The 288,358-nt window shown below is 35.1% G+C and overlaps 1 protein-coding gene, 1 long non-coding RNA gene and 5 other non-coding genes across 7 annotated transcripts; all 7 read right to left on the bottom strand.

Moving 5' to 3' along the window:
* Positions 1 to 64,812: 64,812 nt before the first annotated feature.
* On the bottom strand, positions 64,813 to 76,825 carry LOC149530536 (uncharacterized). Its single transcript, XR_016358660.1, has 2 exons — positions 76,664 to 76,825; positions 64,813 to 67,179 (listed from the first exon to the last, which is right to left on the bottom strand). It is a non-coding gene; the product is annotated as an uncharacterized LOC149530536 (long non-coding RNA).
* LOC149530539 (small nucleolar RNA Z221/R21b) lies at positions 75,882 to 75,965 on the bottom strand. The gene has a single exon (XR_016359411.1). It is a non-coding gene; the product is annotated as a small nucleolar RNA Z221/R21b (small nucleolar RNA).
* Positions 75,980 to 76,060, bottom strand: LOC149530538 (small nucleolar RNA U31b). Its single transcript, XR_016359430.1, has one exon. It is a non-coding gene; the product is annotated as a small nucleolar RNA U31b (small nucleolar RNA).
* LOC149530537 (small nucleolar RNA Z196/R39/R59 family) lies at positions 76,077 to 76,162 on the bottom strand. The gene has a single exon (XR_016359428.1). It is a non-coding gene; the product is annotated as a small nucleolar RNA Z196/R39/R59 family (small nucleolar RNA).
* A 7,490-nt stretch (positions 76,826 to 84,315) lies between the features above and the next one.
* LOC149530533 (uncharacterized) lies at positions 84,316 to 206,989 on the bottom strand. The gene is made up of 2 exons (XM_089808208.1): positions 206,023 to 206,989; positions 84,316 to 84,377 (listed from the first exon to the last, which is right to left on the bottom strand). Exons 1-2 carry the CDS (start codon positions 206,987 to 206,989, stop codon positions 84,316 to 84,318), a joined length of 1,029 nt encoding a protein of 342 aa, XP_089664334.1.
* LOC149530535 (small nucleolar RNA Z221/R21b) lies at positions 87,074 to 87,157 on the bottom strand. The gene has a single exon (XR_016359412.1). It is a non-coding gene; the product is annotated as a small nucleolar RNA Z221/R21b (small nucleolar RNA).
* Positions 87,171 to 87,251, bottom strand: LOC149530534 (small nucleolar RNA U31b). The gene has a single exon (XR_016359431.1). It is a non-coding gene; the product is annotated as a small nucleolar RNA U31b (small nucleolar RNA).
* Positions 206,990 to 288,358: the final 81,369 nt, after the last annotated feature.

Below are 288,358 nucleotides of genomic sequence, written 5' to 3'. Positions count from 1 at the left end.
GATGTTGGGAAGTGCAAGGATAGAAGACAAGGGTATGGATGATAGAAGGTTTTGGTAGAGAAATGTGAAAAGATAGGAATTGTGAGATGAATGGTTTCAGGTATGACTAGATGGAAATAGGAGTAGAATGGGGGGATAGAAAGATGGACATGATATAGTCTCCAAGGATCATAGTGCCACTATTTATCATATTTCATTCATGAGGAGGTCTTATGAGGTGTGTGATAGGATAGAAGATTGGTCAACAAGAGAATGAGGGAGATAGATGAAAGCTAGGATAGGAAAGATGAAGATGGGGAAGGGGAAAATGATGGTTGGGAGATGAGGTTTAAAAAGAGGAGGTGGAGGGATTATATGGAAGAAAGGATGGGTGGATAAAGGATAGGTGGATACAAGATGGCAATAGGGAAATGGCTGGCCTTTATTTTTATCAAGATCCAAAGGAGAATGATAGGTGAAATGGATAAGATGTGATTGGTATGGTGGGATGCGGGTGATGGAACTTGCCAATGAGTGTGTAGTGAATTTGGATGGAGGGATTATGGATGACACTTGTTTGCCAATTTTTCATCATGGTACTTGTCCAAGCCGCTTGAATTGCCAAGTTTTCACCAATGGATGTTTATTTTTCTTTACTTTCTTTTCTGCTTCTTTTTTTTCATTTTTGATGAAGTTTTACTCATATATTTTGGTAGGATGGGTGAAGCATGAAAACGATTGGATTAAATGAGTGGAATGGTGGGTGGAAGTTGGTAGATAATGCATGGGAATATATAAGACTTATGGGTAAATGGATGAGGAAATTGGAAAGATCATCATTGGCACATACCCTGAAATGGGATGAAGTAGCGAGAAAGTTGTTTTTGGACAAGATTAAGGAGAAAATGGAGTAGGAGAAATATAAGGACCAAAAGTAAACTTGGAAGATGGAGGAGTGGAAGTGTAGGATAAGAAGCATAAGGACTACAACTGAACAAGAGGGATGGAGGATGTGTATATGGAGATTTGGATAAATTATGAATAGATGAGGCTTTTTTAGTTTCGAGATAGGATGTTGATTGAGATGTTTCTTTGAGATGCATTTCTTTTATGAACATCCTGGGTATCCACATGAGCTTTAAATTTTTCAGCTTGGGCCTTTGTGGCCTTTTGACTCTTTCTTTTGTTTGGATCAAATATTTTTCTTCTTGAACATGTACTTTAGATGGGACATGTTGAGACTTGGAATTTTGTGGATTTTTGGATTTACATTTTTTTATTTTGGTATCCAATTTTCTTCTATTAGCCATGGTATGAGAACAAGAGAATGGAGGGTATAGAGGGGTTATGGATGGAAATATAGAGGTTGAAGGTTGGGAGGAATTCAAGGATGAGTGTCTTTGATAATATAGCTTTTCGATTTGAGGGGATGGAATGATGGATTGGAATCTAGGATATGGATGCATATAATTTCCCAAAATGGATGGAGGGAATGAAGGATAAGGACCTAAAATAGATGGAGTGAGGAAGGAGTATGTCCAAAAATAGCTGGAGGAGATAAAGAATTTAGATTAGGTATATAAGGACCCAAAATGGATGGAAAGGGTGGAGGATGTAGATAAGGGATAAAGTGACCCAAGCTAGATGGTTGGAAAGAAGTAGTAGGATAAGGGCCCAATAAATATGTGGAATAAGATGGATGGGAACTTTGGGGTGAAGATAGAAGGGCTTGGGACCATGAAGGGATAAAAGGAAAACCAACATCTAGAGATACACTTTTTTTTATTTTTTCAATGTGATGTTCATTATTTGGAACATAAGATTTTAGTCCCTTAGTAGGTGAAGGAGTCAAAGTTTTAGATATGATAGGTAGTTCTTCTTCTATAGATCTTCTACCTTAGATTATAGAGGGTCTATGATCATGAAGTGAAGGGATGGAAGGATATGATCTTGATTTGTATGGAGAGAGAATAATAGCTCTTGAGATGGAGTAGGTGTAATTGTAAGATTTGGATATGGAGGGGATGGTGACTACTCTTTGGATGGAGTGAATGGTTAAAGTGGATCATGTAGGAGAATAAGTGAGATGGTGGGATCTTCTTTTGTGTCATGGGATATGTCAACATGATTTTGGACAAGATCTTGATAGGATGGGATTGGAGTGGGTGGTGTGATAGGAGATGTATGGATGGTTTCCTTTGGTATAAATAATTATTTACTATTTACACTTTATTTAATTTTACTTAGGTTAATTCATTATTTATTATTTCTTAGGTGAGACACTTAGGAGTTTGCATACTTTTATGAGTTGTCATGTTGACAACATAGAAGTAAGCAACTCTAATTCAGCACATGGTGTCTACGACACTAGAGTTTGCATAATTAACTAAGTTTTCATGTAGACAACACAGTTATTCACACTCCTATTTTAACACATGGTGTCTACAACATAAATTTGCATACTACACCTTTTTAGGCTTATCCTCTCATCATCACACTTACTCCTATGCTTAGCGGAGGATAACCCACTTCTGGTGGACATGTGTCTGGTTGTATGACTTATCATGATGTTGATTCATATGCATTCTAGAAGCATTCAAAATGCCTTTACATATAGGCACTCCTAGTGTACTTTCACATTGAATTGAATACATATTGTTATTCTGATCATACTCTTTCTGGTCTGCTATTGTGCTTGTGCTTGAGTTCCTTGATCTTGGGTGAATTTTTCCCTAAGGAAAATTCTTACATGGTATCAGAGCTTGGAGAATTTCTCTTCACATAGCCATTCAAGACCATTATTGCTTAAGCACCTTGACCTAGATACAAAGTATCGTAGTCATTGGGAGTGTCTAAAGCTAGAACAGACCTTTCCATTACGTTTGAAACATCAATTGGGTGAAAATTGGCTATAAATTTGCCTACCCTAGGCCAAAGTCAATTTTGAGGCAAAAAAAAATTTGCAAACTGGCACCTAAAGGCCTGATTTTTAATTTTGGTATAATCATCTATTAGATCTACAATTTTATTTTCATATCTAAATTTAATTTTCTTTTTGTTTTTTGTCAGTATTTTTCTACAATTTTTGGAAGAATTTATCAAAAAAAATTTAGCCTGTCGGGGCCACAGAGAATTTTTTTTGCACAAGCACCGAGTAGTGACACCCTAGCCCTACACATAATATTTTGTAGAATATTCCAACTTTCAGTTGTTCAAATCTGACATTTTTTGGCTACACAAATCATTGGCAATTCCCAGCAAGCACCTCAAATTCTAACAAAAGAGACCAGCATACACTCTACCGATGGCCTCCACACATGGTGGCCTTGCCATGCTATTTTTTTTAAGCATTGGTGGTTGTTTTTTTTAAGAAAACCTTTGTCTATAATCTTGCATGATGTGTGATAATTCATAAGAACTCATGGTGAGGCAATAAGGTTCTCCAGTGCCCATGAACAAATCTCTAACACACTTTGACATTCTAGGCACGTATTCTAGACCTGCCATGTGATAGTCAAACAAATTGCCACATGTCCTTTGCTTTGGTTGGGCAAAATCAAAAGGTCCACTTTGTACATTTTGACAAGTGATCTATTGTACATGCACTACATAGAAAGTTCCAAAAGCATCTTTTTTGGGTAGGTTCTTTGATTGAGTGAATAGGGGGGTGTGTATTGTGTTTTTGTGTCTCTCTTTTGTGCTCTTTTAGTTTTCTACATCATGGGTTCACCTAAAGGTCCACTTCTAACTTAACACAATTATTCTACATGGAAAGATATTATATGTATTATATTAATAGAAAAATGTTTAAATCTTTATGTTGATGGTACAATTCCCAAACCCACTCATGCTACAACACTATCTAATTGGAAAATTAAAGACCAACAGGCTTTAGGAATTATCAGGACTTGTGTACATAGAGATCTCTTCTTCCACATTTCTAGTTTCAAGGAAGCCAAACCTGATTGGGACAAATTTAAATCTTTGTATGGTATGGTGGATGAGGAAAAGGGATACTAGATTGAGGATGACCTACTTCTCTTGGATCCAAAGAATTTTGACACAATTCAATATTATATCAACAAAGCCAATGAGTTTAGAGCACTACTTAAAGATTGTGGTAATTGCATGAAGGATGATAGGTTGATTGATCACATCCTGAAGAGGCTACCTTTAGAGTATGCTTCCTTTGTTTCAAGTTATAACACTTAGAGGTTGACCATGGGAAGTGCTTTCCAAAAGCCTACATTTGATGCATTTGCAAAAATGTTGATTTTTGAACAATCCCACTTGATAGATATGAGACGTCTCATGTCATCAAAGACCAAAGTACTAGTAATGAGAACCACTCAAGTCAAGGAGGAAAAAGTTCTAACAATAACAAGAAAAAGTAGCGGAAGCAAAATTCACAATCTGTGACACAACAATCCTCATGACAACAAGGTACTTCTTCTTCCAACAAGAAGGGAAACAATAAAAAGAAGGATAAACTTTTTTGTACATATTGCAAGAAACCAAATCATTATGAGCATCATTGCAAGACTAAGAGAATCGATGAGTTGGAAAACCTACTCAAGAAGAACAAAATTCAAGTGCCAAATGCTTCCAAGGATTCATCTCCAACCACTTCAAAGAGAAAAGGGCAAGCACTTATGGCTGGTTCAAGTTCTTCATCGGAATGGATTCTTGACTTAGGTGCCTCATATCACATGGGTTCTTCAAAGGGGGAGTTTTCTTCATTGAAGTAGTCACAGGTACCACACATCTTTGTGGGAGATGATACAACAATGGAAGTTGAAGGGAAAGGACATGTGGAGATGGAAAATGGGGAATTCAAAGATGTTTTATATGTTACAAACCTTAGCTCCAATCTCCTATCAATTTACCAAATCACTCACCTTGGATATGGAAACAAAATTGAGTTCCTTCCAAATTTAGTAATGGTGTGCAGTCTCAAAGATGATTCATTAGTTGTAGTGGGGAAAGTCAATCATGACAAGAGGCTTTATTCTTTCTCCCACTTTGTGCCTAAGTCTCCTTCACATTCCTTGTTGACTCAATCTAATTAACAAATAAAATTATGGCATGAGTGGTATGGTCATCTTGCCTTCCACTATCTTTAGCAACTTTTCTCAAAAATAATGGTCAAAGGTCTACCTATAATCAATTGTTCTAAGGGTGAATGTTCAACATGTTCTGGATATGCATCTAGAGGAGAAGTTTGATAAAGGGAAGTTTTCAAGAGAACTAGTTGTTCTTTAGTTGGTTCACATGGTACTAGAAGGTCCTTTTGCAGTGACATTAGTCAGCTAGGATTGCTACATACTCACTTTCATTGATGACTTTTCATGCTACACATGGGTATACTTTCTTCATCATAAGAATGAAGTGGTTAACAAGCTTCAAGCCTTCAAGAGTCATGTTGAATAGCAATCAAGGAAAGCCATCAAGGTTCTCAGATGGACAATAAAGGTAGATATGTGAACACAAGACTTAAAGACTTTTGCAAACTTGAGGGTATTGATCTTCAAAATCCACAAGCATTCAGTCCACACAAGACAAATGTTGCAATATTTAGGATACAAACTCTTAAGTCCATGGCAAGTTGTATGATACAAGCCAAGTCTCTTGATCCAACACTTGAAATTGAAGCTATAAGTAGTGCCAATCACATACTTAATAGGTCTCCTCATAATGCCTTAGATGGAAAGACTCCTTTTGAGGCATGGTGTGGCAAAAAACTGGTTGTGAAACACTTTCAAGTCTTCGGTTGTCTAGCATGGGCAAACATATCTTCCAGGGGATGAAAGGCACCACCACCTAGACCTTGTACTTTCATTGGATATGAAGATAGTGTTAAGGCATATATACTTATGGATCTTGAGACTCATGAGATCTTTGTGGATAAGGATGTACACTTTGAGGAAAGTTCACCCAGCTTATCCTCTAATCCTCTCCGCACTTCATACACTATGGAAACTAATAGTGACACCAGTGATAGTGATTCAATAGACTTAGATTTATGGGATCCTATTGATAGATGCAGCAAGAGGTCATATCATCAACACATTCCACATGCATACATTGTCACAGTGATAGGTCTAACACAGCAAGGTACACCTTGTCTTCCAACTTTAGTAATAGGAGATGACTACATAGTAGATATTTCAAGTTTGTTTGTGGATTCATACATAGAAGACTTGGGAGACATCATTGATGATATACATCTTCTCTTTGATGAAGTAGATCCTTCTCTAGTTGTTGTGAGGGCTCACTCTAACCCTCATGTCCATTCTCTACATGATCAATCTTCATAGGTTGATATGATTGTGGATCCTTATGTACAATAGTTGTAGGAGGTCTCTTTATCATTTTAGGAGATAGTAGGTTCTTTGGGATAGGTTCTACATCCATCCTTGCCAGATCTGCACTCATTCTTTTCAACAATCTTGGAAGTGGTGACCATCAACATCAACACAAGGATAGTTCAACAAGTTTTAGAGGCATCATTCATCATAGGGATTCTTTCTACACACAGGGGAAACATCTCATTTGTATGTTTTCCATTGTTTCTTCCAAAGGGGAGGAACATTATTCAACACTCATGGACCAGCTTCTTCCTTGGAGTAGCTGTCATTGATCAACACTCTTCATTGGTGGGGGACTACCTTCTCTCTCTTCCTCTTCTTTCTTATGGGGGTTACCATTTCCTCTTATGGGGTTTTTTCATTCTTCTCTTTTGTATATACTTGATGTATGTCAAAATGGGGGGGTCTTGTTTACTCCATCCATCCATGCATCTTGTCTTTTCATCTCTCTTTTCGAGGGAGGGTTTTTCCCATGAGGTTTTCCATCTTTCTCTGCTTTATGAGAGATTGCATTTCATTATGTATATGGTTACCTAACATGGACTAGTAGCTGGGACCCATTATGCATTTCATCCTATTTTTTGTAAGCTTAAGTGCATTCCCCTAAGTTGTACTTAAGGGGGGTGTTGGTGTAATTAATTATTCGCTATTTACACTTTACTTAAGTTTACTTAGGTTAATGAATTATTTTATTATTATGCATTATTTTATTATTTCTTAGGTGAGACACTTAGGATTTGGTGTACTTTTATGAGTTATGTTGACAACATATAAGTAAGCAACTCTAATTCAATACATGGTGTCTACAACATTGGAGTTTGCATAATTAACTGAGTTGTCATGTAAACAACACAATTATTCACACTCTTATTTTAGCACATGGTGTCTACAACATAAATTTTCATACTACACCTTTGTAGGCTTATCCTCTCATCATTGCACTTACTCCTGTGCTTAATGGAGGATAACCCACTTCTGGTGGACATGTGCCCAGTTGTATGACTTATCATGATGTTTATTCTTATGCATCCTAGAAGCATTCTAGAGGCCTTTATATATAGGAACTCCTAGTGTAATTTCACATTGAATTAAATACATATTTTTATTCTGATCATACTCTTTTTGGTCTACTATTGTGCTTGTGCTTGAGTTCCCTAATCTTGGGTGAATTTTTCCCTAAGGAAAATTCTTACAATTTCTTTAGGTGAGGTACATGGATGGGTGAGAGATTCTTCAATGGGGATAATTTGATGGGGAATGGACTCATTGGGTCCAGTACATGGGATTTTAGTAATGCTAGAAGGAGATGTGGATGGGATTTGGAGGGATTTGATGGATGGGAGTTATGAGATGGAAGGGGATCAATAAGTGGGGCGGATAAAATAGGAATAATAGTAATGGGATGATGGAAGAGGAATGATGGGTGTGGGAGATGGGTCTTCTTTTAGTTTCCTTATAAAGCTCCTCAAAGATGTACATGTTAGATTGGGAAGAGTAAGGGGATTAGGGTGATGCATTGTATAACTAGGAATGGTTGGAGGATTTAGAAAGTGGATTGGAGGATATTGAGATAGTGGGTTTGGACTAAGGATGTAGCTAGTAGCATTGTTCTAGAATGGTGGAGATTGGCATATGAAGGTGGAGGAAGATGGAGACATGACTGATGTATGAGGGGAATATGTGAGCAATAGATAGGAAGGAGGTGTGGAGGAGTGCAATAATGGATTTTCCTTGTCAAATGTATGATAAGGAGTACTAGTGGGTATGCATGGTGGTGTGATGGAGTAGTTTGGAAGAATGTTTGGATTTTGGAGCAATATCTCTAAGGCTTTCCATATACCCATCATATTTAACAAGACCTTCATCATCATTGGAATAGGATGGAGTGGGAGAATAGGTGGGATAACCAAACTCATCATAATAGAGTTGTGACATTATGATTTGATGATGATTTGGGTAGGGAAGAAGGATGAATATGGATGAACAATAAAGCTCAAATTAGGACAAAAAGTAAGCTCAAAATTGGATTTAGATGAAGCTCATAATAGGAGGAAGGACTGACTCTAAGGAAGATGAAAATGGGATGGGAACTGATGAAGAAAACTTGGCTAGTTAGGATATGGAAAAAAGGAGGATTTCATTGAAGACTTTACAAATGATGACACTAGAGGGAAACAACATAGGATAACATAATGGAAACAATTAGGATGGAAATGCTTTTGGAATCTTGGATGAATCTCTGCTAAGGTAGTGACTATGCTAAGTACACCCTAGTTAAACCTTGAGACAGTGTTTTTGGATCAAGTGAACAAGAAATCTCTCAAAGGACAAAGCAAGTTTGAGGGAGATAAATAATGGATCTCTTTTTGGCAAAAAATTACATTTGATAACCAAATTTGACATATGTGTATGTTCAATAGATGTTTTTCACAAGGTCATTTAACAAATTAGATATTTCAAGCACACTTTATCCCTATGGGAAATTTGGATTTGATGTAAGGCTAAAAGGATAGCTACCAAGTTGGTTTGTAATTAGATCTATGGAGTCATCCAATCAATTGTTATGCATGTGATTCACTTAAGAATCTATTCCAAACATGCTAAAATCATGAGAAAGGTTTCTCACCTCAAGCTACACCCAGAAACACACCACCTAATTTTGCCTAATGGACAAGAAAGTTTACACTTCTTCTCATTTACATACTAACCGAAGGATTTTACTAGTTTGAGCTTCTATCCAAAGGGGACATGCTTCCCAGAGGATGATGAACTCTCTAGAAGAACTCCTAAGTTGTTGTGGATGATCTTGCTAAAAAAAATTAGTACATACATCACGTATTTAAATTGTTATATTATTGAAGATTTTAGTTTGTCTTTCTTATTTTATGACTTTAAAACACTCATGATTAGCATGAAAGGTTTATTCCAACTTAACAATGATGGTCAACATAATAAATCAAGTCAACATAGGAAATCATGCATGTGAAAATTTTGAAAATGATGAGAATGAGAGCATTTTTCTTTAAGTCATTTGAGATGTTTTGAATTCTTTTTAAGTACTAATTTGAAATGTTTGTTTTGAAATTTTCTTTGATATATCAAAATCAAATGTTCATTGCATTTGGTTTTCTATTTAACCATCATTCCAATGAAATTTTGTAAATTTCTTTAAGGCATTCCAGGTTGAATTTTTTTATTTTAAAACTAAAGTAAATTTTCAACATAAAGAAACTTGCACATTGTTCCACTTGTAAGATTTCAACATAAAAAATTAAACAAACCAGTGAATCTGTAGGAGTCAACCTACAATCTCATAGCATAGGAATGCGGTCAAACTTTGCAAGATCATGGCTTAAAAAAATGTGGGCCATGGAAGAAATACTTATAATGTGATCTCACTAGAGAGTGATCCTATGACATTGTTAAGTGTTCCCACTAATAGGTTTAACTGTGGGTTTGAGGGTAGAAGTTCAACTGGGTTTTTCTAGGAATAGCTTTTTGATAGAAAGACCTTGCATCTATTGCAAGAGAACCCACTAGCATGTACAAGTGATCCCATGAAGAGAAGGAGGGTGGGAATGAAGTAAGGGGATTTAAGTGGTTATATGGTAGATAGGATAGGTTTTTAAAGTTATCCCATCTATGCAAGTTTTTGGGCTCACAAAGATTCTTCTTCAAACATGCAACCATGGTTTCTCAAAAATAATTTTTTTTTAGGTCTTGCTGTAAGAAAATGGATGAGATGGTTGGGAGCACATTATCTATATTGAGATTGATAAACCTGCAAATAAGGTTAAAAACCTAACATGCAAAGAAAGAGGCACAATATGCTAGTTTTTACATTAATAAATATAAGTGCAAAACGAGTAAAAATGACCCGAATGCGGGGTCCCACTAGGCATGTCAAAATTAATGCTATGAAATTAGTGTGCAAAGAACATCAAGATTAATCTAACATTCAAAAAACTCAATAAAACAACAATATGTATGAGAGTACAAAGGAAACACGATAGAGGAATGCAAACCAGGTATGTCAAGCTCCCCAAGTGTGATCTTGATACTTCAATGTGTCCAAGCAATGATGGATGTGTGCTCAAGTATGCTCAAGCTTCAAACAATTGATTTGTAATCAAGCATAAAGATGGATGAAGGATTCAACAATGGAGGTGTAAATGAATTTTGACATGGTAAGGATGTAATAGATAACTTTGGTGGTTAATGGAGAAATATAAGCTTGCATAAAAAGTGGATGATTTGTGAGAAGGGAAGGGTTCAATTTATAGGCCAAGGGGTAGTGAGATGGAGGGCCAAGATGAAAATATGGAGGTTTTATGAGAAAGGGCTAGGATGGAAGGAAGGGGAAGCACATGGATTGTGATTCTTTATATCCATAGATTTGTGACAAGTGTCACAAGGGGATTGAATCAAGAATATGGTCAAAATGAAGAGTCAAAGGGAGTTATGAGGGAGAAGGATTGTGGAAGAGGGATGTAAGAGGTCTTAAAGGGTTATTAATGGTTGTAAGAGCCTTTAAAGGCTCTTGGGGAGGATTGTAAGAGAGATGTGATAGGACTTTGAATTTGGTTTGGGTTAGAAAGTCTTAACCCTTCTTTAAAGTTGTGCACATGTTTAGGAGGGGGATTAGGCTTAGCTTAGGAGGAGATTAGGATGCAAAATAGCCTGGTGTTAATGAGATGGATTAATTAGCTAGCTAAGTGAGGTTCGTATAGGTGAATGGGTTAGATTTAGATAATGGTAGGGTTTAGGAATGGTTAGGGGTTTGAGATTGATTGATTTAATAGAAGGGGATGTGAGATTAAATGAAATAGTTTTATGCAACTATTTAATTTAATAGAGGAATAGGGATTTAATTGATAATTTAACTTTTTCATTTGATTTTATCAATTGGACTATAGTTAATTAAATTAATTAATTAACTAGGGGATGATTAATTAACTAAATATTTAATATTTAATCAATAATATCCTAGAAGATGACTAAATAAGATTACTTAGTGATGTAATCAAATTAGGTGTCATAGAAAGCTACTCTGAATGTGAAGAAGTGGCAGAGAACTAGAAGCTGAAGTTAGAAAAATCAATACTCAAAGGCCTTTCCTTGAGTTGGTGGAATTTCTTATAGAGTGAGAGAGTAGACAAGGAGAAGAACCCTATTTCCACATGGAAAATGATGAAGATGGAAATCAAGGGGCAATTTGTGCCTAAGGACTATGAAGTGTTCTTGCATAAGAAGATCCATAACCTAAGAAAAAAAGACTTGGATGTTAGTGCTTACATTGAGGAGTTCAATAGGTTGAAAGTCAAAGCAAAGATCAATGAAAGTGAGAAGAAGAATTTGGCAAGGTATCAGAATGGGTTGAAGTATAACATCCAATATGAGACTAGTTTATTTGAACTAGATACTATGCATAAGTGCTATTAGATGGCACTAAGGGTAGAAGAAAAGAAAAGGAGGAGAGGAGATCAAGATTCAAGCGATAGAGAAAATAACTTTAGAGGAAGAGGAAGGTTCAATGGCAAGGGAACTTCCTATAAGGCAAGAGACGAGAGTAGTAAGTTAGAGCAAGTGGGGCAATCCACTCAAAGAGGAGGCTTTAAATTGAGAAGGTTAAACCATGGAGGAATATTAGGAGGAAGAGGACCAAGTATCTTCATTAATAAGTGTTTCAACTACAATTAGATTGGCCATCAGTCTTTTAGGTGCCCTGAAAATCTTGGTTCAAACAAGCAAGGAGGAGAAAGAAGGGTGCAATTGACTCAAGATGATGAGTATGAAAGTGATACTTCTTACCATACTACCATGACTAGAAAAGAAGACCCAAAGCATGGAGATCATTTGATGATGTAGAGGACCTTTTTGAAGACAACTTCAATAAAGGAGCCACTCAAAAGGAAGGCATTGTTCAAAACAACATGCAAGGTGAATGAATAGGTATGCAAGGTTATAGTTGATTCTAGTTCAACTAACAATACTGCGTCCACAAAGATGGTTGATAAGTAGAATTTTCAAAGGATGCCTTAGCCTTACCCCTATAAGGCCTCATGGTTGAAAAGGGATAGAAAAATCTTGGTGAATGAACAAGTTTGGATTGAATTCATAATAGGAGAGTACAAAGATAAGGTACTGTATGATATTTGTGAAATGGATGCCTGCCATCTCCTACTATGGAGACCTTGGAAATATGATGTAAAAGCTAGGCATGAAGGAGAGACCAATGTGTATCACATAACCAAGGGAGGGGTTAAGTACACCATGAACCCTCTATTTAATGAAGCAAGTTACAGACCAATCAAAGGTACTATCATATTGGTAGGAGAGAAGGAGTTTATGTAGACCACTAAGGAGAAGGACACCCCATGTTTTGGACTAATTATTAGGCCAAAGAAGGAGACAATGACTAAGGTTATAGATAGTAAATAGGGTAGAAATGTTGGACCTAAGAAATTAAAAGAGTTTTTGGATCAGTATAAGGGATTCATTAGAGGTAGTAGCCCAAAAACTTTGCTACCACATAGGGAGATTAGTCATTGCATAGACCTCATACCAATATCCATATTGATGACTCCAGAGAAGAATAAGGAGAAAGAAACATAAATAGAGGAGTTGTTAAGAAGAGGTTTCATAAGGAAAAGTATTAGTCCTTGTGTTGTCCTTGCAGTCTTGGCACCAAAGGAGGGCACATGGAGACTTTGCATTGACTCTAGGGCCATCCACAAAATTACTGTCAAGTATAGATTCCCCATCTCTAGAATAGAAGACTTGATGGATTGTTTGGGAGGATCCAAATACTACTCAAAGGTGGACTTTAAAGAGTGGATATCATCAAATAAGGATCAAAGAGGGGGAACAGTGGAAAATAATAGTTAAAACCACTAAGGGACTTTATGAATGGCTAGTGATGCACTTTGTTCTTTCTAATGCCCTAGCACATTCATGAGATTGATGAATGAGGTATTGAAGCCTTCCATTAACAAGTTTTTTGTTGTATATTTACATGATATACTAAATTTTAGCAAGAGCGAAGAGGGGCACTCGTTGCATTTGTATCAAGTTTTCAAGAAGTTGCATGAGGAGAACTTGAAGATAAATTTGGAGAAATGTGTATTTTTTAAAATTAAATTGGTGTTTTTGCATATTATGATCTCCCATAAGAACTTTAAGATGGATCCCAAAAAGGTTGCGACCATACTCAATTAGCCCACACCTAGGACTACCTCAGAGGTTAAAAGTTTTTGCTAAGCCTAGTTTATGTTATTTAGTTTATGACTTTCTAGTTTAAGAGTTGGTATTTCATGATATTCTCATAAACAATATTCAGACTCTCTATGTTTTTATGCTATGCTTGTGTGTGTATTTTCTAGTTTTAAGACTAAAGAAATATGTTGAATATATATATAGATTATATGATTACGTATGATGAAATATGGTATTCTTTCCATTTTTAATTAATGGTGCAGCATTCCTATAGCTATGTGATGAGGATAATGTTAAAGTAGGAAAACTTATTATGAATATTTATCTTTGGTATGTGTTGGGTTTTTGTGTGTGCTAATCTCTTCCAAAAATGGATACATCAACGGGTAAAGGAGACTCAACATTGAAGTAGCATCATCAAGAAAATGAACTTCTTTCAAGATTCATAATGACACCATCATTTCTATTTAGTTGTGGTTGTTGTTATAGATTGAGTCAATTCATTCAGTGGCTATTCTGGAGGAAATCCAGTGGTCATGCATTCCTATATTTTTGTATATTTGAATGTGGTTTACTCATGTGTATTAATGTTGTTGTTTCTCTTTTAACTAAAAGTTGTTGTATTCCTAAATGGGAGCATCCTAGTTTTTAGTAGTTTGGGTTTCTAGTTGTTTATAAATAATCTAGAATTAGTGATTCCTGTGGAATGCAAAATGTTCAGAAAATCCATTTTGTAATCCAACAAGTAAATGCAACTTTTTTATCTTCATCTTGCACTTATGTTTTCATGAATGAATGAGTGAATGATATTTTTAGATCTTAGTCTTTGAGTTCCCAATTCAGTCACTCTTATATGGGATCCCACACAGAAGGTGAACTTAGCTTATGATTAAGTAGAAATTAGACTTAAGTTTTTTTAAAGTAGTTACACTTTGTTGCTCCTACAACCACCTGGTAACAAAACCACTAGTTTTTTCCTATGGCATAGGTGCATAGATAGGTTTACCATTTGCAACATTATCTTAAGCTTTAAGTTAAGTTGTTATTTCCATTTCTAGCATAGATTTCCTTTGGAAATTGTCTTTACTTTAGTTGAAATGCTTTTGAAGGTAAACTGGAGCATATACTTTGTAGACACCATTTCAATTTTATGCTCCCAAATTGATAAATCAAATGAGTTTAGTATGCTATTTTAAGTAAGACATATGATGTTGTTTAACCATAGAATCATTATGAAAGGATGTCCATGTTGGAATTCTTTAGAATAACTGAGAAGGGAGGGGGGGTGGCAAATCTGTTATTCAAGGTCTAGATGTTCAAATAAAACTTTTTACAATTCAATGAACCCATAAAACATTCTTAACCATGCATGCATTCATTGTGTGTAAACCAAAATTGATATGTTACTATTAAACTAACATGCAGAAATGTAAAGCATAAAACACAACACATCCATCAGTATACATGACACAATGATTTAATGTAGAAACCCAATTTGGGAAAAACCACCAATAACATGCTACTCCTTTCTCACTCTTATGAAGTGATGCCTTGTTAAAGGCCAACCCTACTAAAGGTTACAACACACACTTTTAAATGTGACCCAATTAAGGGAATTCAATCACCCTGTTAAAAGTGAGCCTTGTTAGAGGACTTTAGGCCATTCACTTGGAATGCCACCTTGTTAAAGGATTTTTCAATGACTGTTAACTCAAACCTTTCTCCAAAGAATTTACCCTAATCTAATACAATTTTTAGAAGGTAACAATAGAGTTTGATCTAATATAACTTACAACCTTACTTCCAAATTACAGATCACTTATTTAATCCTCAACTCTACTTGGCTTCCAATCTTTGCAATTCTGATAACTTGCCCACCCTTCAAGCATTCATCTTCATTAAGCCTTCTTGCTTAGTTTTCCATTGCAGACTTCTTCACTTAGATCACTTGATGAAGCAAACCCTTCTTCCTTCTCCTTGTCAAATTTTTGCATCCAAATAACTTTTTGACCTCTCTCAACCTCTACTTCATGACCAAGCATCCCTAGATATAGGGAACTAGAACTCTTTTTCCTGCTCAATATCCATCTCAAAAATTAGGGTTTTCGATGGATTAGGTAGGATACAATATATCTACCCCATATCTTGTCTTCTCTAGAAAATTCTTTTAAAATCCATTTGAATTTTCCTCCAAAATGATTTACATAAGATTTTGTGCCTCCAGATCATCAATCTTATCTTCCTCCTAATTCACAAGTTCTAAGAAAACAAACTTGTCAACTTTTATTTGAAAAATCTTCAATCTTTTTCATAATGCAATAGCTCGGCATTATCAATTTATTGATGCTTGGCACATACTATGTTACTCGACATCTACTATAAAATCACTTGGCATCAACTAAATTTTACTGGTGCTCAGCACATACTGAAAATTACTCAGCATCCACTAGAAAATGCTTTCACTCGGCTCCAACTGACTTTTTGCTTGGCTTGCACTATCTTTACTTAGCACTTTCTATCAACTTGGTCAAGCTTAGCAAATCAACTTTGTTCAACCTTTTTCATCTGAACTTTCTAAGTGTAGCCAAACATTTTTTAACCCAAACTAGATCATCAATACATTATGTTATCACTATCTTAACTAATTCTTGCACTTCAATACATAATCATAACTCAACCTACCCTCTAGGTAGTTTTGTTACATCTTGTTGATCAAATCTTCTTCGTCAATCAACTAAGTGATAGTGCTTGAAACATATAAGCAATTGTCTTACCAACATATAGCAAGTTTGACATCAGTGACAAAACAATGATTGAAAATACTTCTTACAACAATTTTCTAACTCAAATGATCTTTTCAATCATATATCAATAGTCCAATCCTTGATTACTAAGGTATTATATTGACTAGTCATTTTTGGTACCATTATTGGGAATGGTGTCAATCTTGTTCAACCCTAAAGTCATTGTGTTAGTCAAATTCTACATTATTTTGCATGCATATAAGAAGAGACCATCTTGGGAGATTCCTTGTATTATTTAGGACAAACTAGTGGAGGTTTTAAACCTAGAGCCCGAGGAACCCCAAGTTGAGAACATACAAGAAGAAGAACTATTTGAGAATGTATTGGCTAATGCATATGAACAATTGCCTTCACCTCCATCCTCTAAAGAATCATTCCATCTGAATGACCTTTTTACTAACCTAGAGTATCAAGACAACCCACTTGCTCTTTTTATCTATCAACCACCACCACTAAGTCCTCCTCCAAGAATGACTTAGCCTCAGCCTACATTTCCTTTTCCTATTCCCACTCAACAAGGTAACCAAAATTTAGAGAATATACGTGTTGCAACATTACCTAAATTCTATGGCCTCATCATAGAAGACCCTAAAACATTTCTCTTTGTGTTTGATATCCTTTATAGGAGTTACGACTATAGAACTAATGCCCACAAGCTAAAGTTATTTCCATCTACTCTAAACGAAGCAACTCTGAGATGGTTCATGGGGTTGGGTGCCAATGTTGTACAATATTGGCCTACAATGATAAATCTATGCATTTCAAAATATAAAGAATACTATAGGGGTCAAGATTTTAAAGGGGATGACATTTTTTGAATGTCCCAAAAGGAAGATGAAACCCTGGAGAATTATGTATCAAGTTTCATTTTCAACCTGTAGTGTAATACACAACACTAGTTGAACAAGGAGTCACAAAAGCATTTTTTTCCTAAAGGGTATGACTGATGGAAGTATTGATTGCTAAGACCTTATGGTGGGAGGAGACATTACTTAGAAAAGCTAGGCTGATATAAAGAACATCTGTCTGAATTATTCAAGGGCTACTATGAAGAAGGGTAGGGGACCTAGAGACCTACCACATAAGTCTACTAATGATTTAGGAGTATCTAAGATGGGGCTATCCAATCTTCTATATTATTTCAAACAAGACATCATTAATGATGTAGCTATATAGTTGAACACCATGTAGGCGAGAAGGAAGAAGGACAAAGGTGATGCCATGTAGCAGAATATTTTCCACATTGTAGAGAGCAGAAAAGGAGATATAGATGCAAGTATGTTGCAAGCCTAGAGTCACAATCAATACCTACTGAGTTTAAAGCCATTGATAAAAATAGAGAGGTGCTCTACATTTCTCAATGAAGGCCATGATCTCAAAGACTAGGTATGCCATAAGATCCTCTCCAAAATTATAATAGTAATAGTGAATGGAAAAATCATTAGAATACTAGTTTATGTGGAAATAATAATTGGCAACAACTCCAAAAAGGTTGGAAACAACCTCAACAAGGTTGGCAACAACCTCAAAATTGGAGTAACCAACCTAGTTAGCAAGCCTTAATGCCACCACCTTAGTAGTAAGCTCTAATGCCTCCTTTTGTAGCCACTAATACTCCCCCTAGGAAGACTCGGCTACTAGTTTAGCCTAATCCTAATCCCAAAAATACCAAACAACCGACACACCAACAAAACTATGTTACTTACTTGAATGATATCCACTTAAGGTCAAGCCCCATTCTTCCTTCACCACAAACTTTTATAATAACCAAAGTTGAGGATTTCTTGACTAAACAAGTGGAAGTGTTAGTCTAGTAGACCTCTTCTACAACCAAAGAGCCCCATTTTCCTCATAGGTTGGTAGAATAGGGTTAGTCTATAGAAAACCAAGCAATAACTAATTTTCTTAATCAAATGAAGTAGATGATAGTAAAAATACCATTACTTGATGTTTTTAAGGAAGTTATTATTTATACTAAATCCATCAAGGAAGCATGTATCAAACAATGAGGAAGAAAGAAAAAGGATCCAAAAACTATTCATGTCTTAGGATAATTGTCTGATTTAATGTTGGAAAAACTAACTATACCCAAATATTATGACCCTGGGAGTCTTGTGGTTACTTTCACCATTCATGGAATGTAAGTTCAAAATGATTTATTTGACCTAGGAGAATCCATAAATGTCATGAAAAAAAAGGTATTGTCTCAACTCCATATCATTGGTCTCTAAGAAACACCAACCATACTCCAGCTTGATAATAGTTTTACTATCAAGCTAGACAAAATGATAAAAGATGTCATAGTCACATTAAATTCTTGGGAGTATCTGGTAGACTTTGTTCTTCTGTCCCCAAAGGCTAACATGGGTGGGTATCCTCTAATTCTAGGTTGACCATGGTTAGCTACTACAAATTCCTATATAGCCTATCAGTCTAGGAAGATGAATTATCCAATGGTATCCATACTAAGAACCTAACTTTATATTCCCCTGCTTAGCCACTATTGCAAGATGATCAACTAGTCTAGCCAAACTTGGGTGATGATGATCTAGAGGCCAATTCCATCCATCAACTAATGATGATAGGTTGAGATTCATTTGTAGCATCGTAGGAAGAAGATGAGATAATTTCATCCATTCTTATGAATGAGTATGGAGTAGAGTCTCAATTGTGTCCCCAAGCTTACTATATCCCATAAACCATTTTACCACCTTTGAATACACTTCAACATTCCAAAGCCTCCCAATTCCTTTACACATGATTACCTCATGAGGTGGACTCTTTTCTAGTTTCTCAGCTATTAATGGTAGATAAGGTCATTAAGATGGAAGTTGGTCTAGGAAGAGAGTTGAAGGTTAGTAATGCCTTATCACCTCCCCATCAGAAAATTGTACTGTAGTTACTATAGGAGAATCAACAAGCATTTTCTTAGGACTAAACGGACATGAAAGGATTGGATCATAAGCTCTACACTCACAAAATCTACATTAGTCCTAAACTCAAACCTATTTGACAACCTCAAAGGAGAGTCAACCCTATCTTGAGGGATATAGTTAAAAATAAGCTCTAGAAGTTGTTAAATGCTAGTTTTATCTACCCCATCTTTGATAGCCAATGGGTCTCACCCTTGGTTATAGTACTAAAAAAGGGAGGAAAATGAAGAGTTTTCGTGGATTATAGGGAGCTCAATTCAGCCACTAAGAAAGACCAATTCACATTACCATTTATAGATCAAGTTCTTGACAACCTAGCTGGTAAGAAATATTTTTCTTTCCTAGATGGTTTTAGTGGTTATAATCAGATACAAATAGCTCCTGAAGACCAAGATAAAACAACCTTTACATGTCCATGGGAAATGTTTGCCTACTAAGTTTTACATTTTGGCTTATGCAATGCCCCAACCACATTCCAATGAGCTATCATAAGTATCTTTTTTGATATATCCACTGACTATATGGAGATTTACTTGGATGATTTTACTATTTATGGGACTACTTTTGATTAAGGAAAAAAAACCTAGAAAAGGTACTCAAGAGATGTCAAGAATATAAGCTTTCCCTAAATAGTGAAAAATATTTCATGATGATGGAAGGAGTTGTACTAGGTCATTTTATTTCATCACAAGGCATCCAAGTAGATCCAACAAAGACTGAGGTCATCAGTGTATATGTGAAATGCGGGCCTCAAATCCTCACACACACTTCAACACAATCATTATCTGAAAGATCATCCCAAAATGAATATGGCATTATTCATCTGAGTAAACTAATAGTTTGACCTATTGCCTTCTAACTAGAAGGATTTTTCCTTTGCTCTTACAATGAGAAGCGAGAAACTAGACCTCTAGAACAAAGGATTTTATGCTATATGAGATATGCTAGATTAATCTAAATATATGCAAGATTATTCTTAGAATAAGAAAGAACAATTAATCTAAAATGGATGCATTATTAAACTATATGAGATTGATATGCAAGAATATTAAGCTAAGAATGCAAGAGAAAATGAGTAGATACTCCAGCATAAGTTTGATGCAAATTCAATTTAACCTCTATAATGAGGAATCAAAGGCTTCTTAAATAGAACCCCATAATCGATCGACAATCTAGATAGTGGAATGGACGATCAAGATTGAAGATGAGACTCAGTAATAATGGAAAAATCCTTATGAAAAGGAAGTTAACTAATTGCTTTTGAGTTGAAAAAGGAGTTAACTAATTTAATTCCTATGAATGAGTATGGAGTAGAGTCTCAATTGTGTCCCCAAGCTGACTATATCCAAGAAACCATATTATTACCTTTGAATGCACTTCAACATTCCAAAGCCTCCTAATTCCTTTACACATTATTACCTCATGAGGTGGACTCTTCTCTAGTTTCTCATCTATTCATGGCAGATAAGGTCATTAAGATGGAAGTTGGTCTAGGAAGAGAGTTGAAGGTTAGTAATGCCTTATCACCTCCCCATCAAAAAATTGTACTATAGTTAGCGCAGGAGAATCAACAAGCATTTTCTTAGGACTGAACAGACATGAAAGGATTAGATCCCAAGCTCTACACTCACAAAATATACATTAGTCCTAAACTCAAACTTGTTTGACAACCTCAAAGGAGAGTCAACCCTATCTTGAGGGATATAGTTAAAAAAGAGCTCCAGGAGTTGTTAAATGTTGGTTTTATCTTCCCTGTCTTTGATAGCCAATAGGTCTCACCCTTGGTTATAGTATTAAATAAGGGAGGAAAATGGAGAGTTTGTGTGGATTATAGGGAGCTCAATTCAGCCACTAAGAAAAATCAATTCGCATTACCATTTATAGATCAAGTTCTTGATAACCTAGCTAGCAAGAAATATTTTTCTTTCTTGGATGGTTTTAGTGGTTATAATCAGATACAAATAGCTCCTAAAGACCAAGATAAAACAACCTTCACATGTCCATGGGGAATGTTTGCCTACTAAGTTTTACCTTTTGGCTTATGCAATACCCCAACCACATTCCAATGAGCTATCATAAGTATCCTTTTTGATATATCTGCTGACTGTATGGAGCTTTACATGGATGATTTTACTATTTATGGGACTACTTTTGATGAAGGAAAAAAGAACCTAGAAAAGGTACTAAAAAGATGCCAAGACTATAACCTTTCCCTAAATAGTGAAAAATATTTCATGATGATGGAAGGAGTTATACTAGGTCATTTTATTTCATCACAAGGCATCCAAGTAGATCCAACAAAGATTGAGGTCATCAATGTATATGTGAAATGCGGGCCTTAGATCCTCACACACACTTCAACACAGTCATTATCTAAAAGATCATCCTGGAATGAATATGGGATTATTCATTCGAGTAATCCAATAGTTTGACCTGTTGCCTTCTAATTAGAAGGATTTTTCCTTTGCTCTAAGAACAAGAAGTGGGCAACAGGACCTCTAGAACAAAGGATTTTAAGCTATATGAGATATGCAAGATTAATCTAAATGTATGCAAGATTATTCTCAGAATAAGAAAGAACAATTAATCTAAAATGGATGCATTATTAAACTATATGAGATTGATATGCAATAATATTAAGCTAAGAATGCAAGAGCTAATTTGAATATATACTTGGGAATTAAATAAATAATGTGATTAATGCAAATTAGGGTTTTTTACATTTTACATCTAGGTCAAGTATCGATAATCAAAATCAAAATTGCCTAGTAAAATAGGACTTAAGAATGATTAAATAAACTAGAATTGGTTAATCATGGCAATGTGCCAATTTTGGGGTATTACATTTTGCCCCTCTTTGAATGAATGTGTGAGCAATACATTTGATTCAAAGAAATCAAAAGTATGAAGCATAGATTGAGAAATGAGATTGGTTCTAAAATTGATGTGAGCAACACGTTTGATTCAAAGAAATTAGAAGTATGAAGCATAGATCAAGAAATCAATAAGTTTATGAAGAATAGATCGAGAAGTGAGATTGGTTCTGAAATTGATAACACAAAGACCAATTGATAAGCTTTTTAAGGTTATCTCTAGAATGAAGCTTAAGCTTAGGGGATCCAAATAGAATACCTAGATACCAAAATTAATAAGCTTTTAAAAGCTATCTCCTAAACAAAGTTTAACCTTAGGGGATCCAAATAGAATACCTAGAAACCAAGATGATAAGTTTTTAAAGATCATCTCCAAAATGGAGCTTAAACTTAGGGGATCCAAATAGAATACCTAGATACTAAGATGATAAGCTTTTAAAGATCATCTCTATAATGAAGCTTAACCTTAGGGAATCCAATTAGAACACCTAGATACTGAATTTTATAGACCAAAGATTTTCGAATTTCATAGAATTGTTCCTAGAATGAGACTCAATTCTTAAGACTTGGGGTTTAGACTATCCTGATACCTATCCATTAAATAGTGATTAGAAGCAAGAGCCTAGAATTATCCCTGGAATGAGGCTTAATTCTCAGTAGAAGTTTAGAATTATCTCTAGAACGAAGCTTAATCCTCAACAAGAATTTGGAATTATCTCCAGAAGGAGCTTAATCCCCTAGAGTCCAGATAGAACATCTGAATACTAGTCTAGAAAGATAACAAAATCCAATCATGAGTCATAGAATCATCCCCAGAACAAGGCTTGATCCTTAGGAGTCAAGGTTTCAATTGTCTCAATACCTGTGCATCAAATTCAACAAGACTACTATAAGATTGATTAGCTAATCGAAAGATAAGATAAATGACAAAGATGTTAGATAGAGGGGAACTAGATGCCTTGAGTGATGAGGTGCCCTGAGTGATGAGGACATAAGATTCAAAATGAGTTGAAATTCAGATTTAATGATGTGATCATCTTGCCCCCTCAAGAGGAAAACCGAAAGATGACATACAAGAAATATGATGTAGAGAAGTATGTTAAGAGATATTGAAGAAAATATGAGATTCCAAAGAATATTGAAGAGATGAGAACAATTAGAAAAATTTTGAAGTTGATGTGAAGTGATTGCTAGGTCTTAAAAGACCAAGTTTGACCAAAGTTTGACTAGAGTTAACTTATTCCATAAAGTTTGAAAAATGTAAAGAAATGTGATTTGAAAGCATTCAGAAAGATTCACAAAGTATCAGAAAAATGGACTACACAAGCGTTTGATCGTGTTGGTCCCAAAATTTTTAAATGCCATTTTGAGCTCTTTAAGTGTGTCAAATTTTGAATTTGATCCTGAAAATGGATGCAGAGCGATCAAATTAGTTAGGGGGTCATTTTTATGCCAATTGGAGCACTTTGAAAAATTAGGTCAAAACCTATATAAGGACCCAAAGGGTCATTTTCAAATCATTTTCACTTTTTTCTTTTGTGAAGAAAAGAGCTCTAAGGTGAAAATGGTGGTCCCCTTGTCTACACATTGATTCGAGCGCTCTTGACGACACATTTTTCAATATTTTCAAGGTAGTTTAGGTCATTTTTAGGCATTTTGAATGCATTGTGTATCAATTCTCACATGAGGATGTCTCTCCTCTTGCGAAGTCAATCTCTTCTCACACAAAGAAGTACCAAGCATGTACTTCTTCACCTAGTGTAATGGGTTTTATTGCATGGGAGATGCCCATGTGTTGTGCAAGAAACCCTAATTTTGGTTCATGTTTTGCTGAGTCTTTGATTGCTTCTTGCATGAGAAAGTGTATCCTTGCACAAAGATGTGCAATCTCACACGAGAACATGAGATCTAGCATGAAATTCTAGTTTTAAATGCAAGTTTTTGCATATGAATTTTGATTTTTCATTGCAATTTTTCTCTTTCTTTTGTCATGTTTATTTAGTGGAGACTGATTGTTTGCTTGTTGTGTTCATGTGTGTAGGTTACATTTCCTTATGTCAGATTTCAATCCCATTACCTGCCTTATAGAGCTTTGTTATAGCAGCTTGATTATGTCGATATGGAACACATTGACAGATTGGGATTATCTTATCTTTTTCGAATTCCACTAGTGTTGGTGAATCATAGCCTTCTGACAACATTGGTGGAGCATTTCCATTCGAAGACAAACACCTTTCATCTTCCACAAGGGGGAGATGACTATTACACCAAAGGACATCTACCTGATACTATAGATACCCTTCCATGGGTCGAGAGTAGTGTATGACATAGTGCTATGGATAGGCAGAGAGGCACTGAGGGTCATCTTTGAGGAGGAGTTGATCATGGGCAGAGCCATCATGTGGGAGGAATTGGTCCACACATATGGACACATACATAGATTAGTAGTGGTGTTGGGGATATTCATCACTTATTTCTTGATGCTTGATAGAGGCTAGCATGGATTAGAGTGTAGATGGGGCCGAATGCTCAAGATGATGTTGGTGACATCAGAGAGATATGGGTGGGGTCAATGCATGCTCGCCCATATGTTCCACAAGATGCATGAGATAGTCTACCATGAGAGGAAGAGCATGGTGGCCGATGTATATGTTCTTCAAATATTGGCATGGGAGCACTTGCCAGTTACAAGACCTATTTTTGCAAATTAGAGGCAACCCATGGAGCCATACATTTGTAGATACAAAAGGCCAACTTACCCAAATAGCTTTGGGGAAGACTAAGCAGTGGAGGGCTCTATTGGATGACCTAGTGGCTATAGTGTGGAGACCATGGAGAGAGATAGAGGTCTGGGATGATGCACAGGTAGAGCTTGGATATATGTTTGCCTCTCAACCACTGATTAGTTGATTGATATCAGTCATTAAGAGATTTCCTTTGACTTGCATGTGGCGACAATATAGTCAACCATAGGATATTTTATAGGAGTATTTTTCGTATGTGTGACTAGCTATAGATGAAGATCAAGGATGGTCACTGAGATTAGACCTAGGACAATTGATGATTGACATGCACACCATAGTGGCCATCTAGTGGGACTACCTACTAATAGTAGCAAATAGAGGGATGACTCTAGCTTATTAGGCCCATTTTGCTAGTCATCTATTTCCACAGTTCACAAACCTAGTATGGATGGCCATATCAATCCAGCCAGTATAGGCACCGTAGGGACTACCACAGCATCTACAGTAGGAGGGTGTGAGACACAAGACACACTAGGTGTAAATCTTAGCTTAGCAAATGAGAGTGGAACCCAGTGCAGGAGGTAGTGGAATAGGGCAGAGGAGGCCATGAGGGGAGATGGGATCTCTAGGACCCATAGGAGGTGATGCACAGAGACCTCGTGCAGAGGAGAAATGGCTAGCTAAGTAGCTAGCTAAGTAGGGGGATGAGGATATGCAAGACTAGCTTGCTATAGGGACCTAGGGTCGAGATGCCTTAGTGTAGATCCAAGAGGCTCTAAGGAGGGCTAGAGAGTGGATACACACCATACAGCAATAGCTAGGAGAGATGTATATACATGTAGCTATGAGGGACTCCTGAATTGTTGACCAGGAGCATGAGATCCATGGGCTACAAGAGCAATTAGAGCTAGCAGATAGGAGTTCCAAGCAATAGCAGGATGAGATCTAGCTACAGTCAGCCATGGTGGCTTACTATTTTACAACTTATGTAGCAATTGTACTAGATGAGATTGAGCAGGTGCCTCAATTTTCATGATATTCTTGAGAGTCTAGGAGTACACAACCTACAGTGAGACCGGATATGCCTCCTCCTCCCCATCTTCCACCAGTGGGAGGTGAGGGGGAAGGAGAGAGTTAGATTCATTTTGCCCTAGTTTTTGTCTAGCAATGTATTTATTGGTGTGCCAACACTAGATTCTACCATTTTGAGATTGACAGTGCTTGAGTAGCATCTAGTTTTGCACATATGTACACTATTGAGATATATATGTATATACATGAGATTTTGATTCAAGTACCATTTGCATGTGTCACCTTTTTGTCTTTATAGCTTGTTGTACATGAGATGTTTAATGCTTATGATTATGAATGAAATATGATGTGATGTATGAATACACAGTTGATTTTGATGGATGAATGAAGTGTAGATGAGATGAATAATGAAATTATATATGAAATGCAAAATTTGAATGAACTGACATCTCATGCGGTGTTTTGTTTTTTTTGATAGTGATAGATATCACATGAAGATTGATAGGATGAACCAAAGAACCAAACATTTGTGTAGCCGTGAAGAAACATGATACTTTAAAGAGGCCAACAATTCCTCATCACAAAGGATGGAAATAGATTTTCAATCGGATCATGTGTTTATGCAATGTAACCCTATGCTAGATGCAACCTTAAACTAGATGTAACCCTAGGTCTAGTTACCAAGCTTTGATAATTATCATCACTGAGCATATAGTGAAACCCCAAATTTCATACAATCCCCACTAACATTGGAATCATAAGAATATGAATAGGACATCTATTCTAGTTTTGTCGGGATTAAATATAGGCATTTGAGGCACAAGAAGCCAGAATGACCAAAATATTTGTCTCTTTTAATGTAGTAAGTTAACATAAGCATCAGAGCATAAATGCTAGGATGACCAAAAATTTTCTTGCGTACAAACACACCAAACACATGAGAGATCCTTCTTATGCTAAGTAATTAGTAAGTATTATATCTGCAACAACCCTTGCATTCATAACCTGAGACAAAAGTGTGCTAGGTATACTCGTAGTGACCCATACATTCACTAAACAGGATGAGTATTAGTATTTACTGTAGCATAAAGAGTTTACTCAAACAAGCAAGAAGAAGAATCAACCACACTGACTTATTCATATAAAAGGAGTTGAGGTACACATTGCCATCCAATACGAGATAGAGGCTCTCATAGTGGACACCCCTTTTATGTGGATATTTCAGATCATTGGAACTAAATCACAAATAGAAAGCAAAGAAAAGATCATGCCCCCTAGTCTTTGCTTCTCTAGTCAAAAGAGACATCATCAAATTGCTCAAAGAGACATGATAAAGTGAAAGAAAAACAAACAAAGAAAAGCTTAGCATATCCCAAACAATTTCATCATTTTGAGTTCATTTTTATGTTGTAGGATTGATATCAAGTGTCAATGTTTAGAAATTTGTATGAAAGAAATCTCTTTAGTAGGGTGACAATAGTAGATAGGCATAGTTAGAACAACTAGTGACTGAAGTCAAAGAGGAATCTTCAATAAGAAGAACCTTGGTAGAAAACTGAGCGACAGTAGATAGATATAGTTAGACAACTGGTGACTAACACAAAAAGAGATCTTTTGTAAAAGGAATCTCTAAGTGACACTACCAATAGTAGGAAAATGTAGTTAGAACAACTAGTGATTGAAGTGAAAGAGATCTTCCATGAGAGAAATCTCAAAAGTGACATGAGTGATAGTAGGCAGATGTAGTTAGAACAATTGATGACTAACATGAAAGAGATCTTCCATGAGAGAAATCTCAAAAGTGACATTAGTGATAGTAGGTAGATGCAGTTAGAACAATTGGTGATTGGCAAAAAAGAGATCTTCCATGAGAGAAATCCCAAAAGTGACATGAGCGACAGTAGGAAAATGTAGTTAGAACAATTGGTGACTATTGCGAGAGATTCCTATGACACTATAGGGTGTTGCCCCCATGTTATGACAAGATTCAATCCTTGAATACATGAGCAAAAGCAGCAAACTAAAGTAGGAAAGGAACTATACATGAGCCAGAAGATGCATTGTGATATAAAACATTTGAAGTAAGAGGGGCTTGTTTACCAAGTTTTCACCTTCTTGGTAAAGATTCTTTTTTTTTTTGCTACCATGATGCCTATTTGCCAGGTTTTCACCAATGGCACTTTTTTTTTGTTTTTCAATTTTTTTGTATTTTTGTATTTTTCTCCTTTTTTGTATTTTGAATTTTTTCAATTTTTTTGGGGATTACCAAGGCACCTATTACTAGATTTGCACTAAGATAATGATTTTTTTAGGACTTTTTGCAATTTTTAGATTTTTTTTATAACATATGAGTATATAGAAAGAGCTTTTTGAAACCAAATCAGCTGTAGAACTGCCTAAGGTGAAGAGTGTTGATGGGATCCTTGAGCATCTCTCCCTTAGCTATAGAAAGTTGGTAAGCACCAAATCCGAACACTATAGTAACTATGTAAGGACCAAGCTAATTGGGTTCAAACTTCCTTTTTTGTACCCATTGTTGCTAATTCTTAGGGTTTTCTCTTAGAATGAGATCACCCAGTTGGAAGTTGTGTGGCTTAACTTTCTTATTATAACTTCTAGACGTACACTGCTAATAAGCTCAAAGATGATCACATGCCACTTTCTAACATTCATCTAACAATACTAGCTTTTTAAGCAAAGATATTTTATATTCATCATCAATAATGAGGCCCTTCATGGAGATTCTCAAAGTAGGAATCTCAACCTCAATGGGATGCACAACATCTACTCCATATACTAAAGCAAAGGGCATTGTACCTGTTGGAGTTTTGATACTTGTTATGTAAGCCCATAAAGTTGGGTTAATCTAAAGGTGTTAGTCCCTGCTAGATTTGCTAACTATGCAATGTGAGATCTTAAGAATTGCCTTGTTAGATGCCTTCACTTGACCATTACCCTGACGATAATAGATAGAAGACCAATGTTGCATAATTCTGAACTTTTTGCATAACTCCTTAAGATCCTTATTTTTAAATTGTCCTCCATTGTCAGTAATAATAGAGGAAGGTACACCATACCTACATATGATGTAATTTGTGATGAACAGAGCTATAGTTCTTCCATTTTCTATAGAAAGAGGAACTGCCTCTACCCACTTTGTGAAGTAGTATGTAGTTGTAATAATAAACTTGTGTCCATTTGAAGATGACAAGTGAATCTGACCCACAAGATCAAAGGCCCATTGTTGGAATGGCCACAACATAATAGATGGAATTAGCTCCCTGGTTGGAGCATGAATCAAATTTCCATGGAGCTAGCATTGCTTACAAGACTTGGCAAATTTGATTGCCTCTTGCTCTATATTCGGCCAATAGTAACTAACTCTAATAAGTTTACTAGCTAGTGCCAAGATGTTAGAGTGAGATCTGCAAATGCCCTCATGGACATCAATTAATGCTTGTTTGGACTCATTGGGTTCTAGACACCTAAGAAGTGTTCCATCAAGACTTCTCTAAAATGATTCGTCAGCAATAATAACATACCATGAAGCATTGCAGATAAAATGACATTTTCCATTCTGGGTTAGACCATACAAAAATGTTTGGTCACATAGATAGGAGTATATGTGGTGGTGGCAGGATGAATCATGTCCTACAATAGAAGAGATCATCCAAGATTTAGGGGAGTTATAGGTAGGGTAGAGTAATGATTCCACCAGGAACTCATGTTGAAGATCATTCTCTAGCATCTATAACATGGAAGCCAGGGTAGCCATGGCATCAGCCACTTTGTTGTCTACTTGAGGAATTTGTTTTAAAATGATATGAGCAAAGTATTTCTTCATTTCATCCACCATGCATTTATATGGGATCAACTTCTCATCCTTTGTCTGATATATGTCATTGACCTAGTTGATTATGAGTTGTGAATCACCAAAGATGTTCAATTGATCTACTCTCCATTCAATTGCCATCTTCATGCCATTAATGAGAGCTTCATATTGTGTGATGTTGGTCATACAAGGAAACAAAATCTTGTACGCCTTAGGCAGTGAATACTTCTAAGGTCTTATGAACAGTATCCCAACACCGGATCCCTATTGTGTAAAGGAACTATCAAAGAAAATCACCCAAGTTTGGTGTGTAAGCATTAGAATTGATTCATCAGGAAAGTTAATGTGTAGTGGAAGAAGACTTTGCATTGGTGCTTCTTCTAACTCATTAGCAATTTCTTGTCCTCTAATAGCCTTCTGTTCAACATACTGAATATCAAACTTGCTTAAGATCATGACCCACTTAGTCAACCTCCCTATTAGAGCTGCCTTGCTGAGTAATTATTTCAATGGATCAATTTTAGCAACTAATTGCATAGTATGAGCAAGCATGTAGTGTCTCAACTTTTGGGAAGTGAAGATGACTACTAGGAAAGCTTTCTTGATAATACTATAATTCATTTCATAGGAGATCAGAGTGTAACTCAGATATTAAATAGCTCTTTCCTTATTATCATTGTCTTTTTGAGCTAACAAGATACCTAAAGATGTTTATGTTGCTGAGATGTACAAAATTAGAGGCTTCCTATGAATAGGAGGCATCAAGATCAATGGATTAGGTACTTCTTTATTTGTGTTAGACTCTATTCACAATCTTGGCTCCAGATATATTTCACACCTTTATGCATAGTTTTGGTAAAAGGTTGTGACCTATCCACTAGTTGTGAGATGAATCTACAAATGGATTGAAATCTTCCTTGTAAACCTCTCATCTGACTGATATTATGAGGTGGAGGCATATCCATGATTTCTTGAACTTTCTTGTGATCAACCTCAATTCCTTTTGCAAACACAATATAGCCAAGTAATTTCCTAGATGCTACACTAAAAACACATTTCTTGGGATTAAGTCTCAAACTAAATTTCTCCATGCGATCCAAGACATGTCCTAAATCTTGAAGGTGAGTGTTGCATTTTGTGCTCTTAAACAAAGTATCATCCACATAGTCTTCCATTTTTTTGTGCATCATGTCATGAAAAATTTTAGTAACTACTCTTTGATATGTGGGACCAACATTTTTAAAGCCAAATGGCATCATGTTCCAACAAAAAGTTCCCCATGCACAAGTGAAAGTAGTCTTTTCTTGATCTTCTGGTGCAATTTTGATCTGATTATAACCAAAAAATCCATCCATGAGTGAGTACATTTCATATCCTCCCATCATGTCCACTATCATATCAATGTTAGGGAGTGGAAAATCATCCTTCAGACATGCTATGTTCGTATCTAGGAAATATGTATAGACTTTGATAGATTTATCATGCTTGGAGACCAGAACAATATTTGATATCCATTCAATGTAATCAATAGCTTGGACGAAACCAACTTTCAAAAGCTTTTCTAGTTCAACTTTGACAAGCAATGCAACATGAGGATGCATTTTTCTAAGTTTTTGTTTGACTAGTTTAACTCCTGGTGCAATAGACAAATGATGCATTATGAGATTAGGATCTATTCCTAGCATATCTAAATATGTCCATGCAAAGTTTATCTTTTTCTCTTGGAAGAAGGAAATGAATTCCTCTTTATCTTCTAAAAACAACGACTGTGAAAGATGTATTATGTGAGGATGTTCTTCTGTTCCCAAGTTGATTGACCCTGTTGGCTCTATCAATACTGATGATCTTTCCTAAAAATGGCTAGGAAGTGCATCAAATATCTTATCCACAAGCACCTTAGAGAGGTTTCTACCCTTGGATACATCTTTTATTTCTACCTTTTTAGGTTTTGACACTACCATAATGTGGTTTTCACCATCGTACCTTCTATTTCTTTTCTTTTTTATTGTATGAAAAAGATATTTGATGTCAGCTTCAGTCATGTTAACACTTTTTTCGCTAGTGGAAGACATTATCGGTTCAAAAATGTTTTAAGTAATAGGGAAGAGCATAGCCATTATGGAATGTAGGGACTTCACTAGATGCATTGGAATTATAGTCTATGAGCTAGAGATAGGTGAGTGAAATAAATGTGGTAGGTTTTATTACGTTCATGATATAATCATTGAATTCTTGGACAAGCAATTTGAGACCTGGAGCGGCTTCATCCACAAGTGTGTTTGAATCCCTTTGAGCACTAACATCATTAATCAAATACTTGAGGACACTAGTTGGATAGGACTCATTCAACCTAACCCTAGATGATTCACCTACTTTGAGGAGTTTTTCATGGACATGAACTTGATCTATGTCTTTATCTATAGTTACTTTTGAGAGAGTTAAATTCATATTCTTGAGAATCTGTACTGCATGGAGATAGAATGTAGAATTCCCCAATAGTGATAGGAACAAACTCTCCTTCATCATCTAGATTTTTAGAAAGGTACTCAATGCGTAAAGCATGACTAGACTCTCCTTGTTCTTGTTGAGTATGATGTGAACCAGTAGTATCATCAGAAGAATCACTATCACCATCCATGACACTGACATGTGGTACAAAGTCGTTTGATTTTACAAAGAATTTAGCCAAATCATTAGGAATTGAATAAGGATAAGGATCCTCATTGTCAACATTTTCTTCATGGTCATCAGACTCAGCTTGTGACTCATGTTCAAATGAACTCTTAATTTCTAGTATGAATTTGTTGATCCCTAGATGAAAGGGAATCTTTTTGAAGCCTAGACTAGATGTGTGTCAATTCCTTCTAGCTATCACTTTGACAAGTTCAATCAAACCATTATTGTTACAGCCAATAGTACTAGTCCACTTGTAGTCAAAGCATTTCATGAGTTAAGACTGGGACCATATTTTTTAGGAGTAATTTCACAAGATTGTTCTGTGAGGTCAACTAAAGTCTCCTCTTTGTATATCCATGCAGTAATAGCTCTATTTTCAGCTTCATCCTTGAGAGGAACAATAGCTTTGACAAAAGTACCATCGTACTTAGTTTGAGGTGTCAACACAAAAGATCTCTTCACTTCAAATGGTCTCCCATAATGACGGGGAGACTGAGGAAGAGATGTCAAAGATATAAGTGATTTTATGTGATATTCACCCATTCCAGTTTCCTTCAGCTTGAGTGACTATTCAATTTGCTTCAGCTTATTATCATGACAGTCTATAGATTCTCCATTAGCCAGTACAAAATTTTCAGCAAATTTCAACAAGTTAAAGGTATAGCTAGTACTTGCAGGTATGGCGACTTCAAAGCCATGAAATGGGAATTTTATGTGTTGATGGTAAGTAGAAGGCACAACTCACATCTCATGTATCCATGGTCTTCCTAATAGAATATTATAAGCTAAGGGAATGTCGAGGACCTGACAAGTGACATCCCTTTCTACAAGACCAACACGGAGAGGCAACACCACAAGACCTGAAGATTTTCACTCAACTTCATCATATGCTTTGATAGTTGCAATGCCCCACATGAAGATCCTTGGAACATGGATTCAATTCAATCCAAGATTTTTTTCTTTTACAAGTATGAATGCACATGTCAACACCATACAGGGATCACAAAGATCGCAACTAAAGACTTAATTGCAATCCTAACAACCAACAAATCTCTAAATGCCACTACCAAACTAACACACTCACAACAAGAAATAGAAATCCAAAATGACAACAATACTAAGAATCTAAGATCTACCAAGATGTGGAAAATTAAGTAAACCCAATGGGTAGTAGAATCACCAAAAATTGATCCCCGAAAACTAGTGGAGATGCCCCTTATTTTTTGCATGAGGACCAATAGCAGACAAAATTTCATGTGAAGATGTGCAAAATTCCCCATAAAGAAATACCTTTTCATGCAAGGATGTGCACCAACCAGCATGAGAAGATACTTGGCCAAACAACCAAGACACCTAAAACTAGTGTCAAGTTTCACATGAGAAAGTGCCCAATGCCATGCAAAGAAACCTAGCACACCACGTGAGATCATGCATTCTCGTGTGAGAAAGCACGACTTCACACAAGATCCCAAAACAACAAGTTAGAGAACAAAATGGTATAAAGCTAAGGAATGAATTTCCTCCACACTAGGGAGTACCAGATCCATGTAGATCAAGGAATGAACACTCAAGTGCATAATCAACAAGATGGAATGAAAAAAGAAAAAGGAAAATTTATCCATCTAAACCATAGCAGTAAAAGAACGTACTAAAAGAAACATCATAGTGTACAAAAGAAACATTGCAATGTAAAGAAATAACATCACAATAACTGAACAACCAAAATAAGTATGTGATTCCTACCAACCATCAATAGCATCATAAGACCATCGTGGATCCTAGCCATCGCCCACGTGTAACATATCAAACTACCGACTAAATTGTCGGTGTTATCTTATGAGGACATCACTTCTAAAATGTGCTACAACATAAGATTAAGGAAATCTAACATGCTAAAAGTAAAGTATTAGATAATCCAATAAATCAACCACATCATCTATCATATGCTAACATCATACAAATAGGAAATCTAGCATGCTAAACCAATAAGCAATAGATGCACCAACAAAACAATTCACATCATCTAATCATCTGCTAAAAATCATAATATAGGAATGTGTCTAATAAACTAGCATCATCTAAACATGATATCCAAGCATTCCAATGAAAGCATAAATCACAAGAAATCATAAGTGAAAACGTCTAGTAACAATCACACTAGGATAAAAGATCATCTCTATGTATTGGTCCCTAGCATTGGTATGGGTAGCTACAACTCCCAACCATGTGGAACACATAGGTCCACTCCCACCATGTTGATGAAGATAATGATCCAACCATAAACACATAAAGTAAAACATCCATGGCTAGCACTCACACCAGGCAATATGATGATTGAAAGACATAGACAATGCATAAACTATAGGTCTTGGTCAGACAATCAATGGGCTACTAAGTAGGGGCTGACATCATGGAGATTTGCTTGACATTGAAAAGCCCAAGCTCAGATTGTATGGATTCAACTCCTTTAATGGAAGTCTCAAGCATAGAACATTTTCATTATCTTAAATTTTATTACCACCCAGTGTTTTATTTAGTTATCACTTATATAAAGCTCCCTCTGCCAACCCATGGCACCATGATCACTAGGTTGTGAGATAGAAGTCCCCTCCATATGCTACCCTAACCTACCCATGCTCATCCAACGATGAGTGCCCATAAGCATGCAAATTCCCAACCCAACCCCAATGATCATAACTTCCTAAAGTACCAAGGAAGATCGGGCCTTGCAAGGCACCCAAAAAATGTATGCACACGTACTCATGTGTGGTGCACCACCATCACAAAGATCATAACACAAGGACTAGATAAGAACACAAGAAAAAGATCTCTTAACCAAAAATAACTCGAGAGGATGGATTCTTCACAAATCCCAAAGACAATAAGACCATACATCATGAAATCACTCAACGACCTCAATCTAGGAGTATGGATTCTACACGAATCCTAATGATGCAACAAGACCAAACACCATGAACTCACTCAATCGGCCTCAATCTAGGCACATGGATTCTATGGGAATCCTAGTGTCCACGAAGCAAGAATAAAGGTCCAAAAGAAACCATAGCATTAGCTATAAAGTCACTCAACTGAACATAATGTCAAGAGTACGGATGTAATACGCATCCCAATGAAAACATAAAAGTGAAATAATGGTCTGACTGACATCCTATGGATAATCCAAGTCCATGAACAAACTCATGCCAAGAAAACTAGAGAAAATAGGGTGGCACACAAAATGAGGTAAAAACCCCCAAAATTAGAAAACCTTGCAATTAAAACCCATTTGGTCTTTGGGCAACAAAACCCCAAAAATCTAATAAATTTTGGATTAGGACATTGTGTGCAAAAAAAAAGCCAACATAACGGCACAAAACCCCAAACCCCCATCCCAAAAAATAAGAAAATGCTCATACCTGCCCAACTGGATAGAGCTAGCATACAGAAATGGAGGGGAACACTAGTTCTCAGCCTCCTAACAAATGGCTACCAAAAAAAGAATTTGAAATAGAGTAGAAACAATAAAACAAGAGAGCCCTACCTCACAACCAAAAGGGGCAAAATGAGAATCTGAACCATAAAATAAAAATCCTATAGAAGTAGCTAGAAATCGTGGTAATCCAAGGTCTCCTCGAGCTAGATCCAATGAGCTCAACCTTGCAATGATCCCACGCCTGTAGCTCCAAAAATGGACAACATAGTAAATCATCATAAAGATGGTTTTGGGTTTTACTCTCAAACTTTCTAATTCAAAAGTGAGAAGTGAGGAATTAAAAAAAAAATTGGATATTTATTCACTTTTAGAGTGAATAATCGATTCGGGAAAATAATTAGCCAACCTAGTTAAAACTCAAATTGACCCAAATGAAAATAGGCTATTCATAGAAATAGGAATTCATCTATGGAAAAGCCACCAAAAATTAAATTTAATAAAAACAATTGCCTAAAAACCCAAAAACACAAAAATTTCCTTAACAACTTTCACAACAATGCAAACCTCTAAATGCACAGACACGCTCACTGGTCTAATCACATTATGCAAATGAATTCGGATTTAATAATCACCAAAAGGATTAATTAAATAATTAAAATAAGGATACGATGAACATACAGGGACAACATTGGTAAAATATGAATAGTTGAATCACTAACTCCATGTGTCAATACGAGGGATATAAATCTTGCACAATAAACAAAATAATCAAGTGCAATTACATATGATAACATAGCTGAAGCAATAAATGCATTAAATCACCTAATTTAATCATTTATATAATTATATTAAAATAATCTATTTACATCACTCACATTCGCATAAAGCATAACAATGCAGGAATAAAGTAAATAACCATAGCATTAAATCCATCACATATCATAATCAAAGATATGTCCAAATACTAGATAATCAGATATCATCATAAAACACACTGTCATCTCAAAATGGCATCATCATGCAATATGATCCACTGAACATCATAGTATTCTAACATCTATGATATTGAAATCAAGTATAACATCTGAGCCTCAGGTCATCTCAAATGTAAAACACAACATGAGTAACAACTATCTCTCGGATCAACATATAAGAAGGTAAATATCCGCAACACATAACCAGTGAATACAACATGGACAATCCATTTCTAATTATTTAAGCATTTAATAATGGTTTTTTAACCAACATAAAAAGGCACTTAAACACATAAGAAAACACGGTCATAAACATGACTAACCACTGCTACAGGAACCTAGTCTAATGTAGCATGGTAATAGTACATAGTGCAATCTCTACACACATCTCAAGGTAATCACAAAACAACATCATGATACCACATTGATCCTAGTAACCACTAGCACAAACCTTACTAAACCATAAATCACATTATAATCTTAGAAATCAGCCAAATCATAATCAAAGCAACTGATACAGAACATAAATCCAATCACCTCAATGGTGTAGACCACTCATGGTCACAATCATGATCCCTTCTCAAGGAGAGATCAACAAGGTTGCATCCATTAGGATGACTTACAAAAGTCAAATAGGAGAGGCACTACAATAGTTATCTTATGATGGGGATTGATGGACTCTTCAAAATAGTCCAATTGTCTAAGTAGAGCAGTAGAGACAATGTTTAAACTAGCTCTATTATCAATGAGCGCATGAAAAACACATTTATGGTGTATCATGACCTCAATATGTAGAGGTTGATTATGCTAATGACTCAATGAATTATTTTCTTCCTCAAAGAAGGACATATAGTAAGGTGAGGTCAGATGACCTACCATAGATTGGAACCTCTCAAGATCAAGATCTTGAGGGACGTTTGCCTCAGTGAGGGCTTTGTCAAGAATATGCCTATGATCAGGCAAGATTTTGAGCAGTTCAAAGATCATGATTTGAGCATTTTTTCATTGTAACTGATCAAGATATTGTAGCTAGTAGCCACAGAAGTTGTTGCAATTTTTTTTCCTTTTCCAAATGGACTAGCAAGAGGTTTTTCCTTGTGTCGTTCTAGCTTAGGAATAGAAGATGTAGGGTTTTTGAGTACCAACTTAGCATGAGAATGCATAACAACGTTGGCACAAGATTGTGATAGTTCATTGTCAGATGTATTGGAAGAAGGGCCCCTTAAGACAAATGGTGTCTTAGGTTTAGTTTTGTCTTGTTTTCCCTTGATGGTGATGATGTCACAATACTCAACATCCATGGGTTCAACCATGTGGACTATCTCATCATCATCATTAGAGTATGTATAGTTGATCTTGTTATGAGGTTTCTATTTTGAGTTTTCTCCTTTTTCATAAGATGAGAATAACTCCTTGAAAGCCTTGTGATTTGGATTCTTGTTATGTCCATCCACAACAATGTCACCATTGTCAATTAGGTCTTGGATTTTGTGATGCAAGTTGATGCAATTGCTAGTTTTGTGACCTTTGTTTTGTTGATATTTGCAAAATGCAGTTTCATTCCACCATGGTGGTCATGGTTGTGGATCAAAAGGATGAGAGTTATCCAACGGGGAAATGATCTTGTTTTGCAACAAGGTCTTGTAGACCACATTGTGCAAGGACTTGTACAGAGCCATGTGAGGATGTGCTATACTAACAAAAAGATAGGATTTTGACATAAAAGGATAGATTTGCAAGATCTCATGCAGAGATTTGCACAAGATTGTGTGAGGACTTGGATAGGGCCACGCAAAGAAGTGTGAGCTCAAAAGGTTCTTGTGCGAGATTTCACAAACTTGGGTGCGAAAATAGGGACCAAATTGATAATAGAGACAGAATTTTGAAGATATTTTGTAAGTTTCAGACAGATTTTTGGTTGTCTTGATACATTTCAAATAGACACGAAAACAGTTTTCAAGTTTTGGACAAAATTTTGGTTTCAAAAAGACAGTTTATTTTCAGATAACACGAGAAGCAAGTAGTAGCCGCAAACAATCCAACCAAGGGCAAAGTAACTCAGAGGGATGGGGGAGTCTTGACCATTTGTTTGTTTGACAGGTTTGGAAAAGTTAAAATAATCAATAACAAACACACTTTATTCCTATAACCAAAAATGGTAGAGGAAGCAAAACCTTTGTCCCACAACTTATGTGCATGTGTTCACCTCACACAGCCATGTTACCCCACCAGAGGGCGCCCATGTTTTTGGTGTATTCCAAGGGTTCAATAACATATACACTAAATGAACACCCTTGTGGTAGGGATCAAGTGCATACACCACCTTCCAACACCCAGGTACATACCTATGGTGAGTTCTACAGAAGAGATTATTCCCCCTCCTTGCAAAAAGATTATGCCCCCTTTTGGAAGTGAACCAGGTAGCAACTAACTAAGAGATTTTTACTTGGCTTCTATTCATATTAACTCCCAATGGCTTCACAAGAGAAGTTGAGGCTAACAACCCACACCAACATCTGTAATTGCACACACTTGACTAGCAAGACTAGGGTCAATGTTGATCAATGTAGTTTACACGGCCTCTTCTTGATATGTGATATCAGAATGAAGAAGAGGAAATTAATATGGCTTTGGAGTCTTTTTCTCTACAAAGCTTTTTTATTATATTGAGTTGGAATCTCTGGTGAAAGGAGTGTGCTCACTTGGGTCATTCTCAAAGGTTGGATCACTCTGGTTGGCCCTCTAAAGGTTGACTTAGACTGGTGGTTTGGATCTAAGGGTCCAAGTTTCTGATCTCCCTCAAGGGGAAAGAGCATACTTCTCTATCTCGTCACCTTACCCAAACACACAAGACATGTTAATCATTGAGTTAACTTATCAATCCCACCTTGCTCTATTCCAAGACTTTGGTCCCCTAAAAGGAAATCATCATCTCTTCATTAAAGGCTTCATTTGGGTGAACCACTAACTTGCTTTCCTCCCTCAGGTACCATCTTTCAGAGGCTTCTAGGTTTATGATTTACTCTTGGGCATCACTTCCAAATAGTAAAGAGCATACTCCCCTATTCCCCTATCTTGCACCCTCTGAAGTTCACAAGCCCTATTTATACTATGTGTGGAAAGAAATAAAAGAAAACACAATGTTTAAGTGGGTTTTAAAGGAGTCTTCGATGTGCATATCTTTGACAAAGCATCCTGCAATCGCAATGTTTTGATAAGGTATCTTTGACATGCATCCTGCAAACCACTATCAAGTTGTTTGAAAACTAGAAATCAAAAATAAAATGCTTTAGAAAACACCATTAGTCAAATGCATAACAATAAATTCGAATTCTAGAAACTGTATTTGCATATGTTGTCACAAGATTTTGCACAAAATCACACATAAGCCCACGTGATAAAATGACGTGCATGAGAAATTGCACATTTATGCACTTTTTCGCATGAGGAAGTGTAATAAATTCCTACTTTGATTAAAGGATCTAAACATCATAGCTAAGTGAGTACTCTATTAGGAGGTTTACAAAAGTATGTTCGAGCTACTTTGTTAATAGATTTGAACCTAGAAACACTTGTTACAATGTTCAATACTTGATCCTTTGATTTGTACTACAATGTTGATATCAGATCTCCTCTATGACATGTATTATCACTGTAAGAATTTGGTATAGCTTTGATACCATGTAAGAATTTGTCTAAGGCAATAATTCAACACCAAGAGCAAGAATCTCAATAGATAGCACAAGAGATATTGATGATGATCAAATGAGAATCTCAATAATGATCAAAATAATAATGGAAATCAGATGAATACACACTAGAAGTGCCTATATATAAAGGTAGAATAACTAGGAGTCAGCAAAGAGATAAACATCACAACTAAGCACATGTCCACCAAGAGTGGATTATCCTCCATTGAGTATAGGAGTTTGTGTGATGATGAGAGGATAATTTTACATAGGTATATCTCATAAAGAGTTGTTGTAGACACCATATGCTTAAATAAGTTTCTCACTCCTGTGTTGTCAACAAGACAACTCATATGACTACACATACTCCTAGGTGTCTACATGAAAACTAATATGCTAATGCATTAACCTAAGTAAACTTAAGTAAAGTGTAATAATAATTAATTATTTACACTAACACCCCCCCTTAAATGCAACTTAGGGGAATGCACTTAAGCTCACAAAAGATAGAGGAAAATGCATGATGGGTCCCGGCTACTAGGCCATGCTAGGTACCCATGTACAAATGCAATGGTCTATGTACAATACAATAAAATGCAATCTCTCTAAAAATTGAGAAGGAGGGAAAATCTCATGGGAAAATCCCTCTCCCAAAAAGAGAGATAAGTACAATAAAGAAGAGAAGAGTCAAGTGACTCCGCTGGTGAAAAATCTCACACCCCCAAGAGATCTTGCAAACAAAGATACTTGACCTCAGCAAAGGGCTTGGTGAGGATATCTACAATCTACTGCTCTATAGGACAATATTGCAATGCAATGACCTTCTCATGAATCAGCACTTTGATGTAGTGCATATGGACCTCAATGTGTTTTGTGCATTGATGTTGCACTGGATGTTTTGAGACTTCAATAGCACTCTAATTATCACAATGTATGACTGTGGGTCCAGGTATGTCAAAACCAAACTCCTTTAGAATATGTTGTAACCAAATAGCTTTTATAGCCACAATGACAGCTCCTCAATAGTCAGCCTTAGTAGATGAAAGAGAAATAGTGTTCTTCTTTTTACTCTACTAGCAAGTGGGGCCAGAACCAAGATGAAACATGTATCCTGAAGTGCATTTGCAAGAATCAAGATCCCCTACATAGTCTAAGTCTTTATAACCCACTAACTGTAGTCCAGTACCAGTTACATAGCATATCACATATCTATGTGTACCCTGGATATAGTGTAAGATATGTTTGGATGCCTTCTAGTGAAGTTCATGTGGCTCTTGCATAAAGAGAGAAACTATGCTAACTACAAAGGATATGTCAAGGTGTGTATGTGTCAAGTAGATGAGACTTCCAACCAATTGTCTATACAAAGTAGCATCAACAAATGGAGTGGAACATGTTTCCTCTAACTTAACACTTGAAAGAAATGGAGTAGATGTAGCCATATAGTCACTCATGTGAAATTGAGCAAGTATATCAAGAGCATGCTTGGGTTGTGATAATGTGATCCCTAATGAAGACTATTGTATCTAAATACCAAGGAAGTAATGAAGTAGACCCAAGTCGGTCATGGAAAATATGTCTTGCAAAGTAGACTTGACACTTTCAATGATGAATGTTGTACTCCCTATAATGATTAAGTCATCTACATAAAGCACAAGTAGCAAGTGAGAATCATCCTAGTGAAGAATGTAGACATTCATATCTAAATGGCATCTGGTGAATCCTGCTAAGAGAAGAATCCATCTTGGCATACCAAGCTCTTGGAGCCTGTTTTAGTCCATAGATAGACTTTTTTGACTTGCAAACCAAAGTAGAATCTTGAATGAAACCCTATGGCTACTCCATATAAATCTCCTCATAAAGATCACCATTCAAGAATGCACTCTTCACATCCATCTGATGAACAACCCATCTCTGAGCTGCAGTTATAGCTAGTGTCAAATGAATGGAGTTCATTTTAGCAACTGGGGCAAAGGTCTCAATGTAGTCAATACCATGCACCTGAGAGAAATAATTCAACACCAAGATCAAGAAGCTCAGTAGATAGCACAAGAGAGACAAATTATGATCAAATGAGAATGGATATCAGATTGGATGAATACATCATAGAGGGTGGTTGTATATAAGGGCAACCTATATGTCTAGAAGTCACACAAGAGATAAGGATTACAACTCAGCAAATGTCCACCAAAGGTGGATTATCCTCCATTGAGCATAGAAGTTTGTGTGATTATGAGAGAATAGGTTTACATAGGTGTATCTCATAAAGAGATGTTATAGACACCATGTACTCTAATAAGTTACTAACTTTTGTGTTGTCACCAAGACAACTCATATGACTATGCATATTCTTAAGTAAACTTAAGTGTAATAATAATTAATTATTTACACTAACACCCCCCACTTAAGTGAAACTTAGGGGAATGCACTTAAGCTCACAAATCTAAATGCAAGATGCAATATGAGTCCTGACTACTAGGCCATGTTAGGTACCCATGTACAAATGCAATGCTCTACATACAATTCTATGCAATGCAATGCAATCTCTCTGAAAATGGAGAAAGAGGGAAAACCTCATGAGAAAAACCTCCTCCAAAAAGAGAGATGAAGTAGTACAAGATGCATGCAAGGATGGAGTAATCAAGACCCCTCATACATCATGCATGTACAAGCATATGATGGTATCCCCCCATATTGAATAATCTTGTACAAGGATGTCATGAAGACAAAAAAGTATCCAATGCCTACAAATGACATTTCTCCCTTTAGGAAGAAGATACACCAAGCATAGGTGCAAGTATATTGCCCATTTTGGATAGGAAAGATGGATGAGGAATCCACATGTAGTATGTTATGGGTGTTACCTTTGAATTCTACTCATATGTTGACAAGTCCTTGATGAATGTAGATGCCACAATCCAATCTAGTGGATGCCCAAAAGAAGGTGGCAAACAAGGTAACGTGTCTATCTATGAAAGTGAATCAAACTCCAAAGACAAGGAATCATCCTTATAAGAAGATATGGAAAGAGAATCAATGTAGCCTCCCCTCAATGATGAATGTACACCCATGAAAGAAGCTCCTTGATGACTGAAGAAGCTGCATCATAAAAACTAAATGATGTTCCTCCTTGTAGGAAGAAGTGGTGCCATAGGTGTCGTAGAGAATCCTCAAAGAATATGATGTCTGAGGAAACTGGAATACAATCTCCAAAGACTGATATGTCTCCTTTGAAGTAAAAGAGTCCTGCTCCAACTACTGAAAAGAAGTGTCCACAATCATGTCAATCTCAAAAGAAAGATCAAGTGGTTGAGGGTCAGAGTGTTCCCTCGCAACAAGTGAAGAAGAATTCTCCTCAAAAAAGAGAATATGGATGTCATCAATAATTTATCCCACATCTTCAATGTAAAATTCCACAAAAAACACTACAATGTCTGGAAGGAAGTCATCCCATTAAGCTGAAACAAGAAGACATAGTGTTCCCTACTGTACTTAATCAAGAGCATTGATGGCTAGAACTAGATCAATAGAAGCAATAGGAGCATCAAGAGGTATGATCTCAACTAGAGTTGTAGATACCACAACTGGAGTGACTAGAGGTAGAATGTCCTCTGGTAATGGAGGGACTCGTGGATCTCCATATGCTTCCCAAAGACACATCCAAACGTCATGAGGACCACTTGCCTTACTAAGAGGAGCAAAAGATTCCTTACTCATACTATTATACATAAAGGGAAGAAGAAGAGAAAGATGTCCCCAATTAGTATTAGGTGGAAATATCTTTGAACATAGATAAAGAAACACTTCTTTATGTTCTCTTAGATGATCAATCATCAAAGCACTCCATTTCTGATAGTTCCCTTTTGTCAATTTGAATCTTAAACCAAAGTGACACTTTTGACATGACTCTATGAGATCAAATAATGTATACACCCCCAAAATGCAAAAAGAAATTCAAAGAAACCCCCCCCCCCCCCCCCCCAATGCATGATTTGGCACTTTATATTTAGTGCGATTACAATGGCCACTTGCCAATTTAGGGCCTAAGTGGACTTCTAATTTTACTGGTTATAGCAACAAATATGAAGCTATATCAGACTCAACAAGATAAGACACAAGACCTCTCGAGGATCTAATTAATTGAAAGTGTCTATAGGCCAAAATGTGACCAAAATTTGAAAGTACTGTGTCTACTTAGAATTATTCCAAATTAATACCAGATCTAGAAAGTAGACAAAAAATCATGCACTTTCAAAAAAATTTACCACTTGAATATCTATCCAGATGAGCCCAAACAAAGCCTTTGAAGTTGCAAAAATCAAGATTTATGATTTGCAAAAAAATTCAAGAACAAAGATATCAAACATCCTACACCAATGTGTAGATCATGAAATTCTAACCCAAAACAAAAAAAATTGCTCAAAAAAACGAGTCCATATGAGGGAGGTATCGTTGTTTAAAAATCACCTCTATAATTATTTTTCTTGAATCGCCATCGTCACACCTCCAAAAATCAAATGACTCTAGATTTCACCTCAGATGTCTGATTTTGATGAAGCAAAAGTGGATTTGGGGGTTTTTGACCTTCTAAATGTGATGCCAACATCTAATTTTCACTAGCAAGCTCCAATCTTGACTTGCAAAAAAAAACTCTTTAATGGCTATGTAATGAAGCTCCCATGGCTCTAATACCATGTAAGAATTTGGTATAGCTCTGATACCATGTAACAATTTGGTATAACTCTGATACCATGTGAGAATTTTTCTAAGGAAATAATTCAACACCAAGATCAAGAAGCTTAGTAGACTGCACAAGAGAGACAAATGATGATCAAATGAGAATGGATATCAAATGATTGGATGAATGCATCATAGAGGGTGCATGTATATAAGGGAAACCAATGTATCTAGAAGTCACACAAGAGATAAGAATTATAACTCAGCACAAGCCCACCAAAGGTGGATTATCCTTCATTGAGCACAAAAGTTTGTGCGATGATGAGAGGATATGTTTACATAGGTGTATCTCATAAAGAGATGTTGTAGACACCATGTGCTCTAATAAGTTTCTAACTCCTATTTTGTCACCAAGACAACTCATATGACTATGCATATTCCTAAGTAAACTTAAGTAAAGTGTAATAATAATTAATTATTTACACTAACAATCACCCCCTTATGATTGATCTTCTATAACTTTTCTCAAAACTATTTATTGCACTTCTTGGTTGCTTCTTCTTAATTCACCTCTCTACTTCACATGCAACCAAAATCTTAATCACGTATGCTCCATATACACTTACAAACACATATGAATTTGCTCATAAACCCTTCTTAATTAGTTGTTTGTGTGGATCTTCTAAATCCCAATCAATGATCTAGATTCATTCCTTTTGTCGCTTAGCCCTTGTAATTCTATGATCAGTATATTGCCTTACATACATATTAATAATCCTCTATTAAATGATTAGTCATCTCCTTGATTAGCTCCTCGATCTGTAAAAGACACTTCCATCTCGACAAAAATGGTTTACAAACTATTTTGTGACATTCCAAACAAATATGCAAAACTATCTTTCTCGACACTAATACCATACTGATGCTTGACATAAATTGTTTCTTCATGCTACCCCTTAGCCTTAGCTATACTTGGAATATACTTCTTTTCTCGGCCTCTACATCACTCAACTTCTACTACTTTCTTTGAAAAGCATGACAATCACTAAATTAATTGCCTACCTCTAGCTTACTAGGTAGTAACTACTACTCGGCACTTAACTTGAAATATATAACAAATTTTAATATATGGCTCAGCCTATATAGGATGGCTCAATCACAATGATGACCAACCAATATTGCCTTCTGAATGATGGTAGAGAAATCAACCAAGAACTAGAATATAAGGAATGAAGATAATTTACTTAAAATTACTACAAACACAATAAATAAATATGAAAAGGATTTCATACTATGAAAGGGTGAAGAGAACTAAGAGGTAATGGACACAAAAAACACGAATGAAATAAGCATAGAACAGGTAGACAAAGACTTAGAAAATTTTACTATAATAATGAGGAAGAATGTAAGGAAAAAATAGAAAAGGAGGTGGATCAGCACATGGAATCTTAAGAGAACATTGGAATTAATTTTGATGAAGGATAGTTGAGGTTAGCAACTACAATAGAAGGATTGAAGATACCCTAAACTTGACATGTTTAGCTAACATGTTTTAAACTTTAAAACATGTGGCTTCAACATAAAGATATTATGGATTTGGTAGGCAATAGGGATTATTTTAATTTAAAAAATGATGAAAAAAATATATAAGAATAGGAAATAGGCACTCTAAATGAATAATTGATTAGGATAGACATGGACAACAAAATATTTTATAAAGAAAAATAGTTATTAGCAAAACATGGAGAAAATTTAACAAATGAAGTGACCTTTTAGAAACCAAAAACAAGAGAGACAAGGTTGGCTGAAGGAGATAGAATTATGAAACTTTTCCATAATAGCACAAAAAATAGAAGGGCAATAAGTAAAATAACTAAAATTAAGGACCAAAAGGGTATCTTTATAGAGGATCCAAATAAAGTGGAAAAGGAATTTGTCAAATATGTATAATAATTGTAATGGGTCCAATCATAAAGCCCAAAAAGAGATCCTAATCTTAATCCCTAAACTAATCTTGGAAGACAGAATAAATGTCCCTCTTATTAGCTTTCGTCTCTAAGTGTCAATAATGGCCTAGCAAAGTGCTTTCACCCTTTGTTCCTCCTGAAATAAGTGGCCTTCCAAATTCACTAAAACAAGTCTCCTAACCTTGATGTATTTTTTGCCAAGTCTTATCAAAAATGTTGGCACATAGTAGAAATGGACTTATTTGAAGCTATAGAAGAACCTAGAATACAAAAGCATTAATATCAAAACTCAATAACACATTTTTAGCCCTCATACTTAAGAAAAATAATTGTTCAAAATTAGGAAATTTTAGACCTATATCCTTATTTAATACTATATATATAATATTTTTCGGAATTACAATAGGAAAGGTAAACTTTAGAGAGGGGGGTGAATTAGTGTTTCAAACTTTGACCCATAAAATATTCACCACACATCCATCTCACATATTCAATAAGTAAACTAAAATACCATGTAAAGCATGTACATCTAAAGCATGTAAACAAATAAGCATTCACATATATGACACAAGATATGATTACCTAGAAACCCTCCAATGAGAAGGTAAAATTAGGGTGGGGATGACACCCAGAAATCTTCACTACTGCAATAATAAAGTGTATCCAATGAAGGTTACAATGTTTTATCATAAACCATGATCTATCCTATGAAAGGTCTACCCTATTAAAGGCTTACAAAGATTGTTAGGTCTTACTCTATTAAAGAATTTCAACACCTTGTTAAAAGTGTGCCTTGTTAAAGGACTTCAACTCACAATTAAGTAAGCACCTTCTTAAAGGATTTCAGTATAGTCTGTTAGGACTACTATGTTAAGAGATTTAACTGATTCACCTGTTAAAATGTCTCAATATTGATCCTGTGATTAGCACTCTTATGCTTGATGATAGATCACCTCTATCATGTTGTTTGCTTGATCCTTCTTGATTAGATGTCTCTCTGTTGTTCACTATTTCCTTCCTCTATTCTCCTTTAACTAATTTTGCAATGCAATTCAGATCATAATACCTTGGTCACCATGAATGTCCTAGTTTGCATATGCAAAACTCTCCTTGATCGTTCATACATTCCCTTTCATGCTCATAGAAAGTTTAGGGTTTGTCTTCCTTAAGAATACCTAGGTGACTTAGGGTTAGGTATGAATCAATGGTTGTGATTCACCCATTTTTCTTCTTAAACCTTCATTTTACCTGATTGGGTGCATGTAATGTATAGGGATTCCAACTTAAGATTCATCCTTATCACCAAAATATCATAATTCAATCTGTAAGTCAGTTCAAAAATGATTTACATAGTAGTTTGTGCCAATACAAACAACTATGACAAAATTGTGTTACTCATCAACTAAAGTCTCTTATGCTTGGCATATACTGATTTCAATACTATGACTCAACATTTGAATAACTCAGCATGCACTATTTGCTCTACTCATGAATCACTTGGCATATACTATATGCTTGGCACATGAGTGACTCGGCACTCACTGTTGACTCGACATGCTCTAATTTATACATGTTGTGCTTGGCATATGCTACTTGTTCGACATAAACTAAGTAAATGACTTATGTGTATAGATACTCACTTGTCAAAACTAATTTGAGATCAACAATCTCCCCCTTTGACATGAGTCTCAAAAACACTTGGTCATGTATTAATACTTTTATTCTTACAAGCATAAGATAACATAACTAGTCAGCTTCTCTACAAAATTTCAAAAATTTGCAACAACTTAGACCTTTAAAATCTTATGACTCCCCCTGAGATGTTTTATCTATTCTATACTCAAAATCTTACTCCTTCTGAGTAGATGTGTCTAAATTGATACTCTTTTACTTACTTCTTGACCTCTCCCTTTACTCTTTCTCTCCCATGCTTGCATACTTACTCCCCATCGCTCTTACTCCCCCTTTTTGACACTAATGTCAATGGGTTATACACTAATAGTGTGTTTTTCCAAAAAAGATTTATGGACCTTAAGAATAATCTTAAGAGTGGCATCCCAATTGTCACAAGCTATCTCCAAAGACTTGATTTGGATGGCCAGCTCGGCAGCAAGGTGTACTAGGCCATCTAAATGTAGAAAGATTAGGATCTTTCTTCATAAGATTTTATGCATAGCCTAACTCCTTGTGTAGAATCTCCATGTGAGAAGTCAATGTGGTCTAGATGCTTATTGGTTTAGCCCTTATGTTGGCTTCATCTATAGATAGTGTTGCTAACTAACTCTGGGTTTGCAATATGGTCCAGAAGTGTTTCTCATTTTGAGTTGGGGTCATGGGAAATTTAGCTCTGAATGATTGCATTTGACTTTCCAAGCTCAAAATGTGATTTCTTATTTCTTGTGTGAAGAGTGTAGGATTACACAGTTTGGTGTAAAGAGAGAAAATGTTCTCTAGTACCTTCTTTACACTTTCTATCTTAGTTGCCAATGCAACTTGTGTAAGTGTTATATCACTACATATCTTCTCATTTACTTTACTTTGAAACGTCTTCTTGAACCATTCTAATAATTTTTTATTAGTTTCAAGGTTTGTATCACTTACTTTTTCCACTATGTTAGTTAATTGTTCAATAAGTGGACTTGTTTCATCTGGAGTAGGCAAACTGAATGCATCCAAGAAGATGTCTTTGATATCAAGCAAAGCCTGCTTCTGCCTATGCTCCCTTCTGAGCAGTTCTTGATGTTTCTTTCTTGCTAGGGCAGCTTCTTGAAGTATACCCATCTGCTCAATTGTGATTGCTACAAGATCAAACTTGGGCAATATAATTTCTTCATCTAGGCTGACATCACCATAGGTTATCACCTCTTCTACCTTGGATGAACTTGGACTTGCCACTAATAATTGCAAAGGTGTTGCATTTGTGCTCAGCCTCTGAAGAGTTTGACTGGAAGGAGTGCCAGATTTTGGTAAAGTTGTCGTGCTTGAATTGTTGATAGCTCCTTCGGCTTGGGTATCAAAACAGTCTCTTAGGGCTTGTCCTTTTCTACCTTATTGATTGGAGTTGCACCTTGTTGTTGTGTTGGAGGTGTAGGTGAATCTACTTGACCTATTTGACACTATGTCTCATTAGTGACTTGAGTTTCCACTTTATACTCTCCAATTGCCTTAATATTTTTTGAGACTGGAGTGCCAACTATGTGTTTACTGACAGTGCATTTTGTTGTCTGATTCCTCTGATATTCAACCAAGAGTTGTGAAGGTTGTACACTATTGACTTGAGGAGTGATTGTAGGTAGTTCTTGTGTTTTCACCTCCTCCCTTGTAGTTATAGTCACCAATTTCTAAACTTCATCTATACTCACCAAAATAGGGTTGTCACATAATTTGTCCTGTAGTGTAGATTGGTCAAGTATCTTTTTCAAGTCTTCCTATGTTAGGGGATTGATGTTTTGAGCAGTAAAATTAGAAACATCCTTTACTATAATAGTTTTAGTATTTACTTATTACCTGTGGAGGGTGAATACTCGGCATTTGCGTAGCTTGTACACTCTACTCTTGTTGTTGCTCTTCCTTAACTATTGCTTGATCATTTATGTTCATATTAGTGCCTCCCTCAACTATGCCTTCTTTATTTTCTTTTTCTTCATCATCTTTGACCTTAATAGGTTCTTTTTCACCTTCTTTCACTATGTCTAGTCCATATGTGATCTTCCACATTTGTTTAGACTTGTGAATAGTATCCTCAATGTTGTTATGCAGTATGCTAAATGCCCTATATTTAGGAACAAATCTAATAGCATGTTTATTTATGGCTTTGGATATTTGTGCCTTGCTAAGTTTTGGCATAACTTGGGCGAGGGATATCTCCCTAATTTTCCTTTCTAAGTTGAAACAATAATGTCATTTTTGCTCAACTCTTTCATATAAACTTTTAGGAATGGAGTTGGCAATTTTTAGAGGAGCCTTTTTAAAAGTAGTCATCATGGCATATATTGCCTCCTCCACTTGATTCTATTCAACTTTTCCAAGATTTTAAAATTTAATGTGAGTGAAACTTGATAAGTTAGCATTGCTTCTAACATTCTCACATAAGTTATCCAGATCTGAAGATGGATTATTACTCACCACTTGAAATTGGCTAATGTCATCAGATTCAGTTCTTTCCTCATTAGATTCAACCTAAGCAACATATTTTCTTCTTGGTCTTCTATGTGCTCCACCTTCTACTTTTTAGGCTTGGCTTTCTCTTTAGCCTTTTGTGCAATGACACATGTACTGGCCCTTCTGGTAGGTGTTGTAGGTTTGGGTTGACCTGGTTAAGCAACCTTCTTAGGTCTTGTCACTGCTTGTGCCTTGGCCTTTCTCTTCTTCTGATCAGTAGGAATAGGTGCTTCCTCGGCTTCTTCTTCCTTGGCACCTTCTACAACCTTTGTTGCTTCCTCTTGTTGATCCTCACCATGTCCTTGTGTCAATGCAAGTGGTGCTTAAGTCTGAATGTATTCTCCCTCTTCATCCTCTTCCTCTTCATCTTCCTTCTCGACACCTTCACCAAATTTTTCTTTTAGTTTCTTTACCATTTTATCCTTATTTTTTATGACAGAGGCAGTCTTCAAATCCATAGTAATCTTTGATTTGGCCAACTCATAGTTACCAAAAGCTTTGGCATTTTTGTCCACTTCTTCTGCAAATAATGCAGTGATTGTTGCAGAGTCCTCATCAACATTAATCTCATAACCTAATGGCCTTAGCCATCTCACTCTAAGAATTGTTGCTTGAACAAATGTGTGATCAGCATCAAATAGGAAGAAAACAACATCATAATGTTTTTCCACTAATGACACTGGAATCCTTAATCTCTTCTTAATGGGTTGTTTGAAATCCTCAAAATAATGAGTCATTACTGACTCAAAATTTTCACCTAATTGTTCAATGAACTCTCCTATTTGAACTACAATAGACCTATTTGTCTTCCATGCAATAGTACCAAATGTAGGAAATTTGTTCTATACATAAAAAAAGATACATACCAAAATAGATCCAAATTTACATTGATCACTCTTTTTTTTCCTTATTGCTCCTAGGTTTTCAATTAATTGTTGTAGTTACAGCTCAGCAAGGTCATATGTATGATCCTTCTTCACAATCTTGTAGCCCACATCCACTGCAATGCAGGGTACACTGTTCAATCGACTTGATTGATAAAACTTATGTGCAATTACCCTTACTACAAAATCTATCAGAGGATTTGTGATTGTGTCTATGGTCATTCCTCTCTTGTTCCACATAGCCCCTGTGTTCTTTTCAATAGCTTCTTTGGACTCACTTCTCATAGTCTTTGGCCGATCTAAGGTTGGATATCCTATTACCCTATGAATTATCCTCTTCGTGATTTTGATTGGTCCATTATCTAACCACACAGAGCTATCATGAATTCTACTCAAAAAAATCCTAATCCACTAAATTTTGAAAACGTTGGGGAAATCTAGGGCACGAGTTAACCCTTTCTTTTCTACTATCTTGAATTCTTCCCTCAACACACCATTTTCATATAGTTTTTCATATGCTTCTCTGATTTGCATGTCACCAATACTACCAATCTTACAATTATAACACTTTCTGACATCTTGAATCATTAAAACTTCCAATGGTATCATTAGTAACACACCTGAGGTATCTTGTTTGTATGCTATGTCTGGAATGGCCTCAAAAATAGGTTGTTTTATCTCATTGCTAACCAACTAAACATTTAAAATCTCTTTTCCCTCTACTCCTTTTTCTTTTGAAGAACTAGATTCTATTTTATAAATCTAAGGTTTACCAAATTCAAAATAGCATAGCTTGGCACACGATAATACCTTGTAAATCCTAATGAAATGATGTTGCACAGCTGCTCAAATCTCCTGCAAACACTTCGGATGAAATTTTCAGATCGCCTTTAGCTCTTCTTGCTCTCTCTCAAATTCAAATGATGTTAAATGAGCATAAATCGATCAAATACCCCTTTCAAAACACTATAATTAATGCTAAGTGCCTACACAGCTGTAAGTTCGGCATCAACTAATTTCTGGCTCACTCAACATCCACTTGTCTTTCCATTTGTTCGACAACCATTACAAGCTCGACATCAACTAACCATTCTTTTAGCTCAGTATTCGCTAGAATTTCACTCGAAAACCATAGGAAACTTTTTATGCTCGGCAATAACATGGAAGACTGACAAAACTTAAAGATTTTTCTTTGATTCCTAATAACACCTTGCATCTTTATTCATGCTTATGTAATATTTTTAGAACTAAATCCTTTGGAACTGATGTATGGTATAACTTTTAAATATCAGTCCCACATACCTCTTGATTACTTAGTTTGATGAGGTGTGATCACCTGACCCATTAGGTAAAGTGATCACTTCTCTGCTTGATGTGGTGCAATCCTCCTTTCTCTTCCATGTCATTTTGATTTCATTTCTGAAATTTTCAATATCTGTCTTGTCTTTGCCTTTATTGAACTCACAACTTGGTGTCTTTGACCTTGTTGGACAATATTAGCTGATGTGACCAGTCTTCAAATAGCTAAAACATGTGGTTTGACTCAACCACCTTTTGTAGTCACTCCTAAAGTGTGTTCTAATACAGTTCTCAGGAATATGTCCATACTCTTGATAGTAGTGACAACTATACCTTGTATTATAGTCCCAATTATAAAAGTTCCCATTGTTCTTCACCTTTGTTTGCTTGTTTGATGACCATATTGGGTCGGATCTGCACTCAAAAGCTCTATGTACATACTTATGACAATTGTAACAATATCCTTCAAACCTTTGAATGTGTGTGGTCATGGTTCTACAGTCATGTGCCTGATGACCTTGTTTTTTGCACTTATGGCAATGACCCATGCTCTTCTGCTTATCATTCTAATTTCAAGGGTTTCCACACAAAAAATTGTGTGTCCATTGATGAATGTGAGTTTGCATACTTCTACTTTACTTCATTTATCATTGTGTTGTTATTGATGTGGTTTTTGTTCAATGTATTTGAAGTGGTTAAGAGAGTAACTGGTTTTGGAGTCTGACATGGACAGTAATTGGTTTGGAGCCTTATCGGTCCTTCTGAAGATGTTAGGCTTCTTGAGGGGAACTTGACTTTGATACCAATTGTTAATGCTAGATGACAATAATATGGGGGGCAAATTAGTGAGACCACATATTAAAATCCTTAATTATTATATTCCACAATAGTAAGCATATAATGAAAAACAATGCATAGAAGTAAAGTAAATCATGTATCCACACAAGAGACAAAGTAACAATAATATTTTCCACATGGAAACCCTTGGTTAGAGAGAAATGCCATGGTGGGAAAGTATTCATGAATATCATTAATATGTTTGTCATGTTAGGAGAAATTACATCCACCTCGTTAAGTGGAGACTTGGTTAACTATATTCTTGTTTGGATCTACTTAAGTGATTTCAAGCACCTTCAAAGACTCGCCTTGTTAGAGGAATTTTTCTTCAAATCTATTAGGATCTTACCAACCCTATTAGAAGTGACTAAGTTATGGAATTCATCTTCCTTATCTATAAGAATCAACAAGTAAAGAGTGCTCTAAAATTTGCACTCAATGCATGATAGACTCAATATATCTTTTATCAATGCTCTAATCTAAATTACTTCTAACACTCTTATGAACCTCTTGAGTTTTATCACAACATCAATAATTGCACCAACAATTATCTCACATTAGATCTTTCATCTCCTCTTTATAATTTTCCTAAGGCAATGGAAAAACCCTAAAATGGTTTACCATTAGCTAGCTTTACATGCAATTCAAATTTTATGAGCAAGTGCCAAATACCTTGAATTTTGCATCATGATGTCAGTCAAACAAAATGTACTAAATAACTAATCCTTTCTTTGAGTTTAACACTATCAAATTACTAATTCATTGTGATTAACAATGTCAATTTTGTTATTCCTCACTCTATGACTAGTTTACCTTATAAATTTGATTCATCATATACCATAAAATCTATAAGTGGTTAGCCAGACACTGATACACTAGACACTTCAAAAAGTTAAGAATGATCATTTCCTCCATCAGTATGGCTGATCCAACAACTATAGGACATATTGTTATCAACAATGATAACACTCAAATGATTTTTCATCCATTCTAATACCTATAAACCGTGTTTCACATCATCATCATACCAACACGTATAAGATATTCTTAAGTGAATATGTTCACTCATAAAAATATTTCATGTTGATCTAAAATTGATTTATTTGACCTACATGAAATAATTATATGATAACAATATATTTTATTTTTATATTTATCACATGTGCTTTTATAAATTATCACAATATCTCTTTCTAAAAATAGTCTTAAGTGAAAATTAGTTTTTTTATATGATAACTATATATTTTATTTTCATATTTATCACATGTGCCTTTATAAATTTTCACAATAACTCTTTCTAAAAATACTCTTAAGTGAAAATAATTCATGGCTTCTTTTTTATCAGATCCCTTTCCATGTGATATAATCAATGTTCCCTTCTTAATGCTAAGGTATTTCTCTTGCGAAAAATACACTCTCCCTTTTTCCCAATTCGCATCATGTTGTGGAAGAAAATATTCTTCCACGCTTGTCATTCTTGCATGATTCAAAAAGAGGGCCAAAAGATTCAATTTTGTATGATTTAAAACATAATGTTTTGGCTTAATTTATTTTTGGATTCCTTCTTACATGGAGCATATAATTCAAAGCGAATATAATTATGATATTGTTTATGATGTTCCATTCAAACTCTCACAAGGATGTAAAGTTTTTTAAAAATACAATATTTATTTTTATACTATTAAAGTGGTGAAACTAATTATGTTATCTTAGTGACGTCTTTATCAAGATAAAAGAATTAAAAACATAGAAAATATAAACTATTCAAAAATAAGAAAAAATCAATCAACTTTTATAAATAAATAAATAACTAAATAATATATATTTTATTTTATTAATCTATATTTAAACTTAACTTCGTATATTATCATTTTTATTATTGTGTTTATCTAAAAAGAATTCAAACATAGAAAATATAAACTATTCAAAAATAAGAAAAATGAAACATTAAATATTAATAATCAAAATTATTAGAAATTGATTAAATAAAAAATAAAAAACTAAATAACAAATTATAGCCGATTATTTTGCCCTACTCCTTGATTTTTAAGTTTGGTAGATCAATCTTGGAGAGTGTCAACTCCTAAGTCATACATAAAACCTAATAATGCTAGATAAGATAAGATAAATTTATTAATGTCCAACAAGAGACCAACGAGGATCTAAGGGACTGGAAACAGTACAAAGGGCAAAACACCAGCAAAGGGAGCACCAAATGACGTTCGTAGAAAGAACGTGAAAGCAAAACAACAAAAGAACCAAGAAAAAGGAATAATAGCAGCTAAGAACTCCTCATAGGCAAGAAGTAGTCCAAAATGGAAAGGTGGACATTAGAGCAATCAGGTACTCCGAAAGGTCGCCTTTGAGGTCTACTAGAGGGACATTGTCGAGTGTAATCTCTGCAAGGTCTCATAGACTTGGTGTGAACTGACATGGTGCAGTGAGGTTGCTAGAACTGAAAAGAGAGGTGATGAGTTGCATAGGAGTCGAGGTCGAGCAAAGCTAGAGCTATATGGTGTGCTCGTGAAGCTGCATGGTCTCCTGAAGGTAGAGTGCAAGACAATATTGGTCAATATATCTAAAGAATGAGAAAAGAGACCGACACTCTCTGAACAAACAGTAGAATCTCCCTCGGATCTCATAGTAAATGGGACAATGAAAAATAAAGTGAGACTCGGTCTTGACCTCCCCGAGGTGACAAAGCCAACAGATCCTGTCCTCCCTACCAATCTGGTGATCAGTTTGAATACGTAGCCAGTGAGAACCTATCCTCAAAGATCCCAAGGAGATACGAAGAGCGTGAGTCCAACGATGAGTGAGGTACCAGGGATGTAAGATGGTCTCGTCCTAGATATCAAGAAAGTGCTCAACATAAAAGGCCATGCACGGACAAATCCCACCTAGGGCTCCAGATTGTGATAACATACTGTCTGTAGATGTCAAGTCTAACATGCTCATTCAACTCCCGCTGAGGTGGAAGAAGATGGGTTGGAGTGTCCAGAGAAAACTAGAAGGGGGGAAGACGATCCAAACTAATACCAATCGAGCCCAAGAAAGCATAGACCTGGGTGTACCAACAATGAGACCTGTGGGCCAAAATTTGAACCCACAACCTCCATAGAGGAACAATAAGCTAAGTAAGAATATTTGTGACGATCACACAACCTGCATAGAGGAACAATAAGCTAAGTAGGAATATCTGTGATGATCACAGATTGTCAGAGGAATCAACGAAGCTTTGGAGCCGGTGAAGAAGCCAAACTAAATCAAAGATAATCCCCAATCTGAAAGGGTGAGTGCCAAACTCAGCCAAAACGATGTTGTGTGGTGTGAACCGATGACATTTGATAATGTGCCAAAGGAAAAGAGTTTGGATTCCCTCAACAAAGGCCTAGTCAGACTCCAAGAGGGAGGGGCTCCAAACAGTAGAGCCATAGAGGATAGTTGGCTTGACTAGGGAATCAAAAAGAGACATCTTGGTCCTAGTGTCCTAGAAGTGGTCTCGAAAACAGTCGTTCAAGAATAGCAAGGGATTCGAGCCCCTTATTGACTCTAGGCTGCACGGTTGATCTCAAGCTGAATCGAGGTCCAAAAAACTTAACCCCCAAATAAGTATATGAAGAAGCAATCTCGATCTTGGTACCCTGGAAGTAAAAATGGAGATGGGATGTCCTCAAACAATTAAAGACCATAACTTGAGTCTTGCCCAAATTTACAACTTTACAACTAGCTCACGTGAGTCGCAGAAAGAGGCCAAGCCATCAAGGAGCTGTTAAAGACCATCGAGAGAAGATGCTAGGGGAATCACATTATCGGCAAATAGGAGAATAGAAATCAAAACCTGATATAGATAACAACCATCACCAGGGAATGAGCAATCACGGAGAAAAGCCTCAAGCTCATCGATGTAGATGCCAGAGAGAGAGAGAGAGAGATCAATTTATGGGGAGTGTCAACTCCCAAGTCATATATAAAACCTAATAATAGACGTTAGTGTAAACTAAATAAAAAGATTCATTTCATGAATTTTCAATTTGTTTTGATGATCTATGTAAAATTGGATAAAAATTGTCTATAATATTTTTACAGTATTTGTTTAGTAATTATAGTTATAATGTTAAATAACATTTAATTAGAAATAATTATTATCAATTTTTATTTTTATTTTTAATTAATATTCATAATATAATGATCACTTAAGTGTGCCTCTCTTATTTGAGAGGTCTTGGGATCAATTTTACTTCAACTTAATAAATGACAAAATTAAAAATGAAAAACCAATTAGTTATAATTTAGAAATCATACATTCTATTGTAAGTAATTTCTATGGTAAATGGATTTTCAAAGTCATAAAAAAATGTGTTACAATGGAATTCTAAGAGGAATTATGGATCTATTTTTAGGGAGTGGAAGATTTTAGAAATCATACATTCTATTGTTAAGTAATTTCTATGGTAAATGGATCTTGAAAGTCATAAGAATGTGTTAGGGTGGAATTCTAAGCGGGATTTTGGATCTATATTTAGGGAGTGGAAGGTCCAACCAGCTCATTTTTGTCTCACTTGCCAATTTCACATATTTTTATATTTTTATCATGCTTGTTGAGTCATTAAATTGGAGATGTTTAGAAAAAATATTTTACATTGTTGTTGAGGTGCTAAGTAATTTAGTGCTACAAATTTTATTTATTGAAAATGCATTTTCACATGGAATCTCAAGAACGTTAGTTATATTAGACTTTTAATCCCTTGCATTTTCACATCGAATCTTAAGAATGTTAGCTATATTAGACTTTTAATCCCTTCCCATTTAGAACACATGAGACTCTTTTCTTTTTTAACAATGACAATTAGAACCTACATCAATAAAAGAAACATTTTATTTTCGAAATGATGAAAGAGAACTACCATTTTATTTTTATCTTTATAGTTCTTGTTATCCTCGGACATCAAACTTACATAATGAAATCATCAATCTATAACATGTCATGTTTTGAACATCTCCTGTACAAAATGGGTTCCTTCATAATTAATACTTGGGTTCAAGACTGGCCAAAAAAATTGTCTGTAGAATAATATTTGGAGACGTGTTGAAGGTTTATCATTGATGAATGAAATGTTTTGTACATGTCATTGGTTATATTAATTTCAATATATTTTTACAGGTTTATTTGCAGGTTTATCATTGATGAATGAAATGATTTGTGCATGTCATATTAATTTCAATATATATTTGAAGGTTTATCATTGATGAATGAAATGTTTTGTACATGTCATATTGATTGATATTAATTTCGATATATATTTTTTTGAAGAAGGTTGTGAGATATATCTGCAATTGGTTCAAGTACATTTTTGATGAGCAAAAGAGAGAAAAATGTTCAATAGTCAGGGTTGCCATTGTTGGCCATTGTTTGTGCAATGAAGTATTTGAAAAGGTTACAGGACTGAGGCCTGCTGAGGAAATCTGGTAAAAACCGAGCGGTGTGTATGAGGGACATCTAAAACTGAAGGAAGCCAAAGTAACAAATCAAAAGCATACATTCGAGAATCTAAAAATGGACAATGATCTGTTAAAGCATGAATTCATTAGGGTGAATGAGATTTTGAACGCTATTTAAGGTGTTGGTGAAACCATTGAAGAAAATGAGGTGGTAAGAAATTCATGCATAGACTCTAGCTAATCCTTACAAGATGAAAAGATACGCAAGTGAAGAAAGACATTCATAATTTGAGTAGTTGCACGATGAAAAAGATGTGTAATCAAGGTCATAATTTGAATAGTTGTGCCTAGGATCAACTACCAGGGTCAATAATTATATTTGAGATTGTTGAGATGGATGAAACCAAGAAAAATACAGAAGCAGCTACGTACAAAGCCCCTGGCAAATCCATAACGTTGAATAAGACATGGATGAAACCAAAGCATACTTTGTAAAGAGAATAGAGAGAGGGGTCCCAAAATTTTAAGTTACAGTTACCTTTGAAATGTTCCAATGGTGGTAAATTACGTCAATTTGATTGTTAGTTTCAAGCAAAATAAAAGGATGGTCATAATGAGAAAAAATAGAGAATGTTAAAAAGAAGATTGAAAGAAAAGCAAAGGAATAGAAGAAAATATCCATGAAAGACTAGCAAACCAAGAGAAAAGATGATTGCATTCAATGCCAAAATTGAACCTGTTGCATGGATTATGAGTTCAGATGTTGAAATCAAATTGGATGTGGACAAATTAATAAATTTAGAGGAATACGAAGGACACGTGAATTTTTCTGAAGAAGCTGAGCGTGAAACACAACTGTCAGGTGTCATCCAGGTATGGAGTAAACGTTATTTTAGGAAAATTGGATGTGCAACTAGAAATGAGTACTAAAAACTAGTTGTTGCGAGGATTAGAACAGATGGAACCTTCGCATAATTGTATAAGAAGTGGTCAAAAATATAAAAGGTATACCTGTATAAGAAGTGGTCAAAAATATAAAAGGTATGAGAGTCCGTTGAGAAAGTTCAAAGAAGAGAAGCAGATTGAAACGGGTAGAGAAAATTTGATAGAAGAAAGCCAAACAGTATGTTAACGAAATGGTTATTGATATAGATAAGGAAATAAATCAAAGGATGGACGGACATTGTAGTCAAATATCGAATTTACAAAATAGATACAGAGAAGCGAGAGGATGAGTTAAGAGATGCAAAAGAACCAACTGTCAAAGAGCTCAACTATGATACTGGACATTAAAAAACACAGCATGATCAATGGAAGACGGGGATCCATTTTCAGATCTATGATTGAAAAAGCACCTTTTTAAGAATCAGTTTACATGTAAGTCAAAAATGCCCCTTCTGTTCAGATTAGAAAATAAGTCATGAACACCGTTCTGCGAAAACCAAGTATTGCTCAAATTTTATTGGTAAATATTTATCGTGCAATAGTTGTGGTCATGTTTTTGCAGAAGTTTGATCAGCATGAAACGTTTTTTTGTGACATACGGACATATAACAGTTGAGTGTGAGTAAGACAAAAGCTAGTGGATGCATAGATGAACAATTTGTCAAATATGCTAGAACTTTCAATGTACATTTGCTACAACCATAAAGTTGCATGGAGGCAAAGCGATGCAGGATAAAACAGAAATGTTGGAAGAAGCAGTAACAGAATAAATGGAGGAAGATTACAGGATGGTTTGATGTTTTATCACTACAACAAAATTGGAAATGTTGCAAAATTATGCAAAAAAATAGGATTATAGTTCCTTCGAAGAACATAAATATCCAGTGAAGAAAATTAGCTGATGTGAAAGTTTCTGAATAAAAAATCGGACGGGGTGGTGCATTACCTCTTGTTGAGTGATGTTGGGGGGTTCAACGATGAGGTATTATTGAAGATTTAATGTTCCTGGTTTTTCTCAATATTAGTGATTGTGTTAAATTTTCTAATCTGTCTTTTTCAATAGAATTATTTTTTACCTTAGAGAGTTTTTTTAAGTTTTAGGTGTTTTTTGAGGAACAATATACCAGCCAATGCATGGTTTGATAAGGAATGCAAGAGGGCTAGGAGAAATCTAAGGGAGTCAAATAAAACTAACCTTGACATTAAAACCTACAAACAGATCCTAAAGAAGAAAAAAATCGATTTTATGTCCACAAGGAGAGAGGAGCTAATTTTCTTGGGCAGAAATAACCCCAAACGTTTTTGGAAAGAACTCCAACCAAGGAGGAAGCAAACTGAAAATAATATTACTGCCACCCAATGGTTTGATTATGCTAAGAAACTTTATGAACAAGAGGGTGGAGTGGGACAGCCACCTTTGGTCAATGATACCACAAATATTTTTACTGTGCAAGAGATAGAGACAGGGATTAAGAAGTTGGGTGGAGGCAAAGCAAAAGACCTTGTTGCGCTTCAAGCTGAATATTTGAAGTGGGGTATGAAAACTCTTGCACCGCACATCACTGAAATCTTCAACAAAATCTGCCAGGAAGGGTTTCCGAAAGATTGGACAATCAGCCTTGCAATACCACTTTTTAAGAGTGGTGATGTTAACAATCCCTCCAACTACAGGACTATAATGATCAATCCCCTCTTTGCTAAACTTTTTGGCAGTATGATAGAAACTAGGATCAGCAAATGGGCAGAAGAAAATCATAAACGTGCTAAAGGGCAAGCTGGTTTTAGGCCAAAGCACTCGACAGTGGATCACTGTGTCACTCTGAGACACATTATTGAAAAAGAGTGGGAGAAAAAGGAAGAGGTTTTTTGTTGCTTTGTTGACTTCAAAAAGGCTTTTGATACCGTTCCGAGAGACAAGCTTTGGTTGAGGATGGAAGAATTGGGGATTCCTAGGCATCTCAGAGCTGCTGCTCATAGGATGTACGAAGAGGTGAAAGTCAAAATCAGAACTTCAGATGGCATTTCAGAATGTTTTAGGAGCGATATCGGGGTCAAACAGGGCTGCCCTTTATCCCCTACTTTATTTGGTTTATATATTGACAAACTGGAAGAGTGGTTAAACACGCAAGAGCGTGAAGGCATTCAGCTAGGGGAATTTGTTATAAAGCTACTCCTATATGCGGACGACCTCATTTTAATTGCCAAATCTGCTTGTGGTTTGCAAGACCACCTATCTTCTCTTGAGCGCTTTTGTAGAATGGTGGGGATGCAAGTCAATATCAGCAAAACCAAGGTTATGATTTTCTCTAATAATAAAAAACAGCATCAACATGAATTTTATTACAATGGAAGTGTTCTCGAAGAAGTTGCGGAATATAAATACCTTGGCATCGATTTCAACAAAAAACTAAGCTGGTCTAGCTGCAGGTATAAAAGGACATTAGGTGGATGGAAAGCTTTCTACGCTCTTCAGAATAGGTGCCGTGAAGCGGAGTTGTGAGATTGGAAAACTATTCAAACCTTGTTTGGTCTTCTTGTGCTGCCAGTTGTTCTTTATGGGTGTGAATTATGGGCCAGCAGCACTACTATAGCACAATGGAAACAAATCGAAAGAATCCAAAAGCGCTTGATTACAAGCAAGTTTAAAATTAAAAGCACTGTTCCATATGACATCATGCTAAGTGAAATGGGGGATGCGCCTATTGAGGCACTTGCTATGGTTCGCCTTTTAAGCTATCTAAAAAGAATCGAAAAAATGGAAGAGGATAGATGGCCGAAAGTTGTCTTTAGTGACACACTATGTAAGCGAAAAAGGACATGGATGCAACAAAACATCAAGTGGATGAGTAAATGGAATATTCATTTCAATATGTGCCCCACAAGTAATAAAGAAATAAAGGTCTTTGTTATGGAGAAATTCTACAAGAGAAATTGGGGAAGTGAGATTGGGAGGAAGAAACTATATTATATAAATGAGTTCAACCCCACTTGTGATCAGCTCGAAAAAGTGTACATAGGAGCCAACATTTCTTGGAGAGCTAAAATTCTTATTGCTCAGCTGAGAACCAACTCTCACCAACTTCGTTGTGAGACCGGGCGTTGGAAGAGGCCAAAGGAGGCTTGGGAAGAGAGAATTTGCAGATTTTGCAATTCTGGGAAAGTGGAAACTGAACAGCACTTTATTCTAGAATGTGAGGCCTACAAGGATAGCAGGGATAAGTTTGCGGATACTATATGTGACAGTTCTTGGCATAACCTGTTCAACGAAGAGTACATTGAGCAATTGGGGGGGCTCATCATTAGTCTACACAAGAGGCGAACAGCGCTACTTAAGTCTGCTTGAGTTGTCTTGCTGTCCCATAGGCTATTTTTGGCCTCGTGGACGTTAAAATTTTATCTATCTATCTATCTACCCTTCAATTTTTTGTTTCTCATTGATGTCAACTAGAAATTTGTGTGCTTGTTGTCATTAATGATTGTTGGTAAACAGATTTGTCTTTGAATAAAAATCTCAAAATGACCTTTATTTGCCCAAACATGAAGTCACAAAAAGCCACCAACAGTTGGGTCGCTTTGTCATTGGATTGGGCAAGCGCCCTCTAAATTTTACAGAGCACAGCTCCCCAATTTAGATATACAAAGAAAGAGATTTAAGAAATGCTTTCAACCTGAAAGTGAAGGCTGCCCTCACTATTTTTGGATGGGAGGCAAATAACTATAACTGAATAAAAAGAAAAGACTTCCACATACAGAAATGAAGACACACATTCCTTCCACCCGCACATGCACTTATTAGAAAGATTGAGAAAAGATTAAATGAACAAGAACAAACTTGGAAACAAATGGATTCAGTAATCGAATATGATTCCACAACTCAGCCTTAATCCACACATAAATCAAGGAAAAGATCAATTTGAAAGCACACCATCTTCGAAACAATGGAACTTCCATTCAATCAAAAATAACAATCTCTGAGTATTACTAGCAATCCAAAATATTTGCAGAGCAATAGAAAAGAAAACTTAAATTAAAACAGCCATCTCTGATCTCCATCAAAAACTACCTTTTCATTCAATTTGTATTTCGTCTTATGTAGCGCATAGTCTGCTCAAACAGTGGAACCATACCAATCAAAAGGACCAAAACTGGCTCCCTCTTCCCTAGCACAAAGTCTCTCAGAAAAGAAAAAGATCTAAAAGCTGGAACCCCCCTTCCCCGAAGTTTTTGGAATAAATAACTTAACAAGCCCAAGATTTAGTTCTGTAACCAACTCTTGAGGATAACTGAATTTCATCTTTCATATTTGCACCATCTTACGGTGGCAATAGATAATCCCCTTAAAGATTCTCTGAATTATTTGACAGGTGTGTTCATACGATACTTGTTCTAATACTAGATATCTTATAACGAATCAAGCCTTTCTAACATCATTGATTCTATCGTTTTGCATAGACTCAAGCTTTGAACCTTTTTGACGCATTTTGTTATATCAATAGCATTTCACAGGTAAAATTTGAACTATCGGGCATCAACATATCCGCTTTCCTCTACCATCATGTCTATATCCAATACTTTATGATCCATGGCTCGGGTCTCTTCATTTTTCCACTGCGTCTTGAGCTATTTCATCAGGGTCTGTGGAACTCTTGTGAAGGGTCCCAAGGAGCACACCGAACTGTGAACTTTGACTTGTTCAGCACCCACTCCACTTCAGACATGAATAGCTTCGCATTCCTCAATGTATATCGCGTGTTAGCAACATAAGCCTTGGCTCTTCTCACTCCTTTGACACGTCGTAGTCATATGAGATAAGTGTCATTTAGAAGGGAGTATGAGAATCCACCCTCTTGAGGAAGTCTTTGTCACGGTCCCCTATTCAAGTGTATGTTCTATTATACTTCTTTCCTCTCGGCATCATCAGCTTCTACATTTGCATTGGTTCTGACATCACCAAGAGTTGTGCAACACCATGCACTGCGAATATATGGCTAGAAGTTGTTTCTTTTAATATATCAAAGCATCAACTGCCGACATATTGTAACTTTTATCCACTTTTGAACCCGCGCATCTGTACAGCCATTGTGGCACAACTCCATTAGCTTCCATACACAAGCCCGAGCATTCGCTCAGCAAATCCAAGTTATTTCACATCTTGGACTTCAAAATCCTCATCAGTTATGCTATCAATGGAGTAGTACCATGAAAGTTTGTCCACACTATCATACTTGGTAGTTCAGCTCTTGTTGTCTGCAGCTTTTTGATCCTTATTGTTGGTGCCACCGATGATCTCCAAAGCAACTATTTGCTCACACTTTTGCCTATGTTTTTGGATGTTTGTGGCTAACTCCTCAGTGCTCCACCATATCAGTCAGAAATCTACGTTGAAGGAGATCTCAGGTTCAATTAAGAGGATAGAACTTAGGAGTTCCCAAATTATGGCATCATTCCCTCTATTTGATTTTGTATATAAGTCCATCTTTATTCTGATTTTCACAACTACAAGTTTCCTTCAAAAAGGATCCAAGCTCAATATTGGTCCCTTTATCACACACATAATCATGATGTCCTATTTAACACGTACCATCTGACTGTTGAGAATTTCTCACAAAGACTATCCGATTCATAAAGGAAGAATTTTGACATTTACTGGATGTTCTTTGATTGTCGAGCAGGTGCATGGTAATCAAGAACACTGAATCTCATAAATGGCAAAGCCCTTCAAATACCAAGTTTTAGTATACGAAGATGTTCATGGATTGACATAATAAACTCATTCATTCTGAGAAACTAGATCACTTGGCTTGAAGTGGAGATATCATTAAATCCCTCATGTTACTTCACCTTTAATATGATCCAAATATAATTTATTTAGCCTTTTGCCTCTTTAATGTTGTTTGATGGATATATATGCCCGTACAAGGAAACTTGAATTGGATGCCTTCTTTCTGTTAAAAGAGTGTGTGGTTTATGGCTATGCATATCTATAAACTAGCCACAACCAAAAAAAAATTCTTAGGGCATGCTCATGAATGATTTCCCCCTGCATAGATTCAGACTTTCACGAGTGATCTGAAACTCCAACAAGACTCGGGAACGTGCACATCAGGACTTGAAAGAACCTTGAACTCGAACTCACATTTTGAACTGAACATTGAAAGATGAAGTTTGTGTTCCTCTTGAACCACTGAATTGCACCCATAATCGTGTCTCTGAGCTAAACTTTGACTCTGAAGTTGAACTACGAACTAGGGTACTTGAATTTGCATTCCAACTTCGAACTGTTGTGCCACATCAAACCAATTGATCTGTTGAACCATTTGAACCTTACAAACATTTGAACCATTGGTTCCAAATTTACAAAGGGAAGCCTTGAACTCATGTGCTTGGTTCGTTGTCATGAAACTTCATCTGAAACCTGCCTTGCACAACATATCCTTACACAACATTTCCAATATAAATCATAGGAGAAATTGCCAACTAACAATGATAAAAAGGGACAACATAGCACAAGATGGATTTGGTTGTCATTAATGTCAAACTTGTTTAAGGATGGAAGTCTTAGTGATATTGTATTGATGACTTAAGTCCAAATGACACTATTTTTAGTACATCCAGAGATGTTCCATTTAGTTAAGCACGGTATAAAAATGTTTCCACGTAAGTTCTATCTTATAATTTTTGGTATGAATGGCAATGGTTGTGAGAGGTTAAGTGGTAGCGAGAGACCATAAATTGAAAATGTTCTGACTAATTATTGTCGGAAGGATTTTATATACTTCATCTAACGAGTGCATATTGCAGTCTTGCCTTTTTGTATTTTTCAAGATAGTATCATTCCTCGCCTAGTTATGTTCAATCTGAAAGTATGATATTCATATGTTATTTTTCTATAACAGCCAAAACAAGGGGTTGTTAACCTTTACACATACAAGGGATGAAAGCATAAACATAGGGCATTAACAACACAACGAAAAAAAACTCTTCCTATGCAGTTGGACAAAAGTCTAAGCAATGCTATTGTTAGGATTGCCAACAAAGGAACCCCCACTACAACACCTGTCAACAAGGCCCAAGAGCAATTTAAGAGTCCGCATTATCAGCAGAATTTTGCTCAAAACAGAAGTGGGAGCATTAACATCATCAACATAGGCCACAAGAGGTATTTAAGAGTCAGCATTATCGGCATAATTTTGCTCAAAACAGAAGTGTGAACAGTAACATCAACAACATAGGCCACAAGGCTAGCGGGCATTACACCTGAAATACGGGCTAACATCCAAAATTGTGACAAGAATGGAAGTGGTAGAAGTCTAGCTCAGACCAGCAGCATGAGAAGCATCAATATTTATCAAAAAGAGTTTCTTCTTCATCAGCAAACAAGTCCTCAACGGAAAATCTAAAACAGAATCGGAAGCTCTAATTGTCAAATTGTCATTTTTCACAGCCCTCCATCAAGTGACAGAACCTTTCCAACACAAAATGGCAATCATTAGGCATGTATCCTACAGAGATGCAAAGCCTACAACAAAATGGAAAACCCTCAAATTCAATGCTTCCCATGGCCTTTCATTAACCATGACTGAAATGGAGAGATCTCCATTTGAACTAGAATACAAACATAAAATAGCCCAATATTGTCTGGATTTCCAATGGCAAGCTACAAAAGTGAAATGAAAGATAAGGCAAGCCCAAACAAAACACATTGAGTGGTATAGCTCAATGTCACCAAACATTAGGGACTCCCAAGAACTAGTAACCCAACCCAACGGTGTAAATCTTGAAAGACACTAGAGACATAAATTTACAGACCAAACTTCTGCACTAATAGAAGTCCATGTGAGAAGAACCTCCTTATAGCAATATCGTGAGAATGCTCGAAATAACAGAATACAAAGTGATAGCAGAACTCAGAATAAATCTACTGATCGCAGGCCACTTCGAGGGGGTAACCTCCTTTGAGCAAGCTCAATACAATAATTTCGTCCGTGCCCATCAAGGGCCTCAACCTATTCTTATATACTGGGTACGATCTAGAAAAGTAATACTACCTATGCATGTGGGATAATAAAATAAACTCACGGGACGACTTACAAAGCATATGCGTCCAACAACTCTACTGTAACAAAATAAACAGAAGGAACACACAGGTTCCTAACATCCCCTCTCCCTTAGAAAAAAGCTTTGTCCTCAAAGCTTAAGGTGTGGAAATTGTTGTTGAATCTGAAGAAGGGGTTCCCAGGTAGCATCCTCTGGTTGCATGCCATGCCACTGAATCAAGACCTCAGAGATGGAGCGAGAGCGAAGCTGGCGAGTGCGCTGGTCAATGATTGCCACCGGCTCCATTTCAGGGAGAGTAGTTTGTGCTCTGACAGTGGTACCCAGAACTTTCTTTAGACAAGAAACATGAAAGACTGGATGAATGCGGGAAGAAGGAGGAAGTTCCAGTTTATAAGCAACTAAACCAATCTTCTGCAGAACCTGATAAGGCCCATAAAATTTTGGGGCCAGCTTATGACGCCCTTTCAGCTTTAGGGAGGATTGTTTGTATGGCTGTAGACGAAGAAAAACCATATCCCCAACTTGAAATGAGCGCTCAGAACGGTGTTGATCTGCTTGCTGTTTCATCCGATTACGGGCCATGTGAAGATTATCCTGTAAGGTACGAAGAATCTGATCCCTGCTGCGGAGAACTATGTCAACTGCCTGGACTGGTGAGCTATTGGGAGTGTAGGGAAGGAGCACTGGAGGTGCCTGACCATAGACTGCTTCATATGGAGTCATTTTAGAGGCAGTGTGGTAAGAGGTAGTGTACCACCATTCAGCTAAAGGGAGCCACTTGGCCCACTGATGTTGCTGTTCGGAAGTGAAGCAACGAAGATAAGTTTCCAAGCATTTATTGACAATTTCCGTTTGACCATCAGTTTGTGGGTGATAGCCCGAACTCATCTTCAGTTTGGTGCCAGTTTTCTGAAACAGTTCAGTCCAAAAATGACTGGTAAAAGTTGCATCACGATCAGAGACAATGGAAGAAGGGAGTCCATGAAGACGAAATATCTGGTCCATGAAGATTTGTGCAACAGAGGAGGCAGTATAGGGGTGGCTGAGGGCACAAAAATGACTATATTTCGAGAGACTATCAACCACAACCAAGATCACTGTCTTGCCACCGGATTTAGGAAGCCCTTCAATGAAATCCATAGAAATATCAGTCCAAATCCGTGTAGGGATGGGCAATGGTTCGAGCAAGCCAGGAAGGAGGGTCGTTTCACCCTTGTGGCGTTGGCAAGTATCACATTCAGCCACCATCTGTTGAATCGTTTGTTTCATCCCTTTCCAAAAGAAGTTTCTCCTTGCTCGCTCATAAGTTTTGAGGAAGCCTGAGTGCCTTGCTGAAGGAGAAGCATGGAGTTCATAAAAAATAGCCTGATGTAGAGCTGGGTTCTGAGGAAGCACTAGCCGACCCTTGTATCGAAGAGAAGCACCATCCCAAGAGTAATGTGGTATAGCAGAAGGATTATTGGCTAGCTGGTGAATGATTTGAGATAAAGAAGAGTCACTGTCATAGCCCTGTTGAACAGACGCTAACCAATTGGGAATGGGCTTAGAAATAGCGGAAAGGGAAGCTTGATTATCAAATGTGCGAGAAAGAGCATCTGCCACAATATTCTCCTTACCCTTCTTGTAGGTGATCTCATAATCATACCCCATGAGTTTGCTGACCCATTTCTGTTGTGTAGGAGAGGATACCCGTTGTTCCAGGAAGTATTTCAGACTTTGGTGATCGGTTCTGATGCAAAAATGACTCCCTAAGAGGTATGGCCGCCACTTCTGTACAGCATGCAAAATAGCCATCATTTCTTTTTCATAAGTAGAGAGGGCTAGATTCTTACCAGAGAGGGCTTTGCTAGTGAACGCAATAGGATGGTCATCTTGCAGGAGAACAGCACCCAATCCATTGCCGCAAGCATCACTCTCAATAGTGAAGGGTTTGGAAAAATCTGGCATCGCGAGAACAGGTGTACTGCACATAGCCTGTGTCAGTTGTTCAAATGCAGTCTCAGCAACAGGGTTCCAGGAGAAGGCATCCTTTTTTAACAGAGCTGTCAATGGTGCTGCAATTTTCCCGTAATCTTTGACAAACTTGCGGTAGTAGCCAGTCAACCCCAAAAAACCCCGAAGGCTCTTGAGAGTTTTAGGATGCGGCCAAGTTTTCATGGCATCTATTTTTGTAGGATCCACCCGCACTCCATGGTGTGCAACAATATGCCCGAGATACTCCACTTCCTCCTGGCCAAACACACATTTAGATAGTTTTGCACAGAGTTGATGATCAGAGAGAAGTTGCAAGACAAGCTCCAGATGATGGAGATGCTCAGCCCAAGTTTTGCTATATATGAGGATATCATCAAAGAAGACCAGAATGAATTTCCGGAGGTATGGTCGAAATATGTTATTCATCACTGCCTGAAATGTTGAAGGAGCATTCGTGAGGCCAAAGGGCATGACTAAAAATTCATAGTGACCATCATGTGTGCGGAAGGCAGTTTTAGGTATATCCTCCTCATTAACCCGAATTTGATGATACCCAGAACGAAAATCTAACTTGGAGAAAAAATGAGCCCCATGAAGTTCATCAAGAAGTTTATCAACAACTGGAATGGGAAACTTGTCCTTTATAGTGAGATGATTAAGTGCTCGGAAATCAATGCAGAGTCGCCATGACCCATCTTTTTTGCGAACAAGCAGAACTGGAGAAGAAAAGGAACTGGTACTAGGGCAAATAATACCTTGCTTCAGTAAGTCACGGACAAGTATCTCGATTTCGGTCTTCTGATGAAATGGGTAGCGGTAGGGCCTGATGTTGGGCGGAACACTGCCAGGAAGGAGCTGAATACGGTGGTCCTCTGGACGAGAAGGAGGTAATCCCACAGGTTCAGCAAATATACCAGAATACTTGTCCAAAATGTGTTGGAAATCGGCAGGAGTGCTAGAGACTGCTGATGGCTGCATCTGAATGGAATGGAGCTGAGCGATGACACCATGTGAATTCTTCTTAAGAAGTTTTTCCATACGGTGTGAACTGATGATGCTGAGAGACCCTGGTTGTAAGCCTTTCAAAGTGTGTTGGTGCCCCTCGGCTGAAAACTGCATCCAAAGTTCAGCAAAATCCCAGAGAATGGGGCCAAGAGTGCGTAACCATTGGGCACCCAAAACCACATCACAACCACCTAAGGGTAAGGCAAACATGTCAGAGCGCATGTTATAAGCTCCAATAGAGAGACGCACATTGCGACATTTCCCTTTACAAGGTAAAGTGCCCCCATTGGCAATCATGACTTCAAAGCTAGAGCAGGGATGGATAAAGCAATCAGCCTGTTTGGCTATTCGTGGATCAATGAAGTTATGAGTGCTACCAGAATCAATGAGTATAGTAAGAGGGATCTTCTTGAAGAAACCCTGGACCCGCATGGTTTGTGGAGTAGTGACTCCTGCCAAAGCATGGACAGATATCTCTGGTGGAGCTTCTGGGGAAGGAGGTTCAGGCTGGTGAGGCTCAACCTCAGCATCCACTGTTTCCTGAGCATCTACATATTCTTCCAGTTCCGGTGGAGAATCCACATCCAAGAGATAGAGCTTTTGCTGAACACATCTATGGCCCCGAGACCATTTCTCATCACAATTATAACAAAGCCCTTTGTCTCGCCTAACTCGCATCTCTGTTTCAGACAAGTGCTTGATCGGAGTAGTTCTGGGAGCTGGTATGGCTGGAGGGTTGTGAGAACCTGTATTTCTGAATGGAACAAAATTAGATCTGGAACGTTCTAGAGCACTAATCTTGTCTTCCGCTAACTTAGCCAACCCAAGGGCTTCCATCATTGTAGTAGGTCGAAACATTTTGACTTCTGAGCGAAGTGCATCCTTCAGACCACTGACAAAACAACTACGGAAGAATTCATCAGACAAGCCCTCTGTGTGATTAGCTAATTTTTCAAACTCTGTCTGGTATTCTCTTACAGTGCCTGTTTGACGCAGTTTAGTGAGTGCTCCTGTGAAATCATCAAAGGAACTAGGGCCAAAGCGCTCCAAAATGAGGGTGCACAATTCGCTCCACGTTGGGCCTACATTAGCCTTGATGTACCAACGGAACCATTGAAGAGCTTCATGTTCCAAATGAAAAGATGCAAGGGAGACTTTGTGGTTATCCAAAGTATTATGCAAGCTGAAATACTGCTCTGCCCTATAGATCCATCCAGTCGGATCAGAACCATCGAAGCGTGGAAAATCAAGCTTTGGTCCACGGAAATTGCCAGAAGAGGACCCAGTATCTCCTGAATGGTTTCGGCTCATGGCTGACTGCTGAAAGTTAAGACCCAGAATTTTGTCATCCAGATCTTGAAGTCTGGTTTTGAGGGATGCAATTTCCTCTTCCATGATTTTTGCTCCTGTACGCGTAACAACCATAAAACAAGGTTTTTTTTTTTTTTTTTTTGAAATGGGTAGAAGATGAGAAACAAAAACTTTTTTAGTTACGGCAAACTTGGATTTGGGTAAAACTCATATAGGAAATGGGTGTTCGACGGGTGGTGGAAGACTATCTGGGGACAAGGGAAAAAGAAAAATGAGGGTTTCAAGGGTAGGGAGGCGAAATGAGGCGAACAGTCCAAGAGGGATAAGGGAGCAAAATGAGGAATTGAATCTTGTGGCTCAGTTTGGTGGCGATTGGATGAGAGGTGAAAAAGATAGGGCAAACCCTAAAATTAGATAAATGAGGGATTTAGGGCTTTGATATGTAAAATTTGGGGTTGGGTCGCCAGGGAAGGAAGTATGCGAAATGATATTGCAGACGTTCTGCGGAAGTATGAGCAGAAACAGAAAGCAAACAAGGAAGCTACGACTAAAAAACAGAAAAATTTTTACTCTTTTCTTCTTTTTTTTTTTTTTTTTTTTTTTTTTTTTTTGAACAGTCGACTTAGAAAAATTCACTCACAGACAGAGCAACGGAAAAGAGTTATTGCAATAACAAGAGATATTAGAAGTGAGAGGAACCTGAAGGCCACGACAGAAAAAAAATTTGATGTAATTTCCACCCAGCGAGCCCAAGAGAGTGCTCTGATACCAGATGAGAAGAACCTCCTTATAGCAATATCGTGAGAATGCTCGAAATAACAGAATACAAAGTGATAGCAGAACTCAGAATAAATCTACTGATCGCAGGCCACTTCGAGGGGGTAACCTCCTTTGAGCAAGCTCAATACAATAATTTCGTCCGTGCCCATCAAGGGCCTCAACCTATTCTTATATACTGGGTACGATCTAGAAAAGTAATACTACCTATGCATGTGGGATAATAAAATAAACTCACGGGACGACTTACAAAGCATATGCGTCCAACAACTCTACTGTAACAAAATAAACAGAAGAAACACACAGGTTCCTAACACCATGTTACCACCACAAGATAGGTCAAACTTTACATAAGACTTGACAGCCCAAGCATAGCTCCTTGGGCCAAAATTTCAAGAGCAACTATCCTAGCACCTAGAAGCCCAGCTTAGCGCAACACCAGGTAGAGACAAACCCCAACAAAAACCATCCAATGGATCTCTTCTGAAGGGGTGTGTTACGAGCATAAAAGTCCCTCTCTTTACCTCATCAATTTTGGGTTCAGATCTACGTTATGTAATATTGCTTTACTCATGTTTAGAGATCCTTATAGTATGTTCAGAGATCCTTGTTGTACCTACTCTATAATAATTGCAGTGTGACAACATACTAGCATCAGACTTCATAACCCACATCAACAGTGGGTACACAACAAGCATCCAACATGGGGCAGGAGAAACGAATTTAGATTGATTTCTCCTCTATTATTAGACAGTCACCTTGGGAGAAGAATAAGAATCTAGATTTATTTTTTCTTTACAATCGAACAATCAGACAATCCTCCAAGCAACACTCTCCGAGGACACCAAAAATGAGACAACCACATGCTAGTGCAGAGCAATAGCAATAAGATAAGGGTTTACACAATTAGAGGTAAACTAAAACAAGGGCTGGTGTCAAATCCATTGATCAAAATAAACAACCAGGAAACAAATATTACTAACTCATAAGAGTCGTCAATGAAGTCAAAACATAAAACAGTCAACTAATAGTTATTCTATCAATACATTAGCAATCCAGATCACAGGAAGGAGCCAAAAGCCAAGACAGAAAAGAAGGGTTGGGAGTGGCAGTAAGCAATACCATGCGATAGGAATGGATGTATAGTTATAGGAACAATATGAAGCATCCAAATCGCTGTTGAAATGGTATTGGAAGCTTTCAGATTTTTATGAACGAAACAATCTGACAGATGCAGCACTCTTTTAAGAGCTAGATTTATCTTAGTTCTACACATAAGTTGATAGGAAACTGGGTCAAGTTGTTGTCAAGAAATGGAACTTGTTGACGTTCCTCGACACCTTAATTAACGACACTTTCTGAGATGTATCCAGTTTTTCAACCAGCAAAGTCAGGTAGAGTTGGCAATCACGATAGGGTAGACAACCAATATCTGAAGTCTGCCATTTCATGTTTAATCATAGACCTAAATTATTATATGGACTAACATAGTGGGAATACTCAAGCGAAAATATTACATTTTGGAAAACACCTACCAATGCAATATTTAGAAAGCATATGGTGTTTTTTTCCCCTACCCCAAATTAGAGAAACACGGAATGTTAAGAAAACTGGCTTCATTAATTATCCACTTCAGCATGCACCATGAGGACCTAAAGGCCAAAAACATATATCATTAATTTCATAATTTTAATAATTATGAAATCATCAATAAAACCCTTCTTTTTAACTCTTGATTCCGTCGACCATGAAAGGAATGATGGATACAAACACACCAAAAAAATTGCGGAAGATGGACGTCAAGAGATAGAAGACAAAGACTTCAAAATACCAAGAAAAAAGTACACAATCAAAGCGATCACACGGTTACTCATGACATTGACACCCAAAACAAACACTACATTTGCAACGAGCAACACCAGAGGATAATTTGAAAGGTTCCTATAAAACATTTAAATCGCCTGGCACACAAACAAGTTTAAAACATACAATAGCCTCAGAAGTCAATGGTGATGGATCATAATCAGCACAATTTATCTCAGAGTGGTGCATGACATTAACTTCTCATCATTGGCTCAATTGTTATAATGAAATCAGACTTTAGTTGTCAATCTTCATATAGCACAATTATGTGCCATAAGACTGGGGCGACAAGCATAATCATCACATTCCATATTTTGAAGAGAGTGCAGTTTCAGCCGAAAGATGGTGATAATGTATAAATAATCACATATATTATATCAGCAAGATACAAATCTTCATCACCAACTGCACAAACGTCTTGTAATTAACTAAGAACACTATAGATGACTTCAGGGCTTAAAGAAAGAAGTAAAACCCTAGAATGAGGGTTTTGAAATGTCAGCAGAAAAAAAGTAACAGGCAAGCTAGGAAGTTAAGCCATCCGTGTCGCAAGAGCTGCTGTGTAAATATTGGCCTCGTTTACGAGATGCCCTGTCCTTGCTTTTTTAACAGCTCCGGGCACCAGATACCAGAGGCCGTCAATTGTTAAGACCTGTGCAGTTTAGGTCAATGTTTCTTGTAGCACATTGATGCACATGCAATTTAGATCAATGTTTCTTGTAGCACATTGATGCACATCAAGGGTTAAACCGGTGTGTAATTAGACACGATCGTCATAAGTACAGACCAGGGTAGGAAAAAAAAAAAAAATTACAGTTCAAGGATTCTTACAAACCTTAACGACGCAAGAAAATACAGTTCAATAATCGAAAATTTCAACGAATTGTCAAAAAAAAAAATTGAACACAAACCATGTAATTGACCAAAACGCTACCACACCGTTACTGGGATCACCTAATGCCTGCAAACAATGCGCCTCCATTGATGTATAGAGAGCTTTGCAGAATACACGACTTAGGTTTAGGGTTTCAAAGGGATTTTCGGGGATAAAAGATTGGAGTCTAAATTAGGTTTCTATCCATCGTTTCGGGATTTTTTTAATGTTCTAACAGGTAATTGTTAGCAAGGTCTTATGAATGGGCAGGGTTTAGGACTATATCAAGTTGTGATGTTGCTATAAGAATTTAAGATTTTGAGTCAAACTCAATGACCTATGTTTCATGAGTAGTGATTCAACATGAATCCATCTTTTAATAACACACAGCTGTGAATGTGAATTTAATCAACATGAATGTATTGATAGCATAGCGGAAGTACAATTCACATATGCATCACGCACTGACAGTCTGATTTCTAATTTTCTCAAAGAGAAAAGAGCATACTCTCTATGCCAGAATGATGTCTTGACACTTACAGACTTCTATAACCTAAATCTATACCTATGACACACTTGAACAATTACCTCTAAAACTGAGCTCACTCAATTCTGCCTCCTACTGAAGAGTGCTCATCCTTATATAGATGGAGAGACTTTTCTTCACTTTACAAATGATTCAAATCCGACCATAGGAGATGGACACGTGTAAAGCACTTTCGACAGAAAGGAATCCCAAACAGTACCTCCACTAAGGAAAAGGAGGGCAACAGTAAAATGGGATAAGGACGCACCGACAACTTTATTACAAGAGCATCTTTTTTAACACGAGAAGGCTAACTCGACAGGTGTCAGTTTTACCATGGTTGACAGCCATGTCTCAATTTTACTCACAAAGGTTGAGATGCCTTCGTCAAGTGACAACCCCACTTGATAGGATTAAGACCCATGACTATGAGGAGAACTGGTTTCCCAATTCATATAGTCTTCTTTATCAATTATCAATGTTTGGTGATGTTGGTTTGTTTTCTTCTTCAAGCTGTTGTAGACGGTCTTCGATGAAATCTTCTTTCCAGAATATACATCGAGTGACTCGGATGAATGTTGTAGAGATACTAACATCCGGAGTACGATTTTTGGGAATGGTTTCAAAATGTGTGAACAACCATAATGGTTTTCTTTCTTCCACAAAAGAAGACAAAGTTCTCAGTTCAATAGTATCTGGTTGTGGTAAGGATGGACCATATGATGCAAAGATTCCATTGGAGATAGGTGTTGGTGTTCTGGCTAAGAACTGTAAATGGAACAAATATCCATAATTAATGGTTAATGGTTGTTGAGTGTGTACATGCGGGTAAAAGCCTAGAAAGAACTCATCAATCCTAGATAGAAAGCGATACTGATTTCTATGTTGATTAGGAAGGTGAGTATTGCTGAGAAATTCTATGGGCCATTCGTATGATGAAGCATATGTTTCTATAGGACCTATTGCAACAAAAATTTCAGGATCGGCTTCTCGGCATGGATACTTGGCTATTAGTGAATTTGTAAGAAGCTGACGGTTGGTTACAAAGTGATACTGTCTAAGCTCATCATATATGTGCTTTGTGAGCAACTGAGTATCAGCAAACCAGGGAGTATTGCATACCATTGGATATGTTTCTCTTCGTTCCATTATCATTCTGACATGTTGTTGGTTAGCTTGTGTTGGTGCAAGTTCAGGAGCTGGTGTTGGTGGTGCAAAGCAGAGTTGCACATACTAATCAGGTTGTTGGAGATGAACTATATTCTGCTCACGATGATCTTCCGTGAGTCGTCCACGATCTTCTTCAATACTCATTCTGATCTGGTCTTGATGTACCTGTTGATCAACCAACTCGGGATGGAAATAAATACTATTATATGGATTAGTAACAATATCAGGAAGAGTTTGAGCAATTGGATTAGCTCTTGGGCGTATATATTCATTGTATTCCTGATCTTCTATGAGAGCATTCACATGGTATCCTTCACGACTGAGGAAGTCAGCGAGGACATTCTTTATACCTTCCACATACTCTATGTCGAAATCAAAGGTGTCGAGAAACTGTGCCCATCTCAACAGGCGACCTCGAGCAACCTTATGCTTTGATTCCTTCTTAAAGAAACTGGCTAAGTGACGTAAATCACTTCGAAGAAGGAAAGGTTTATCACCAATAAAGAGCTAGAATTTAGTGAAAGCATTGATGACTGCTAACAACTCTTTATGTGTACTGTGATAATTCAGTTCAGAACCTTTGAAGGAACCAAATTCATATCTTACCACTTCTTCTCTGATTTTTCCTTCGTGTTCTACTTGTTCTAGCAGCACAACGCCCCAAGCTTCATTGCTTGCATCAGTTTGAACAATCTTCTTACCTGAGCCAGGGATTCTTAATGGCGGGAGTTGTTGACATAGATCCTTTATCTGTTGAATGATCTGGTTATGTTCCTCTGTCCATGGTGGTGCATTTTTTCGGAGGAGCTTGTTCAACTCTTTGCGGGCTTCTGCTATCTTCTGGTAGTAGCCTGCAATGTAATTCACAAGTCCAAGAAATCGTTGCAAGGATTTCTTGTCTTTTACTTCAACCTTATTAATGGCAGAAAGCAAATGTGTTTGCAGATACAAGCGTCCATTTGGTTCAATCCGTGTGCCAATGAAGATCAGACTTTCTGTACACCAATGTAATTTAGTTGGATTGAGATAAAGACCATGGCTTTGATAGATAGTGAGGAATTGGCGTAGATGACTCATGTGACTAGTGTAATCTTGACTGAAGATTAGAATGTCATCTATGTAGGGTTGAATAAACTTTGAATAAGGAGAAAATATCCTATCCATATGACTTTGAAATATGGAAGGAGCAGTTTTGATGTCGAAGGGCAATACATTCCATTCATACAAGCCTTGTGGTACTGAAAGGCTGTTTTATATCATTCTAACTCTCGAATCAAGATTTGCTAGAAACCTTTCGTTAAATCAAACTTGCTAAAGATGTTACATCCCTGTATTCTTTGCCAAATATAATCCTTACTTGGCAATGGATGTTGATTTAATGGCTTATAATTAACAACCAATCTTTTTTCAGCAAGTTCAATGCCATTTTCATCTTTCTTTGGAACATACATTACATGGCATGAGAAGGGGCTTGTACTAGGGCGAATAATCTGTTTCTCAAGCAGTTCAGTAATATCTTTTTCACATAGAGCTTGTTCTTCCTGAGAAAGGATGAAGTAGTTTGCTTTGCTTCTGGGAACCATTGTCTGACAATTCTCATCCTTTTTGAGAGGAAGGATACATTCCATCTGTTGGTTATATTTGGTTAAATCCTTGGTTAAGACAGTGGCTGCAAAATCTGCTTGAATGTTGGCTAAATCCCCCTAGGTGGAAAGAGATTGTGTGGCTAACCAGACACGCAATTGTGGAGGAATAGGCTTTGGCAACTGCGGAAAAGATAGTTTGAGAGAATAGGCACGGAATTCATTGATTTGAGAGACCCGTCCAAACTGAAAATCAATGTAGGTACCTTGGTGACCAACAGTATATGGCGACCATTGTTGGAGGGTTTGACTGCCTATAATACAATCATATTGCTCTACAGGAAACTGGAGAAAAGTGACTATGCAAATCTGTGAAGCAAATTGGAGAGGGATGTGTGCTTGAAACCTAATAGAATTATTGGAGTGTGTAACAGAGTGAATACTAGTTTGTGTAGGAATCCAACAATCAACAGGAAAAGCTTCTTTTCTGGCTAGATTACAGTCAGCACCAGAATCTAAAAGAGCACACAACTGATATGCTTTTAATCCCAAAAGTTTAACAGTGAGCAAAAATGCTGGATAGGGATTTTGCATACCTTTTTGATAACCAAAAGCCTGCTTTGGTTCTTCTGTAGAATGCAGGTATGAAATATCTTGCTCTGTGAAATCCTTTGTTGCTTCAGCTGTAGTTGTTGTAGCTTGGCTTTGTTCAGATTCTAGGAGAAGTTTGTCGAAAGAGGAGAGAGAACTCGAGCTGCTTTCATATTCTTTTAGTTCCTTCTAAACTTGATTGATTTCTTTGAAAATATCAGCTTTGGCCTGATAAAGGAAGGCAAGGCGCTGAGAGAGCCATTCTTTTCTGGAAGCCTTGGCAAAGGCTTGTTGACCCTGTGGGTTATGAGCATACCTGTGTGGAGTGGAAACATTGCCAAGTGCATCTTCATCATAGAGAGGCAAGACAGCTTCTTGCTCTTGTAGCAGAATTCTATTTCTTTGCTCTTCCAGAGATGCTAATTCTTTTTTGATTTGCTCAAATTGATATGGTGTGAGAAAATCTTCTTTTCTCTTGAGCAATTGATTACTCCTTGCTTGAATCCTTTCAAGTTCTTGTTCCGGAGTAAGCTTCAACCAATTTGGGTTGATCTGAGTGAGAGACCGACGACGATCTGGAAATCGGTCTGCATGATGATACATGTTGCAATAGAAAGAGACTTCTGACTGATCATCTTCGCTTGGTGAGAAGAATTGATCAGATGCTTCATCAGAGGCATGTTCCTGCTCATATATCCTTAAATGCATTACTTGCATTATCTCATCATTACTATCTGAGGAACAATCTTCGATACAGAGGTCATCTAAATCGGAGCCATCAGAAACAATTGTGACAGGTTCATCTAACATATTTACTGATTGCAGGGCCCGGACGCGTTTGCCTTTCTTTTGGCGATCAGGGCATTTATTTGCATAATGAGATCCTTTGCAGATGTAGCATACTGGCTTGAAATCTTTTTTCCTAACCTTTTCCTTTCTTCTTAGAAACACTTTCCGTTTCTTACCTCTTCTATATCTAGGAAAAGAGTTATCATAGTCCTTATTTGATCTATAGGACTTATATGACTTATGCTTTTTCTTGTGCTTATCACAGCCATAAGATGTCGACTGACAATGGCAGAGACCTGATTTTAGGTATGGCAAAACTTCTTTCTTTTTCTTTTTGTTTTGTTTTTCACTACATAAGTCACTATTTATTTCTTTTATGAACTAACACAGTTGAGGAAATGTAACATCATTGATCGATATTTCTGGTGTGTTCATAATGCTAAAGAGAATCTTCTCTCGATAATATGATTGAAGTTGCAAAGGAAATCCATCAAGAAAAGTATTATACATCTAGACATTATTGTTCGTCTGGCCTAATCTGTAGAAGTTAGTATACTAGTCACTGCAGTATTCATCTAACTTACTCATGTCACAAATTTTATTTTCCTTAAATTTCTTTAAGGCTGCACGCTGTTCATTGTCATGTTGTCCAACAAACATTTTGTACAATGCACTACTTACTGTGGTGACACCAGCTTGGATTAAATCATCTTTGTAGTCTGTTGGCAGACTATCCCAAGCACTTCGTGCAATGTCAGTAAGGGCATTCAATCCTTTCCTGGTTACTTGATCTGATGTCATATTGGCTGCATAGATGGCATTATCCATCCATGTTCATAGTGCATCTAAAGTAGCTTTATTTTTCACTGGATTATATGCATCCAAATTAATGTACGGAGGTGCATTCTCATTGAAAGCATAGAGCTGATCATATGGATCTTGCGATACCATATTGACCTGTTTCCATGTACCAGTCTTTGGATCAAACTCTTGAGGTTTTGGTGGAGGTACATGTAAGACTAAGGCTTTACCAGTATGGATTGAGCGTAGACGTTGATGATCAGCCTGCGAGTTAGGAAAGTTGCTAGAAGGGCGAGCAGGGGCTAAGCTATTTTGTGGTAAAGAACTTAGCTTATCAGAAATTACATTCTCAACTTGATCTTTTACAGATGCCAGGGTTTGATGGACACTTTGGGTGTCTGCTAGCTGCTGAGAGCGAACCTGAGTGGTAGTCTATTCTATAGTTGAGATTTTCTTTGCTATGGTTTGCATTGTGGTTGTCAAGGTTTGGGCTGTACCAGAGATCTGGTGAGTGGTTGCGGACAAAGAGGACAAGCGATTAATACTATCGGCCCACCACGCTTCACTAGAAGTGCGAAAACTCTGATAATTAGAATGCAAACTAGTAATATCCGACTGCATTTGAGTAGCAAACTGCTGAGACAGACGAGACTCAAGGGATTGCAAACACACAATAATAGTATGAAAATTAGCATTCGTGCTGGCAATGGCTTGTTGAGCGGCGAGTTCCATTTGGACAAGCCTTTGCATGTGGTTTTGTTGAACAAGCAAGGCTTTTTGGATGCAGAGGTTAGCGTAATTGAGCATCTTAACCTGGGTAGGAGCATCTGGTTGACCAGAGGCTATAACATGTTGAGGCCAGCATGGGATACTATATTTATCATCAGCAGAGTTTAACAAGAAGTCATGAAATGTGGGGACTTCAGGAGATTGCAGTCTATCTTTATCAAAAGAGGTCTGTTGATCAGAAAGTATCATTCTAACAAATCTAGGTCAAATAAAAGAACAATTGGTACACTGCATTTCACCGTTATCAAGTTCCATAAACTGAGGATGTTCACAAGGAGCAGCTAAAGGATTGGAAACTGTATTAGTGGGTGAATGTTGTGGGATATTGGCATTAACTAGAGGAGGTGTTCTTAGAGGAGGCATCGATGGTTGTCTAAGCATTGGAGATGCAGAGGATGCAGGTACGGAAGAGGGATTTAAACTGGACATACTCCTTATCAGGGGTTGACGAGCAGGAGTAGATGCAGAGGATGAGGTTTGCAATGAAGCAAATGAAATGCTAGCCTGATTATATTCTTCCTGTACATGAGCTATTGTGGTCATATTGCTTGGACCTTCTAACTGCCTTAATGCCTTCATATCTATTATCCATTCTCTGGGCACTTGGATATCCGTTAATTGCAGCATGCGAGGTGCAGTGATCTGCATACCTTTAGCATCTGTTTGCCATAACAGAGAATATATGTTCTGAGACTTATCAACTCTAGGATCTTTTACAACAGGAACTGTGGTGTTAAATAAACGACCATAAAGACCAAACCAAAGGGCATGAGTTCTAGACCCTTTCTTCATATTCAAGTACTGGGTGCCAAATTGAAACATTAACACTTTGTCTAGATGGTCATCCAAAAGACTAACAACAAAATTGGGAATGACATCAAACGTTGTGGCACCAGCAGCCATGGAAGCAGAAATTCCTCCCATTAACATATCACAGTATCAGTTATGTCTTACATCAAGCAATGTCATCATGACAGTTGCAGGAATTCCTTTCTGATACAAGGGTTCAATTCCGGCCACTATACTTCCTATGTGTAAGTACTTGTAACCATTCTTTGTCTTAGCTTGTTTGACAAGATTCTGAATATCTTTGCTAGACAATAGATTAATGAAGCTATGAGGTTGATCGTTCTTAACAACAACTTGTAATTCTATTAGCTTGCAAATAGTTTTTGACTTATAAGCTAATAGTCCTAGATCACTATAGATTTCATTCCACTTTTTTACAGGTAATCTAAATCTCTCATTTGGCATAGAATATGCTTCAGATTGTGCAACATTTTCTTCAACATTAATATCCTGAATAGAATCAAAGACGGAGCTCAAACTTACTAATTTCGATGTTTGATCTGCAGATTGTTGATCAGCTAGATTGGCCATCTCGATCTCTTTTTTGTATGTTGGTCGAAAGTGCGCTACCTTCCTTGCCTCTACACGCCTTCACACGGCTTCAACACGAGGACTTACTTCACGCTGGAGACCAGACAGAAACACGAGAGACACTATATACAATTGCAAAGATCAAACATAGGGCATAACAAGAAAGAACATGGCTCTAATACCAACTTTTAATAACACACAGCTGTGAATGTGAATTTAATCAACATGAATGTGAACACTTAGCACTCATTGGATCTAGGTGATGCTCAAAGGGGTGAAGCACCGGGACTTCTCGGGAGGTCACCCATCCCAGCATTACTCCAACCTGAGCGCGCTTAACTACAAAGTTTCCTCCATGGTTAAACCCAAAGCTTGCAACCCCATTTGCAAAACCTTCACTAAGTGTTGTGCCTTATGAACCATTCATTAGAAAGCCCCTTAAGCTCATCAATTGATAAGTAGGAGATAATTTCCACAATTAAGTCAAATTGTGATATTGCTATCAGGATTTAACTGTGAGATTTTGAGTCAAACTCATTGACCCATGTTTCATGAGTAGTGATTCAACATGAATCCATCTCTCATGACAGTAAATGGAACACTCAGCACTCGTTTGATCTAGGTGATGCTCACAGGGGTGAAGCATCGAGACTTCCCGGGAGGTCACCCAACCTAGTACTACTCTAGCCTGAGCGCGCTTAACTACAGAGTTTCCTCCATGGTTAAACCCAAAGCTTGCAACCCCATTTGCAAAACCTTCACCAAGTGTTGTGCCTTATGAACCATTCATTAGAAAGCCCCTTAAGCTCATCAATTGATAAGTAGGAGATAATTTCCATAGTAAGTTAAATTGTGATATTGCTATCAGGATTTAACTGTGAGATTTTGAGTCAAACTCATTGACCTATGTTTCATGAGTAGTGATTCAACATGAATCCATCTCTCATGACAATAAATGGAACACTTAGCACTCATTGGATCTAGGTGATGCTCACAGGGGTGAAGCACTGGGACTTCTCGGGAGGCCACCCATCCCAGTACTAATCTAGCCTGAGCACGCTTAACTCTGGAGTTTCCTCCATGGTTAAACCCAAAGCTTGCAACCCCATTTGCAAAACCTTCACCAATTGTTGTGCCTTATGAATCCTTCATTAGAAAGCCCCTTAAGCTCATCAATTGATAAGTAGGAGATAATTTCCACAGTAAGTCAAATTGTGATATTATTATTAGGATTTAATTGTGAGATTTTGAGTCAAACTCATTGACCCATGTTTCATGAGTAGTGATTCAACATGAATCCATCTCTCATGACAATAAATGGAACACTTAGCACTCATTGGATCTAGGTGATGCTCACAGGGGTGAAGCATTAGGACTTCCCGGGAGGTCACCCATCCCAGTACTACTCCAACCTGAGTGTGCTTAACTAAGAAGTTTCCTCCATGGTTAAACCCAAAGCTTGCAACCCCATTTTCAAAACCTTCACCAAGTTTTGTGCCTTATGAACCATTCATTAGAAATCCCCTTAAGCTCATCAATTGATAAGTAGGAGATAATTTCCACAATAAGTCAAATTGTGATATTGCTATCAAGATTTAACTGTGAGATTTTGAGTCAAACTCATTGACCCATGTTTCATGAGTAGTGATTCAACATGAATCCATCTCTCATGACAATAAATGGAACACTTAGCACTCATTGGATCTAGGTGATGCTCACAGGGGTGAAGCATTAGGACTTCCCGGGAGGTCACCCATCCCAGTACTACTACAGCCTGAGCGCGCTTAACTACAAAGTTTCCTCCATGGTTAAACCCAAAGCTTTCAATCCCATTTGCAAAACCTTCACCAAGTGTTGTGCCTTATGAACCATTCATTAGAAAGCCCCTTAAGCTCATCAATTGATAAGTAGGAGATAATTTCCACAGTAAATCAAATTGTGATATTGCTATGAGGATTTAATTGTGAGATTTTGGGTCAAACTCATTGACCCATGTTTCATGAGTAGTGATTCAACATGAATACATCTCTCATGAAAGTAAATGGAACACTTAGCACTCATTGGATCTATATCAAGTTGTTGGTATTAGGTTTTTTATATAAACACAAGTTTAAAAATAAAATAAAATTCCTACAAAATTATATATTAATATTAATATTTGACAAGTGGAAAGAACTTTCTTAAGTTATGAGGATAATTTTTAAATCCCATTTTCACTATTCAAATATGCAAGCCTAAAAATGTAACAACTTCTATTGTGTTACATTGACGAGTTCCCTCATTGTTCCACAAAGGGGTCTTATTAGAGATATTTTTGTCATATATATAAGATTTACATTTTTAATTTATTTATAAAATTAAATATACATATCAATTTTAAGAAACAAAATTATTTTAATTGCTTTTAATTTAATTGTTGTGACATTCCCTTGGGAACAATGAACAAACCAAGTAGCACAACTTTTTTTCATTTGCTACCATAATAACTATGTTAACAACAAGAATGCTACCATGATGTGATCACAAAATATACAAGATGTATTGATCAACATAAACTAAAAAAATAGCATGTATAAGGTTGTCTTGATAGAGTATAGTCTATTATTCCCAAGGGTCTCTTGGCTAGCAAGCTAAAACCATTTCACGAGTTTGGAAGAGAGTGTTTATGCCTCTAACATAAACCATATATCCCACTAACATGAATCACATATCCCTACTAAACATCTCATATAACTTTAGTGGCACCACTTAAGGTCATTTGATTCTCAGGATGGAGATTGTTAGACGACTAGCACGAACATTCGTTCAAACATACAATAGCCTCAGAAATCAATGGTAATGGGTCATAATCAACACATCTTATCTCAGAGTGGTGCATGACATTAACTTCTCATCATTGGCTCAATTGTTAAATGAAATCAGACTGTAGTTGTGAATCTTCATATAGCACAACTATGTGCCATAAGACTAGGGCGACAATCATAATCATCACATTCCATATTTTGAAGAGAGTGCAGTTTCAGTCGAGAGATGGTGATAATGTATAAATAATCACATATAATAAATCAGCAAGATACAAATCTTCATCCCCAAATGCACAAACCTCTTGTAATTGGATAAGAATGCTATAGATGACTTCAGGGGGTAAATAAAGAAGTAAACCCCTAGAATGAGGGTTTTGAAATCTCAGCAGAAAAAAAGTAACAGACAAATTAGGTTTCTATCTATCGTTTTGAGATTTTTTAATGTTCTAACAAGTTAACTATTAGCCTAGTCTTATGAATGGGCGGGGCTTAGGACTATATCAAGTTGTTGGTCTTATTAGGTCTTTTATATAAATACAAGTTTAAAAATTAAAAAAATATTCTACAAAATTATATTTTAATATTAATGTTTGACAAGTGACAAGAACATTCTTTTAATTATTTTAAGAACATTGTGTTAAGAATATTTGAGAAACAAAATTATTTTAATTGCTTTTAATTTAATTTTTGTGTCATTCCCTTGGGAAACAATGAATAAACCAAGAATCACAACTTTTTTACATTTGCTACCATAATAACTATGTTAACAACATGAATGCTACCATGACGTGATCACAAAACATACAAGATGTATTGATGAACATAAACTAAAAAAATAGCATGCATAACATTGTCTTGACAAAGTATAGTCTATTATTCCCAAGGGTCTCTTGGCTAGCAAGCTAAAACCATTTCACAAGTTTGGAAGAGATTGTTTATGCCTCTAACATAAACCATGTATCCCGCTAACATGAATCACATATCCCTACCAAACATCTCATATAACTTTAGTGGCACCACTTAAGGTTGTTTGATTCTTAGGATGGAGATTGTTATACAACTAGCACGAACATTCGTTCAAACCATGGATGAAGTGAGATCGAGACTCTACTAAGAACAACTCCCATAATCTTCTCTTTGTTATTGATGTGCAACTCTGTTAGTCATTGATGCACAAAATAAAGTCATTTATGCGCAAAATAAGTCTTATAAGTTGTCAAAGTGAAATACTTATATGTGCAACTCGAAATTATGGATGGTCGCAAAAAAGGATGTATGCACCACTTAAGGTCGTTTAAGTGAGATCAAGACTCTACTAAGAACAACTCCCATAATCTTCTCTTTGTTATTGATGTGCAACTCTGTTAGTCATTGATGCACAAAATAAAGTCATTTATGTGCAAAACAAGTCTTATAAGTTGTCAAAGTGAAAATATACTTATATGTGCAACTTGAAATTATGGATGGCAACATAAAAGGATGTATGCACAATAAAAGAGGAAAATTGTGTAGCTATAAGAGTGTGTGCACCAATTCGCCAAAAAATGTCAAAAAAAAAAATATTGTTGTTATGTTTGGGGTCTAAAGTGCTAGTTAAGGTCTTACTAGGATCATATAACTTCTTAAAATGCTTCAGTGTCCTTTAGGTAGTCAAACCACTTTTATTAAGACTAAAAAAACATGGTTGTACATTACCATCCATCTAGGGCTATTGTATTTATCATATGGAAACATGTTTGTGTATTCAATTTACTAAATTGCCATTGTAAATGTGATATGCAGAAAAAGTATCCATGAACAATAAAAACATTACTATGTAACAAATCTAAGAAAATACCATGAGTAAACCATAAAAACTACTCTAATATCAAATCCATTGGCATGTTATGGCACAACACCTACTAGTTTGGAGGATCTGAAAATAAACTAGCCAGCCAAGATGTTAAACAATCTCAATAGAAGCAATTTGACAAAAATCCAACTCTTTATTTATTGAAAATTGACTACATGTAATGTGTCAGGTTATAAGGTCTTCTAGGTTACGACCAAATACATAAATAATTACAGTAACAAATTTTCAAGATCTCACAAGATCCAATCAAACCCTAGCTAGCCTAGATGTGTAATACCACAACAATCTGGTAGAAACCTTAAGAAAGATCTAAACTTGTGTTTGCAAGCCACGAAGCAACCTTCTTGTTTCCCAAGCCCACACTCAACTATTGGCTCTACTACACTTTTCTCATCCCACCTAGTCCTCTCTACTACCTCTTTCTCTCTTCCCTTCACTACTCCCTCTAACTACTCACACCAGTACATCGAACCTTGTTGGGAGGTTAATTGGGAAACTACGATATTGAAAGGGGGTGAATCAAGATCTATAAAAATTTTATCCCTTAAAAAACTTTACTACATTCACCATATTTTCCATCTCATGTCTAATTCATGCATAACATAACTCGTGAAATCAAATGTTGTAATGAGTAGATCTAACTATAAATCACATGCATGAAATGTAAACATATAACACAAAGATTTGGTTACCCATAAACCCTCCAAAGGGAAGGTAAAATTGGGTTGGGGATGACAACCACAAATCTTCACTACTGTAGTAATAAAGTTAACCAATCAGGGTTACAATTTTGATCACTTTTGATGATTTGCCCTGTGAGGGGTTTTCCTTATTAAAAGTTGTAAAGATTGTTAGGTCTTACCTTGTGAGAGGATTTTACACTTACAATAAAGTGAGGACTCAGTTAAGAGATTTAGAAATGTTTGTTAAAACCACTCTCTTAAGAGATTATCCCTGACTCGGTTATGATTCAGTACCTGATCCTTTGGTTTGCACTCTATTGTTGATTACAAATCTCCTCTCTTCAATTTCTTCATTGCTTCATAAGGTTGTTATCTCTATTCTTCAAAAATTCTCTCTTACATGCAATATCCAAGACTTAAATCCTTTACTTCTTCTACAATGTTTGCACTTTCACTCATGATCTCTCTCTGTGATCACATGCATCTATGTATATCTAAAATAGCGTCTGAATCCTTCTATTTAAAGATTTCTAAAGAGTTTTCTATACTCTTCCCTTTTCTCTTTTTATCTGATTGGTTGTTCACCACTCATAGGGATCAGTGATCAATGTCATTAACATGTAACAATCTCTATAACAACCTCTACAAAAAATTAAATGTTGTGTCCATGTTGTCTTGAAACAATTTACCTCAAAGTTTGCAACATTTCAAACTTTAATGTTTACACCATGTTGCTTGGCACATGTTGTTATTGATGCTTGATCATAACTATTATCTATGTTGTTTCTTGGCCTTAACTATGCTTTATCTACTTGGCATTCACTAGGCTCGGCTTATACTAAAAATACTCGATGACCAAAGACTTGTTTTGCTCCTATAGAGCTCGACATATACATGTTTATTTAAAAGTCTCCACATGATTTGACCTATATAGAGTAGCTCGATCATAGTGATGACTAGTTGACTCTACCTCATATATGACTAAGTGTTTGACACTAATAGATAATTTAGAGATGCCAACAAACCCTTTTATATTGTATGACCACAAGTCAACCTATTACAAATAGAAATTTCCAAAATTCAAGACAAACACAATATGCCTTAACTTAGCTTAAAGAAATCATTAAATACACATAAGAGCAAGAATAGGTCCTCATGCATCTTAGGATCGATCTGCGTCATGATCAAATGCAACACAAATTAAATGCATAAGTCAGTTAATCAAACAACTAAAAAAACCCAATCAGTGAACTAAAACACTAAGCAACAACAACAACAACAACTGAGTACATCGAGTATACATTGAGCATATAGAGTAAACCCATTCATTGAGTTGCATATTCACCAAGCACCATCAAAATCACAAAGCCCATTCAGCCACCAAGTTTTTCAGTGAAGCAATGACTTCAAACTAAGAACCACCACTAAGTGATTGAGCATCATCAACTTTCAACTAAATTTACTAACTCCACGATCAAAAGCCACTCCAACATATAGGATTGCCAACTACTCCAGGATGCTCTTGCATTAGACACCCCAGGTGTAAAAAGAAGTCCTCAGTAACTGGACGGATGTCTTTCGAGATTCAATACATAAACCTCGAGTTGATTCTTCACATACATGTCTTCCAAGTCCTCAATGTGTACACTCTTTCCTCTATTCCACTTCTCCAATCCTTTTATGCAAAAAATAATTGTTTACCTTATCTTTCCTTGGTGTGCCACAAGTCTATTTTCCACACTAATCTCTACCCCTTTGAGAATCCTTCAGCTCAACTCATCTTCTAAAACTCAAGTTTCTCCTATTGAGCTATGCATCTTACAAAGGAATCAAGGAAAACTTCTTGCCACCCTTCTCAACACAATCATGTATAGCCTTACAATCACATTTCCAAGTAATATGTGTCAACTACTCATGTCCACAATATCACACATCACTTGATCCATATACTACCCAATCTAAAAATTAACAAGACACTACTCCCTCACCTCTAAAACATGTTCATCTTGCAACCACTTGATTCTATAAGGACAAGGATGTCTTGCTCTCCTTAAACCATGTTTATGAACTATATCCTCAACAACTAGGTTATCAGTACTACAACTATCCATAATCACAATCCAACATTCACCTCCAGACTTTCATCGCGTCTTGAACAAACTTCTTCTCTAACAAGGTTCCAACATTGTCTTATCAAGCAATACTCATCGTACTACAAAGTTCACTTCCACCTCAGGCTCATTTACAAAGTTCTCATTCTCGTTCACCATGACATTTCTTCTATCACTGACCTTCCTACCAACACGTGGACATTCAAAAGATTTGTGTCCTTCTCCACAATTATAAAAAGTACCCTTGAATACACCTCTACCTATTCTTCTCCTTAGTTCAATAGGTTTCATTTCATCCACAACAGTTACTTTATCTTTCACCAAGTGTTCTTGCTTCTCTGTCCCTTGGGAAGTACCCTGATGTCTTCTCTTTAACTTATCTTTTGTATTTAGAGAATATTGATAAGCATCCTCAACTAAATCAATCTTCAACATATCAATCTCATCCTAAATATTAAATCTGAAACTATTAATATACCTAGCCACCTTTTCCTTAAAAATTTCTCTATGTTCAAAACAAATTATTAACTTGTAAAACTCCTGAGTATAATCCTTCACAATTATATCCTTTTGCTTCAGATTCTACAACCTCTTAAATAACTCAAGTTCATAATCAGTAGGAATGAACTTAGCCCTCAATTTTGTCACCATCAATCTCCATTGAGAGATCTTCATTTCATGTTCTTCTTCTCTATCCCTTTGTAATTCTTTCTACCATGAAGAAGCATGTCCTTTAAACTTAGTTTGTGCCAACATCATTCTAAGTGGATCTCCAATATCTTTCAATTCACCAATCCAATCGATCAAGCCCTCAAGATTTAAACTACCTAAGAAATTAGAAACCCCCATCTTTTGCTTTATCTTCAATCAAGCTCCAAATCTATCCAACTGACCAATTATGTCTTCTACAAATCTCTCTATTTGATTGACTATATCTTCACCACTAGATCCAGCAGCCTCAAAGTCTTCAACAACTTCCTCATTACCATATTTCGTACCCACATCCCTCTGCACACTAGGTATAGCCCTCATAATCTTGATGACCATATCATTCTTTATCAACTCCATCTCAAATTTGAAATTTGATCTAACCTTCTTTGAAATCTTAGTTTTGATTGCATCATAGAGATCTGCAATTGCCCTATTGTCCAATATTCTCAAAGGCATCTTCCAATATTTTCAGGAGCCCTCTATAAAAAATCCTACTTGAGCACCTTGTGAAAAAATTGAGTTTTTTGCAAGTCAAGTCATAACCTGCCACCATGCATGAACAATAAGGAAGGGTTTCACAAGTCTAGGCACTTGGATCTATAATAAGAATCACATGAAGTCTCTACAACAATGCTCTAACAATTGCCAACCAGATGAAACCTTTGCTTTGATACCACTTGACAGAAAATCAACTAGGTTGGAGGGTTTACAAATAGACTATCCAACCAAGTTGCTAAATAATCTCAGTGGAAGCACACCACAACACAATATTTGACAGAAATCCAACTCTTTATTTATTGATAATTGATTACATGCAATGTATTGGGTTGTAAGGCCTTCCTGGTTATGGCCAAATACACAAGTAATTATAGTAACAATTATGCAAGATCTCACAAGATCCAATCAAACCCTAGCTAGCATAGATGTATAACCTTCTTGTTTTCCAAGCCCACACCCAACTACTAGCTCTTCTACACTTCACTCCTCCCAACTACTCCTCTCTAGATGCCTCTTTCTCTCCTAACTTCACTACTCCCTCTGACTACCTACAACACTATGTCAAGCCCTTCTTTTATATTGCATAGCCACAAGTTCGCTTGTTATAAATAGAAACTTCTAGAACTCAAGACAAACACTATATACCTTAAGTCAACTAACAATAATCATTAAATACACATAGGAGAAGTAACCAAGACCAATAATAGGTCCTCATACATCTCATGATCAATCCACATCATAATCAAGTGCAACATAAATTAAATGCACAAGTTTTTTGGTCAAAAAACTAAGAACACCCAGTTAGTGAACCAAACCATTGAGAAACAACAATAACAATAGAGTACGTCGAGTATATACAAACCATGCCAATAAATCCATTCACCGAGCTGTAAATTCATCAAGCAAGAGTTCCATTGAGCAGAACACCAATCGAGCACCACTGAGATCACCAAGCCCATTGAGCCATCACATTTGTCAATGAAGCCACATCTTCAAACCAAGAACCACCACTAAGTGACTGAGCATCGCCAACTTTCAATTGAGTTTACCAACTCCAAGATCAAAAGCCACTCCAATCATATAGGATTCCCAACTAACTCAGAATACTCCTACATCATGTTAACATCATAAGAAAAGTTGAAGGAGTCACACCCATGAATCACAGAATGAATCATAGTGGTAAAATACATGATAATAATGATACAATGTCATGTGTCTGAAATCCTAAGAGGTTTTCACTTTCAACTAGGACCACACAATACTTGTACATTAACCCCTAATAGTGGTTGGTCACACCACCTAGCCACGAGGAACTCTTAGGCTCTCTCCCACTGTGCTTGTTGAGATAATCATGTGACTCACACAATACATGCAAGATACATACAAATGGGGTACACTTATACAAATCACAAGAATCATCACATAAAACTCATCATATTAACTCCCATGATCACATGGATCACTCCAAATAACAAGATCACTCCAAATAACAAGGACTCATCACATTAAATTTGGTATACCAAAGAGCACAACATACGCACCATACAATCATAAATGGTTGGTACATCAAATACTATCACACAATCCACATAGCAAGTACATTGTCTAAACATGAGAGTTTTGTCATATGTCCATCCATCTCATGCAACATGTAGTCATTCCTCTTATGGTGATGATGTGCTCGATGTACCAATACATCCTAGTACTTCTCCACTATGTTTGTGGCTGACATATCCAGGCCATACAAGGCACATAGGAGGTATATAAGGTCAACACTTTCTAGACCTACTCAAACTTGGTTGACATCCTCTAGGAAAGAAAATTTAATGCTCATCTTCCTTAGTTAGTTAATTACATCCCCTTTATTTTATTATTTACTATATACTTATTTGATTAGCAATAATCAATTAGTTACCTTGGTGATCCCTTTGTGTCATGGTCCTCCCATTGAGAGTGTAGTGCCTACCCCTAGTTCACATTTTGTTATTATTGCCAAACTCTTTTAGGCCAGTTTTATGCTTGATGGTTAGTAGCATTATCTTCTAGATTATTAGATATTGTTTCATATTCAGTTGATTTTATGATGAGACTACTTGGTACTATTTACTTCATGTATGCATGATGATGATTATTATAGTGATTTTAGTTATTGATGATGATTAGTTAGAAGGATTATTATGTGTGTTTTCTTATGGACACTTACCCCATATTGCATGTGTATGGTGTGCGCATATATTTTCTTTATCTATGACATTTTTGATGTGGTTAAGGAAGGGAGTTGTAGTCACCTGCTAGTCGGGATCTACACGATGCACCACTTCTTGCCATTGCCTATTTAGCTTAGTATATATGTGTTTGTACACGTGTGAATTTTATGCAGATTACAGGTCCCAGGTATAGACTTCCCTGAATTGCCAGGATGAGCATACCCTATCACATTATCTCAATGGTAAGAGAGGGGAGATAAATTCTTGAGTCCAAATCCTAACATTTAAACCCATTTGTCCTAGAAAATTAGGACAAGTATATGAGATGTTTACCTTCCGAATGTGTTGTATGACGTAAATTCATAATTATAACCCTTTGGTTTGATCTTGTACGTGGTATTTTATGATGGGTTTTCGTATTTCGTACTATAGGTCTTTAGTATTTTTCTATTAATTAAGTCTAATTAAAAGATTAATTAATGATTTAATTTAATGAAAAAATATTATGACATTTTTAATATATAATTATATTTAATTAATTGGGAAATTAAATAAATAAAAAGAATTAAATTTAAAGATAAAATTATAAGTTTAATTTTAGAGCGTAATAATATTCATTTAATTTAATAATAATATATTTAGGAGATCATTTTTAAATAAATGCTAAATATTATTATTACTTAAGTTAATAAATATTTTATCAATTAATGCTTTGAAAATAAATTAAAGAATGGAAAAGATATTAATTTCTTAAAGAGTTTTAAAATTGCATAAAGTATGCATGAGATTAAAATATAATAAATTAATTTAAAAAGAGAAGGCAAGTAAATTTAAATAAAGATATTTAAAATTATATAAAATGTGCATGAAGTTTTGAAAAAGTTAATAAAGAGTTAAAAAGTTATGAGCAAGGAGTTGTCTCGGGTGATCGCATAATTAGTGCCCCGAATTCAAGAGAGAACTCCTTATCAACAATTGAGGGTTCATTTTTGAGGGACCGAGAATTTTGGAGAAGGGATTTTCAGAGAGAAGGTTTTGAGAGAAGAAATTTCTCTCACAAATCTTTTGGATGTTTGCGATTTTAGCATCAGAACCAGGTAGATTCTTGTGTTTTTTATTCACTCAGTTAATTACGTTATTTAAATATTCATGTCTTCTTCGTGACTATGAATTGTTTATCTAAATTTCTTTGTGATGAATATTTCAATATTGTAATTTGGAATTACTGGTATGCATGTTGATTTCTTTTGTATACATAAAGATTAAAGTATCATAGAATCCTCGTTCAGTAATTTTACAAACTGGAATTTAATCTGTGAAGGGTTTTGAATTGAAAGGGAAAATTTAAATTAAAAATTTGACTGGTTGGCCATATTTTCCCTATCAAGGTATTGTTGGAACTTTTATAATAATAAAAATTAATTATTAAAAATTATTATATGGTAGGGTTTTATTTATAAAAAATATTATAAAAATTATTATTGGGAGGGGGTGGGGAAATCCCCACACCCCCCACCCCCCTGTACCCGCTTGACATATTAAGCCACAACATTAGTAAATATTGCTGCTTGTGGTGGCAGTTAGACCTGCTGCCGTAGGTCAAAGGCCGATGAGCCTTTTAAATATAAATGCATTATGCGATTTGTTTTAAATTAATTTTTTTAAAGTTATTTTATTAATAATTAATAATATTAAATTTTAAATTATTAATTATTAATAATTTTATTAACAATTATAAATTTATTAAATAATTAATAAATGATTATCTATAGTTTTTATATAATTATTAATTAATTTAATTTAATTTAATTTAATTTAATTAATTTAATTTAATTTAATTTAATTAATTTAATTAAATTTAATTTAATTAAGTTTAATTGATAACAGAAGTTATTTAATATGGTAGATCCTTGGTGATCTTGGATTTGGCACTTGAGACTGTTAATCGCGTTTAGCAGTATAGTGCGAGTTGTTTGTACCACGGGCCAACACCCTCTTGCTGCTTAATAAAAAATAGAAGTTATTTAATAAAGTGGTAAATTTATTTAATTATTAATAATAATTCTGATTTTAATGAAATTATAAATTATTTTATTTAAAATCAATAAGTATTATTGTAATATTTTAAATAAATAATTGTCCTTAAGTTATTTGGAATAATGGACTTAAAATCAAATTAGGGTAATTGTGCATTTTATTCAAATATAAGAATGAGGTAAATTGTAAGGGTTAAATTGTAAATCATAGGTACTCGTAAAACTTACATTAAAAAAAATTTAAACCTTACCGTTGACTCAATTGTGTGCTTTCAAAATCAAACCAAACTATGAAACTACTATGTTATTTGTATGTTATCTATGTTTTCGGTTTGGGTTGACTAGAGTGTTGACCAGTGTTAGGACGTCTACCAGAGGCTTAGGAGTTTTGTGATTGTGGTATTATGCTGATTTGATCTTGATCTTTTAAACTCAACCATGGTAATGTGTTGGTATGCTCTATGATGAGTTTGATTATATTGTTAGTTATTGCTTTTAGTGTCCTTGTGGGATAACAAGATGAATGTTATGACATACTTGACTTAACCATTTTTGAGTATTTGATCAATATTCTTGGGATACTTTCCAATTGCTTGTAGAGAATTGATGGGTTATTGTGATTTATCGTTTGATACTTTCCAATCACTTGTATAGGACTGAGGTGAAATATTATGATTCTTTGATTTGTGATTTTATGAACTTAGGGTAGGTTATCTATATGTAATGTCAAGAAGTGGCTTGCAATGGAGGCTGGGGCTTAAAGTGGCTGCCAGGGTAACCCATTCTAAATTGTTTAATAAGTGAAAACACTACACTAAATAAGAGTAAAATGAACCTAATAAGAGTCTTTGTATGTTCTCGCCCGTGCCCCGAGTGCTAGTACAAACTAGGATGGGAGTAGAGAGAATGCTTGGTTGTGACCATGCATTGTTAGTATGCCTTGTCAGTACAAAAGGATACTAGTGCCACATAGAGTCACTAGGGCACTGGGGTCAAGTTAGACTGCCAGGGTAACTCTAGCATTAATTCGTGTGATGACACTTTCCTGCTTACATAGTAGATTTCTTACATGTCCATGTTTGCCTCTAGGTCTAGATGTCGATTTATCTTGGAAACTTTGAGTTAGATTAATTTTAGGGTTTCCTTGACTTAGATATTACTTTTGATTTTTGGATTTATATCTTGTTTAGGACTTGAGACTACCTCCTTAGCATGGTGGGAGTGGGCCTTTTTGGGTTACCATGCGGTCGGGTGGCAGTGCATTTTACTCTTACCATTAAGATCCGTTTGTTGATGTCGTGGTTGAAGATTCTTTGTTTGCTTTTCCTTTCATTCTATCTTTGTGTATTATGATGGATGGTTATATATTTATGGTGGATGATCTTTACTTGTTGTATTGTACTTTATTTCATGGATCTGAAAGGGATGATGTTACCTATTTTAGTTGTATATTCTTTTAGCCTTTCATACCCTATGACATGTACAGTGGATGATTGTGCATTCTGAATTTTATTGCCAGGTGGCATTCAGAACAAATGTATATTATTTAAATGGACTTGGACTTATAATTATTCTTTCATGTGGATGTGGTATTTATTAGACTTAGTATTATTTAAATTTAAATGTGACTCAACGTCTTGAGATCCTTAAGGAATGTAATCTATTATGTTTGCTTCTGTATGATTGTATGTTATTGCTTCTACTACTTTATGTTTGATGTGTATGTTTTTCTTTAAAATTTTTTTTTGGAAAACTTAGTAAAACTTTAGGTTAATTCTTTTGGATCCCTTGGCAGGGCATTACAAAGAGTTACTTCTACACTTGGTCATACACTTACTCAAGCATACACTCATATAACTATTTTATGAGATGAATTGCATTCACATACATGATGAAATGTGAGCATACTATTGGGCTCTAATAACTAAATCCCAACCACAAAGAATTTAGAATTCTTACTCAATAGTTTACATATACATCCATGACACCAAACTCACATTTCCAAATACTCACATACATAATATGATCCCATTAAATGGAGACTTTTCTATATGGGATTGTAGACACCTAAATCTAATTACACAAATAGATAATCATATTTAGTCATCTCCTAGGCCATTATTGATTAAATATTTATTATTTAATTAATTAACTACTATCCCCTAGTTAATTAATATATTTAATTATTTATAGTCCAATTGATAAAATCAAATGATAACCCAAAATCAATTTATCAATTAAATCCCTATTCCTTTATTAAATTAAATAAAACCTCAGACCTATTTAATTTAATCCCACATCCCCAATTTTATTAAATAAATCATTTAATAAATTATCCAAACCCCTAAAACATCCCTAAATCCAATCTTTACCCCTAATCCAACCCATTCACTCATACTAACCTCACTTAGCCACCTAACTAATACATCCCATCAAAGCTTAGCCACTTGCCGCCTAACCCCCTTCCCAAGGTAAGTCTAATCCCCCTCCTAATCATATGTACAAATTTAAACAAGGGTTAGGACTTGTTAACCCAAGCCAAAGTCAACAAGTCTCCCTTATCCTCTCCCATCCCCATCCAAGAGCATTAATAGCTCTTACATGCCATTAATTCCTCTTACATCCCTCTTTATGTCTCTCACATCCCTCTTACACACTCATCCTCCCTTATTACTCCCTTTGACCAACTCTTATCCTATTCCCTCACACTCATCCTCCTTGTGACAAGTGTCACTCCCCTATTGGCTCTAAACAAGCACAATCCATGTGCTTCCCTTTCAAAGCATCTTAGCTCTCCCTCACCACTCTTCCATCCTTGCATCCTGACCCTCAATTTCTCTACCCCTTAGCCTATAAATAAAGCCCTTCCCTCCAATAATCCATCATCCACTTTTATGCAAACTTATAATGCTATTTTGAGAGCCTAAAAACTACCAAAATACCATCATAATGTTGAAATCCATCCATACCTCCATTGTTGAAATCCTTACCCATATACACACTTGGTAAAAACCCACACCTATTGGGAGCTTGAGCACATCGTGAGCATACATCTCCATCCATCAAGGACATATCTATTGTTGGTCTCATATTGGTTTTGACAATTGAGTGTCAACACACTTAACCAATTCTCAAGATGATGCCGAGTATAATACAAGTGTCGAGCTATAGTATGTGCTAAGCCATAAATTCAATAGGTGTTGAGAAAGATTCAAGTGCTGAGTGATAAGTGATGCCAAGTCACTGGAGGTGCTGAGCAAAGTATAGATGTCGAGTAAAACAAAATTACTATAGGAGTCGAGTGAGACAGAATATGTGCTGAGCATCAGCAATTAGTAAGTGCCGAGTAACATAGAATCAACATATGAGTTTGTGCCTTCACAAACTCAGATGTAAACTATTTTTTTGAGCCGACTCAAGATGAATCTCGAAGGATCTTGAACATAAGATCGAATCTTTTGCATTTCCTATGAAATCAGCATGCAACCAATAAGAAAAATGGAGAAGGCATGCAACCAATAGGAAAATGAATGAATTAAGTGGGAAAAGAAGAATGAATATTGATTGTAGATTCATACCTAACCCTAAGTCTTCAAAGCCTTTAAAAGGAGGACAAAACCCCATTTTTTGTATGTATGTGAGAAGTGTATGGGTGAATTATAGCAAAGTTTATAGGGGTGTTTAAAGACTTAGAAGGAAGAGCAACATTATAGAATTCAGTTGATCAAGAAAAAAGTATCAAAATTTCAAGGAGAGACATATCAGATCAAGGAAGGATCAGAATAGACAGAGTATAACAAGGATCTAGAATCAACAATTGAAGATTGCAAGTCATCAGGTCAAGACTTTCTAATACTCTCTAGCCATTGTATTAGGAATGAAAATCCTATGATGATAGGTTGGTCTAATAGCCATGTTGTAAGCCTTTAAACAAGGTGCTAAATCTTTTAACAGGGTAACATTCCAAGTGAGTACTTGTAAATCCTTTAACTAGGTTGCTTTTAATAGGGTGTAAAGTGTTTAACAGGACATACCTTTCATAGGGCAGACCATTGAAAGTGGTCAAATATTTGTAACCTTAAATAGTTACATATTGCTATAGTGATACTTTGTGGGTGTCATCCCCACCCCAATTTTACCTTCTCATTTTTGGAGGGTTTTTGGTGTTAGTTTCAGAATGGTTTTGACATTTGAGTGCCAACACACTTAACCACTTTCTACATTGAAGTCGAGCACACTATGCATGTCAAGCCACTACATGTGCCAAGTCAAAAATCCAATAGGTGCCGAGTAGCCTTCAGGTGTTGAGTGAAGATCAAGTGTTGAGTGACTTCAGGTGCCGAGCGTGATACATGAGTCAAGTGATATTTAAGTGCCAAGTCACAAACGATGCCGAGCAAAATAGAAATGCAATAGGAGCTGAGTGAGATAGTTTTGTTATATGTGCCGAGCATTAGAAATTAGTAAGTGCCGAGTGACACAAAATGCACATATGAGTTTGTAACATCACTGATTCAGATGTAAACCATTTTTATGGCCGACATTGAAGGATCTAGAAGGATCAAACAAATAAGATTCAATCTTTTATTTTTCATATGCAAACGACATGCAACCAATAACAAAAGTGCAAGGAATGAGCAGGAAAGAGAGATTCAATATGGATCATAGATCCACACCTAATCCTACATCTTCGAATGTCTTTATAAGGAAGATGAAATCTCATTGTATCATGAATGGATGAAGGAGTGTATGGGGAAACTATAGTGGAGTTTAGGGTGAAGAGTAAAAGGACTTAGAGGAAGAAAGCAATAGTTAGACATTCAGTTGATCATAACAAAGCAAGGGATACGAACAAATATCAAATCTCAGAGGATCAAGATCAGAGAAAGTAGATCAAGTGCCTATATTTAGCAATCAAGGATTGTAAGCTATCAAGTTTATTAGACCTAATACTCTCTAGCCATTGTATTAGAAAGGAAACCCTATGTTGATAGGTTAACTTAACAGTTATTTTGTAGATCCTTTGAAAAGGTGATTAATTCCTTTAACAGGGTAACATTTCATGTGAAGTGTTTGTAAATCCTTTAACTAGGTCACTATTAACACAGTGTAAAGCCTTTAACAGGGCAGACCATCAGAAGTAGTTAAACATTATTGCTGTAGTGATTTTGTGGGTATCATCCCCACCCCAATTTTACCTTCTTATTCTTGGAGGGTTTCTGGGTTACCAAATCTCAAGTGTTATGTGGTGATGCATGTTTGTTTGATATGTTTACATGCATGCAATTTACTTTTAATTAAAAGTTTTAATGGTTAAAGTGTAATACTTCTGATTCACCCCCCCCTCTCGGAAGCATTATTCCCATTTGAATATTCCAACAATTGGTATCAGAGCCAAGTTCTCTCAACAAGAAGCCTAACAACTTGGAGGAAAAGATCTGAAGATGGAAGTTTTCAAACTTGGAAAGATTATTGAGAACCAGCTGATAGATGTGCATCTCGCTCTACACAAGGTAGAGGAAGCTAGAGAGGAATTAATAAAATCCTTGAAAAGAAGAAAGGAGATAGCCATAGCTGAAAATGATATAAACTATAGGGAGATTGATACCACACAAGTGTTTGCCAATGGAGAAACTAAAGAATTTGATGCAGCAATAGCAGAACTGATGGAGAAAAACAGAGTTCAAGCAAAAGAGATAAGATCTCTCAAGATGGAACATGAATCACAGGCCATAATGTTATGTGAAATCACTGAACAAAAGAAAAGAGCGGTTGAGGATAGAGTCATGATGGAAGATGACAAAAGGAATCTTGCAAACAAACTTAAAGAAAAATGTATTGAATTAACAAGGATCTCAAACATGCAGATGGATACACTTGCCCAAATGATGAACCTTTATCATGAGCTAAATATGAAGGACATTGAGATCTCTACTTTAAATATGCAGAATGAACAACTATAGAATGAATTGAACAGAGAAAAAGAAATAGTAGATAATCTCAACAAGTCAAGTAAAGCCATCAAGTATTTTGAGCAGTTACTAAAATCCCCAAGGTCCAACCATGACACTCAAGGATTAGGATATACCAACACTAAAGAAGGAGAGTCATCCAAGATTACAAAAGAAAGAATTAAAAAAGGTAAGAACACCAAACCTACATGTCATTTCTGTGGTAAGAAAGGACATACCTCTAATGTATGCAGAAACAAGAATGCCCATCAACATGATAAGCCTAAGAGTGCAAGCTATTGTCATAAGTGCAAGAAGCAAGGACATCAAGCACATGACTGCTAAACTAGGACTATCAAGACACCAGGATTTGAAGGTCACTGCTACAACTTTAAGAAGTATGGACATAGAGCCTTTGAATGCAGATCAAAGCCTATGTGGACACCAAATCAGCATGTAAGAAGGAGCAACTATGTAAACCACTACAATTGGGACTACAATACAAGGCAAAGCTATCATTATTGTTAGGAATATGGACATATCCCTAAAAATTGTATAAGGACACACTTCAAAGGGAATTATAGCAGGTGGCTAAGTCAAACTACTTGTTTCAGCTACTTGAAAATTGGTCATATCAGCAGAAACTATCCTACAAGGTCTAATGTACCAAAAACTGAAGCGAACAATCTAAAAGAAAAGATTGATGTCGAAAAAATAAGAGGACAAATGAATAAGACTTGGAAAAAGAAAGATGAGTGCAACACATCAAGTGAAGGGATCACTTCACCTAATGGGTCAAGTGATCACACTTCATCAAACTAAACATGAATAAATGCATGGGACTAATATACAAAGTTATATCATACACCAGTCCTAAGACAAAGAAGTACTGAAAAGAAGAAATCAGCATAAGCAAAGATGCCAAGTCATAATATGAAGATTCTTACAAAACTGTCGAGTTTTCCTCAAAGGCCGAGTAAAACTCTAGTGGGTGCCGAGTTCCTAACAATGACTGAGTTGATGACTGATGTCGAGTTGAGTAACTCCAATGGAAGCTGAGTGAAGTGGAAATGTAGTGCAAGCCGAGTAATGTTAAAAATCCTTTAGAAGCTGAGCATTTAATGCGATGGAAATAGGGTATATTATTGCGATTTTAATCATTTTTCTTCATTGTGAACGAGAAGCAAAGAAGAGAAAGAGAGCAGAGTGACTTCATAGGAAAGAATCCAGTGTTCCAACCAGATTCCAACCTCTCATGATGCATTTTCATCGATCTTGAGGTATTTTCATTTGTGTCGAGCTACGCAGTTTCATATTTCTTTGTAAAGGAAACCTTAGTTTGCACAAATGGCTTCGAGTTCTAAGAAAACCCATGACAAAGAGTTGTTTGAGGTCCAGCTAGTATCTAATGAGGTTAAGTAGCTTGATTTTTGTCCCATCCCTAAAGTTCCATATAAGAACAATCCTGTCAAAGCCCTTTGCCACATACCCCCAAAAGTTGTAATGGTTCAGGATGTAAGGAGATGCTATAACTATAAGATAGGAGCCATAGGAGATATGGAAATAAGGGAAGCCTATGAGAATTTTTGTGTCGATGGAGTTTTGAAGGATGAATATAAAATTTCTGATAGGAAGGGTTTAACACGAGCTTTGGGTTTTCACACTATATTTAAGATAGAATGGATTAGACTTGTGTTAAGCATAATTCATGATGGTAGTCTGTGGTTAGAAGATGTTCCCATAAAGATCACGAAAAGAATCATTCATAGGGTAACTGGATATCCTACCCTAGATTGGTACAAGAGCTTGAGAAGTGAGTCCAAGGAGGTTATTGAGAAAAACACAAGTGCCAAGTGGAATAAAAGAGGAATGACAATTGACACCATTCAAGATCCTCTTGTTGAATTTGTTGTTAGAGTTATTGCCCATAAATTATATCAATCCAATAGACTCAACAGTGTGCTGTCTATTGTAGTAGATGTAGGCTACAAATTGGTGAAAAAGGATCATACTTATGATCTTGCAAAGTTGCAACTACAACAGATTTATGAAAACTTAGTAGCTACAAGAAGGACAAAGGGTGCCCAATGCAAATTTGGTGCAAATTTGGTTTGTATATTCTTCTATGTTTAGAATGAATTTCCTTCTTTTGGAAAAGTTGCATGGAGAAATGATAAAACTATCATAGCCCAAATTAATGAATATATAGAACAAATGGCAGACAATTTTGACACACTAATGACAAGTTATTTTGAAGATTTTAAGAAATCAATGAAGCAAAGACTTAGGATTCTAGTTTCTTTAGTGGAGAAACATGTAAATGATGTTTGTTTTCTTATAGATATTGACTATACCTATGTATAAGCCATCATACCAAGAGTGAGATGGTTAAGTCCTCTTAGTTATGAGATCAACATAGATGAAACATCTACAACAATAACTGCATTATTGGTAGAAGAGATACACAAGAGTGCCCCACACTTTGGCACTTATGATGTGGTAAGGTAAAAGGTGGATATGGAGTTAAAGACTGCCTCCACACTCAAGAAAAATGATAAATTGGTTAAAAAGAAAAAGGCAAAATTTGATGAAGGCACAATAGAAGGGGTTGAAGATGTTGAAGAAGCAGAAGGAGACGAAGAAGAGCAAGAGCAAGGACTACCTGCATTAACCCAAGGCATGGGTGAAGATGTTGAAGAAGAGGAAAGTGTAGAGAAGGATGCACCCAAGGTTGAGCCCAAGAAAAGGAAAGAAAAGAAGCAACCAATTGCATAGTCTAAGGCATAGAAAACTATGACAAAACCTAGCCCAATAAAGCCAACTACAAGGGCAGATACAAGGGGAACAACCAAAGTAGAAAAGGAACAAGAAAAGAAGAAGGCAATAGAGAAAGGTGGGCCTGGAAAGCAGAAGATAAGAAAGTTTATTGCACAATAGGAGTCAGAGGAAGAAGAAATATAATTTGATGAAGAACAATTTAGAATGATAAGATGCTCCACTTCATCCAGATTAGAAAGCATTTGTAATGATATTAGAGATAATGCAGATTTGTTTAGTCTTAAGACCATAAAGGTTAATAAGTTGTCTATAGAACAACAAAACACAGTTGAGGAGTCCATCTACACTATGATGGAAAAGTTCAAGACTACTCCACTTAAATTTGATGACTCAATACCCAAGGAGCTAAGCACATAAATTGAGAATAAGTGGCATTACTACCTCAAACTAGAAAAGGAAATAAGAGAGTCAACTTTGGCTTGTGTAATGCCAGACCTTACAAAAGGTCAAATCAGTAAGGCAAACAAAAAATATGCAAGCAAATTTGTACCTAAATACCAAGCCTTCAGTATCCTGCAGAATCAAATTGAAGATGTTGTCAAAAAGTCAACACAAATATGGAAGGTAATCTATGGATTGACTATAAGAAAGGAGGGAGAAGAGGACCCTTTTGAAGGGAGAAATGAAGAAGAAGATATTGATGAAGGTGAAAAAGAGGAAGATGTGGAGAAAGATACCCAAGAAGGTGCACAGGCAACAACTGAGGAGCAACAACAAGAATAGAGTGTCCAAGACACCCAATTTCCACCACCTAGTCCTCCACATATTGCAACTACACCTATAGAATCTGTAACAATAAAGGATGTTCCTTACACCTCTTGTCAGAACATCAATCTACTCACTGTAGAGGATCTCAAGAAGATTCTTCACCAAACAACATTGCAATCATATTTTTGTACTAGCCCTATTTTGGTGAGTGTAGATGAGTTGTAAAAGGCAGTAGCTGAAATTACCAAGGAAAAGGTGAATCCATAAGAACCACGTTCAAAAATTCCTACAGCTACTAGTACTCAACCTAAAGAGCATGAAGTCAGAGATACAACTACTAAGGTTGAAACTTTAGCAAGTACACCTACAGGGGAGATAGCAAAAGAGCAAACTAGACAGAAAGATACCTCTATATCTACAGCACAAAAACAAGGTGCATTGCCTAAGATAACTATCATTGATCAAGGTAGAAAAGAATAGGACAAGGAAGGGGAGAGCCCTAAGGAGAAGGAGCAACAGGCAATTCAAACATTGGTCAACTTGCCTAGAATAGGGACTCCCACTAAAACTTCACAGCAGTTGAGCTGTGCAGTACCATTACAGATATTTGTACCAGGCTCGAGTTCTACAAAGGTTGCAAGGGTACTTCACTATGGAGACCCTACTCTTGATGAAGAGATAGTCATTCCTAGGTATGACTTTGATAGCATGACCAGTGCCCAAATGACCGAAGTGCAAGAGGCACTTGAAAGGAAGAAGAAGCAAGAGGTACTTAGGAATGAGTACAAATAGAAGCAAGCATTAGTAGAAATAAAGGATATATTTCTAGATGCTTTCAATTTACAGGTACCTGATGAAACAAAGCCCATAATGGAGCAACTAGCCAATATCCTGGACCAGGTACAAAGTGAAGACCAAGAGACCAATGTAAAACTAATGGAATGGTCTGAAAAGAAATTTCAAGGGAAAGTAAACAAGAAAATTGCAAATGAAATAGCACTATCACAAGTTGAACTGGCCAAGAAAATTGAAAAGGTCAAACAGGTACTTGAGAATATATTCTCATTGTACAAAAAGTTGTGTGACTTCTCATATTTCACACAAGAGACTAGCCAGAGGATAATGAGCTCGGAGAGGAATTTGAATATTTCAAGCATGTAGCTACCTCAGGATCTAGGTCAAAGTGAGATGCATTTTGCCCAAACACTTCGTACTCAGAAGGAATTGGCTGAATTGACAACATAAGAGAGCACCATCAAAGCCAAATTGCTATAGCTTCAATCTTCCATCACCCCACACTTGGAAATCCTCCATAAGGAACAAGCCTATGTAGAAAATGTTCTAAAGAAAGACCCTAATTTGTCTACTTTAGATGGTCTTATTCATCTTGCTGTAGAGACTGCCATCCAGTACAAATCTCTTGAAATTGCTTTGAGTAATTGGGATGCTTCTCTCAGGATGATTATGGAGGTAAATAGTACATTTTTGGCAAAATATGGTCTTAACCTTTAGAACCCTTTGACATAAGTGTCAAAAAGGGGGAGATAAAGAGAATGGGGGAGATGAGATAAAGGGGGAGATATAGTGTTATATCAACATTCATCATGACATCACAACAATTTTGGTTATCAAGACAGAACATATAATGGCACAATCAACTCAGGGGGAGTTACAATAATTTTGCAATATGTATTGTTTCTTACAAAATTTTGATCACATTTTTTTAACTTTTGTATATATACCAAGCAAATTAGTGAATGTACTCATAAGGTCAGATAAATAATGCTAAGTTAAGTGTTTTTTTCACTCATTTCAAAGGGGGAGATTGTTAGTTTCAAAATGGTTTTGACATTTGAGTGCCAACACACTTAACCACTTTCTACATTGAAGCCGAGCACACTATGCATGTTGAGCCACAACATGTGTCGAGTCAAAAAATCCAACAAGTGCCGAGTGATCTTCAGGTGTCAAGTGAAGATCAAGTCTAAGTGACTTCAAGTGCCAAGTGTGATACAAGAGCCAAGTGATATTTAAGTGCCGAGTCACAAACAATATCAAGCAAAACAGAAAAACAACAGGAGCTGAGTTAGATAGTTTTGTTACATGTGTCGAGCATCATAAATTAGTAAGTGCCGAGTGACACAGAATGCACATATGAGTTTGTAATGTCACTGATTCAGATGTAAACCATTTTTATGGTCGACATTGAAGGATCTAGAAGGATCAAACAGATAAGATCAATTCTTTTATTTTTCCTATGCAAACGACATGCAACCAATAACAAAAGTGCAAGGAATTAGCGGAAAAGAGAGATTCAATATGGATCATAGATCCACACCTAACCCTACGTCTTCAAATGTATTTATAAGGAAGATGAAATCTCATTGTATCATGAATGGATGAAGGAGTGTATGGGGAAACTATAGTGGAGTTCAGAGTTCAAAGTAAAAGGACTTAGAGGAAGAGAGCAGCAGTTAGACATTCAGTTGATCAGAACAAAGCAAGGGATACAAACAAATATCAAATCTCAGATGATCAAGATCAGAGAAAGTAGATCAAGTGCCTGTATTCAACAATCAAGGATTGTAAGTTATCAGGTTTATTATACCTAATACTCTCTAGCCATTATATTAGAAAGGAAACCTTATGTTGATAGGTTAGCTTAATAACTATTTTGTAGATCCTTTGAAAAGGTGATTAAATCCTTCAATAGGGTAACATTTCATGTGAAGTGTTTGTAAATCCTTTAAGAAAGTCACTATTAGCATAGTGTAAAGCCTTTAATAGGGCAGACCATCAGAAGTGGTTAAACATTATTGCTGCAGTGATTTTGTGGATATCATCCCCACCCCAGTTTTACCTTCTTATTCCTAAAGGGTTTCTGGGTTACGAAAATATCAAGTGTTATGTCATGATGCATGTTCATTTTTCATGTTTGTTTGATATGTTTACATGCATGCAATTTACTTTCAGTTAAAAGTTTTAATGGTTAAAGTGTAATACTTTTGATTCACCCCCCCGCCTCTCAGAAGCATTCTTCCCATTTGAATATTCCAACATTTGGGTTACCAAAATCTTGTGTTATCTAGTTTCATGCATGTCTTTACTTTCCTGTTTATTAGATGAATTAGATGCATGTGAATGATTTTAGCTAAAGGGTTTTGAAAAGGTTAAAATTAGATACTTCTGATTCACACCCCACCACCCCCCCCCCCCCCCCCCCCCCCCCCCCCTCAAAAGTAAATCTTCCCACTTGTAAATTCCAACAATTGGTATCAGAGCTAAATTCTCACAAGGAGTCTTACAACTTCAAGAAAAGATCTGCAAATGGAAGTCTACAAACTTGGGAAGGTCATAGAGAATCATGTAATTGATGTATAACTTGCTATACAAACTTTAGAAGAAGCAAGAGAAGAATTGAGAAAATCTTTAAAGAGAAGAAGAGAGATTGCCATAATTGAGAATGATACACAATATAAGGAGATTGAACCCTCAAAATTGTTTTCAAATGGAGATTCCAAAGAGTTTGATGCAGCAATAATAGACCTAATGGAGGAGAATAGAGCTCAAGCAAAAGAAATCAGAACTCTTAAGATTGAAAAAGAATCACAAGCCATGATGCTTTGTGGAGTGATTAGATAGAAGAAAACAACCATTGAAGATAAGGCTATGCTAGAAGAAGACAAGAGAAATCTTTCCAATAAACTGGAAGAAAAATCAATTGAGCTTGCAAGAATTTCAAACATGTAGCTAGACACCCTAAGTCAGATGATGAATGCACATCATGAACTGAATGTCAAAGATATTGAGATCTCTACACTAAAGATGCAAAATGAACAAATACAAAATGACCTAAAAAGAGAGAAGAAAATTGTAGAGATCTTTAACAAACCTAATAAGGTCATCAAGTACTTTGAACAACTACTGAAATCACCAAGAGCCAGCAATGATACTTCAAGACTAGGATACACTAGCACTGAACAAGGAGAGTCATCCAAGACTATAGAAGAAAGAAGTAACAAAGGTAAGAACACTAAACCTACTTGTCATTTATATGGTAAAAAGGGACATACCTCTAATGTATGTAGCAGCAAGAATGCACATCAACATGACAAACCTAAGAACATGGGTCACTGTCACAAGTGCAACAAGCAAGGACATCAAGCACATGACTGTAGGACTAGGACTATCAAAATACCAAGATTTGAAGGTCACTACTACAATTGCAAGAAGTATGGTCATAGAGCTTTTAGGTGCAAATCAAAGCCTATTTGGACATCTAATTAGCTAGCAAAGGGAAATAATCATGGACATCACTACAATTGGGACTACAACACCAGGTGTAGCTGCCATTACTATCAGGAATATGGACACATCCCTAAAAATTACATAAGAACACATTTAAGTGGAAACTACAACAGATGGCTCAGCTAAACCACATGCTTTAGTTGTTTGATGACTGGTCATATTAGCATGAATTTCCCAACAAGGTCAAAGGCATGCAACTCAGAGATCAACAAAGGAAAAGAAAAGGTGGATGTTGAACACATAAGAGGAGAAATGAATAAGACATGGAAGAAGAAAGATGGGAGTAGCACATCAAATGAAGGGATCACTTCACCTAAAAGGTCAAGTGACCACACTTCATCAAACTAAGCACAAGAAGACATGTGGAATTGATTTACAAGGCTTTATAACACATCAATTCCTAAACAAGCAAGCACTAAAAGAAGAGATCATCATGAATAAAGATGCAAAGTTAAAACCTCAAGATTTCATAAGTGTTGTTGAGTTTCCCTTAGACGTCAAGTAAAATTTTAATACATGTTGAGTTGATTGCCAAAGACAATAGAAGTCAAATGATTAGTTACAACCGAGTTGGTAGTGGAAGTCGAGTGAAGAGAAATTTTAGTTGAAGTCGAGTGAGGGATACTTCTGTGGATACTGAGTGGTGAAAAGACAATGGAAGCCGAGTGATGTAGAAATGCTTAAGAAGCCAAGTGGACAACTGTAAATGCACTAAGCATTAAATGCTATGAAAATAGGGCATGTTATCACATTTTGAACCATTTTTCTTCATCACGAACAAAGAGAAAAGATGAAGAAGAGTACAAAATGACTTCAAAGCAGATAATCCAACATTTGAGCCAATTTTAATAGCGATTCAACATAGTTTCATCGAATTCAAGGTATTTACATTTGTGTCGAGCTAAGCAGTTTTAAATTTCTTCATGTTAAAACCCTAGCTAGCACAAATGGCCTCTAGTTCTAGGAAATCATAGGAGAAAGAACCATTTGAGGTCCAACTAGTCTCAAACGAAGTGAAATAGCCAGATTTATGGCCAATCCTTGAAGTGGCATACAAAAATGACACAGCTAGAGCCCTATCTGTTATACCCCCTAAAGTGGTTATGGTTTGGGATGTTAGAAGATGTTACAACTACAAAATTGGAGTCATAGGAGATATGGAAATGAGGGAAGCCTATGAAAAATTGTGTGAAAATAAAGTATTGGAAGAAGAGTATCAAATTGTTGAGAAGAAGGGTCTGACACGTGCACTAGAATTCCCCATAGTTTTCAAAACTAAATGGATCAGGATAGTGCTCAGTAGGATTCATGATGGAATTTTATGGTTGGAGGATGATCTAGTAAAAATTACAAAAAGGATTGTACATAGAGTGACATGGTATCCAACCCTAGATCGACCAAAGACCCTTAGAAGTGATTCTAAAGAAGCAATTGAAAATAACATAGGTGCCAAGTGGAATAAGAGAGGAATGACAATAGCCACCATCCAAGACCCTCTTGTTGACTTTTCTATTAGGGTTATTGCACACAAATTTTACCAATCTAGTAGACTTAACAGTGTACCATGCATTGCAGTGAATGTGGGTTACAAACTAGTGAAGAAGGATCATACTTATTATCTTGCAGAATTGCAATTGCAACAAATCAATGAGAACTTAACAGCAATAAGGAGAACCAAGGGAGCACAGTGCAAGTTTGGCACAATTTTGATTTGCATATTTTTCTATGTATAGAATGAATTTCCATCCTTTGGAAAAGTAAGCTAGAAGACCAATAGATCCATAGTAGCTCAAGTCAATGAGTATATAGAGCAAATGGGAGCTAATTTTGAAACCCTTATAAATAGCTATTTTGAAGACTTCAAGAAGACCATGAAGTAGAGGCTAAGAATACCAGTTACATTGGTAGAAAAGCATGTAAATGATGTATGCTTTCTTGTAGATATTGACTACACCTATATTCAAGCTGCTACACCAAGAGTTAGATGGTTAAGACCTCTTGGCTATGAAATAAATATAGATGAGGCATCTACAGCTATAACTACACTATTAGTAGAGGAAGTGGACAAGAGTGCACCACATTTTGGGACTTTTGATGTGGTGAGATCAAAAGTGGACATGGAGTTGAAGACTGCCTCCACACTGAAGAAAAATGACAAACTTGAAAAGAAGCTAAAGGCTAAATTTGACAAGGGGACTACTGAAGAAGAAGAAGGTGAAGATGCAAAAGAAGATGAAGAAGAAAAAGGATAGGAGACACTTTCTTTGACCCAAGGCATGGGTGAGGATGCAAAAGAAGAAAAAGGTGTTGAGCAGGAAGCACCAAAACCAGAGCCTAAGAAGAGGAAGGCACAGAAACGACCAATTGCACAACCCAAGGAGAAGAAGAAAGAAACAAAGTTTAGCCCAGGCAAGCCAACTACAAGGGCAGACACCAGAGAAACAACATAGGTGGCAAAGGAATAGGGGAAGCACAAAGCCACAAAGTAAGGAGGGCCTGCAGAACAAAAGAAAAGAAGAAAATATGTTGTACCCCTAGAGTTAGATGAAGAAAAGATAGAATCTAACAATGATCAATTCAAATTGGTAAGACATTCTACCAAGTCTAATTTGAAAAATGTTTGTGATAACATTAGAGATAATGCAGATTTGACTGGTTTAAAGACTATTGATTTTAATAAATTGTCAAGAGAACATAACATAGTGGAAGAGTCTATCTACACTATGATGGCCAAGTTCAAGACTACCCCATTTAAACTAGACTATTATATGCCTAAGGAGCTAAGCTCCATTATAGAGAATAAATGGCATTACTGCCTAAAACTAGAGAAGGAAATAAGGGAGTCAACATTGGCTCATGTAATGCTAGAGCTCAGGAAAGGTCAAATAAGCAAGGCTAATAAGAAACATGGGAGAAAATTTGTACCCAAATACAAAGCCTTTAGTATTCTGCAAAATCAAATTGAGGATGTTGTGCAGAAATTCACTCTTATGTGGAAAGTTATATATGGACTCCAAATAGTCAAAGAAGGATAGGAAGATCCCTTTTGAGTAAAGAAATGATGAGGAAGAAGAGGAGAATGAAAATGATGAAGAAGGAGAGGAAGAAAAGGAAGAGGTAACTGTGGAAGAGAAGACACAGAAAGGTGAAGAGGCAATAGTTGAGGAGCAATAGCTAGAATAGAGTATCCAAGAAACCCAATTGCCACCACCAAGTCCTCCACATAGAACACCTACACCTGTAGACACTGTAACTATAAAGGATGTTCCTAAAACCTTAGTTCAAAACATCAATCCACTAACTACAGAGTATCTCAAAAGGATCCTTCACCAAACAACATTACAATCACAATTGTGCACAAATCCTGTTTTGGTGAGTGTAGAGGAGTTACAAAAGGTTGTAGCTAAAATTACTAAGGAGAAGGTGAATACACAAGAACCACCATCACAACCTCCCATAGCTATAGATGATCAACCAAAAGAGCAAGCAACACAAGACACAACTGCTAAGTTTGATTCTACAGTAAAAGTAACAACAACTACCAAGGAGCCAACAAAGGAGCAGATAGCACAAGATGTTCCTAAAACACAAAGCTAAGGTGCACCTCCTAAAATCATTGTAATTGATCAAGGAAGTAGAGAAGAGGATAAGGAAGAAGAGAAAACCCCCAATGAAAGAGAGCAAGAGGCAATACAGACATTGGTAAATTTGCCTACCTTAGGGATTCCTACCAAGTAGCTGAGCACTTTTCAGCATTAGGCTTGAGCTCCACCAAGGTAGCAAGGGTACTTCACTATGGAGACCCTACACTTGATGATAAAATAGTCATATCAAGTTATGACTACAAAAAAATGAACTAGGCATAGATAAATGAAGTGCAAGAGGCATTGGAGAGGAAGAAGAAGTAGGAGATACTAAAAAATGAGTATAGATAGAGGCAAGCATTAATAGAGATCAAAGACATATTCCTTGATGAATTCAGCTTGCCAGTACCTGATGAAACAAAGCCCATCATGGAGCAACTATCCAACATAGTGGACCAGGTACAAAATGAAGACCTTGATACTAATGTTAAATTATTAGAATGGTCTGAAAATAAATTTCAAATGAAAGTTAATGACAAGATATCTAGTGAGATAGCACTATCACAAGTTGAATTGGCCAAGAAAATAGAAAAGGTGAAAATGGTACTTGAGAACATATTCTCATTGTACTCCAAATTGTGTGACTCATCATATTTCACACAAGAAACTAGCCAAAGAATACTAAGCTTGGAGAGGAATCTTAAGATATCTAGCACACAACTACATAAAGATCTAGCTCAAAGTGAGAAGCATTTTGCCACAACACTTCACACTCAGAAGGAGTTAGTTGAATTGACAACAAAAGAGGCCAATGTTAAGGCCAAATTAATATAGATTCAGTCTACTATCACCCCACATCTAGAAGTACTACATAAAGAAGTGGCCTATGCTAGAATTTTTTTTGAAGAAAGATCCAAATCTTTATACCTTAGAAGGCCTTGTACATCTTGCGGCAGAGACAACCATCAGGCTCAAAGCACTAGAAATAGCATTGGAAAATGGGGATGCTTCTTTGAAGATGATAATGAAGTTAAATAAAACATTTTTGAATAAATATTCTATCCATTCTTAGGACCCTTTGACATAAGTGTCAAAAAAGGGGAGATATAATATTTTGGGGGAGATAAAGATAGGAGATAATAAGAATGGGGGAGTAATACATTATGTAGATATGGGGGAGATATACCCAAAGGGGGAAACATAAAATTTTGAATTTTTGAGGAGAAATAAGGAGATACAACCAAAAGGATAAACTATAAGGAGATGTATGAAAGGGGGAGCAAAAATAAAGGGGGAGTACAAACAACCCAAAAATAGAAGCAGAATAGGCAAAGAGTATCAGACACATCAACATGAGACAAATTCAATACAAGAGATTTTGGATATAGAAATGGCACATCAACTTAGGGGGAGTTACAAATTTTTGAGGTATATAGTCTTCTACAAAATTTTGAACAAGTTTTTGGAGTTTTGTACATATGCCGAATAGAATGTGTATTATACTCATAGAGATAAGATCCATAATGTTTAGTTAAGTTTTTTTGCCACTCATTTCAAAGGGGGAGATTGTTGGTCTCAAATTGGTTTTGACAATTGAGTGTCAACACACTTAACCAATTCTCAAGATGATGCCAAGTATAATACAGATGCCGAGCTATAGTATGTGCCGAGCCAAAAATTCAACAAGTGTTGAGCAAGATTCAAGTGCCGAGTGATAAGTGATGCCGAGTCACTATAGGTGCCGAGCAAAGTATAGATGCTGAGTGAAACCAAATTACTATAGGAGCTGAGTGAGATAGAATTCTTATATGTGCCGAGCATCAACAATTAATAAGTGTCAACTAACATAGAATCAACATATGAGTTTGTACCTTCACAAACTCAGATGTAAACCATTTTTTTGAGCTGACTCAAGATGAATCTCGAAGGATCTTGAAGATAAGATTGAATCTTTTGCATTTTCTATGAAATCAACATGCAACCAATAAGAAAAATGGAGAAGGCATGCAACCAATAGGAAAAATGCCTGAATTAAGTGGGAAAAGAAGAATGAATATTGATCGTACATTCATACCTAACCCTAAGTCTTCAAAGCCTTTAAAAGGAGGACGAAACCCCATTTTGTATGTATGTGAGAAGTGTATGGGTGAATTATAGAGAAGTTTAGAGGGGTGTTTAAAGACTTAGAAGGAAGAACAACATTACAGAATTCAGTTGATCAAGAATAAAGTATCAAAATTTTTAGGAGAGACATATCAGATCAAGGAAGGATTAGAACAGACAGAGCATAATGAGGATCTAGAATCAGCAATTGAAGATTGCAAGTCATCAAGTCAAGACTTTCTAATACTCTCTAGCCATTGTATTAGGAATGAAAATCCTATGATGATAGGTTGGTCTAATAGCCATGTTGTAAGCCTTTAAACAAGGTGCTAAATCCTTTAATAGGGTAACATTCCAAGTGAGTGTTTGTAAATCCTTTAACCATGTCACTTTTAACAAGGTGTAAGGTCTTTAACAGGACATGCCTTTCACAGGGCAGACCATTGGAAGTGGTCAAATATTTGTAACCTTAAATAGTTACATATTGCTGCAGTGATACTTTGTGGGTGTCATCCCCACCCCAGTTTTACATTCTCATTTTTGGAGGGTTTATGGGTTACCAAAATCTTGTGTTATCTATTTTCATGCATGTCTTTACTTTCCTATTTATTAGATGAATTAGATGCATGTGAATGGTTTCAGCTAAAGGGTATTGAAAAGATTAAAATTAGATACTTGTGATTCACCCCCCCTCTCAGAAGTAAATCTCCCCACTTGAAAATTCCAACATCTACATCATCGTAGGTTATACCTTAAGGAGCCTACCATTCTTGTTTTGGCTTTCTTCTTGGTGATAACCTTGGTCCTATCATAAGTTTTAGCTTATTTATTTTTATGAATTATTTTATTAGTTAGTATTCCCTTTATTACACTACAAGATTAGGTGATACATTTTGGCACACTCGGTGGGTCCCTGCATTCAGGTCACTATAATCACACTTTTACTTGTTAATGTTTGAACTAACCAAATTGATGTTTTGCTCATTTGTGCACATAGGTGGTTTTCTAACATTTTCTGTAGGCACCAAGGTCTCTTATCAAAAATCATGCTCCCAACCATGAGAGAAAATCCCAATTTAAGCAACATTTTAGTAGCCTTTTTTTGTGATCCCATAGCACCAAAATAGCAAACCCACGACAGCAAAATTGCAAACCTTACCAGTAGGAACATGAACCCAGGAGGCCAAGATCACTCTCTATCCCAAACCCAACCACCACGTGCCATTAAAAACATCCCCGTCATTCCCACTGATCCTATTCTTGCAAGAACACCAATTTTCACCAGTGGGATCGCTATAAAAATCTATGAGAATACATGAGCTATTTAGTCAACAGTTCTACCCCACTTTTTTCCTGTGTTGTCAAACTCATAGACAAATCTATCAGTGGGAATGCACCCCCATAAACCCACAAGATCATCATTTTGTGGGATCGCCCTGTTACTTTCTTCTCGCAGCCCATTTTTCTATAGTTTCACTAGTTTTCACCAGTTCAATCCTATCACCTTTTAGCTTCGATCCCATGCAATAGGATCACAGTTTAAACTTGTGAATTCCCTAGATTTACCAACCAGTGGAAAACTTGTATTTTTTTTTTTTGCAAGTATTTGTGGGAGCAAAATACTAATAGGTTTTTGTAGGTTTTCTTATAATGATTGCTAGAAAACCCATGTTTAAATGCTTAAAAATGAACCATTATCTCTTTTTCATGGAATGCATGTCTAAGTCTTAGAACATTTTTTTGATTGGAATGTTTAGATAGTTTAATTAAAAAATCCACTCTTGAATGCCAAGTATTAACAACTGAATCAATGTGATAAATACTTCATTTAAGGTGCAAAAGAACATTATGTGATAACACTTCAATTTTGGGGCTTAAAATAAATCCATCAAATCTTAAATGTCTAAGGCTAAACTCATTCTTATTCTCTCCTTTTAAAATCTTTCTTGATCAATTTACTTTTGTTGACCATTGTTGTGAAGTTGGAAATGAACAAATTGAATGTTAAGATCATGTGTGTCTTCAAAAACTAATATGTTAAAATACACTAATGCGTCCAAAATAGAAATGGACCAAGTGCCTTGTGTGTTTTGAGATTGTGCCTTTTAGCACATCTTTGACTTCTCTATTTCTTGCAAAGTAGAACCATTTAAATATGCGACACATGTACCAAAAGTTGTTAGCAAGATCATTAGCAACAATCTAGGAGTGCTTCTAGCGAGTTCATCCACCTCTAGGAAGCACTTCCCCTTTGGTGAGAAGCTCAAACCAGTAAATAATCTAGCCAGTATATAAATGAGGGAAAAGGTAAAATTTCTCACTCTATCACCCAAGTTTCAGTGGTGTGTTTTTGGGGGTAGCCTGAGGTGGGAAAACTTTCCAACAATTTCAGCATGTTTAGAATAGATCCTTAAATGGATCACATGCATAACAACCATTTGGTAAGACTCCACAGACCTAACTATGAACAAACTTAGTAGCTACCCTTTTATCCTTGGTATGTTATTTGTGGTGCAACAGAAACAACATCCCCTAAGATTACTCACCATTGTGCTCCCTTGGCAGAGGCATAAGGGTACTTGAGTTTCATCTCCAAGGGTTGTTGTTCTTGTAGAAGGGGAACTTCTATTTGTCATGCCTTGAAGATTCTTTGATGTGTATCATTTGTCGATCGACTCTTGTATCGACTCACCTCTTTGATTAGAGGGACATATTGTACTAGAATTAGGAGAGATCAAGTTGTGGGCTATTGAATAGCATATTGCAACCATGATTTGACCTTAGGGATAAAGAGTGTGTTTGAATTGTCTTATTTGTGCTCAAGACCCATGAAAAACATTTGTAAAACATACACAATTTCTATGGTTACTATCAAATCCTTTTGCTAAAGAGATCACTTGTTTTTCTTTCTCAAAGTTTCTTTGTCCTTTGAGAATTTATTTGCTCATAATCCATTAGGTCAAAAAGATCCCATCCTTGTTATTTCAAAAACAATTGTTAGCAAGTCCATTCGCAACAACTTTTGTCGTAGTGGTTCAACTTTACCTTTCTCAAAACTATCCTTGTTATCTCAAAAATAACTATTTACAGAATTTAGTTACAAAACAAACCTTTTTTCTCCTTCGGCCAAATTTTTCTCTTTCAAAACATCCTTATTACCTATCTTACTTGACCGAAAACAACACATTTGTCTTCAAAATAGGTCCTCCTTACATTTGTTCCAAAGGATTGTTAGCAAGTTTATTTGCAACAAATCCTAAGCCTGGTTTGCCCCACTTTCCTACTTTACCATTTCTAGAAACTTAGCTAGTTCTCAACTAATTTATGTTTCCAACCTAAGGTTAAAAGGTATACTTAGCATAGTCGCTGCCTATAAAAAACCACAGTTGCGATAAAATCTCTTAGAGTTATCTCATGTCAGGTCAAACCAAGACCAAATTCAAAAAGGCTAAACTTCCAAAAATACCAGTTTATAAGCTAATAGAAGCATAACACAAAAAATATACCCCCAACCTAAGGATCGCCAAACAAGACCAAATTGAGAAAGACGGTGTAGACATTGCATTACAAACTAGGTGGGACTACAAAATTCAGAACCTAACTCTTTGATGAGGTGTCAACCATAGCCTTATCAACAACTCTAGTGATACTTACTTTGATTAGGTACTTCTTTTTCTACACACACTTACTTATCTCCTCATAGGCTTAGTCACTCACATAAATCCACCACCACATCCAAGAATTTAAATAGAATCATCTCCTCCCATTTTGACATCAACCTTAGGTTTTCAAGAATCCTCCAAATATATCATTAAGCCCTAGCATCGTCCACTATTTACTCATCACTTAGAAACATTTTAGCATCACTTCATTGAGCTTTTTTTTCCTAAAGAAGTTTTCCATCCATCTCATCATCATAGTTATCCTTAAACTAAGCATTGTATAGGATAAGATTGCACTTGTGTCCCACATCACCTTCAGAAAAAGATTGGGTTACACACTTGATCCCTTTTTGTTTTCCAAAAAAGGACATAAGACTACCTTAGGGGTCTTTTTGATATCACCATAAGATTTTCAAGATCATACTTAAGGGAAACATAATCTCCTTCACTTAGTACCATATCATTTAGGTTCCTAATGTACCATTGAACACACTTTCATACACTCTTCTTTACATTTTAGGAAATCCCTCCACCCTAGTCACACTTAGGAAAATTACTTTTTTACATACACTTATCATCATCCTTCTTGCATTTCATCCTTAGGGAAGTTATTCTTTCATGCCATCCACCACACATTTCAGTAAGAATACATGTAAAAAGAGGGACATGAATCCTAGTCATAGTAGTAGCACAGCTTGGGCTCAGCCATACCCCATAGTGTCCATGCCACCACTAGATTCACCACTACAAACTTGTAAAGAGATAGGTTATTCCATAGATATTGATTCTTTCATGAACCAACCTAGACATGCAACTATTGTTAATGCCATCATAGATCGAAATAAGGAAACCATCATGGCAAACTTCTTAAGGGACAATGTTGGCATCTTTGAGTTTGGACGCCCACCACCTATCAACATTACAGATCCTACACATCCTTTGTTTGGATGGAAACCACCATCTGTAGGGTCATTTGTCCTTCATGATCCTTTCTTTTCACCCAACAATGGGTACCAACCAACACAGACAGAATCAATAGACCCGAATATCCCCTCAACCCAGGCGATTGCTCCCATTCCACAAAACACCCATTCCATCCTCACTCAACCTTTAGTACATACCACATCCCAACCAACCACAAGTGTATCACCTATATCTGCTTCCACTATCCATATCCCCACTTAGCAAAAAACCCCTTTTACACTTAGCAACATTTCATTTTCCTTTCCATCTCAAAACTCATCCAATCCACTCACTACTGGAATGCCTCCACTAGGGTCAAATATTTCATCTTCCATCCCACTCAACATCACTATCAATCCATTTATTACTAGCCAAAGTACTTTGGCCTCATTTCCTTTAGGGCCTTGGAGTTTCAGTACGGTGCAAGGACCTGCCACTAGCCTCCCCTTCAACACTGCATTTATGTCCATACCCCAGTCACTTTCATCCCTCACTCCTCAAGTCTATTCATTACCACTTGCTACCAACTATTTCTCTATGCCACCCTTAGGCAATAGCCAAACCACCCCTCCACAGAAATGCCTAGTTGTCAACACTCTTCCTCAAATCACTTACCTAGCACCTGTTAATACTCAGTTACTCTCTCAAATAGGAGCACAATCAACATATATTGGGCAAGGTATACACTCCCAAAGCATGGTCCAGGTCTTACTTACACTACCATCTTTTCAACCACTATCATCACACTAGCAGTATGCCCAGGCATCCTCACAAAATTATCTAGTAGGGAAACAACCTCATACTTATGTTCCTCAACAACAATCTACCCAACAGATGCAATAGGATGCACAAACTACATTCCAACAACCCATAACATCCATCCCACCAGTAGTGCAACCTATTTTTTAGCCTCCACCTTATGGCAGTCAAGGTTTCCCCTATTAGCCTTCAACATCCGCTACATATCCTACACTAGGGGCACTCATTACCCCACGTATAAAATATGAATGGGAAGAGATGAAAAATGCTCTAAAGGTCCTCAAAGATGGGACAGATTCCAAAACTTTTAAATTCAAAAATGATTGTCCATATCTGTTTGACAAAACCATCACGATGACCCCTTTTCTTAAACATTTTGAGATCCCCAAGTTTGATAAATTCAAGTGGAAAAGTGATCCAGTCACACATGTCAAGGAATTCTATATGCATTTCCATGAAGTGGCCTATAATGATGTGTTCCTCATGCAAATTTTTCCAAAAAGCTTAGGGAGCCCTACCCTCGAATGGTTTTGTCATATACCCCAAGGTACCATTAAGACCTTCATTGATCTTTCTGAAGCCTTTATGGCTCAATATGCTCATCTAGTCAAGACTAAGTTATCTATAGTAGGCCTAGTTCATACCAAGTAAAAGGGTGGAGAAAGCCTTGTAGAGTACTTACAATATTGGCAAACCCTCACAACTAGAATCTCATGTACCATCCTAGAACATCACCTTGTCAAAATGTTCATTAATAATGCACATCCTAGTCTTGCACATCACATGGTTATGAACTATTTATGAACATACAAAGACATTAAGAAAAAGTGGATGGGACTCGAACGAGGCTCATCTAGGATGCTGTCATCAAAATTTACAAGGAAAACACCCAGGACCGAGGCCCAAGCAATGACAAACCATGGTATTGGAATAAGAATAAGAACATAGTTACAGATGGTGTCACTGACACCAGACATGTTCATATCATCAGAGCAACAACCAACATACCTACCCCATTTTGTCAACAACAACCTTACCAACAACACCACCAATTTATCATTAGCCTCCTATGCAAAACAACCCACATAATGTCCAAATACCTAGCCATCAAAATCAGACTAATGCTATCACACTTTCAACTAGACCTAAACCACGTGTTTAGTGACAACCCCCTATATACAACCCCTTGGGGGAGCCTCTTGATGAAATCTTTGGGAAACTAGCCAAGGGTAATCTTATTAGAGATCCACAAACACAACCCTTGGAACCTAATCAGTCTAGGGCATCTTGGTATAAGAATAATGAGTTTTGTGAATTCCATTGTGTCAAAGGGCATTACCACCTTCAAGTGCATGCAACTCAAGGACTATGTCCAAGACCTTATCGATAAAAAAGAGATCACAATGTGACACAAGCCTCACCCAATGCAGGATTACTGATATACCAAAATGCTTTCCCTCCCCATAACACAAACACTAGAAAAGCACCTACAAACACTCTTGCCAACAAACCCAACAATGCTCCAAACAAACAAGGTCATGACCGAGATAAGTATCAAAACTATACCTTAGCATACTTGGACTACAAAAATCTTATTGGCTACATATTACAAGTGGAGCCCTCTATCAATGTTATAAACATCAAAGGCCTAGATGCCCAATGTACAGTTACTACTCGACGAGCTCAACTCAATATAGCTGGCCCATCTGTATCCACACCATCAAGGCCACCTCCATCGAGAGAACCTTCATTAGGATCACCCCCATTAGGACCACAATATAATATCTTGGAACACCTTGGAGATAGGCCATCTCATATTTCTATTTTAGATCTCTTACGAACAAGCCCACTTTATCAAGAGGTCCTCGACAGTACTCTCCATAAGTCACACGTCCCCACTGACATAAATGCCATCAAGTTCCACAACTTGGTTGGCCACCTTTTCACTTCATGTGCTCTATCTTTCAAGACCTTCAACATCCCAGTAGTTGAACTTGATCATAAACTTCCACTTCGCATAGCTGTCATGGTTTTTGACTTTGCAGTCAAGTGGGTCATGATAGATAATGGATTGAATTTAAATATATGTACTTTAAAATTCATCAAACAAGCAAGATACACTAAGGCATATGTCCTTAATGTGGTAATTACCATCAAAGCATATGGCAACTTGGAGCAGACTACTAAAGGAACCATCTTGCTACCTCTCTAAGTCTGCCCAGCCACTCAAAAAATAATTTATCACGTAGTTGATCTTAACCTTCCATACATCCTCCTTGGCTGACCATGGATTCATTCCATGAAGGCTATTCCATCCACATACCATTAGTGCATCAAATTTCCAGATAATGGCACTAAGGTAACCATCCATACAGATCCTGAACCCTTTGCTTATTGCAATGTGGTCAAATCTTCATACACCAACCATTATCTTGGCATCAAAATTGGCCACACCATGGCTAGATCCTCTAGCACCTGCCATAATTAGGATACCATTTTAGTCTCCACCCTCTCCACGGTTAAGATCAACTACCAAGGTTGCGACAAATATAGTCTCATAGATGCTTTTGCTGTTGGCACTCTACCACTTGATCCACATACTCAAGGGAACCTAAAACATCAAGGACCAAGGCTAAATACCACCTCTCAACTCAGACAGATGGGCCCAACCACATTTATTACCAAGGGTATCCTCAATGGAGAAGAAACCACTCCAGACATTAGTACATGGCTATACAAAGAGTCACCTCCAAAAAGTGAAGAACTTCTTGATCACCTTAAATAAAAATACCCATGGTCACATCACCTTGCTACTAAGCAATGGGATTATCAAGGAGGTGGTCTAGCCTGTCTGGAATCAGGCATTAGGTAGTCTATAGAAGCATACCAAGAAGAGAAAAAGAAATGCTTAGGCTATAGACTCCATAACTAGGGGCACCACAAAAAAAGTCCATGCCTTCACTGTTGGTGTAAATACGTATTTACTATTTACACTTTACTTATGTTTACTTAGATTAATGCATTATTTTACCATATTGCATTATTTAATTATTTATTTAGTGAGACACTTAGGAATTTGTGTACTTTTATGAGTTGTCATGTTGACAACACAGAAGTAGCAACTCTAATTTAGCACATGGTGTCCACAACACTAGAGTTTGCATAATTAACTGAGTTGTCATTTAAACAACATAGTTATTCACACTCCTATTTTAGCACATGGTGTCTACAACATTATTTTGCATGCTACACCTTTGCAGGCTTATCCTATCATCATTGCACTTACTCCTGTGCTTAATGGAGGATAACCCATATCTGGTGGACATGTGCCTGATTGTATGACTTATCATGTTGTTGATTCCTATGCATTCTAGAAGCATACCATAGGCCTTTATATATAGGAACTCCTAGTTTACTTTCATATACATTGAATCAAATAGATATCGATATTTTGATCATACTCTTTTTGGTCTACTGTTGTGCTTGTGCTTGAGTTCTTTGATCTTGGGTGAATTTTTCCCTAAGGAAAATTCTTACATGGTATCAAAGCTTGGAGAATTTCTCTTCACATAGTTGTTTGAGACCATTGTTGCTTTAGTACCTTGACCTAGATCTAGAGTACTATAAAAATTGGGAGCGTCTAGTGCCAAAACAGACCTTGCCATTGCGTCTAAAATGTCAATTTGGTGAAAATTAGCTATAGATCCGCCTACCCTAGGCCAAAGTCAATTTTGAGACCATTTTTTTTTGCAAATTGACACCCGAAGGCCCAATTTGCAAGTTCATGTATGATCTTTTAGATCTACAATTTTGTTATTCATATTTGTATTTAGATTCTTTGTAATTTTTGTTTCTATTTTACTACAAATTTTTGAAAAAAAATTCAGCCCAGTTGGGCTAGCAGAGAATTTTTTTTGTACAGGTACCAAGCATTGACACCCCTGCCTTGCACTTGTGTGGAATATTCCACCTTGTACTACATAGAAGTAGAGAATATTCTCATTTTAGGTGGCAAATATTTTGCAAATTTTGGCTAAGCATCTATAGCGATCATCACCAAATATTAGTGACCTTGCATGAATTGGCAACTGTGGCCAAAATCTGACAACCAACTTTCACTCCATGGTGGCTTTGTTATTTCATACCCGTCGACTATCCCTTTTAAACATTGTGAAGGGTCTACCCATGATGCATGTGGGATAAACCCCATACCATTGACTGAAAAAAACTTCTTTTCAGCCCCATCATTCACTTTCCTATCAACACTATTTATAGACAATTAGAACTCCCCCGACTGTGTTCTACCAACTCCTGGCATGCAAAAGTATTCCAACATTGTTTAGAGGTTTTTGACTTCTCGCATTTGATGTCAACACATGACACTCTATGGTGCCATCCTATCTAGTGACACATGACAACATCTGCCACTGATAATGCAACCCAATGCATCCTCTACACCCATGAGGATAGTCCATGTGACTAGCCATGTTAGTGGCCCCTAAACCACCAACCCAGTGCTAGCTCAATGCCGTACTCCACGTCAGATACTCCTTGTAAGCACCACCTGTGTACAATAGAGTCTAGTCACCTGACACATGGCTTGTCTACATCAGCAAACACATACTTCCATGACACATCAACTTTTTCTAGCTTGGACCTCTGTACACTAACACATGTCAGTTTTGTATAGTCCAGTCAGTGTGCCACATCACCTAAGGTGGCTTTTTTTGCAAACATCAACCAAACACAGTGTTAAATTTGATGACTGTATGACCGTAATTCCTAGGCATTTTTAAACTGTTGCAATGGTCATTTGACCATCAAATTTAAGCTCGCATTTTTCTACCCAAACCCCTCTCCAGATGTAGTTTTGATTTGACAATCCAAGTTTGGGAGGCCATAACTTAGTCATCTAAACTCCAAATTAGGTGTTTTTTATTATTTTGGATAGAATTTCTTGAACTTTTCAGTGGTGGTGTTCTTTTCTAGTTTTAGTGCAAGGGTTTGGCAGAAATTGCATTTTTTGGCGACTGTACCTATTCACTCCTACATTTTGCAACTTGAAATGCTCCGTACAGGCTCATTTGGACACATTTTCAGGTTTCATCTTTTTAAAGTGCATTATTTTTGGTCTACTTTCCATATCTACAATCAAATTATAGGGTTGTGTGGACAAAAATCTCACTTTCAGACTTAGGGCCTTTTCTATAGTGTAATGCTTTGATTACTTCTCAAAATTGTTGTACATCTATGCTACAATTCTTAGTGATAGATTTGAGCCTCAAAAGGTAGTTGTGAATAAAAAAATCAGAAGTCCACTTTGTACATTTTGACAAGTGGCCTACTGTACATAGACTACATATAAAGTGCCAAAAGATTCTTTTTTGGGGGGGTCTTTTGATTGAGTGAAAAGGGGAGGTGTGTATTGTGTTTTTGTGTCTCTTAAAAAAATTTCTCTCAAAAATTCTAAAATACTCGATTGATGGTGAATGTCCAAACTGTAGTTCATAAGGTGTCTTGTCTATACCTTTTCTGATCTATACTCTATTCGAAGTATATATTGTTGTATTAATTACTTCTCTCTAGAATGTCTTAGAAACATCATTCTCAAACAACATTGCTCTAGCTACTTTTTCTAGAGACTTATTTCTTCTTTCAAAAATCTCATTTTTCTTAGGTGTTTTAGGTGAAGATAGTTGTCTTTTGATTCCATTTTCTTCACAAAATATGTTAAACCTCTAGAGGTGAATTATCCTCCTCTATCAGATCTCAAACACTTTATCTTAACACTAGATTCATTCTCAACTCTATTCTTAAATATCTTAAAGTTCTCAAAAGATGCATATTTCTCTTTAAGAAATTCCGCCCACATCATTCTAGCGAAATCATCAACAAAAATTATAAAATACCTTTTTCCATAGAATCCTCTTGTTCTAGAAGGACCACTTAGATTTGTGTGAATGATCTCTAGCTTCTCTGTGGTAGTGAACTTCTTGCTAGGGAATGATACTTTCTTTTGCTTAGCCAAAATGCATTCCTTACACACAACATTAATAGGCCTAATAATCTTAGGCAAATATCTGACTGCAAAAGTACTACTAGCCTTCACAATATTATCAAAATTTATGTTACAAAATCTTCTATGACACAACCAACTATTATCCACTTTAGCTATCAAACATGTCATCTCCATAGGATTAAATTGAAATACATTACCTCTAGATCTTGTGTTAGTTCCAATCAACTGACCATCTCTATCTTTAATAATGTAGGCCTTCTCAGTAAATTGTAACTGATAACGCTTGTCCACCAATCAACCAACACTTGACAACTTAAGCTTCAATCCATCAAAAAAATAGACATCATTAGTGTTAGTTTTTTCACCAATAATAATGGATCCAATTCCTATTATATAATGGACTTCATTATCAGTTCTAACAATACCTCCATCATGATTCTTGAACTTAAATAACTTATTCATATCACCAGTCATGTGATGTGAATAACCACTATCAATTATCCTATCAAACTTATTTTCCACTTGGGTAGCTAGAGCTCTTTCTTCTCTGATTTCTCTATCAAGATCATCTTCCTTAATAGCCACAAATCCTAATTTATCATCAATTTTACTTTGAGCTTTCTCATAATATTATTCATCTTCATTTGCATAGAAACAATTTACATCTCTATCTCTTCTAGGGTTAAACTTTTCCTTGTACTCTATCTCTCTTTTAGGACATTTAGATGCATAATGACCAAATTCATTACAAGTCCAACATTTAAATATTTTCTTACCATCTTTTCATCTTCTCACTAGAAGGTCTATAACTTCCTCAATCTTCTTGTCCTTATCAGCTCTTCTACTACCAACAAAATCTCCACAAGTACTTTCACTCCTTGTCAAATTAGGTCAAATGTTCAAGGCAGCACTTCCTTTGTGACATCTTTAGTGTGAGGCATTACCAGTTGAATCATCCAAGCTATAGGCTTGAATGGCGATGTCAAACTTTTCAAAATCTTCCATATAGCTTCATCATCTTCTTTGGTTCCACCATGAGACTAAAATCCTACAACCATTTCTGATATTCTACCAATATAAATTCTTACATATTCATCTTTCATCATTCTAGCATCTTGAAATGTACATATCCAATTTTGTAATCTCATTCTCTTTACATGATCATCACCTTCAAAAGTAGATTCTAAAGCTTTCCAAATTTCATGAGAAGTTACAAGTGACTTTACCTGACTATATTCATTCTTTGGAAGAGTTTTTAGTAGGGCTTCTCTTTCTCTCAGGTTACATATGAATAGATCTCTCTCTTCTTCACTACATCCTTCATTTTCTTCTTCAATAATTGTCTTCTGACTCTTTGTCAAGATCTAATATCCCAAACCCATGCACTACTAATGAGTCTTAATATTCTCCTTCCAACTGTCATAGTTGGCCCCATCAAATCTAGGACTATCCTTTCTCAAAAGATTTTCCATTCATCTCCCAAAGTTGTTAAGCTTAATAGCCTCTTTGTTAGAATATATATTCCATTGATATAACTGATATGGGGGGTTTGAATTAGTCATCCAACTAATGTCACAATTATCAACCTTAAACAATCTTAGCCATATGAGTAATAAAAACTAAAATCATAGCAAGATACTCATAAACAATAACACTAGATATGTTAACTAGGAAAACCCTTGATTAGAGGGAAATCCATAGTGGGGGTGGTACCCACAAGATGATGTACTAATATAAATATTCCTTGTTACAGGATAGACCCTGTTAGGAGTCTATTTCAACATTTAGTACATATGATTCCCTGTTAAGAGACTTTGAACCCCTGTTAGGAGATTCCAACCCTATTAGAAGTTGTGCCAACTCTATTAGAAGTTATGGAAGATAGTTGGATCCCCTACCCAAACATCTTTGAGGGCAAGAACAATGAACCCACTATCCAAATGATCTCTCTATTATTCCTTATAGAATAATAGAACTGAAATGTACTTCCTTCCTCTATCTTTGTCCTATCAATTGGACTTTTGCTCCTTTAGATCTTGCAACTAGATCTTGCATCCAATAGTCCCTTGGATTTCTTACACGAATTCAATAAGCACTTTGCTTCTTTTTTCACTTCACACTTCAACAAAAATCTCAATGCTCATCATACACTCTACAATCTAGGAAAACATCCTTCCTTTATACCATATCTTCATCATAATTCCTTGAGTTGACCTTGAGGATTTCCCAATTAATTATAATAAGATAATTAATTAATTACACTTGCAATAGCATTTTCGGCTTACATTCTATACAAAAATTTACATATGCAATACTTAGGCTTGCACACTCACTGATGTCATCAACTGACTATCCTCTATCACTGCTTGACTATGCATTTCTTCATTACATCTTAGATGTAAGATAACCAACAACCATCAGGAACTAATTTCCCAATACTCTATCTTTGAACTGCTTTCTATAAATTAGGTACATCTTCCATACGTCTTTGATTTAGACCTTGCACACTTGACCATGTCATCAGGACAATGTGTTGAACATGTCCATAATTGTGCATGACTAGACAATCAAATCATTGTCTGTACCATCAAGATGTCTATCTACTACTCAACCAATCTTTACAGAAACATTACTATGTTGACATCAATAAGAAACATAGTCATAAATGCAACATATGAATACTTAGGATACTCCCCAAAATAGTATCATCAACATTCATGCTAACATTAAGTCCTATTGTATGAGCCATTTTTCATTCTGATAATCTTTTGTTTACCTAAGGGTTGAATGTAGAATATCTCTAATCTGTATTAATCACATACTTCATTTAATTCCTAAATATTGATTGAAATTAGCTAAATTAACCTCCTAATTAAATTAAATTAATTATAAGTCCTAAGTACTTTAATTTAATTAAATCCACCCTCTTTAGCTAATACACATAAAAAAAGAATTAAAATACATTGATTTAATTAAATATATATCATAAGTGTTTAAACTAATTATTTAATTAATTATAATATCTTATTATGATATCATGTTTGAATGGATCAATATTATTTCCTAATTCATCTCATATGAAAAATGAATTAAAAATATTGATTTAATCAAATATGCTCATCATAATTGTTGAAACTAATTATTTAATTAATTAGAAAAATAATTATGAGCACATTTTTGAATGGGTCAATGTCTTCTCCTATTTCATCTCATTGAACTCCATAAAAAATGGAGGTCTCAATCTTACATTCAATCTAAATAGTACACTCGATTTAATCTTGATTATTGATCAGATCCAAGATTCTATAAAAAGAGACCCCCAACCTCTCATTTGAAAGGATGCCAATGAAAACTATTGAATCATTGTTGGATTGATCACTCAAGCACTTTGCATTTGAATCTCCTTTTCTTTTACATGCTCATTATCTAGATTACAACGCACTCATTTAGCTTGATTTTATTTTATTTTTTGTTAGATTAATTTGAAAGTCATTTCAATTAATCCATATCTTTTCATACAAAAAAGCATAAAAAACATAGATTAGATTGCATTTACATTCATTCAAATCCTTTGTACTAGTTTGGTCTGGTTAGTGAACTCTCAATTCTAATAGTGTATATTAAGACCTTATCCAGTTAAAAGGCAATAGATCATCTTGTGTAGACATACCAAATGAATAATCTCATATTCATTTTAGGATGTTATTGAAAAAGAATGATCATGTTGAAGTGTGTGTGAAATTAGAGGTCCATATTTAATGCTCATAGCACTAAGCTTAAACTGATAAGCTAATATATCCAAGACAAACATCCACCTTTGAAATTAGGGCATTCTGAGCTTGTATGATTGACTTACTAAGTAGCAAGCCTCTAGAAACAACAACTCTACAATGAGACAACCCTTATTCAAGAAGTAAAAAAGGAAATATTTTTGGGTGATGCAAGATTATTCTTACACCCAAGATGGTCTTGTGTCACATTTTCTGCCCAATCAACATCTGTGTACACTTTCAGTTCAAACTTGTCATTCTTTTTGTAATATAGGCTTTAGTCCTTATTGTTTTTATATATCTTGGTATTCTTTTCACTACCATCATATGTTTATCCTTATGAGTTACAAAAAATATTGCAACCATCCCATTTTCTAATGCAATATCTAGTCTTCTATGAACAACATATTGTAGCTTCCTAATCATTGATTTATACAATGTCATGTTTACATTAGTAGAATCACCATTTTTAGAAAGCTTTTCTAGTAGTCATAAGTGTGTTGACTGGTCTTGCATCATCCATCCCAAAGGTTTTTAGTATTTCCTTGATATATTTTGATTGTGTAATGTAGATACCTTTCTTCACCTAATATACTTGTAAACTAAAATAGAATTTGATTTCCCCAAACATAAACATTTCAAATTCCTTTTGCATCTCATTAGAAAATGATTTGCATAATGCATCTTGTCCTCCAGATATGATATCATTTACAAATATTTTAGTTGACAGTATCCCTTTACCACCTTCAGTTTTCAAGTACAAATTACTATTGTAATTGGTCCTTGCAAAACCAATCTATACCAAATAGCTATGCAACCTTTTGTACCATGCTCTAGGGGTGTGTTTTAGTCCATATAATAATTTGTGCAATTTACATACCATATTATTTTTTCTAGGATCAAAAAATCCTTCTGGTTGTTCAATGTTAACCTATTCTTCTAGTATTCCATTTAGAAATAAAGATTTGACATCCATTTGATATACTTTAAATCCTTTATAAGAAGAATTTGAAAGTGGATTTCTAGCTCCTTTCAATCTTGTAACTAGGGAAACTGTCTCTCTATAGTCAATGCCTTCATCTTGTGCATATCCTTTGCATACCAATCTAGCTTTGTTCCTTGTGAATTCTCCTTTCTTGTTCAACTTATTCCTTAATACCCACTTAGCTCCAATAACATTCTTGTCCTGTGGTCTAAGTACTAGTGACCAGGTTTTGTTCTTCTCTATCTATTTAGTTTCTTCATTCATTTCTTGAATCCACTCTTCATTGTCCAAATAATCTTTCACTATTTTGGGCTCAAACTCACAAAGTAAACATGTTTCACTTCTTGGTCTTTTCCTTTTCATAACTATAGAGACTTTATTTCCAATAACCTGCTTAGGTGCATGATGTCTTCTCATATATTTTACTAGTGTAGGCTCTTTTCTTCATTCTTCTTCTATAGGTTCATCTTGAAAATGTATTTGAGGTAGTGCTTCATGTATCTCTTCTTCTATTTCTATTTTCTTAGCACTGGCTTCCTGGTGCTCAAAAGCTTCTTCTTTTATTTCAACATCATCTTACTGACACTCGACACCTATAGTGTATTGCTCAAAAGTCTATTATTGTAGCTCAATATTCAAAATTTGTTGTTTCTAGGTAACCTTGATCTCTAGCTTAGGTAAGGTGTAGGGAAAATATTCATTGACATATATGAATGTGTTATAATCTTCAAGTTCCTTTTTGCATTCTACTTCATTCTTTTTTGCATATTCATCAACTTTCACATTTGCACTTTGCACAACTTTGTTAGTGTTATAATTCAAAAACTTATAAGATTTTCTCTTAGTGGAATATCCTATGAATATGCCTTAATTACTTTTAGCATCCAATTTTTCATTTCTATTATCCTTCAGTATTTAACATTTGCTTCCAAAAACTCTAAAATACTTCACAGTAGGTGCATACTCATACCATAACTCAAAGGGTGTAATATTTGTACCTTTTCTTACTTGTACCCTTTTCAAAGTATAAACTATTGTACTTATAGCTTCTCTCTAGTATTTCTATGATACATTTTTTTATCATAAGTGTTCTAGCACAATCCATGATTGATCTATTCAAAAACATCATAGTCATCATCTTAGAGTAGTCATCAACAAATAGAATGAAATATTTATCACCATAGTGGCTTTGCACTCCAATGGTCCACAAAGGTTAGTATGAACCAATTCTAGAATATCATTAGATGAGTATATCTTTCTCTTGAAACTAGACTTTGTCATTTTAGCCAAATGACATTGTTTACACATAGCATTATCAATATTCTTCAATCTTGGTAATCCTCTTAGTCTTTTCATCTTACGTATGCTTACCAAATTATCACAATTCACATGACATAACCTCTTATGCCATAACCATATATCATCAAATTGTGCTAACAAACATGTCTCATGAGATATATCCAGATAGAACAAGTTACCTCTTGTCTATTCTCCACTTCCAATTAGTTTACCATTACCATCAAATATCTTGGCATTCTTATGATGGAATTTAACTCTATAGCCTAACTTGTTCAACTTTGAAACACTCAAAAAATTGTAGTTAAGTCCTTCAACTGAATAAACATTATCACACCTAATCTTATTAGTCAATTTTATTGATCATTTACCTTTCACAAGATATGATGCATCATTAGAAAACTTGACACAACTACCTTTATGTTGTGCCAAGGTTTCATACTTACTTTTATCACTAGTCATCTAATTTGAGTAGCCATTATCAATTATCCATCTATCACCTTTACTCACATATAAAATTAATGTAGTTTTCTCATCTTCATCAGAATCTTCTTTCATAGAAACATAGATAACTTCTTCATCATTACCATTAGATTCATTATCAATTTGTTCTTCAGCAATATAACAATATTTATTATCTTTATCTTTTTTGTCCTTTCTTATATTATCTTTTTCATCTCTCCTATCTTTATACATGCTTTCCCTTCTTTCATCCTTGTCATTTCTATTAGGACATCTCGCAGCAATATCACCAACTTTGTTACATGAAAAATATATTAGAAGAAGTTTAACATTGAATTTTCCTTTTCCTTGTGGAAGTATTCTAGCCATTAATGCTTCAAGCTCATCAAAATCATCATCAAAGATATAACTATCACTATTCACATACTTTCTTTTACCTTTCTTATTAAGAATCAATTGAGATTTGAAAGCTGATTCAATAGTACTAGGAGTAAAATGATCAAAGATTGACAATTCAAAAGTAGTAAGCCTACCAACTAATCCTTCCAAAGTCAGATTGTTACCAAGAGTACATCTCAATTTTTTTATTGCAGAGAATCTAGTAGCATATATAGGAAGTAAGGTTCTCAGTACCTTTTTAATAATAGTTTCATCATCAATCTTTTCATTATATCCTCTTATAGAATTTACCACCTCTTTGACTCATCCACACTATTGAGAAATGGTTTTAACTTCTATTATTCTCATCTCATCAAAATTTCTTCTCAAGCTTTTTTATTTTTCTCTTAAAAAATTTGTGTCTCCTCCATAGATAGTCTACACGGTATCCCACATTTTCTTGGCATTAGTGCACTCCTTTATGTCACCAAACTCAAGATAGCTTAGGGCTATTGCAATCTCCAACATTTTCTGATTGTGTTCTTGCTACTCTTTCATCTACTAAAATGTAAAAGGTCTCGGTATCTCTATGTATGTACTTTCCACATAGTGTAATTCTCCTTCTCCAATTCCTACAAGGTGAATCTTCATCATACTCTTCTATGCAGGGATGTTCTCCTTGTCTAGCCTCAACGCTTCCTTTTTATACATCTTGATTTTAGCTTCAAGTACCTAATACCAATTATTAGAGTGATTTAGAATAACTGGTTGGGGGGGGGGGGGTGAATCAATTATCTTCAGCTCTAGATGTACCAATTAAACTTTTATTTACTTCTAATACTTCATATCTAATCATTAAATATCTTGATCTCTATAGAAAATAATCAACAACATAAAACTTGCAGTCCACTATCCTAATAGTAAAAAACTTGTAGAATGTAAAACATTAACAATAAAACATCTCACATAACATCCATACAAGTATGAAATCAAGATTTAACATAAAAACCCAATTCTAGAGAAAACACATGTTACATGCAACCAATTTTTACTCTTCTGAAGTGAGCTCTGTGAGGAGCCAACCCTATCAAAGGTTTCAAAAGCAATTGTTAAATATGACCTTGTTAAATGATTTAATCACCTTATTAGGAGTGATTTGGTTAGAGGGCTTTAGAACATTCCATTAGAATGTCATCTTGATTAAAATATTTACAAATGATTGTTAGATCAAACTTGATTAAAGGATTTCAAATTGATACAATGGTTTAAAAGTAACAATAGGTTGATCTAAAAAAATACAACTCACTTTGCAAATTTAGATCACAATGTAGCTCATACGTTGATTTACCACTTATCTCCATCATCATCTATGTCTCTAATATGTTGAGATAATGGGTGTTACACATATTTCATAGTATTTTTATATTGTATTATTTTATTTTATTATGTAATGTTGCACCTAGGAATACCTAGATGGATGCACAACATGTAAATATTTTCACGGGATATACTTGATGAGTTTTATTGTAACATTGTGATAATATTTGATGTAATTATTTAATATTGGGAAAAAGAGTTAAATGCACAACATTAAATGTGGGGTCAATGCATTAGGTAGCACATAGTTTTAACACATGGTTAATGTAATACCACTTGGTGGTTCTAAAGGACTTGCTACTATATACAAATCCACAAGGGTAGTTGTAGAGACAAGAAAAAAAAAAAGAAAAAAAAAAGTTGAGCAAGACAAGGCTTGACAGGTTAGTAAAGGGAGCATTTATGAAGGTTGGAGCCATGGCATAGAATGTGTGGATTCATGCTTGGTCACATAGATTGCTTGGTTGTGTCTATGACTTTGAAAGATTCCATGGTTGTATTGTAACAGTATTTTTGTTAAATAATACATGGTGATGGATGCTTTTGGAAGCTGAGTTATTTTTCTTAATGAGGATTTCCTAGGGTATATCTTGTGTCACATTTTTGTGGGTATGTTGTCTATTCTCTTGCATGTGGATTTTAATTGCATATTTATTTTAGATCTATTATGTGTTATGTGGATATAGTAATATATTTGGTTGCAAGTTTCATTACAAGAGGCATCAGAGCTATGATTTTATTCTTGTAACCCTAGATTGAATCCATGAAAATGCATGATTGGATAAAAGAAAGGGCAAGATATATGAGTTGTTTATTGCAAATCTGAGGGTTTTGGATTTTTTGTTATGATGGGATGTTGGTAGATATTTGGGAATGTGAAATTTGGTCAAAAGGGTTTTTTGGATGTTTTATTTAAATGAGGGTTTTAGGGGGGAGCTCGCAAAAATAACCTCCTGGGGAAAAACGGACCTCACCATTGGATTGGGTTGGTTTTTCCATAAATTTTGATATATAATATGCCATAGTTTGACCATGTTGATAGAAAATACAAAGGTTTTTTTAGTTTTAGCCTATGATGGCTGTCAAATTTAATCTTGTCAAAATTTTTCATTACAAAAAAAAATGAAAAAGTCATGGTGAAGATGGTAAAAAGACCGTCTTGGTAAAATGACCATAACTTTCACTCAAGATATCAAATTTTGGACTTCTTATAGCCATTGGAAAGATAACTTATAAAATTACAACTTGGTGTAGGTTTTTTTTTATGATTTTGACATTTTGTCAAGTTTTAAGAACCCTAAAGTTAGATTTTTTTTTAACACAAATTAGGGCATAACTTGGGCATACGAAGTTGGATATTAGACTTTGAGTAGTCAATAAAAATCTCTTGGAGAGCTCTATATATTGGTTTAGATTTGGTGTAGGTTTGGCATGGTTTATTTATTGATATATTGATTTGAATGGTTTATGATAAATACTAATTATGGTAGCATTGTGAGTTGATGACATTGTATATTTTGCAGATTTGAGATTTGATGTACTTAGCTTATATGTTAGATTGGTCTCATAAAGATATGGTTATTAGTGTTTAATTTGGATATGTATGATAAGTTGTCGGGTCTACAAGTTGTACAGTTCTGTAAGCAGTCTATACTTACAAGTTGCATTTATGACTTGGACATGGGTTGTCTTTGTCCATTGATCTTTCATTATTGATGCATATTCAAATTGGTGGCTTGGATTTGGGTTATCTATGCCCTTAGTCACATGATTTTTTATTTTTTCTTAATGTAGAAGGGATGATATGTCATTATCAAGTATAATCATGGTGGAGGATTGTGGTTGACTATTTTACGTTGACAAGTTGAACACTTTGAGAGTCAGATGCTTAGTTTATGGATGTAATCATGATGTCATATATTTTGGCATGACATGATTAGATATAGATGGAAATCTTTGATCTTCATTGGGTTGGATTCCTAATTTAGTTATGGTGGTATATATTCTTGGTTGAGAATCATGGTTTTTGAGTTTCTTTTAAGGAGCTCATGATATGCACTTTGAATTCTTTGATGGTTTGATTCCTTGGTTGATTCTCATGGTTAGAGGATGGTTTTTCATTATGATTTCATGGATATATTGGATACAAAATTTAGTGGGAGCTTGGTTCTTGGTTTGGTTTGTATTTTCTTAGTTTGGAGATCTTAGTTTCACTTGGTACTGACACTTTGCTTGTTTGTGTAGACCTAAAGGATCTTCATGTAGGAGATAGATCTTATGATACCATGGGTGATTTGGTACAATGCTTGAGTGGGAGTTATGGAATTGATATATTTATTAAGTTTTTGCAGATGTTGAAGGTTTGTCTTAGATCTTGTTGTTGTAGAAGAATCTTTGACATTTGCATGGTGCACTTGCTTCTTCATAATGTTTGGAGATGGTTTCATCTTGAGGAATCATTGGGTTTTTGGTAAAGGTGTGGTTTATACTTTCATTTAATATGTTATCCTTGTTGTTAGGATAGTTTCATTATTATATCATCGTATACTCTTGATATGCATTTAGAGTTTTGACATGTTATAGTATGTTCATATTGGTCATGTTATCTCTTTGATTGGGATGGTTTAAATCACATTGTCATGTTTTTTTTTTTCCTGAGGCCATGGTTGGAACTTTTAGATTGATCTTGATTTAGTTTATTAGTATTGAGTTTTTTGATCATTTTTTGGATACTTCATGATATTTCTATGTTGCATTTCGAGTTAGCATGGATTTATTGGTTATAGGTGATCATGGATACTTATAGATGGTGGTGATGTTGATTTCTCTTGGATTAGAGAAGTATTTGTTGGGATACATGATGTTTCAACATTAAGTTCGAGGGGCATTCACCTAATATGGAATTGAGAGGAGATTGTTCTTAGATAAGTCTTGGTTGGAGACTTGGTTATCTTGATGAGCATTCTCATTATCACTCTTGGTCTACTCGATGATTTTCTACTTGAGAGGTATAACCCATTATTTCTCTTAGGTGCATTATGTGTATGCTGCCTTTCATGGATATGGATCTTGAGAAATGGTACATGAACTAGTTCTAGAGGTTTCCTTTGAGAGATGTATTAGGATTAGTTATCTCCTTGTGCATATGTTATTTTTATGTTGGTTTAGTTTGGGAGATGGTTTTATATTGGGCATATTCCTTGGATTAGGAATGGTTATTCCTTGGTGTAGGGATGGTTTATGAGTTTTACCTTCTTGTGAGAGACTTACATTCATTATTAGTTATATGTTATGGTTTAAGTGTTGGGTTCTTGGTTTAGGTTTTATGAAGGAGATCATACTTTCACAATTTACATCTAGAGGTGTGTGTAGAAGGACATGATATAGGTTAAAATTTGCATGGTTTTCTCTTTTGTCTTGGTTATCTTCCTAGATGTTTGGTTTCAATTATATTAGATTTGAGATTTTATGGAGATTGTGATCATTGGTTTTTGCTCATGTATGTCAAGTGAGATGTGGCATGGTTATTCCTTTATCTCTTTCATTTTTTGATTGTGGAGAACTTGGGAGAGCATTGGAGATACTTATGAGATTTTTTCTTGCAGGTTATTGGGTTATAATTTATAGATGTCCTTGATACTATATGGATTCACTTCTTTGAGATGTTGTGAGTGGATTGGTTACAAATTTTATATTATCTTTTGTAGTGGGAGCTTCTTGGTGTATATATGGAAAATATTATGCTTGAGGCTTGTGATTGTAGGTTATAGATTAGATATGTTGACGATGTAAGATTCACTTGGTGTACCTTTGGAGGTATGGATAGTTAGATGGGTTTGGCACTTGTTTTAGGTGTTATTTCAACTGTGGATATTTGACAACTATAGATACATGTGATTACCTTTGGATTAGGTTTTTGTGCTTGGCATTTTAGTTGGTACAAGATTCTATGAGTCTTTTGTGATAGGTTGGGTGGCTTTCTCTTTAGATGACTTCTATATATGTCTCGTGGCAGTGAGATAATAGGAGGTGGGATCATTCATGTTTGAGAATATGGATACTTTGATTTTTTTGTAGGTACCAGGATAGAGCACTTGGTGTAATTTGATCCATGATGGTGGATGTGCTAAGAGGGATTATTTCCTTGTTCATTTATGTAGCTATAGATTGACCCTATAAAATGTATACAACAAGTGGGAGATTGTTGAGATAATTGGTGTTGCACACATTTCATAATATTTTTATATTTTATTATTCTATTTTATTATGTAATATTGTACCTAGGACCTCCTAAATGGATGTGCAACATGTAAAGATTCCCATGGGATATACTTGATGAGTTGTATTCTAACATTGTGACAATATTTGATGTAATTATTTAATATTGGGGAAAAGAATTAAGTTTCCAATATTAAATATGGGGTCAATGGGTTAGGTAAAACATGTTTTGTGTAATACCACTTGGTGGTTTTGAGGGGACTTGCTACTATATAAGTAGCCACAAGGGTAGTTGTAGAGATATGATAAAAAGGAAAAAAAATAAAGTCGAGCAAGACAAGGCTTGATAGGTTAGCCAAGGGATCATTTTTGAAGTTTGAAAGCATGTCATGGGATGTGTGGATTCATGCTTGGTCACATAGATTGTTTGGTTGTGTCTAAGGCTTTGAAGGCTTCAATGGTTGTATTACAATGGTACTTTTGTTGAATAATACATGGTGATGGATGCTTTTGGAGGCTGGGTTTTGTCCCTTAATGAGAGTTTCCTAGGGTATATCTTGTGTCACATTTTTGTGGGTATATTTTCTATTCTCTTGCATGTGGATTTTAATTACATATTTATTTCAGATCTATTATGGGTTATGTAGAAATAGTAATATATTTGATTGCAAGTTTCCTTACTTGATCTTCCTGGAAATCCTTCAAGAGATCACACTTTGCCTCTTCATAACTCTTTTTAGCCTCCTTCTTAGGTTTGATAGTTAATAGCATCAACAATACATCTACTTGTCAAACCACCCTTTTTCTTGGTTTCCCTTATGCCTCCTTAAATAGGTAGGTCTGATATTGTTCTGCTTAAACATCACTATATGTCTTAGGGTTTCAATTAGATTTGACACATACAATGAATCTATCCACCATTTCATTATCCTTCTCTCCTTCTTGATACTTCTCTAAAATTCTCTTTGAATTCATGCCCAGAAATGCATAGATATAGTTTTTGTGTATTAAATGCTCCAGGTCATCCATCCTTATCTTCAACATATTTTACACATTCCAATAATTCAATTCTATTGGCTAGAAATCTAGATTTTCTCACAAACTAAAAAAAATGTTGTCACTCAGCCAACAATATATCTTAACACTCAATCAACACTAAATTACTTGGTCGTTACTAACTATTTGGTTCAACACATTTTATGATACTCAGTTGATAATGATCCTTCATTGACAATGTATTCTTCTTGGGTTATGCTTGTTGGATACAATTGTTCAATTGTGTGTTGTCTTTGATGCTACATAAATATCATATCAGTCATCAGACAAAGTCTACCAAGTTCAGATGGTAAGAAAATTGAATTATAGTGTCTACCAAGCGTTTGTGGAAGTTACACTGTGAAGACAATTTCTACCGAGCTCACTCGGGCATCAAAGGATTTTGTGACAAAGGTTAGATTTAACCGAGCTCCCAAGGTTAACAAAGGGATGTTAGTTTCTACCGAGCTCATAAGGTCAGTGAAGGAAAGTTAGTGTTTACCGAGTTTACTCGGTCTCTAAAGGATTTTGTACAAATCTTAGTGCTTACCGAGCTTCAGTTGGTTAACACTGGAAATCATTTTTGGAGCAATGTTTACCAAGTAGGGTCAGCCAATGAAGGATTTCATTGTTTTGGAAAATTAAGTTTAATTATTTAATGTAATGATTGTAGTCGACTGATGTAATGATTATTGGTAATTATAACTTGTAAATGAGTTGACTTGACAATTTGTAACATATAAATAAAAGGTCAAGTTGTGAATTCAATAATATGGATGAATAAGAGAGAATTCAAGTGAATTAATTGTGAAGAGGAAGGTGTGAGTGAATTTTGAAGAAGGATCAGATATCCTTGAGAAGTAGAAAAGTTGTATTCGATTAGAAAGGATCTAGTGAAGCAGAATAGGGGTCTGTAACAACAAACTTTAGTTGCTTCTCATTCAGGTCACTTATTGTTACTTTCTCACCGTTGTAGCAGTAATTCCTAAATCTCTTAATAGAGTTGGTTTAACAACCATTTTTGTAAACCCTATAACAAGGTGGATAGTTCTATTGAAATGTTCTAAAGTCCTCTAGCAAGGCCACTCTAAGCAGGGTGTTTAAGTCCTCTAACAAGGTCACACCTAACAGTGTGTTTTATAACCTTTAACAGGGTTGGCTCCTAATAGGGCTCACTTCAGAAGAGTGAAAATTAGTAGCTAGTTACTTGGTTATTTTTCCCATATTGGGTTTCCACGTTAAATGTGGTGTCTCTGGTGTTGATGTTATTTCTTTCATGCATGCATGTTATATCTTTGTGAATGCTTAATAAGTTAATATACATCTACCGAGTTACAACATTTTTTTGTGTGACTACTGAGTGACATCAATAACTAAGTTTTAAGACATCTAAGGGATCTTTTGATTTGTTTTTGTGGTAACTGATTCACCCCCCTCTCAGTTACTTCATCTATAATTCCAAAAATTGGTATATGAGCTTTTGGTGCTTTTAGGAAGGACTTCGAGGATCTAAGCTAAAGATTAGGATGTCTTACAAGAGGGAAATTCCAAGGCTTAATAGGGATAACTTTTTAGCATGCCAAGGTCTCATGAGACTCCATCTAGCTTCTAATGGAGATACATGATTGAAATATCTTGATGAAGCATATGTGACTCCTTCTGGTACATTATCTACTAATGACATTGCTGAGAAGAAGACTCATAACACCATGATGATAGATATTGCATCTGCCTTAAGCTATGAAGAATTTGATGATGTCAGAAATGTGGAAAAAGCTGAAAGATATCTATGGAGGTGATATAATGTGAGAAGAGCCAAAGAAGAAAGTCTAAGAGGACAATTTGATCAAATGAGGATGAAAGAGGATGAAAACATTGCCAAATATGTTGAAAGCGTCAAAGTAGTTGTCAGTGCAATCAAGGCTTCTGGAGGAGACATTGAGGAGGAAATAGTTGTAAGTAAAGTTCTTAGAACATTACTTCCCATTTATGCAATTCAAGAAAGTAGATGTGAAGCAAATCATAAGATAAATTTAGAAGCAATAGTAGGAAAATTGACTGCATTTAAGCTAGATAACTATGATAACTATGTTCTAGCTTCCAAGAACATTGAATCAACATTTGAAGCCAAACTTTCACTCAAAGAAAAAAGGCAAGAAGATAAAGGATTCTTAGTCAGAAACCAAAGAAGAATCAGGATAGAGTTTTCATAATGATCTTGAGGTGGTTGAAGCTCTGCTTGCAAGGAAATATTCTAGAGGCAGAGGAAAATACAAAGGTAAGGTTCCTCTAATTTGTTTTTCATGTGAAAAAATTGAAGATATTGCTGCTAGGTGCCCAAATAAGCAAAACAAGGATTAGAAGAAAGGTCACAAGTGCATTGGCAAGAAAGACTTCAAATCATTCAAGGACAAAGGTAAGAAAAAATGCTTCATGGCTAAGGATTCTAATGATTCTAATGAAGAAGAAGATGAAATTGTTTACATTGTTGTTAAAGATGAATCTGATAATGATGAGGAAGATAAAATGGCACTTATCTCTCATGTGAGAAAAAATGATACGTGGATTATAGATAGTGGTTTCTCTCATCATATGACTATTGATAAAACTAAGTTTGAACATTTTGAAGACTATGATGGTGGTAGTGTGAGGTTTGGTAATAATGAACCTTGTTGCATAAAAGAAAGAGGAACAATCTCACTAACCAAAGAGCTTATATGTGATAATACCTATTGGGTTGAAGGTCTAAAACACAAATTTTTGAGTGTGGCACAACTACTCAATAATGGATTCAAAGTGGAATTCATGCATGGGAAAGAAAGACTGTTGGATAACAAAGGAAAGCTGATTAGATCATGCATACAAACAAAAGGTAACTTGTTCTAACTTGAACTTGGTGAATGTTCATGCTTTATTGCTCAATTTGAAGAAAGTTGGCTATGGCATAGAAGGTTGTGTCATGTGAACTTTGATAACTTGGTGAAAATAAGAAAATTCAAAAAAGTAAGAGGCATTCCTAGTATAAAGAAACCTGAGGTTGGTCTATGCAAAAATTATTCAGATCGATAAGATAGAAAAAACTAGCTTTAAAAGTAAGAACTATCAGTCTGAAGAAGTTTTGGAAATTGTGCATACTGATTTGTGTGGACATATTGGAATTGAAAGCTATACTAGAGAAAAGCTTTTTATTCTTTTTGTTGATGATTACTCTAGAATGATGATTGTTATGTATTTGAGAGAGAAATTAGAAGTATTTGAGAAGTTCAAATGGTATTTGGCCAAAGTAGAGAAAGAAACAAGGAAAAGATTGAAATGCTTGAAGTCAAACAGAGGTGGTGAATTCATCTCCCATGAGTTCAATAACTTTTGCATTGAAAGGGGAATCAAAAGATAGGTATCAACACCTGGTACTCCTGAGCAAAATGGAATAGCTGAAAGGAGGAACAAATCTATCATGGACTATGCAAGAACTTTAATGACTGAAAAGAACATTGCTATCAAATACTGGAAGGAAGCTATTAGTACTACAGTTCATACCTTGAACCAAGTATAGCCGAAGAAGGACTCATTCAAAACCCCCATGAGTTATGGAATGACTATAAACCCAATGTAAGTTACCTAAAAGTATTTGGAAGCAAATGCTACATTTTGAAAGAATCTAGAAAAGGTAAATTTGATGTGAAGAGTGATGAAGGAATATTTTTGGGATATTCTTGCAAGAGTAAAGCATATAGATGTTTGAATTTGTCTACTAATAAAGTTATAGAAAGTGCACATGTGAAAGTTGATGAGTTTGCAGAAAGGACTGAAGAAGAAAGCAAAAAGGAACTAAAAGATTATAAGAGATTTATTTTCATTGAACCTAATATAGTGCTAGATACATCTGTCAATCATGAATCTTCTACTCCTGAGTCTTTAGTAACTGAGTTGCAGCAAGTTCAAACCAAGCTACAAGAACTTGAGTCACATTCAGATGTTACCGAGCTAATGCCTACCGAGTCTGAAGGACCCAAGCAACAATCAAATCAGCCATAACCTAAAGTTGAAGTGCAAGAGGATGACAATGCAATTTTTTCAAAAGGCAAGGAACCTATATTAGCCAAGTTGTTAGGAGACATCATGCACCAGATTAGATTATTGGAGACAAATATGAAGGTACTATGACAAGAAGTAAGCTAAAAGGTACTTGTTTACTTGCTGACTTTGAACCTAGAAATGTCAAAGATGCATTAGCAAATGAAAGTTGGATTGAGGCTATGAATGAAGAGATAGAGCAAATAGAGAAAAACTAGACATGGACTCTTGTACCCAAGCCTAAAGATAAAAATGTGATTGGAACTAACTGGGTTTTCAGAAATAAGTTGAATGAAGATGGTAAGATGTCAAGGAACAAAGCTAGACTAGTATGCAAAGGATACTCTCAAGAAGGAATAGACCAGGAGAGACTTTTGCTCCTATTGCAAGATTGGAAGGTGTCAGGACCTCACTTGCATATGCTGCATCCAAAGGATTTAAGGTTTATCAGATGGTTGTCAAGTCAACATTTCTCAATGGTATATTGGATGAATAAATCTACATTGAACAACATGAAGGTTTTGTTGATCTAGACAAGAAGGACATGGTCTGCAAATTACACAAAGCATTATATGGTTTGAAACAAGCCCCTAGAGCATGGTATGAAAGATTGCATAACTATCTTATTCAGATTAGTTTTTAGAGAACTAATGATAATAATATCTTGTATACCAAGGAAGGACTAGATAATAAGATTATTTTGGTAGAAATATTTGTGGATGATACTTTGTTTACAGGAAATGATGATTTATGCAAAGAGTTTTTAGAGAAAATGAACAAAGAATTTGAGATGTCTATGTTTGGTGAGATCAAATTCTTTGTTGGTCTTCAAATTCAGCAGAGTAAGAATGACATCTATATTACTCAATCAAAATACATCAAGGAGATACTGAAAAAGTTTGGTATGGAAGATTGCAAACCAGTTGGGACTCCTATGTGCACTGGTCTAAAGCTTACCAAGGATGATGAATCAAAAGAGGTAGATCAAATGTTATATAGATCAATGATTGGAAAATTGCAATATGTAGTTCATACAAGGCTAGATATTGCTCTTGCAGTTGGTATTGTGGCAAGATTTTCAGCAAAACCAAGAGAAAATCACATGATGGCAATCAAAAGGATCATGAGATACTTGAAAGGAACTGAAGATTATGGATTATGGTACAAATTTGGAGGTAATATGGATTTGAAAGTGTTGGTTTCTTGGACAAGTAAAAAGCAAAATTGTACATCCCAATCCACAACAGAAGTAGAGTATGTTGCAACAATAATAAATTGTTCTAATATTGTTTGATTCAAATAGTTATTAGAAGGCATGAAGGAGGAAATCAAAGAACCTATTGTTATGTTTTGTGAAAATAGAAGTGCAATCAACATATCTAAAAATCCAGTGATGCATTAAAAAATCAAGCACATTGCAATAAAGTATCACTTTGTCAGAGAATTGGTGCAAGATAAGGAGATCAAATTTGAATATGTCCATACAAAGGAACAAATTTCTAACATACTCACCAAGCCTTTACCTAGGGATGCATTCTTGTATCTAAGAGGTAAGATAAGGGTCATTCCCCTATCTAAAGCTCACTAAAATGATTTTTTAGTGATGCATCAACAGGTATCAAGTTGAAGATCTTTCAGTTGATGCAGAATAATCACAAGAACATTGCATATGAATCAATACTTAAGGTACATTGCTACTCATTTGGTTTGTGTTGTCTTTGGCATGTGTTGTCAAAGATGGAGAGTATACTGTCATAAGCTTTCTAAAATTTGAATTTGTTTGTAAAGAGTTTGATGTTTGAAAAGAAGCTATGTATTTTCTTCATAGAAAGAGATTACTACATTTGAGAAGTTTGTGGAATGAAATCTACGAGGGAGAAACATTCTATCAAAAAAGACTTGTTCTCAAATTTCATTCTGCTATGACATATTGTGTTGCCATCAATGCCAAAGAAGGAGATTGTTGGATATACTTGTTTAATTGTGTGTTGTCTTTGATGTTACACAAATGTCATATCGATTATCAGACATAGTCTATCAAGCTTAGATGATAAGAAAAGTGAATTACAATGTCTACTAAGCATTTTTGGAAGTTACACTATGAAGATAGTTTCTATTGAGCTCACTCGAGCATCAAAGGATTCTATGATAGAGGTTAGTGTTAACTAAGCTCCCAAGGTTAACAAAAGGAAGTTAGTTTCTACCAAGCTCACAAGGTCAATGAAGGAAAGTTAGTGTTTATCAAGTTCACTTAGTCTCCAAAGGAATTTGTCGAAATATCGGTGCTTACTGAGCTTCAATTGGTTAACACTGGAAATCATTTCTGGAGCAGTGTTTATCGAACAGGGTCGGCCAATGAAGGATTTCATTATTTTGAAAAATTAAGTAATGATTATTGGTAATTATAACTTGTAAATGAGCTGACTTGACAATTTGTAATGTATAAATAAAAGGTCAAGTTGTGAATTCAATAGCATGGATGAATAAGCGAGCATGAAAATTAATTAATTGTGAAGAAGAAGGTGTAAGCAAATTTTGAAGAAGGATCAGATATCCTTGAGAAGTAGAAAAGTTGTATTCGATCAGAAAGGATCTAGTGAAGCAGAACATAGATTTGTAACAAAAAAGTTTAGTTGCATCTCATTCAGGTCACTTATTGTTACTTTCTCACCATTGTAGCAGTAATTACTAAATCTTTTAATAGAGTTGGTTTAACAACCATTTTTGTAAATCCTCTAACAAGGTGGACAGTTCTATTGAATTGTTCTAAAGTCCTCTAGCAAGGCCACTCCTAGCAGGGTGTTTAAATCCTCTAACAAGGTCACACCTAATAGTGTGTTTTGTAACCTTTAACAGGGTTGGCTCCTAATAGGGCTCACTTCAGAAGAGTGAAAATTAGTAGCTAGTTGCTTGGTGGTTTTTTCCATATTGGGTTTCCACATTAAATTTGGTGTCTCTTGTGTTGATGTTATTTCTTTTATGTATGCATGTTATATCTTTGTGAATGCTTAATAAGTTAACATACATCTACCAAGTTACAACATTTTTTTGTGTGGCTACTGAGTGACAATAGTAACTAAGTTTTAAGACATCTAAGGGATCTGTGGATTTGTTTTTGTGGTAACTAATTCACCCCCCCTCTCAGTTACTCCATCTATAATTCCAACAATACTATCACTCAATCAACACTAGCATCACTTGACCTTAACTTCTACTTCCTTAATCTTCTACTATTTTTCTCAATTAAGCCTAAGAATTTGATCTTTATTTATCAGCTCTTCTAGGCTTTAACACAACTATCTTCTCCACTTAGTGTTATGATTAAAAAATTATATTATGTTTTCAAGGTCTAAATGATCAAGTGCCCATTATAATTCTACATAACTCAACCTTTCCTCTAGGTCCTTTTATTGTTTCTTCTTCTCAAATTCTCTTCATCAATCAACTTAATATGGCACTTTGCTCAGGTAGCAACCGCCTCACTAATGACAACATAAAAATTGTTCCAATTGTAGTTTCCAACAATATATTAATAAATTATATTAATCGATTATTTAGAGGATCCAAATTATTTGAAAAATTTACATAAAAATCTCTAATTTACTTGAACATAAGCTTTCTTGATATCTAATATTATTAGCATTGAGGGGGGACAATTATTTCTTAACTATATGATTTTCTTCCTGTACTATAATTATTCCATCATAAATAGATTTCCTTAGTACAAAACCTATTTTCTATTTGCTACTATCAAAAGGAAAAATATTTTAAATTCTACCAACTAGGGTCTTAAAAAGAGCTCATACAAGGTGTTACATAAAGTGATGGGTTCGAAATCATCAAAACCACTCCCACTTTTTTTTGCTATCAATGCTATAAACATGTTGTTAGCCTCTCTTAGGAGATTTCCTAGATTTCTTATCCCTTCTAGAGAATCTATAATTTTCTTGCCCATGAAGCCCCAACATTTTGGTAAGAAGCTAGTTGGAAAACCATTTGGGCTTGGGGTTTTATTTGGGTTCATTTTCATTAGTACTGATTCTGCTTCTTGAATGGAAAATTTTCTTAAGATACTTCCATTTTGTTCCTTTGAAATAATTTTTGGTAGATTTTTAAAAATACTCCTTTATCCATTTAAGAGGGATCCTTCCAAATCATTGAAAATACCTTCAAAATATTTTATCATAATATTCTCAGTTTGATTCTAGTCTTCTTGAAAATTACCACCATTATCTTTAATTTCTACAATTTTATTAATTAGTCTCCTTTGTTTTGTACTATTATGAAAAGAAATTTGAATTTATGTCCCCTTGAGCCAACCAAATCTCCCTAAAATTCTACCTCTAGAAAGTTGCTTTGCCAAAATGTCCTCGTATTCATTTAAGAGGTTCTTTTCTTTACACTATAAGGATTCATCCATACCCCTTACCATTACTCTATTATTATCTTCCTTGAAGTTGGCTTCTAAGGATTCTTTATTTTCAAATATGTTGTCAAAACTTGTCTTATTACATTCCTTCAATTTTTGATTGATTACCTTATGTTTATTTACCACCAAAAAGAGCTTTGGGCCTTTAAATTCATCTTTCTGCCACCATTTCCTGATAAGGAAATTTTCAATCTTGAATGGAAATTTTGATTTTAAACCTATCTCCAGTTTGAGTTTTGTAGGATAATGATCTAAGCCTAAGATACTTTAGCTATCATTGAGAAGAGAAATCAAATAAAGTTCCTTTTATGAAGAATATATCCAATTTCTTCGCAATATTACATAAACCTTTTCGTCTAGTGTTTCGAGTAAAGTAGTTGGTGGAAGTCTAAATTTCTTAGACGTTTTTTATTCCTATCCAATTTCTAAAATATTTTTCATCTTTTGAGAGTTTAACAATTACTCGCCATTTTTTATGGTTTTATGCACCATAATCCACCCAACCCAATAATGAAACATTTATTGTTTAAGGTTGATAAAAAGGCTTCAATTTCCTTCCAAACCAAGATTTTATCCTTATTCTAAGTTGATCTATAAACTTTCACAAGTATAAAATATATATTAAGTTTAGGATAAGAGACCATATCACTAATCTATTTTTTTATGAGATTCTAGAGTAGACACAATTAGATTCTTAGGGTCCCATATTATATCAGAACCATTAGAGATGCCTTAAGGAGGAAAATCCAAAAATTTCTTAAAATAAAGTTTTTGATTAAGACCTTTCATTTTTAAAGGGTTAAGCTTCATTTCCTGGAGTATTAGGCAATCGCATTTAGTTTTAGAAATGTAGAATTTGAGTAGTTTTTGTTTTTTAGGGGCATTAAATCCTCTAATATTCTAAGATAGGATATTTGTGGTAGATTGGGAAGGATCTTCCCCTTCCCTACATTTAGAATGCCGATGAGTTTGGACTAGTAACTGTATGCACCCAAAAATGGTCGCCTAGACTATGGGCCCCCATTATTCGATTTATCAATTTATCAAATTTTCTGAATCAATGGTTTGTAATATTTTATTAAATCAATTCAAATCAATTTCCTTAATCAAATTCAATTTATTTCATTTCTAAGATTGATCATTTTATTCCAAGTCTTATTTAATTAAAAGAAAATTTTCTCTTTTAATTAAATGAAATAAAATCTCCATTTAATTAATTAAGAGAAAAACCTCTCTTTTAATTTAATTAAATATCTTCTATTTAATTAAAAAGAACTTGCTCCCTTTTAATTAAATAAAAATCCCACTTAAATATCTCTTTTGATGAAAAAAGAAAAGAAAATAAATTCTTTTTATTTAATTTCTCTACACTTAAAAATGTGATCTAAGTGGGATTTATCTTTCCACTTTCTCCTCAACCACTCCTCTTTTCTAATTGGTGGAATCTTGTCTCACATGGATCACCACTTTCTTCTCAACCACTCCTCTTTTCTCATTGGTGAAATTTTGTCTCACATGTATCAAGCTCTATTATCCCATATTGGTTGTGAGAAACCTCTCACCTCCATAATTTCCTTTATAAGGGAGAGCCCTCTCTTCATGTTAGACACCCATGATTATGCTATCGTTATGCTGCAGGTTTGAAGACCAATTTTTGAAGGAGTTTGAATACAAAAGCTTTTTGTGGAGAACTTCTATTTTCTTGTATTTTTCTCTCTTGCACCCATCATGGGCTTTTAGCTTAGATCTTGCATTTATAGATTAGATTTTACTTTCATAGAATAGATCTTATTTTCATGCATATTTGAAGATCATGGAGACTAGCATTCTTGCTTTTCCTCTTTGAATCTCTCATCTCATGGTGTACTTGCATGGGCACAAAAATAGGTCAAACTAAGGGCCTCCATTGAAAACCTTTGCACTCTATGAGTAGAGAGCTATGGATCGATTTGTGAGGGCTCATTCTTGAGTTTTCTTACATGTAATGATTCATAGAAGTGTGACAACATTTTAACACACATTTTTGGCGCCCACCGTGGGGCTTGAATCAAGTTTCTAGCTCCATTTGCTTTTATTTTTTATCTCTAATTTTTTTACAGCAGTATATTGGATCTAATCAAGTGCTTTTGTAAATTTTTCACTTTGGTTTTAAGACCGACCCATATATAGATTGGTTTGTAGGCAAAAAATCTAGTTGGTTTAAAGATTTAATCATATCTTTTAAACCACTTAGAATTTGGTTCTGAAATTTTTTTTTTGGGTTGGGTATGTGCCCAACATGTCCCAATTCGATTTTTAGAGTATTTTGACATGATTTGCGTGAGTTATGAATTTATATTTATTTTTTTATAAAAAACCATTTTTGATTGCAAATCAGCGTATTTTTTGGAAAAATTTACATTTTCAGAAAGAATTTTAAATTCTAATGGGGGTTCTTTCTTTGTGTTTTGAATTTTGAGGCCGTATTAAGGATCAAAAACTCAATTTGATGAATCTGGCCTATTTTGAAAAATTGGGTCCCTATGGCACAAATGAAGAGATTTTTTTGAATTTCTTACATTTTTGAAAAGCTATTTAGTTTTTAGTAGGGGTCTCTTCTTTTCATTTCTATTTTTGAGTTCAAAATCATAGCAAAAAAAAGGTCTAATCATGTTGACTAGGTTATTCATATTTTTTTTTGCAGGGATTTTTGTGTTTTTCTGGTTTTTTCTGCTAACTGCTCACTGTTTTGAGTTTTTCTATGTTTTCTGATTTTTTTGGAACAACATAGCAGAAAGTATGATTTCATTGGAAAAAAGTGCTAAAGTTGTTAAAAATAGGTAAGATCTACTAAGCGCGTTGCGAGAACTTCAGGTATTCTTCTTTGGCTGATAACACTTTAATTTAGAACCTTAAAATGAACCTCTCATGTGTCTAGCTTGTGTGTTTTGCTTATGATTTTAGTTTTCAAACACATGTATGATTGATACTAGGTTGTAATCTCTATTGATTTTTATTTAGCAAGCTTGATTATTAGTGATAGATTTAGATAGCTATATTGGGTTATTGGACTCGCTGAATCCGCCGGCCCCTCATTCCACCCTATGGTTGCAAGATCAGCGCCACATTAAAGGGGAGGGGTCTACAGGATAGAAGCGTTAAGTACTCCACTTGGCAACCCTCTTGTGCTTTCTAAAACTCACTAATCTTTGAGTTGTGGACTCGTTTTGGCTTGTGTGAGGGGTTAAGTGTTTCACATCTTTGGACTCACCTTGCATTAGTTAAAGCGTTAAGTGTACCACCTTGTGCTTTTTGATTATTCTTGGATAGATTTGCTTTTGGGGAATTAACATCTATACACACATAGTAATTAGGCCCCATGAATACTATTCGTGGATTTTGAGGGAGTGAGTTCCTAGTGAAACTCCTCTCACAGATGGATTCCTTGTAGGTGGGGAGGATACTTTGAGAATCTCTTAGATAGATGGATCTTCAACTTGGTGATTGAGGCACCCTTTCTCCAGAGAGGTTGATAGATCACTAGGGGTTGATATCATAGATCTTGAGATAATCTTAGTTAGTGTGTCGGATTAATCTGCTTGCTTTGATTGGGCTAAAAGTGAAAAGGTGTCAAAACCTTGGATCTGAAAGCTAAGTCCCCTTGTGGTCCACTATTGTGAGTCAGTCACCTTTAGAGAGGGTTAACCATAACAGACAATCCCTATATAGGGAAAACTGTAGACGGAACCTCAAGCAATAATAGCCACTTCTACCATGGTTGCAACAATCGCTATATAAATGTCCTCATGGAAGAAATCTCCATGGAGTATGGTTCATTGTGGGTTGTCAGATCTCTCTAGCAGCTCTTGAAGATTAAGTTCTCAGACTGTGTCAAAACCTCGGTGTGCCGGGATTGGAGGTCACCACTGTAAATCATAAAAGTTGCAGAGTCAAACCATTACTAAAAACCTTAGAGAGGCCAACTTTTATTTTTTAGGGATGTATGCAATGATTGTGAAACTCTTTGAGAACATACACAATTAGCTCTCCTAGGGATTAGCATAAACTAAGTCACCTGATTGCTCATGCACAAGGTTGCTTTGCCCCTTGTTCATTGTTTGAAGACTGTTTGCTTGAAATCCCTATTTTCTATCTTGCGTGCTTGGTTTATGATAAAGAATCTATTGATACATCTAGTTGGATATTTAAAATGAACAAAATCTGAATTCTTGAGTTGAGACTTTACGATCGAATAACTTTGTTATCCCATTATTTCTAGTCTCCCTAGGTTGGTCCTATTTGGATTAGGCTACTTTTCTCATTGTTAAAAGCCTTTTTGCACCATGGGTTATTGTGCTTTGACCTCTTGAATTAGTAATCATTGATTTCACAAGAGACCTTATTTGGAGTTGGTAAGTTAGAAACTGTCCTTATTGAGAAAGATATACACTTGGATCCTTTGATATTACACTTGGAGAGTCTTAGTAATCTCTTGTCCATTCACTTTCATCAAAGTTCAATTTTAATTATTTATAATTTGGGTCAATTATCCTCCTGGTCCATATGTGCTAGGGTATTCACCCAAAGTTGTGAGCACCTCTGTGGCAGTGTTGGTTTACACCTATTGCAAAATTCTATCTTATCACATCTATTTTGGACAAGTGAGAGCTTTTACTATCCTAGTTTGGTACCAATGTTTCTTAGAGTTATCCTATCAACTAGTACATTTTCTTTCAGGTTGATTACAAGTGCTATTACATGTTGCTCAACATTCAAATGATCTCAAATGGTATCAAATTTTCCAAAATGACTCTTGGTCTTCTTTCTTCTTTATCTTCCATGTCTTTCTAATCTGTCATTTCCACTCTTCCTCTTCTTCATGTCTTCTTGATTCTTTTCCTCCTATTATCATATAGTCTACCTTCTTCTATTCATTCTTTCTCTTCTTCCATACTTGATTCTTCTTCTTCTAGAACCATGGATCTTGGATATCTTTTTAGGGATCCTCATTTGAGCTCAGATGAAATCCACCTCCTTCTTGAATTTGAAAAGTGTTGTCACTCCAATAGATGCATGGATGCTAACGTTGCAACAAAAATGATTAAAAAAATGGATAAATCAGACACCTTTGCTAGGATCATGTGCAAGATCAAATCACAATATCCTTCTTTCAAATATTTCCCATCTTTCAAGTCTTATCATGATTCTTCTAAATATCATACAGATTCTTCATCCTCCAAGTCTTATCATGATTCTTCTAAATATCGTTCAAATTCCTTATCTTCCAAGTCTTATCATGATTCTTCTAAATATCGTTCAAATTCCTTATCTTCCAAGTCTTATCATGATTCTTCTAAATATCCTTCATATTCTTCATCTTTTAAGTCTTATGATAATTCTTCTAAATATCATTCACATACTTCATCTTCTAAATCTTACCATGACTCTTCTAGATATCATCCAACTAGGTCTTCACCTACCTCTTTTTCACGATATCATTCTTCTTCTACTTCTACCAAGAGTCTTATTCCTCTTATTAAGACATATGATAATGAACAACATGAAAAGTCTTGTGATATGCCTATCTATAATTCTTCTAGTGACAATGATTATGATGGTGATGATTATTACATTCCAACAGTTCCTAAAAGTCCTCCTAGTCCTATGCTTGTGCTTAAAGGGGATGAGTCACGAAAAGATATTGATGGTAATTCACATGAATCAAATCTTGAAAACAACATTGATAAATTTTGTGAACAATACCTAAATGATAAATCTGCATTTTTTGATGAAGAGAAAGCATTTTTTTTTGCTGAAATACAACATGAATGGGATAAGAGTTCCTCTTCTAAGAACCCTCATGCTTAAAATAAAGATTACACTCTTGAGCAAGATCATGTTAATGTTGAACCTTTGTCTTCTGATGCTCCCCTTCCATCTTCTACTTCCTCCACTATCCATACATTCCCTAAAGATTCTGAGACTCTCAAATCTTCTACCAATCCTTCATCTAACAAAGATCCTAATGCTTTTCATGCAGTTCCCTATAGTTATCCTCAAGGGCTACCTCTTAAAGAAACTCAACCTAACCTTTACTTGGCTACAAATATTTTTGATAATGCTAAACCTAAAGAACCTAAGCCTTCATGCACTATAATGCCCACTTTAGCTAGTCCTTCACAATCTCCTCCAAAGTCTTCCATACAATTCCAACATGCTTCCTTCTCCTTAGGAGTGGCTTCATGTCAAGAGGACTCTAAAAATGATAAAGAAAATAATATAAAGAAAGATCAAGATCAAGAACCTTCCATGTCATCCAATCCTTTTCACAATGTTTCTGATACATTTCATGGTTCTTTTGATCCTTACACCCTTTCTCATTCATTCCACCATGTCTTAAGCCTTCTCCTAAGCAAGATCAAGATACTGCTTGCACCACTGAGCCTATTGACAATAAAAATGGCCTTAGTACACTTTCTCCTTCCAAAGATGATACTTCCATTAAGGTTATTAAAAATGATGCTATTACTTCCAATGTTGAGCCTATTGAAAATCAAGAGAACAATTCTATGCTTATGTTATCCAAAGATCCTTGTCAAGATCAAAGTCTTCCATCTTCTTGTTCTACCACTCCATGTTCCCTTCCACTTTCTACTCTTCCTAAGTCTTCTCAAGCTATAAGTTCTCCTATCAATGAAGTTGCTCCTATTAAAGATGTTTATGTTCCTATTGAAAATCCTGATGCTCACTCTAAAGATGCTGATGTCCTTGATTGTCATATAGATGTTAATGAACTTATTGATTATCCTTTTGCATCTTCCACATCCATCCTTGGACCTCCCCCACCAATACTAAATCCTTCACATTTTCCTTCCATCTTGGGTCCTTATGTCCCTTCACTTTCCCCTCCCAATTATCCTAGTTCTTCATCCATTTTGGGTCCTTATGTCCCTCCCTCTCCTATCTTTCCTCAAGATCAACATAGATGCATATCCTTGAATCCTTTTCATCCACCCACTCACCTAAACCAGTCATATCATCCTTCTTCTTCCACAAGTCCCAAGTCTTTTGGAAGTAACTTGAATGTTCAATACAAGAAAAAGAAGCAATTCAAGAATCCATATAAAAAAGAAGACCACCATGTCTCTTTTAATCGACATGGGGGAATTAAGTCAAAAGAGATATCTAAGAAAAAAATTACAAGACAAGTATGGGTTCCAAAATCCATCATTGAAGATATTATCTCTAAATCATCAAAAAGAAATGAAAAGAAGCCTAAGGCTATATGGATTCCAAAATCTCACTTGAGAGAGTCTAATGTTGAACAACAATTAAATTTGACATTCAAGCTTCCAAAGAATTCCGCTTCATCTTCTTCCAAAAACATTTTTCCATTCCATGTGCCTAAACTGCAACCTTTTCTATCCACTCACCATATTCCTTCATTCACATTTTCTCCATCTTTTCACCACCCTTCAAGGTGTGTGTTGACGTTGATCTTGCCTTCATTTCTATCTTCCAATCTCACTTGCTTTTCATAAAGCCGTATCCTCCATTTTTTTGTCTTCCATCTTCCTTTCCCTATCGGCATCTTTGAGCATATCATTTCAACTCCTTTGCATGTCATGGTTTAAAATTTCATGGAGCATTATCTATAAAGCTTGACTTCTTCCAAAAAAAAATTTGAAAAAGATTGAAAAAAAAAAAGAAAAAAAGAAAAAATGAAAAATTTGAAAATGTGCCTTGGTGAAAACCTGGTAATCAGGCACCTTGGTAGCAAAAGTAAAGAGAAATAAATTCATCCTATGGTGAAAACCACTCCCTTGTGGTGCCTTGGATAAGTACCATGATGAAAACCTGACAATCAGGCATCATGCGTAGTTCTTCTATATCTTTCATTAATTTCGTGTTCCCCCTTTGATCTTGACAATGTTGACCTATACACAAACATTTGGCTATCTTGTGAGCTATCTTATGATGATCTTGTTTTCATTCCTTTCATGTTTAGCCTTCATATCTATTTTCCTCCATTCATTCTAGTCTTTTGCTATCCTTTTCCCATTTACCCTTTTGGTCTTGATCTAATAAAATAGAGTAAAATATGATGCTATAAAGTCTCTTGACATGTCTACTTCTTTGGATTGCATCTTTCGCACTTTTACATTATGCTTTCTTGAATTATCCTATACTGGCCTTTCATTTCTTGTCCAAATGTTCTTTACATGACAAATTTTCCCTAGCTTGGGTACTCTTGAGGAGTCAACCTTTGAAGATCACTTTCACTTGCTTCATACACTCCTTGCTTATCCATAATATCCATTAGCTTATTGCTTCATCATGTCCTCCACCTTGTTAGACATTGGGACTGCACGATGTGATCTTGCTTAAGAGTTTAATGCCCATTCTATCTAGGGGTATCTTTGTACATATTTATTGATCTTGAAAAAAATTCAAAAAAATTGATATATTTAAAAAATCCAAAAAAATGATATATTGAAAAAATTCTAAAAATTGAAAAATGTCCTGAAAAAATGATCATCTTAGTGACAACCTAGCAAAATGCACTTTGATGTATCTTCAAAAAAATTATATATTCCAAAAATACAAAAAAAAAAAAAAAATTCAAAAATTCAAAAAAAAATAGAAAAAATGCCTTGGTGAAAACCTGGAAACAGGCGCCTTGGTAGCAAAAAAAAAAAAAAAAAAAAAAAAATCCAAGTGGTGAAAACTTGGAAACGGGCGCTACTTGAGGCCTTTGCACCCCTGTTTCTTAGCACATGTCCTCGACACTTAGCCTTTCTCCACCTTGCCTTGTCCTTGTTACCTTGCTTTGGAATTGGTCTTTGTCTAGGGGGCATAACTATGCTAGCTTTGGTTTCTTAGATGTGTGAGTCTTTAGGACACCTCACAAATGGTGTTTTTCAACACCCATTGACATCGAGTGTTTTTCAACACTTATTGGTTTGGTCTTACCCAGTATCATCATGTGATCTTACCTTCCTGCAAGCATTTGATCTTTGTCCTCAGAACTCAGTATCAGTTAACACACTTAAATTTTTAAACGCAACACTTAATGCTTGACTTATGTCATGATTTTTTTTTCTCTGTGTACTAACTGTTATTGATTTTTGTTGAGTGTCTTTGTCTGATAAGTCTCTCCATGATGCATCACTAGAAGACTTGGGGCATGAGACATGTTTTTTTTTTTTTTTTTTTTGCTTGAGGGTGTGGTCTTGAACTCTAGAGTGTCTTTTGTTGTCCCCTTGAAACACTTAGGAGATTTGAGACATCATCCTTGATTGTTTTTGCACAACCATTCTTATAGTCATCTTGGCATCTATGCCTTGATGCGAGCATAGTTTTTCTATATTAAATTGGGTAAGCTAACATCGAAGTCATCTTGACCTTTATGTCTTTGATGCTTATGTTAGAATCTTTCCACATTTCAATCCAATATAAATCACATTCATATCTTCATAGTTGCATTTGTAACTAGTGATGATTGTGTGATTTTTTGATGTCCGTTAATAATGGCCCAATGATGAAAATAAGTTTTTTTACATTCTCTAATGAATGATGAACACAAAATCCTATGTTACAGTTGCTCTTTTGCAAGTACACCATTTCATTTCATGTAGCTTGCATTATTAGACTTCATGTTAGTTTGCATTTTTAGGCTGCATTATGAGTTTGAGAGGGTTCTCCTTTCATCTTTATTGTGGACATTTAATCAATTGTGGTCACATTTTGATCTTCATTTCCTTATTTTCTTTTGTGATCTCAATCAAAATTTCTATCTTAAACAGTTGATTGATTTTTGGAGCATTTTCTTTTCTTATTTCTATTTCTTTCCATATCTTTCAAACTTCTATCTTCCATTTTCTTTTTTCTCCACTTCTTTTCTTCTAAATCACCTTTGGGGCATAATATTTCATGCTTGATGATCTACCTTGGTTATATGATTCTTATATCTTTCATCTTACATCAAGAACCTTATATTTTGTTCGATTTGATCAAATTTATCAATTTGTTGTTTCTCCTCTATCTCATTTCGATTTCGATCACGAGGGCGCAGTAATTATCAATTTCAATCCTTGATTCAGTTTTATCAATTTTATCCTCGACTTTTTCAAGTTAAAATTTATTTGTATTCTTTGTCTTGATGTGTTCTCGAGTCGACCATACATCTGGGTTGTTTTGTGATCCCAAATTGACCTCACACTTCAATTTCTTTCTTTGACTACATGTGTTCCCGAATCGATCACACATTAGTCAAAGAGGGGCAAATGTATGCACCCAAAAATGGTCGCCTAGACTATGGGCCCCCATTATTCGATTTATCAATTTATCAAATTTTCTGAATCAATGGTTTGTAATATTTTATTAAATCAATTCAAATCAATTTCCTTGATCAAATTCGATTTATTTCATTTCTATGATTGATCATTTTATTCCAAGTCTTATTTAATTAAAAAAAAATCTTCTCTTTTAATTAAATAAAATAAAATCCCCATTTAATTAAAAGAAAACCTCTCTTTTAATTAAACAATTCATCCACATTTAATTAATTAAGAGAAAAACCTCTCTTTTAATTTAATTAAATATCTTCTATTTAATTAAAAAGAACTTGCTCCCTTTTAATTAAATAAAAATCCCTCTTAAATATCTCTTTTGATGAAAAAAGAAAAGAAAAGAAATTCTTTTTATTTAATTTCTCTACACTTAAAAATGTGATCTAAGTGGGATTTATCTTTCCACTTTCTCCTCAACCACTCCTCTTTTCTAATTGGTGGAATCTTGTGTCACATGGATCACCACTTTCTTCTCAACCACTCCTCTTTTCTCATTGGTGGAATTTTGTCTCACATGGATCAAGCTCTATTATCCCATATTGGTTGTGAGAAGCCTCTCACCTCCATAATTTCCTTTATAAGGGAGAGCCCTCTCCTCATGTTAGACACCCATGATTATGCTATCGTTATGCTGCAGGTTTGAAGAACAATTTTTGAAGGAGTTTGAATACAAAAGCTTTTTGTGGAGAACTTCTATTTTCTTGTCTTTTTCTCTCTTGCACCCATCATGGGCTTTTAGCTTAGATCTTGCATTTATAGATTAGATTTTGCTTTCATAGAATAGATCTTATTTTCATGCATATTTGAAGATCATGGAGACTAGCATTCTTGCTTTTCCTCTTTGAATCTCTCATCTCATGGTGTACTTGCATGGGCACAAAAATAGGTCAAACTGAGGGCCTCCATTGCAAACCCTTGCACTCTATGAGTAGAGAGCTATGGATCAATTTTTGAGGGCTCATTCTTGAGTTTTCTTACATGTAATGATTCATAGAAGTGTGACAACATTTTAGCACACAGTAACTAGTCACTAGCTTCCCCATCTCTAGTTCTTGGTTTGTGATTACTTTTCCTTCCTCTTCTTTTTGAAGATTTTGCATAATTAGGAGCACTCTTAGTTAGATCTATACTAGCTAACCCCAAGATCTCATGAACTATAGTTTTGCTCTTGATAAAGTTTTTATGCAAAAAAATCTTGGTGTTATGTGTGTTCATGATATATTATTGATCTATCCTTTCAAGATTTGTTATCACATGTGAGAATAAGTTTAGGTTGTTTAAGTTGTTGATTTTTTGAGATGGTTGATAAAATTTAATTAATTAGTTAAATTAAATCAATTTTGGAGCATGGAGGAAAAGGACGAAAGAAATTAAGTAAAATAAATAATTAAAATTTTTGATTTAAAAAACAATAAAATTGAAATAATTAATTAAGTGGGTTATGGTTTTGTTACTAATTAATTAATAGTTTGCAACTTAATTTATTAAATTTATTTAGCTAAGGGATAATACTAATTAATTAAATAATATATTAGTTTAGTTTAGCTAAAGGATAACACTAATTAGTTAAATAATATGTTATTATTTAATTAATAAACATGTCTAGGCTAACTAGATCCAATTAATAGGGGTTCAACACTTAGTATGTTAGTTAAGTGGTGGTTTTGTTGTTGTCAGTACAAAGAAAAAAAATGATATAGGCAAATGGAGCCATAAAATGTCCTGGATGGACTAGGAAAATAGATAGTTGACATAATTCAATGAAAGGAGTCGACAATGACCACTAGAGAGGATACACATGAAATAAAGGCCCAAGTGGCATCTCAAAAGAAATGATGGCCTAACAGAGAAGATCAAAGAGGAAAAAGAACGTAATGTACAAAGGAAAAATAGGACCCAAATCAAAGTCCATAAGAATAATTTGGAAAAATAAAGAGCTCTAAAGGGACAAGAACAATGAAAAATGGACTCACGAGGGCCCTATAAGAAAAAAAAAGATGGGGGTGGGGTGTGAGTTTAACATTTCATTTTCACTCCAATAAAGTTATATTTAGATATATTTAAGTAATTTGAAGCTAAAACACCCTTGTTGAGAGCATATTACTAGTAAATCACAATGGAAAATGTAAGAATTTATTAGTCATATAATCGACCTAGTGTCAAGCATTAGATGTCATCAACTACTAAAGAGAGAAGATGGCCTCAAGATTTGGTCTTTTTGTTAGGGTACAAAAGTGTAATCTCACATAGTAAGAAGAGAGAATACAATCTTATTTCATGGTAAATCTAGCAGTATTCATCGTGAGGGTGATAAGTTTGGGGCATTAATCCCATGGTATCAAGGTGTAATCTTGTGGTGTAGGAATGTGTAAGAGGATATTGGGGTGGTAATCCCACTAGAGTGGGAATGCATAGTGGCATGTTAAAAATGATCAATCAAAGGGAAGAAATTTTGGGATTGATATCTTTCCTAGAAAAAATAGAAATAGGAAAGAGAGGGGATGGGAAGAATTAATGATCCCTAAGAAAAAAGGGGGAAAGTGTTTGTAGTGTAATCACCCATTTATTGTCTAGTAAACCATAATCCCCCTTTCTAGGTAATTTAAATAAATGACCGACCACTATTATGCATTAAATAAAAATTTCATAATTAATTGTTGAATTTGAGTAAATCTCAATCCACAGCTCGCAAGAATCACTGCATGTAAACATATGTCACAGAAAGAGAGAAGAAAAACTATGGAGTCTCAATTTCAAAGATCCATGGAAGAGGAAACATTCTTGATGTGAAAAAGGAATTATAATCATATTGAATGACTAAATTGTCACAAAGAGAGACCAATCCTTATGAAGGAGATAGAAAACCTAAATGATAACTAATAGGCCAACACTGGGAAAAATAATTAAGAAATAATTAATACTATAAATGATGAAATTTATCTTGGTCTATATGTGTCAATCCAAGAGTGTAAACTTGTGAAAGATGTTCGAGTAGTATGCATCACGTAGTGCCTCTCCCATTTGACTTATGTAAGTCATCCTAATGGATGAAACGTTGTTGATCTTTCATTGTGATGGATCATGATTGTGACCATGAGTGGTCTACACCATTCAGATGACTTGGTTTATGTTACTATATCCATTGCTTTGATTATTCTTATGGCTGATTTGTGAGATTATAATACAATTTATGGTTCACTAAGGTTTGTGCTAGTGGTTACTAGGATCGATGTGGTATCATGAGGTTGTTCTATGATTACCATGAGATGTGTACAAAGACTACATTATGTACTATTATCGTGCTACACTGGACTAAGTTCATGTAGTAGTGGTTAGTCATGTTTATGACTATGTTCACTTATGTGTTTAAAGTGCCTTTTTAATATTATGTAAACTACCATTATTAAATGCTTAAATAATCATAAATAGATTGTCCATGTTGGATTCTTGGGTTATGTGTTACAGATATTTACCTTATTATATTTTGATCCGAGAGATATTTTGTTACTCATGTTATGTTTTACATTTGAGATAACTTGAGGATCAGATGTTATACTTTGATTTCAGTATCATAAATGTTAGAATACTATGTTGTTTAGTTGATCATATTGCATGATGATGCCATTTTGAGATGGCAATGTGTTTTATGTTGATATCTCAGTATCCGATATTTAGACATATCTTTGATTATGTTATGTGATGGATTTAATGTTATGGTTATTTACTTCATTCTTGCTTCATTATGCTATATGTGAATGTGAGTGATGTAAATGGACTATTTCAGTATAATTGAATAAATGGTTAAATTGGTCATTTAACACATTTATTGCTTCGACTATGTTATTGTATGCAATTGCACTTGATCATGTTGTTTAGTGTGCAAGATTTATATCCCTAGTAATGACACATGGAGTTAGTGATTCAAACATTCATATTTTACCAATGTCATCCTTATATGGTCAATGTATCCTTATTTTAATTGTTTAATTAATCCTTTCGGTAATTATTAAATCTAAACTCATTTGCATTATGTGATTAGACCAGTGAGCATGTCTGTGCATTTAGAGGTTTGCATTGTTGTGAAAGTTGTTAAGGAAATTTTTGTGTTTTTTGGTTTTCGAGATTTATTTAATTGATATTTAATTTCTAGCAGCTTTGCCATATATGAATTTCAATTACTAGGAATAATCTATTTTCATTTGGGTCAATTCAGGGTTTAACTAGGTTGGCTAGTTATTTACCCTAATTGATTATTCACTTGAAAAGTGAATAAATATCCAAAAAGGAATTTAATTCCTCACTTCTCACTTTTGAATTAGAAAGTTTGAGAGTAAAACCCAAAAACATCTTCATGAGGATTTACTTTTTTTTTTTTTTTTTCCATGGGAGCTACGGATGTGGGATCATCGCAAAGTTGGTCTCATTGGATCCAACTCAGGGAGACCTTGGATTGTCGTGATTTTAAGCTACTTCTGCAAGATTTTTATTTTATGGTTTAGATTCCTATTTTTCCCTTTTGGCTAGGAGGTAGGGCTTTCCCATTTTATTGTTTTTGCTCCATTTCAGCTTTTATTTTTGGTAGTCATTTGTTAGAAGGCTAAGAAATAGTGTTCCTCTCTATTTTTGTTTGTTGGTTCTGCCCAATTGGTCAGGTATGAATATTTTCCCTATTTTCAAGATGGGGGTTTGGGGTTTCGCACCATCATGCTGGTCATTTTTGCATACAGTGTTCAAACCCAAATTTTATTAGATTTTTGGGATTTTTGTGCCAAAAGACCAAATGGGTTCTAATTTCAAAGTTTTCTACTTTTTGTGGATTTTACCTCATTTTGTGTGTCTCCCAATTTTCTTGGGTTTTCTTGGCATGAGTTTGGTTGTGGACTTGGATCATCTATTTGGATGTCATTTAGACCATTGTTGCACTTTTATATTTGCATTGGGATGTGTAGTACATTCCTACTCCCGATGTCATGTTCAGTAGAGTGATTTTATACTTGTTGTTATAGTTTATTTTGGACCTTTGTTTTGGTTTTGTGGACACTAAGATTCGTGTAGAATCCATACTCTCGGATTGAAGCCAGTTGAGTGAGTTCATGATGACTGGATCTTGCTACATCATTGGCATTCATGTAGAGTCTATACTCTTGGATTGAGGCTAGTTGAGTGATTCTATGATGTATGGTTTTATTGTCTTTGAGATTCATGTGGATTCTATCCTCAAGAGTTGTTTTTGGCTGAGTGATATTTTGCTTGTGTTCTCATCTAGTCCTTGTGTTATGATCTTCATGATGGTGGTGTGCCAGACATGAGTATATGTGCATAATTTTTTTGGGTGACTTCTAAGGCACGATCTTCCATGGTACTTCTAGAAGTTATGATCATTGGGGTTGGGTTGGGAATTTGCATGCTTATAGGCACTCATTGTTGGATAAGCATGGGTAGCATAGGGTAGCATATGGAGGGGGCTTTTATCTCACTTCTTGGAAATCATGGCACTATAGGTTGGTAGAGAAAGCTTTAATTAAGTGATAACTAAATAAAATGTGTGATTAGTAATAAAAATTAAGATAATTAAAAAGTGGGGATTGTGCACCTTCTATTGGGGAGTGTGTTGCTCGGATTGTGTGCCTTTCATTGGGAAGTTGATACTACCAAAACTAGCTTGAGCTTATTGATGCCAAGTGACTCTCCATTATGACTCTCCATGATGTCAGCCCCTACCTAGTAGCCCATAGAGTATCTAACCAGAACCTATATTTTATGCATTTTCTATCTTCTTGGTTTTAGTCATCATTCCATTTGGCGTGAGTGTTAGCCATGGACATTTTCTTTATGTGTGTGTTTGTGGTTGGATCCATATCTCCATTAGCATGGAGGGAGTGGATCTATGGGTGCCATGTAGTTGGGAGGTGTAGCTACCTGTACCACTACTAGGGACCGGTGTACAAAGATAGTCTTTTATCCTAGTGCAATCATTGCTGGATGTTTTCACTTAATACTTTGGGTTCTGGACTATTCCTTCTTGTGATTTATGCTTTCATTAGAATGCTTGGATATAATTTTTAGATTATGTTAGTTTATTTGATGCATTCCAATTCATATGATGTTAGCATATAATAGGTGATGTGGTTGATTTATTGGATTATCTAATGCTTTACTTTTAGCATGTTAGATTTCCTTAATCTTATGTTGTATCACATTTTAGTAATGAAATCCTCATAAGATAACATTGACGATCTAGTCAGTAGTTTGGGATGTTATGCACGGGGGATGGCTAGGACCCACAGTGGTCTTATGATGCTATTGATGGTTAGGAGGAACCACATACTTAGTTTGTTATTTCTCTACATTGCAATGTTGATCTTGTACACTATGATGTTGCTTTCACCACATCCTTTTTACTACTATGGCTTTAGATGGATAGATGTTTCTCTTTCTTGTTCATGGAATCTTGTTGTTTATGCACTCAAGTGTTTGTTCCTCAATCTACGTGGATTTGGTACTCCCCTATGTGGAAGAAATTCATTCCTTAGATTTTTGCCCTTTTATTCTCTGACTTTCTATTTTGGGATTTCATAAAATTGTGCCTTCTCATGCGAGAATGCATGATCTTGTTAGGATAAATCACAGACAGAAATAAAAAATACATGCAAATATAACCAATAACAGAAAATAATAGAACACACAAAAATGAACACAAGGCACCAAGATTTAACGTGGTTCACCCAATCCCTGGGCTATGTCCAAAAAATAGCAAGTCTGATCTTATTGATCTTATTACAATCCGTAATCCCTTACAGCTCAATACCACCGCAAGAACCAATTTTGCATCACAACATTATGAAAAATACCCAACCCTAAGCCCTTTTATACAAGTATTAAACCGCTTTAGGGTTATAACATGTCGACCATATGTCAGCCATAATATGTCGGCTACCATGTCGGCCACTGCCCAAAAATTTTGCCCCGAACCCCACTATTTATGAAGTATGTACAATACTTTCCTGATCAGTCACCACAATCTAACAATCTCCCACTTGGGGACTAATCATGCTCCACACTAAACAACAATCTCCCACTTGGAGACTGATCCTGTAGCAATACCACTACCACATGGGGCTCCCACTGGATCAAACCATCCGGGACTCTACTGTTCTTTTATTCATGTTCAGTCTAAAAGACCAACCAAAGCTGAAGAGGAGTTCAACTTCTCCCTTGTTACAACCTTTGTCAACATATCTACTGGATTGTCATTGGTATGTATCTTCTCCAGCTTTAACTGTCCATCCTCCAAAACTGACCAAATGAAATGGTACTGCAACTGTATGTGTTTGGTCTTAGAATGCAGAGCTGAATTCTTAGCAAGATGAATGGCACTCTGACTATCTGTGAACAAATAATTATCCTTCTAAGGATGTCCCAATTCTTCCAAGAAGAACTGAAGCCATATCATCTCCTTGTCTGTCTCTATAGCAGCAACATACTCTGCCTCTATAGTGAAGAGAGCATTAATCTTCTGTACACTAGAAACCCAGCTCACAGCTGCCCCACCAACAGTAAAGACATAACCTATAGTACTCCGCCTGGTATCAATATCTCCAGCCAAATCTGAGTCAACATAGCCCTATAAATCAGTAGTAGAGCCCCCAAAGTGTAAACACTTATTGGATGTTCCTCTCAAATATCTGAGAATCCACTTGACAACATTCCAATGCTCAAATCCTGGATGACTCATATACCTGCTAACGACTCCCACTGCATGTGCAATATCTGGCCTAGTGCATACCATAGCATACATCAAACTTCCTATAGCAAAAGCATAGGGTACCTTGGACATCTTATCCTCCTCTTCCTGTGTCTTGGGACACATCTCCTTAGTCAATTTCAAATGACTAGGTAAAGGTGTGCTGACAGATTTAGCATTCTCCATATAGAAACGTTGCAACACCTTCTCAACATAATCAGCCTGAGATAATGTCAAGGTTTTGTTCTTCCTATCTCTGCAAATCTTCATACCAAGAATTTGTTTTGCTGCCCCCAAATCCTTCATAGCAAATGCATGTGCTAACTGGAGTTTTAGCCCCTTAATATGATGCATGTTAGACCTAGCTATAAGCATATCATCAACATATAGACATAAAATAATGTAGCTATCATCATCCAACCTCTTAAAATAAACACAATAATCTAAATGACACCTGTTATATCCATGCTCATGCATAAAACTGTCAAATTTCAGATACCATTGCCGAGGTGCTTGCTTCAAGCCATATAAACTTTTCTTCAATTTGCACACTAAGTTCTCCTTACCTTTGACCTCAAAACCCTATGGCTGAGCCATATATATTTCTTCATCCAAATCACCATGAAGAAAGGCTATTTTAACATCCATCTGCTCTAAATACAAATCTTCAGTAGCCACAAGACTTAAAACAGTACGAATAGAAGTCATTTTAACAACAGGAGAAAATATCTCATCAAAATCAATTCCCTTTTTCTGTGCAAATCCTTTTACAACTAACCTAGCCTTAAATCTTTTCTTACCTCCTTCCTCTTCTTTCAACCTGTAAACCCACTTATTCTGTAAAGCCTTTTTACCTGCAGGCAACTTGCACAAATCCCATGTCTTATTTTTCAGCAAAGAGACCATTTCATCTTTCATTGCAGACTCCCACTGAATCTTAGTATCCGCCTGCATAACTTCATCATAACTTTCAGGTTCACCAACATCAGTAAGAAAAATAGAATACAAAGAGGGAGAAAACCTTTGTGGAGGTCTAATTTGCCTTGTTGACCATCTAACATTTACTGGTGTGTGTGGTATTTGTTGTTGCAGTTGTTGCACATCATGAGGAATGGCTGGAACATCAACTTTTGGAGTATCATCCAGCACTACATAATCATCTTCTTTCTTCTCATGTTGCTGCAACAGATCTTTGTACAACACTTTCTAATTGAATATGACATCTTTACTTCTAATAATTTTAAGATTTTCAAAATCCCAAAGCCTATAACCAAATTCATTAATGCCATATCCAACAAAGACACATTTCTTTGATATAGCTTCTAGCTTGGTTCTATTTTCAGAGTCTATATGAGCAAAAGCTTCACAACCGAAGGTCTTGAGAAAAGAATAACTCACCTTCTTACTAGTCCATGCTTCCTCTGGAATACCATAGCCCAAAGGAGTAGAGGGACCTCTATTAATCAAATATACTGCAGTATTGACAGCCTCTGCCCACATGTGTAAGGGCAACCCAACATGCAACCTCATGCTCCTTGCGTGCTCCATTATAGTCCTGTTCATGCGTTCAACCACTCCATTTTCCTGTGGAGTCCTTGGAATAGTTTTTTGTCTACAAATACTATTAGTGGAGCAATAATCTTCAAATTCATGACTGCAATACTCACCACCATTATCAGATATGAGACATTTTAATTTCTTACTAGTCTCATTTTCAACCAAGCATTTCCATTTCTTAAAAGTTTGAAATACATCGGATTTCTGTCTAAGGAAATAAACCCATACTTTTCTAGTTGCATCATCAATAAATGTAACATAATAATGAGAGCCACCAAGGGAAGATACCTAAGCCGGTCCCCATACATCTGTATGCACAAGCTCTAATTTCTCCTTTTTGTTTTCCTTCCCTGTCTTTACAAAACTCACTCTCTTTTGTTTTCCATACACACAACTTTCACAAAAATCCATATTCACACATTTTAGACCTGGTAAAACTTTCCTTGAATGAAGTACTTTCATACCTTTCTCACTCATGTGCCCAAGTCTATTGTGCCACAACGCTGTATCAGAATCTACAGCAGCTATTTGTTCTCCTTGCTCAACTGCATTAATTGTTCCTGAATATTCATTTTTCTCTGAAACAATCAAAGTAGAAGGAAAAATATGACCTGTACAAAGATATAAGGTGCCTACTTTCACACCTTTTGCTACTACAAGGGAACCTTTTGAAACCTTCCAATTTTTATCATTAAAAGTAACTACACAACCCTCATCACCGAGTTGCCCTGCTGAAATTAAATTTCTACTTAGTTTTGGAACATGTCTTACCTCATGTAGTAGCCAATGATTCCCATTCTACAACTTAATCTTAATTTTTCCCTTTCCAAAAATCTGACAAGGTTCATTATCCCCCAAATAAACAAGCCCAAAATCCCCTTGGACATAATCAATGAAATAACCTCTATGAGGTGTAGCATGAAATGAAGCACCAGAATCTAAAACCCATGAATCATCAACACTCTCTAAAGACAGAAGCAAAGCATCCTCTTCGAATTTGTTACTTACCACATTTGTCTCCTTGTCTCCATCTAATTTATCTCCTTCATTTTTCTTTCAATTCTAGCAATCTTTCTTTTTGTGCCCTGGTTTCCCACAGTACCAACAATCATTTGGTCCTCTCAATTGAGACCTCCTTCCCTTTAACTTTCCTCTTGATTTCCAACGATTTCCAGAGTTACTTTCTCTTTCAGTCGTTCTGCCCCTGCTTTGTGCATTTAAAGCACTTCTTGATGTAGATCCACCTGAGGATTTTCTACGAGTTTCCTCACTTAAAATAACACCGATCACATCATCATATTTTAGGGTACTAGATCCAGGAACAAAATTAATCACCGCCATTACCAAGCCATTCCAGCTTTTAGGCAAAGAACACAAAATCAAAAGAGCCCTAATTTCTTCATCAAAATTGATACCCATAGAAGATAATTGACTAGTAATAGTATTAAACTCATTTAAATGATCTGCAACAGATCCACCTTCTGCCATTTTCATATTAAATAAACGCTTCATAAGAAATACCTTATTTGAAGCGGAGGGCTTTTCATACAGTGTCGCTAGGGTTTTCATCAAATCTTCTGTCATCTTTGCTTTTGTAATATTAAATGCCACTGATGGTGCCAAGCATAACCGAATGCTTCAGAGTGCCTTTCTATCCAAAAGATCCCATTCAGCCTCTAACATAGTTCCCTAATTCTTGGCTTTTCCTTCCAACAGCTTCCATAAATCCTTCTGATATAAATAGTCTTCCATTTGCATCTTCCATAACTGAAAGTTCTGCCCATTAAACCTATCAACCCTCAACTTACCCTCATCTGCCATCGCTCCCACTCAACTGTGAGACTCCCACTTAACCGTGAGACTTTCCTGCAGAGGATAACTGAAAGACAACCTTGCTCTGATACCACTTGTTAGGATAAACCACAGACAGAAATAAAAACTACATGCAAATATAAGCAATAATAGAAAATAATAGAACACACAAAAATGAACACAAGGCACCAAGATTTAACGTGGTTCACCCAATCCCTGGGCTACGTCCACCAAAAAACAAGTCTGATTTTATTACAATCTAGTGATTACAACCTGATTACAATCTATAATCCCTTACAGCTCAATACCGCCGCAAGAACCAATTTCGCATCACAACATTATGAAAAATACCCAACTGTAGGGCCCATTTCCCGTTGCACCAAAAGCCATGACTATTAGTGAACATGGAACACCACATAATTAACCACCTGTGGGCAGGGGAGTGCGTCACATCACCCAACAATCTCCCCCTCGACGCACATACCAGGTGCTTATGCGGGTCGGGATGGCACCAGGGAGATTTGAACCCATGACCAGGCCAAAACCAGGCTCTGATACCAATTGTAGGGCCCATTTCCCATTGCACCAAAAGCCATGACTATTAGTGAACATGGAACACCACATAATTAACAACCTATGGGCAGGGGAGCGCGTCGCATCACCCAACACCAACCCTAAGCCCTTTTATACAAGTATTAAACCACTTTAGGGTTATAACATGTCGGCCATATGTCGGCCATAATATGTCGGCTACCATGTCGGCCACTGCCCACAATTTTTTTCGATGCCCCAAACCCCACTATTTATGAAGTATGTATAGTACTTTCCTGATCAATCACCACAATCTAACAGATCTTGTGTGGTGTGTTGGGTTTCTTCACATGGCATTGGGAACTTTCTTATGCGAAACCCAAAACTAGTTTTGGGTGTCTTGGATGTATGGCCACGTATCTTATTGCATTGATTGGTGCACATCCTTATGTGAAAAGGTATTTCTTCGTGGAGTATGTTGCACATCTTCACACAAAAATATGTCTACTATTGGTCCTCGCGTGAAAAATAGGGGCATCTCCACTAGTTTTTGAGGATCAATTTTTGGTGATTCTAGTACCCATTAGGTTTACTTAATTTTCCATGTCTTGATAGATCTTAGATTCTTAGTATTGTTGTCATTTTGGATTTATGTTTCTTGTTGTGAGTGTGCCAGTTTGGGTAGTGGTGTTCAAAGATTTGTTGGCTATCGGGATGGTAGTTAAGTCTTCCGTTATGATCTTTGTGATCCCTGTATGATGTTGACATGTGCATTCATACTCATAATTTTTTTAAAATCTTAGCTTGTATTTCATCCTTGTTCCAAGGATCTCTGGGCAAGGCATTACACATCAAGGGATGATAGTTGTGAGATGAGGGATTGAGGATGCAGATACAACACACGAAATTGAATCTACAAAAAACTAAAGAAATCCCAGTGACAGGATCCTGTCACTTCTTGGCGATAGGAACAATAGAAATAGAAATAAACATCAAATATAATACAAACACTATTCATACAAATAATCTAATATAATAATTTACTAATATAAATCTAATATAGCTATAATATTTTAACTCTTTATGAAAATATGGTATCAACTACAAAACATGAAAAGAGTTACTAATAATCTGTTTACTATTACATGAGTTGTTCTACTCAACTATGTTATTAATCAAATTGTGGACATATTAAAATAAACTAACTATTAAAATGAAACCTTATTCTATGGAAAAATAAACATGCTAAACTCAAATTATAGAAATCACTAGCATTCTATAGAGTGGGCCCATCTTGCCCAGTTTGCTGAGTGATGAAATTTAAAATATCTCTTCCTTAAGCAATTTCAGTCATGCAAGGTTCTATGTTTATTGATCTGAAGTTTTTCCATACAAATTCTCAGCTGAAAGTTGATATATATAAGTTCAAGATGATAACCACCTCTATCTACGTAGTGTGAAACAAAATAGCTTTTTTTGACTTGTAACAATAATATGTATCACTAAATAATTTTGTTATAACAAAAGGCATATAGAACCATAGGTTTCTTAAATTCTACACCTATGTATATGCTTGTAAATCTTACTGCAAAAATAACACCATGACATATGGAGTAATATTACTTGTAACAGTTGTAGTGGTTTTGATTTTCATGTGAGACTATACTATCTCATCTCCTTAGCAGCAATAACATGATCTTCAACAATATTTGTTTAGGCACATTTTTTTGGAATGGAATACAAATATGGAGAGAAGTTGAGCCACATGATTATTTGGAACTATTTGTAGTAGGAGCAAGAGTTTTTATTAGTTGAGACTTTATTATTTGCTAGTCATTCCTATCATTTGTCTTCACCATAGGCTCCCAAATAACATGGTTGCAATACATATAATTATTTATTTGTAATGCCAACTTGAATATGGGTGGAAATGGAAATGAGAATGGAATATATTCTTTTCTATCTAACAAGTGTGCCTTTTATTACAAGCTAAGGCTTATGGTTTCCTCATCAGTTCTTATTGAAAATGCAACAAGATGTTCTCATCAAGGAAATGATAGGAGGATTTGTTCCATGTAGCAGGACACAATGAAAATAAGGATTAGTAAAATGCAGCCAATAATGATTTTTCCATATTTTAATCCCAAAACAATATTAAATACTACTTATTTATATTAAACCATATGCAACGTAAAAAATGGTAATAATGAGATGGAATGGAATGAAAATGGAATAGGGAAGTGAGTAGAAAAGTACATGAAATGGATTAAAATATAGAATTAAATAGATTATACTCGGCTCTCATTAATAACTAACCTAGGTTGCATGATAATAATTAATAAAATAATTAATTATTATATGCCAAAATTTTGGCTTGAGTAAACTAGAGATAATAAGTGACTTAATAATTAAATAAAAATTATTTAATTGATAAGGAAATAATTTATTACTCTAACACACTCCCTTAAGATAAACATAGGGAGTAACTAAAAACCTAGAAACTTACTACTAAAAGTAAATTTCTATCCTGAAAATAGGGTATTTAGAGGATCATGGGGTTCCAAAAAGAGGCAATGAGGAAAATAACCACATTTGGAACATCCAAAAGCACTTCAAAATCCACTTTGACTTTTCCCCCCAAGCATATTACTATACCAAAGTTTAACTACCTTACCCATATTGAATACCCAATATATTGAGTGCCCTACTGTTCTTGCAAATTTTAAAAAAAATATATATAACATATATTATATGTTATACATGTTTGATAAAATATGTTATATATTACATTATAATATAATATATGTTATATTACATTATAATATAATATATGTTATATTACATTATATTATATTATATAATAGAATTTATTATACAATATAATATAACATATGATGCTTCGAATGATTTAAAGGGGGTCATGGCCTCATGACCCCCCTTTACCCATTCAATTAGATTATATGTATCTTAAGGGGTCCTAGGACCCCTTAAGACACACCATATCATTTGAGTGGGTCAAAGTGGGTCATGGGGTATACCATGACCTGCTTTGACCCATTTGATTAGATCATATTTATCTTAAGGGGTCCTAGGAACATATCTTGTTATCTAATGGGTCAAAAGTGTCCAAGAGGAAAATGACACCAAATTATAACAATGCAAACAAGACTAAAAAACTTCAACACTTTCTCTCTAAGCCATTAGATACAAGAGAAAGAGGGGCTTCAAAGCATAACTCTCAACAAGCCCTAAATTTGATTAGAAAAAATCCCAAAGAGGATAGTAGGATGCCAATAAAAAATCTAGAGACTTATCAAGGAAGTATGCTAGAAATGTTCTCTTTCATGCAATGTAAATAAGAGACATTAAAAATATATATGTTAAATTCACACAAATAGTCTATGCTAAGAGAGAAAATAAGAGATAAAGTACTCACTTTGAAATTCAAAGTGGAAGATGTAATTAAGCTCAAAAGGTCATGGATTTTCTTGTTTCTCTAAATGTCCAACTATGGACCTTGGAATTAAATGATTAAAGGAACATAATATAAAAATTATTCGACCAAAAAGAAGAAAGGACTAGGTTGACCTATTGGAAGGACATCTTATGAAATGGTTGACGTAGTCTAGCAAATCTGTAACAAATTTCTCTAGAAAGCCATTGAGAAATAGATTCCAAATTTATAAACTCCAACTAATATCCTTAAAATTTGTAAAGAAAATTGTGTGGGTGGGTGGGTATAAAGGGGTTTTCCTTAGTCAACCCCCAATTTTGGTGATTTCTACCTCCACAAATAGTCATTAGGAAAAGTTTCATGTGTATGTGTGTATCCCAAATGTTTAGATCTAGAATGTAAATATTCTAAAATGCTAGAAATCTACTTTGTCAATGAAACCCTAGCATGTAAGTGTGCATGTATCTAAATATATAAAGGTGTAAAGAATAAGATATGAAGTATGATGTATAAATCATACCAAGCCCACAAGGTTAAAGTACTCTAAACATGATCAGGATCACTTTGCAACTCCATTTTTGATGTATTTTCCTTTGAATTCTTGAAGAATGATAACCTCCCTTTTCAATGAAGAATAAGAAACCAACCCTTTCTTTCACCTTGTAATATTCCTATGTCAGACTGGTGTTTCCATACATGCTTGCTACTTGCTTCTATCATGTGAAAATGAGGGATTTGATATCCTTTTATAGTATTTTTTTGGAATATTTGTGAAATTACCCCACAAGGGATGACTATAGAAGTAAGATTTTACCATAGAGGTAAAATAACACCAGGCCCAAAATCATAGGAGGCTCCTAGATTGAGTTGACTTGGTCAACCTAGTATGGACTAGTTTGACATGAGGTCAACCTGGTCTAAACTAGGTCAACTTATACTAGAGTAGGTCAACCTAGTTTGACCTCATCTAGAAGGTCAACCTTCAAGGTCTTCCTGTTCTAGATTTTAGACTAGAAAGGGTTAGGAGTGAGATAGATGTCCTAGACTATCAACCAGGGATCCAATCTTAGATTTTGGGATCTTGGAAAGAGAGATTACTCAAAAGTTAAGTCCTAATTCACTGGATGTGTGAGAAAGAATGGGAATTGAGGAGGATTTGTTAGGTCTTACTTCTGTTTCACCTAGGAGAAGGAGGAAAAATGAGGTGAGGAGCATGCTCAAAGTGTGATTGTGAAAAGAAAACACAATAAAGAGGAGCTAAAAGGTCTAAAATTAAAGTGCATCCAATTTAATATGGTACTTTTATCCCCCAATTTAGTGGGATACGAAACTATGTGCATATGCAAGCTAAAGTAAGAAAACATAATCATAACTTGTAAAAAGGATATAACAAGGTCCATATGTGCAAATATTTTAATAAAACATTAGCAACCACATCTAGAAAAGCCGCATGTTGGTGATATTAAAAAATCACCTAGGTCTTACTGTAGAAGGATAATGAAGCTTGCAGATAGCCATTCTTGATCCCCCTTTTTTGGTTTTCTCATTTAGAAAAGGTGAAATAAGGGATCATGCTAAGTGTAGTAAACTGTGAGTAAAAGATGATGACTAGAATCCCTCAAAACACTTCTATATTAAATTTGAATTTTGTGAGATGGAATTAGAAAGTTAGATAATTGAATCATGATTTCAACACTTATAATAGGGAAGAAATAAGAGTTTCCATATCAAGATATGTCAAAAAGAGTGAAGGAATGTAATAATTTATAAATTAGGATTTTGTAAAACATATTCAAAATACAACCTAGAACAATGTTATATAAGTTCATGTTACCTTTTGAAAGATCACATTTTACCTTGTGCTTGAAGGAGAGAAGAAGGAAGGAAGGAAGATTTCAAGGACAAAGCCACTGTAGCCCATATGGATGGAGGTGTTCTAACAGGATGTGCTAGATGGTTTTACTCTTGAGGAGATAGGTATTGGATCCATATTTTGCATCATCTATTCTTTTTTTAGGTGCAAAATATTGTCATACATGTGATTTATAGGGTCCCTAGTAGGAGTTTGACTTAGTCCTAGGTGAGGTTGACCTAGTCCTTAGTGTGTCTAGGGTGTCCCAAGGACATGTAAACCTAGTCCACAAAGAGGTCAACCTAGTCCCGTAGAAGTCTACCTAGTCCCTAGGGAGGTTGACCTAGTCCTACAGAGGTTGACCTAGTCCCAAGAGGTTGACCTAGTCTAGATTTAGACTAGATGACTTACAAACTTTGGCATGTTTGTTTGATAGATCCCCTATTTGATGTTTTGTAGGATCTATCAGTAATGAGGGAGATCTACACTTTGGATGTGATGGTATACATCTAAAAGAACACAAAATATTTAGAGAACAATATATCTAAATACTCATGGATATAGGCCTCTATTGGGTACCACAATAGCCATAAGTGAGGTTCCATAGAGGGATATTACTAGCTTTGATAGAGAGATGGGATGAGACTACATGCTTCTTCCACCTACCAATGGGAGATATGATATCACCTTAGAGTATGTGTATTGGATCCTATGTTTGTCAGTGTATGGATCGACAATGAGACCATGAGTAAACAATTCATGCACAAAGATTATGATATATTTTGAGTATTACATGGTATGTCATACAAAGAGAGATAGAGACTAGATTAGATGCATCTAAAGGGCATTATCCATGGGTTGGAACCTCTTCTTAGGGAGATTATGCTATGTGTTGCCATCATTATTTTCATACCCAACAAAAAGGGTACATTATTCCCAACTCCTCCAACAGATATAGATAGGAATATGGAGAGAGAGTAAAAAATGTATCTATGGGGATGGAGCATGATAGAATATTTGCGTTATGATCTAGGGATATTTGGGAGGTACCAAAGATAGAGTCTAATGAAATGTACACTCTCATAGGTATGGGCCTTTGAGAACTTCACATGTGTTAAACCATTTAGGTTCTCAATTAATATACCAGCTAAGTCACCAAGAGTGTATGAATACACATTAAGTCATGCATGGTAGTTTGGAGATTAATTATACTAGAGAATCAGGTTTGACTGACTATAGTCTATAGATGTTACCTGAAGACCATTATGCCTCATGATAGAATGGCTAAACTTAGAAATGTAGCTAAGGAGGATGTAGATTTAGAGGGTCTTAGAGGGAAGGCAAAAGTAAATAGTAGGTCTCTACTATTATGATAGATTACTATGGAAGTTTGGTCTTCAATAGGGTCCTCCTCCATTTGTGCCCTAATATCAATATAGATCGTAATACAAAGATATTCCTAAGATTAGACCCTTACTAATGGTGGATGATATAGAGTTGACATATATTGAGATCCTAGATGACATAGAGGTGCTCCCTACATTAGAGAATGCAAGAGTATCTAGAGATTATTTTTAGCATTTTAGTGTTCTGGGTGTGAGACCCATATTCCTTGATGACTACTTTATAGGTGATGTAGGTGTATATTATAGAGAACTAAGAGTAAAGGATGTTTTTGATGAGGAAAATGATGATGATGATGATGATGAACCTCTACTAGAGGGAGAGATAATGGAGGTTGAGGGTGAGGAGGATATACCAACATCAGATGGAAAGAATAGGAGTGGATTCCATCTCCTCTAAAAGCTAGAGCACTACGATCCCACACACTACAAGATTAGACCAAGACCCCTCCTTCTAGAACTAGATAGATAGAGCATAGAGAGTCAATCTAGGCACCACCAATTACCTATCTCTAAGATATAGACCCCAAGTTCTAGGAAGGAGATCTAGGTATAGAAAATGATATAGAATGAATGCATAAATAATGATACCTAATATGTGACTAATGAAAATGTGATTTTCATAACTGGTATAGAGGAGTGGAGATCCTTTATGAGGGACATCTTGATGGAGATGGCCATAGAGTCAAGAATTCCTTTCACTTTACATATATGATATGGGAGAAGATGAGATCGTAGATGCCACCTAGACATCTTCATACCTATAGAAGTAGAGCTACAATTGATGTGAGAGAAGCTAGACCAATATGTTTGTGAGCTATGGGAGATATGTAAACACCAATGCAAATATTATAAACAATAAGAGAGGAATACCTTTAGGAGTCACACATATCTATACACTACCCAACAAGAAATGTCTTCATCACATCATAGAGAAAAGAAATCAAGGTCTCATCATCCTATGGATGAGAGTTAATTTTACTATTTTGATATAGGGAACATTTTGTATCTAGTGCCAACTATGAAAATGAAGTTTTTTGTAAACAAGTGTATGACGATGATCATGTAAAATGTAATGAAAATGCAAAGGGCTCGACTTATTTTGACGATAATATTGGTTGGAAGATTAGGAAAAGAATGGGTTCCAAAGGTAAAGGCTAGGGAAAACATGAACAGAAAATGATGAATCCAATTGAGTAGACAAAGAGGCCAATGTATGAGGGCCTTGGATATTTTATAGGAAAAGCAAAGATGAACATAGGTTCAAGTAATTTAGTTGAAGGAATGAAGACTATGCAATGTGCATAATTTCATAGATTTGGACATATAGAGGAAAGATGTTGAGATCTACATCCATGCAGTACTTGTGGATGGAAAAACCATAGTGAGAAGAAATTTTCAAACAAAAAGACAAAGAATCAATGCATAAAAATAGATTGTGGTTGGATCTATGGATCAAGATGGAATAAAATAGAAATTGGTCTTTATTGTAGAAGACTTGGGTCTATGTAAAAATATTTGTTTTTGTATTTATGTATTTTGTTATATTCTTCCTTGTTCTCCCCTATTTCTCATATTATCAAAGTGGTATCAGAGATGTATGAAAAGATCTGGGGTAAGATATTATCAGAGCTAGATGGAAACAAAGATCATTGGTTCATACAAAAAGGAGAAGATATTCATTTTGGAGCATACGTACAAAGTGTAAATCAGAGCTAGTCTCAAAATCAAATTATTTGAGAAAAGAGATCATTGTTTATGAATAGTTTGATTATCATGAACATGTTTTAATATACCTTCTTATGATTAATTGGCATAACTAATTATATAACGAAAAAAAACATGAATTTATGATTGTGAAAAGAAATAATATGTAGTTAGCATTTTTCATAACCACTTTTGAAGCTACAAAAGGAAAAAATGTAAAAACATAATATGAACAATGAATGATTACACATAATAGTTATGTAAACAAATAATAATAATAGGTTCCTTAAAAGGAACACCATTCATTTCAACAATTTTATATGCACCAGATTCATATACTTCTTTAATAATATAAGGACCTAACCTATTAGGACTAAACTTCCCTTTTTCGCCATGAAAGGTTTTTGCATTCCTTTGATTCTCATAAAGAACTAAATTTCCTACCAAAAAAGAGTGCTCAATCACCTTACCATTTTGCATTTTTTTCACCATTTCATCATAAGCCAACATGTGTTCAAGTGCATTGATCTATTGTTCATCAAACATTTTGATCTCTTATAAATGTTGCTCCTAAAAAATATCCCTGTCAATAATACCCTTGAAAGAAACTCTCAAATAAGGAATTTAAAATTCTAAAGGCATCATTGTATCTGCTCCATAAACTAAGTAATAAGGATATGTTGTACTTGTGATTTTGACACTTGTTCTATAAGCCCTCAAAGCATAAACCAAATGATTATGCCAGTCCTTAGCATATTTATTATTTGTCTTATAAAGGATCTATTTGATAACCTTATTAGAAGCTTCAACTTGTCCATTAGATTGAGGAAAGTAAAGAGAAGAAAAATGATGATGAGTGTGATATTTCTCCAAGAAGGCTTTAAATTTTTTATTCTTGAATTGAGATCCATTATCTAAAATGATAGCCATAGGAATACCAAATCTATGTTTTGAAGGATGAAGTCACAAATTACATATGTAGTGGTAAAGCGAAGAGGTGTAGCTTCATCCCGCTTAGTGAAGTAATTTGGAGCAATGAGAATATAAGTATGTCCTTAAGAAGAGGGAATAGAGTTCTTAGCAATAAGATAAAAACCCTACACATGAAAAGGTCATGGTGAAACTTTAGAATACAATGCATATGTAGGAGCATAAATGAGGTTGTTATGTTGTTGACACTACGAACACTTCTTAACAAAGGTGAATAAGTCTTGTTTTATAATTTCCCAATAAAATATCATTTGAAGGAGTTTGTTAACAAGAGATATCCTACCAAAATTCCCCCCACATGATCTAGCACGGGCTTCTTACAAAGCCATGGGGATTTCAAATTTATTAACGCATCTAAGGAGAATATCATCGTAAGATAATTTGTAGAGAACATTAGCAATAATCATATGGTGAGCCACAAGCTTTTGTATTCTACTCCTATAATTCCTAGTTTCTAATTAATGGAGTTATCCATCTTTAAGATGTTCTCAAATATAATAGTATCACTCATCTAAATGTAAACTAAGACAAGTTACATCTAAGAGGTATTGTGTGAAATCACAAGTTTAGACAAGGTATAAATTGTGAATTGAAAGTCTAACACACCTTCCTCTAGAATAATGAGGGATTCTACAATAGCCATAGCATCAACATATTGATTATCCTTCTCAAGTAGGTTCTAAATAAAGAAAGAATAAAATATTGCAAGTATATTTGCAGATAGATCATGATGTTTGGTTAATTTATCATTATTGTCTTGATATGTTCAATAATTTGTTTTACAATGATTTGTAAATTACTAAAGATCTTAATATGTTTAATTTGTAATAAAAAGGTTTCTTTAAATCCAGTGATAAGGGCTTCAAATTCAATAGTATTATTAGTACATGAGAAAGTAAGTTTATATGTCAAAGGCATAGGTTTCTATCGTGTCCCCTTTCCAAATAATTAAAAATAATAATCTTTGCTAAGGTAGGCAGGCCCAAAAAGGCGAAGTTTCAGCAAAAGGGGATAATCTTTGGAAGCGAATGGACTAATAAATAAAAATTATTATTAAAATATGTTTTATTAACCCCTCTTGGACGTGAGTTAGGGTTATGCCCTCTTTTAAGGGGTTTGGAGGCATTCTGGGCTCATTCCAGAACTTGATTTTTGCTCATTTCTTTGTTATTCTTCAGAGGCTGCCAAACTTGTGGAGAAGGAGACCCAAGAACGGGAGTTTGCAGGTTTCCAGGAAGACCCAAGAATGAGAGTTTGCAGGTTTACAAGAAGGCTAAGGATGGGATTTTGAAGCCATTCCATGTGCATGCTCATGCAGAGTTTGCCTTTGTGCTAAACAGTGCAGATTTGTGAGTTTTCGGGTGTGTTTTTTGTAAGAGTTTGGTGTTTCCGGTTGAGTATTTCATATCAGTTTGGGTTGCTGCTGTATATTAGACTTTTAAATGTTAAAATAGATCTGAAAATATGTATTTGGATATGATTATACTTCTGTGATAGATTATTAAGTTTTTGTGGTGATTTCGGGCTATTTTGTGCTATTTTCGGGAGCCCGATGAGCATTGTTTTTGTCCTCCGTTTGGGAGCTATTGTGTGCATGTTATATAGATCTGAAAATTTCATTTTATAGGCTGTTATGCTGCTCAAATTTCTATAAAAATTTCCACTTTCAGATTTATTAATAATAGGTGAAGCTGTGAAGCTTTTGGCACTATTTTCGGCATACCCGATTTGGGGGGTTTCTTGAGAAATTTGGTGCATCTTTGTGATATTAGTTATTTGATTTTGAAAATATGATTAGAGGCATGAAATATCATAAAAAATTAGAAAAGGGACATTTTAGTGGTATCAGAGCCATGATCTTGCTAGCCTGAGGGTTTGTAGAAGTTTGCATGTCAGTTTTGACAACCACCCAGATCTTGCATGTCAGTTTTGACAACTACCCAGATCTTGCATGTCAGTTTGGACAACTACCCAGTTCTTGCATGTTAGTTTTGACAACTACCCAAATCTTGCATGTCAGTTTTGACAACTACCTAGATCTTGCATGTCATAATTTATGGTTGCATGTTACTTATAATCAGTTGCATGTCAAAATTTATGGTTGCATTCTACTTCTAATCATTTGCATGTTAGTTCTTGGTGAATTTGGTGGTTGCATGTTGCTTCTAATCAGCTGCATGTCAAAATTTATGGTTGCATGCAACTAAGAAAGAGAAAAGAGATATTTATAGTGAGAAAAGAATAAATAAATTTTGATCAAACCTCCAGTTGAAAGTAAAAGTATAAAATCCAAGGAAGGAAAAAAGTATGGCTAATCTAGATGAGATGGCAAAGAAATTCTTCCAAGACATCCAAAATACTCAGAAGCAAACAGTGGATAGTTTGGTAGAAACTAGAGAGGCTTTGTGAATATTGACAGAAAAATTGCAAGGAGTTGCATCTATTAATGAGAAAGGGAGCACTTTAGAGGAGTCAAGAAATCTGAAACTCACACCCTCTCAATCAACAAAAACTATTTTTCTGCATGCAGATGAGCCACCAGTGCCAAATCCAACCCTTAATCCCATGGAAGAGGTTACAGGTAACTTGATTGCATTAAGAGCTACTTACAATGGTTTAGATAATGAATTTCACAGTGTAGTTCCTTTTAGAGAATATGTGGATATGATGAACACTTTGATGCCCAAGAAAGAGTACAGAAGGGAGCATGACATAAGTGGAAGAGAGCTCAAAAATAAATAAGCAAGTTTATAGCACCTACTTTTGATGGAACAAATAAAATTTCAGCTAGAGCATGGCTACAAAAATTATAGAACTTCTTCACTTAACCCCATGAAGGAGAGTGATGCTATTCAAATTGCAAGTCTACACTTGGAAGATGCAGCCTATGATTGGTGGTATCATGGAATGACTACTCAAGGTCATGATCAGGTAACTACATTTGATGATTTTAATCAAAGAGTGATAGATAGATTTGACCTCAAGGATGATGATTATGAGGATGTTGTTGTGCATGATGGTGAGATACCTGGTAGAGATGAACATACATTGAGCATTCATGACTTTTCTGAGAGAGAGTATCAGGCACAGTTAGATGCTTTGACACATGAGGTTGAGACTGGTAGTACTTCACATGATTTGTCCAGCCAGCTGAAAGTGAACAAAGATAGTATTTTGACTTCATTATCTCATCATGATAGGTATGTGGAGTTAGTTGCTATTGGTCATATTACTTAAGTGAGGAGTTTTCTTGAGTTACTAGCTGATTATAGTTTACGTATATGGACTCAAGATTGTTATATTGGCATTTGGGATTCAGTTGACTGGAAATCTTTAACACTTTTTGGTAGTAGTGATTGTTTGGGTGCTATCATGGATTTGATTAGCAGATTGCACGATGTTGTCTTTTCTTGTGCCAGGAGCTTATCCGATGTTGGTATTAGTTTTTATACACTGGTGTTGGGCTTTGTTCATATATCCAGTCGACCATACTTGCTGGAATGTGTTGATGATCTTTCATATTTGGCAATGTGTACAAATGAGTCCTAGGATCATATTGGCATTGATGACATGGAGGAGGATGCAGTGGGCAGTTGTGAAGACTTAGTTTCCTTGGGTACAGAGGAGTTGGATAGCAGTGCTACATTTTTTGATACTCCGTATGTTGATATGAGCTTTAGAGTTGATTCACAAGACATGGATGGTAATACTCTAGAGACTAGTAACTTTGAGGATACTCCTTTAGACAGTGCATTAGAGGAGGTTTGTAGGAGATAGTCAAGCCAATGCCATCATGTGTCTAATCAGTTGAGAGTTAGTGACCAAGACATTGCTATCACTTGCCAGCATTTCAATGCTCCTCATCAGTTGTTACCAATTTATGGATGGGGTTCTCCTACTAGTGATGAGCAGGAAGGTAGTTATCTTTCCTTGATAGAGTTCCACTCTTTATGGGAGGCTATCCAAATTTTGAGATAGGATTATATGCAGTTGGTAGCCGATAGAGATTATCTTATGGAGTGGGACAGCATAGCATATGATGCATTGTTGGCCAAGGAAGATGAGGTGAGTGAGCTTACTCAGCAGCTTGAGGTGACTTCTGAGATTCTTGAGAGTACACAGTTGGCTTTCAAGGAGTCATAGTTTCATTTGGCTAAGGTGACCATGGAGTTAGAGCAACTATAGTCTTTACCTAATTCTATACAGTCACAAGCTATGGTGTTTGGTGATCCGAGGATGTCCATGGCCATGATTTTCAGAGACAGTGGAGATGGGGATGCATCCATCCTTGATACTAACATTGGCATATCAGGTTCATTCCCACTAGAGTCAGGTTCAGTTGAGTTGGGTGTTGTAGCAGATTGTTGTATGCTTGACATGGTGGTGGCCTCTAGTATTGATGGCACAGAGACTAGAGATGTATCAAAGATCATGTGTGATGTTGGTGAGTTGGCAGTTGGCATGGTTCCTACTAGTAATACTACTCCCTTGGTGATATCTTCAGAGGTAGTAGTCAGTTCCAACATGGTTAATGATCAATTGTAGTTAGTTTCATCTGGATTATAGTCTGAGCCACTAACTAAGATTGGCGCATTCTATCAGCATTACACTGTGAGGTACGCTCATCAATTTACCTTTGATGACCATGTTGATGAGATGATGATACAGAAATGTACTTTGGTTCCTAGTGCTTATCATCAGTTATGGGACAGTTTGATGCCTTAAGATGTGAGTTGTGATGGGAATGACATGGTGATAGGTTCTGCAGTTGATAGCTTGATAAAATGTGACTTAGAGCAGGAGTTTGGGAGTGATGCTTCAGTGGGTGTTGTTATTGATTCTACTCCTTTGGCTATGACATCTCCTAACTTAGCTAGTGATCAGTCATAGTGGGTTGTATTACTTGTTCATGGTGAGCTGTTGACTAAGGTTGGTTTTTTTAATCAACATTATCTTGCAGGGTATGTACATCAGTTAGCATTTGATCCTTGTGTTGAGGAGTTAATGGTAGGAAAATTTGGTTTGGGTTCCATTTCTTACTCTTTATCTTGTAATGTCTTTTCACCATCAGCAGTGCATGGGAGTTATGGTTATGAGATAGTGGCCGATGATTTGTAGAGTTGTGTTGATTGCAGGAGTTGTACAGTGTGTGGATTCTCCATACTTGGTATAGTTTCATTCAAGAGCATTCACCATTGTTGCAGAGTTGGATTGTACATTCCATATAGGCCAGTGGGATGCGTTGATGGTATTTACTGTGTTGGTAGTTTGATTTGTCCACTTTACTTGAGTTTTGATGTTCTAAGAATTTGTGTCTCATGGGTTTCTGACTGTGGTAGTGGTGATTTTGGAGTTTGGTTGAGCTGTAATTGTCAGTTTGATTATGGATTCCTCTTGGTCATATTGCAGGAGCCTGTGTTAATTGGCAGTAGTATAGTTCATGACTACATTTGGGATCCAGGTGGATTGATTGGTTTATTTTTTATCCATTTCTTGAGGACAATAAATATTTGGGAGGGGAGGACTTGTCATGTCCCCTTTCCAAATAATTAAAAATAATAATCTTTGCTAAGGTAGGCGGGCCCAAAAAGGTGAAGTTTCAGCAAAAGGGGATAATCTTTGGAAGCGAATGGACTAATAAATAAAAATTATTATTAAAATATGTTTTATTAACCCCTCTTTGATGTGATTTAGGGTTATTCCCTCTTTTAAGGGGTTTGGAGGCATTCTGTGCTCATTCCAGAACTTGATTTTTGCTCATTTCTTTGTTATTCTTTAGGACTGCCAAACCTGTGGAGAAGGAGACCCAAGAACGGGAGTTTGCAGGTTTCCAAGGAGACCCAAGAATGGGAGTTTGTAGGTTTCCAAGAAGGCTAAGGATGGGAGTTTGAATCCATTCCATGTGCATGCTCATGTAGAGTTTTCCTTTGTGCTGAACAGTGCAAATTTGTGAGTTTTCGGGTGTGTTTTTTGTAAGAGTTTGTTGTTTCCAGTTGAGTATTTCATATCAGTTTGGGTTTCTGCTGTATATCAGAATTTTAAATGTTAAAATAGATCTGAAAATATGTATTTGGATATGATTATACTTCTGTGATAGATTATTAAGTTTTTGTGGTGATTTCGGGCTATTTTGTGCTATTTTCAGGAGCCCGATGAGCATTGTTTTTGTCCTCCGTTTGGGAGCTATTGTGTGCCTGTTATACAGATCTGGAAATGTAATTTTATAGGCTGTTATGCTTCTCAAATTTCTATAAAAATTTCCACTTTCAGATTTATTAATAATAGGTGAAGCTGTGAAGCTTTTGGCACTATTTTCGACATACCCGATTTGGGGTTTCTTGAGAAATTTTGGTGGATCTTTGTGATATTAGTTGTTTGATTTTGAAAATCTGATTAGAGGTGTGAAATATAATAAAAAATTAGAAAAGGGACATTTCAGTTTCCTAGACAGAGTTATTAATATAACACATGGTCCAGATCCAATTTGACACCTGGATCCATCAAAGCATAACCCCCATGTCTGATCTATATCAATAGGTAAGACAAATTTGTTAGGAAACTCAATGAATGTTGATGTAGAAGTATAAGAGGGAGTCTTATCCAAATGATCACTCATGACTTTCCATTTAATATATTTATGAGAGATGCACTTCAAATCAAACTCTGTTAGGAGCATGAGCCATTTAGAAAGTCACGTAGAAAAATATGTTTTCAAAAATAGATGTTTTAAAGAATCAATCTCCACACAAGAATTAAATTTTTAATTTAGGAGAGAATGTCTAAGATTTTGACAAGCAAAAAATAGGATATTACTTACCATCTTGATCATGTTGAGCCAGGAAAAAACTTAATGCTTTAGAAGAGGTAGAAGTATAAAGAAAGAACATCTTATTCATTTGAGTTAGTTTCAAGATAGGAGGATTAGCAAGATAAAATTTGAATTCCTCAAATGAGAGCTTACAATGTTCATTCCAAGAAAAAGTAGAATCTTTCTTAAGAAAGGAAGTGAAATGAATTGTACGATCCACTAGGTTAGAAACAAATGTATGGATAGCCTATATCTGTCCTTGTAAGCTACAAAGTTGTGAGATATTTCAAGGATTCATATCGACAATATCATCAATTGTCTCTCTATCCACCTCAATACCTCTAGATATAATGAACCCTAGGAGATTTCCACTGTCAACCCCAAAGGAACATTTTTTTGGATTCAAAGACATATTATAGTTTGTTATTCTTTCAAAGATTAATCTAAGAGTAATAACATGTTCTTCATGTTTTAAAAACTTCACTAAAATTCTATCCTCATATTATTCAAGAATCTTATGCATGTATTCTTAAAGATCAATGTCATAACATGTTGATAAATAGTACTCACATTTGTTATTTAAAAAGGCATCAATACCCAATAGAAAGTTCCCCAAGGAGTAATAAAAGTGGTCTTATATTAATCATAAGAAGGAATAAATTTTTTATTATACCCAAAAAATCCATCCATAAAAGATAATAATACATGTTAGGTAGTTGAATCCACTATCATATCAATGTTAGGTAAAGGAAAATCATCTTTTATAGAATCCTTGTTTAAATCACAAGATTAGTACACATCCTTATCTTATTTTCACCCTTAGAGATAGCCACAATGTTAGAAATCCATGGGGAATAATCTATAAGACTTATAAAACATCATCAAAGATTTTTTCTCAGATTTAACAAGAAGAGATGCTAGGATTCATTTTACAAATCTTTTGTTTAAGTGGTTTAGCATCAAAGTTTAGAACAATGTTGTGAGTGAAAATTTTAAGGTCAATTCTTTGCATATCAAAATATTTCCAAGAAAAGATATCATAAAATTCTAAAAGTAGTTTAGTGAGCTTCTTTTGTTCCATTTCATCCAGAAAAATTCCAATCTTAATAATCTTTTCATTCACCAAGATCGATAGGCACATCTATTGTTTTATTGATCAATAGATTACTCTTATGTTCTTATTCCAGAGGAAGAGGGGGATTAACATATAAGTTTGATTTAGTTTATGCTCCAAACTATCCGTTAATATCCAAAAGTAAGATTTTCTCTTATTATAATGGAAGAAGGTAAAACCTCATATGCACCTAGAAAATTAGGTAAAGAATTATCATAAAAGAAAATATCCAAAGAGGTTGATTGATCAAAGGTAATCAAATGGAGGTTTGATAACTTCAACAAACCACTATAAATATGATTCACATTCATAAAGATGGAAGGTTTCTTGTAAGGATTGAATCCCAAACCATAAGTATGCTTATAATAATCATTAGATAGATGAACTTGTATTCCTTTTGCAAATTTTCCACATCCCTAACCATAGAACCTGTGTTTAGTGAGTAAACATTGTCCCAGACCATTATGATCATTCATATAAATGCTAGTCAAAGGAGCTTCACAATAAACTACATCATGATCATGTGGTTTAATAGTTTCTTTAGCTTATTTAGATGAATAAATGATAAATTTATTACTTAACTCTCTAGAATGAGGAGTTGAAGCAACTTTTTCATCACTAGGTTGTTCAAATATTTTCATGAAAGAGAGATCAAAAACCTTGTATTATTCAATGAATTTAGGATTAAAGTCCAAAGTGCCTCAATCATCTTTAGATAAAGTGGAGGAAATTTCTTCACTTGATTGATCTTTAGTTTAAATTTTATCCTTTTTTTTTTCCTTCTCTAGGTCTAGGCACCTTAAAAGACTCAATATTGTAGCAACTATTAGGTCTATCATTTGCACAAAGAGTATACATCACATCATCATAGATAAACCTAAATTACGAAGAAGAGTAGAGGGGATAACATGCTTATTATACAAGCATAGTCTTACCAAAACAAGGTACTAATTGAGAGGTACATGCATCACATGGTTTCAAATATGTAATACTATTGGATTGACCTTAATAGGAAGAGTTATAAGCACCAAATTTTTCTTAGCAATGTTATCAAAGCCATACATAGGAACACTATCTAGCTTTATAGTGAACATATCAGTAAAGATAGATTTCAACATATCCAAAGTAAAAATATTTAATCCTAATTGGTTATCAAATAAATTTATTTGAATTGGATTTCTATTAACAATAACTACAACCATAAGAGCATCATACTAATCTTGAAGTTCCTTAGGTGGTATATCATTGATGCAAGGAGAAGTAGAATGGAGAAAATAAGAGATAATAAACTCAATTTAAACCTACCAACACTCTCCTACTAAAAGTTACACATGAAAGTTATACACAAATTAGATAAACCTCAAAGAATGCAAGGTTAGATGTAACATATTCATAGGTGAAATTATTTAACTTTACATACAAAGAAACCACAACATGGTTGGTTGTGAGGCCTTCCAACAGCCATGTACCAATGAAACTATGAAATCAAAATACAAACCCACATATTTTGTCACCTTTTAGTCACGTTCCTTCCAAAAACTTACTTCTTACTTCTAACCAAGGTTCTCGTATAGCTAGCTAAGCCACAAGTCAGATTGTTAGGCATTTAATTACAATATAGGCCCAAACTCAAAAGAGTAAACCAAACTTGAAGAAAAGGACAATATAAAATCATGTACACTTAAACGTAGGTCCAAACATGTGTTAAGAGTCAACTCACAATGGCATAAGATGCCATATAACCATTAGAAACTATGTTAATCAAAACATTATGCCTCACTAGATGGAAATAGTAGGAAATAAGAACTATGAAGAATGACATAGAACTCAAGAAATATAGAACATTAGAACTTGCACACTTAGGAAAAGGATCCATGATAGGTCCTTGACATAATGAAAACTGAGTAAAAAAAGAAACCAACAATAAAAATAATTACTTCATGAACAAAATAATGGTACAAAAAATAAGAAATATTTTTGGTTGATGCAAGATTGCTCGAAGATCTTAGATGATCCTGCATCAAACACTTGGGGTTAATAAATAAGTAATGTCTACATTAGGCATTACTGGTATCTTGACCTAAACTAGAAAGAGTCAACTCATCTTGTGTAATCTATGTACTATCTTCAACTAGTTTTTCTTTCCACTAAACTAGGTATTCTATGTAGTCCTTTCCTCTTGTTCTTTTAGTTATTTTTCTATCCAATATCCTTTCAATGCTATCTATCTTCTTCTTATGATAATCCAAGGTTTTTTTTAGTTCATCATCTAATTCAAAATATTTAAAGGCATTTTTAATATTGAATATAGGTGAAATATCCATGTCATCTGGTTATTCAACTTCAAAAGCATTTCCACTATCAAACTTCTATAGAATCTTACAAGGACCAAACTTCTTCATCTTTAGCTTACTATAGGTACCAACATGGAATATTTTCAACTTCAAGTGAACCATAACCTCAAAACCAACTTTAAAGTATTTTTATTTTTATCTCTTTCTTTTAATTGCTTTTTGTTTGTATTCTTGATTACTATGCTCCAAGTTCATTTTCACTTCCTCATGAAAAGTATTTATGAAATTTTCAAATTCCTCATCTTTATTACTTATTTTTCTTTCAAGATTCAGATCCCTCAACTTAGTATTTCCCCTAGGATTCATTCTAGTAATAATCACAATGGGTATCTTCTTAGTACTCCTATTCACAAAATCATTATATGCAAACTCTTCTTGTGCCAAAATAAAATCCCAATTAGTAAGATTATCTCCAAATAAATAGCTCAACAAGTTATCTTAACTTCTATTCACAACTTTAGTTCATCCATCTGTATGTGGATAAATTATAGAACTGAAATTCAATTTTATATTCATTTTCTTCCAAAGAGTCCTCCAAAAATAACTAGTAAACTTAGCATCTCTACCTAAAACAATAGTCATAGGAAAACCATACAATTTAACCAATTCCTTAAAGATTAATTGATCCACATGTACTTCATCAGATGTCTTCTTACTATTATAAATGTTTAGAATAACTAAGAGGGGGGGAGGGGGTGAATTAGTTACTAAATATTAATATGTACCACTTGAATAATTAAACAATAAACACATCACTGTTCTACCTACCTTGGTGTTGCTTGATCTATACTATAAAAATATCAAAATCATAACTTGCATTGCATAATAAAAATATTATCAAATGTAAACACACATAAAGCATTCATCACATTTTTTACACTCGAATTTTACGTGGAAACCTAATTTGGGAAAAACCACTAGCCATATGTCACTCTTTTTCACTCTTTCAAAGTAAGCTATGTTAGGAGCCAACCCTATTAAAGGTTACAAAACACATTATTAAATGTGACCTAGTTAGAGGATTTATTCACCCTATTAGGAGTGGCCTTGTAAGAGGACTTTGATTATTCCATTTAGAATGTCACCTAGTTAAAGGATTTACATAGATTATTAATTCTTCAAATGACTATTAGGTTAACCTTCGTTAAAAGGATTTCAATACAAACTATTTACAATGACTAGAAAGAAAACAATAGATTTTGATCTATGTGATTACAAATCACTTTTCTGATGTAGATCTCTATTTGGTCTTTGTGTTGGTTGGCTGATAAGTTTTTCACTTTCATCTCTAATCTTGATTTGCTTGGAGACCCTTCAAGAAATCAGTCTACTCTTCTCAATAACACTTAAGCATTCTTCTTAGATTCACTTATCAACATCAACATCAACATCAACATCATCTTTGCAAGCTTTCTCTATTAGCTTTGCAATCACTCACACTCATGCATTTCTGATCAACCTTGCTCTATCCGTCTCTCTTTTACATACAAGCTTTGTACATACACACTCACACACGCTGCACATGCACCAATTTTTTGGCTTTGTATCTCTTTAAATAGGTAATTTGTGTTTACCATTTTCTACATCCACCATAGATCTTTGGGTTTATGATCAAGCTCAACTTGATTCACTGTATCTGTCCATCTTCTTGATCTTCTTCTAGAAACTTTTCTAGAATTTTTCTATTAGGTCTTTACCTAGTCCTTGCCTTGAATTTAATGATCCAACTCATAAATCTTATCTTCAACATGGTTTACATCTCCCAAGAAATCAACTATGTCAACTTGATCTCATGATTTTCTTGAATTCATTCTTATACTATTTACATCATATTTATATTAGGTAGCAATATATCTTATCAATAGATTTGACGTCAATGAGAAAACAACAATTATTCCAATAGTAAGTTTCCAACAATCTCCCTCTTTGGAATTGATGGCAACATCTCAAACATGTTAATACTAATCTAAGCTTAGTTACCATACAATCACAAAGATTTTGTTACTAAAAGTCTAATTGCTATAATTTGAATTGCTTTCTCTAAATCTCTCTTAGGAGTAATTGCTCCTTCTTTCTGTAACCTCTCCTTTAAAATTTTGAATTTCTCTCTCTAAAATTTCTCATGTAGTAATTTCTCCCTCTTAAGTAATCTCTCCCTCTTTGACAAAAATGCTAAAGGCGTGTAGTTGTCTCATCTTCAAAGTCTTCATACATCTGAATTATGTAGATTTAGAATGTCTGGTTGATATTTGTCATCTATCTATGATTTATTTGTTATGATGCACTAAATTATCTACCTTAGGAACTTTTGAAAGTAGAGTTGTATTGCATCACTATGTAGGATATTCTAATTAGTATATGTGATGCAATGCACCTTTCCTTCTTAAGTAGCTTTGATTAGGGGAATCACCCCTAGTTTACCTCTAAGATATTCATGAGCATCTTTAGGTAAGGGTTTTGTTAACATGTTAGAAATTTATTCCTTGGTATTCACATATTCTAGCTTCACTTCTTTGTCTTCAAATAATTCCCTCAAATAGTGATACTTGATAACAATGTGCTTTGTCTTAGTGTGCATCATTGGATTCTTTGAAATATTAATAGCACTTATGTTATCACAATAAATAACTATTAGATCTGTGATTTCTTCTTTCATACTTTTTTAGTAACTATTTGATCCACATAATATTTGAATAGTTCACTACATCTACCACATACTCAACTTCATGTGTACATTGGTAAACATAATTCAACTTCTTGTTTGTCCATGACACCAATCTCTTTCCTAGAAAGAATGCATCTCCACTAGTGCTTTTTTTGTCATCAATATTTCCTTCCCAATCTAAGTCAATAAACACCCTTAGTTCAAACTTATCATTTCTTTTGTAAAACAATCCATACTCTTTTATACCTTTTTAGATATCTCATTATCATTTTCACTATCATCATGTGATTCTCTTTAGGATTTGTTGAAAATATAGCAACTATCCCAATTGCCAAAGCAATATCTGGCCTATTGTGAACATATTGTAATTTTTCAATCATGGATCTATATAGGGTCTGGTCCACATCACTAGAATCATCAGTCTTAGATAGCTTATGTCCAATAGACATAGGTGTATTCACTAGCCTAGAATCTTCTATACCAAAATTCTTTAATATCTTCTTGATATATTTGGATTGTGTAATGAAAATAAAAACTTCATTTGACACACTTGTAGTTCAAAAAAGAATCTGATTTCACCAAACATAGACATTTCAAATTATTTTTTCATTTCATCAACAAATGATTTACATAAGCCTCTCTTCCTCTAAATATAATATCATCAATAAATATTTTAGATAACAAAACTTCATTATTCTTACCGTTCTTTAAATATAGGTTACTATTATTATTTTTAATTTCAAAACCAATCTTCATCAAATAGTTGTGTAATATTTCATACTATGCTCTTGGGGCTTGCTTCAATTCATAAAGGGTTTTGTTTAATTTACACACCATTTTCTTCTTGTTTGGATCTACAAATCCTTCAAGATATTTAATGTATACTTCTTCCTCTAATATATCATTTAAAAATGTAGATTTGACATCCATTTGATATACCTTGAAATTTTTGTAGGCTAAGTATGCAAGAAGAGTTCTAGTCCCTTGAAGTCTTGCTACTGGCGAAAATTTTTCTCCATAATCAACTCCTTCTTGAGCATAACCCTTGCGTACTAGTATTTCCTTGTTTCTTGTTACTTCTCCATTCTTATTGAGCTTGTTCCTAAAAACTCACTTTGTCCAAATGACATTTTTGACTTTAGGTCTTGGCACTAAGGTCCAGGTATTCTTCTTCTCAATCTGGTTAATTTTCTTCATTCATTTCTTGGATCCAATCTTCATTGTCTAAAGAATCCTTTATTGACTTTGGATCAAACTCACAAAGTAAGAATGTATTATCTTTGAGTCTTCTTCTTCTCATAAAACTTGATTCAGTATCACCAATTATTTTTTCAAGTTTATGATATCTTCTCACATATTTTGCTAGCACAGGTAGTTTCCTTCTCTAATCTTCTACATGTTCATCTTGAAAATTAATATCAATTTCATTTTCTCTTCCTTTCTTTGGTGCTGGTTCAGCACTACATGCTAGACATTTTCTATCTAATGTTCAACATTACCTATCTATGACTCAACATCTTCAATCTATTTCTTGGCACCCACTTTCTGGTGCTTGGAAATTTGTATTTTCATTCCATCATTTACTATCTGATGGGAACTTGCAACTTGACTTGTCTATTCACTTTGAGGGATAGGAGCATCATCATCCATGTAGATGAATGTACTATAGTCTTTAGGTTCTTCATTACTTAAAGTGTATATATTTTTCTACAAACTCATCAACTCTCACATTTACACTTTTGACAACTTTGTTAATGTTAGAATTTAAACACTTATAAGATTTTCTTTGAGTAGAATAACCTAGGAATATGCCTTCATCATTTTTCGATCAAGCTTTCCATTCTTATTATCTTTCACTATATAGCATCTACTACCAAATATTTTGAAGTATTTAACATTAGGAGCATAACCATATCATAGTTCAAAAGGTCTAACATTTGTACCTTTCTTGACTTGTACTCTATTCAAGGTATAAACAATAGTACTAATTGCTTCTCTCCAATATTTCTATGATACATTATTCTTTGTCATTAATGTTCTTGCACAGTCCATTATTGATCTATTTATCCTTTCACCTATTCTATTCTAAGGAGGGGTTCTTGGTGTTGACATTTGTCTTTTGATTCCTCTATCATTGTAGAATGTATTGAGCTCATGTTAAATGAATTCACCACCTTTGTCAAATCTCAAACACTTTAGAATCTTCCTTGTTTCTTTTTCAACTCTAGCCAAATACCACTTAAATAATTGAAAAGCATTAGATTTATCTTTAAGAAACATCACATCCATCATTCTAGAGTAGTCATCCACAAATAGAATGAAAAATTGATCTCCATAGTACCTTTGAATGCTAGTAGGTCCACAAAGGTCAGTATGAACCAATTCCAAAATATCATTAGTAGTATATGTTTTTCTCTTAAAACTAGAATTTGTCATCTTTCCTAATTGGCATTGTTTACACATAACATTTTAAAGCTTCTTTAGTTTAGGAAACCTTCTTACTTTCTTTATCTTACTGATATTAACCAAATTATCAAAGTTCACATGACATAATATTTTGTACCATAACCAAACATCTTGTTGTTGTGTAAACAAATATGTCTCATTTGACAGGTCTAGATAGAATAAGTTACCTCTTCTCTACTCACCAGTTCTAATTAGATTACCATCACCATCATGTATCTTGGCCTTTATATTATGAAATTCAACTCTCTAATTTGATTTTTTTAGCTGTGAAACACTCAATAAATTTTAGTTGAGTCCTTCAACCCAGTAAACATTGTCACATGTTATCTTGTCAGTCAATTGAATAGTACCTTTACCTTTTAAAACACATGGGATATCATTATCAAATTTAACACATCCACCATTATATGGACCAATATCCTTAGATTTATCTTTATCACTAGTCATATGATTAGAACATCCACTATCAATTATCCATGCACCACTTTTGTTCACATAATAAATTCATGCAGTTTTCTCATCTTCATTAGAATCTTCTTTCATAGAAACATAGAAAACTTCATCATCATTACTCTTAGATTCATTATCAGTCCTTTATTCATCTATAAAACAATATTTCTTACCTTTTTCATCCTTTCTTCTCTTGTAGCCTTTTTTATCTCTTCCTCCTTTGTACTTTCTTTCCTTCCTTTCATCCTTATCATCTTTGTCAGGACATCTAGCAGCGATATGACCAAATTTGTTGCATGAAAAAAAAAATGTTACATAATTTACCTTTTTATTTAACCCTTCCTCTTCCAAACCTTTTTTCAATGAGGGATTCAAGATCATCAATCTCATCATTAGAACTATCACTTTCACTCTTCACATGTTTTCCTTTCTTCTTGCTAAGAACTAGTTGTGACTTGAAAGTAAATTCAATAGTAGTAGGTGTGTAGTTTTTTAAGTTAGACATCTCAAAAGTAGTAAGTCTACTAATTACATCTTCTAAGTTTAAATTTTTACCTATATGCATCTCAATCCTTGGATTGCAGAGACTCTAATGGCATAGATAGGGAGTAGAGTCCTCAATACCTTACTTATCATTGTTTCAACTTTGATTTCTCCATTTGCACCTCAAATAGCATTAACAACCTCTTTAACTCTTGTGTAGTATTATAATATGTTCTCATCTTCCATCATTCTCATGTCATCAAATTTACCTCTTAGGATTTCTAATTTTGCTGTTAGAACATTGTCATCACCTCTATATATGGTCTTCAATTTGTGTCACATCTTCTTTGCATTATCACAGTCTTTTAGGTCATCAAACTTGTTAGCACTTAGGGCTAAGGAAATATCCAACATTACTTGGTTGTGTTATAGATTTTATTTTAGTTGTTCAATAGTTAGAGTAGTAGTTGCTACCTTTACATATTCATTCTCCAGAAAATTGACAACAACATTACTGATATTGGATATGTGCAACTTCATCAAGGTTTGCCATACAAGAAAGTTCTCCTTGTTCAACTTGGGTACATCTCTCTTATTAGTCATGATCTTTATATTTAAGTACCTTCAAACTTGCACTATGCTCTAATACTAATTATTAGAAATGCTTAGAATAACTGAAAGAGGGCAGTGAATCAATTACTCAAGGTCAATATATAGCACTTGAAAAATTAAACAATAGACACTTCACTATTCTTCTTATCTTGATGTTGCCTGGTCTATACTGTAAAATTTTCATAAACATAACTTGCATTTCATAATGAAAAAATTATCAAATGTAAACACACATAAAGCATTCATCACAGTTTTGACACTAGGATTTTACGTGGAAACCCAATTTGGGAAAAACCACCAGCAACATGCCACTCTTTTTCACTCTTTCAAAATGAGTTTTTTTATGAGCCAACCCTGTTAAAGGTTACAAAATACACTATTAAATATGACCTAGTTAGAGGATTTATTCACCCTATTAGGAGTGGCCTTGTAAGAGCACTTTGATCATTCCATTTAGAATGTCACCTAGTTAAAGGATTTACATAGATTATTAAGTCTTCAAATGAATATTAGGTTCTGTTAAAAGGATTTCAATAAAAACTATTTATAGTGACTAGAAATAAAATAATATGTTTTGATCTATATGATTACAACTCACTTTGTTGGTTTAGATCTCTCTTCGATCCTTGTGCTAACTAGCTGATAATTTTTTCACTTTCATCTATGATCTTGATTCACTTGGAAATACTTCAAGCAATAAGTCTACTCTTCTCAATAACACTTAAGCCTTCTTCTTAGATTCACTTATCAACATCAACATCATCTCTACAGATTTCTCTATTAGCTTCACAATCACTCACACTCATGCATTTTTTATCAACCTTTCTCTACATGTATCTCTTCACATAAAAGCTTTACACATACACACACACACACACCACACACACACACCAATTGTTCAGCTATGTATCTCTTTAAATAGGAAATTTTTTCTTTACAATTTTCTACATCCACTGTAGATCTTAGGGTTTATGATTAGGTTCAATGTGATTCACTATATCTATCCATCTTCTTGATCTTCTTCTAGAAGCTTCTCTAGAATTTGTCTATTAAGTCTTTACCTAGTCCTTGCCTTGAATTTAATGATCCAACTGATCAATCTTATCTTCAACATGGTTTACTTCTCCTAAGAAATCAACTAAGTCAACTTGATCTTGTGATTTCCTTGAATTCATTCTTATACTGTCACTCCATCGTCTCTAAATTTTGGCATTCGATCATCACTAAAATACTTAGTCGATGTAAAGCTTTTTGGCTTGGCATCAAATATCTTTCTTAGTCAATGCTAATGCTTAGTAAACACTAAATTTTATTAGCACTAACTATAGCTTGGTTGACACTAGTATTACTCAACACTAACTCTATTTTATACTTGTGCTTGGCTTGGCTTAGGTTTCTTGACATAAACAATCACTTTTCTTTATCAATGTCTATCTAATAAAATGTTGATTATTTTTTTCTTTTCATAACTCAACCTTTCCTCTAGGTGCTATTATTATGAGAAACTTCTCAAATCCTCTTCACTATTCAAATAGATATGACATTTAGATTAGGTAGCAATATATCTTATCAATAGATTTGACATCAATGACAAAATAACAATTGTTCCAATTTTAAGTTTCCAACACTTACAAGGTATGAAATGAGCCATTTTCAAAATTTATCAACTACTAATAAGATAGAATCATTACCTCTCTAAGTTCTAGAAAAACCAAGAATAAAATCCATACTGATATCTTCCCAAGGCTTATCAAGTATAGGAAATGGTGAATACAATCCCAAATTCTTACTAGTTCCTTTTGTTGTTTGACAAATTATGTAGCTTTTAACCATCTTCTACACATGCTTATAATTTTTTGTCCAAAAGTACCTATCTAAAAGAAAATTTACTATCTTATCAATTCTAAAATATCTTGCAAGTTTGCTACTTTATTTTTCCTTTATTATGTTCTCTCTCATAGATCCTCTAGGTATACACAAGTGAGTTCCCTTAAACAACATATCTTCCTGAATGAAATAATCAGTCTACTTATCTCTTACCATATGATATTTACAATATTTCTAATGTCCTACAAAATGAGGACCAGTTTCATACAAATACTCAGCAAATACCTTTCCAAGTACCCCAACTCTCATTTCATTAGCAAATACCTTCTTTTACTCAAAGCATCAACAACCTTGTTTGACTGACCACTCTTATGTTTCAATGAAAAATAAAAGTTTTGGATTAAAAACAAAATGCATTTTATGTATCTCTAATTCAACTTATTCTTACTTTCCAAGTATTGCAAAGCTTTATGATCAATATACAAGATAAAATATTTAGGCGTCAAGTAATATCTACATTTATCCAAAGCTTCAACAATAGTATAGAATTCTTGATCATAAACAAAATATTTTCTAGCATCATTTAATATCTCACTAAAGAAAGCTAATGTCTTACTTTTTGACTCAAAACAACTCCAATGGCACTTCTACTAGCATCACATTCAACTTGAAAAACTTTATTGAAATCAAGAAAAGCAAGTGTAGGCAATTATACAATATTTTATTTCAATGCTTCAAAAAACCTTTTGTGTTCCATGTGTCCATTTGAATTTATTTTTATCTCCTCTGATAGTCTTAGTCATAGCATTACAAATAGAACTGAAATTTCTGATAAAGTTCCTATAAAAAAATTCCAATCCATGAAATGATCTTACCTCTCCAACACTCTTAGGTGTAGGCCAATCAAGCATAGCTTTTAGTTTTATAGGATCCATACTATAACCATCAGCTAGAGTAAAAAAACCAATATGCATAATCTCTTCCTTCATCAATGATCATTTATTCAAATTAATCAACAATTTCTCCTCCTTCAATCTCTACAATACTTGTCTAAAATTCTCAATCAACAAAGAATTTCTTTAGAACTTCATTCGTCAGCCTCATAAAAGCACTAGGTGCATTAGTTAAACCAAAATGCATAACCAACCACTCATAAAAAACCTTCATTAGTCTTAAAAGTAGTTTTCAATTCATCTCCTTCTCTAATTTTGATCCATTGATATCCACTTTTCAAATAAATCTTTGTAAAATAATTTTTCCACTAAAACTATCGATTATGTCTTCCATCCTAGGAAAAGGAAATTTGTATTTCACCATTTACTTACTTATGGCTCTAGATTCAGTGCACATTCTCCATTCTCCATTCTTTTTAGGTGGTAACATGGTATAAAATACACAAGGACTCAAACTTTCTCTAATCAAACCTTTCTCAATCAACTACTATTCTTGCCTATTCAATTCATCCTTTTCATTTGGTGTCAATCTATGTGTTACTTTATTAGATAAACTAGCTCTACCTATCAAATCCATATAATGTCTTATTCTCCTCACATAAGGTAAACCATTAGGTACATTATAAAAAATAATGTCTTGAAACTTTGTCAATAAAGACTCAATCTCGGGTGCATGTTCTAACTCATATTGTTCTCAATTTTTCTAGGAATCAAAGAAAAACAAAAATTATGTTCTTTCACATCTTTAGAAAATTTATGACCTTCGACCAAACATACTCTAATTGTGGTACAATGATTTTCATCAAGTTTTTCTACTAAATAAAAAAAAAATTGTTTCTTTCCATCAACCCATATAACATATTGATTCAATCTACCATAATGCAAAACTTGTCTATCATACTTCCAAGGTCTATCCAAAATAATATGAAAATAAACCATAGGCATAATATCACATAAGAATTCATCATGATAATTCCTAATTTTGAATTTAATAAGGCATTACTCACTTACAAGTAATTTATGATCCTTATGGATGCAAGCAATATGATAAGGCTTAGGATATTTGTAATTCATTAACTAGTTCCTCAGATGCTAAATTATTAGAAATTTCACTATCATTTATTACCTTACAACATTTCCCAACAATCTTACATCTGGTCTCAAACAAACTCATTATTAGAAAATGTTCCCCATCAACTTCTTCAGTCCACAAGATTCTTCTGAACATTAAGTTTTAACCATTTTTAGGTTCTTAAGTGTTTCAACAACTTCTTTGCAAGCTAGAGTTCCTTTGTTATTAACTCCAATCATCTTTCTAGAGTTAGTACATTCAAAATCTCTATGTCCTCTTCACCATATTTGTAACAAGTATCTTTAAACCAAGATCTTTCTTCTATTTTTGCACTATTATTATTCCTAGAGTAACCATTATAGCTACCTCTAGTTTAATTACCTCTTCTTGTATTGGGTTATTCCTTCCACTCTGATTTTTACTTTATCTTGAAATTCTCTATTAGATCTTCTACTTTCTCCATATGTGTTTCCTTTTCTTCTCTTAAATATGCCACCTCTTCCTCTTTGCCTTTGATCATGTCTCTTTGCCAATCTTTGTTCATCCTTTAAAGCATACACATATTCTTCCTTCACACAATCTATCTTAACATAATTGATCTCACCTTGAATTGATATTATTAAACCATTTAGGTACCTTGCCAATTTCTCAACTTCATCATCCACATATCTAGATCTGATATCCAACTTGTAAAATTCCTTGGTATATTCTTTCACACTCATGTCTTTTTTCCTCAAACTCTAAATCTTCTTCAACAAATTAACTTGGTAATCTAAAGGGACAAAAAAATTTCATTTTTCCAATCATCTTCGCCCATGTATTGAACTTTTCCTTTTCCTATTTCTATCTTTCAATTTTTGAATGATCCCACCAAAGTGAAGCACGACCCTTCAATTTTATGACTGCTATCTTGACTTTCTTTTTATTAGGAGTTTTTTCATACTCAAAGTATTTATCCATCTCAGTGATCCAATCCATACTATAGTATTTTTAAGTCTTCCATCATAGAAAACAAATTCAACAACAAATCTAGAGTTAGCTCTAGAAAAAACTCTAAAAATCCTTTCTTCATCTTGTTCAACCTCAGGTTCAAGATTAGGATCAAGTGCTAATTATTCATCATCACTGATATCCTCAACATGTACACCTCTTCTCTAGGTTGTCTCAACAACTTCAAGCCTTGCTGCAATCTACCTCAACATATTCATTATAGCATTATCAACACTTCCTCTAACTCAAACAATTTTTACAATGTCTCATGCAAGATCGTAACCTTCTACAAGTTATAGGTTAGATTTCAAATCTTCCACCCTACAATCAAATTCAACAAGGTTCTCCACAATGTAAGCCACAAGAAAGAACTATTCTCTAATACCACCTAACATAGGGAGAAGTGGAATGGGAAGAATAAGAGAGAATAAACTGAACTTAAACCTACCAGCACTCCCTTCTAAGAGTTACACATGAAATCTATACATACATTAGATAAACCATTAAGAACACAAGGCCAAATGTAGCATGTTTATAGGTGTAATTATTTAACTTCACATATAAAGAAACCAAAACATACCCAACCATGATGCCTTTTGGGTTGTGATGACGTACCAATGAAACTATGAGATTGAAGTGAAAACTTGCATCTTCTATCTCCTTTATAATTATATTCCTCCCAAAAATTACTTTCATACCTCTAACCAAGTTTCTTTTATAGCTAGCTAAGCCACAAGTTAGCTAGTCAATCATTTGATTACAATATGGATCTAGACTTGGAAGAGTAAACCAAAGTTCAAGAAAAGGACAATATGCAATCATGCTCACTTAAAGATAGGTCCACACATGTGTTAGGAGTCAGATCCCAACTGCACAAGATACCATGTAAGCATAAGAAATTGTGCCAATCAAAACATCACACCTCATTGGATGAAAATAGTAGGAAATAAGGATAGTAAAGAATAAAATAGAATATATGGAACATTAGAACTCATACACTTAGGAAAAGGATCTAAGACATGTCATCAACATAATGATAACTATGTACAACAAGAAACCATAGAAATAATGACTGCTTCATAAACAGTAGATTGGTATAGAAAACAAGAAATATTTTTGGTTGATGCAAGATTGCACAAAGACCTAAGATGCCCCTACATCAATCATCTTTATTAAATGCAATCCGAAGAGGAGAAAATCTAGCATGCATATGCTCTAAGAAAGAATTAATAATATCTAGATTAAGAGAAGGTTCTAACAAAGTAGATAAAGAATTTTGTAAAGCTTAATGATAAGTAGGGGATGTTTGAAACTGTTCCCATAAAGAGATCTAAGTGGGAGTAGCACATTATTTCTCAACTAAATCATACTCCTTGTCAAATGAATTAAGTAAGCATGATTATTAAGAAAGCATTGGATGAGAAGGGGATAAAGGTGTAGGAACTACCAAAACTATTGGTTGAGGATTATTTTGTGTCCAATAAGTGTGAGAAACTAAAGTTTATTTGGGTTCCCTTTAAGGACTATAAGAGTTTTATGATCCTGATGAATGTCATTAAGAGTGATAATGGGTTATTGAGGTGGTACCCTATAAGAGTAATAAGTGGTTGAGAAAATATCATAGGCTCAATACTACACACATTATTACATATAGGACTCCATGATATAATCCAGATGTAAAGGTCTATCATGACAAACGTAGAGGAAGTTTTAGGAGAAATGCATTCAATGAAGATATCATTCTTTTCATCCAAACCTTCACCACTAAACACCTTTAAAGGTTTACTAATAGACACATCAATAAATTACTCATGAAAGAAATCATACATATTGAAGAAAAATAAAATAACTCAAGACTAACACACAAATTAATGTAAAGTGAAAAGTAATCCTAATAATGCAAAATATTTTTGTATTTTTATGTTTATAAATACAATGAATAAAAATAAAATATATAACTACCAAGATCAAACAAAAGGAGAGTTCACTTCAGGTTCACCAAAATGTTCAGGGGGAAAATGACACCAAATGATAATAATGCGAACAAGACTAAACAAGTTCAATGCTTTCTCTATAGAACATTTAATACAAGATAAAGAGGGGCTTCCAAGAATAACTCTCAACAAGACCTAAATTTTATTAGTAAAAACCCAAAGAGGATAGTAGGATGCCAATACAAAATCTAGAGGAAGTATAATAGCAAGGTTCTTTGTCATGCAGTGTAAACAAGAGATATGACAAATATAGATCTAAAATATATTCAAATCACCTTATAAAGATCTAAAAGTATGTATATTCTAAGAGGGAAAATAAGAGATAAAGTACTCACCTTTAAATTTGTAGTGGATGATGTAATTAAGCTCAAAAAGTTGTGGATCTAAATATTTTTCTAAATATCTGATTATGAGTTTTAGAATAAAATGAAGAAAGGATAACAACCTAGAAATCCTGTATTCACTTCTGGGTGTGATTGTGTATGTTTTTTTAACATCAACATTTCGGATCATACTCTATCATCCATCATCAGGATGATAAAGAGAGCTAAGAAACAAAATGATATGTTGCAGACCAAGAAAAACAATAAGAGGAGAGGGAGAGGTAGGTGGGAGTGACACGTAAATCAAGAAAAACAACCCACTGAAGAAAGACGCAAGCACTACAAAGATGAGAGAAGGAAGAGAAAAGAGAAAGAAGGGGGAGTCAACGGGGGGAACGATGGGGTCTATTGATGGAAGATAACAGAGGGTGCCACGCTTGGCTAAGGGCCCAACCATCATCACGATTGAGGTTGGAAGGGTGGTTGAAAATTTCAATCGCTTCCTTCATCTTCCTCTTAAAATAGCTATCCTCTTTAGCGAGGATCTGAGTGTTCTCCAAAAAAATGTGATGTTTGGTGGAGGAAGAATGCTCGGCCAGGGCTGATTTGTACACTCTATCATGCTTGATGTCAGCACTATGCTCCCTAATTCTTGTGGAGAACGATCTACCCGTTTCTCCAATGTATGGAGTCCCACAAGAACAAGAAACTTTGTAGACACCCGAATCAGCGAGAGCGTTTCGAGAGTCTTTGAGAGGGGGCACGTGATTCCTGATAGTTGAAAGGGGTTTGAAGGCACAACGAACTCCTTTTTTGAGAAGAATTTTTGAAATTTTATGCAAGATGCCCTCAATGAAAGGAAGGATGACGAAGGGGGTAATGTTGTGCTGGGAAGGGGGGGTTCTTGGGGTGGAGTGAAACAAATTGGCTAGCTTGAAAGCTTTGGAAATATTTTGGTTGGTGTATCCATTGAGCCTGAAGACTTTGCGAAGGTAGGAAAGCTCATCGTCAATGTTGTCCTTGTCACAAATGCGAATGGCCCTGAGAGCCAGGGTTTTGAGCACTCCAACTTTTTGGCGAGGGTGGTGATGGGAAGAAGAATGGAGATACAAATCAGTGTGGGTGGCTTTACGAAACATTTGACGACTTAGCGAGCCGTCCGATTTCCTTGAGAGTAAAACATCGAGAAATAGCAGACGCCCATTCCTCTCCAGCTCCATGGTGAAGGAAATACAGGGTGACACCATGTTAAGATGTGCGTGAAATTCTTCTAATTTTTGGAGACCATGAGGCCAACAAATTTTGGTGTCGTCAGCATAGCGTTTCCACCACTTAGGCTTGAAGGGGAAGGAGTGTAAAGCCAAATCTTCGAAGTACTCCATGTAAAGATTGGCAATGATAGGAGAAAGCGAGGAGCCCATAGCTACACCATCGACTTGTTCATAAATAATATCTTGGAAGGTGAAAAAGGTGAATCTTAAACATAACTCCACTAATGTGGCCACCTCTTCATTGACCTTGCATTTGACAACTTCGATGGAGTCCGAAATGGGGACCTTGGTGAAAAGGGAGACCACATCAAAACTGACCAAAATGTCATCATTTTCTAGTTTGGCATTTTTGATGAAGTCAACAAAATGGTTGGAGTCTTTGATAAAAGAGTCACACTTACCCACTAAAGGGGAGATCTGCTTCGCAAGGAACGAAGCGAGAGGGTAAGTGGGTGAGCCAATCGTATCAACAATGGGCCTGAGAGGGACGTTGGCTTTGTGGATTTTTGGGACTTTGTATATGCGGGGAGTGACTTCTTTGGAAGGAATGAGAAGTCTCTTGGTGGAATCATCAAAAGAAGAACCATTGACCGCGACTTTGACTTTTTTGAGGATTTGGGAACACGGGTTGCGGGCTAAGATTTTGTAGCTCGCCGAATTAGAGAGGAGAGTCAGCATCTTGGAGATGTAGTCTCCCTTGTTCAAAATGACCGTGGTGTTGCCTTTATCGGCTCTAGAAATAATCAGGTCATTGTTGCGCAAAAGGTTCTTGAAAGCAAGAAATTCAGGATTAGGGATGTTGCGCTTCGGAGGCTTGGCTTGTCTTCCCTCCCCCTTTCCTTCCTTGGCCTTGTTCTTCCCCACCCCCTCCTTTCCCTCAGGCGGTTCTGTTGATTTATAGGCTAGGTTTTGTCTTTATTAGTTTTTAGCCTTCTTGTTCGTTGTGTTCTTTTATTTTATATTTTGTAAATCTTTTGTGTCAGTTCTCATTTTTCTCTTTCTTGCTTTGTTGGTCTTTCTTGTCTTTCTTTCTCCTTTTGTTCCTCCTTTATTTTTTTCGGGTTTCTTCCATTTCTTTCCTTTTATTTTTTAGTTATTTATTTATCCTTCTTTATTATTCTTCCTCTTTAATCCTTATTTTGATTCCTTTTTTTTAATTTTTTAATTTCTTAATTTTTTAATTTTTCTTCTTCTTTTTTCCCCTTTTCCCCATCGCTTCCTTTGTAGGCTTTGACTTTTATTTTTAAGGTACATATATATTTATATTTGGTTTCTCTTTTTTTGGTCTTTTTCCTACTCTTTTTGTCTCTCCTTCCCTTTAATTAATTAATTTATTGTCATTTTTAATTTTTATTTTTAATTTTTAATTTTTAATTTTATTTTTAATTTTAATTTTTTCAATCCTTGTCCTCTCTTTTTGTTTTTGTCTTTCTCCATTCTGTCCTTCCTTCTCCCTATCCTTCCATTTGCTTCTTTGCTTGGTCTTTCCTTTCTGTTTATACATTTATATAGCCTAATTTGTATTCTTCTTATTGTTTTTTTGGTTTTTTCCTTAAGTGCCTTTTTGATAGTTTCCCTTTCTTCTCTTATTAGTTTTTAATTAGTGTTATTTTAATTCTTTAGTTTTAGTTTTCAACTTATTATTCCAGTTTTCTCTCTCTTCAGTGGGTTGTTTTTCTTGATTTACGTGTCACTCCCACCTACCTCTCCCTCTCCTCTTATTGCTTTGCTTGGTCTGCAACATATCATTTTGTTTCTTAGCTCTCTTTATCATCCTGATGATGGATCATAGATTATGATCCGAAACGTTGATGTTAAAAAAACATACACAATCACACCTAGAAGCGAATACAGAATTTTATGGATTGTGGAAATCTGTTACAATTAACCTAGAAATCATTTGGCCAAAAAGTTGAAAGGACTAGATCATCCTATTAGAAGGATGTTTTAAGACATGGTTGATGTAATACATAAACTCTATAAGAAACTTATCCAAAAACCCTTGAAGAATAGATTCTAGATTTGTATGCTCTCAAATAAATATCCTATAAATCTATAAAAAAAATTGTGTTTGTTGGTGGATATAAAGGGATTTTCCTTAGTCAACCCCCCATTTTGGTGATTCCCACCACCATGAATAGCCATTATGAAAAGTATCATGTGTATATGTGTATCCTAGATGTGTAGAACTAGAATGAAAATATGCTAAAATGCAAAGAATCTACTCCATGAGTGGGACCCTAACATGTAAGTGTGCATGTATATAAATGTTTGATGGTGCAAAGAGTTGTATCTGAGTATGATGTAGAAATCATACCAAGCCCCCAAGTCTAAAGTACTCTAACCATCTTTGAGATCCCATTGCAACTCTATGTTTGATGTATTTTCCTTTGAATTCATGACGAATGATAGCCTCACTTTACAATGAAGAATAAGACACTATTCCTTTCTTTTACCTTGCATTCCCTATGTAAGATTAGGGTGTCCATACGTACTTGCTCCTTGCTCTTGGTAATGTGAAAGTGAGGGATTTAATGTATTTTTATAGTATATCTTTGGTATATTCATGAAATTAACCTAAAAGGTCCAATTTGACAAGTGGGATTTTATAGTAGGGGTAAAATAACACCAAGCCCAAAATCATTAGAGGCCTTTAGATAGGCTAGCCTAGCTGAGCTAGTCTTGACTAGTTTGGCCTAAGGTTAACCTATTCTAGACTAGGTTTACCTAAGGTCAATGTAGTCTAGACCAGCTCAACCAAGGTTGACCTTATCCAAAAGGTCAACCTTTAAGGTCTTCATGCTCTAGATTCTAGACTAGCAAGAGGTAGGGGTGAGATAGACATCCTTGACTATGAACTAGAAATTTAATCTAGGATTTTGGTATCCTAGAAAAAGAGGTTACTCTGAAGTTAATTCCTAATCTAGTGAATGTGTGAGAAAGAATGGGAATCAATGAGGATTTTTTAGGTTCAATCTTAGTTTCACTTAGGAGGAGGAGAAATGAAATGAAGTGTGTGCTCAAAGTATAATTATGAAATAAAAACACATTAAAGAGGAGCTAAAGTCCCAAATTAAGTGAATCCAATTTGAGATGATATAGAAAGTTGACCCATTTGATAACATGATGTATGTCCCTAGGAGTCTTAGGACTCCTAGGAACATATGTTGTCATCTAATTGGATAAAAGAGGTCATAAGGTACCATTTGTACTTGATGACCCCTTTTAACCCATTCAAACATATGAGATGGGTTCTTAGGGGTCCTCGCACCCCTAAGAACATATGTTGTCTTCAAAAAGGTTGAACGAGGTCATAGGGTACCATGTGACCCTATTTGACCTCTTTGATGACATGATGTATGTCTCTAGGGGTTCTAAGATCCTTAGGAACATATGTTGTCATTTAATGGATTAAAAATGGTTATAGGGTATCCTATGACTCCTTTTGATCCCTTCAAACATATGAGATATGTTCCTAGGGGTCTTAGGAATCCCAGAAACATATGTAGCCATCTAATAGGTTGAAAAGGGTTATAGGGTACCCTATTACCCTATTTGACCCATTTAATGATAGGATGTATGTCCTTGGGTCATAAGACCATAAGGAATAGATGATGTCATCTAATGGATCAAAAGGGGTCATAGGGTACCCTATGACCCTTTTCGACCCTTTTGAATATATGAGCTATGTTCCTACGGGTTCTAAGACCCCAAGGAACATATGTTATCATGTAATGGGTTGAAATAGGTCATAGAGTAACCCATGATGTCATTTGACCCATTTGATGACATGATGTATGTCCTTAGGGGTCATAGGACCCCTAAAAACATTTATTTTCATTAGATGAGCTAAAAGGGGTCATATGGTAACCTATGACCCCTTTTGACACATTTGAATATTTTTTTTATATCTACTAGGTTAAAAGGGGTCATAGGGTACCCTCTATCCCCTTCCGACCCATTCAAACATATGTTATCATCAAAAGGGTCAAAATGGTTCATAGGGTACTCTATAACCCTCTTGAACCATTCAAACACATGAGATATGTTCCTAGGGGTCCTAAGACCCCTAACAACATATCTTGTCATCTAATGGGTCAAAAGGGATCAAGATGCCCTACAACCCAATTTGACCCATTTGATGATATGATGTATATCTCTAGTAGGCTTAAGACCTCTAGAAATAAATAATGTCATCATCTTGGGTCAAAAGGGGTCATCAAGTACAATATAACCCCTTTTAACCCTTTTAAACATATGATATATATTCTTAGAGGTTCTAGGACCCCAAAAAATATATGTTGTCATCTAATGGGTTGAAAGGAGTCATAGGGTACCTTATGACCACTTTTGACCCATTCAAACATACGAAATATGTTCCTAGGGGTCCAATGACCCCTAGAAGCATATGTTGTCATCTAATGGGTTGAAAGGGGGCATTGGATACCCTATGACCTATTTCAACCCATTCAAACATATGAGATATGTTCCTAGAGGTCCTAAGACCACTAGTAACATATATTGTCATGTAATGAGTTGAAAGGGGTCATAAGTGTAAGAATTTGGTATAGCTCTGATACCATGTAAGAATTTGCCTTAGGGAAAAATCACCCAAAATCAAGAAGCTCAAGCACTAGCACAAAATGGACCAATAAAGTATGATCAGAATAACAATAGAAAAAATGAATTTATGTACATACACACTAGGAGTGCTTGTATATAAAGGCCTCTAAAATGACTAGGAGTCAGCAAAATGATAAGTCTCACAAATAAGCACATGTCCACCAAGAGTGGATTATCCTCCATTGAGCACAAAAGTTAGTGTGATGATGAGAGAATAAGCTTACATAGATGTGTCACATAAAAAGATGTTATAGACACCATGTGCTTAATTAGAGTGTGAAGAACTATGCTGTCTACATGACAACTCAGTTGATTATGCAAACTCCAGTGTTGTAGACACCATGTGCTAAATTAGAGTTGCTAACTCTTGTGTTTTCAACAAGACAACTCATATGAGTATGCATACTCCTAGGTGTCTAACTAATAAATAATAAAATAATGCATGAACCTAAGTAAAATTAAGTAAAGTGTAATAATAATTAATTATTTACACTAAGATCCCCCCTTAAGTACAACTTAGGGGAATGCACTTAAGCTTACGAAAGCTATAATGAAAATGCGTGATGGGTCCCAGCTACTGGGCCATGTTAGGTACCCATGTAAAAATACAATGCAATCTCTCTGAAAATGGAGAAAGAGGGAAAACCTCATGGAAAAAACCCTTCTACAAAAAGAGAGATCAAAAAACAAGATGCATGGATGGATGGAGTAATTAAGACCCCCCATTACAACATACATCATGTATATACAATAGAGAATTATGGGAAGGGAAAAAACCCATAAGAGGAAAAAGTCCCCCCATAAGAGAGAAGAAATAGAAGAAGAAAGGAGACAAGGTAGTCCTCCTAAATGTAGAATGCCAATCAGTGATAGCTACTCCAAAATGAATGTAGAAGCTAATCCATGAATGCTGAATAATGTTCCTCCCTTTAGGAAGAAACAAAATCATAGGTACATATGAGATGCTTCCCCAATGTGTAGAAACAATCTTGAAGATGAATGGTGTCTCTGAAACCTGCTTAACTATCCTTGTGCCGATACTAACAGTTGCCACTTCCAACACTGCTAAAAAGAACAAGTTTAGATCTAGCAAGGATGGATGTAGAAAATATCCCAAAGAACCATCTCCTTGAATGATAAAGAGACCTCTTGCAACTATTGTACATAAGGATCCACAATCATATCAACCTTGTAAGACTGATCATGTAGAGAATGGACAAGAGGGTCAGAGTGTTCCCTCACAACAACTAAAGAAGGACCTTCATCAAGAAGAAGATGTATATCATCAATAATGTCTCCCAAATCTGCTATGAAGGACTCCACAAATAAGCCTAAAATATCTATTATGTAGTCATCCCTTTATTCTAGAATTAGAAGACAAGGTGTATCCAATCGTATTGAATTACATGGACCTATCACTATAGCAATGTATGCATGTGGAATTTTCTAATGTTGTGACCTTTTCCTGCATCTATCAATAGGATCCTTAATGAATGAACCTGTTGAATCACTATCACTATTGTCACTATTAGTTTCCACAATGTATGAATTATGGAGAGGATTAGAGGATAAGCTAGGTGAACTTTCCTCAAAGTGAACATTCCTCTCTATGAATATCTCATGAGTCTCAAAATCCATAAGTCTATATGAATTAACACTTTTTTCATATCCAATGAAAGTACAAGGCCTTGGTGGTGGTGCCTTGCATTCCCTTGAAGATATGTGTGCCCATGTTGGACAACCAAAAACTCTAAAGTGTTTCACAACTAGTTATCTTCCGCACCATGCCTCAAAAGGAGGCATTCCATCTAAGACATTGTGAGGATATGTATTAAGGATGTGATTGGAACTACTTATAGCTTCTACCTCAAGTGATAGATCAAGAGACATAGCTTAAATTATGAAAATTTCCATTAACATAAGAGTTTGATTCCTCATTGTTGCAACACTTGTCTTTTATGGACTAAATGCCATAGGATTTTGAAGATCAATACCCTCAAGTTCACCAAAATCTTTAAGTCTTGAGTTCACATATCTACTTTCATTGTCCATATGAAGAACCTTGATGGCTTTACTTGATTGATTCTCAACATGACTCTTGAAGGATAGAAACTTATTGAACACTTCATTCTTGTGATTAAGAAAGTAGACCCATGTGTAGTGTGAAAAGTCATCAATGAAAGTGAGGACATAGAATCCCTTGCTAACTAATCTCACTAAAAAGGGGCTTACTAGAATAGTGTGAACCAACTCAAGAAAAACCTATGCTATCCAAGACTTCCATTCGTCAAACTTCTCTTTGAGATGCATATCCATTGAACAAGTTGAACATTCACCTTTAGAAAAGTTGATTGTAGGTAGACCTTTGACCATATTTTTTGAGCTAAGTTGATGAAGATAGTAGAAGGCAAGATGTCCATATTGCTCATGCCATAATTTACTTTGTGATTGTGAATGTGTCAACAAGGCATGTGAAGGAGACTTAGGCATAAAGTGGGAGAAAGAATAATGCCTTGTGTCATGATTAACTTTACCCACTGCAACTAAAGAATCATCCTTAAGATTTTGCACCATTACTGAATCGGGAAGGAACTTAACTTTATTGCCACCTCCATAGTGAGTGATTTGGTAAATTGAAAGGAGATTAGTGCTACGTTTGGGAATGTAGAGAAAATCTTTGAACTCTCCATTTTCCATCTAAACTTGTCCTTTCCCTTCAACTTCTACTTGTGTATCATTCCCTAGAAAGATGTGAGGTACCTTAGATTGCTTCAATGAAGAAAAGTGTCCTTTTTTAGAACCCATATGATATGAGGCACCTGAGTCAATAATCCATTCCCTTGAAGAACTTGAACTTGCCATAAATGCTTGCCCTTATCCCTGTGAAGTGGATGGATTTGAATCCTTGGAAGCATTTGGCAAATTAATTTTATTCTTCCTAAGTATGTTTTTCAACTTGTCTATTCTCTTAGTCTTGAAATGATGCTCATCATGATTTTGTTTCTTGGAATATGCGCAAAATAGTTTATCCTTCTTGTTTTTGTTTCCCTTCTTATTGGAATAAGAATTGCCTTGTTGTGAGGAGGAAGATTGTTGTATCTCTGATCGTCATTTTTGCTTCCACTGATTTTTCTTATTGTTGGTGAAACTTTTTTTGCCTTGATTTGATTGGTTCTCATTATTAGCCACTAATGCTATAGACTTGGATGACTTGAGAATTCCCATATCTATCAACTTGGTTTGTTCCAACATCAACATTTCTACAAATGCATCAAATGAAGGATTAGTGAAGGAATTTCCCATGGTCAACCTATGAGTGTTGTAATTCAAAACAAAAGATGCATACTCTAAAGGTAGCCTCTTTAAAATGTGATGAATCAATCTATCATCCTTCATAGGATTACCACAATCCTTAAATAGTGCTCTCAATTCATCGGCTTTGTTGACATAGTCTTAAATTGTGTCAAAATTCTTAGGATCCAATAGAAGTAGATCATCCTCAATTTGGAATCCCTTTTCATCATCCACCTTACCATACAAACCTTCAAGTTTCTCCCAAGCACCCTTGGCATCCTTAAAGTTGGAAATGTGGAAGAAGAGATCTCTATGAACACAACTCCTAATAATTTCTAAAGCTTGGTTGTTTTTAACATGCCAATCAACTTTGCAGTAGCATTAGTGGGTTTTACAATTGTACCATCAATACATAGATTTAAACCTTTTTCCATTAGTCTACTCCATACAATATCTTTCCATGTAGTATAATTGTGTGAAGTTAAAAGTGGAGTTTTAGGTGAACCCATGATGTAAAAAATAAAAAGAGTACAAGAGAGAAAGAGAGACACATGAATGCAAGACACACACCCCCTATTCACTTAATCAAAGAACCCCCCAAAAATGATGCTTTTGGAACTTTATATGTAGTGTATTTACAATAGGCCACTTGTCAAAATGGACAAAAAGTGAACTTCTACTTTTGTTGTTTACAACCTCCTCTTGGAGTTCAAATTTGGTACTTAACAATGTAGCTCAAATGTACAATAATTTTGAAGTTTTATTAAAGCAATACAATGCACAAAAGGACCTATTCCTGAAAGTGGTATTTCTATCCACAAAAGCCTATAATTTGATTACAGATCTAGAAAGTAGATGACAAATTAAGCACTTTCAAAAAAAAAAATGAAACTTGAAAATATTTCCAGATGAGCCTGTACTAAGCCTTTAAGGTTGCAAAAATTGAGATTTGTGATTCAAAAAAAAAATTAGGAACATAGATCTCAAACATCCTGCACCAATATGTGGATCATGAAACTCTACCCCAAAACAAAAAAAAAAATGATAGGAAAAATGAGTCTATATGAGGGAGATATCATTGTTTGAAAATCAGCTCTGTAATTATTTTTCCTAAATTGAAATCAAATGACTCTAAATTTCACCTCAAATGTTTGATTCTGATGAAACAAAAGTTGATTTGGGGGTTTTTTGACTTGTTGAATGTGATGCCAATATCTAATTTTCATTAGCAAGCTCCAATCTTCACTTGCAAAAAATCTCTCCTACTGGACTGATCGCCAAAAAAAATTCAAAAAATAATGCAGATCTAAAAAAAATTGCAAAGATGCAAATTAAAAATGTAGATCTAAAATTTAAATGCACAAATCTAAAAAGATCATACCAATTCAATAAATCAGGCCTTGAGGTGCCAGTTTGTAAAAAAAAATTGCCTCAAATTTGACTATGGCCCAGGGTAGGCAAAATTATAGTCAAAATTCATCGAATTGATGCTTTGGATGTAATGGCGAGGTTCGCTTTGGATCTAGATGCTCCTAGTGATTGTGATGCTTTGGATATGAATCGAGGTCCTCCAACAGGTGAAGAAAAAAATGGTCTCCAATGGCTATGTGAAGAGAAGTTCCCTCAGCTCTAATACCATGTGAGAATTTTTCTTAGGGCAAAATCACCCCAGATCACGAAGCTCAAGCACTAGCACAAAATGGACCAATAAAGTATGATCAAAATAACAATATGAAAAATGAATTGATGTACATACACACTAGGAGTGCCTGTATATAAAGGCCTCTAGAATGACTAGGAGTCAACAAAGTGACAAGTCTCACAACTAAACACATGTCCACCAAGAGTGGATTATCCTCCATTAAGCATAGAAGTTAGTGCGATGATGAGAGGATAAGATTACATAGGTGTTTCACATAAAAAGATGTTGTAGACACCATGTGCTTAATTAGAGTGCGAAAAAATATGTTTTCTACATGACAACTTAGTTGATTATGCAAAATCTAATGTTGTAGACACCATGTGTTAAATTAGAGTTGCTAATTCTTGTGTTGTCAACGAGACAACTCATATGAGTATGCATACTCCTCGGTGTCTAACTAATAAATAATAAAATAATGCATGAACCTAAGTAAACTTAAGTAAAGTGTAATTATAATTAATTATTTACACTAAAAATAAGACACCATATAACCCCATTGGACACATTTTATGACATGATGTATATCTCGAGGGGTCAAACATATATTGTAAATCTGATGGGTCAAAAGGGGTCACATGGTACCCTATGACCCCTTTCAACCCATTCAAAAATATGACATATATTCCTAGGTATATTTAAACCCCTATAAACATGTGTTGTCATCTAATAGGTTGAAATATGTCATAGGGTAACCTATGACCCTATTTGACCTATTTAATGAAATGATGTATATCCCTAGGGGTGCTAATACCGATAAGAACATATGTTATCACCTAATGGGTCAAAAGGGGTCATAGGGTACCTGGTGTAGGAGCATCCTAGGTGTAAGAGAAATCTTGCATCACCCAAAAATATTTTCTTTTCAATCTTTTTCATTTTAATAAGGACTAGTAGATAGGGTGGTTACTATTTCTGGGAACTTGCTATTTTTAGTAAGTTTTCCATACGAGCTTAGAATTTTCTCATTTTCTACATGAAGGTTCATTTTAGAATTATAGGACTACCATAAAAAAATCATTGCTCCAACTTAAGTATCAAAGAAGTTATTGCAGATTTTTGGTGGAAAATTTAGGAGAAAAATATTTAGGCTCACCATTGGAGGCCTTAGAGTGCAAGGATGAGGTTTGAAAACTCGATGGAAGGGCACTTGCATGATTTTGAGCCTATGGATTAGGAGCTAGCATTTCTAAAAAGTTCTTATAATAGCCAATTGAATTAACAATTCGAGAGTTATGGCCTTCCAAGGTTGGGCTACCCTAAATTTCTAAAATAATTGTCAAAGATGTGTTTGGCTGACTCTACATGTATTGTTTGAATCTATCAGCCCTAGGTAATTAGTTTGAGAATCTAAAACCTTCTTAGTTGGCATACAATTACCTATTTAAGAAAGGTTCGAACATTATCTAGAACATCTTTAGGTTGTAGTTCACATCTTAGTCTTGTAGATTACTATAATGAAGGCACCCATATCGATTAGCATATTATACTTGTGAATTTTGTAATTTTCCATTTGCAGCAATAGTAAAAAGTCCATATTTTGTTCTCACATTTGTTGTTGTTTCTTTGTTTCTATTATGAGTTTATGGTATTAAGGGGAGCACCCTTCATCAAGTGGTATCAGAGCTAGAGTTCTTGAGTGTGCAGATAGATTGTTGACTATGAGGCAGTTCACACTAGGACCATGGTTTGGGCTAAGACTATAGATAGATCACCGATTATGAGGCATTTTGCACTAGTGTTTCAAAGGAAGCATGAAAATGCCTCCACAAAGAGAGTGTGACAAAAGAGCTATAGGTGTTATACCTGAGGGTTTTAAAGCCCTCCAAAGACAAATACAAGCATTGGAAGAACAAATGCGTAGAGGAATAAATCTTCCCATAAGAGATGAAAATGAGGATGACGAAAAAGGAGAAGAAAATGCCAAAGAAAAGGCATTTCTAAACCTAGAGGAAGAGAGACTTTTTAAGGCCATCTCCAAGATTGAAAAAAAACCTAAATTTGAAGTTTCCACATATTTGAGAAATCTTAACCCAGAGGATTTGATCAATTGGATCAGTGAGTTGGAGGACTTTGAGTATGAAGATATTGAGGATCCTGATAGGTTCAAATTTGTGAAGGAAAAACTAAAGGGACATGCAAATATTTGGTGGCAGGAGGTTTAGTTTGAGAAATATAAACAGGGAAAGGACAAAATCACTAGATGGGATTGGATGATAGCTAAACTCAAGTGATAATTCATTCCTGTGGATTATGAGCTTGATCTATTGAAGAAAATGCAACAGATGAAGCAAGAAAGAAAATATCTTCAAGAGTATACTGAAGAGTTCTACCAAGTTCTCATTAGAACCAACCATGCAAAAGCTAATAAGGAGAAAGTGGCCCATTATCTTAATGGGTTAATCAGGATGAACTGAGTCTGGTTCAAATTTGTTAGCCTGCTTTTAGCACTTGAGATTTATATTTTCAAATCAGTCATATGGAAAAAGATTCTTCGATTTTTTCAGTTTCTTGTCAGTTTTATAGCTAATAATGCCTTTGTAAGGTTTGTTTGATGTAGAGATAGTGTCCTAAGATTGAGTTGAACTCAAACTTGAATGTTTCAAAGTTCAACTTTAAGTTCAAGTTTGAGTTTGAGCATGCAAAGCTCATAGTTCAAGGTCAAAGTTTGAAAAGTTCAAAATTTGAGGTTCAATTTAAAATGGAAGGTTGTTAGTTTCAAGTTTCAAAATTACCAACTGAAAGTATTTACCAATGTCCTATTTAGAAGCAGATTTTAAAGCCCCAAATTCCTATGTATGGATTTAGTTCAAGAGGAATAGAAACTCAAGGCTCAAAAGTTCAATGCAAAGATGCAAGTTTGTAATCCTAGTTTAGAAGATAGGGTTCCTCCCACTAGTCTGAAGATGTAGATTTAAATTGAGATGATAATCTTCACACATCATTATGAGGAAATCACATATTCTTAACCTCTTTGCACATAGAAATCAGTGGTCTATCAACATCACATATCACTAACTTTTTTAAAAATTCATTAAAGTTTCCATTAGTATGTGGAACACAAACTATTGGGCATATGACCTATCATCAAGTTGCTAAATGTATGTCCCCCTCAAGCTAACTGACAACATATGGAACTCATAAGCCAGCCTCAATAATTAATGGTGAAGTCTTGAAACCATTACAAGATGTGTCCCCAATCACCAAATAACCTCTCATGAGAATAAAGGGTTCATAAAAGCCCACAAAGCAATAAGTCTACAAATTTAGTTATGAGATATGAACAGGTCATAGGGAATGCATGAGAATTGTTTGTTGAAATTTCAAGACACTATATGCAATAAGTTTGGAAAAATGTCATGGGTTCATGGCATCGTATCCAACAGACACAAGGTTTGAAAGAGTGATCACCACAAAAGACAATTATGGCAAAAAGAGAATTCATTGAGAATCAGTGGCATCAACTATGTAAAGCACAAAATCACATGTATGCTTGAGACTAACATCAAGATATATCCAGTTACTAACCATTGCATTCATGATCACCAATACTAAGGAGTGAGGAGATGAAAAGTATTTCCCAGTCTCATACACATCTATGATGATTATTAATTAGGAGATCTCTATTAAAATGATCTAAAAAATCCGGTGAAGCCCAAGCTCAACACATCCAGGACATTGGTAGCGAGGGTAGATATGACTAAATGTCATGGGTAGAAGAATGTCAGACACAACTCTAACCTTTTTCCAAGTCACGAGTAGATCTAGGTATGCCAGATGAAGAATCAAGATAGAGAAACCCACATGGAGAACAAGAAAATTGTGATAGAATTCCCATCCCCAAGGATGATAGTTAAAAGGGATGTTTGACCTCAAAAACACCTCATGAACATCATGTGAAGCAACTTGACCCCAACCAAAGCATCCCAAAGCTAGACATGGTAATGTGCTCAGAAACTATAGAAGATCACCTTATCAAATGTAACATCTCACTTTGATTTCATGAGTAAAAGAGTCTTATCATCAAGGTGTCCAAGAGGAGGAATAAGAATTGGGTTTCGGTCATGGGATGGATTAGATTTAGAATCCAAATGCTCTACTAACTGAGTATATTCATAATACCTACTGTACATGGTGTAAATGCATATTCATGAAACCTTAGTGTAGAATACAAATTAACTGACAACAAACTAAACTAAACCCAAGATATCATCATCAGAATGTAATCTCTACAAGTGTCTCATGTTTCCCTAACTACAACCACTAAAATAGCTCTCATACCAGCATCTTAGTGACAATTCTAGAATGGGAGAATGCTGAAAAATGAATATGCAATGAACTAAAAAGTGATAAATGATGCTAAATAACACAAAATAATGCTAAAATTCTATGAAAATGCTACAATAAGAATTCTAGATGATTAATCAAAATGTGCCTATAGTGCAAATGCCTAAGACTTGGGTCCTGTTGCTCTTGAATTCTCCTTCTATTTATAGGATTTTAGAAGGGGTTAGGGTAAGAATTTGGGTTTTACCTTTTCCCTTGGTGGGTAGAAGTGAAATTGAAAAGGAGCTCAAAAGTCTTGATTGGAGGCTCCATGTGATTTTCGTGTCAACAAAAATGTCTCATGAGAGACAAGAGAAGGATCTCAAAAGTCATGATTTGTGGCTAAATAAGGCTTTATTTCAACAAAAATGTCTCATGAGAGACAAGAGAAGGAGCCCAAAACTCATGATTTGTGGTTAAATATGAATTTTTTTTTTAACAAAGTATATGACTTTTATTTTCAACAAAAATGTCTCATGAGAGACAAAAGAAGGAGCCCAAAAGTCATGATTTGTGGCTAAATATGACTTTTATTTTCAACAAAAATGTATCATGAGATACAAAAGAAAAAGCCCAAAAAGTCATGATTTGTGGCTAAATTTGAATTTCTTTTAATTCTTTATATAAAAGGAGGATTTTCATTTTGTGAGAATAAATGGATTTATTGATTTAATAAAAGTTACATTTATTCTAGAAATTTCATCTTTCCCTCTCCTTTTTTTTGAATTTCATTTTATGATTTTGAATTCTTTCTCTCCTCTTTTGAAGTTGATTTAGGTCGTATTAATTTGATAGATGATTAATGACCTAATTTAATCTTTTGATTTAGAATTTTGTTGTGTCTCTTCTGATTTTCTCTTTAATTTGTGTTGATTGATTAGAATTGCGTGATTTAGGTCTTTGCCAATTTTTGGGTGTCTACAAATGCCCCTCTTCAAGCTAATATGTGAAGCATATTAGTTCAAAGACTATCTTGATTTTTTGATTTTAGGTCAAATTTTGATGATTGGATATCTATTCGTTGATGTTTGATTGTTGATGATTTGATGATTTGATTGTTGCTGACTTGATGTTTTGATTGCCATTGATTTGGTGATTGGATTGTCATTGATTTGATGATTTGATTTCTGTTGATTTGATGATTTGATTGTAATGTTGATTTGGTGTTGCAATAGTTTTTTTTGGATGCCTTGATTTTGATAGACTTGATGTTTGAAATTTTTTGGCTGGGGTAGGATGTTTTTGATGTTTCAAATTTTTTTGATGCCCAACTTGAATGCCCTGGTTTGGATGCTCTTGGTTTGATATGGATATATTGCCTCCTCAAAAATGAAATTGGAAAAAATGTATGTGCAAAATAGGGACATTCTAATTTTATTTCTGAAAATGTTGATGAGAACCATTGGTAGGGAAGGTCAAGTCACAAAGTGATAGGTAGAATCAATCAAGTAATGTTGATACATAGAAAAAGTGCCATCCTCTGGATACAAAGTAGGGAAAACTAACATGTCCATCTTAGGATATAGAGTAATAAAAATAACTAGCTCAAGATAGAACCATTAGCTGAATAGCTATATGTTGAGATTTGATTGATGTGGGATGATCACTTGTGATGAAAAATTGGTGTCATTGTTTAGTGTTCAATTGTTGGAGTTGAGGTGAGTGCCCCCAGTGATAAGGGATCTTCAGATTAGACACAAATAGATGATGTAGGTGGTGTGACATAGGGGTGATTTGTCAAGCTTCATTTTATTAGCATAGCATGTATGTCATTTATGATGAGGACCCTTTTGTGGTGAGACCTCCTAATGCTAATGATTCAATCTTTTTGATATATGAGACATTTGAGCTTTTTTGATGTTCAGACTTGTGCACTCAAGATATCATGGACTTATGTATGCATGTGATAGTCTGATGTGATGATTATGGTAGTAGTGGATGTGGATGTGTATATATATGTGAATGACTAATGGAGATGGATCATGAGGTAGAATAGATGGTATGTTACTAATGATGTAATGAAAATGTGATTTCTTAATATGACATGAAATGAAATGTGGTAAGATAGAATGTGAAAATGAAAGGAGATGGAGAATGGGAAAAGATGATGCAATGAATTAGGGGAGATGGAATGTGGTGAAATAAGATTATTTGAGATGTGAAAGCTGCGCAAGGTAGCAGATGATGTTGGGCAATTTGATAATGACTAAAATTGTTTGAGATGTGAAAGCCATATAATGCAATGAGTGAAATGAGAAGGTGAATGCATGAAGTGTAATGCTAGTGGAGATATTGTGAAGAGACAAAGTCTATGATAGTGGAGTGCTAGAAGCTCACCATGATGTTGATATTGATGTTGATGTTGTTGTCCACTTTTTGTTAACCAGTCGTGAAGTTGTGAACTAACATTTGTGAATTATATCCTGATTTATGTGCCAACCATTTGTGTGCAAAGGAACCCAAGATGAATATGCAGACTAAATGAATGTAACTAACTGTCACCTTTTTTTTAAAGAGATGCAAACTAATTGTCATGATAGAGCGTGTAATAAAACAAAAGTGATGAAGTACAACCACCACTAGCTCAGCTATAGTGATATGAATACTATGTCACACTGAGAAGTACTATCAAAGATGAACAATGTACAAGAAAACATGACAACCATTAAGAACTAGAAGCTATAGCCATAGAATAATAAAAATAGGCATGCAAATAGTCACATGTTAATTAAAAGATCTCACCTAAGATATTGCACAAAATTGGTCGAGGCACACATGGTGTTCCATACGAGAGGAGGCAGTTATAAGTGGACACCAATAATGTGCGAAACCACAAGATCACTGAAATAAAATAGTGAAAACCCAATAAAAGATCATGACTTTATCCTAGTACCTCTAGTCAAGTACATCATCGAGGCACTAAAAGCACATGATAGCATAGGAAATCATTATTTACAAACCAAGTGTGCTTCCAGTTGTCCAAAATAGTATTGAGTTTTGTTTAATTTTGCTAGGGAGCAACTGATGTTGATTGTAATGCATTGTCATGTGTATTTTTGGTATTTTCAAAATATATTTGGATGTTTTTGTGGTTTTGTATTCATATTTAAATGTTTTTTTGGGATGTTTGGCAAATATTGGAATGTTTTTGGGATGTTTGGCAGATATTTGAATATTTTTGTGTTTTTGTGATAAATGTTGGAATGGTTTGACTCTTGCAAAGGTGGGAACAATACAATTCGTAGAGTGAGGATAACCGTGATTGGTAGGCAAGAATGCCTGTGTGTATATTAAGAACCATTATAGATAAGAATAAAGCCAATGTGGGGACATTTTTTTAGGTGTGTGACAAAACAAACATTCTTGAGGCTTATGAAAAAGGCGTTTGGGTCAAAAAAGTCATTTGAGGGGCCTAAAAAAAGGTGTTTTGGGCCTAAAAAGGCACTTTGGGGTCCAAAAGGACACTTTGGGCCTTGAAAAAGGCATTTGAGGGGCTGAAATAGGCATTGTGGGCCTAAAAAGGTGCTAGAGAGGTCCAAAAAGGATGCGTGGGCCTTGAAAAAGGTGCTATAGGGGGCCTAAAAAAGGCACTTTGGGCCGAAAAAGGCATTGGAGGGGTCTAAAAAGGATGTATAGGCCTTGAAAAAGGTAGTAGAGCAGCCTAAAAAGGTGCTTTGGGCCTAAAAAGGCACTAGAGGGGTTTGAAAAGGATGCATGGGCCTTGAAAAAGGTGCTAGAAGGACCTAAAAAAGGCTTTTTAGGCCTAAAAAGGTGCTTTGAGGTCCAAAAGGTTGCATGGGCCTTGAAAAAGGCATTTGAGAGGCCCGAAAAAGGTGCTTTGGGCCTAAAAAGGTGTTGGAGGGGTCTAAAAAGGATGCATGGGCCTTGAAAAAGGCGCTAGAGGGGCCTAAAATGGCATTTTGGGCCTAAAAAGGTGCTAGAGGGGTCCAAAAAGGATGCATGGCCTTGAAAAAGGCGATAGAGGAGCCTAAAAAAGGTGCTTTGGGGTCCAAAAGGACACATTGGACCTTGAAAAAGGTGTTTGAGGGGCCTAAAAAGGCATTGTGGCCTAAAAAGGTGCTAGAGGGGTCCAAAAAGGATGCATGGGCCTTGAAAAAGGCACTAGAGGGGTTCGAAAAGGATGCATGGGCCTTGAAAAAGGTGCTAGAGGGGCCTAAAAAGGCACTTTTGGCCTAAAAAGGCACTGAAGTGGTCCAAAAAGGATGCATGGGCCTTTAAAAAGGTGCTAGAGGGGGGGCCAAGCTCTCACGCTTACACTTACTTATTCTGTGCCCCCAGCTATATAAGGATGAAAGAGTCCGATAGATATCTAGGCTTTCAAGATAGCATTGACATATTTGTTGAAGGAGGCTAGACTAATCATGGCCACTACAACTTAAATAAGACTAATGATTCGTGGGGAATTGTTGCTCTTGATAAGAGGAGGGAAACAGGAGCACCTCTTGCGCTATTTGCATTGTGCTAGATTTTCCAAAGTCCTGCAAAATGTTTTAGGACATTACTACGCTGCTTCTTAATATCAACAAGGCATGTGGGGTTCAAATATCTGATGACTTGTTGTATAGCCTGATTGATGATTTGACAGGAATTTTGGGGTGTTGTTGATAGGAATTGCCCTCATTTTGAATGCCTTTGGCTAGTTGTGAATTTTTTTTTTCTATTTTTAGATGATTTTTAAATTTTTTTGATAGTTCTAAGCTATTTTTTAATTTTTTTTGGCATTTTTGGATGATTTTTGAATTTTGTTTTGATAGTTTTAAGCTATTTAAATTTTATTTTTGGCATTTTTGGACAATTTTTGAATTTTTTTTTATAATTTTGGATGATTTTTGAATTTTTTGGCATTTTTGGATTAATTTTTATTTATTTTTTGATAATTTTGGATGATTTTTTTTTTTTTGGTAATTTTGGGTAATTTTGGGTCTTTAGGGGTGAAACAAAGGATGTGAGTGAGATTTGGTGGAATACAGGGGTAACCAGGACCATGTAAGGTACCTAAAGAGGTAATGAAGGAAGTTTATGATGCCAAGTGGGTTGATTGAGGACTAAAATTAATATTGGAGATCATTAGCCAAGGGGGGATAGCGGAGATGTGCATTGATTTTCTTGCAATTCATGTCTATGGTATCTGAATACATAATCAGACTCCATGTTTCCTTCAAGCCACAACCTTCCTTCTCTCTAGCTACCTCTACTTCCATCCATTTCTAATGTTGAGCAACCACTGATTGGTAGAGTGGAACTTAAAAATCCAAAGTGTTTGTCAATTTGGGTATTTGTGAAATTAATTCTAGATCGAATACTAGCTTGATAGACCACTCTAGTCTAGGCTATGAGCTTCTCAACCCAAATAAACAAATAATCTTCTATAAAATACCTCCAAATAATTCAACTATAAATGCTACCCCTTTCTCTTATTGCTATCTTCAACTAATTGCAATGGAAAGCCACAAAGAACTAAAATTTGTCTCAGAGATGGAAATCAACCATTCAACTATAGCCCCTTTTCAGCATTCAAGGCCTTGTGTTGTTTTAGGGAAGTCCAAAAGCACTGTCTTGCCCCTTTTCAAACCAGATGTGGCGTTCTCACTTCTTTCGTACGATTTTTTTTTTTTTTTTTTAAATTTCCAATCTTTAATTTTTTATTTTTTTTTGTGTTTTTGATTTTTTTTTTTGGTATTTTTGAAGTTTTTCTCAAAGCTTTTAGACATAAAACTGTTTGAGATGGATGCTATTGATAGGTTCTACTAATTCTATACCATTGCAATCTGAAAGTCAGTAAGTACCAACCCCAAAGGATTCTGTGATAAGGTAAGGACCAATCCAGTTGGCCTCCCATTTTTCTTTCTTTTCCCATGTTTTGTTCTCGGGATTTTCTCTGAGCACTAGGTCACCAATCTGAAAGACACAAGGTTTGACCTTTTTGTTATAATTCCTTGATAATCTATTTTTATACACTTTGAGATGTTCATGTGCTATACACTGATGTTCTTCCAAAAACTCTAGCTGTTCTAGATGGGCCACTCTGTAATCCTCATCTGATAGGACCTCTTGAAGAGTAACTCTCAAGGTTGGGATCTCAACCTCCAAAGGGAGAATAGCTTCATAGTCATAAACCAAAGAGAAGGGTGTTGCACCTTTAGGCATCCTAACACTCATCTTGTAGACCCAAAGAGTGAGGTTCAACTATAAATGCCAATCCCTACTAGTATCATTGACAATTGTTTTGAGGATGTTGATGATGGTTTTTTTGGTAGCCTCTACTTGGCCATTGCCTTAGGGATAATAAATTGACAAAGAATGGTGTATAATGTGAAATTTTTCACATAATTGATCAATTATTTGGTTTTTAAAATACAATTCATTATCTATGAGAATTGCATGAGGTATGCCAAACTAAAAAATGATGTGGTTGAGAATAAAAGAGATTTATTTTTTGGTAGAGTCGACAAGTGGCACCGCTTCGACCCACTTGGTGAAGTATTTAGTGGTGGTCATAATCCATTTATTCCCACTAGAGGAGGGTGGATGGATTGCTCTAATCAAATCAAAACCTCATTGGTAAAAGGACCATGGCATGGCCAAAGGATTTGGCTCTTAGGCTGGTCCATGAACAAGGTTACCATGGATTTGACATTTTTTGCAGGTTTTGACAAAATCAATAGAATCCTTTTCCATGGTTGGCCAAAAATAGCCCATTCTAAGAATCTTCTTTGCTAATGTGAAACCACTAAAGTGTGACCCACAAATCCCTGCATGGACTTCTTGTAGAGTGACTCTAGACTCATCCTTTTCAAGACACCTAAATAAAGTACCGTCAAGACCTTTCCTATACAGCGTATCAGCCACCAAGGAGTAACGAGAGGCTTGGTGAATGAAATTTCATTTTTGGTTATGTGAGAGGTCAAACGGAATGGTGTAATCATGGTGGTAAGTGATAATGGGATTGTACCAAAGGGAATTGGTGGCATTTAGATGGAAAATGATAAGGGAATTAGGTTGAGTAAATGCGGGTTGAACCACCTCTTCCACTAGGAACTCATACCACTCATGTTGTTTTGGGAGTTGAAGTAAGGAGGCCAAGGTGGCCATAGCATCTGCTACTCTATTCCTTTCTCTAGGAATTTGTTCGAAGGTAATGTGAACAAAACATGCCTTAAGTGTATCGACTATATGTTTATAAGGCAATAATTTTTCATCTTTTGTCTGATAAGTATTAGTAACTTGATTGATGATTAACTTGGAGTCTCCATAAACTTCTAGGGCCATCAGTTTCCATTCCAAAGCCAGTTTAAGACCCAAGACCAAAGCTTCATATTCAGATATGTTGTTGGTGTAAGGGAAGAGCAATTTGTAAGATTTAGGGATGGTAACACCAAGTGTTGTGATGAACAAAATACTAGCGCCTGACCCATGGTGTGTGTAGGAACCATCAAAATAAAATTTCCATGTTACTGGCTCTGTCTGAAGGATGTGCATATCAGGGAAGCCAACTAAGATAGGGTTAGAACTTTCTATAGGCACATCTTCCAATTGATCAGCAATGGCCTATCCTTTTATTGCCTTCCTATCTACATACTCAACATCAAATTCACTTAGGATCATCACCCATTTGACTAGTCTACCTGTTAATGCTATCTTGCTGAGAAGGTATTTGAGAGGATCAATGTTGGAGATGAGCTTGACTTTGTGCATTAGAAGATAATGACATAGTTTTTGGGAAGCAAAAACTATGACTAGGCAAGCCTTTTCAATGAAAGAGTAATTAAGTTCATAGTTGACCAAGGTGTGACTGATATAGTAAATGGCTCGTTCTTTTCTTTGGTCATTTTCTTATGCTAGGAGGGCTCCAATTGACTTATCTGTTACAAAAATATACAATAGTAATGGTTTTTGTGATACTAGAGGTACCAAAATAGGGGGATTCATCAAATAGGTTTTAAGTGTTTCAAAAGCCTTCTCACATTGATCATCCCACTTAAAATGTATGTCTTTATGTAGCAAGTGTGTGAAAATTATACACTTTTTTGCAAACTAAGAAATGAACCAGTGAACTAATTGAAGCCTACCTTGAAGAGAGCATAACTGATTCAGGTTCTTTGGAGGTTGCATACTAATTATGGCCTGTACCTTCTCAAGGTCAACTTCTATCCCTTTAGCTAAGACAATATATCCTCGGAGTTTGCCTGATTTGATGCCAAAAGTGCATTTCTTAGGATTAAGCCTGACCTTGAATGCTTCTAGGTGGGTGACTATTTTGGCTAGTATGAGAAGATGCTCTTCTTGACTATGGGATTTGGCAAGAATGTCATCCACATAATCCTCCATGAAGATATACATCATATCATGAAAGATAGTGGTCATGGCCCATTGATAGGTAACCTCAACATTCTTTAACCCAAAGGGCATTACATTCCAACAAAACATGCCCCATGCACAAGAAAAATCTATTTTCTCTTGATCTTCTAGTGCTATTCTGATTTGATTGTTTTTGGAAAACCCATCCATGAGTGAAAACATGGAATGACCTACTGTGAGATTGACAATGGTGTCGATGTTGGGGAGGAGGAAGTCATCTTTAGGACATGCTTTGTTTAGATCCTGAAAGTCGATATAGATGTGTATGCTACCATGCTTCTTTGATATGAGGACAATGTTGGAGATCCATAATGCATATGTTAGGGGCCAGATAAAATTGGTACTAATTAATTTTTCCAATTCTACTTTCACTAACAAGCTATATGAGGATGCATCTTTCTGAGTTTTTGTTTCACTTGCTTGATCTTTGGAGAGATGTTAAGATGGTGAAGGATTAAGGTCAGGTCTAAGCCAGGCATGTCGGCATAAGAACATGCAAAGTTTATCTGTCTTTCTTTGAAGAACTTGATAAATGCCTTCCTTTCTTCTAGGCTCAAGGACTATGCCAAATAAACGACCTTTGGTTCTTGTTCTGTGCTGAGGTTAACTAGTTCTATTGGCTCAATAAAAATAGAAGATCACTCCTTGAAATGTTTTGGTAAGGTATCAATTACCCCATTTGTGGGTGCCACAATTGGGTTTTCACCTTGGGATACTTCACTTCTATTTGTTTCTATTTTTTTTTATCAAGATTACCCACAACTTGGTGGTGGTCAATAATGTTGTGGGATGCTTGCCTTGCTCTAGTATGACTGAGGTGATTGATACTTGACCTGACTATATGCTCTTCTTCCATTCCTCATTGATGAGATGGTTCAAATACATTAAGGTAGATGAAAACTTCACAATCAATCACAAAATGAGGGAGGTGATGAGGCTCGATTGTATCCCAATTAATGAGTTCAGGATGGACTAGGGAAAGCAATTCATAATATGGGAAAGGTTCAACAGAACTTAAAGACATAACTTCATTAGATGGCTCATATGTTGTATTCATCAGATCTATGACATGAACTTCTTCTAGAGTGTCTAGGAAAGTAGAGCTTGCGAGGGGCTCATAGTAATCATCTTCAACTTCTACTAGGAAGAAGCGAGGGAATAAGGTTTGAAATTGAAACCCTTCAATGTGTTCATCTTCTAAGCCATCATGATGTACTCTATTTCTTGGTGAAGTGGATCTAGAACTATGAGTTGTTCTTTGTATAGATGAACTGTTAGGGGTGGGTATGTGGACAACATCACATTCTTTATCATGGAGAGATTCCTCAGATAGTGACTCAAATTCTCATTTAGTGGAATCATCATCGTCTTTGTTATTGGAGGCATTTATGGGTAGTTCTTCCATAGAATGTGAAATTGAGAGGGAAAAATTTGCATTTAGGATCAATTGTTGCTAGGGTATAACTATCCTTTTGCTTGGGTATCCACACCAAGGTAGAAGAGGAAGAATCATTATGCTTTGGGCGAGCTTTAGAAGAGGTTTGCACCTTGTCTTGTCCATCATACCCTACCCCTGCTTTAGACTTATGTGGCCTGAACTATGCCATCAAAGGTTTGATGATTCCTTTCCCTTTCCCTAAGGGACCATCTCTTGTATAGCCCATATTTTTCCTTAAGTCAAAGCCTTTCCCATATAGGTGGGAGGAGATGTCAATGTTCTATTAACTGATGTCTTCCACTGGGTTTGGAGGTGTGCCACTTGCTTTGATAAAATGTGCATGATATGGTTTGGTGGAAGTTAGTTTTCCATGAGACCTCAGAGAAAGTGGGGGATCAAATAGAGAGACTAAGTACTTGCCTACCCCTTTACGCTGCAACTTACACTTTTTATCAAATTCTTTCATTAGTTTATCCATTTCTTCATAGCGTAGTTGTTTATGATCTTTTGATGATGATGGCAGTGGAGGAGCGGAAGGACCCAAACAAACCACTTTCTCTTTACCCTTAGTTGATGTTGATAAGTGGATACTCATTTGGTTAGTGGAGTGTGAAGTGCCTGCAACCGTGGATTGACTGCTAGCATCTATCGATGTATCAACTTCTTCTCTGTTATGAGGGACAAGTGAGTTATAATACTGGGCAAAGTGTTGATCTCTGAGTGTGGTTATCTCTTGAACCATGTATGGAAATTTAAGACACTAGTGGTCAGTGGAGGGAGTGGCTTTCATGTCATGGATCCATGGTCTTCCCAATAGAATGTTGTAAGTTAATTGTAGGTCTAAAACCTAACAGATAGTTTCTTTCATGACCGGTCCTACTCTGATTGGTAATATGACCATGCCTTTGGAGGATCTTTCTTCATCATCATAAGCCTTGATGGTAATATTTTTTCTTAGGTCAACTGCATCCTCTACGTACCTGAGGGCTTTCACCAAACTGAGAGTGCAAATATTGAGACTAGCCCTGCCATTGACCAATGCCCTCTTAATTCGGTTCCTATGGATGAATACTTCTATATGCAAAGGAGAATTTTGTGGCTGTATGATAGACATGTCATCTTGAGCTAAGAAAGACACCTAGTGAGGAGCAACTAAAGTGCTAACCATATTTTGGAATCTACTCACATCTAAGTCATTTAGCACTAAAGCTTTGGTGAGTATCTCTTTATGCTCTGGGGAGATTTGCAATAGTTCAAAAATGGATATGTGGGCTGGAGTCTTGAGTAATTGGTTAACCAAGTTATACTTGGGCATGGAGGAACTTGGAGTTGATTGGTTAGGATTTGTCACTGGTCTTGGTAGGATAATTTTGGAGGCTTGGGCTTGGGTGATGACATTTGAGGACTATTTTTTAGTTTTATCTTTAATTATGATGACATTGATAGTGTCATCAAATCCAAAAATCATGCCAGTGGTATTATCATAGTGGTGTACATAATTAACCTTGGTTTGTGGAGGTGCATTTTGATTGGCCTTGGAGGACTCTCCCTTCTCATGACTCATGAAGGGGTTCTTGAAAGCTGTATGGTCTTCATTATTACTGAGATTGTTTATTTCAACAGTTCCATCATTTATCAATTTTTGGATGACCCCCTTAAGGGAAAAACAATTGTTTCTCAAATGCCCCCGATTGCGATGATAGGCAAAAATGTGTTTGTTGTTCCACCATTTTGGCTTGACTTGGGGTTCATATGGTTTAGCCTTCAGTAACATGATGAGGTCATTGACCAAGAGTGTTTGTAAAGCACTCTTATAGGACACCCCTATGGGTGTATACTCAGGTATATTAGAAGACTGATATCTTTGTGGTGGAGGAGCTTGATTGTAAGCCACTTGTTGGCTAGAAATAGGGGGAGTCTTTGTGTTACATCAGTAAAATAGGCAGCCATTATTTTGTTGAGGTGTGACACTAGGACTCAATCGATTTAAAGGGGGTTGAGTTTGAGTTTTGACATGATTGGCTTCAACTACCCCATCATTTGTAATGTTTTTATTATTGTTTCTCCACCACACTTTCTGTTTATTAGTGGATCAATTAGAGGAATTGTGCATTTGTGTGGAATTGTTGGAGAAACCTTTACCATCTTTAGATAATTTAATTATGCCATTTTTTACCAAGGTTTCTTCCACTTTAGCCATGTTTTCTAAAGTGGTTTAAAAATATTTAGGCCCTTGGAGTTGGAGCCAATAATTCATTGGTTTTGAGAGACTATTGATGAAGATATTTGTCTTCTCCTTATCTAGTATTTCTCTATGATATTCAACAAACATGTGCCTCCACCATTGTAAGAAGGTCTTGAATGTATCACTTGGGAGTTGTTTTGTGTTACATAGATCAATCATTGTAACCTCTCTTTCAATGTTGTAAGAATATTGGGTGATAAAAATGGAGGCTAATTGATCGAAGCTTTTGATATTGTAGGGTAGTTTGGAGAACCACTCCATGACTTGTCCTCTGAGGCTCCTACGAAATAGACACATTAATTATGTTGTGTCATGGATAAACTCCATGCTTAGTGTATAGAATTGCCTCAAGTGATCTTGTGGATCTATCGTGCCAAAATATTTTTCATACTTTGGTATCTACACATTTGGAGGAAAAGGCATGAAGGTAATGTTTTTATCAAATGGTAGGGGACACACCTTTTCAAGGATAAACTCTATAGGTTGTGTTTTTCCTCTTTTCCTCTTTTCCATTTCTAGTTGTAAGTCTTGCAATTTTTGTGTGACTACTTCTAGACCTGACTCTTCTTCATCTCATTTTAGGTTGGTCACATCAAAATCAGATGGCAATTTTGTACCTTGTTGTGCTAATGTGAGTATTTATTGTTCTTTATGTTTTTCTAGAATCCTATCCATGATATCGACAAGTTCGAGATTTTGTGAAAAATCTTCAATTTTAGTTTCAATACTTCTGTCATCCCATGCATCAGATGAACCCATTGCAACTAAGGATTCTAAATTTTGATTGAACAAGGGTGACTCATAAGTAACTGTGTTCAGCCAGCAATCTATTTCTATAGTAGATCTAAGAAGGTTTAGAGGTCCTATGTGTTTGATGGTTCTACTTGCTATCCTAGCACTCACTTGTATGGGAAACCATTTCGATTTTGTTGGGACACTTGTTTTGCATGGTGGCATGAAAGGTAAATTGGATTCTTTTAATTTCTTAGGCATTCTTCGAAAGGTGAAAGTTTTTGTTGACCGTGATTTGTTTGTAGTAACAAGCTAAATTAGACAAGGTGTTTGCCAATGTTGATAGAATAAGGTTCACTTTCACAAAGTTAGGTACACGTGTGTGTTTCTAAATGTTCCTAGCTTGGAGTGCAAAGTGAGGTAATGGTAACTATTGGGTTGATGATGATGTAGCTTTGCTTGTTTTCAAAGGATGTTTTCGATCAAACACAGAAATTTTCAAACTTTTTAAAAGACCAACACAAAAAAGGGTATCCAAATTTATTGTTTGTTCTTAAGTATCATGTTTGAAAATAGCCTTTATTTCATGTTTTTTCTCAAATGCATCATAGGAATGATCAGATGCACTATTTTAGTGATCAAATGCACTATTTCATTGCTTAGATGCATCGTAGGGATGGTCAGATGCATTGTTTCAAGGCTCAAATGTGTTTTTCTATAGGAATATGCATCATGATAGAGATCAAAAGTGTCATAGGAATGTTCAAAAGCACTACTTTATGCAGTGTAAGTTTAGCAATGTCTTGGTTTTGAAATTGGTTTCTTGATACCGGTTTGAAGTTCTTCTTTCTGGAATGATAATGATCCGCATTGGTATTTGTTATTAAGTTTTAAAGTACTTCTAAGCACAATAGTAGTAGAACCAATGCAAGATGTAAAAATTGCACACACATAGAAAATAGAAGAAAATGGCTTCTTAACAAGGTTATCTAAAGGCTGGTGACAAGTGGGTCTTAGTGTTCCAACTATGTTCAGATTTACCTCTCTTGTGATAGAGAGCTTCCCACCAACGCTAGGGAGGTTTGGCACAATCCTTTATGGGACTACTAAAGGAAGGCTATGTTCCAAATGTAGATGGATTGCATTTGATTAGGAATACAAGATTGGAGGGCAATCCCTCTCACTGGCCCCACTAAGGAAACTTGGGAGGTAGCCCTTCTATGGCTAGATAATCCTACCTAGTGAAAAGTGAGAAATGGGAGTCACAAACAGGTCTAGGAATTTGATCATTCGAGAAGAATGAGAGCATATCCCTACTATTTTGGTTCCTCAAACATGGTAAACACACATGATTAATTGCCAACCCTTATACTACTAAAGACATGGGGCTCCTAATTAGACTATGTGTGGGTTCTTTTCCTCGTTCAATTGTAACCGATCTTTACAGAAGGTTGGGCATTCTAATCAACTCCAAAGAGTTGAGAGCATAAGGCTACTTCTTTATCATATCAATGAGATTGAATGTTCTTATTAAACCATGTTTGAAAATTTGAGAAATGCCCTACTTTTAATTGACAAGAGCCATGGTCCTCCTACTTGATTTGAAGCTAGCAAGGGCTAGGCACATTTTTGAGAGTCTTCATTCCTGTTGCACATTTCTAGTAGCCTTGTGGTTGTGACTTTTAATAGATCTAATCTTTGTGAGCTTGGAAATGCCTTTGAAAGTTTTTTGATCTCGGTATGAAGCTTCTCACATGCTATAAAACCTACAAAAGATCACATTCAAGTACACCACGAAACAAGAGATTCAAGGATCCAATATGCATGCAAATGGGGATGAAAACTAATCTAAATGATAACAATGCAAAACAATGCAAGAAAGGAAATGTAATAACAGTGCAATTACTAATCTATGAAAAAAAATATGGATCTAAGCTAATATGCAAATGCAAGGATAAAAACTCATGATGGAAGCCATGGATGTATGAGATAAGAAGACAAGAAGATAGAAGTTCTCCATAAAAAGCTTTAGTATTTAAACTCCTTCAAAAATCACTCTCCAAACCTACAACATAACAATAGCATAATAATGGGTCTAAAAGAAGAATCATAGATTAGCAAGAAAACTTGAAGAATAGAGAGGCTTTAATATGAAGCCCCACGGCGAGCACCAATTTGTACATGATGTAAATGCATATTCGTAAAACCTTAGTGTAGAATGTAAATGGACTGACGAGAAACTAAACTAAATCCAAGATATCATCATCAGAATGTAATCTCTACAAGTGTCTCATGTTTCCCTGACTACAACCACTAAAATAGCTCTCAGACCAGCATCTTAGTGACAATTCTAGAATGGGAGAATGCTGAAAAATGAATATGCAATGAACTAACAAGTGATAAATGATGCTAAATAACAAAAAATAATGCTAAAATGCTATGAAAATGCTACGATAAGAATGCTAGATGATTAATCAAAATGTGCCTATAGTGCAAATGCCTAAGACTTGGGTCCTGTTGCTCTTGAATTCTCCTTCTATTTATAGAATTTTAGAAGGGGTTAGGGTAAGAATTTGGGTTTTACCTTTTCCCTTGGTGGGTAGAAGTGAAATTGAAAAGGAGCTCAAAGGCCTTGATTGGAGGCTCCATGTGATTTTCATGTCAACAAAAATGTCTCATGAGAGACGAGAGAAGGATCTCAAAATTCATGATTTGTGGCTAAATAAGGCTTTATTTCAACAAAAATGTCTCATGAGAGACAAGAGAAGGAGCCCAAAAGTCATGATTTGTGGCTAAATATGACTTTTATTTTCAACAAAAATGTCTCATGAGATACAAAAGAAGGAGCCCAAAAAGTCATGATTTGTGGCTAAATTTGGATTTATTTTAATTCTTTATATAAAAGGAGGATTTTCATTTTGTGAGAATAAATGGATTTATTGATTTAATAAAAGTTCCATTTATTCTCAAAAAAAATTCTTTTCCCTCTCCTTTTCTTTGAATTTCATTTTATGATTTTGAATTGTTTCTCTCCTCTTTTGAAGTTGATTTAGGTCTTATTAATTTCTTAGATGATTAATGACCTAATGTAATATTTTGATTCAAAATTTTGTTATGTCTCTTCTGATTTTCTCTTTAATTTGCGTTGATTGATTAGAATTGCGTGATTTAAGTCTTTGCCATTTTTTGGGTGTCTACACCTACTATTAGAGGAATGATGGATTAGACATCATTGTTAGAGGGGAATCACAATGAAAACTTCCACAAGAAAGTGACTCACCATACTCCTCTCCAAATGACACTTGGAGTACACATGTCGAATTGTGACATGGTTTTAAAACCTAATTGTATACATATGGTTGTGAACTATCTATAAGGATAAAAACCAAAAAGTAGAAAGGAAAAATATCATCATCAAATGGAGAAAGCATCAGCAAACAAAGTTAGTCCAAAATAGAGACAAGTTATTTAGCTACTCCATGATATTGCAAAGAATCAATTAAAAACATAACCAAAAGGTTAAGAGAAAAAGTGGGTGATAAATAGATGGTAGAATGATGTTGAAGGGGTTCTTCTTTCTGGTCTAGAAGTTCTACACCTACTATAGGGGGAAGACAGTTCTATTTTGTAATAGGAAAAAGCAAAGATTAATTTTGTTTTACTATACTTTGATTTGATTTATAGGGACTGGGTAATCCTATGGTTATGTTGTTATGTATTTGAAATGTAGGAGCTTCGTACGTCATATTTTGAAGTCTAAAGTGTAAACTTTGTAGACTGATGTTGATTATGCAATCACTTTGGTTTCATTTTAAATGCAGTCTTTGTATAGTTATTCATTTTTTGTGAAGCGAAGAAATCTTCCTTCCATTTTCTCTATACTAAGAAAGATTTGCTAGGTAGTCTTGTGGCTACTTGTTTGTCTTTCTTCTTCTATACAATTTATAAATCTAGAAATCACATTCATTTCATGTCTATGAATGAATGTTAGAAAAACTTAAGTACCTTCAGTTTAAAGGTACATCCTATCATTTAAATTCATTGCAAATCTATAAATGAGGGAGTTGTACCTCTTTATTTAGAGGATAGTTATCAATCAATGCTAATTGATCCAACTATTAGTAATTTTTGTTCTTCTTTTTGGGAATATTGAGTCATTATTTACATTTCCTATTGAAGGACAAATCTATTTAATAATAGATTTTTGGAAACTCTGCTGGGGAAAGAAAGCAAAGTTCCAGTGCTTTCTTTTCTTGGATATTTGAAGGTTACCTCCCTAAGGATAGAAGTTGGTGACTCTGATCATTTTGGTACAAGAAGTCTAGTATAAAAATGGCCTTGACTATGAATTAATCATGGCAGCCATGCTTTGGTCCTTTTGGTCTACCTTAGTTCACAATCATGGCCGTCAGATCAAAGAAATACTTTCTTGAGTATGCTAGAAGAAGTGATCAAGATCTTGATAGCCACATTCAAGCATTCAGTATAACCTATGGGATTCTTGGTGTTTTAGAAGAAGATATGTATGTTCACCTATTTATTAAATCCTTTATTGGTGATTTTGTTGTTTGGTTTTAGCATTTGGAAGATGGGTGCATCACTAGTTGGAGTGTGCTAGAAAATAAATTCCTTATGAGATTTAAACTAGTAGTCAATGTGGGCTACCTATTATGCTAGCTCTTCAAAATTTAGAAAGAAGAGGATGAAGAGATAAGAAGCTTTGTGGATAGATTCAGTCGAAACTTGACAAAAATTCCACAAGTTGACCAACCCAGCCAAGCTAACTTATTGTTGATATTTATTGTAGCATTGCACCCAGAAGTTTGATTTCATCTCAAAAGGAGTAAGGTGCATAACCTTGAAATTACTAAGCTAGAGGATGTTAGAATTGAAGATGATTTATTTTTATCTAGTTGGTTTCAACAAGAAAAAAATGAAAAAGTCTTAGGTCTATATTTTAATTTTAAAGATGAGCCTAAACGTGATAAACCTTTACCGAAAAGAGTTTTCCTCTATGAAGAGTAGTATCATCTGGAGGTAAAACCTAGAATGAAAAGACTTGTCCTCAAAATAGCAAGATTGACATCCTCTATTTGTGATTATCAAATTACATTAGTTTTTGGTATAGAGGATTTGGTAGTACCTCCTTTATTTGAAAGAAATCCTCATGATACAATGGGATCATATCACCTACATGTCGAGTATGATGATGAAAATTTTGAAAAAGTCACACCCAAAGAAAATAATTCTTCTAATATGAAAACATGCTATTGTTCATACATTGAGGATAATAAGGATCATTCCCAATTAGATAATCTAATGAATTGTCTAAGTATCCCTCCTATGGAAAAAGAGCCCGATGAAGATAAGTTGAATGCAAGATTACTAATGGCTACCTCTCACCCAATCTTTGAATCTTTTTCTTTTTAAGTTCCTAATGCAATTTTAGACTTTAGCATTAATTAGGAAAGCATGGAAGATCAGTATGACAAAGGAAAGATTCATGAGGAAGGAATGAAAGACATCTTGCAAGGTGATGGAGAGTTAGAATATGAAGCCTTTTTATTTCATTTCCATTCTTCTTGAGAGGAATGGTCACAACTTGACACACAAGAGGACTTCTACACTCCTATGAGGTGCTCAAATGTTGATTTAAAACCTAAGGTTAGACTCTAATTGGGTAATCTTCAAGAATTAGAGGCAATCACACTCACTTATGACAATAAAGGTTCCCAAAATGGAGAACCTCTCACATGCTCAGGTAAAGAAGACACTTTCCAAATAATGGATGGATCAATGAGTGGGACAAAAACAAAGTTTGAAGAGAGGAAACATATGTTGACTCGGGGTGAGCTTAACCTATTATACCTATCAACGAGATTCCATGAGGATGTCACTATTAGAGAAAATCCTCTTTTCCAAATACAAGAATCATCTTCAGGTGGGAAGGGTTATTTATCTCCCCTTGGAATAGAGAATGTTGAAACAAGTATACTACAAAGAGAGCCACAAAGACCATTGAAGGTTTTAGAAAACACATTATCTCACAGTGAAGAAGTGTTGTCCTAATTTATCTCAGCAAAAAATGAAGGAATTTCTCTCATGAAAAATCCAAGTATAAGCCTTTCAAATTCCTCTAATTTAGAAAAAGGGTTTTCAAACTTATTAGTAGCAAAAGATGATGGATTTATCTTGATTGAGATTGGCCCTAAGTTTGAAAAGGCTCACTTCTATCTTGAAGGTATTTTGAATTCCAAAAAGATTCTTTCTTGTATTGATCCCAAGATTATATATATTGAAAATTATATAATCCCTTCTTTGGAAATTTTTGAACAAGTTTTTTTTCACTGGGTTGTTGGAAAGGTTCTTAAAAATTCTCTGCAGAATACCCTAGAAAACTAAGAATTTTATGATGAGATGTGGCTCTTTGGATGTGATTATTGGTTGATAAAGTTCTTGCACACGATCAATTTAAATTTCCAAGATGGATAGTTTTCCAAATGGAGATGGTGTTGGGTTGCACTGCACTGATGTAACCCATTATTCCAAAAAGGATATTTCTTCTCTTAGCTAGTAAATGGCTTCGTCTAAGTTTCCCTCAGCTTTGATCCTATGGTGAGTTCTTCTCACCCATGTATATTTGTAAATATTTATGCTTTCTAAGCTTTTGGTGGTGTTTTGTGTTGTCGTTGGCTTTCTTTCATTTGTTGGTTGCTTTGGTTGTTTTGGTGTTGTCCCCTAGTTTCTCTCTCTCTCTCTCTCTCTCTCTCTCTCTCTCTCTCTCTCTCTCTCTCTCTCTCTCTCTCTCTCTCTCTCTCTCTCTCTCTCTCTCTCTCTCTCTCTCTCTCTCTCTCTCTCTCTCTCTCTCTCTCTCTCTATGTGTGCATTCTCCCCCTTTCTTTGTTCCCTAGACTTTATTCTCCCAATGGATAAGCATTGGTCTTTTACCAGAGATTACTAGATTCTTCATGTCCCTTGCAGTCCACATCCCCAGTCAAAGCCAACTGTTAGCTTGCTTTCAACACCTGAGATTTAAATGTTCAAATCAATCATATGGAAAAATATTCTTTGATTGTTTCAGTGTCTTGTTGGTTTTATAGCTAATAATGCCTTTATAAGGTTTGTTCGATGTAGAGATAGTTTCCTGAGATTGAGTTGAACTTGAACTTGAACCAAAGGTTTCAAGTTCAACTTTGAGCTCAAGTTCAAGTTTAAGCATGCAAAGCTCATGGTTCAAGGTCCCAGTTTGAAAAGTTTAGAATTGAGGTTCAATTCAAAATGGAAGGTTGTTAGTTTCATGTCTCAAAATTACTAGTTGAAAGTATTTACCAATGTCTTATTCAGAAGCACATTTTGAAGCTCCAAATTCCCAAGTATGGATTTAGTTCAAGAGGAAAATAAACTCAAGGCTCAAAATCTCAATGCAATGATGCAAGTTTGTAATCCTCGTTCAAAAGATAGGGTTCCTCTCACTAGTCTCAAGATGAAAATTTAAACTAAGATGATAATTTTCACACATCATTATGAGGAAATTGCATATTCTTAACCTCTCAAAACATAGAAATTAGTGGTCTATCAACATCACATATATCTAACCTTAAAAAATTTCCTTAAAGTTTCCATTAGTATGTGAAACATGAACTATTGGGCGTACAACCTATTGTCAAGGTGCCAACTGTACATCCCCCTCAAGCTAACTAAAAATGTATGGAACCCATAAGCTAACTTCAATAATTAATGGTGAAGTCTTGACACCATTACAAGATGTGTCCTTAATGATCGAATAACCTCTCACAAGAATCAAGGGTTCATAAAAGCCTATAGAGCAATGAGTCTAAAAATTCAGTTATGAGATATAAGTAGGTAGTGGGGGATGCATGAGAACTATTTTTTGAAATGTCATGACAATATATGCAATAAGTTTGGTGAAATGTCATGGGTTTATGGCATCATATCCAATAGACAAAGGGTTTCACAGAGTGATCACCACAAAAGACGATAATGGCAAAAAGAGAACTCATTTAGAATTAGTGGTATTAGCTATGTAAAGCACAAAATCACATGTATGTCTAAGATTGACATTGAGATATATCTAGTTACTAACCATCACATTCATGATTGCCAAAAACTAAGGAGTGAGGAGACAAAAAGCATTTCCTAGTCTCATACACATCTATGATGATTGTTAATTAGGAGATCTCTTTTAAACTGATCTAAACAATCCAATGAAGCCCAAGCTCAATGCATCTACGACATTAGTAGTGAGGGTAAACTTGATTGAATTCCATGGGTAGAAATGCATTAGACACAACTATGAAATTTTCCAAGTCGCGAGTAGATCCAAGTATGCTAGATGAAAAATCAAGATAGAGAAACCCACAAGGAGAATAGGAAAATTGTGATAAAATTCCCATCCCCAAGGATGATAGTTAAAAGGTAATTTTGACCTTAGAGACACCTCATGAACATCATATGAAGCAACCCAAACCCAACCAAAGCATCCCAAAGCCAAGCATGACAATGTGCTTAGAAACTATAAAAGGTCACCTTATCAAATGTAACCTCTCCATTTGATTTCATGAGTAAAAGAGTAAACTATAAAAGGTCACCTTATCAAATGTAACCTCTCACTTTGATCTTATTTTAAATGTAGTCTTTGTATAGTTATTCATTTTTTGTGAAGTGAAGAAATCTTCCTTCCATTTTCTCTGTAATAAGAAAGATTGGCCAAGTAATCTTGTGGCTTCTTGTTCATCTTTCTTCTTCTATATAGTTTATAAATCTAGAAATAAAATTCATTTCATGTCCATGAATGAATGTCAGAAAACCTTAAGTACCTTTAGATTAATTTACATCCTATCGTTTAAATTCATTGCAAATCTGTAAATGAGGGACTTGTTCCTCTTAATTCAGAAGATAGTTATCAATCAATGATAAATGATCCAATTTTTGTCCTTCTTTTTGGGTATATTGAGTCATTATTTACATTTCCTATTGAAGGAAAAATCTATTTACTAAAAAAATGAATAGTATTGAGGAGGAATAAAAATTTTCCCTAAACTTGAGGAGAAACTGCACAAAATGTTTGACAACAAGAATAGTGGAAGAGGTCGTGGTTGAAGATCTAGTGGATGATCTTATGGAGGTCATAATGATTATTAGAAGAATAATGATGAGGCTAGAATTAATAGCCAAAAATAGAGGAGAAATAGTTTTAATAATTTTCATGATTAGAACAATAGAGATCAGAGAGGAAGAGGTAGAGGACAAGGATTTGGAAGAGGAGGCTTCCATGGGAAATGTTTTCACTACGGAGAAGAACGGCATAGAGAATTTGAATGTTCCTAGCACCAAGGAAGGACATAGCATAGAATAGAAGGCTATGATAGAGTTGTACATTTTGATAAAGATGCCAAATTATCACATTTTGAAGATGTTGAAAGAGGAGAAGTCCTAGTTAACAAAAGAGTCCTGCAGAGTGGTGAAAATGAACCTAATCAAAGAAGGAGCTTGTTTCACATAAAGTGCAGATATAAAGATAAGTGTTGTGATGTTACCATTGATGGTGGAAGTAATAAAAATCTAGTGTCAAAAATGATGGTCACAAAGTTGAAGATGAAGAGACAAAAACACCTGCGTCCATACCGTATTTCTTAGGGTGCAAGATGACCACAAGGTCATGGTTAATGAGCAGTAAATAATGAAGTTCAAGATTGGAAGCTACAAAGATGAGGTATTATGTGATATCATACCTATGGATATATGTCATATGTTACTCGGTAGGCCATGGCAGTTTGACAAGCATGTTGTAGATGATGGGAGAGCAAATACCTACACTCTAACCAAGGATAGAGTGAAGCATAAGTTGAATTCATTGAAGGATAAAGAAGAAAAGGTATCTAGTGCTACTAAAATATGTTTTGTTTATAGAAAAGAGTTTCTCAAAGTTATGAAATGTAAGCATATGTGTTTTTCTATAATTCCAAAAGATAGTGAAGAAGTAGAGGAGGTACCTATAGATATTGCAGATATGTTGGGAGAATTCTTCGATATTGTATTAGATAATGTACCTGATGGATTGTACCCAATGAGAAAGATCAATCATCAGATAGATTTGGTTCCAGGAGCCAATTTTCTGAACAAGGTAGCACACAAAATGACACCAATAAAAAGTGAAGAGTTGAATAGAAAAGTTCATGAGTTGTTGTAGAAAGGGTTGATCTAGAGAGTTCGAGTCCATGTGTTGTACTAGTCATATTAGCACCAAAGAAGAATGGAGAATGGAGGATGTGCATAGATTCTTGTGCTATCAACAAGATCACAATCAAGTATAGATTTTCATTACCAAGGATGGATGATATTATGGCCTATTTGAGTGGGCTAAATATTTTACAAAGATATATCTAAAGAGTGGGTATAATCAAATTCATATCAGAGAAGGTGATGAGTGGAAGACTACTTTCAAGACAAAAGAAGGACTATGCGAGTGGTTAATAATGCCTTTTGGGCTTACCAATGCACCAAGCACTGTCATGAGGCTCATGAATGAGGTATTGAAGAAGCTTTTGGGTAAGTTTTTCATTGTTTACCTTGATGATATTTTTATTTTTAGTAAGACATTGGAAGAGAATTTGATCCATATTTGCAAGGTGTTTGATAAGTTGAGGGAAAAAAACTTATTGATAAACCTAAAGAAGTGCAGTTTTGTAAAGAAAGAGTTAGTGTACCTAGGATTTGTAGTCTCAGTAGAAGGTCTAAAAATAGACCCAGAGAAAGTGAAGGCTATCCTTGAATGACCTATTCCATGAAGTGCAACAAAGGTAAGATCTTTTCATGGACTAGCTAGTTTTTATGGAAAGTTCATAAGAGGTTTAGCAATATTTTTTGACCCTTGATTGAAAAAATGGGAGGGGATAGGAAAGAATTTAAGTGGACTATAGCAGCAAATAAGAGTTTTAATCTATTGAAACAAAAAGTTATTGAGCAACCTATTTTAGCACTTCCTAATTTTAACAAGCTATTTTAAGTAGACTATGATGCTAGTGGTACTACGATAGGAGCTATTTTGAGCCAAGAAGGTAGACCTATTTCTTATTTAAGTGAGAAGTTGAATGATGCAAAAAGAAAATATTATATTTATGATTAGTAATTTTATGCTATAGTTCAAGCATTGAAGATGTGGAGACACTATCTTCTTCTTAAGGAGTTTTTTTTTTATACTGATCATCAAGATTTTCTATGTTTGAATAGTTAAGGAAAATTTAACCAAAGGCATTTGAAGTGGGTTGAGTTTTTGTAGAGTTATATGTTTGTTTTGCAACATAGGAGTGGTAAGTCTAACAAATTTATAGATGCTCTTAGCCGAAGACAACTCTTATTGATAGAAATGCAGATAGAGGTAGTTGGTTTCAAGGAACCTAGTACTTTGTATCTAGATGATCTTGATTTTGGTGAAGCGTGGAAGGCTTATACAGAACCCATTACACTTGACAGGAAAAAGTGGTTGGATTTCATGATCCAGGATAATATGTTGTTCAAAGGAAGCCAATTGTGCATTCCCAAAAGTTCAATGAGAGGGAGTCACATCAAGGAGAAGCATAGTTGAGGATTGGCTAGACATTTTGGCATATATAAAGCCATAGCTTTAGTTTTTAGGAATTATTATTGGCCATAGTTGCATCAAGATGTGAAGAAGTTTGTATAGAGTTGTAGAGTATGTCACATGGTGAAAGGAGTGAAGTAGAATATAAAGTTGTATCAGCCATTACTTGTACCAGAGAATTCATGGGAGGATGTCAGCATGGATTTTATGTTTGGATTACTAAGGACAAAATGAGAGCATGATTCCATATTTTGTTCTCACATTCATTGTTATTTCTTTGTTTCTATTATGAGTTTATGGTATTAAGGGGAGCACCCTTCATCGGTACCATGTGTCCACTTTCATCCCATTCAAACACATGTTCTCATCTAATGGGTATAAATAAGTTATAGGGTACCGTATGACCATATTTGATCCATTTGATGGCATGATGTATGTCCTCAACAATCCTAACATCCCTAAAAACATATGTTATCATTTGATGGGTCGAAAGGGGTTATAGAGCACCATATGACCCCTTTCAACACATCCAAACATATTTTGTCATCTAATGGGTTTAAAGGGGTCATAGGGTACTCTATGAGCCCTTTTGACCAATTCAAACATATGAGATATGTAGTTAAGGGTATTAGGACCCCTAGGAACATATGTTATCATCAAGAGGGTCAAAAGGGTTCTTAGGGTACCCTATGACCCCTTTCAACATCAAACATATGAGATGAACATATATTGTCATCTAATGCATTAAAAGAGGTTATAGGGTACTCTATGACCCAAATCAACCCCTTTGATGATATGATGCATGTCTTTAGGGGTCATGAGATCCAAAGACACAAATATTATCATCTAAAGGGTCAAAAGGGTTCATAGGGTACCCTATGACCCCTTTCAACCCATTTAAACATATAAGATATATTCTTATGGGTCCTTAGATTCCTAAAAATATATGTTGTCATCTAATGGGTCAAAAGAAGTCATAGGATACCCTCCCATTTGATGATATGATGTATGTTATGTCATCATCTAATATGTCAAAATGGGTGGGTCATAGGGTACTTTCAACCCATTCAAACATATGAGATATGTTAATAGGGCTCCTAGGACCCTTAAAAACATATGCTATCTTTTAATGGGTTGAAAGGGGTCACAAGGTACCCTATGAATCCATTTGAACCATTTGATGACATTATGTATGTACTTAGGGGTCCTAGGACCCTCTCAAAACATATGATGTTATTTGATGGGTCAAAATTGGTTATGGGGTACCCCATGATGTCTTCTAAGATATTTAAACATTTGATGTCATCTAATGAGTCAAAAGGTGTCATAAGATACCCTATAACCCATTTCAACCCATTCAAACATATGATATATGTTTTTAGTGGTCCTAAGACCCCTGAAACATATGTTATCATCAAAAGGGTCAAAAAATTTCATAAAGTTTCCTATGACCCCTTTTGACCCATTCAAACATATGAGATATGTTCCTAGGGGTCATAAGGGGTCTTAGGACCCCTAAGAATATATGTTGTCATATAATGGGTCAAAAGGGATTATAAGGTATCCTATGACCCAATTTGAACCATTTGATGACATGATACATGCCTCTAAGGAACCTAAAATCTCTAGGAACAATTTTTTCATCTAATAGGTCAAAAGGAGACAAAGGGTATCTTATGACCCATTTTGACCCATTCAAACATATGAGATATGTTCCTAGGGGTCTTAGGACCTCTAGTAACATATGTTGTCATCAAGAGGGTCAAAGGGGTCATAGGGTACCCTATGACCCCTTTGGACACATTAAAAAATATGAGGTATGTTCTTAGGGGTCTTAGGACCCCTAAGGACATTCTTTTTCATATAATTAGTCAAAAGGGATCATAAAGTACCATATGACCCATTTGAAGATGTGATGTATGTCCCTAAGGGTCTTAGGAATGCTAAAAAAATATGTTATCATGTATTGGGATCAAAGAGGTCATAAGATACCCTATAACCCCATTTGATCCATTTGAGGATATAATGTATGTCCCTAGGGGTCTTAAGACCCTTAGGAACATATGTTGTTGACTAATGGGTTGAAAGGGGTCACAAGGTTCCCTCTAACCCTATCCAACCCATTTAAACATATGTTATCATTTAATGGGTCAAAAGGCATCACAGGGTATCCTATGACCACCTTGGACCCATTAGAACATATTAGATATATTCTTAGGGGTCCTAGGACCCCTAGGAACATATGTTATGATCAAAAGGATAAAAAAAGTTCATAGGGTATCTTGTGACCCCTTTTGACCTATAATATATGTTCCTAAGAGTCTTAGAATCCCTAGGAACACATATTGTCATCTAATAGATTGAAAGGGGTCATAGGGTACCATTTTACCTCATTTAACCCATTTAATGATATGGTGTATGCCTCTCAAGGTCCTAAGACACCTAAGAACATATGTTTTCATATAATGGGTCAAAAAGGATCATAGAGTAGTCTATTATACATTTCAACACATTCAAACATATGAGATGTGTACTTAGGGGTTGTAGGACCCATAGAAATATGTATTGTCACCTAGTGGGTTCAAATGGGTCATAGAGTACCCTGTGACACCTTTTGACCAATTCAATCATATGAGATATATTCCTAGAGGTATTAGGACCCCTAGAAATATATATTTTCATCTAATAGGTACCCTATAATCTAATTTGACTCATATGATGACATGACATATGTTTTAGCAGTCTTTGGACACCTACAAACATATGTTGTCATCTAATGGGTTAAAAGGGGTCATATGGTATTCTATTACCCCCCTTGACCCTTGCAAACATATGACATGTGTTCCTAGGGCTCATAGGACCTCTAGGAATATGTTTTGTCATCACTATGATCTAAAGGGGTCATTGGGTACCCTATGACCCCTTTTATGTGATATGTTCTTAGGGGTCCTAAGATCCCTAGGAACATACATTGTCATCTAATGGGTTAAAAGGGATCATAAGGTATCCTATGACTTCATTTGACCATTTTGATGACATGATGTACATATCTAGGTTTCTAAACCCCTAGGAACATATATAGTCATCTAATGGCTCCAAAGGGGTCATAAGGTATCCTATGACCCCTTTTGACCCATTTGAACATATAAGACATGTTCCTAGGAACATATGTTTTCCCTAAAAGAGTTGAAGGGGTCATAGGGCACCTTCTAACCCCTTTTGACCCATTAAAAAATATGAGATATTCTCTTAGGGGCTCTAGGATCCCTAGGAACATATGTTTTAATCAAATGGGTCATAAGGGTCATAGGGTAGCTTATGGCCTCTTTTTATGCATTCCATAATATGATCTACGTGGTTAGGGGTCTTAGGACCCCTAACCACACTTATTGTCACTGAATGGATCAAGTGAGGGCATAGCATTTCTTGTGACTTCTTTTAATATATGAGATCACATTATCTATGTGATTAGGATTCCTACGACTATTGAGCACACTTAATGACATGGAATGGGTCAATAGGATATCCTAGGACCCCTTTTGACCCATTATATCACATTATCTATGTGGTTAGGAGTCGCAGGATGCCTAAACACACATGTAGTGATTGAATGGGTTAAAAGGAGTCACATTATACCCTATGACCCCTTTCCATCCTTTGGAACCATGATATTTATGGTTAAGGGTCATCCAACATTTGAAGAAAGAATTCTTAAGGATATTCAAAAGGGGTCATAAGTATTATATAAAAAAATTAAAATTAATTTTTTGAAAAAAAATTGCAAATCGGGTACCCAAAAAAATGGGTATCCAATTTGAAATTGGGAACCGGATTAGGCTTGTTATTTACAAGGCCTAAATGATCAATGCCCAAAAGCCACCAAAAATGTGTTTTTTCCCTCTTCCTATGAATTTTATACTTCGAGGGTGTAGCTGATGACTTTTTTTTCACCCAAATCTGATAAAACAAAATGGGTTTCTAAAGGATGTTCTCTGCTTTCCAAAGTTTTTTTTTTGTCAAAATACAAGTTTATTAAGTAATTATTACTTATTTTCTAATAGAATGACACTGTGTTGATTAACACAGTGATTGAAAAACATTTATAACTTTCAAATGATACAACCCTTTTAAAATCTAAAACATGCGTTGCATTCTATATTTTTACTACTAAGAGAAATAAAATTAAAATAATAATCTTTGTTAAGTTTTAAATGAGTTAAGGTGATTAGACATGGGAGTAGTTTTATTCTATAAATATTGTACCAAAAAATTAATAATTAATTGTTTATTTGAAATAAAATTATACAAAAATATGTGTTGCATTTGATGATGAATTAATTATTATATCTAGAATCTTGTAAAAAAATATAATTATTTAATTTTAATTAAGGTGGTCAAACATACACCTACTTCTTATTTTTTCCTAAAATTTTCTTACTATTGCATTGAAATAAAAAATTTTGAGCAATCAAATTAATTTTTTCTCAAAGAAATTTTAGAAACAACATTCAATCTCATACAAACTATCTTATTACAACATATTTCTATAACGTTGATAACTAGTTCATAACTTCACATCAAATTGAGTAACCCTGATTTGTTGATTTTTCATTGCAACTTAAGGCCTTCGTTTGGTATACCATGATCCTACACATACCCAACAAGGCCTGATGAGATATCCAATCACAATAAAATCTCTATAAAGTGGATAAATAGAGAAAACCACATGAGAAAGCCCTACTCTAAAAAGATATGGAAAGAATATCACATAATATAGGAACAAAAAGGATGATCATGAAGACCACCATAGAAGTATGAAGTTGCAAATGTTGTCAAAATCTTGATTGAAGAATCTCTAGTCTATAGAATATGACTAGGTGGAGAAGGCTAAGTCTAAAGAGCAGATCAATTGAAGATGGAAGATATCTTCATGGCCTCCAAAAATAAGAATGTAAGAGTAACTATATGTTAAATGATCCATTTCACTCAAGTGCGTAGGTATCCAAGAACTACATCTACCTAAAACATATGAATAAATACTAAGTACATAGCACACTCCATCAAACCAAGAAAGCATTAGAACCAAAAAAACCCCTATTTAATGTTGAGAGGTAAGATGGGTACATTGAAACTAAATACATAATCTCCTATAGAAAGAAGAAGTAGGAAAATTGAGAGTGCAGAAGAAGTACAAACACCTATAAAGGGATGTGTCATTGACACATCATGAGGATAATGTGATAGAAGAAACACTCACTTGACAAAGGAAGATGGAAAAAATGGCCAACATGAAACATTACAAGGCACTTTATAATGTAGTGTGAGTATAACAAGACATAAAGATGTGCAAGATCCTAAAAAGTAATAGAGAAACACTTTATTATAGTATGTTTGCATAAAAATGCTAAAATGGTGTCAACAAAGATTAGAAGATAAATAAGGTTGGTACTTTACAAAGTATAGCCCAAGACGACTCATGCTAAGTAACAAAAATGATCCCTAGACTTGAAACAACTAAGACATCCACTAGAGTGCAAAAAGAAAAAAACTAAATAGAATATACACTAAAGTAGAATCTATAAAAATAACCAACATCTATGGAAAAAGCATAGAAAAATATTTCCAATGATTTTTTTCCCCAAATCGGAGATTAGATGCTCAAGATATGTCTCCCAAAGTGCAAATATGAATTCACGACTTTCATAGAAAATAAAATCTTCAAAATAAAATCAATAAATCAAACCTACACCAATGCAATAGTCTCAAAACTAACTTTTTGGCAATATCTTATTTGCAAAAAAATAGAGTCCATATGAGCAAATTACAACCAAAAAACTACAAGCAGGTCAAAAGGGCCCAAAAGTGCATGACACTGCTCTTGTAGTCATGACATCAATACATATCTACACTAAATTTGATGATCATATGGTTGTCACATGAAAAAAATGACCCATTGATGCATCACTGATGTGGTACTTTTGACTAGACATATAGTGGTGTAGTACTGCTAATGTGCCTGGTGACATTTTGTGTTAACTCAGAGTTGAAGTGGCACTGACATAGGCAATGATAAAGATGATGACACATGCGCTGACATGAATTGATGTACCTATTTTGACATATGCAGACATACCTGCACTAATATGCAGTACTCTTGTCCTCAAAAGGTTCTTTTTCCAAACAAATACAGTGTGCACTTTTCAAAGTGCTCTTCAAAATTTATTTTTCCTAAAGCATGCATTTCTTTTTTTTTTTTAAAGTGAACTTATTTATTTATTTATTTATATATTTTCCTAAAAAAAAATAACCACCTCAAGAAGCATGCCCAATCTAGAGGCATTTTCCCCCTCAAATTTTAACTATCCAAATTGAAAAAAAAAAATTTTAAATGGGAGTTTTTGGGTGCTACAAATCATACGTTGAGGTTCATTTGGCTCAAATCCTAACAAAAAAAATTTCCCTCTCTAATCAAATAGAAACCCTTTAAGAAAAAATACATATATGAAAACTAAGGATAAACTTCATAAAGAGATCAAGGGCATGGAAGTCTAAAGCTTTGATACCATGTTGAATTTGAGGAAAGCTCAATGAATAGATCCCAAGAATCACTATACGCAAGAACCTATCATAAAAAGAGAGAAGCAAAATTATGGAGCCCCAAATTTAGAAATCCAAAGAAGAGGAAATAGTCTTGATCCAAAAAAGGAATTGTAATTTATTGAATGAATGAATTGTTACAAAGAGAGATCAATCCTTATGAAGGAGATCAAAACCCTAAAAGGTAATTAACCTAGGTTTCATGATAATAATTAATTAAATAATTAAATATTAGATGTTGAGATTATGTGTCTTGCACACATTGCATAATATTTTTATATTTTATTATTTTATTTTACTATGTAATGTTGCACCTAGGAGTACTTAAATGGATTTGAAACATGTAGAGATTCCCATGTAATATTCTTGATGAGTTGTATTATAACATTGTGATAATATATGATGTATTTAATTAATATTGGGGAAAATATTAAATGTGGATTAATGGGGGTTTGGTAGCAAATGGTTTTAGTACATGATTTATGTAATACCACTTAGTGCTTTTGTGGGATGTTTCTAGTATATAAGAAACCACAAGCGTAGTTGTAGATGCAAAGAAAGGAAAGGAAAAAATAAAAGTCAAGAAAGACAATGTGAGACAAGTTAGCCAAGGGAGCATTTGTGAAGGTTGGAAGCATGGCATGGAATGTGTGGATTCATGTTTGTTCACATGGATTCCTTGGTTGTGAATATGACTTTGAAAGCTTTCATGTTTTTATTGCAATGATTTTTGTTGAATAACACATGGTGATGAATGCTTTGAGGGGTTGGGTTTTTCCCTCAATGAGTTTTTTCCAAGGCATATCTTATGCCATATTTTTTGTGAATATGTTATCTATTCTCTTAAATATGGATTTTAAGTTCTTATTTATTTTATATCTGTTAAGGGTTATGTAGAAACAATAATATTTTTTATTGCAAGTTTCCTTATATTATATGCCTAAATTTTAGCTTAAGTAAACTAGAGATAATAAGTGACTTAGTTATTAAGTCAAAATTATTTAATAAAAGGGAATACTTTATTACTCTAATATTAATCCTTGACTAAATCATCACATTTTCATTTATTTGATTATATCCTAAAGTTTGACCTCTTTATCCTAAGTTTATTTAATTAAATAACTTGTCCCTTTTAATTAAAAAATAAGACCCCTTTATCTTAAGTGTATATGAAAATAAATTTTCTAAAATTAAAATAAAATAAATTCCAACCACTTAAAGGTGCACTTCCCCATGTGATTGGAATCTTTTCACTTTTCAAAAGGCTTTTACCTCTTTATCTCAACCACTCATTGGTTTTCCTCTTAATCTTAGCCTTTACTTTGGCCTCTTAAGATGTGAGTGTTAGATAAGTAAGAGGGGCGTGAATCATCTATAACTAGTTATTCTAAATGCCTTAAAAACACTTTTCACCAACTCAAATACTTTAATCTTTTAGATCATTAACTTGATAACCAGATCTAACATCATAATAAAAATTGATATAAAGTTTGCATCAATTTTCCAACTTAATATACTGAGTTTCAAAGTAAACTTTCATAGTATATTAAGTTGCAACAATAATTAGTAAACATGAAATAAATATGCAACACAATAAGTATCCATACAATTTTAACACAAGTATTTCACATGGAAACCATGTTAAGGGAAAAACCACTTGGGAACCAACAAGCCAAAATTTTAACTCTTCTAAACTAAGATCTGTTAGGAATCATCCTTGTTAAAGGTTACATACACATTATTAATATGAACTCATAAGAGGATTTTGAGAAAAGATCATCTAGACCTTATCACTCCTTGAAAGTCATAAAGAGTGACCTACTCTAAAGGACTTACAAAATATTCAACAAAATGTTACCATATAGGATTCAAGAAGACTATTAGGTTCACTCGGTTAAGATATTTTTTGCTACAATGATTAGAAAGTAATAGTGAAATAATTTGTTAGATTTTTAAACTATCTTTCTTGTGTAGATCTCTATGTCACCCAATCTCTTTCAATCCTCTAATCTTATTTTGGTTGATTTTCACACTTCACACATCTACTTAGCACTTCTCATACTTAATCTTTACAATGCATCTCTTATCAGTTCTCCTTCTAGCTATCACTTTCTTCTTCGACTTGACCAGAACCAATGAGTCATCATGTTCATCCCTTAAATGGAAAACTTTTGTTGCTCCTATAGAATCTTCCAAGTTTTTTTCACTTAATCATAATAATTAGATTTTCATCAAGTTCATATTTATTGGATCTAGACACTTGAGAAATATGATTTCAACTTGAAATTTGTGCTCCAATTCAATTTGTTAAATCTCTTTCATTAGATCTTGTTTGAATCTCCTCACCCATTGATCTTATAACTAACTTCATCCTTATCTTCGAAATTTTTTGAACAATCTTTATTTTCATCACATATTAGCCTCAAATTAAATGTTTATAAACATGTTTTACCTTTTCATATTCAATTAACATTATATCTTGCTTAGTTAATGCTAGACTTGGATAACACAATAATTTATTGGTTTACACTATACATTCTTCACTTCTTCATCGGGTGCTCAATGATAAATCTAGTAGTTTGATTAATATTTTACTTCTTTATTCACCAAGAAAATTTTATTTCTTATACATGATCTCAATACATAATTAAATCATGTAAAACAATCAAACTAGTGTTATACTGTCAAAGTCTAACTCATTTAAGTATCCACTGAATACTATACACTTGTCAAAACTTACATCATCATTACACTTTCTTCAAATGCTCTTCATCAATCAAATGATATGGAACTCTATTGAATTAAAATAGTGTCTAACCAACTAAGGCTTGAAATTAATGACAACATAACAATTAATATGGCTCTTTCACATGCATTAATAGTATTATCAATTGGTGCTAACAATCTCCCCCTTTGGCATTGATAGAAATACATAATATATTATTACATTACATTATGAAACAATAAACATCAAATATTAACACATATTCAGCTCTATGACTTTATTTAGGTTCTCTACAAAAGGTTCTTCAGCTCGGTCTATAACATCATATGCTTTATTTTAACAATCTCTCCCTCTTGGGTGTAATTTGTTCAACATCATATTCTTACATCTACTTCTTGATCTACTCCCTCTTATGCTTTTCTCCCCCTTTTACTATGCATCACTTCATTATGTCATGATCATACTTCTAATAATTCCCCATTTGATAACAATGCCAAAGGTAACTATAAGTTTCAATGATAAACTTATAAAACCTTGTAGTTATACCTTGTAGTTTGCTTGTACTTATTACATCTTCTTCATTATAACCACTTTCACAACTTCAAGAAACAATCCCTAAAGAGTGAACTCTTGCATCAACCTCATAAATATTTTTATGATCATCCATGAATTGATGCAACATGAATCCTTTCTTAGTGAATATTGGATAAGGGAAGGATCCAAAAATTGCCTCTCATATACTCAAAAGAATCCTTAGGCAATGAATTTGTGTATATATCCACAATTTTCTCCTTAGACTTCATATACTCCAATCTTACTTGTTTCCTTTGTACTTTCTCCCTCAAGTAGTGATACTTGATAGATATATTCTTGGTTTTTACATGCATGACATAATTATTTGATATATTAATTCCACTTTTACTATCATAATAGATAGTAACAAGTTTGATGACTTCCACTTACATACCTTCCAATAATTTCTTTATCCAAACAATATTTGAATAGTTAGTAGCAGCATCAATATACTCAACTTCAACTATAGATGGTGATATAAAAGTCTATTTCTTTCTCAATTGTGTAATCAACCTTTTCTCCTAAAATGTAAGCTCTGTTAGAGTAAATAATTAATTAATAATTAATTATTTATTCTATTTACTTAAGCTTACTTAGGTTGATGCATTTATTTAATATTTAGTATTTAATGCATGTAGTGATGAGTTTTTGACAACACAGGAGTTTTTCCCTTCTAGCATATTCCACTTTTTTGTCGAAGTGTGCTTAGTTGTCAACCTTATCTTCTACCTCTTTCTAGCTTGTTCTACAAGCCTCCATGAGGCCTTTATATTTATGCTCTCCCATTGTATTTTCACAACTCAACTCACTTTTCATTGTAAATACATTTTCATTGTTTTGCAATATGTTCTCTCTCATGTCTGTTTAGGGTTTTTCCAAGCACTACCTCTTCCTTCTTGGTTTCCCTTTGATAGGTTATTTGCATGTAGGTGATCTTGGTGAGATATGGAGTTAGATTTCATCAACTCCTACATGGTATCAGAGCATCCCTGCTACTACTTTGTTGAAGGTTTTTTGTAGCCACGATTCTGATACACAAACCCTAGTTTGTTTGTGTATTTTTCTTCCATCTAGGGGAAGAACATTTTTTCCAAGAACTTTGGGCCCAAATAAGTGCTGCCATTAGATCTAGAAGGCTATTTGTAGTTAGGATTCATATAAAAAAATTTAATTTTGGAGACAGGGCTCCAAGAGGCAAAAAAAATAATATGGAGGGCTTTCTATACAGTTGTACAGACACACAAGGCATCAATTTTTTTTTTTTAAATAATAAAAAGTGCCACCATAGCAACACCAAAGCACCATTGTATGACCACCTATAGTCTGCTTCACTGGCGATAGCAACCTCTCCCTACTGCAGTGCCACCCAAACCTCGCTCTGCCCATGGACCACCTCAGCTTTTCCAGGGAGCCACCATAACTCCACCCTCTATAAGTGTTGCAGTCATCTTCTACCACCAGTGCTTAGTTCCTCTGCTCTAGATCTACTCTACTCCACCCGTGGACACATATACAGTTTGCAGTCCAATCAGCCGCATAGTTAGCTTTTTGACTAACACTTGGTATTTTGTTGTACTGACACGTGGCATGGGTGCCATGTGGCACTTTTCCATGTGGACCCTACCACATCATCCATACCTACCATGTGGCATCCACATGGCACTTTTTTTGTTGCAATGACTGACATGCCATCAATTTTAATGTTGTGATCTGCTGACATCATCACTACATCAGCATGCCTCTTGCACCTCTCCAAGGTCCTTTTTGACCTACCTTCAGTGTTTTGGCCATAACTTGAGCATACAGAGGTATATTTTCAATCCAAAAGAAGTGTCAAAAAGCTGGTTCTGAGATGGAGACATTGGTGTAGGTATTTTTAAGTTTTGATGCAATTTTGTTTCCCTTTTTAAGTTGAAGTCCAAAGTTCCTTTTTTGACTCTAACATGCATAAATTTTGCGTCCCATGTTAGTTTTTTGAAAATGTTATATTTTTGGAAAGCTGGTTTTGTTCAGAAATGTTATCATTTCCTTCAAATTCTAACCCATGCTCTTTCTATCATATTTTTGGCATTTTTTCTCTATGGTGGATATCTTGGGTGTTTCAAGTTCGAGGATCATTTTCCTCGCATGGTTTCTTTTGTTTTGGGCTGTCCTATCTTTTGTGTCAGCTTTTTTCCTTTTCTGATAATTGTAGACATCATTTATAAGCACTTTTACATATACACACTGAGATAAAGTGTTAATTTTGCATTTCAGGTTCATCAACATTATTTTTGAGACAATTGTACCTGCACTATTTTTATAAAGCACCATGTGGGGGATATTTGTTTGCTATTTTAGGCCTTCTTCCTTTTGTTTTCCCATGCAGTGTCAGTGTGACTATGTCTTTATAGGTGTTTGTACCTCTTCCTCTCTTGTCATTCTTGGTTCTGTCTACAGGGGATTTTGGCCCATATAGACACACTTAGTTCATGCCTTCTTCTTCCATGGAAGTTCTTCAAATCAAAAATTTTCTTTCAGATGGTAGACTTTGTGGCTTCTTCATTCTTCGGTGATGATCTTCATGATCACTCTTTGTTCCTAATTTAGGGGACATTCCCCTAGTTAGAGGCTTCTTCAGGTCTTCACTAGGTTCTTACCTCTTTTTGGGGGAGGGTTTTTCCCACGTGGTTTTCTCTCTTTCCCCATTTTTAGAGGTTGCATCTCTTTGCATTGTACATGGGTACCTAACATGGCCTCATTGTTGGGACCCATTCTGAATTTTCATCTTAGTTTTGTGAGCTTAAGGCATTACCCTAAGTTGCACTTAAGGGGGGTGTTAAGAGTAAATAATTAATTATTATTTATTTTATTTACTTAATCTTACTTAGGTTAATGCATTTATTTAATATTTAGTATTTAATGCATGTAGTGATGAGTTGTTGACAACATGGGAGTTTGTTCCCTTGTGCTTAGTTGTCAACCTTATCTTCAACCTCTTTCCAACTTGTTCTACAAGCTTCCATGAGGCCTTAATATTTGGGCTCTCTCATTGTATTTTCACAATTCAACTCATTTTTTATTGTAAATACATTTTCATTATTTTGCAATATGTTGTCTCTCATGTCCACTTAGGGTTTTTCCAAGCTCCACCTCTTCCTTCTTGGTTTCCCTTTGATAGGTTATTTGCATGCAAGTGATCTTGGTGAGCTATGGAGTTGGATTTCATCAACTCCTACAAGCTCCACTACTAGTGTTCTTTCTTTCATCGACATTTACTACACAATCAACATCACTATAAACTCTAAGCTCAAAATCACCTTCTTTCTTATACCATAGTCCATAATATTTTTATCCTTTAAGGTATCTATGTATCCTCTTAATTGGAGTCATATGTGTTTCCCTAGAATTAGATGAAAATCTTGCAACTATACCAATTGCATGTGCATCATTAGGTTTGTTGTGTACAACACAGTGCAAATTTCCAATCATTGATATGTATTGTGTATCATTCAATTAACTACTATTATCTTCCTTAAATAATTTGCATCCAATGACCATGGGGATGTCATTTGACCATGACTCATCCCTATCAAATTTATTCAATATCTCCTTAATGTACTTGGACTGAGTTACATATATATTATGTTTTATTTGACGAACTTGTAAACCAGTGAAAAACTTAATCTCACCAAACATATACATCTCAAAATCCTTTCTCATATGATCAACAAATAATTTGCATAACAAATAATTACATCCAAATATAATATCATCTACAAATATCACAGTAATCAAGAACTTATTTTCATCTTCACTTTTCAAGTACAACTTATTGTTCTTACTTGTTCTAAAAAATCCAATATTGGTCAAATATGAATTCAATCATTCACACCATGCTCTCAATACTTGCTTCAATCTATATAGTACTTTTTTCAATTTACATCTCGGGTGCTACTCATTTGGCTCCACAAATCCTTCAGGTTGTTTAATGTATATCTCTTATTCTAGTATTCCATTAAGAAATGTAGACTTAACATCAATATGATAGACTTAAAATTTCTTGTAAGTTGCCTAAGTCAATAGAGTTATAACTCCTTCCAATATAGCTATATGTACAAAAGTCTCCATAATCAATTCCTCCTTCTTGGGTATAGCCTTTACAAAAAAATTTGGCCTTGTTCCTCACAACTTCTTCTTTCTCATTTAATTTTTTCTTAAATATTCACTTTGTACCAATCACATTTTTGTCTTTGGGTCTTAGTACCAATGTACATTTATTTTTCTTCTCAATTTGATATATATCTTCATTCATGGAATTGATCTAGTCATCATTAACAAGTGCATCTTACATAGTTCTTGGCTCAAATTCAATAATCAAACATGTATTGTCCTTCAACTTAATTCTTGTCATGATTCCTATTAGAGTAATTAATTAATTAATTATTATTTATTCTATTACTTAAGCTTACTTAGGTAAATGCATGTAGTTAATAGTTGTAGTAATGAGTTGTTGACAACACAGGAGTTTGTTCCCTTCTAGCATATTCCACCTTTTTGTGGAAGTGTGCTTAGTTGTCAACCTTATCTTCTACCACCTTCCAGCTTGTTCTACAAGCTTCCTTGAGGCCTTTATATATGGTCTCCCTCTCATTGTAAATTCATCCATTCACATAGTAATTTCATTTTTCTATTGTGAAATATTTTATCTTGCATTGTTTGCTTCAAGTTCTTGCTCCTTTGGTTTCTCTTCAGCAAGCTATTTGCATGCAGGTGATCTTGGTGCATTGTGGAGTTAGATTTTATCAACTCCTACATGGTATCAGAGCCTCCCTGTTGCTTCGTATTAGAAGGTTTTTTGAAGCCGTGATTTGGAGACACAAACCCTAGTTTTTTTGGACATTTTTCTTCAATTTGAGGGTAGAGCAATTTTTCAGAGCACTTTTAGCCCAAACATACACTTCCATTGGATCTAAAAGGCCATTTACAATCATGATTCATATAAAATTTGTTGAATTTGGCTTCCGGGCGTGAGGAATTTTTTTTTTTTTAGCCCCCAGGGAGGACTGTACGGTCATACAGATGAAATTTTTTTTAAAAAATTAATTTTTTTTTTAAATTTAAAAAAAAAAAAATATATATATATATATATATATATATATATATATATATATATATATATATATATATATATATATAAAGTGCTACCATTGCAGTAGTACTCATGCACCATCATAGGGCTACCCACGCTCCACCAAGGATTGGCCAAGCCACTCACATTACACTTAGCCTCTTTCGTAGCCTGTGTGCTGCTCGTCCTCCACCTTCGCCAGTGGCACGGTCATAACACTGCCAGGTTCTCCTCCTAGGCACCACCATCACCAATGCTCCACTGCCTATCACCACTCTGATGGTGACATCACTTTTTGATTGCCCCATGTCAACAAACTGGCTACTGACATTAGCTTTTTGGGTGACACATCATTTTTTTGGCCACTGACTTCATCACTGTCGGACCCTGTGCTGATGTCATTTTTTGGTCGAGTGATGTAATCATTCCAACTATTGATGTTAGCAATCTAGCAACCAAAATTTCTTTTGGAAATGGCTTGGTGATGGCTATACAGGCATCAATTTTAATGGAATGACTGTAATTTTCTAGCAAGGTGGTTTTTTGGAGTAGCAATCAATTTTTTGTCTATAACTTGAGCATATGGAGGCATTTTTCTAATCCAAAAGAAGTGTCAGAAAGCCAACTTAGAGATAGAGACAATGGTGTTAGTTTCATCAAATTTAGAGTTTGTTTGGGATTCCATTTTTGGCATCAAAGTAGAGGCTTTTGTTTCCTCCTCTGCATCCAGAATCTAGGTTCTTTTTCAAATTTTCTTTCTTTTCATAGTTGTTTTTTGTGGTATTTGAGGGATATTATCATTGTGGGGGGGGGGGTGGATATTTTTTTTTCTATAATTTACTTTAGAATAAGATCCTTCTACTTCCATCTACTTCTTTCTCTCAATGGAAGATCCATCTGTGGCCTGTCTCACACCACACAACTATCACACCTAGAAGGCACAAATGACATGACTTCTCATGTCAAGGGGCCTATGGTCATGTCTGGATGAGAATCAACCTATTCTTACATGAGCTTTTGAGGTTCTTTAGCACAGGAAAAAAATGGATGAGGCCATGGGATTGATTGCACTGAACATTTCAGAACAGTCTACTATTTCACTTGGATGGTTTGACTACTCCACGAGCTTATTGGCTCAAATTTTAGACTTTGTTTGGCCAAGTGAATGAGTTTTGAGCACTTTAGCTAGATGTTGAGTTGACTTCTTTATCACCAGCTAGCTTTCCCACCATTGAAGACTTCTTGATGAAGTTCCAATCTCTACATGCAGTTTTACAAGGATGTGGAAAAAATAAAACAGATGATGAGTGCATTTTTTTGATACTCTCAAAGTTGCAGGGATAGTATCAAATTTTTTCTTCTACTTTATACTCCACTATGGATGCCCTTGGTGATAGAAATAGGATGCCTACATTTGAGACATTTTTTGATCGGTTGACATGGGAACAGGCAAAGATCCAATAGGTGGATGCCTCTGACTCTTCCAACCAAGCATTGGTTGCTCAAAATTATAAGGGGAAATCAAAGAAGAAAGGAAAATTGAAGAAAGAAACATCAAAATCTGATCCTAAGTCTCTAGCTACTCCTCTAGAAAACCCTACAAAGGGTAAGGATTCTTCAAAGTTTGCTGAGTCTACCTCCAAGACCAAGAAGAAATCCATTGAGACTTGCTATTTTTTGTGACAAGGATGGACATCCCATTTCTAGGTGTTGAAAACATTTGGATGCTTTAGAGGAAGCCATAAAGGAGAATCATATTTCAGTCCCTTAGTCTTCATCCTCCTTGTAGGGAAAGGTCGTGATCTTTCTACTTAAGCTATGACTTTAGGGCCTACATGTATTCTTGATTCCAATGCCTCTCACCATATGATCAACACTCCTAAGTTGCTTACTTCACTTGCTCCTTGCACTACCATATAGATTTCTATTGGGAACTCTTCACAAATTTTAGTTAAGGATTTTGGTTCTATTGCACTAGCTAGGGGCTCTCTTTAGGATATGCTTTGTGTCCCTGACATTTTGATGAACCTATTGTCTATCTATCAGATTTTCCACTCTAGCTCTAGTAAGACAATTGAGTTCTCCCCACATGATGTGGTTATTCAAGACTTACACAATTTTGAGATGATTGTGGCTATTGGGAGAGTTGACTCTGCATCTCACCTCTATAGGTTTGATGGATTTGAGTCCTCTGATAACATAGGTTCATGTTTAATTGCAAATGTAGATTTAGTAAGTAGAATTTAGCATGAACATTTTGGGATGTTAATTACAAATATATTCAATAGATGAGCACACAGGCACTTGTTCTTGGGCTTCCCCAGATTTCCTATCCAAATGGTGTTTGTCAGGGTTGTGCACTTGGCAAGCAACATAGGGATTCTTTTCCACATGGATGAGCCACTCATGCTTTAGTACCTTTTGAGTTGATTCATAGTGACCTCATGTCATTTCCTACTCCTTCTTTTTTGGGTGCCAGATATGTGCTTACATTCATTGATGACTTCTCTAGACATACTTGGGTGTACTTTCTCAAGTATAAGTTTGATGTCTTTGATTCATTTCAAGTTTTTAAGGCATTTGTAGAGAAGCAGTCTAGTCTTTCGATTCGAAAGATACACATGGACAATGGGGGGAGTATGTGAACTAGGCTTTTAGATATTTTCTTTCTGAGCATGGTCTTTAGCATCTATTTTTAGTGCCCTACACTCCTCAATAGAATGGTGTAGCCAAGAGGTAGAATATAACACTTCGGGAGATGAGTAATTGTATTATTTAGTCCAGGTCCATGGATTCATTTTTTTGGGTAGAGGCAGTTGATTTTGCCAACTATATTTAGAATCGTATGCCTCACAAGGTACTTTGACATATGACTTCTGAGTAGGCTTGGTCTCATGTCAAGCTTGATGTATTGTCATTTTGAGATTTTGGGAGTGCAGCATGGACATTTGTACCTGATGCTCAGAGGAAATCAATGGAAAGGAAGAGATGACCACTCATTTTTGTTGGCTACTATAAGGATGTTAAGGCTTATAGGTTTTTTTATTCTAATTCCAGAGACGTCCTATTTCAATGGGATGTCCAGTTTAATGAGAGCCCTCCTGCAGTTCATTCCTCACCTCTATCACCTCCTTAATCTCCCACTACTTCCTCCTCTTTCCTAAGATCTTCCACAGATGATGAGGATGATGATCATGGTGATCCCCATTTACCTCCACCATAGGATCCTCCCCAAATGCCTAAATGGGCTCAAGCTATAGTTGAGGCTACAGGATCTCTAGTTGGTGACCCTTCCACTTCTCGTCACACCCATTCTCATGCTGCAAGTTCTAGTCTTCTCAATCATGCTTTCAATGATGATCCTCAAAAATTTGTAGAAGTGACAAGACATTCTAAATGGAATAGTGCAATGGAGGAGGAATATTCTTCTTTGATGAAGTGCAAAACACCCAACTATAGATAGATTATTAGAAAACTCATTATATATGTCACATGTGAGGCCCCTACTATTCTATGGCCCTATATTCTAATGGGCCTGGAGCTCCTAGTGTTGGGCTAACACCCAACTTGGCAGCTATGTATTCTTAGGTACAAATTATCCCCCCAATCCAAATAGTTTTTTGCAGTAGCAGAACACATGGGATCTTTTTCCTCTTCCTAAGGAAAGAGAGCTAGTGCGATGCAAATGGATTTATCATACTAAGTATGCTACTGATGGTTTGATTGATAAGCATAAGGCTCATCTTGTTGTGAAGGGTTTTTTGCAAGTTGAGGGTATTGACTACATCAAGACATTTGCTCCTATCACCAAGATGAATTCTATCTACCTTGTCTTATCCCTTGCAGCTTCATAGGGATGGCCTATTTATCAGATGGATGTGAAGAGTGCTTTCTTGCATTGTGATATCACTATGGAGATTTATATGGAGCAGCCTCTAGGATTTTTGTAGGATATATCCTTGGTTTGCAAACTTTCAAACTCATTGTATGGTCTCAAGCAAGCCCCTTGGGCTTGGTATTAGAAGATGGACTCTTTTATGCTTTCTATAGGCTTCACTCACTACCATTCCGATCCCATAGTGTACATTCAACATCTTCGAGATGATATTTTGATTCTTGTTCTATATGTTAATGATCTTATCCTTATAGGTAGCTCATCATCTATGCTTTAGGATGTTAAGTGTGCATTGATAGACCAGTTTGAGATGAGTGATCTTGGTTTCTTGCACTATTTTCTTGGTCTTTATATTGATTAATCTCCTACTGGGATTTTTGTGTATCAACAGAAGTATGCTCTTGAGATGCTTCACCACTTTTACATGCTTAATTGCAAGCCTTCTCCCACACCTTTTTAGTCACATGTCACTTTGTCTACCTCCTACTCTTTGCCTTTAGTGGATGCTACTTTGTGTTAGTAGTTGGTTGGCAGCTTGTTGTACCTGACACACAGTCATCCTGATCTCTCTTTTGCAGTTGGCCTTGTCTCTTGGTTTTCTTAGGACCCTCATGAGAGTCACTGGCAAAATTCCAGGCACATTTTGCACTACAGTTAGGACACACTCATGTATGGCATTCATTACACCATGGGGACTCCACACATTGTTGGATACATTGACTCAGATTGGGCTGGTGATGTTGATAATCATAAGTCTACTTCTAGCTTCATGTTTTGTCTTAGCTCTGGTCATATCACATGGTTGTGCAAAAGGCAACATGCTTGAGTACTTTCATCTACAGAGGCTAAGTACCGAGCCGCATTACTTGCTAGTCAAGAGGTTTTATGACTTTGACAGTTGATGACTGAGTTTGGTTTTCCTCCCAATCGTCCCACTATTTTGTGGTGCAATAATTAGAGTGCCATCCACATTTCTTGCAACCCAATGGAGCATCAACATACCAAGCACATTGAGTTGCATATGTTTTTCATCTTTTAGCTAATCCAGGATGGTGTTATTGTATTGGAGTACATTCCCACTGATGTATAGGTTGCAGACATCTTCACTAAACCTTTTGCATCACCATGCTATCTTCAGTTGTGGTCTATGCTTGGGGTTACAGAAGTTGTCCTTGGGGGACTAGTTGAGGCCTTCCTTCCTTCACTTCATGTTTCTTTTAGCATGTTTTTTTACCTCTTTTTGGAGGAGGGTTTTTCCCATGTTGTTTTCCCTCTTTCTCCATTTTCAAAGGTTTCATCTCTTTGCATTGTACATGGGTACCTAACAAGGCCTTGTTGTCGAGACCCATTTTGCATTTTCTCTTAGTTTTTGTGAGTTTAAGGCATTCCCCTAAGTTGCTCTTAAGGGGGGGTGTTAGAGTAAATAATTAATAATTATTTATTTATTCTATTACTTAATATTACTTAGGTAAATGCATGTAATTAATAGTTGTAGTGATGAGTTGTTGACAACACGAGAGTTTGTTCCCTTCTAGCATGTTCCACCTTTTTGTGGAAGTGTGCTTAGTTGTCAACCTTATCTTCTACCACCTTCCAACTTGTTCTACAAGCTTCCTTGAGGCCTTTATATATTATCTCCCCCTCATTGTAAATTCATCCATTCACATAGTAACTTCATTTTTCTATTGTGAAATATTTTCTCTTGCGTTGTTTGCTTCAAGATCTTGCTCCTTTGGTTTCTCTTTGGCAAGCTATTTGCATGCAAGTGATCTTGACACATTGTGAAGTCATATTTTATCAACTTCTACAATTCCAATACTCTTATCTCCAATGATTTGATCTTTTGAATGATTCCTTCTCAAATATTTTGTGAAGAAAGGTTCAACTATGTGATTTCCAACATTACCATTACTCATTTGAGGCTTAGCATTATGCTCAAGTAGTTTTATCTGTGGTCTAAAATGTCTTAGTTTAAAAGTCACATTTTTCTTATCATTTCTGTGTGAGTTATATTGTTTTGTTTATTTTTTATTAAAATCCATTTATGGTCACAAATCAGTGAATTTTTTGGAATTTTTCATCACATTGTCTAATTTCTCTTCTTTTCTACTAATTCTCTTATCTTTGTACCTTTTTTGATAAAATTTTCATAGAAATTATTTTTGCACTGTTTTCTTTAGGAGGCACACTTCTTCATTATATTATATATAGTGCAACTTTTAGGATCTTATTTTTGTCCCTGGGACATCTTATTTTTCATTTTCTTTGACGTAATTCTATTTTTGACAAAGAGATGCATGATGTTGATGTCTAAAATTGTCCCTTAAAATTACCTAAATTTTATTTAATAAATAATCTTTGATAGAGTTTTAATTGACTTAAAAAATTATTAATGTAATTTTTATCTATTTATTTAATTAAATTAATTCATTACCTAATTATTTTAATTTAAGTTAAATACTCCCCCTTCAATATATTCAATTTTATTTAATATATGTTTCCTCCATAATCCCCTTTTGAAATAAATTTTATTTATGTTGCCCCTCACATGCCTAATTCTTTTAAATCATGATTAAATTAAAGCCTATTTAATTTATTCCTAATCTAAACCTGAATCTTATCCTCACCCTATCACTTTCGTTCTAATAAATGTATTCTTTAATTAACTAAGTTTAATTAGCTAGATTATTTTCTCACACATGTGAGCAAGTTTCCAAGAATCTCCATTTCAAAACTTTCTAAAAATTCCTAAACAAGGTTCTCTTAAAACCTTGATGCCACTTCTTGTAGTTTCCAAAAGTGTCTCATTTCTCAAGATCTCTTACATGTGTACATACACATTGACCTAGCGCATCCTCCAAGTTTTTCAAACTTGTGTGAGAAACTTTGGACTTGACATGGCTTGTTAAACCTATGTGGATCTTGTGTAGATGCCACCTTAATGCCACAACACCCAATCTTGTCCAAAATCCTAGAAATAGGAGCCTTTCCAAGTGCAATCCATGAACTAATTGTATATAGATTGATTATTTGATTGCTTTCTAGGAGTTATCTTTCATTAATTATTTGCATTATAATGATATTATGCTAGTTTTTTGTTGAATAGATCATTTATTGTAATTTTTGTTTGATGGTTAAATTCATGGATTTAGATAATGTTAGCTTGCATTGAATACTTTTTTTTAGCTTGCATTCAATACTAGTTGTTAGCATTGCATTCAATCCTAGTCCTAGATCTTGTGTTCATATCATATTTACTATTTGCATTTGTATTGACTACTTGAGGCTAGTTCTACATAACTAGTCTTTGATTTTATTCAATCTTACTCCATTAAGTTTGAAGTTGATATCACTCATCTATTATCAATCAAGTGAGATTATAATATTGTGTTAGAAAAGAACACCTACAAACCTCTAAGAGAACATCAAACAAGTCTTGGGTGCACTTTTTTTAATCTCATTAGAGGTTTTGGTAGAAACTTAGAGTAGGAGTTTTTATCATGTTAAATATAGTACAAATTGTATCTATATCTAACGATTTCATGTTTACACTTGTTTTGCATAGATGATTTTTTTATTAAGTGAAAATAGGTTTTTAAGGGGCTTTAAAATCCTTAACAAGACAAGTTAAAGAGGGGATCTGAAATTACAATGCTAAAAATATTGAAGATTTATACAATGCATGAGAAGTGGTAAAATGGGATAGGACAAGGCTAAAGCTACAAAGGGGGGACAACCATGTTGCTCCACTCACTCCCAAAGATAACCTATAACACCAAAAAGTAAGAGTTCATAAAAAAAATTCACGCAAATAACAAAGAAAAAGAGAAAGAAGGGAGTGAAGAGCACACAATTATACTAAGTGGGGGGTGAGGGGGAACCCCATGTATAATAAAACCACAAAAAATATTTTTTTCTTATACGAACTGATCTTTTACAATGTTTTGTAGGCTACAACCTACTAGAGGCTCCAACCCCTATGTTTATGAGCACTGACCTACTAGAAGCACCAACTCCCTCTTCTTGTTTTTGTGAACACCAATCCACTGCACACAATTTTATTTTCCACCTTGTCTATGTTGCTTGCTTCAACTAATGATAGAATACTAAAAATTCAAATTTCTTTTATTTAAACTAATATCTATGTATTTTCTACATTCATATCTACAAAAATATTCCTTTTATATTGTCCTCAATGGAGCAACAATCCTTCTTACTTATCCTATATAATTCTAACACTCTTATAGGTATATATATATATATATTTCAGATTTAATAAATCTGAACATATGTTCTATCATAATCCTTTCATCAATTCTCTCTCTCTCTCTCTCTCTCTCTCTCTCTCTCTCTCTCTCTCTATATATATATATATATATATATATATATATATATATATTCATATTAGAAATGTGAGTATTTATATAAAATTCTTTCTTCACACTCTTGTTTCTTTACTTTACATTCTTTTCATTCATATCTTCTTTTTAATTTTCTACTACATGTCTTCAATTCATTGATCTTCTCTATACATTTGTTTTTCTTCTACACATTTCTTTATTTAATCCATGTATCCTCTTTTTCATTGCAAAGAATCTATCTTTTATTTATATTGTTCAACTCCAATCAACTTATGTGACTCTTAGCCAAGGGATGAATCATTCAAATACATATTTTTAATTATTCTCTATTTATTTAGATAACACCTTTCACAATAATAATTAAATTTAGATAACCAATGGGATAGTTTAGGTCTTATCTTTGATCAATGCTCCATTCTCATATACTAGAATATTCATTGCTAATTTTCCTAAGACCGATGACACCAATTATAAAACACAGTAGTATTATGAATCACTACCTCCTTCATTATTTATATACCATATTGACATGTCCACACATTCATTTGGGTTCATTTATAATGCCTCGCCCGGAGATCCTCGGAACAAGGATAAATATAAGCTGATATATATATATATATATATATATATATATATATATATATATATATATATATATATATATATATATATATATATATATATAAAACAAGTATTGGTGCACACAATATACAACATATGAGGATCACAAAGATCACAATAGAAGACTAAAAACACATCCAAACATCAAAAAATCTCCAAATGCCACTACTGACAAAAATGACTAAGCATGGAAGGATGCAAACAAATACAAATCCAAAAATATATCGAATATGATATGTAACTCCAAGGTATTCAAGAACACTGTAAAGGGTATCCAGAACACCTCCAAAAAACTTTCAAACAATCTAAAAAGTGGCTACTATCTGCCCAAGCATGTTTTTCCAAAAACCAAGAAATACTTTAAAATAATATTGTATGATACTTTCTAGTATCATATGACCTTTCTAATGAAGGCATCTAATACTTTTAGGGTTTGGGTGACACTTCTCAAGAAGGTGTATGATACTTTACCAGTATTGTACAACCTTTCCTCAATGGTATGCAATACTTTCTAGTATCACATGACATTACTTAAGAGATGTTACAATCAGGGATCTCACAATAAATCTCTTCTGGGCATGCAATACTTTAAAGTATTGCCTAATGTTGATGCATGGTTGCATAAGAACACAAGAAAAACTCTAAGAATGAATCAAGGGATAAAACAAGAACTTAAAACCTCCACACCAGGGAGTACCAAATCCACAATTGAGGTATAGGCACTCGAACACAATAGCTATAAGAAAGAAACTACATCTAACCATCTAACATAGCAATAAAGGGAAGGTACAAAAGGAAAAATTGTAGTGTACTAAAAGCAACATCATAATAAACTGAAACAACATTGCAATGAATAGAAAAACTAAACTAAGTACACGGTTCCTCCCAATTGTAATAACATCATAAGATGATTGTGGGCCCTAGCCATTCCTCGTGCATAACATCCCAAACTACCGACCAAATCATTAGTGCTATCTTATGAGGATGTAACTACTAAAATGTGCTACAACATAAGAATAAGGAAATCTAACATGGTAGAAGTAAAGAATAAGATAATCCTACAAATCAACTCATCATATAACATATGCTAAACATCATAATAAGGAAATGCATCAATACTAACATTATCTAATCATGATATACAAGCATTCTAATGAAAGCATAAATCACAAGATAACATAATCTATAACCTGAAGTACTAAGTGAAACACAAGCAATGTTCATATTAAAATAAAGAACCATCTCTTTACATCAATCCCCAATAGTGGTAAAGTAGCTATGCATCCCAACCACGTGGAACCCATAGGTCCACTCTAGTCGTGCTGATAGAGATAATGATCCAACCACAAATACACATTAATAAAATATCCATGGCTAACACTCATGTCAGACACTATGATGACTAAAACAAATAACATAGATAATGCATAAATTGTAGGTCCTGATCAAACACTCAATGGGCTACTAAGTGGGGGCTGACATCATGGAGAGTTTCTTGGCATCAACAAGACCAAGCTTAGATCATGAATTTCAACTCCTCAACAAAGGGCCCTACACACACATTTTATTATCTTAAGTTTTATTACCACCCAATATTTTCTTTAGTTATCACTTGATTAAAACTTCCTCTGCCAACCCTATGGGAAAAGGTCTCTAGGCTATGAGGTAGAAGCCCCCTCCATATGTTGCCCTACCCTACCCATGTTCATCCAATGATGATTGCTTGTAGGCATGTATATTCCCAACTCAACCCCAATGATCATAACTTTTGAAAATATCACAGAAGATTGGGATTCACAAGTCACTCAACCAATGTACACACACATACTCATGTGTGGCACACCACGATCACAAAGATCATAACACAAGGACTAGATGAGAACACAAAACAAAATATCACTCAACCAAAAATAGTCTCAGGAGGATGGATCTAACACGTATCCCAATGCAACATAAAAGTGCAACAATGGTCTAGCTGACATCCCAATGGATGATCTAGGTCCATGACCAACATCATGCCAAGAAAGTGTGAGAAAATAGGGTGGCATGCAAAATGAGGTAAAAACCCCAAAAATTGGAATATTTTGAAATTAAAACCCATTTGGTCTTTGGGTACAAAACCCTCAAAAATCAAATAAAATTTGGATTCAAATGCCATATGCAAAAATGGCCAGAATAATGATGTGAAACCCCAAACCTCCATCTCAAAAATAGAGAAATGTTCATACCCAACCAACCAAGTAGAACCAACAAACATAAATAGAGGGGAACACTAGTTCTCAACCTCTTAACAAATTACTACTAGAAACATAAACTGAAATGAAGCAAAAATAAGAAAATGGGAAAGCCCTACTTGATAGCAAAAGGGAATGAAACTAAAAATAGCACAATAAAATAAATCACCCACTAAAACTACTGAAAATCATGTCAAAGCAAGGTCTACTTGAGCCAGATCTAATGAGACTGGCCTCATGAAGATCTCATGCTCACAGCTCTCACAATGAATGGAAACGCAATCCTCCAGAAGAGGATTCTCAAAAAAGCTCTCAAATTTATATTTTACAAAAGTGAGAAGTGAGAAAAAAATCCCCTTTTCAATACTTATTCACTTTTCAAGTGAATAATCGATTAGGGCAAATAGCTAGTTAGACTAGCTAAACTCTAAATCGATCCAAAAGAAAACATGTTATCCCTTGTAATAGGAATTCACCTAAGGAAAAGCTGCTAAAAATTAAATTTTATAAAAATAAAAGCCTGAAAACCCAAAATCATAGAAATCTCCTTAACAACTTTTGTGATAATGTGAACTACTAAATATATAGACACACTCACTAGTCTAACCACATAATGCAAATGAGTTTAGATTTAATAATCACTGAAAGGTTTAATTAAACAATTAAATAAGGATATGTCAACCATACAAGAATGACATTGGAAAAATATGAATAGTTGAATCACTAACTCCATGTGTCACTGCCAGGGATATAAATCATGCACACTAAACACATGATCAAGTTTAAATAACTAATTTAACCATTTATTCAATTATACCTAAATAATTCATTTACATCACTCATGTTCGCATAAGGCATAAAGAGACAAGAATAAAGCAAATAACCATAGCATAAAATCCATCACATAACATAATCATAAATATGTCCAAATACCAGATAATCAAGTATCACCATAGACCTACTGTCATATCAAAATGACATCAACATGAAAATATGATAAACTAAATAGCACAGTAGTAAAGCATCTATGGTACTAAAATAAAAGTATAACACCCAACCACTAGGTCATCTCCAAGTACAAAATAGTAAGAGTATTAATATCTCTCAAATGAAAACATCATAAGGTACAGACTGCAAACATGAAAGGAACTACATCATTCATATTTCATCCATAAGTAGATATGCCAACCTAATAGAATCTGGAGATTCTAACTATTGTATACTATACAAATTTTATACTTTTAATGTGCCTCACAAATATCAATCTTTGTCTAAGACTTCATTGTTCACTTGGTCATTTCTTTCAAAGATCTCACCATCCATACACAAACTATTACTCTTTTGATGATGCTATAAATATTCTTGTTTTGACTTCATCCACACTCTATATCTTTTTTTCTTTGAATCCATTCTTTTTGGTTTGATGCCCTTCTTTTTCTTTGTTAATCATCATCAAGGATTCTAATCAATCTGACTCCTTTAATTTGTTTATTCACTAACATGTAATCTACACACTATCACTCAGTATACACTCATCAGTCATTTTTTGTATTTATTTTTATTTCCACATCATTGATTCTAGCTGACTGGAAATCTAAGGAGATATGACATACTCTATTAGCACTGATGCCAATTGTCTAGATCAAGATCAATAATATTCCATGGCTAATGCACATATTTCATCTCCCAACATAATTTCCATAAAAAATACTCAACACTACCTTTATGATTTATATGCATTCAATATTTTGGTTGACTAAGATCCATGCTACTCTTCTATTCTTATTGTTTGTGGCCAAATAGACCATGCAAGATGTTACTATTTTTTTAATATAACCCTCTAAAATTGGTGTTATATTTGGGAGTTGACTTCAAAATAGTTTCTATTATATCTTTCCATTTGCTATCTATGAAATGTTATATCTAGTCATTATTGATAACCTACAATATTTTTAACAATTCTTAGGTCATTTGACCATATAATTATCACTGCTTTCATAGTTTTATTCCCTTTTGTCAACTTTTTACATCATGTCAGTGAGAATCCTCCTATCACTTGTTTCTTTCATAGTTTTATTCCCTTTTGTCAAGTTTTTACATCATGTTAGTGAGAATCCTCCTGTCACTTGTTTCTTTCATTATGTACTTGCTTCCTTCATCTTTTAATTTTTTTCCAAAGCTAATAGTCAGTTAACTTCAGTACATACACTTACCAAACTATAGCTTTCTAATTTCTCTTATTCACAAAGTGAAGCATATATTTGATTATCTCTTACACATGGTTTGATATTCCTTATTTATCTCTGCATACATATTCTTTAATTTTATCTTTCACCAAACAAAGTAAATATGTATTTCATAATTTTAGACTGAACTGCTACTGAAGCATAAACTAGATCACTGTATAATATTAGTTTTGTGAGTCTCTTGGGTCTTCTCATAGGCACCAATTGATAATGACTACCTTGGCCTATATCTATAATAATATGCTTGAACATTATATTGAAAAGGTACTCTATTGATAGGTAAGTCTTATCTTTTGGTATTCAACTTTATATAGTATTTAAATATATTTTGTAATGTATATTATCAATGTCTTCCATTGATAATGAATTCTTTGATATTTAGTCATCATTTTCTAACTGGTCAAGTGCTAGACTTCTCATGTATATAATACTATTGTTATTGAAAATTCACCCATAGCTTGTCATTGTAAATGTCACTTTCTATTATTCATATTTTTTCCTCCTTCATTTCAAGTATTCACCCTTCAATCTTATTGATCATTTATTTTCTTAGTCACCTTCCATATTAGTGTCCCATCTTTGAATGATTATGTACAATAATAATGTTTATTTACGTTTCCTATCACTATGATATTAATCTTCCTTAAATCTATACTTTTGACATTGATGAAGGTTTATGCTAAGAATTTATCCTTACTTTGTGAATCCCTTTGACACCAATCATAGAAATTCTATTAATCTTCCCCTTTTTCATTTATGCAAATCAAAAATCTTATGAATCTTGTTCTTTCAATCTCTCTCCCCCTTTGACATTAATTTGAAATGGATTATTAACCTTTCATATGCAAAAACACTCCCCCTATGAAAGTTCTCTTTTACTTCCCCTAAGAGGATTTCTTCAATTCTTATGTATGTTCTAGTTCTTCTATTCTTTGAAGGTTCCTTTTGAAAATTTTGACATCAATACACTCTACCTTTTGAACTCCTTAATACAATCTTCAAGACATCAACTTATCTTGATCATCTCTTTCACTTTTCCAAGGGGCTTATGAATAATCTCATAGGTATCTCCCCATGAGTTCATGCATCTCCTCTCAAACTAAGAGGTATTTAATTACAGGTTGCAGTTGACATTTTTTGTTCTTTACCATTATTTATCTTCTTTCTCCAAATTTTAATAATTTTTCCTTTTCTATTATCTTCAACATCTTGTCTCTTATCATCTATATGAGTTCCTTCAACATAAATTCTGCAATGTTTTTCCATATGCCCATAGTTATTGCACTTATAAATTAAAGTAATATATGGATTGTAATTTATGTTTCTCCATCCATAAGGATTTTTCATTTGTGCTCTACATTCTCTTTCCTTATGACCAAAATAGCTACATGAACAACAATATCCATAAAAACTAGGTTCATATCCTTGTTTTTTGTAATTCTTTTTAAGTTTAGCTCCTTTAAATTTTAAGAATGAATTATCATTACTACTTTCTTCCTTGAAAAATCTTTTGAATGCATGATCTTTATTATTTGATTATCCTTCAAATCCTACTCCTATTTTTCTTATGGATGGTAATTGACTATCAATAGTTTCCATTAGAATAATAAAGCTATTTTCAAATGTGAGGCTATTATTCAATTTCATATTAGTTCTCTCCAAATCACTTTTCAACATGGTGACTTCCTCCTCTAATTTTGCATAATCTACTTGGTTTTCATTTAACTTCTCCATCATCTCAATCTGAACTCATTTTTCTTCTTCTAATTGTTCTTTCAATTTTTCAATTACTATGCTTGATTCCTTTTGGTCTTCATATAATTTTTGAGTATATGACTTCTATTTTTCATTAGTCTTCTTAATCTTTCCATTTACATTATAAGCATAATGAAGTTCTTTCATAATATCAACATCATCATCCTCACTTTAGGCATCTTCTTTAGCTTATGTAAATGTAGTGGATCTTCTTTTTTTGTTTTCCATCATATAGAACTTCTTTAGTATCTAATTCATCATCTTCTTTTCCTTCATTCACAAAGTCATCTTGATTCATCACATTATCACTTAGTATTTCCATGTGTTTTCCTAGTGTCACCTCATCAAATATATTAGCTACCATATCCCCACATGTATTTGATTTTATAATGTCAATACAATCATCAATGCATATATGGTCAACTCCTTTTTCAAATATTTCACTATTGATCACTTCACCTCTAGTAGTCAATGTGTTGTTATTAATACTCTTCTTTGATTTTTTTTTTCTCTTATTTCCTTTCCCTTTTCCCATCTATACTCAATAGCTCTACCATACAGTGGTTAGGTTTTATAGAAGGAACCATCTCTAATACCAATTGAAGAGCACACAATTATACTAACAGAAGGGTGAATCATTATAATTTTTTTTTTATTAATTTAAAAAAATTATCCAAAAAATAAATTCAATAGCTGAAATAAATAGTTATGCACATGAATACAATGACATAAAGATTTATATGGAAACCTAATGATGTAGAAAACCATGAAAAATAAATTCTTTCTTATATAAACTAGTTGATTATAATGCTTTTAGGCTATGACCTACTAGAGGCTCCAACATCTATGTATATGAGCATTGACTCAATGGAAGCTCCAACTTCCACACTTTGCCTACTAGATGCACCAACTCCCTCTACTTGTCTTTGTGAGCACTGACCCATTGTGTACAAACTTCTTTTCCACCTTTTCTATGTTGCTTTCTTCAAATGATAATGGACAATTAAATATTCAAACTTCTTCTCTTTAATCTAATATCTATGTTTGTTCTACATTCATATCTACAAAAAAAAATCATTTTATATTGTCTTCCATGGTGCAACAATTCTTCTTATTTATCTTATATAATTCTAACACTCTTATAATTTGTGTGTGTGTGTGTGTGTGTGTGTGTGTGTGTGTGTGTGTGTAAGATTTAATAAATCTAAACATATGTTCTATTATACTGTTGTTCTCTTTACTTTACTTTCCTTATCATCCATATCTTACTTTTAATTCTCTACTATATGTCTTCAACTCACTGCTCTTCTCCACACTTTTTTTTCTTCTACACATCGCTTTGTTTCATCCACACATCCTCTTTTTCATTGCAACCAATCTATCTTTTATTTTTATTTTTTCATTGCAATCATTTGGTGTGACTCTTAGACAAGGGATGAATCTTTCAAATACATTTTTTAAATTATTCTTTGTTTATTTAGATAACACCTTTCATAATCATGGTTTAATTTAGATCACCAATGGGATAGTATAAGGCTTGTCTTTGATCAACACTCCATTCTCATACACTATTACTCTTCTGGTGATGCTATAAATATTATTATTTTGATTTCATCTGCACCCTATATCTTCACTTCTTTGAATGCATTCTTTTTTGGTTCGATACCATTCTTTGTCTATGTTAGTCACTATCAAGGATTTTAATCAATCTAACTCCTTTAATTTTTTTATATGATGACTTGCAATCTAGACACTATGGCTCAATATACACTCATCACCCCTATTTTTTATTTCTTTTATTGTCAGAACATTGAGTTTAGCTGATTGGAATTCCATAGAGATATGACATACTCTATTATCATTGCTGCAAATTTTCTAGGTCAAGACTGATAAAATTTCATGGGTTACACACATATTTCATTTTCCAAAATCATTACCATATCAATAATCATCACTACCTTTATATGTTATATTCCTTCAATATTTTGGTTGACTAAGAGCCATGTAACTCTTCTACTATTACTATTCGCTATCAACTGGACCATGCAAGTGTGAAAAATAAATCATAACTTCATAAAGTTTTTCTTAACACAAGGCAATGTTGAGTGATAGACTTGCTTGGCATAAGATGGTGCCGAGTGATAGGAAGATGATGCCAAGTAAGCTTGGCACAAGAAAGAGGTAAGTGACTCGACACTAAGGGAAACTTGGCACAATGTATGCCAAGTGAGCTTGGCAATGAAGATGTCAAGTGAACTTGGTCACCATTGCAAGGTGATGCTCGACAATAGAGGATGTTGAGTGAGCCTAGCAGTAATAGCAGATAGTGAGCTCAACCAAAGACTAAACTGAGTGAGCTATTCAATAGACTTACAATCTAGACATTTCCACCATTAAAAATCAAAGGAAAAAACTTCAAACTTATAGCTCTAATGTATGGATACAACAATGACTAGAGAAATCACTGCTTCACAGGTCAAATCAATATGAACTTACAAAATAATAAAAGAGTCCAACATGTGTTGGAGCTTCCTTCTTTCTTCTAAACTTTCTACACTATCTTCCTCTGCACTAATTTGTTGATCCACTTCTTTTCTTCTGTACTTCTCTTCTCTCTACTCTACAACTGATCCAATCCTTCTTCTCTACTCTCTCTATATGAATGAATTAGATACATTCATTTTGTCTCTTTGTAAAAATATTTTCCCTCTCATTTTGAATTTGAACTCACCTACCTATATTTAGTGTTTCTGACTATTGTACAGGCCATTAGGGTGGTAGGTGAGTGTTTGGCTCTAGGGAAAAATTTCTTACTACATTAATTTTCTAATTCTCCCCCTTTTTCCTAAGCTAAACAAAACAAGGATCACTCCTAATCCAAATCAACTACACCAAGACTCTCTCTTAGGTGCACAAAAGTTCCAATGACTAAAGGCTTAGTGAATATGCCTGCTAGCTACTTCTCAGACTTGTCAAATTCTATTTTGCTATCCCCATTCTCCACCAACTCTCTAATGAAGTGATAACTAATCTCTATGTGCTTGCTTCTCCCATGGAAGACTAGATTATTGGACAATGCAATTGAGGAGATGTTGTCACAAAAGATTGTGGTTCCATCCTCTTATCTTTCAATCAAATATGTCAAGGTTCTTCTTAACCAAATAGCTTGACATGATATTGCATTCCCTATGATGTATTCAACCTCAGTTGTAGATTGAGAAACAATAGGTTGCTTCTTGGATGCCCCCATGTAATTGCACCTGATCCCATATGGAACATATATCCAGAAGTGCTCTTCTTATCATCTAAGCTTCCAACCCAATCACTATCTGTGTAACCAACCAACTTGAAATCATTATCTATAGTATACAAAATTTCAAATCCCTTGGTACCATTCACATACCTTAGGATTATATTTCCCACTTTCCAATGGGAATTCTTTGGTATTTCCATAAATTTGGAAATCAAACTTACTGCATGCATCATATTTGGCCAAGTTGTAGTCAAATACATCAAACTTCCAACCATACTCTTGTATAATGTTGGATTCACACTTTTTCTGTAGTCTTCCTTGCTCAACTTGAGACCTACTATTATTGGTGTTGGGGCTGCCTTGTTGTTCTACATTTTGAATCTCTCCAAGATCTTTCTTGCATATTTTTCTTGAGAGAAGAAGATGCCATCATGCATTTGTTTTACTTCTATGCCTAGAAAGTACTTCAAGAGACCTAGGTCTGTCATTTCAAATTCATTCTTCATGGCTTATTTGAAATCACCAATTAGAAAATTATCATTTCCAATGAAGATTAAGTATTCTACATACAAGACAACAATCAACACATTTCCATTTTCTACCTTAATGTATAGTGTGGGCTCACCATCACTTTTGCTAAATCCATTGCTCATCAAATATGAGTCAATCCCACGTCCATGCCCATGGAGCTTACTTGAGCCCATATAGAGCTCTCTTCAATCTATACACTTTTTTTTCTTCACCAAAAATTCATAGCCAAGGGATACTCCACATAAACTTCTTCCTTTAATACACCATTCAAGAAGACAAACTTCACATCCATTTGATATACCTTCCATTTGTGCTAGGCTATAATTGCTATGATAGCACACATGGTTTCCATTCTTGCAACTAGGACATATGTCTCATCATAATCTCTTTCATATTGTTGCTTGTACCCCTTGACCACTAATTATGCCTTATGCCTATCTATTTTTCCTTCAGCATTGTACTTGGTCTTGTAGAACCATTTCAATCCAATTACTTACTTCTTGGGAGGAAAAGTAGTTAGCTCCCATGTCCCATTTCTTTCAATAACATCTATTTCCTCATCCATGGCATTATACCATTTCTCTTCATTCACAACTTCCTCAAAATAAATTGAATCACTATGAGAAAATAATGCAAAATTTACACTCTCATCACAATCTTCATCATATCTTTCTTCTTGGTATATCTCCCTTAGACTTTTAGTCTTTCTTGGCAATAGGGAGGTGAGAGTGGGATCTAAATTTTTATTATTGCTACTGCTACTATTTTGCATACTATCTTGGGACTATATTGATGTGCCTGGAGCTGTTACTTGACATGTTAAGGGTTTCTTTTCTTTTTTCTTTTTTCTACAATCTATGTTTGCTACTTCATCATCTTGTTGATCACCAATGTCATCTTCTTCCTCTTCAATAGTAGGCAATTTACTTGAAGTGCTTGAGGATTCATCTACCAAGCCATCCCATGACTAATTTTCAATAAACTCCACATCTCTTGAGATGATGATCTTCTTGTCAATTGGATCATATAGCCTATAAACCTTTGATTCTAAGCTATACCTTGTGAAGATACACTTCACACCTTTTTCATCTATCTTTTTTCTTTTTTCTTTAGGGACATGTGCATATGTTATACAACCAAATGTTCTCAAGTTCTCAACTATACATTTGTTCCTTGACCAAGCCTCAAGAGGAATCTTGTCACGAACTAATTTTGTAGGACACCTATTGATCAGATATAATATTTTTGCTATAGCTTCTCTCCAATATTCATTTGGGAGTCCCTTTTCTTTCATCAAGCTTCTAGCCATTTCAACAATGGTCCTATTTTTTCTCTCAGTCACTCCATTTTGCTATAGAGTATAGCTGGTTGTCAGCTCTTTCTTTATGCCATTTTTCTTGCAAAAATTTACAAACATATTGGAGGTATACTCCCCTCCTCTATCTGATCTTAGGACCTTTACATAGTATCTACATTCTTTTTCAGCAGGGCTTTGAATTCAACAAATTTATCAAATGCTTCATATTTGTTCTTTAAAAAATGCACTCATGTTCTACGACTGAAATAATCTATGAATGTGATAAAATAAGTAATCTCTGCAATAGAAGTAGTTTTCATAGGGCCTACCAAATTAGAATGCACCACTTCTAATGGTGCTCTAGACCTTCTAGAATTTCCAGAATTAAAGGGAAGACTATGTTTCTTACCCAAAATGCAAGCCTCACACTTTTTATAAGAATCTACTACACTTGGCAAACCATCTACCATTCTATTCTTGGACAACAAATTCAAACTAGAAAATCCAAGATGTCCATACCTAAGATGCCAAAGCTTGGAGGGGTCTTTAATCATGCTCCTAAGAGCTAATTGCTGATGTATTTTTGTACATGCATGCTTGGGAGGTGCAGAACTGACTTGAGAAGAGAAGCATGTCTCTATCTTTAACAAGAACATTTGGTTCTTTTTTATTTGGACTATTGGAAGTAATCTATTGCTCCCATCCTTCTCATGAATGACACACTTGTCATTTTTCATCAGCAACTTGTATCTATTTTGAATGAGTTGTCCAACACTAATCAAGTTGTGCTTCATACCGGAAGAAAAATACACATTTTGTATTTCCTTCTTCTCACCTTACTTGGTGTAGACCATGATAGATCATTTTTCCACTATGGGGATGGTTCCATTATTTCCCATCTTAATTTAAAACTTAAAATTATTATCAATGAAAGAGAATAAACTTTCATTACCACTTATGTGGTTGCTACAACTTCTATCTAGGCACCATACCTTAGGGATGCCTTCTTGACCAATGTTGCACATGATGAAGGCTGTGGGATTGTTTGCATTTCCCATGTTCACATCAGCCACACGAGCATTCTACTTTGACTAATCACCCTGCTTCTTCCTACATTCACTTGCATAATGCCCATACTTATGATAGTAGTAGCATTCAACATTTCTCTTGTTATAGTTATAATTCTTCTTACCTCCTCTAGAGTTATTTTAAGAGGTGCTTCCTCCCTCTTGGTTGCTTTCTCATCTTAAGATTTCTACACAATTATTCCTTTGATCATTCCTTCCATGACCTCTACTTCTTGAGCTCCTACTAAAGCCATTTCTTCCTCTCCCCTTGCCTCTTGAATTTTCTTGAGCCTTGAAACACTGCTCCTGGGAAGTTGTTACTAATCTATTTATCTGGTACTCATGGGTTTGAAGAGTTCCCATCAACTCATCAATGGTCAATGTGGTGAAGTCTTTTGATTCCTCAATGGACATCACAAGATTGTCATATTTCTAAGGTAAACTCCTCAATATCTTTTCCACAATCCTCTGCTCTTCATAATCTTCTCCATTTGATTTGAGCTAGTTTATCAAAATGGAGATTCATGTGCTAAACTCTATAATGGGTTCATTGTCTTTCATCTAAAGGTTTTCAAACTCTCTTCTAATCATTTATAGCTTCACTACTCTAACCTTATCAGTCCCCTTGAAGTTGGTCTCAAGGATATCCCATTCTTCCTTTGCATAATTTGCTGTTGCAATCTTGGGAAAGACTATCTATATCATTGCTACCTCAATCAAGCTTAATATCTTTGCATCCTTTCTCCTTGACTCTTTCAATTGAGTCTTTTGTGAGTTTGTGAGGGCAACATACACTATTGGGACTATAACATCATTAAACCCCTTGATCACAAACTCCCACAAGTCATTAGCTACCATTATGGTTTCATCTTCTTTGCCCATGTATCATAATTTTCTCCATTAAAGGATGATAGCTACTGCCACATCTTTCATGCATCTCCTACCATGTTAAATATCCCTAAAAAAATGCCCTAACTCATTGTGGATGTGGAACCTCAAAGCTCTAATATCATGTGAAAAATAAATCTCAACTTCATAAAATTTCACTCAACACAAGGCAATGCTGAGTGATAGGCTTTCTTAGCACAAGAGGGTCCCGAGTGACAAGAAGATGGTGCCGAGTAAGCTTGGAAAAAGAAAGAGCTGAGTGACTCAACACTAAGGGCAACTTGACATAATGTATGTTGAGTGAGCTTAGCAGTGAAGATGCCAAGTGAGCTCTGTCACTGTTGCAAGGTGATGCTCAGTAATGGAGGATACCGAGTGAGCTCGGTAGTAACATCAGAGAGTGAGCTCAACCAAAGACTAAATCAAGTGAGCTATTTAGTAGACTTACAGTATGGACATTTCCACCATTAAAACTTAGAGGGAAAAACTTCAAATTGATAAAACTTAAACTTAAAACTTACAACTCTAATGGCTATATACCATAATGCCTTGAGTAATCACTACTTCACAAGTCAAATCAATATGAACTTATAGAATAACAAAAGAGTCCAACACATGTTGGAACTTCATTTTGTCTTTTGAACTTTTTGCACTATCTCCCTTTGCTCTGATATGCTGATCTACTTCTTTTCTCCTATACTTTTGTTCTCTCTTTGCTCTACAATTGATCCAATCCTTCTACTCTACTCTCTCTACAAGAATGAATTAGATACATTGCTTTTATCTCTTTGCAAAAATGTTTTCCCTCTCATTTTGAATCTAGACTTAGCTACCCACATTCAATGTTTCTGACTATTGTGTAGGTTGTCAATGTGGTAGGTGAGCATTTGGCTCTAGGGGCAAATGACTTACTACATTAAATTTATAAGAACAAGATGTTACCAAGTTTTGAATGTAACTCTCTAAAATTGATGTCATGTTTAGGAGTTGACTTTGAAATTATTGCTATTATATATTTCTATTTTCTATCTGTGGAATTCTATATCTGGTCATTGTTGATAACCTACAATATTTTTAGCATTCTTTCTCAAGTCATTTGATCATATCATTATCATTGTCTTCACAATTTTATTTTCTTTTGTTGACTTTTCACATCACGTCACTGAGAATTCTCTCATCACTTGTTTCTTTCATCATTTACTTTCTTTCTTCATCTTTTTATTTCTTTCCAAAGTAATTAATTAATTAACTTCATTACAAATAATTACCATGACATAACTTTCCAATTTCTCTTATTCACATAGTGATGCATATATATGATTGCCACTTACACATGGTTTGATATGCCTTATTTATCTCTACATACATATTCTTTAATTTTATCTTTCACTAAACAAACTAAATATGCATGTCACTATTTTGGACTAAATTTATACTAAATCATATTTTAATAACAAACTAGTATTTCAAATGCAGCCTACAAAAAGTTTTCGAAAACAGAAGAAGAGAAGCTTCTGGAAAAGAATGGCGATTTCTTTGATGCGAACCAGATAAAGGAGATCTGGAGGGATGTTCTATGTTGCATCCATGAGTATTTCATACTTGATGGAAGAAATAAAAGAGTTCATAAATTATGTCATTTTATTTTTTTAAATCATTTCAGATATAAAGATAGAATATCTTTCCCCTTCTTTTTGCGGTTTTCTTTACTTAATAGTTTAGAAGCCCATAAGAAAAAGGAATCCAGACCCATTCTTCATGAAGGTTTGATTCTTCTTATTGAGGGATATTGTAAAAATAAACACATTGCCTCTACTCTCTCTAAGGACAAGAAGAAAGAGCCCATTAAGAGTAAGAAGGGTGACTCTGTTAAAGGTAAAGAAAATGCCCTAAATTTGAAACCCTTTGCCTCTCAAGTTCTTCAGGATGAGGAGTCTAAGACTGATAATTTGAAAAGCTATGAGAATTGGAAACCTGAGGATGAGGATGATACTAAAATTGGAGAGTTAAGTTCTAATTTGGATGGGTATTCAGAGACTGAAGATAATAATGAAAAAGGAAAAGAGGAAAACAATAGTGAAGGTAACTTTGAGCAAAGTAAATCTAATAATGAGGGCAACCAGGTTATTTCTAGTGTGGGTAGTAAAGTGGAAGATAACACTGTTGGGAATTATGTTGAGAAGAATAAGGAGGACCATATGGCTATTACTGCTTCTCCTATTAAGGGGATAGAGGAAGAAAAAAGGAAGGACTCTACTCATCCTGAGGACTATGTCGAGGACTGAAAGGAGGATCAAATGGAAATGGAGGATATCAATGACAATGTCTGCTCCCCCCCTCATGAGACTGCTGAAGATGATTGTGATGCTATGCAAAGGGATACCATGATTATCTTCCTATATTCTACTAAGGAGAAAGCCAACACCAATCTCAAGGGTGATTTCTGGATCTACAATGAAATAATGGGTTTGAAGAAAAAGGTGGAAATTCTGCAACATAACCTGGATACTATCAATGCTAAACTTAGTCATATGGAAGGAAGAATGGGAGACATCCCTAACAAACTTAACAACTATGAGCATAACCTCACTATGTTAATCAAGGAGAGTAGCACTAAGATGGAACAGGTCACCTCGAGTATTTGGGTAGCCGTTGCTAGCTTGGGCAAAAGGGCGAATGAAGATATCACTTCGGCTGAGGGTCTGAGCAAAAGAACTAGGTAGAGCTCGAGGAAGAGTGCTATGAAAGCTGCTGCTACTATGGATGTTGTTTCCATTCAAGAGACTGCATCTATTGGTAAGGAAGCAGCTAAATTGATCCTAGAGCTGCAATAGTGGAACTGGGGGGGGTTCTCTGGTTTGGTGCCTGTCTGGTTTTGGTCGCTGGTTGGGGACTCTGGTCTTGGTTTCTGGTTTTTTTTTATAGTTTAGACTATTTGTGGTTCCAGGTCCCTATAAAACCTAGATTAGTTTGTTTTTGGACTTTTCTAGTGGTTTCAGGTCCCTGTAAAACCTAATTTTGATACTATTCTTTAGTTTGTTGCAGTTTTTTCCTGGTTGGGCTGTCTTGCTTTATCTTTCTATTTTTTGTTAAAGGGTTTCGGGGTCCCTTCAAAACCTTCTTTTACCATAATCTAAAACAAACTAGATCATTGTATAATATTATTTTGACTATTTGTGTCTCTTACCTCTTCTCATGAGCACTAATTGATAATGACCTCCTTGGCTTGTATTTGTAATAATCTATCTGAACATTATATTAAAAAATTACTTTATTGATACGTAAGTCTTTATCTTTTGATATTTAGCTTTATATAGTATTTAAATATACAAAGCAATGTATATTCTCAATGTCTTTGTTGATAATGGAGTCTCTAGTTTTTAATTGTCCTTTTCTAACTAGTTGAGTGCTAGAATTCTCATGTATATATGACTGTTGTTACAAAAAATTCACCCATAGCTTGTGATTGGGTCTACCACTTTCTAGTTTTCATAATCTCTTGTCTCCTTCATTTCAAGTACTCAACCTTCAATATTATTGATCAGTTAGTTTCTTGATCACCTTCCATATTAGTGTCTCATCTTTGAATGATTATGTATGATCATAATGTTTATTTATGTTTCCCATCCTATGACATCAATCTGCCTTATATCTATACCTTTGATAGTGACGAAGGTTATGTTAAAAATTTATATTTTGAAAAAGCCTTTGAAATCAATGACAATAATTCCATCAGAGAGGTGAGCCCAGTTCAAAAAAAAATTAAACATCTCCCCTTAGACTTTCTTGTTGACCCTATTGATCTCATTGGCATTATGAAGGGAATTTGTTGTATAGTTGTTGCATAACAAAGTGTTTTTGTTGATTGGAAACCAATCAAGAGGAGTATACCATCTCATGTACTAGTAGAAATATACACCAGTGTGCATTGGAGATGAATATGAGATTAAGATTGTTACAATCATCATGAAGAGTCATCATTGTAACATGGAAGATGTAGACATTGAAAACATTCAAATGGACTTGGCATTCTGAAAAAATGGTGGAAACCAAAATGAACAAAGGAGATGAAGCTAGAGATAGTACATACTGGTACAACTACCATCCTAGACCCTATAACATAGGTTTTGTAGGTTTTTTGTGAACCACTCAGTGGTAGAATTCAAAATTTGAATTCACTAGTTTGAGAAGGTTAATTTTCTAGGGTTTTGACACCCAGAAATAAAAGGACTTCATACATCTAAAACCCTAGTTGGAGAATAAGTAGAAAATTTTGTGTGTGTATATGGGAAATGTATGTGTGTAGATGTGTGAGTATGGGAAAAGAAACTAGAAGTGTGAGATGATGTGTTGAATCAATTTGAAGGTAGAAGAGAATGGTAAAGAACTACTGATGAACAAAGGGTTGAGAGAAAAGGCTACATCAACCCAAAAGAAGATGTGTGCACTATAGACAAGAGTAAGAAGATAAAGAGAAGAAGAGTGATACAAAGAATATCATAGAGTTTTCCCAAGAGGCAAGAGAAAATCACATTTTCTCTAAATTTCTTCACTAGAGATTTATCAGGAAAAATGTGCTACATATATTAATCACATTTGATTGCTCTCTAACCATTGTAATAATTTTATAAGCTCTCAATCAATAATTCTTTTGTAGAAAGCATATGTTAAATCCTCTAACTAGGTGACTCTTAGAAGGAGTTAAAAAATCCTTTAACAAGGTATCCTTAATAGGCTTATTGTAGTCCTAATATGTTATAGACATTCTTAACCAGATATGTTCTTAGAATGTACAAGTTGTTGCTCATAACCATGCAACCTTTTATCTAGGTAAAAGGCTAGGTTGTATATTATCCCCATTATGGTTTTCATCCTCTCATCAAGACTTTTTAAGTACAAATATATGTGTCCATTGATGAGTACTTTCCTATGTGATTTTACATGTTTCTACTTTACCACATTTATATTTATGTTGGTATTTAAGTGGTTTTTGTTTAGTGTGTTTGAAATAACTAAGAGAATAACTTGTTAGTTTGTGGTGACTGATCAGGGATGTACACTACATACTCTAGAATTCCTTGGCAGGGTTTAAGTTCAATAGGCCACAATTATTGGGGGTTTGAGAGCATAGTCACTAAGAAATTTTTTTTGGGGGCTATTTTATCAACATTTTACGATCAACATGTTGTAACTAATTTTAACCCTAAAGCGAAAAAAATACTTGTATAAAAGGGCTTAGCATTAGAGATTTTTTTTATTAAGGTGTGATGCAAAAATTTCTTCTTGCCATGGTATTAAGTTGTAAGGGATTACAGATTATAATTAGGTTGTAATCACTAGATCATAATAATATTGGATTTGTTGTTTGGTGGATGCAACCCATGGATTGGGTGAACCATGTTAAATCTTGGTGTCTTGTGTTTTCTTCTATGCGATTTATTATTTTCTAATATTCTTTATATTTGTATGTAATTGTTATTATGCATGATGGAATCATGCATTCATAAGACCTTGGAGAAGAGTGCAATCATAATAACAATGAACTAATCTAGACCCAAACTTAATTACTGTTAAACAAAGACTCCATGAAAATCTCATGTTTCCCTAACTACAACTACTAAAATTGTTGTCAGACTGACATCTTATTGATAGTTCTAGAATGGGAGTATGATATGAATGCAGATCTACAAAAGTCTATGTGAGATCTATGTGAAAATGCATATTATATGAAGATAAAAACACTAGAATGCTAGAATATGTGCATGTATAAGACTAAAAAAAGTCAAGTGATGTTAAATACTACTAAAACAACACTAACATGACACTAAAGTGACATGAATTCTATATAATAACAGTACTAAAATGGATGATAGCTCTAAATATGCCTATAGTATAGATGCCTAAAACTTGGGTCCCTTTTTCCTTGAATTTTCCTCCTACTTATAGGATTTTAGAAGGGGGTTGGAGAAAGGATTGGGATTTTACTTTTGACTAGAGGGTAATGGTGAAACTATAAATATCTCATTAG

The sequence above is a fragment of the Cupressus sempervirens genome, chromosome 11 (genome assembly GCF_028749045.1).
Source record: "Cupressus sempervirens isolate cs-2001-9-10 chromosome 11, ASM2874904v1, whole genome shotgun sequence".
Lineage (NCBI taxonomy): Eukaryota > Viridiplantae > Streptophyta > Pinopsida > Cupressales > Cupressaceae > Cupressus > Cupressus sempervirens.
This window is presented reverse-complemented; position numbering and strand designations above follow the sequence as displayed.

What these genes read in the sequence shown, in the direction of transcription:
- LOC149530533 (XM_089808208.1), bottom strand. Translation starts at nt 206,989, where the DNA reads ATGGGCTCCTCGCTTTCTCCTATCATTGCCAATCTTTACATGGAGTAC. An exon ending in CAACCTCAATCGTGATGATG is followed by an intron (nt 84,378 to 206,022) that starts GTTGGGCCCTTA and finishes AATTGTATATAG; the next exon opens with TGTCTCTCGTGTTTCTGTCT.